General features: G+C 38.5%; 4 protein-coding genes across 13 annotated transcripts in view; 2 read left to right on the forward strand and 2 right to left on the reverse strand.

The window, feature by feature from the left end:
- Positions 1-60777, reverse strand: part of TEK (TEK receptor tyrosine kinase) — a 102040-nt gene extending 41263 nt beyond the window's left edge. For both annotated transcript variants that reach the window (XM_040238006.1, XM_040237997.1), the window contains exons 1-7: positions 59956-60777; positions 16093-16404; positions 9522-9632; positions 8263-8415; positions 3245-3376; positions 2436-2576; positions 642-770 (exon numbers count right to left, since the gene is read on the reverse strand). In XM_040238006.1, coding sequence (XP_040093940.1) covers positions 642-770; positions 2436-2576; positions 3245-3376; positions 8263-8415; positions 9522-9632; positions 16093-16404; positions 59956-60007 — 1030 coding nt within the window. In that variant the 5' untranslated portion in view covers positions 60008-60777. The remainder of the gene's footprint in view (positions 1-641; positions 771-2435; positions 2577-3244; positions 3377-8262; positions 8416-9521; positions 9633-16092; positions 16405-59955) is intronic.
- Positions 60778-90470: 29693 nt separating this feature from the next.
- Positions 90471-194850, reverse strand: IFT74 (intraflagellar transport 74). 6 transcript variants are annotated; one of them, XM_040238035.1, is made up of 21 exons: positions 194645-194850; positions 189661-189799; positions 188239-188374; positions 182421-182469; positions 180138-180236; positions 179915-179975; positions 177044-177103; positions 175308-175369; positions 155948-156086; positions 154485-154547; positions 149172-149315; positions 147551-147591; positions 140059-140138; positions 122340-122393; positions 120386-120483; positions 119784-119910; positions 98712-98875; positions 97595-97720; positions 94043-94103; positions 91295-91355; positions 90471-90757 (listed from the first exon to the last, which is right to left on the reverse strand). In XM_040238035.1, the coding sequence occupies exons 2-20, from the start codon at positions 189778-189780 to the stop codon at positions 91330-91332; spliced, it is 1710 nt and encodes a 569-aa protein (XP_040093969.1). In that variant the 5' UTR covers positions 189781-189799; positions 194645-194850; the 3' UTR covers positions 90471-90757; positions 91295-91329. The 6 variants fall into 6 exon arrangements, with proteins under 6 accessions (XP_040093969.1, XP_040093984.1, XP_040093959.1 ...); XM_040238050.1 differs by lacking the exon at positions 97595-97720; XM_040238025.1 differs by having other exon boundaries at positions 90471-91355.
- Positions 158375-172215, forward strand: LRRC19 (leucine rich repeat containing 19). The gene is made up of 5 exons (XM_040238072.1): positions 158375-158420; positions 166350-166439; positions 167419-167932; positions 169317-169505; positions 170010-172215. The coding sequence occupies exons 2-5, from the start codon at positions 166359-166361 to the stop codon at positions 170336-170338; spliced, it is 1113 nt and encodes a 370-aa protein (XP_040094006.1). The 5' UTR covers positions 158375-158420; positions 166350-166358; the 3' UTR covers positions 170339-172215.
- A 2347-nt stretch (positions 194851-197197) lies between the features above and the next one.
- On the forward strand, positions 197198-235282 carry PLAA (phospholipase A2 activating protein). Of its 4 annotated transcripts, none has more exons than XM_040238098.1 (14): positions 197198-197686; positions 204726-204919; positions 212241-212341; positions 212429-212549; positions 214498-214665; positions 215142-215277; positions 217396-217565; positions 221340-221497; positions 222185-222404; positions 224212-224283; positions 227438-227506; positions 230253-230354; positions 232750-232914; positions 234535-235282. In XM_040238098.1, exons 1-14 carry the CDS (start codon positions 197538-197540, stop codon positions 235098-235100), a joined length of 2391 nt encoding a protein of 796 aa, XP_040094032.1. In that variant the 5' UTR covers positions 197198-197537; the 3' UTR covers positions 235101-235282. The 4 variants fall into 4 exon arrangements, with proteins under 4 accessions (XP_040094032.1, XP_040094022.1, XP_040094042.1 ...); XM_040238088.1 differs by having other exon boundaries at positions 197200-197686; positions 230250-230354; XM_040238108.1 differs by lacking the exon at positions 224212-224283 and having other exon boundaries at positions 197365-197686; positions 230250-230354.
- The last annotated feature ends 5713 nt before the right edge of the window (positions 235283-240995 follow it).

Consider the following 240995-nt stretch of genomic DNA (forward strand, 5'->3'; position numbering starts at 1 on the left):
ATATGCTTCTTTTGATTTTAAAGAGTATATTCTAGGACAGGGGTTAGCAGACTTTCCTTAAAGGACTAGATAATAAACATTTTCAACTTGGCAGGCCATATGTTCTGGGTGGTAACTACTCAACCCTGTTGTAAGAGCAGCCTCACATGATCTATGGTAAACAAAGGGGCATGGCTGTGTTCAAACAAGATTTTTAAATGAGAACAGATGGTAGGGCAATAAAAAGGAATGAGAAACATACTGATATGTGCTACAATATATATAAACCTCAAAAACAGTATGGTAAATGAAGAAAGCCAGCCAAAAAAAAGTGTAATTCTTTCACTGCTGTGCATATCCAGGGAAAAGTCTGATCCTAGAAAAGACTGTCAAAGAGGTAAACAGAGCTCTTCAGTGGCTGGTTATCACTCACTGTGCTACAAAGTGCACGAGGTTCATTCTTTATGGGAAAGGCCAGTGTGAGAGTCCATAAAGAAGGTTCAGAACGCTGTCCTTTAGAACAGAGGATCTGTTCTTCCCTACTTCTGCTTGGAAACAGAAGGAGTTTAAGACTCTTGGGCTAGTGGGGCAAGAATTATGCCAGCAAAGCTGGGTTCAGACATGCTGAACTCGGCCCTGATTACAGTGTTACCTTGCTTTACCTTCTTTCTCACACTGGAGCCCTTGGCGTCCTGGAGAGCAGAGGCATCCTTGGAACCGATCGCATTTCTCCCCATTGGTGCAACTGCACCTAAGCTTACAGTCTGGCCCATAATAACCAGGCTGGCATGCTGTCAACAAAGACATCAACAACTAGTGTTAATATGGGGGAAGGGTGAAAACTCAGTCTGTAAGTGGCTAGTTCTATTTTTCTCTCCAAGCTATCAACCTTACTGGTTATAAAAGGTAGTAAGTGATATATCTGTATTACCAAGCAATTAAAGGTTAGAGAAATTCTGATTCCAGACAAGTTGAATAAGCACTTACCAGGCCACCTGAAAGGACTGAAGAGTGATGGGGTGGGAGGGAGGATGGGAAGGACCAGGAAGGTTCTGAGGGGAATTAAAACTTGGAATATGGGAATGGTGTGCTCCTCAGCTTTTAGTCTCATGGTTGGCACAGCTGACACTATGTGGGGATGTTGGAACTCCAGAGAAAACCTGAAGTCTTACTGGTAGAGGAGTCTTAGAGGACAGAGTCAAGGGTAACTGCAGCCACTTAAAATTGAGAGGGAAAATCTAGAAAGGAAGAACGAGAGGGAGGAAGTCCCAAATTTTTGGCTGTTCCCTGAACCACACATCTTAAGTGCAGGCTCAACACAGCCCATCTAAAGGTAGAAGGAATGAACTGAGTCTGAGCTGATGCCTGGGAGTCAGAGTTTGCAGTTTGAGTCGTCCCAAATTGATTGCCTTATAGGACATAACAAAACAAAATAAACACTCTTCAGAGGAATATACTGCACTCCAGAGTCTCCTCACTGTAACTTTCACAATGTTTAGAATACAATCAACACAAGAAGAAATGGAATAGTGCCATGTAGTCCATCTCCCAGCAGTACCAGATATGGAAAAAACCTGACTTTGGGGAGCAAATACTGAAACATCTTTGAGCTCTGGCTAACTCACCACATTAGCATTTGTTAGGGAGGGTCTAGCATATTTGGCTACAGATTCATGTTAAGTCGGGCTCCCTATTTGGCTCAGTAAAGAATCTGCCTGCAGTGCAGAAGATGCAGGAGACGTGGGTTCTATCCTTGGGTCAGGAAGATCCCCTGGAGGAGGAAATGGCAACCCACTCTAGTATTCTTGCCTGGAGAATCCCATGGACAGAGGAGCCTGGTGGGTTACAGTCCACAGGGTCTCGAAGAGTTGGACATGACTGAGCACACATGCATTCACGTTAAGTTACTGTGTGATAGTCTATATGAAAAGCTTATTGGAAAGTAGATGAGAAACGTATACCTCTGAGCTTCTTTGAGTAGGTGAAGCTAGTATCACTTGAGCAAGGGCCACAGAAGATAAGATCTTAACTTCCTCGATTTTCAAATCCCAAATCTTGTCTGTATCTGACATAAAGTACTGATATTTATGATGTAGTGAAAAAAAAAATCTATGCCTTTCCAGCCCAAAATGTGGTCTGAAATGCAACAGCATCATCTGGGAGCTTGTTAGAAATGCAGACCCTCAGTCTTCCGTCCAGACCTATAGATCAGAATCTGTGTTCTAAAAAGACCCCCAGGTGATGTGTATCAGCAGCACTTTCTAAGTGGTACAGAGTCTTAATACAAAAGCATAATTAACTTCGGATGAAAGTATCTTTGATTCAAAACCCTATAGCTCAGCATAGACAGTTGACTGAGTAGTCCAGGTATGTCCTACACACCGATGTCTGGGAAGCTGGGTCTCCTTGGTATACCTGCTAGAACCTTGTCTCTTCAGGGTGTGACTGGCCCATACCTTCATTGCACTGCAGACCCTTCCAGCCTGTGGCACAGGAACACCCATAGGGGTCTGGGAGACAGAACACAAAGGACTTGCATCCCTCTGGTTCACTACACCTTTCTTTACAAGTTCTGCCAAATGTGTGTGGTTCACATGCTACGGGAGAGAAAAAGATAATTCAGAGGCAAATACCCAACCCTTTGAAAGGCATGATTCTTCTTTTCAAGGGTCTCTCCTAGACCACTGAACATGGAAAATAGTCCAGTCTGAGCCATGGAATAGTCAGGGTAAAGAACCCTTATGTAAGGTGGACACCTTACAGATAATGAAACTGCCTTTTGGACAGGACATAGGAGCCACTACTCCCAGTTATGCAGGCCATGCATTGCACAAACTGACGGAATGGTGTTCACATCAATGACGTCACAGATTTGTACACCTGTCACAACTTTCCCCTGGTGGCTCAGCTGGTAAAGAATTCACCTGTAATGCGGGAGACCTGGGTTCGATCCCTGGGTTGAGAAGATCCCCTGGAGAAGGGAACAGCTACCCACTCCAGTATTCTGGCCTGGAAAATCCCATGGACTGTATAGTCCATGGGGTCGCGAAGAGTCAGACACGACTGAGTGACTTTCACAACTTTCCGGTGGTTGACAATAAAGAGCCTTCAGGAAAGGGCACCTTTTTTGAATTCACACAAAGTTACCATATCACGTCACAGAGGCCATTTAGCTTCCATCCCCAACTGTATCCAGATCTAAAATTTGGATTCAGCAATGATTGATTTTAAATCCAAAGGTACTCATCAAGCACGCTTGACTTACCCTTCTCACACGTTCTCCCCATAAACCCAGGAGGGCAAATGCATTCCCCAGTATCTTCATGGCAAATCCCATTGTTCATACAAGCAGTGCAGATGCGGTTACATTCAGGTCCCCACTTCTGAGCTTCACATCCTTCGGTTAAGGAAAACAAAACTCTGGTGAGTGGAGCACATTCATTCCTCAAAGCTCTGGATGAGCACCTGCGACATGTTAGTCACACGAGTGAACACTGGTGAATGAAGATAAATAAAACACAACCTCTGCTCTCAAAAAGCTAAGAGTCCAATGCGGGAAACAGACATGTAATGGAACATGATAAAGACAAAGACAGAAGTACCCAATTATTTTTTTAACTTTTCATTTTATATTGGAGTATAGCTGATCAACAATGTTGTGCTAATTCCAGGTGGTCAGCAAAGGGACTCAGCCATACATATACATGTACCCATTCTCTCTTAAACTCCTCTCCCACACAGGCTGCCACATAATGTTGAGCAGTATTCCTTGTGCTATATATATCGTAGATCCTTGTTGGTTATTCATTTTAAATATAGCAGTGTGAGAACTAGCTAATCTGTATTAGGGTTGGAATATGGCATAAAGGAAGGCTTCCCAGAGGAGGTGGTATGTGAGTTGAATCTGTAAGACCTCCTAAGTGACAAAGAAGATAATGCTGGAGAGTGTGTTCTGGGCAAAGGCTAGATTGGGAGGAAAACATGGTATGTTTGAGGAGCTGCAGGTACAGTTAGAGACAAGAGGAGTGGTTTTCAAAGTGTGACCCGTGATGAATAGCATCTCCAATCTCTGGGAATCTGTTAGAAATGCAAACCCCAGACTCCTATCCATGACTTACTGGATGAGAAACTCTGGAGGTAGCTTAGTACCCTATGCTTCACAGGTGTTTTAGATAATTCTGAGGCATGCCAAAGTTTGGGAACATCCAGTTTAAAGAATGTAGAGAAAAACCTAAATGGGCAAAGAATCGGAAAAAGAATAGATATATGTATATGTATAACTGAATCACTTTACATATGAAATAACACAACACTGTAAATCAGCCATACTTCAATATTAAATAAAAATTTTTTAAAGATGAAGAATGTGGAGAAGGGAGACAAGCTAAAAGGGGAAGCAGGAGCTAGTAGCACTCAAATATTCTTCAGGTAGAAAACACAGAAGAAATGAAACAAGATCCAAAACCGAAAGCACAAGCATGGTAAAAGGCTTCCTAGATTCTCATTTCCTGGCTCCTCCACTTCAGTGCCTGGTGATTTGAGATTGTTAATTAGACCCAAAGACACCTTCTAATATAAGGAAAACTCAGGGGGAGTGGGGTGGGGTGATCTTTTGTGGTCAGGAATTTAGTTTAATCTTTCTTCTGAAAGGAACTAATGTCTTTGTCCCTGAATATGAGTCTCACAGTGGTAAACTTGGACCTGTGCCAATGGCTTATAATATTTTTGGCAAGAACTCCTGGTTATCAGTATTTTCTCTAAAATAATCAGTAAGACTGTCAACACAGACCCAGTCTGACAGGCAACCACCTAACAGATAAAGCTACAAAATGTCTCAAAGCTGATGTTTACATGCCTTCAGGTACAAAGGGGAAAATCCTACACAATCGGTGATTTCTTGAAAGCCAGACCCCAGATTATCTTCAGACGCTGAGAACTAATGATGACAGAACCCCGGGATAAAAGTGGGTCTCCTGTTACATTAACCTATGTACCAATCTGTTGACCTGACACCGTTTCATTCTTAATCCTGAGAAAGAGAAAAGGATTAAGCTTGAGGAAGTAAATGGGGTGATCTCTCAGGGATGAAGGCAGGAAAAGAGTTCCTTGATAAGCAACAAGTATGCAGTTCGTTGTCATTTAGTCATTAGTCGTGTCCGACTCTTGTGAGCACATGGACTGTAGCCTGTCAGGCTCCTCTGTTCATGGGATTTCCCAGGCAAGCATACTGGAGTGGGTTGCCATTTCCTTCTCCAAGTATGCAGTTAGGCCTCTGTGATTTTCTTCAAAATATAAAAAGGTATTGTGTTTTAGGAAACTATAGATCCATGGCATCCAAAGAGAAATCTTACAATCTTAATGTTTTCAAAAAATCTTGAAAAAAAAAAAACTATATTGGAGTATAGTTGTTTTACGGTGTTGTATTAGTTTCCACTGTATAGCAAAGTGAATCTGCTATACTGTCATGGAGAGAATTTACGCTGAAAAGAAACCCTGTAAATATAACCAGTTTGATTTTTAATATTCAGTCTTTATGACAGAATATCACCCTTATGGCAGAAAGTGAAGAACTAAAGAGCCTCTTGATGAAAGTGAAAGAGGAGAGTGAAAAAGTTGGTTTTAAGCTCAACATTCAGAAAACAAAGATCCAGTCCTGTCAATTCATGGCAAATAGATAGAGAAACAGTGGAAACAGTGACAGACTTTATTTTGGGGGGCTCCAAAATCACTGCAGATGGTGACTGCAGCCATGAAATTAAAAGACGCTTGCTCCTTGGAAGAAAAGTTATGACCAACCTAGACAGCACATTAAAAAGCAGAGACATTACTTTGCTAACAAAGGTCCATCTAGTCAAGGCTATGGTTTTTCCGGTAGTCATGTATGGATGTGAGAGTTGGACTATAAAGAAAGCTAAGTGCCAGAGAATTGATGCTTTTGAACTGTGGTGTTGGAGAAGACTCTTGAGAGTCCCTTGGACTGCAAGGAGATCCAACCAGTCCATCCTAAAGGAGATCAGTCCTGAATGTTCATTGGAAGGACTGATGCTGAAGCTGAAACTCCAATACTTTGGCCACCTGATGCGAAGAGCTGACTCATTTGAAAAGACCCTGATGCTGGGAAAGATTGAAGTCAAGAGGAGAAGGGGATGACAGAGGATGAGATGGTTGAATGGCATCACTGACTCAATGAACATGAGTCTGAGCAAACTCCAGGAGTTGGTAATGGACAGGGAGGCCTGGCGTGCCGCAGTCTATGGGGTCACAAAGAGTTGGACATGACTGAGCAACTGAACTGAACTGATTCCTAGGGTTCAAATTTACCTGAAAAGATATCCTAGTTATGAGAAATGGACAAATGCCTTCAATTGTACCTCATTTCTTAGTAAACATAAAAGAGGTCAAGCAAGGAAAGTGTTCATCATCCAGTCGTGTCAGACTCTTTGAGATTCCAGGGACTGAAGTTCGCCAGGTTCCTCTGTCCATGGAATTCTCCAGGCAAGAATTCTGGAGTGAGTTGCCATCTCCTTCTCCAGGAGATCTTCCCAACCCAGGGACTGAACCTGGGTCTCCTACATCGCAGGCAGATTCTTTATTGTCTGAGCCACCAGGGAAGCCCCAAGTAGGGAAAAGTAATTTTAAATGGGATGGTTGTGACCCAGCTCAAACTTTGTTAGAATGATTTTAGATATTAGCAGTGCTCTTCCAACAGTTTTACTGAAATGAGAGCAAAAGAAAAGAAACGTGCTTCTGACAGTCTAAAAAGGAGACAAACTGGAGATCAAAATGTGTTCGAAGTCTTTTATCTTAAAAGTTCAAGAGAATTTTAAATTCTAAACTATGCTAAGTCTTATTTGCTCTGATGTTAAAGAAAAAAAAGCTTTAAACCTTTTACCATGTATCAACATCTGATGTTTCTGATATTGTTAGGAAATTTGCCAATTTCTATCCCTGACTCTGAGCATGGAACATGGTGCTATATCACATTGGAGAGACCATCTTTTTATTTAAAAAAATTTTTTTAAGTTATGAAAGTATGGTAACACATTTACATGAGACTTGGAAAATACAGAACAAAGATATATACAGTTCCACTATATATTACAATCATTTAAGTAGATAAATTAAGATTTTTAGTTGGAGTTTCAATATCAAGCTGGAGAGACCATCTTAATGAAGTGAATGCAAATTGTGTCCTTGCCATTCAGATTCTCAAAGAAAGGGGATGACTGAAAGGGGATTTTACTTGCCCAAGCTAGATGAACCACACTTTTCATAGGTCTATTGTCATAGACCAATATCTGTTTATCTATTTATGTATGTACCTGCTCTGCTTGAGAATTACCTGAGGGACAGTCATTCATCTTATTATCTTTGTATTTTCAACACCAACATAATGCCTGGCAGAGACTTATAATCCACACAGATTTGTTGAATGAATGAATGCATGAATATAATGCAAAGCAAAACAAGTACTCTTCATGAATTAGGGGTGCTAATCATTAGAGAAATAACAGAGAATACTTAGACCCGAAGGCCTGAATATTTCATATCATGAATACCTAACACAACTGGGGAAAATTCAGGGCAAATTTTTTGCTTTCTATAAACCAATTTTTGGTAAAAATGACTGGTGATAGTTACTCTCTACCTTGATAGCTATAATAGGGGGAAAACATTTTCACTAGTTCTAATACTTGCATTTTTCAAACCTGAAAACAGAAAACACATTTGGGAGTTAAATGATATCAAAAGTATGTGGTTTAGGGGGGACTTAGTGTTTAACTAGATATTAGACTAACCCAGAAGGCCTAACTCTTCTCCCAGTAGCAGACACCTTTTTGGGGGACTGTCCATCTCAGAGGGACTCCCCTTTTGTCTGAGGAAACTGCTGCTATTCACGGGTGAGGTCCTAGAGCCTTCGTTGTGATATGTGGCCCCACCCCCACCTATAACGCCTTGGTCTAGGCAGGCAGACACCTGACAAATGTCAGACCAATCTGACTCTTTACCCTGAGAGTTCAACGTTTAGAAGTAAGGGAAACATCACTGAAGCTAAGTTAGGGTAATGGTAGCATCCCAGAGAGAAAGTCCACCCTCCCACACTGCAGTGCTGAGCTGCAGATATTCCCTGGAAGATATTTTCTAGAACTTGCTTGTCAGCCTTTAAATCAGTTTTTAAGAGTCTTTAGTATACTTCCAAGTAATCCCAGTTTTTGCTTAAGTATCCAGAGTCAGTTTTGGTTACTCACAACTCAAAATTGTAACAGCTACACCGTCACTTACTCCGGACTATGAGCCTGGTGAAGGCTGAGGTGAAGAGGTTTCCTCCTATGTACCTGGCCGAGTACACGCCAGCATCCTGGGGCTGAGCGTGAGGCAGATGCACTTCCAAAATGTCAGGGACTTCGTGCCGGGGCACCGAGTGGATGAAGGAACCTGTACGGGAGGAGAGTGAAGAGCCATGGGTCACCCTCAAACACTCCTGTTCCCTTGTCTGCCCCCTCCACTTGATCAGCTTTCCCTGACCTGATACAGAAAACGTGCTCAAGCATATTAGATGTGGGAAAAGAATGAAAAGGTTGCTATTGAATGCGCTCCCAAAACTTGAGAAAAGGATGGTGTTGGAGCAGATAGGTTAGTCTATGAGGTCCACCACTGAACACATGAGGATGAGGGTAGCCTAATGTTATCTTCTGCAGGGAGAGGCAACTAGGCAAACCTGGGGAAAATGTCAGGTAACCTTGCCAACTAATCAATTAAGAGACACCTAGAATTACTACTCCCACCTGTAAGTCTCAGCCATCCACAGAACCCAGACTAGGCCCCATCAATATCTCAGCTGCATGAGACAACTGCCACCAGACGGTCCCAAACTGTAGTTGGACACAGACTTGCATTGCACAGTTAGACCCCCATAATCACCACCAACTGGCATTCCAGTTTCACTGTGCCCTTTCCCTTAGCCTTGCAATCAAACAGGATCACATATCACATGGCAGAATTTGAGACCCCACGTATTACATCATGATGGAATTTTGTTGAACATTCATAGTTCATGTTGTATATTCCCATAACATCTTATGGAAAAGATGAACTTTTTGGCTAACCCAATACACTGTAGGTACATTCACATATGTATATAAATCTCCATTCTAATTTACTTAAGTAACCAAACATGTTACCTAAGACAGCTTCTATCATAGAATTTGGTTGGGCTTCCCTGGTAGCTCAGACAGTAAAGAATCTGCCTTCAGTGCAGGAGAACAGGGTTCAATCCCTGGGTCAGGAAGATCCCTGGAGAAGGGAATAGCTACTCTCTCGAGTATTCTTGCCTACAGAATTCCACAGACAGAGGAGCCTCATGGGCTATAGTCCATGGGATAGCAAAGAGTCGGACAGGACTGAGCAACTAACATTTTCACTTAGCAGCCTGACTTCAAACATCTGCCCCCCAGACTGGAATGAGATAATGACCCAATATTGCTTGGCTGTCTGATGTCTTACACAACAGTGCAGGAATGCAACAAAACACATGGACTCACCATTTTTGTAAATCACTGCATCTTCTTCTTTAATCAATACCTTTTTGAAAGATATGTTCACATTATCTCCCCTGTCCACAGTCATAGTTAAAGTAGCTGGTAGAAAGGAAGCTGTTAAAAGAGAGAGAAAAAAACCAAATGAGAAAATGAGGTTACATAGCTTCTCCAGAACAACTGAAACTTGAATCAGAGGATGAGATCCGGGACTTGGCAGGAGTCAGGGATTTTCATGTTAGCTTAGAGAGCTACCCTGTGAAGACACATGATGCCTCTGAACCATGCTCAAAAGCACCTGGGCTTTAGGTACATCTGCTTGCTTTCCTTAGTACCTGCCAACCCAGGCATGGCACTCTGCAAGATTCCCACAGAGATGCTGTGGGGCAGATGGTGATGAATGTGGACCCAGAGAGAGAGTGGTGTAGACCAAAGAGCACCGTGAGCACTGGAATTAGACAGTCCTGGGCTTAAGGTCACCCCCTGCCAATTTCTGAACCTCTTTGACCCAGTTACTTCACCTCTGAACACCTCAGCTTCTTCATCTGTAATTTGGAAGTAAAAGTATTTACCTTAAACAGTTGTTAGGAACTTTAAAGGGCTTCCAAGGTGGCATAGTGGTAAAGTCTGCCTGCCAATGCAGCAGATGTGGGTTCAATCCCTGGGTTGGGAAGATCCCCTGGAGGAGGAAATGGCTACCCACTCCAGTATTCTAGTCTGGAAAATTCCATGAACAGAGGAGCCCGGAGGGCTACAGTTCATGGGGTTGCAAAAGAGTCAGACATGACGAAGAGACTAAACAATGACTAAACAACAACAAACATGAGCATTAAATGATGTATGTGAAAGCCCTGGGTGCCTAGAAGAGGTCAGGATCCTTCCCAAGTATAAACGAAGGCCACGCTGCTGTGCTGACGCGTGCAGTGTGGCCACGAGTGGTGGGGAAGGCAGACAGGGGACCCCAGGGGCCACTTTCCAGGGCTCCCTGTCACCTGACTAGAAGCTTCATTTTGCAATCTAACCCAAGTGGCTCTTACTCTCTGCGACATGCCCTTCGGCTCCTGTGAGAATTTTTTGTGACCATTTCATGCTGTTGTTCTTTTCTCTGTGGTTTGTTTATATTTTCTGCTCCTTTGTGTGAAGATTGTTTAGCTAACCGTGGGACTTCTCACTAAGCATTGTATTCTGAAAGGGAACCGAGATTCCCCCTTCGGCTCAACTCCAGCGTGGTTGTTCTTTCTGCCCATTCTGTGGTTCTTTATTATTTCAGACTTTGTGCCTTTTAAGCTCCCTGTTTTGTGAGGATCTGAACACAGTCACACGGCAGTGTTCTCCTGCCGCCCAGCCTGCCACCTCCTGCCTTCATGGCTCTAGGCTGACTGCTCTTTGCTGAGGACTAATGAGGGGCATCCACAAGCCAACCTTGCAACTTGGGCTTCCCGATGACACCAGAATCTGGCTCAAACTTTACACATAGTCAGATAATCGTGTGACTTGACCGGATCATGAAAACAATAAGCTCCTATGAACCAGGCATTGTTCTAAGAAACTTGCCCATATTTAATTTTCATAATATCTCCAGGAGATAGGTACTGCAATTATCTTAATTTTACAAATGAGGAAATCAAGGTACAGAGACGTTAAGAATTCTCTTCAAGATTACATAGCAAGTTCACGGGACAACCAGGATTTGAAGCAGGTAGTTCGGTTCCAGAGGCTACTCCTAGGACCTTTTTTAAAAAAAAGAGAAGTATTTATTTATTCTTTATCTTTTGATCACATTGCATGGCATGTGGGATCCTAGTTCCTTAACCAGGGATCGAACCTGCACCCCCTGTGTTAGCAATGTGGAGTCTTAACCACTGAATCCCAAGGAAGTGCCCAATATTTTATTTTTAAAATGAGATTACTGAGGCCTACGTTAGAAGATGACTTGCTCGAGACCATCTGGATTGGTTAATTAACTCACAGATCTTACCCAAGAATATAATTCACTTATTCGTTAAGGAGTGGAGGAAAAAACTACAAGGAAGTAAAATGACATTATAACTCTTAGTGTTTATTTATCATTAAGTTGAAGGAGACAACTGAAACTTAGCTCAATTATTTTTCATCTATGGGAAACATCTTTCATTTTGTGTCCATTATTATTTTGAGTAATTACCTGACAGCCCTATGAAGACAAGATATCCATGTCTATCATGTGGGTGGTAGAGTTAAGCGTGACTAACCCACTTCTTGAAGGCCTCCTGACCATGAGTAAGTGTGAAAGTTGAGACACACACTTAAGACCTCCAGCCTTGTTCCAGACATCAGCCCTCCAGAATCATCTTCCCCTAGGCCCATGTCCTTACTTCTCACTTCCAGCCATTCTGAACTGTGCTCAGTGCTACAAACAGACCACATGATCACTCACATCCACTTTCTCCCTTCTCTTCCCTTTCCCTGTATCTCACCAAGTCCTACTTATTCAGCAGTCTCCATTGAGACATCACTTTTTCCAGGGGCCTTCCAGAATCCCGGAATTCAGGTTCAGTTCAGTTCAGTCACTCAGTCGTGTCTGACTCTTTGCAACCCCACGAACCGCAGAATGCCAGGCCTCCCTGTCCATCACCAACTCCCAGAATCTACCCAAACCCATGTCCATTGAGTCGGTGATGCCATCCAACCATCTCATCCTCTGTTGTCCCCTTCTCCTCCTGCCCTCAATCTTTCCCAGCATCAGGGTCTTTTCAAATGAGTCAGCTCTTCACATCAGGTGTCCAAAGTATTGGAGTTTCAGCTTCAACATCAGTCTTTCCAATGAACACCCAGGACTGATCTCCTTTAGGATGGACTGGTTGGATCTCCTTGCAGTCCAAGGGACTCTCAAAAGTCTTCTCCAGCACCACAGTTCAAAAGCATCAATTCTTCAGTGCTCAGCTTTTTTTATAGTCCAACTCTCACATCCAGGAATCCAGGTTAACTGCCCTAGGACTGTCTTCCCACATGCTCTGCCCTTCCCAATTACAGCCCCATGCAAAGTGTATCTCTCCTACTGGACTGGGCGTTCCAGGAGGGCAGGCTCATGGCGGTTTTGGAAGGCAGCACAGGGTGGTGGTTAGGGCCTTGGTTCTGAGATCTGGCCCAAGTACACCTTCCCAGGTCCAATACAGGGAACCAGGTATGTAAATGCTTCTAAGTTACAATAGTTATAATGCTTATCTATTAATAGGAAATCATAATGGTCCTCATGAGATATGCATTTGCTAATGGCTCAATTACACAGCAATGTGTATAAAAAGTTGCTAGGGAGATGTCAGGCACATAGTAAGTATTTAAGAAATGTTAACATCAATGCACCTCCCATGCGTGGCACAAATAGAGGCTTAAGGATACTTGTGGAAAGAATACATGAAAGAATCTGATTTCTAATTTTTCTATTTTCTTTATTATTTTTAATATGCTCATTTGAGTTACTCAGATACAAATGGCAAATCTGTCAACTTCATAAATCATGTTTGGGAAATTACATGTTCTTAAAGCTATTTCTCAAATGAAAATAGGAAGAAAAATAACATAGCTGTCCTCTGATAGAACACTCTGAAACAGATCTTTGGATGTGAAAGTGTCTCAAACTTCATTTATACTTCCCCACCCCCAAATGCAATTTTCAGGGAGGTTTGAACAAACTGCTTTTGACTTTTTCAGATGATGCCATTGATAGAACAAACAAAAAAAAATCCTTCCGCTATTTGGCCATTTGGACTATGCGAGCCAATTTAAGCCGTGTTTTGCCACATCTCAAATGGATTTTCCACTTCCTCCCCAGATACACGAGTCAGCAGCAAGCAGGAATATAGTGGTGTTTATCCTATCCTGCAGTGTCCCTAGGCAGGCGCTCCTGAGTTCCCAAGAAGTTTTAGTAGTGAACTAATAGTGTCATGAAGACATAGTGTTGGAGGTTTTCTTGACTCACCATAAAAGATATCACTTTCTTTGCACCATATTTCAGCCATTGGATGGTCAAAGAAAATCAGTTCAACAGCCTGATATGATGTTATTCAAATACAGCAGGGAACGTACTGCCTATTTTTCTATTTTGTCTAAACCTCCACAATTATGTCGACAGCTGATATTAAAATTTTCCATAATTGAATGGGAAAAGTAACAGTTCCACTAAATTATTGCTCATTCCAAGGCACTAAATAATGATAATTATTGAACATCTAGTGTAAGCCAGATAATGCTGGCAGTTTCACTTGATCCTTAAACGTATGTGGTAAAGTCTCTATCTCCATTTATTTTTTAAATGAGCAAACTATGATTTCAGTTAAGTAACTTGCAACTTAAGTAGGTTGCAGAGCTCAGCTCAAACCCCTGTCTGGCTGACCTTCACCCCCATGTCTTTGTGCTCTAGGTTGCTTTTTGGGGTTTCCATCAGAGTTGTTGTACTTTACAAACAAGTGCTCAGAATGGGGGAGGGTTGTTAACCTTAAGTGAGAGTGATATGGAAAGGGTAGCACAATACAGGCTCTGAAGCCAGACTGCTTGGCATCGAATCCCTTTCCCACCATTTACAAATGGCTATTGTTATTTTTATGTAAATTGTTCTGCAATATCTCACTTTACACGGGCTTTCAGGAACATAGCTAGTGTGTAAATCAAATCTTACACTCATGGGAGCTGGCTTCTTGCATGTACCACTTTATTCTTATTTAAAACCTAAGACACTTTTGAAGATATACCCATTTCACAGATGATTAAAAATGAGACCAATAGAAGTTGAATAACTCGCTAAGGTCATACAACTGGTAAGTAGTAGAAAAATAATTAAACTCAGGTGAATGTGAGTCTAAAAAACCACCTTCTCTCCACTGTTCGTCACCATCTATGCCTGCCTTAGCCTCACTTAACTGAATTTAAACTATCCTTACCAGTGCTGACCTGGACTCTCACTTTGGAGGGATTATAATTGTTTTTAGACTCCCAATGTTTTGGTTTAATATGCTGTATGGTTTCCTATTTATACATTTCCAAGACAGCCCAGAAAAGGCATTTTTCATTTCATTCCTGTGAGGCCACTGGGGCACAAATCTCAGATCATCTTTGTTCAGAATGTGGACATATCCGCAGAAGGACATAACTCTTAATACAAGTCAAATCCCAGATGCCACATTTGAAAAATAACAGAGTCGACTTCAGCCATGATAGCTTTGGCACACCTCACATCCCTTTGTTCAGCCTCTCTTCCCTCACTGGAGAGCCGCATTCCTGGGAATTTCTGTTGTGCACTTTTCCCACTCGCCTGGTGTCACTTAAAGGGGAATGTTAGGGTTTTGCTAAGAAAGCCTTTTCCCTCATTTTTGATGAATAATGGTTTTATCACTTTGATCTTAAAATCTTGCTGCCTTAGGGCAGAACAGAGTCATTAAACGATGTTTACAATGACATCTCCTCCAACTGCCATGAGTTTGATGGACTGGCCCAAAGTTGCAACTTGTACCCACTTCTATTTTTCTTTGGTTGCCCCACTTCCATCACATCACTGCCTTGTGAGGCATAGCAAGGAATAATATTCCCTTTTTATATAATTAAATTTATTTATTTTCAATTGAAGGATAATTGCTCTACAGCATTGTGGATGGTTTCTGTCAAACATCACCGTGGATCAGCCATAAAAAGGCTCTCGACATCCTCTGTCTCAACTGCTAAACTTAAACCACAATCTAACAAGAATGGCAGCCTATAAAAAGGGTCCCAAGTCTTCATCCCTCCTTGTATCCAAACTCTTGGCTGTTTAACTGTGCAGGGCCCCCACATCTGGACTTTAGCTCGACTCTTTGACTTGCTTTGGGCAATAAAATGAGACAGAAGTGAGGGTGTACAGTACTGAGGCTAGGTTTCAAGAAACCCTGTATGTTTCCACTTGCTGTCTTGTACCCCTGCCGTCTCCATGAGAATATACCTAGGTTAGCTTGCTAACTGGTTAACTGTCAACTGGAACAGAGCCAAGGAGGCCCAAGCAATGCCAGCCTAATAAACCTACAGCCAGCCAACATCCATACACTTGAGAAAGCCACCCAATCAAGACCAGCAGAGCCATCGCATCAAGCCAGCTGACTTAGACACACAACCTTGGACTGTTGATTATAGTATGCCACTGTGATTTCAGCTGTGTGTTACACATAATTACTGTGTCAATAGATAACTAATACACCAAGTAACTAACTAAATTGAGTTGGCAGTGGACAGCTATCTTCATTGCTGTGAATCATATTATATACACGTAACATGTCCAGATCTCCACCAGGACCATGGAGTCCTCAGTAGAACATGTGATATATATGTTCATCTCATTTCATGAACTAGGCACAATGTCTAGTGAAAGGGGTATATATGAGGGAGCTGGACTGGATTATCTCTTATCACTAATGCTCTGTACACTAGAGATAGTAACTCTTGGAAAGAGGCAGACAAGGTCTTCAAACTCCACACTCAGGTGGCTCATGCCCAGCCTGAGTGAGCAGCTGCCAAGACAAGAGGTAGGTGTGTGTCTCAATAGACCTCATCTGCTCACAACTAAGAGGCATGTTACCTTGTTGGCGCATCTTCATGGTCCGTATCCTTATTGCCTGTCCTCGAACTCTCCCTTCACAGAAATAAGCACCATTGATTTTACTAGCCTTTTCTCTCTTCCAAACAACTTTTTTAGCCCATTCTCTGGTCGCATCTTGAGTCACTTCCAGTGGATCCTGGTGCTGGTTCATTAAGGCTTCAAAGTCCCTTCCGATGGTGATGGGCTCATGGGGGCGCCATCCAGAGGCAATGCAAGTGAGGGATGTCTCAGCATCAGACACAAGAGGTAGGGAATTGATCAGGATCAGGTCCATGGCACTGTCCACTGTTGCTAAAAGGAAGGAGGGAACATAATGTATAAGGAAAGTTATTAACATGGCCCCACAGGATAAGGTGGTTTCACAAAGCTTTGTCTAAGAATAACTGTGAACAGTCTTTCTAAAATGCTACTCTGACCATGTGCTTATCTTCCATTGGACAAAATCTGAAACCCTTTACCATGGCATCAAGACTCTTTGTCACCTAGACCCTGCTAACCACTCTTACCCCACTGCACCGTAATGGACTGTTACTCATTCTCCATTCCCAAAACAAGCTGTGCACAAGGTATCTTTACTGCTACAGTGCCTAAGCCATAGTTAAGTATTCAGTAAGTGTTGAGACAAATTCATGATAATGGCTTTATTATTTTTATTATGAACTATCATTAATAATTACTATTTATGATAATTAAGTATTCATCAATTAGTGATAATGTGGTTCTATCCCAATAATTGGGGTTTTCCAGGTGGTTCTAGTGGTGAAGAACTTGCTTGCCAAAGCAGGAGATGCAAAAGACAAGGTTAAATCCTTGAGAAAACCAGTGGGAAGATCCCCTGGAGGAGGGCATGGCAACCCACTCCAGTTTTCTTGCCTGGAGAATCCCGTGGACAGAGGAGCCTGGAGGGCTACAGTCCAAGGGGTTGCAAAGAGTCAGACATGACTGAAGAGACTTAGCACACAGCCCAATATAAAGTATTCTAAAGAAATATGTCAACCACATACACCATATGCTAACTTTATAGACTCTCATCATTAGCAAGGTATTGTCCAATTCCATAATAAATTCTACAAGGTGAGGGAGGAATGGAGTGAATTTTGCATTTCCCCCTGAGCCTCATCTTTGACAAATGTAGACAGTGTATTAAGAAGCAGAGATGCCGCTTTGCCAACAAAGGTCTGTATAGTCAAAGCTATGGTTTTTCCAGCAGTCATGTATGGATGTGGCTTGGACCATAAAGAAGACTGAGTGCCAAAGAATTGATGCTTTTAAACTGTGGTTTTGGAGAAGACTCTTGAGAGTCCCTTGGACTGCAAGGAGATCCAACCAGTGCATCCTAAAGGACATCAGTCCTGTATATTCATTGGAAGTTAAAGCTGAAACTCCAATATTTTGGCCACTTGATGTAAAGAGCCAACTCATTAGAAAAGACCCTGATGCTGGGAAAGATTGAAAGCAGGAGGAGAAGGAGATGGCAGAGGACAAGATGGTTGGATGGCATCACTGACTCGATGGACATGAGTTTGAGCAAGCTCCAAGAGATGGAAGGACAGGGAAGCCAGGCGTGCTGCAGTCCATGGGGTCACAAAAAGTCAGACATGACTGACTGAACGATTACAAAGACCTGTCTTGCAGGATTCTTGTAAAAATTAAATGAAATAAAGTACATAACCTTCCAAGAACCCAGTCTGTAATATATGGGGTACTCAATGATGATTATTTCATTTCTCTTTATTCTGTTTTCTGAACACCTAGTCCCAAACCTCAAATCTCCCCAAATGTAAAAACAAAAATTTACCTGACTTTCAAAATAGTGATAAAACACATTCACAAAAAGAAAACCCTCTCATTTTACTTTCTCGCTCTCCCTCTTCCTCTTTCCCTCTCCCTTTCTATTCTCATTTCCAAAGTTTCTAAGATTAGCCAATGGAATCTTCCCTAGTCTTTCCTCTTGGTGAATGTGAAAACACCAGGGATGGAGGATGTTTTCTGGCTCCAGTGATGATTGATTCTCAAGTCTACATAAAATGATCAGGAGACTAGACAGGTCAAACACATCAGCTTACAAGGGTCTAGTGGAGTCCCAGAGATCTTTGTGTAGTTGGAAAGTGATTCAAGCAGGTTATGTGTTATCTCATTTAATAGTCATCAAATTCTCCCAACAACCACAGGAGGTACGTGCCTACTATCTCATTTTCAAGTATAAAGAAATGAGGGTGCAAAAGATTGAGTAGCTTATTCCAAGTCAGAGCTGGAATTCAAATTCTCACTGGTCTTTCAACTCCTTAGCTGTACTGTGGCCTTTCATACCCCAAAGCCTTTGGACATGGTGACCCCTGTGCCTGGAATGCTCTTTTTCACTCTCTACAAGTCTAACTCTTCTCATCCTTTGGGGTCTTAACTTAAATGCCTATTTCTTGGAGGTCTTCTTTACCTATCTCATCTATCATATATACCCACTCTCATACCACTACCTACAGTACAGCCTTCTATTTGTTTCCTTCATAAAGATTACCAAAATCTGGGATTATTTTACTTGGTCTCTCTTCTCCTAGACGATGAGACTTAATGAGCATCTGTTGGATAAATGGATGAATGGACAGATGGACAAATTTTATACCAGATCTGACTTATTCAATCTCACCAATTCACTTGGCTCCCACTTTCAGAAAAATGAGGTTAAAAAGGAAAGTTTTCTTCTGTTTATAATAGGCAAGACATGGAAATAATCTAAATGTCCATTGACAGATGAATAGTTAAAGAAGATATATATATATATACATACACACACCCACACACACACACCATGGACTATTAATCAACCATAATAATGAAATAATGCCATTTACAGCAACAACAATGGAGCTAGAGATTATCATCCTAAGTGAAGTAAGTCAGAAAGACAAATACCACATAATACCACTTATAGGTGGAATCTATAACACAAATGAAGCTATCTCTGAAATAGAAACAGACTCAGATACAGAGAACAGATCTGTGGTTGCCAGCGGGGAGAGGGGTAGGGGAGGGATGAAGTGGGACGCTGCGGTTAGCAGATGCAAACTAACATATATAGGATGGATAAGCAACAAGGCCTTATGGTATAGCACAGGGAACTATATTCAATATTTCACGATAAACCATAACGGAAAAGAAATGAAAAACAACATATAGATGTATAACTGAATCATTTTGCTATACAGCAAAAATTAACAGAATGCTGTAAATTAACCATGTTTCAATAATTTTTTTTTTTTAATGAAAGTGCTCTTCTGAGTCTAAACTGACTCTTTGCCCATATTTAAAACACTGTTTTTGAAAAAAAGAAAAAAGACCCTTTTGATAACTACTGAGCTCATGGGGGTGGGGAAGCAGATGTTATGTTTTTACAAAATACCATAGAAAGGTGGTCAATCATTGCTGAGGATTTGGAGTGGCTATTCATCTACCTACTCATGCCAAGCTCTGTTGCCTGCCATGAAGTCCTCATAATTTTCAACGGCATTTGCCAATGTTTGATATACGCAGTGATGTTTTAAGGATGATCCTACTAGGAGATACATTTTAATCTAACTCACTAGGAAGAATTTCAAAGTCAAGTCTTAACGTAAGTAGGAGTTGGTGCTGTAATTTTTTTCTTGTCAGGTTAACTTAACACACTGAGGGTAGAAAACTTGACCTGAATGGATTGTCCAAGCCTGACCCTCAAGCATCTATCTTGCTTCTAGCCTCGTTGGTTTAAGATTTCAAGTGAGAACAGAGGTTAGGATAAGAAAAGTGTCACAAGAGAGGATGAGCTGGGAAAACTAGCTGGGGAATTGCAGCTTCCAAAGTAACCCCAGAGGACGGCTGCCCTTCCACACGCACACACAGCCCTGCCTCCCAGCAAGTGCCACCTCTTCTCCCACACTCACTCATTCCAGATATGCTCCCAGAGAGAGTCCTCAGGAGGAAAGAAACACAGTAATTCTTTCAGCTCCAATGAGATCCTGGCTCATTTCTAGGGCCAGTTGAATGCTTTGCCAAAACCATGGGCTCTGCTCTGAACTCACCAAACTGGGTCAGCACTGGCCATGGTTTAGTTAATGACTTTAGGAAATAATAGAAAAGGCAGCTGATTTGAAAAGACCACCACACTGCACCTGCCAATAGTTTCTAGGTATGGGTTTAGTTTCTTTTTCCTTTTGCTCCTCCCGGCTCTCTCCCATTACTTTCAGAAAGGGAAAGAAAGGGAAATTGTATACACTGAGAGTCTGGATTTGACTACACGTTGCTACCCTTCTTCAGCATGTCAGTTACTGGAAGCTCTCTTCCACCTGTGAGTTCTCTGTCCTTTGTACTGCCATTTACCATAAAATAGCAGAAGAATTTTGTATATGAGCTTTAGATATGGGAAGAAGTACTTAGCAGGTTGCTGGAATGAATTTTAAAAATCATTTTGTCTTTCTTAAAATATGAACCTATATTTTTTCTTGTTTGTATAGATCTAGAGAATTTCAGGAAGATGATTCATGAAGCTAAAAACAAGGGTGACCAATTGGGGAGAATGAGGTCACTGGGGGACAATGATGCAAAGAAAATTTTTCACTGTCCACTTAACGTAGACTGATTTTGAACCATTTGAACATTACCTACATGCCAAAAAATAAACGTAAAAATGTAAATGTTTTTTCTTGTCCCTAAAAGTGGTGCATCTGGAAGGGAATCAAGAACCAGAGAAATATATATGTCTCTCATCATTTATGCCTACACACAGCCAAATCTTTTTGGATTACATCCAAATAATGCATTTTCTTTCTCTCTCAACTTTGGACTGGTAAGAGGAAATGTGATGTCATTCTATAGTGCTGGAAAAAAAATTGATTAAAATAAAATTTAAGTAAAGGGAGGAGGAGAGTGGCCAAACTTCCTTTCAAAGAGAAAAGAGAAGCAGAGGCCCCACTGCCACAAGTACAGTTGTAGCCTGCGGCCTCTTGAAAGGGTTCTGCCACTGGCCCCATGAAAGGTATAACTGCCACTGCATGACTGGTGCCATCAAGGATCTACTACCACTGGTACTTTCCTGAGAATAACTGCCAAGAGACAGAGCCCCCCTGGGCTCACACAGATGTTCGTCCCCATGCCAACACCTTTTCTTCTACTACAAAACTATCCTCTCCAAGTCCGGCTGGAGACTGGCTTTGGGTGGTTTCACCACAATCACAGCCTGAAGTCGTCTGATCAAATTAATTAATTAGTTCAACTTACTCTACTAATAGCAAGGCTAAGAGACTTCCCTGGTGGTCCAGTGGCTAAGACTCTGTGCTCCCAATGCAGGGTGCCCAAGTTTGATCCCTGGTCAGGGAACTAGATCCCACATGCTGCCAAAAAAAAAAGATTCCTCATTCTCATTCTGAAACAACAAAGATTGAAGATCCCTCATGCTACAACTAAGACCTGGCACAGCCAAAATAGAAACAAATAATTTAAAGACAAACAAAAAAACTCAAGGCTAAGAGTCTGCTATAAGCAAGGTGTGTATGGAATTTCATACTTCTTACATGTTTTAGGGATTGATACTATTTTCCCTCGGCAAAGATTTCACAAATACTTTTCAATATTTGCATAGAAGCGTGTCATGTTTGTAAGGAAATCCTTGCTGCTATAACTGGGTGCCTGCTGAGTTAACAAATATTGTTCATCACGGTTGAAGCCCAGCAGTATCCTAGAATGTTGTTCCGCTCATTATATGTTCTGTGTGCTGTACTGAATGCCTCTAACCTTCTGCAGTAAAATTTTCTCACTAAATTTCATTGTGGTAAACACAAAATGCTGCTTAAATTTTGTTTTTGCATATAGATTTTCTTATATTCAGTATTGCTTTTGCAAAAATAAAATAGAATCACTTAAGGACAAGTAAAAATAAGAGAAATCCCTTAAGAAAGGACTTAGAAAATGGACCAGGTGTGGCTGACAGAGAACAAAAATAAAATGGATCTAGGCAGTCAATGGCATCCCACTCCAGTACTCTTGCCTGGAAAATCCCATGGACGGAGGAGCCTGGTGGGCTGCAGTCCATGGAGTTGCTAAGAGTCAGACACGACTGAGCAACTTCACTGTCACTTTTCACGTTTGTGCAGTGGAGAAGGAAATGGCAACCCACTCCAGTGTTCTTGCCTGGAGAATCCCAGGAACGGGGAAGCCTGGTGGGCTGCTGTGTATGGGGTCACAAAGAGTCAGACACGACTGAAGCGACTTAGCAGCAGCAGCAGGCAGTCAAAACATAACTGGTTTTCATAAGTCTTTCTTAGGAAACCCACAAAATAAAACCTATAAGGACTTCTGATTCTGCTAAGGTCCTCCCTAGAAAAGCCCCTAATGAGAAGCTTGGATGACAGCAAATCATCTAAAACTTGTGGCTGGACTGCAAGGACTGTCCAGCTCACTTACTAGTCACCCAACTGTAGCTTTTGAAGTGTTTCTGGTTTGCAAAGCTTGCGAACAACAAAGCTGCCCTTTTGCTTCAGGATAACCTTGATTCTTTTCTGAGACTGATTTCTAATTTAGGATGATACTTTGAATAATGACCCACTATCTAAGACACGGAAAATATCTTTCTTTAAAAACATTCATAGAAAGGATTGTGGACTTAAATCTACACCCATATCAAAGAACTATACTGAATTAGAAATGAGCGACAGTCATGCTTTTCAAATTATATTTCAAGGAGTTGTTATTTCTCATTTTCTAAGGAAGGTGTTCCGGAACTTTCTGAGAGGGGTGGAGGAGAAATCAAGAGAGTGCATTCCAGGCACCCCCACGTATGTATACACTCACTGATCAGCTCAACTTTTGTCTGTTTTACATTTGAGCTCCACGTAAGTTTTCATTTGGGAAAAAAAGAACTTTCTTAAAATGTATAAAACCTCAAAGGTCATCACATTACAGATGAAGAAAATGAAAGGTTAAACATGAATATCAGTGAAAATACATTTCCCCGCCTCACAAGGTGTTGACTCCAATTAGTCTGCTGTCTCACATACAAGTTAGTTCATCACAGCAGAGTCAACTGTTGATTAATGCAGTTCCCGTGACTTTGAAGCACTTGCCAGCTAAGAGCAAAAGAACATTAAATTACTGCATAGGGAGGCTATTCCCTTGTGCTTCTTTTTACCTCAGAATTGTGGTTCTGGGTGGAGTCTCACTAACATGTGTTTGGAATAGGACACCATGTCTTCAGAACAACTGTCTATATGATTTCTTGGAATTCTGGTATTGACTGTGCTTCAATTTTTTCCGGAGTCTCCTTAGTTGCCTCACCTTTGTAACTCCTTCCAAGCAGCAGATATATTAAAATTCTAAATATTTAAAATGGCAAGGAGGACTAACTTAGCCAAAGTATTTTTGAAATCGGGCAATTGGCAGTGAATGAAAATATCTTGGCCCAAAGTTCAAGGCCCTGGCAATGAACCAAACAAGTAAAGAGAACCTCAAAACTATCCAGGATTAGTTGGTGGAATTGTTTGGATTTTAATTTAGGTATTTTTTAGGGTGTTCAGAAAAGGATACTTTTCTTCAGCTTTAAAAAAACACTCTAAGTTAGTTATACATTTATTCATCCATTTACTAATTTACTGAGTGCTTCCCAAGTGCTAAGGTACTGCACTTGGCCCTAGAGACACAATAATTACTAAAACAGATCTGATCTTAACTCATATGTAAATAGACAAATGTGGAAGACAGACATGGCAAACCATCACATAAATAAATGTAACACTGGAACCATGACAGGTACCATGAGAGAGAATTATATTATTATACTATGGGATAGTATAATAGTGAACTTAGTCAAACTTGGCTGATGTGGAGGAATGGTTTATAAATCAGCTAAGGCTCCCTGGGGAAGTGAAATTTGGCCTGATGGAGAGTTGGAATTACCAGGACAAAGCAAAAAGAATACAAGAAACCAGTCAGGAAAGTTTTCCCCCAAAGGGAAAACACTGAGCAGGATTCTGAAGAATGGATACATGTTCAATAGGACTCACCACTAGAATGTTCTTTCTTAAATCTATCCTAAGTGAAAGTGTTAGTGGCTCAGTCGTGTTCAACTCTTTGCGACCCCGTGGACTGTAGGCTGCCAAACTTCTCTGTCCATGGGATTCTTCAGGCAAGAATACTGGAGTGGGTTGCCATTCCCTTCTCCAGGGCATCTTCCTGACCCAAACATCGAACCCAAGTCTCCTGCATTGCAGGCAGATTCTTCACCATCTGAGCCACCAAGGAAGCCCTAAAGAAGACATTAATTTCTTTATCCGGAATTCCAGGAACTTCTGGCACCATTTCTATGTGGCAACTCTATGTTACCGTATTTTTAGCATCTTCTCTGCCTTTTTGTGTCTTCTGAAGAAATCCAGTTCCCAGGCATGTTTCCAATACATTAATCTTTTTTCTTTGTTTCCAGTATCCTTTCATGTATGTAGTAAATCTGAGCAATAACTTCATCCTCATGGCTCCTTCCAAGAAGATACTGGGCAATTAATGAGAAGATACCAAAATGCACAAGGCTGGACATAACCAAAGGAAGTTGCTAGCTTTTTAATTGCATAGTTGGGAGTTAGACAAGGACATCCTTGATATGACTAGGCTGTGTCTAACAACAAACTGTTTTCACCCAGGAGTTTTGCCAAAGGGCATGCCGGTTTCCCACCCTTGCCTCCCAGACAGAGGATCCTCGTCTGCCTGCTGGAGGAAATGGCACCTCTCCCCACCTGTGAACACCAGGAATTTTCCATTCAGGATAACTATCACAAGTTCTAGTTAGAACATTAGAATTTGCACCAGTCAGTTTGCAAGCAAGTCTTTATTTTATACAGGGAATAGACAGAGCGTCCACACAGTGAAACTTCACAAAACACACACTTACATGCAAATTCCATTCTGAAAGGTGGGGCTGGAGGAGGCCTGGCACCATCAAACTTAGGATTGTTTAAACTGGAAAAGACTTTAGAGATTGCCTGGTGCAAGCCTCGCCTGTTATAAAGGGTAAACAGACCCTTGGAAAAGAGACAGATTGGTAGTCATTCAAAGGCTAATAGCAAAGCCAGCCCTCAAGTGTGAATTTCTCTCCAGGGCCCTTTCTGCACCCTAGGGTAGTGGGGTAAAAGGACAAATCTTTAATGTGAGGGAATTTGGAATATTTACAAATTTGACAGGATGGTACCTGAAGAATTGTGAAACTTAGTAGAAACTGGGCCAGGGGAGGAAAGACAACCAAAATGCTGGGAAGGGCACAGGACAGAGAGTGGGAATTACCAGAATAAGGTTTGCCCCCTGCACAGCTTCCCCCAAAACTTACAGTGCTGCTTTATACTCTTTTCTATTATTTCACCCTGAGGGAGGGATGCTCTGTAATTGAATCATATTTATCCACTGCCAGAAAATTTATCTGGCGTGAGAGGAATCCATCTTTGTAGCCAGGACACCTTTTCTTTCTGGGCTCTTCCTCTGCTTCAATCACCTGCCAAGTTCCCTTCTTCCATTCTGCTGCCAAAAGATGTCCATAAACATGCAAACCCACTCCCACAACCAACTATTTCTATCGTCCAAGACAGAAGTCAACAAACTCTTTAACTCCTAAGTGTCCTGTTCTCCAGGTTCCAATAAAGAAAGCAATTTGGGTTGATTTGATTGCACAGTAAAGAGAATAATCAAGAATAGCTTAAAGTGATGACTCACTGAGAACTATCAGAAGAGCAAAGCAAAGAAATGAGTCTATAATGGAAGAAGTTCAGAATCATGACCATTTCTAAGAAGAGACTGACAAGGAAAGAGGGCTAGCATTCTCAGCAGGCTTCAGATGATAACATGTTGGGAAGAAATCAAACTTTGTTTATTACAGACCATGTAACAGATACTGTGCAGGTGCCTTACAAACTTTGTGCACTTGAATTCATGAAGGAGGGCATTTACATTCCATTCTATAGGTTAAAAAAAAAAAAAAAAAACTCAGATGTTCTGTAACGTGCCCCGTGACACAGAAGTAGAAAGATAGAATCTGAACCCATATCTAAGTTTCATTACCAGTCATGATGCTTCACTCTAAGCACCATGAGAAAAGTCTATTTTGCCTATTGTCCACCACTGTATCTCTAACAATTAGCACAGTACCCTGATATAAACAAGCTATTCAATAAACACTGATTAAGGACTAAATGGGTAAATAAATGAATATGTGGGGCTGGCTTTTGGTGAGTGAATTTATTCAATAAGAATTTACTTAATAAGTACTATGAGCTGGGCTTTCAGTGGGTGAAGAAAAGAACAAAATATGGTTTCTGCCTTTAAGAAGCTTACAGTCTGGTCATCCAAAGTCACTACTATATGCAAATCCATAAAGGAAAACACTAAGAGATTTCAATATAGAAAATGTCAAAAACTTTTATAAAATTATCAGCCAACTACAGTAGATTGAAAAATAATGGTCATAATAATTTCTATTTCTTTCCATTGAGAAGTGAAGTCTAACTTCTCTGCCCTTTGACTCTAGGCTTGGCCATGAGACTGGGCTTGGTCAGTGAAACATTAGCAAATGTGACAGACACAAACAGAGGCTTTCAATCTGCTTTTCCCCTAGGCTTGCTGCTTCCTACTTCTCTATGGGATCCTGAGACCACCATGAGGTAAAGTTCAGACTAATCTACTGGAGGGTGAAAGACCAAGTGAAAAAGTCAATAAGTAAATCAGTAGCAATTCACAGAGGAAGAAACACAAATTGCCAACTCTAGGGAACAAATGGTCACAATAGTTTACATTTCCTTAGACATGCATTTATGGGAGGGATGTGATTGCAATATCTATAAAGTTACATGAAAGCTGACCCTAATTCATCACTTATTATATGTCACTATTCCATGTGTGTAACGTGTAATACTGGAAAAGGAAATAGCAACTCCAGTATTCTTGCCTGGCAAGACAGAAGACCCTGGTGGGCTAAAGTCCATGGGGTCGCAAAGAGTAGCATATGACTCAGTGACCAAACAACACCAACAATATGTAATAACTTAATCCTCATAGAATCTTATAGAATATATACTATGATTGTCTTTATTTTACAGAAAAGGAGACTAAGACAAAAAGAAGTTAAATATATATCATTGTCACACAGGTAATCAATGGTAGAGCGGAGATTCAAATTTAGGCAGACTGATTTTAAAACTCACTCTTTTAACATTTAAATTATAGTCATATTACATCACTTGATATCAAAAATCTATCTCCTAACAATTCAGTGAAGAAGGTTTAGTTTTTTCAATGATAGTGTTGGAACAATTGGACATCCATATGCAGCAAAGCCCTAAACTAAAACCTCCTACATTATATAAAAATTAAATGAAAGTGGAAAGATATAAAACTTTTGGGATATGAAAGAAAAATCTTCATGATGTTGGGGCTAGGAGGTGAGCTATTAGCTAGGACACCAAAAGTGTGATCTATGAAGAAAAAATTGATAAATCTGACTTACTCAACATTTCCAACTTTGATTTGTGAAAGACACTATAAATATCAAAATACAAACTACAGACTGGGAGAAAATATCTGCAAATCACATATATGACAAACAACTTACACCCAAAATATATTTTTAAATGCTCAAAACTTAAGAGCAAAACAACTGCTATCAAATTCAATATTTTTAATGGGCAAAAGATCTGAGACACTTCACCATAGAAGATATGCGGATGGCAAATAAGTACCCAGAAAGATGGTCAATATCATTATCTACTAGGGAAATGCTAAACAAAACAATGTGAGATACCACTACACACCTATTAGAAAGGCTAAAAAAAGAAAAGAAAAGAAAAAAACCCCAAACAAACAAACAAATCCTGATAGTACCAAGTGCTAGCTAGAATGTGTAGCAACTGTAACAATCACTGCTTGTGGTATGTAAAATGGATGGTTCAGTCACTGTGGAAAATGGCTTGATCATTTTTCATAAAGTTAAGTATACATTTACTACATCACCCAGCAATCCCACTACTACATATTTACCCTACAGAAAACTGATGTTCATACAGTGAATGTTTATGAAGTAAAGTGAAGTGAAAGCCACTCAGTTGTGTCCGACACTTTGCGACCCCATGGAATTCTCCAGGCCAGACTACTGGAGTGGGTAGCCTTTCCCTTCTGCAGGGGATCTTCCCAACCCAGGGATCAAACCCAGGTCTCCCACATTGCAGGTAGATTCTTTACCAGCTTAGCCACAAGGGAAGCCCAAGAATACTGGTGTGGGTAGCCTTTGCCTTCTCCAGGGGATCTTCCCAACCCAGGGATTGAACCCAGGTCTCCCACATTGCAGGTGGATTCTTTACCAGCTGAGCCACAAGGGAAGTCCTAGCAGCTCCATTTATTCATAATCACCCCAAACTGAGAAACCCAAATGTCCTCCAATAGACAAAAGCATGAACAGCTGCGGTACATCCAAACAATGAAAATAAAACTCAGTAATAAAAAGGGATAAACTATTAATATTTGCAACAACATGGCATTATGCTGAGCAATAGAGACCAATATAAGAAGGTCACACACTGTATGGATGCATTTACATAACCTTCTGGGACAGGTGAGCTTATAAAGATACAGAGAAGATGAGTGATTGCCAGGGATTAGGAGTGGGATAGTTATGAGCACAAAGAAGTGGCACAGAAACTCTTTCAGGGGGTGATGGAATTGCTCTCTCTGTATTCTAATGTACCAGCAGTTGGAGGAACCTATATATGCATTAAAATTCATAAAGCTGGAGTTTCCCTGGTAGTCCAGTGGCTAAGATGTTGCACTCCCCAGTGCAGGGGGGCCTGGTTCAATTCCTGGTCAGAGAACTGGATTTCACATGCCACACCTAAGAGTTTGCATGTGCTTAGACGCTCAGTCGTGTCTGACTTTTTGCAACCCCATGGACTCGATGTAGCCCACCAGGCTCCTCTGTCCAGGGGGATTCTCCAGGCAAGAATGCTGGAGTGGGTTGCCATGCCTTCCTCCAGGGGATCTTCTCAACCTAGGGCTCAAACCCAGGTTTCCTGAATTGCAGGCAGATTCTTTACCTTCTGAGCTACAAGGGAAGAGTTTACCTACCACAACTAAAAAGATCGTGAGTGCCACAACTAAGACCTGGGGCAACCAAACAAATATTAAAAAAAACTCATAAAGCTATACACACACCAAAAACTGTATATTAATTTTAAAATTATGATACACCTTCTTAATTACCAGAACAAATATGTAGATAGGCCATATTTCCTGCAGTCCCAACTGGAAACACAGATTATACACAAGGACATGGGTAAATGATGATTCATTCGTTTGATTGAAGACTATAAGTTTGCATGGAATTATATCCTTGATTTATTAAGTGAAGAAAACAAGATGCAGAACATTTTTGCACAAATATTGAGAAAATCCTAGAAGTCATACACCAAGCTGATAACAGTAGTACTTCTGACTGATGAAATTGCCAGGCTTAGGGATCAGGGGTGGGGTGAGGAGGAGAGCAGATGTCCACTTATTGTTTTACATATTTAGCGTTGCATTTCTTTTGTCATTTTAAAGATTTTTATTTAGAACAAAAACACATATAACTAACCAATCCAATGGCAGTATTCTACTTAATTCCTGACACACTTGTCTCCTTTCTTAGACAGTGAGCTCACAGAAGAAAAGAACTCTGTTTTGTCTCTCTCCAGTTCCTAGCACCAAGCACTGTGTTTGACAGAATGTGTGTATTTTTAATATATTTCAGTTGAATTTGAAGAATTCAATAGTAATTAAAAGTAGTACATCTTTTTTTTTCTTTTTGGAATTTTAAGTCCAAGAATGCTCCTTTAAGTTTTGCTATAAATTTTCTTGAAAAGATCTTTTTTTACTGAGTTTTTAAAAATTACTTTTTATTAGAGTATAGTTTATTTACAGTGTTGTGTTGGCTTCAAATGTATAGAAAAGTGAAGCATATATATATATATATGATTATATATACATATACATGTATAAACACATACATTTATACATATATAATGATATATACATGTATGGTGGTGGTTTAGTCAACTAAGTCGTGTCCAGCTCCTGTGACCCCATGGCTGTAGCTTGCCAGGCTCCTCTGTCCATGGGATCCCCCAGGCAAGAATACTTTAGTGGGTTGCCATTTCCTTCTCCAGGGGATCTTTCTGACCCAGGAATTGAACCCGGGTCTCCTGCATTGCAGGCAAATTCTTTACCAACTGAGTTACCTAGACTCCTCTGTATACATACGTGTTATACATATATGTATATCAACTTTGGATTCTTTTCCCATGTAAGTCATCAAAGAATATTGAGTCAAGTTCTCTGTGTTATACAGTAGGTTCTTATTAGCTATTTATTTTATATATAGTCAAAGTGGTACATCTTAAACACAGGTGACAATTTTGTGAATTGCTAATTGCAGGGCGCCATCAGCAAGATAGTGGAGTTGTTAAGACTTTTGGTCTTGAAGTTCTGTCTCATTTCCATCATCTGTAAAATGGGAAAATAACATCTAAATCATTGACTTTTGTGTAAAGGATTATTAGTATTAGCACAGCACGAAGCCAGTGTGTTCAAGCGAATCTGTATGAAACTATAATAGTCTGTGTTAGCCTCAGAGGAAGGGATTTTTTTTTTTTTAAGTCATCTTGGAGCTAAGGTACCCACAGAAGGAAGAACCGCTAATGGCTTTGTGTCCTGCTGTGTGACCACCCTCCTGCACACTTCAAACCCACATGAGCAGGAAACAGGCCGATCATGAGCTAAGGAAGATTCCCTGTGTTTCCTTCCAAAATCCTTTGATTCTTGTCCCCTTTCGTATAGGAATGACCTTAAGAGGAAACCAAATCTCTGTCCATGCAAATGACTCTGGAAAAGCAGTTCCACAACCAGCTTGCTGGTGTGGAGGGAGCCCTGGAGAGATCAGGGTGCTACTCAGGGATGGACACAAACTGTTGCTCCATGGGCGTCTGCCAGCTGACCCTCAGGAAGACCACTGACCTACCCAAAAGCCTCCCTATTGTGTCCCTGGACCAGAGAACCCTCCCTGACATTTTCCCCTTCATCTTTAAAAGTGAGCATGTGAAAGTGAATGTACAGTCCATTAAAAGTACAGTTCCTATATTTTGTCTCACTTTAGAGCAGGACAGTAGCTCTGCATTCTGAAGTATCAGCCCCCATGGGCTCACTGATGGGGTCACAACCTTAACTCAGTAGTTAAAGAGGGCTCAGGGACCCTTTGGCCTCATTTCATTTAGTTTAGAAATTCCTTTATTACAGTTCTCGAATTTACTGTCCTTTGGACATTACCTGAGTTATTCCTGTGATTGGAAGTCTCCTATTTGGGAATCAGCTTGTGTGGTCATATTCCCTCTTCTCCATAAAAAAAAAAAAAATCCTGCATACTTCCAAACTATAGATGCATTTGTCAGGCAGAATTCCAAATATAAAATTTATGTCAGTTTTTCCCCTCTTAGACTGCAAGCCTGAACATCTCAAGAGGTACTAATCTATGTGTCTTTGTTAAGAGGGGCTTCCTGACAACCCTGAGTATGATAGTCAGTGTCATCTCCTTGGGCCTCTGCCAGGCCCTACATTTATGCCAGCGACACTGACATCTTTCCAAACTTGTCAGGAGCTCTTCTCGAGGAATCACCCTTGGAATCTTTGCATGAGCCTTCCTTCGATGATTCTTTTTTTTTCATGTCACCTGGCAAACACTTGCTTAGGCTCCAAGGCTTGACCCAGGCTCTCACACACCCTGGGGAACCTTCCAGATGGCCCAGGGCAGGGACTGTGTCCCAGGGACTGCATAGGTAAGGTACCGAGTAGGCGTGGTGATGTGACGGGCCCTGATCCTACATACAGCAGCTGCCTGGGAGTTTATCACTCAGGAAAACAGCTCCTCCTTTTTCTTCCCAAGAAGACAATCTAAGATCTACTTAGACTCTTCTGGCAGCAAGGAGACAGAGCCTGCTACTTGAGGGAAAGCAGTTCAAAAACATGAAAGCCAAGAGGCAAATTTATCACGTGTTTGAGTTGGATACCCTGGGTATGGGCTGGATCCATTTTCATGTCAAATTTAACACAGAATGTAAAGTATCACAGGGTCTCACTTTCTAAGGCCAGGCCAGGCTTTGGTTTTTGCTCCCTTCGCCAGCTGCTCTCCAACCCCTTCCACTTAGCTCTGGGGTCATGGGGGCTACCCGTGTCCCACTGGGTTCAGCCACTAGGAGCCCCAGAAGAAGACAGGAGAGTAGAAGGGGAGGATGGTCCCTCCCCACTGAGCCACCTACAGACTACAGCTCGGTGGGGAGTCTTCTTTGGCCACTGGTCAATCTAGGTCCAAGAGCCAGTCCTTCCCCTCTGCCTTCAGGCCTACACTGGTTTCAAGCACCACTCACGTTTCAGTCATTCCCTTTATGTAAATAAAATTTTGCGCTGATGCCTGAGAACTAAATCGGGTGAACAACACTTCGTGTGTCTTGGTGGGAGACAGGATTCCAGCTTGGTACCTACATCTTGACTCTTGAAGCAGACACTTGGTCACCTCCCTAGCGCTGCTATTTCTTGAAGGGGCACAGTTTCCAGTTCACTGCTATCAAGTATTTGCTAGCTGTTTCTCAACTGCAGTGTGTCAATTATGTACAGACAATTCCTAAAATGATTAGTTGTAACATAAGAACTATAGTTTATTAACTACTTATCACCTTTCAGATACTTTAAATCCATTGTGTTACTTCATTTTCACAATGACTATGAATTAGTCATTTATATCTCATATCACAGATGAGGAAACTCACTTAGACAAAACAACAGTGATGACTAAATGAGATCTTAAATGTAAAACATCCGGGACAGTGTTAGAACTCACGACTTCCTTTTCCCTAGGTTAGAACAGTAGGTCCCTCATGTGTACTCTCTGACTGCATATCCACTTGCCTTAGTACCTTAGTAGAAAACTCTAAGTCTACACATCTTAAATAGCAGTGTTCTGTTAAATCTAATTTCCCATTCATCCTCTTTGCCAAAACTCAGCAAGTGGCCATGGCCTCAGCCCAGAGATTATAGCCTGACCCGTGCTACGGAAGACTCCATTTCCGTTTTCACAGGGATCTCACCAACTCCTAGGGCTTCGGTTATCATCTGTTCCAAACCTAGATCTCTAGTTCCAACCTCTTCCCCGCTATTAAACCTCTTCCCCGTATTATAATGAGGCCTCCTGCTCATCTATGTAGGCGTCTCAACTGTGATACATCTAGAATGAACTCAGCATCTTCTCCTCTCTTCACCTTCTCTCTCTCCTTATCTCTTAAACCTCTACCTTTCTAATCACAGATGCCTGAAAACTCTGAGTTATTGTCAACAACTATCTCCCCCTCACTGTTTGTATCCAATCACCATATTCTGCCCATCCTAGTTCTGTCTTATCTCTCACGTTCAACTCCTTTTCACGCCTTCATCGTCACTCACTCGAACTCCTGCACAATCTTAGTGCCTTTGTCTCTTTAGCCCCAAACGCTCCACAGGCTTTCCTTTCCTGGCCATTGATGACATCATTTTTTTTCCACTGAGGATGCCCTTCCCCACAAACGTTTATCTGTTCAGGTCCAGTCTCTTCCAAGATTTAGCTCAAATCTCAGCGGTACTAGGAATTTGTCTTTTATTATGCTGCACAATTCAAAAAGTAAAGCTCAAATTTACAGACTGTGGCAGCTGAAGATTCAAACCTACTATGCTTGTTTCTTGAATTGAAGAAAGCAAAGGAATTTAACATACAGCAAACATGAGGTGATATTTAATTAACAACATCCTGAAATGGAAATGTATATCTTAATAATGAAGTCAGATATCAGCTTTAAAATGACATCTGACCAGCAGCTTTGAGGTAGCCTCTCTCAGCTTCCTCCTAAAGTCACGGGGAAAAAAGTGAAGAACTGCAAATACAGAGCTAACCAAGATAGTCAGTCTACCTATTGGCAGCATCCAGTAATCACAAAGGTCAATGAATTGGACTGAAAAAATGGATTTTCAATACTAAAATATTTTTAATGTCAAAAATTCCTCTTAAAATTAAAAATATATGCTGTAAAAAGTAACTTGAATCTTCAATTCCATATTAAAGTAGTCAAGACTTAGAAGGGAACAGGAAGGAGGGGGGAAAGTTAATATGTGTTAAGTTCTTTGCTGATACACTGAAGTTCAAAATATGGTTTCACTATTATTATAAACAGAGAGGCATAGGTTAAAGAGTGTTTTTTGAAAACCATAAGGGTAACCACTAACAGAATAAGAAACAGGATATATACAACAAAAATGACTAGAGAAGATAAATGTAAACAAAATGTAGGCCAAGTAAGCAAGACAGGAAAAAATAAGACTAAAAGGAAACAGCAGGAAAAGTTTTTACATTAGAAAAAAAATCAAAGTGTAAAATAGTATGTCAGAAGTTAAGATTAAATATATTATTTGTGATTGAAAGATAAATGCCTAAAATTACCTGCAGAGGGGCTTCTCTGGTGGTCCAATGGTTAAGAATTGGCCTTGCAATGCAGCGGACACAGGTTCAATGCCTGGTCTGGGAAGATCCCACATGCCTCAGGGAAACAAGCCCAAGTGCCACAGCTACTAAGCCCATGCTCTAAAGTCTTCGGGCTGCAAGTAGAGCCCACGCATGGCAACGACAAAGCCCGTGTGCCTAGAGCCCGTGCTGTGGAGCAAGAGAACCTACTGCAATGAGAAGCCCGTGTACCACAATTAGAGAGGAGTCCTGCTCACTGCATCTAGAGAACAACAGACCCAGCACAAACAAAAATAAAATTAAGAAAAATTTTAATAAAAAACAGTGGTTTTTACATAAAAAAACTTAAAAAAAAATTAAAAAGTCACCTACAGAATGACAGATATTCACAGAAAAAAGTGAAATCTTCAAAGATAATGCTTAAAATCTTGAAAACAAAGATATAGGCAATAACTTGTCAAGAAATGAAAAAAAGAATGATGAAAGAGAAGAAAACAAAGATTACAAATACTAGTTTTGGACAAGTGGAATTCAAGACAGAAGGCATGGGATGGAACAAAATCTATCATGTTTTCTTTATAGAAAGTAAATTCCATAATGAAAGAATAGTGGCTATGTATCGTAGTGCTCTAAATCATATAGAATCAAGTAAAGAAAATACAGCTGGTAAAAGCGAGAAGAGCGTGAAGAAATCACAATAGTTCTGGGGAGATAACAGCATCCCACCTCTCTCAAATTTTGACTGATGAAGTTGACTAAAAATCAAAATGCCATTTAGTAATAATTAGACATATATGTAATTACAGATGTGTCCTTCAGGTGCTGTGCTGTGCCGAGTTGCTCAGTCGTGTCTGGCTCTGCGACTCCATGGAACGCAGCCCGCCAGGCGCCTCTGTCCATGGGACTCTCTGGGCAAGAACGCTAGAGTGGATTTCTGTGCCCTCCACCAGGAGGGTCTTCCCAACCCAGGAATTGAACCCATATCTCCAACATTGCAGGCAGGTTCTTTACCCACTGGGCCACCTGGGAAGCCTGAAATCACCTGTACTGTTTTATATTTTTGCAGATCTTTTAGACCAAGCAGTTTGAGTTGAACCTGCTTAATTTAACCTTGGCATGGCTCAGAGTGATATTCAAAATATTTGCAACCTGGGCCAGCGGACACTGATTCAAGCACCAGAAAAGGTTCTGAGAGACACTGATGGGCTAGACATGAACCCTTTAGTTGCTGCATTGTTGGGAGGTCTAGAGGTTCTGAAGGAGGGATCTAGACAACCAGGCAGCAGGTCAAGGGGAAATTAGGAAGCTCAAGCAGCAGCTATTAAACAAATAGCACAGAGTTAGTCCACTGTCCTAACAGTAAGACAAAGCAGTGCAACACAGTAAGCTATCAGCCCTGCTGTATCACATGCTATCCTAGACACGCCCAGACACACTCAGCTCAGTTAAGTTCAACAGAGGGAAACTGCCTTTGCAAGAATCCCCAATCACAACAAAACAGTCCCACACCACACACAATAAATCAAGTGTAACAGCATATCATTGAACAAAAAAGAGAGAAACCAATTTCCTAAAAAATCTTCCTTGCTTAGTCACTAAGTCGTGTCCACCTCCTCGAGGCCCCATGGACTGCAGCCCACCAGGCTCCGCTGTCCATAGAATTTTCCAGGGAAGAATACTAGAGTGGGTTGCCATTTCCTCCTCCAGAGGGGTCTTTTTGGACCAAGAATCGAACTCGCATACCCTGTGTCTCCCACATTGCATGCAGATTCTTTGCCTGATGAGCCATCTTAGAGTCTTCTAAATAATTATTAATTCTCAAAAAAATCATAACTAAAGAGAGATGATTTGTAGAAAATAAGAAATAAGAATCCAACTTTCAAAACTGCTACAGTAAGTCCACAGATTAATTTGGAGACAAATTTATAGTTTTAAAAGCTTTTCTTGTTAAATGAGTATTTTAAAAAATCAAGAACTGTACTCAGGAAACATTTGTAAAAAGGACTAATAAGACTTAAGAAATTCAGGGAGAAAGAAAAAATAAAACTAAATAAGAATATTAATCAACTTAAAAACAGAAAAATGAAAATTCCAGCAGCTGGTCTGTGGTGTGGGTAAAATTTACAAGAGCAGGCAGCTAAAGGACTTAAACAGATTGGCTTGTCTAATACTTGGGGCAGGGTGGTTTGCATTGCCATAGTACAAACCCCATCATTGTCTCAACCCAGGAGTCAAGTGCAGTTTACTCATAAGTGCATTATCTGTCTGCATGTCTCTGTGATTGTGTCTGTCTCTATGCAGGAAAATTGTTGCCATTTTTATTTTTAATTGAAGTAAAATGCTGAGCTACATGCCAGGGTTGACACCAAGTTCGACAGAGATCACAAGTGCAGAAGTGAGCCAGGGTGTGCTATGCTTTAAATCAAAATCAAAACCAGAGCTCAGTGTAGGAGGTAACCATGGGAATGTAAGTGCACTGGGAATTCCAGGGGAAACCTGGGGGAATGCATTTGGATTCCTCAGGGAGAGATATGAAATCCAATCTTATCTAGAAAATGTTAATGTTGGCTACCTCTGGATGGTGGTTACATTGTACACACTAAATTAAAAGATAAACGTTTTAAAAATTGAATTTTTTGAAAGGAAAGCCAGTGACTTGGGCTCTACACATTAAGCCTTGGATTTACAGTGGTGTCTTTCATCATAGTTAGGTGTCAGAACTGTCTTCCATGCTTCCAGGTGCCCTGTGCGGGGCTCTATCTATCTCAGGAACAGCTCACAGTGCAGTGGGAGGATGGGAAGCTTAGCATGGCTGAGCAACAGAGTGATGCAATGTGTGGTCAGAGGCTAGAGGATCAAGCCATCTTGGGTGTGAATCCCAGATCTGCCAAGTACTACTTATGTAATACAGGACAATAATCAAAGCACGTGGCCTTCTGTGTCTCAGGTTGGTCATCTGTAAAATGGAGGTGATGATACCTCCTGAGCCTTTCACTGAGGATGGAAAAAAGTACACACTATAAAAAAATCTCCTGTGAATTTTATGAATAATGTGTGTGGGAAATAGAGCAGCCAATAAACGGTGATGATTTATGATTCTCTGAAGTTGTGAGACTAATGGAAAGAAAAATGGGGTTTTCTCTGCTACAAAGTAGTCACAGCTATACTTTCCTGTGGTGACAACCCTGCCTGCAGAGCTGACCCCAGGAAAAAGCTAACGTTTTTAGTATTATTTTCATCTTATGTCCAGAGGAAATAAGGTCCAGAGAGTGAGCTAATGAAGACTAGCCAGCACAATAATGGTGGAGTAGGACAAGGGTCCTTTTTGAAATTTATTTCATGTCCCTTTTGTCCCTTTATCCATGTCATAATACCTCAGAGAAGCAACACAAACATGGTCAAGAGATGAACTTGTGTGTGTATGTTTGTGCTAAGTCACTTCAGTTGTGTCTGACTCTTTGCAACCATACCTGCCAGGCTCCTCTGTCCATGGAATTCTCCAGGCGAGAATAGTGGAGTGGCCGTGACCTCCTCCAGGGGATCTTCCCGACCCAGGGATAGAACCCATGTCTTACATCTGCTGCACTGGCAGGCAGGTTCTTTACCACTAGCGCCACCTGGGAAGCCCAGAGATGAGCTCAGTTAGCCTAATTTGTTTCTGGAAAGTTGGGACCTGGTTCCATCCAAGTGCTGGCATTCTGGGCTGCATTGCTAAAGCTTCCATCCTCTGTAATTTGTGAGCTCTTCAAATGGACTTGACTTCTAGTAGGGGCCATAAAATTTCAATCTATGGTTTCTTTAATGATGAAATCTGACTCCATCAAAGAATGACACACACTTATTATCTAAAGTCATCCCTGGAAAACAAGATAGATATACCATGTGTTCTACAAACTGAAGTCAAAAATCCCTGGATTCAGAATTTTAAAATGGGACTAATCTACCAAAGCCCTGGGTTTCAAATAGAATTTTTGATTCTCTTCATTTTGGCTCCTAAAGGAATTGAAAATTATGTTAAATTGATTTAGTTCTTAGATTGTGGAATGTAGACATGTATTTAACGGAAGCCAGAATGTTTGCTCTATTGTACATACTTGAAATTAAAATTTCATTGCTGAGGCCAGTGTAGTAAATTTCAAACTTTTAACACTTGAAAGGGAGCAACATTCCAATGGTCAACTAAGAAGGAAATTAGCCACACATTCAAGTTTCCCCAAGCACCTGTCCAACGTCAGGTTTATAGGCAGTAAATCTCAGAATAAATGACATGATGCTAACTCTCTAATTCAAGTATACATAATATTAATATCCATACAGTAACACTTCATCCACCTAAAACTCTGCACTCTGGCAAACAAACTTCACCACAACACTGACAAAAATCAGTGGTATAAAGATCACGACTTAAGACACAGCCCCTTTACTCCTAGAAGAGTCTCTCAAACCTCCAGTCAACACCTTACCAACCTCTACATACAGGCCTGACTTTCTGGTTTCCAGTCTACAGCAAATAGAAAAAACAAACCAGCTTTCCACAGCTCATACTTCATTCAGTTTCAAAAACTACTTTGAACCACTACCTGCTTCGCCAATAATTCCTCAGACAGGATACCCATCCATCACTCCCAGCTCGGGGTCTTTGCCAGAGCAAATCCTACAACTATGTCAATGGTTCTCTAACGTGGTTTTGTTCAAGCTAAGACAGAATTTTAACAAATGTAATATCATATAGAAGATAATACATGAAATAAAGAATTACTCTGGGTGAAGTTGGGGGTCTGCTGTCTATGGGGTCACACAGAATTGGACACAACTGAAGTGACTTAGCAGCAGCAGCAGCAGGGTAGGGCCCAGGGACTGACAGGCAGAGTCCACATCCTCACCATCTCTGGCAGCCACACAGCACCTCCTTGGAACACCCAGAGTCCTATAACACAGGTGTGAAAGCCACTGGCCTACAGCCTGGTAGGAGATTTGTAGAAAATTAGGCATACTCACGTAACGAGTTTGCATACAAATATTAAAGAGCATCCATAAACTGAGGACATGGGTTCTCGAGTTTGGACATGTCACATGGCCACTAGCATAACAGAAGAAGCCACGGTGCAAGATTGTAGAGGGCAGTGGTGGGCTGCAGCCCTCACCTCATTCAGTCTCAGTTGACTGTGGCTCCCAAGGTTGATAAGGACGATGGTGGTGAAGCAGCTAAAGACACAGAGCTGGAAGTCACACCCTGTTGAAAGATGTCCCTGACATCAGGCATTCTTGGACATTTCCAATTATTTTGCAACCCTCAAGACAAGTCAGATGCAACTTAGTGACTAAACAACAATGACAAAAGCGAGCAATGACTCTTCTTTATTAGCAAATAATAGCTAACAAAGAGTGTGTATATGACACTCTAAACCCTTTTCTGATACTTAAACCCTCATCCCTCACACTTCCTTGAATCCTCACTCCATCCCTCAGGGTTAAGTCCAAGTGAGGAGAGGAGGTCCAGGGATAAGAGGAACCTATTAGTTTCACACATTACTTGATTGTAATGTGGCAGCCTCAGAAGGCTTGGATGAGCTGGATGGCTTCACTTTCCACAGGGTCTCTTCTGCTGTATGTTCAATGACCCTGTGGTTGAGACCTTTATTTTTCTCTTCCAGTTCCCATGACAGAAGGGAGCTTGCACAACTGGGTTTATGTTTAAAGATGATAATTAACAGATGTTAAAACCAAACAATCAAACCTGTCTCTCTCTGTGCATATATACAAATGCACATATACACATACATGTATATACACAGAGAGATCAAGAGATGATATATGTCTTATATCATTAAGAAGTATGTCTATTTAACTCTGGTGGCTGGATTTTTTAAATGTTTTCCTGTGTATCCAAATTTTTCCATAGGAACATGAATTATTTTTCTGATCAGAAAAATATACATTTTGAAGGAAGCTAAACCAAATGCCATAATTTGGAATAACTACACAGAACTCTATTCTGTATAGTAGTGTTTCATTCTCAGACTTTAAAAATCAACTGAATATTGTGAAAGAAACATTTCTCATTGTCTTTCTTGGCCTTATTTCAATAAGCCATCTGCATGTTCCAATAAAAATGTTTCTGGAATCCCTCTTCTGTAATAACTTGGCATTAATTAATATCTTTATGGTTATGAACATTTTATGCACTCAAAATAGATAGTAGTCTTGATAAATATGGGTCTTTTTACATTTATCTTTATCCTGTTAGGTGGTAACAATTTAATATTATAATAAGAATCAAAGAGTATCTCTAAAACCACAAAAATAATATATTTAGTGATCCTTTTAGTCCATTCAGATTATAAATTACTTTAAAATATATCTCCTCATTATGAAATTCTTTTTCAAACACCAGATCAAGCCTCTCTAAACATAATGAGAAGGGAGAAATGGTTAAAAAAGAACATTGTTAGTCTTGTTAACATTTTGATTTACATCATTTCTTTTTTCCCAGAACATATATAAGGAGAAACTGCAGAAACCAATATGCATAATTTTTGCCTTTGGTAAAAACCAAATACAATTTCATATCCTTAATTTTTACTTAGTCTTATCATAACATTTTTCTTTACAGTGTCACATTTCTATCTAAAAAGCTATAGTGAGTGAGAGTGAATATTTAATCAACTCCAGCCATGGAATTGTATTCTTTTTCTTTCAGTCTTTGCTAATTTGATATAGAAAACTAGTATCTTTATTTTGATTCATTGTAATTTAGAGAGTGGACTTTCTCACATGTTTATTAGCTATTTGTATTTCCTCCTTTTGTGAATTATTTGTTCCTCTCTTTTTTCTACAGATGTTTCGATTTTTTCTATCAGTTTCAATGAGCTTATTTTATGGAAATACTTTAATCTCTTATATGCCATACTTGTTGCAAGCATTTTTCTTTTGTTCTTTCCCTTTTAATTATGCTTATTGTTGGACTAACAGATTACATATTCATGTGCCTAAAGGTATTGATTTTGTGGTTTCTCCCATTGTTTTTAAACTTAAAAAGGCCCTTTCCACATAATAAGTCAATAAATATTCACTTCCATCTTCTTTTGATGGCTTGACTTTTTTTTAACCCATTTGCTCTTTAATCCATTTGGAATTTACTTTGGTATATAATAACAGATGGGATTTTTTTAAACAAGGCTTTTTTTCCAAACTAATTTTCCCAGAACTATTATTCCTTTTCCTACTGATCTGTGTCCTTTATAAGATATTAAAATTTTATATAAATTCAGATTTTGTTCTGGCCAATCCAGTCTGTTGATTTATGTGTTCATATTCTTGGACTGTACCCCACTGTTATTACACTATGATGCTCTGCCTTAAGATCTAATAGAGCTATTTCAAAGACATTACTCTCCTTTTTCACCCCTAGAACTTTTTCAACTATAGCTCCTGCTCATTCTTCATGATAAAATTCATAATTATTGGGACTTCCCTGGCAGTCCAGTGGTGAAGACTCCATGTTCCCAATACAGGGGCATGGGTTCAATCCCTGGCCATAGGGCATGGCCAAAAAAAAAAAAAATCGTAATTATTTTGTTAATTTTTTAAACAGTATTTTTCCCCCTAGTGCTACTTTATATTTATTGTAGGTATCATTTACAGGCATTTTCACAAATAGTTCTATATAGTCCTCAAACTCGGGGTGGGCCAGTATATGCTGACTACATTTTTTTTCCAATTTTTATTTAACTATAGTTAATTTAAGATGTTGTTCTAGTTTCTGCTGTACAGCAAAGTGAATCAGTTATAGCTGCTCTTGTAAAGATTCTAGAAAGCAACATCTTTTGATGAGAATTGTTAGGAAGAAATGTTTAGAACTGAATGTGATGAAAATTACAAAATCTTGCTGAGAAATATATAAGAAAATTATAGTAGTTAAAATTATATATCTGTTTTGTAGAAGAAAATATGACAAAAATGTAACTTTCCCCCAAATCAGATTAGCAAAAACCTATTCATTTATTGAATATCTACTGTGGTTAGGGCCTGGACTAGGCTCTTTAAAAACTGCAGAAACCTCTATAGAATGTTGAATGTCAATACTGCAGTAAAACTGGGGAAAAAAAAGATTTATATCAACCTGAAAAAAACATATGTCTACCATGACTTTTCTGTCAGGAATGAACAGTAGAGGCAGTCATGGGAAGTGGTAACTCACCTGGGACCTTGTACTTTATCCCTTATGCCAAAATATGGAGGAAATATTTTACTGGACAAATACTTGAATAATCCTCATGGAGTGAGGAATGGAGGGAAGAGAAAATTCCTGAAAGCCAAACTTAAGGAATAATACAGGATCTCTGCTAAGATTCCAGAGAAGGGTCTGGATCCCCAGGCTGGCCTGTTGTATTGCAGAGTGATGTATGCAAAGTGGAATTGCCTGGAAGAGTAGAGGATGTGGGAGGCAGGGAGGAGAAACAAGGAGGCTTGGAGCTGGAGAGGAATTTAGCCAGAGGAAAGGGGAGTTGTCGACTCATCAATTTATTATTTTACACACTAGACAACACAGATTGTCTTCTCCTTTGACCCAGTGAAAACGCTTTGTTACTTGCTGATGCTACAGAGTTAGATCATTTTACCTTGTTTGGCATCTCAGAGTGCTGAGTCTTGCTTCTAGTTGGATGTGGGTGAGAAGAGGCCTGCTGCAAGCCATCCAGTCACATCTGGGCTACACAGTACACAGAAATACTGCTACCCACAAGCCCTAATCTGACTGATTTGGCTGCACCCAGCCACGTGCTTCCATCTCTACTGCCTGCTGTCAGAAATGCCCTCTCGGTGCTCTGTGATGACCTAGTGGGACAGGGGGTGGACAGTGGTGGGAGGGAGACTCAAAAGGGAGGGGATAAATGTACACATGTAGCTGACTCACTTTGTTGTACAGCAGAAACTAACACATTATAAAGCAATTATACTCCAATAAAACAATTCAAAAACTAAAATTTTCTCATCTCAAAAAAAAAAAAAAGAAGAAGAAAGAAATGCGCTCTTGCGTTTGAAAGTCTGATTCCAGCCAAAGGACCCTGATTGCCCCAGGTGGAATCCATTACTCTCTCTCCTGTGCTTCCCCTGTACGTCTATGGAAACTTTACTGCAATTTGAGTCATTTATGCATTCATGTATGAACAGTCTATCCTCATTATTAGCTGGGCTTCCCAGGTGGCTCAGTGTAAAGAATCTGCCTGCCAATTCAGGAGATCCAAGAGACATGGGTTCAATCCCTGGGCGGGAAAGATACCCTGGAAGAGGAAATGGCAAACCATTCCAGTATTCTGAAGAATCTTGTGGACAGAGAAGCCTGGTGGGCTACAGTCCATGGGTTGTAAAGAGTTGGATACGACCAAGTACACAATATGCATCATTAGTTGATTCTGTATTTATGAACTTGCCTATAATTTATTTACAACCTCAAAATTGATACTCATGTTGCCTTCCCAGTCACCTGAACATACATGCAGAGCAGGGAAAACCCTGAGTCATCAGACACATCTGTTCCCGACCGAGGTAAAACAAGGCATTGTTCCACTGGGCTCTCAAACAGAAAACCAGGGTCCTCTGGATGGTTTATTCGGTGCCACTTTTTCACATTTTTGCGCTTTTTGTTGGCAAAAACAAAACACAGAAATGCAAAACTGGGTCATGCATTGATCAGGTCACAAAAATGTTTGGACTTGCAGAAATCTAACTCAGTTTTGGTGGTTTACAGAATACAGCTACCATGAGTAAGGAGAACCTACTGTACGTCCATCTGCAACTTACATCCCAACGGCAACCTCCATAGCAACACAGACTTTGTTTCATTCATCTTTATACTTGCTGGCCCAGTGTTAAGCACAGAGTAAGAGCTCAAATAATACTAAAGACTAGAATGGATTAGGAAGGAAAGAGATAGGACAAAGTGGGATGGAATAGAACAGAGTAACATTTACACAATATCTTGGAGACAGAGAGCTCCTAGGAGTAATAGCTAGTGGCATAGGGAGACAGAAGAAATAATGATAGCTAACATTTATTGAGCGTTTTTTATGAACATGTACTTGGCTAAGCATGTGACCTACCTGTATCATATAATCCTCACAACTCTTTGGTGTGGTAATATTACTATCCCCATTCTACAGGAAGGTGAAATTACTTGCCTACGGTCACATAGCTATCCCACTACTGCACAGTCTAGATTCATGTGGCATATAATACCACCTGGCAAGGTGAAAGGTGGGCTTGGTGGGGGGTCCTAATCCATGAGTTTCATCAGGAAGTGGCCTTGAGGAGAGGAAGAGAGCCTCTAGCAGAAATTGGCTTGAGTCACTGACTCTCCCCAGACTTAATGGGAAGACAGTGATGCAATGCACGATTTTCCCCCAAATGGCAAAAAAAAAAAAAAAAAAAAAAAAAAGTTTTTTGTTTGATTCCAGAAGGAGCTGGCAGAATTCATGTATTACTCACATTGGAATCACACTCTGCTGACGCCTTGTGTACTCTAGAGCCAGTCAGGGGTCAGGGCTGTGTCCAGGACTGCTGTGAGATTACTATAGGCCTCAGAATACAGCTGAGCTTCTGCAGCTGTTATGTGTTTCTGGCTCCAGTTCCACACCTCCTGGCAGATGGTTTGTGTGAACATCTCTGCCGACTCTGGGTGTGAGAGAGACACTACGGGGGAGAGGGGTGTGGTGCGGAGGCTGGGAGAACCAGGCAGCACCAAGCCAGCCCAAGCTGCCAGAGGCCATATAATCGCTTAGAAGACAAAGAGAGGACTTTATAAATGGGTGGTTTGGAGGATTTTCAGAAGGTCACTCCCTTGAGCCCTTCTGCTGGTGGGAAATGGCCGATGCTGAGCCAGTTTATCAAGTCAACCTGAAACCTTCCATAGCCACTCTGGTGGCAAAGACCCCAAATGTTCTCCATCATGCATGGATGGTGATGGGTAGGTGGATAAAATCAGTGGCAATCTTAGTATTTACTTAGTGTTTTCTAAGTTTAAGTGCTGTTCTTAATGGTTTACATGAACAAATTCATTTAATTCCCCCTCCCCAAGCTCCAAAAGGTACTATTATGATGCTTGTTTTTCAGATGAAAACAACTAACTTGTACCACAGTGCAAGGCTAATAGTAGCTGTAGTAGATCGAATTGTTGACCCCCAAACTTCAGCTCCCTTTTGCATCATTCCCTTGCTTTGGCCACACCATGGGCAGAACGTAGTTCCCAGACCTTCACTTAGAGAATGACAGTGTGCTAGTTCACAGCCTAAGCCTTGAGAAGACTCACTTGTTGATTTGTTTCTACCTAGCGCTCTTGTGTTTCTAACATCACCATTAGAACAACACCTCCCTGGGCTGATCCAAGAAGGATGAGATATGTGTGAGCAGGTCACCTAGACAACCAGCACACCTGCAGCAAGCCGCAGAGCTACAGCAGCTGCTGCGATCTGAAGCAGAACCTCAGAGCTGTACTCAGCACACATCAAATGAACCGCAAATCACACAAAGACATGTGAGGAATGATAAATGGTTTAGTCACTGGGTTTTAGGAATAGTTTGTTACACAGCGATAGCTAACCAATTCAATGGTAAAACTGGAATGCAAGCCCAGGCAGTCTGACCAAACAATAGATCAAATTTATATTGCTTTCCACACTCTCTGCTAAAGTGAAGAAACGGCCTCTAATGAGCTGAGTAAGCTTGTGCAAAGTGCTAAACTCCCAGGGCCTCAGTATCTGTAAAATGAGCAGGTTCAGTCAAACCAGTATTACTTAAGGTATCAAACATTAGCTCCACATTACACTCAAAAAAAAAAAAAAAATGGGGGGGAATTCAACAATTCTCCTGGAATTAGTATTGTGTGAAAAAACAATTCAATAACCCTGGATTAGATAATCTTTTGAGTCTTTGTCGGTTCTACTATTCCTCATTCCAGGTAGCGGTGTGTGGCTCCCCTGTGTACCTCCATTACTAAACATTTTTGAAATTAAAATAATTATCTAATTCAGGCAATTTGGGACAACATCCATGGGAAGGAGAGAATACCTGTGATGGAAGAGGTTTTCTCTATTTCCTTCAAACCTTGGCATATCCTCCTAGCACCCTGAGCCAACAACGGCAGAGGGGACCTCACCCCTTCTCCTACTAGATCACCCTAGAATCAAGTTTACAGAAAAGCACACAGAAACAGGAAGCTGCCATGACATGGGACATCTCCCAGAGAGGAATCTATGCTTGCTTACTTCATTTCCTCACCTCCCTCTTACTCTTCAAACCAGGCCCTGCCCATCCACTAGAAATGCTTAGCAGCAATACCCAACTGCCAAATTCTCCAGTCTCTCTCGTAATCCTAGCTCCTGCCTTTGTACATTTTGATGTAGATGAGAAACTCCCTCCTCCTTTGGCTTGTTGCCTTCAGCTTCCTCTTCCTCCACCCATATCACCCCTTGACATAGGTGTTCCCGAAACAAACTCTTTCTCCTCTTTTTGGCAATGTCATCCCCTCACAGGGCTTCATCCCATATCCTGACAACTCCCATAACTGACTCTGACCCTGCCCACTCAGCGAACCTCAAGCCAAGTTACCTTCTCCCCAGTCCACCTCCCCAGCTTTGGTCTTTGTACCCTACAGGGTAGCCGCATAGAACCACTGCACAAACATTTGTTAAACTTTTTTATCCCTCATTTTCCACACTTCTTCCTTGGCCTAGAACACCTTTCTTCCTCACTTCCACTCCTGATTTTCCACAAGGCACAATCCTGCTCATTCTTCTCAAACATCACCCTCTTGGTGAGACCCATGTTTTCTTCCAGAATGACTCCCTCCAGCCTCAATACTCCCAGTGCGCACTGTCTGCCTCTAACAGAGCAGAGCTTCTCACCTGCCAGACTAAAAGCCACCTGAGGTCAGATCCCTATCTTAACCATGTTTGTAACTTGAATGCCCAGCAGATTGCCCCCACACAGAAAGGGTTCACTAAATGTCAGCTTGAATGAACGCATATAACTGACCTACTTGTTCCTCCACTTTGGCCACTGCCCACTACTTTGCATGCTGACTGTTGGGCCTTTTTAGAGGAATGCTCAGGGTACCCAAGGGGTAAACTAGGTCTTAACTGTAATTTATTAATAAATGTCCCCTTTCCAGGTTTCCTGAGAGGAGCAAGATTAGAGTCCAAGTCAGTCCTCTGAGACAGGTTGATCACCAAAAGACTCCCTTCTGCTTAATCCATTAGTATTATTTATGTGCCCAAATTACTTTTCCACTTTTAATTTGAACACATACATAGAGTTCTAAAAAAGTATTGGTTCCCTCATTCTTTTAGAGCAGTGTCTCTCAAACTGCATTAATTTAGACAGTATTTTCGTGATTTTTGCTGAGTCTACATGCTAAGTCGCTTCAGTCAGGTCCGACTCTGTGCGACCCCAGAGACAGCAGCCCACCAGGCTCTCCCGTTCCTGGGATTCTTCAGGCAAGAACACTGGAGTGGGTTGCCATTTCCTTCTCCAATGCATGAAAGTGAAAAGGGAAAGTGAAATCGCTCAGTCATGTCTGACCCTCAGCGACCTCATGGACTGCAGCCTTCCAGTCTCCTCCGTCCATGGGATTTTCCAGGCAGGAGTACTGGATTGGGTGCCATTGCCTTCTCCATGAGACTTGTATAATAATTATTCTATTAACCATTCTCTTTAAGTTAACTCATCTTTTTTTTCTTAGCCTCATATAATGCCAAAATACTCATGAAATTACATGATTGTTATGATATATACACACATATGGACTTTCCCAGGTGGCTCAGTGGTAAAGAATCCACCTGCCAAGCAGGAGACTTGGGTTCAACCTGGATCAGGAAGATCTCCTGGAGAAGGAAATGGCAACCCACTCCAGTATTCTTGCCTAAGAAATTCCACAGATAGAAGAAGCTACAGTCCATAGCGTCACAGAGTCACACACAACTTAGCAACTACACAACAACTATACACACATATGTCTATATACACATATTAATTTCATAATTAAAAATGCCCTTTTTAAATTGCATCACATAAAATCATCTTTCAGGCCAGCAATAGTGTATATAGGACACTTGGGGAAGCACTAGGTCAGAACACTGAATCCAATGCAAAACAATTATTAAAGCATTTCTCTTCCAGCCAGGATACTATATTTGGTGCTGAGAATGCTAATGTGTCATTCAGCCCATAGCCTAGTGGGAAAACCATCAAGTAAACTGTAAATTGTGATTTAATATTCTAAGTTCTATGTCAGGGACAAACGTAAGGGTGCCTGTATCCAAAACCTCTTGGACACCAATGCAAATCTTCCCCATTCCCACTTTAGCTCCAAATGCTTCTGCAATCACTTCTGAGCAGGCCTCCATCAGCTTTGAGCAGATGGAACCTCAAAGTACCTCACTCAGGGCCTGTGGGAGGATATCGCACTTCCTCCCCTGGGACTTTCTATGGCACAACAGCGCAGGACCCCAGTAACTTACCAGCTTCTGGCATCTACATGAGCCTTAAACAAAGGGAAGGAAAGCAAAGTATGAAGGCCCAGAGCTACATTTCATGAGGCTCCTTAGAAGGTGTGGAGCACCAGGCATTTGGGGCTTCTCTGGGGCTCAGATGGTAAGAATCCACCTGCAATGCAGGAGACCCAGGTTCAATCCCTTGGTCAGGAAGATGCCCTGGAGGCGGGCATGGCTACCCACTCCAGGATTCTTGCCTGAAGAATTCCATGGACAGAGAAGCCTGGTGGCCGACATACAGCCCACAGGGTCGCAAAGTGTCAGACTTGACTGAGCAACTAACATTTCACTTCACCAGGCTTTTGAGGCAGTGGCCAACATGATAGTACATGCTTGTATACTTCCATTCCCGTAGCCCCTCATTCTTGCTCCCTAGGATCACTTCCCAAATAATCTACCAGTAATGAGCTTAGTCTGAAGTGAGGCACACACACTGCACTGGGAACTGACAATGCCACTTAAGATTTTCAAGAACTAGGAATTCATAGGTTTGGGATAAATGAGGTGGGAACAATCTAGAGCAAAGCATCCTAGAGCCACTTTTCAGTTAGCACCTGAGAAAAGAGGCTGGCAGGAGAAAAAATGGGGAGCACCATCTTCCCAGCTGGTAGGGCCATGGGAAGGAACTCCCCACCTGACACTCCAGATTTTTAGCCAGAGCCCAAGAACACACAGCTCTAAGGATTTCTCCCCTTGTTCTGAGACAAGGCCAAGCTTAGGACAAAAGGAGGCAGTGGGGTAGTAACTCAACAATAGGGAGTTACCTCAAGGAAAGGTGGGGAGCTCCATCTGGCATAGAATGAATTACCTGCCCTCTTGGATAGAGATGTGCTTTGAAAAGACGGACATTAAGTGACATAAGCGCCTCTAGCTTTGTTTATAAGTAAAAAAGAACATCAGATTTTTAGAGTGCTCATTATATACCCACACCATACAGTGTCCATTTAAAGTAGTATATTTTAAAATCTTCCCCCTGAACTATGTGAAGTTATCACAATAAACTCTGGAAAATTCTGAAAGAGATGGGAATATCAGACCACCTGACCTGCCTCTTGAGAAATCTGTATGCAGGTCAGGAAGCAACAGCTAGAACTGGACATGGGACAACAGACTGGTTCCAAATAGGAACCTAAAGGTGTACGTCAAGGCTGTATATTGTCACCCTGTTTATTTAACTTACATGCAGAGAACATCATGAGAAAACGCTGGACTGGATGAAGCACAAGCTGGAATCAAGATTGCAGATTGCAGGGAGAGATATCAATAACCTCAGATATGCAGATGACACCACCCTTATGGCAGAAAGTGAAGAAGAACTAAAGAGCCTCTTGATGAAAGTGAAAGAGGAGAGTGAAAAAGTTGGCTTAAAGCTCAACATTCAGAAAACTAAGATCATGGCATCCAGTTCCATCACTTCATGGCAAATAGAAGGAGAAACAGTGGCTGACTTTATTCTTCTGGGCTCCAAAATCACTGCAGATGGTAACTGCAGAAATTAAAAGATGCTTACTCCTTGGAAGAAAAGTTATGACCAACCTAGACAGCATATTAAAAAGCAGAGACATTACTTTGCCAACAAAGGTCCATCTAGTTAAGGCTATGGTTTCTCCAGTAGTCATTTATAGATGTGAGAGTTGGACTGTGAAGAAAGCTGAGTGCCAAAGAATTGATGCTTTTGAACTGTGGTGGTTGGAGAAGACTCTTGAGAGTTCCCTTGGACTGCAAGGAGATCCAACCAGTTCATCCTAAAGGGAATCAGTCCTGAATATTCATTGGAAGGACTGATACTAAAGCTGAAACTCCAAAACTTTGGCCACCTGATACGAAGAGCTGACTCATTTGAAAAGACCCTGATGCTGAGAAAGATTGAAGGTGGGAGGAGAAGGGGATGACAGAGGATGAGATGGCTGGATGGCATCACCAACTCAATGGACATGAGTTTGGGTAACTCCAGGAGTTGGTGATAGACAGGGAGGCGTGGTGTGCTGCAATCCATGGGGTCACAAAGAGTCGGACATGACTGAGTGACTGAACTGATACTGATACTGAATAAGTGGCGCTAGTGGTAAAGAACCCACCCATCAATGCAGGAGACGCAAGAGACATGGGTTTTATCCCTGGGTTGGGAAGATCCCCTGGAGGAGGAAATGGCAACCCATTCCAGTATTCTTGCCTAGAAAGCTCCATGGACAGAGGAGCCTGGCAGACTACAGTCCATGGGGTCACAAAGAGTTGGACAAGACTGACCAAAAAGCACGTGAATAAGTACTGTTATCAGTACTGTTATGAGTCTCATTTTCTGTGAACCAGCTTGAGGTGACCATGAAACACTAGTTGGAAGACAGCACAGTGAAGTGTTTTAAAAAGTCCAGAATTTGGTTCAGGTTATTCTGAGTTTAACTCTTGCCTCCATCAATCCTACTGAGATCACGTAGTCGCTCAGGACTACTCATTTTCAAGAGACAGAGAACAACCCAAAATAGCACAAGAAAAGAAATGCAGCTGGCTTACATAACTGGAAGGGGCTGGGATAGGCCTCTGATCTAGAGCTCAGATAATTCTGGAGTGCCTATCTGGGCTATGTTCTGTTACTGCCCTCATTCTGTTCTACCAAAGACTAGTTTCCTTAAAGCACCCACGGAAGATGATGGCTCCAAGTGAACAGTATCCTCACTGAAGAAAGAGAACATCTTGCTCAAAAATTCCCAGAGGACAGTCCATGTGGCCCTATTGGGTCATACATCCTCCATCTGAACCAACCACTGATCAGATAGTACATGGATCAGTGATTGGCAGTCCCATCTCTGGAGGGAACGCTTGGTGGCTTTTGAAAAACAGGACTGTTGGGCAGTCCCAGATAATGAATGTCCACAATATTTTAACCTTAGTGAAGTCACTAACAGTTTGTGAGCCTCAGTTTCACCATCTATATTAAATAAACAAATAATAATACCAATTGTATGAGATTATTGTAAGATATTAAAAGTCATATTAAACACTTGGCTCATGATGACATTCAGCCTATGGTAGTCATTTTTGTTATTCCTGGTACTGTTGTTTTACTGTTGCTTTTTTGACAAGGGGATGGGAATTCGAGGCCCATCTCAGATTCCCAGATGTCTAAAGGACTTCTGTCCCTGGGGTGGAGTCCCCTTTGGCTCTGGAGCCAGACGTCTTGCACAACCCAGGCTCCATGTGCCAAGGTTAAGCTGGTTCACCATCTGACGGCCACGGAGCAGCGAGTGCCTCCCCGGCCCCAGCAATGTCAATACTGCCTTCCTGACTCCGCCTATTGTATCTGGAGGAAAGTGGCCGGGCATTGTCTTCTAGTGCTCCCCCCAGGAAGCATGATATCACCCTCTAACAAAAGCGGGAAAGCTGACAGATCTGCTGAGATGGGTGTGCCCGCTGCACACACCTCACTGGTCAAGCCCTGGGCAGGGGGCTGTGACCAGCAGGGAACAAACAGCAGCCACCCACGTGCCCCTCTGCTGGCTGCCTGAAGGGCTCTCGTGGCTCATCTTTAGGTTTTTTCTCCCTCTGTCTGTTAAGTGTGTGCCTACCATGTTAGACATGGCACCTCGAGGCAGTGGGAACGCACTCCCTCTAATCAACAGCTGTGTTAAAAAGGGTCAGGACTCTGCCCGTCTGGCAGGTTCATGTCACCACACCTGTCCCTGTGGCCTTTCGGAAAGAACAAGGGAGAAGGGTGATCAGAGTCCTGGAGTGACAAAAGGAAGCAACGGGGGAGGGATGTAGAGGAAAGCAGGCAAGTCTTGATCTAAAAAAGCATTCTGCACATGTGATGAGAACTAAGGAACGGTCTGACTAGACCGGTGGGAATTGGGTTATCAGTTTCAAATTCCAGAACTGAGGGAGGCGACTTTAGACGTCCCCCTTCCTGAAGGCTGGGAGTGATGCCAGCTGATCCTCTGACATCCCTTCCAGCTCGGGCTCAGCTGTGCTGTCAGTGCAGCTGGCTCTCTGTGAAGAGAGCCACCTGCAGTCTGGTGCCCCCAGGCCAAGCCCGGACGCTGTCATCCTGCTGCCCCCATCTCATCATTCCCTTCTTGAAACTCTCTCCTTCTTAGCCACAGCAACACCAATTCTTTGAGATCCCAGGAAAGGAATCTGTCTGGGTTTGCCTCTCCTGCCAGCTCCTTGACTGCTTCTTCATGGAACCCTAGGCTATCTCCTCCTCCTCTTCTCTTCACTTAAATCTCAGTATGTGTCCATGTCCAGGACCTTACTTACTATACACAAAGATTCCTATGTCTCAGTCCCTTGCCCAGTTCTCTTCTGAGTTTCAGACCCAGAGAACCCAGTTTTGCTAAATATCCACCATTAACATGGAAACTCAAAATCAACACGTGCAAAATAATTGTTTGTTTCTTGCCAGCTTGTCATCAACCAGGTTCCTTCTGTCATGTTTCCCAACACAGTGAGTGGCAGCACCATCACCCAAACCAGAAGCCTGGAGCAATGTTTATTCACCACCTTCTCTTCCCACAACCTCCAATAAATAACCAATCACCAGTCCCTACAGTTTCACTGCCTAGACACTTTCAATTCCCCTTTTCATCCGGGCCTTCCTGCCTGGAGAATTGGAAAGCCAAACTGGTCCAGGCCTAAGTCTCTGCCATGTCAATACATGCTCCACACTCTTACCAGAGTGAATTTTCCAAGACATAAATCAGATACAATAGAACAAACACCATACTAAATTTCCACACGTACAGAAAAGAGGTACAGATGACTTAATATGGCCAATGAGGCCCTTCCTGATCTGAACCCAACTTTAATTCACCACCTCCTCCCTACATTCTAGCCTTACTCAACTTCCCTGAGCTTGCCCTGCTGTTTCACACCCTGTGCTCCTTCTGATGGGAAATTCTTTCTTCCCTTTTCCTTTTTATCTACTTTGTTTTAAAATCATTTGGCCATGAATAACTCATAACTACATCAGCCATAATTTTGGGCAATATTCATTATTATTTAGGAGTTCTGGGAAAGTGAGGAAAATCTAACCTACAGATTATTTTCAATATTATATTATATTCATATAAATTTAGCAATTAATGAAGTTAGCATTATATGTTTTTAGTCACTTATGTTTAATTTGGATTTTAGAATTGGATTTTTAAACTACTGAATCCAATAAGTATTTTTACAGCTCTTAAAAAGCTAGATTTTTATATACCCCTGATGCTGGGGAAGATTGAGGGCAAGAGAAGGGGGTGACAGTGGATGAGATGGTTGGATGGCATCACCGACTCAATGGACATGAGTATGGGCAAACTTCAGGAGATAGTGAAGGACAGGGAAGCCTGGCATGCTGCAGTTCATGGGGTTGCAAAGAGTCAGATACTACTTAACAACTGAACAACAACAATAATTATATTATTTATCATAGCATCTTATAATTTATTCTCCTTTATTTATCTTTCCTACCAAAAAGTGAGTTTAGCAAGGGGAAAAAAAATGATTCATCCTTTTTTTGCATTCCTGGTATCCAATACAATACTTGGTACAAAGTAAGTCCTCAGTGTGTCTTCACTGACTGAAATGATAGTTGAGTGAATGAATGAATATGGGCAGGCAATAACCCAATAAATATCTATTAAATAAAAACTATGCATATCTTTAAAGTAATATTCAGCAATCATACAATACATAGTATTAGGTAAAGCTCTTGCTAAACCCACTTTCATGAGTATACCTTTCATGTTTCACACCTGAGAGAAGAAAGGGATTTTCTTTTGGCCTTATTTACATGAAATATTTAACATAAGCCAACGTTTTAAGATATGAGTGATTACTACTTTCTATACATATATGAAATTGATTATTACTGTTATTATTATTTCAATGTTTAAAAACCCTTCATATAACAACAAATGCTTTCTTTTTTTCAGGTCTGCTGTGGCATACCAAAAGTTTCTTACTGTGGCATATTAAACTCCAAGCACTACAGAGAATAGTAAAGAAATAATACCCTTTTTCAAGATGTTAAAGGTTAACTGGGCTAAATCCATGTGCCCAGAGTTCAAAGACACAGCCTGTGTGGTAAGGGAACTCAGAATTAGGAGAACATCATCAGGAAGAATTGGCCTAGGCAAACTGAGTTGAATTTTGTTTGCAGAGCAAGCATGGAGGATGTCTCTTCCAAATGGATAGAACAGCATGAACAAGAGCCAAGAGGAAAATATACATCAATCGTGGAGAAGGACGTGGCTGAAGTGGAACAGCCATGAATGGGATAGGTGAGAGAAAGCACTGGAAAGTAGGCCCAGTGTTCTGGCTTCGTACTGGGAGAGACCAGTATGAAATTTGAGGAACCAGCTCATGTTGAAGGCTTTTAGAAGGAGACTGCTTCTATGAGTAGTAAGTGACCCCCCTCCACCTGGAAAAGATTAGACTGGTCTTAAACAAGCACAGTGGTCCTCAGAGCAACAGTTCTCTTTCAATTATCCTAGCTTCACTTGCTAAGAGAGTTCTTACTGGCTGACTAATGTATATGCATTATCACACTTGATGTTTATAATGACTCTAGGGATCAAAAGTATTCTCAGCTGTAAAAGATGAGAAAACTGTGTATTAGAGCAGTCAAATAACTGGTCCATGGTCACCCAATTTGAACTTAACTCCAGGTGTGTAAGAGAGTCCCTGTTGGCTCAGTAGTAAATTAACTGCCTGCTAATGCAGGAGACCTGGGCTCCCTCTCTGGGTTGGGAAGATCCCCTGGAGAAGGAAATGGCAACCCACCGCAGTGTTCTTGCCTGGGAAATCTCATGGACAGAGGAGCCTGGTGGGCTACAGTCCAGGGGTCACAGAAGAGTTGGACACGACTTAGTGACTAAACAACAACAACCAGGTGTGTAACCTCACAATCCATACTCCAGATTCCTTCTCCTGCCTTCCTGATGAGCTCCACCTCAGTCTCAGAGCAGTGGCTTCAAGAAGTCATCACAGCCCAAGGGCATGTGCTTTTTCTTCCCCTAAGCCAAGCTGATTTAGTTACAATTCAGGGTAAAGTGAGAGTAGCTGGGCCCACATTCAGAAAACACACCCAGTTTGATTTCAGTGAGCAAAGATCTTGGTGGCTCTTCGGAACCCTTATCTACCTCCTAAGTGATCAATAAGAAGCCACAGATGGGATCCTTTTCATTTCACTCTTTTCACATTTCTAAAATCTATCCATCACCCAACCTGATCCCTCCTCAGAGTGGGAACTCACTCCTCAGGGGGACGGTGATCTGGCTTTTAGAAAGTTTCTATCAATAAAGTCAAACTCTATCTTTTGTGCAGCTCCCTCAACCCCTGCATCCCAGACCTGGAGAAATACAGCATTGATCTATGGTGTCATCTAAATGGAAACCCATAAAAATACTGCTCCTTCGTCTCTTCTCTCCTGACTAAATGTGCTCATATGACAAAGTGTTTAAAGCACTTATCCTTCTGCTTGTCTACTGTTTGCTGTCAAATTTCTTAGTGTCACCAGTGTTTAATGGTTATGCTTTGAGCAGTAGATTGAAGCAATTGCCATCTCTAAGTCAGACCTTATATTTTTACTAAGCAAATAGTTATAGCTATGTATTACCATTTTAGCAAGTAAAGCACATGTTGGCTCCTGTAAATTTTGTGTATCACCAAAACTTAGACGTCACCCATAGAACTCTCAACACACCCGATCTGACACTGAACATAATCTATTTATTGAACCCCAATGCATAACTTGACGTTTATCTATTTTGAAGTGGTATCTTCTGGCTTTGTTTCAGCCTAGACAAATCTATTTGAATCCTGATTCTGTGCTCTAACCAACAAACCATCTATAGGGAATAAATTGGTGACACAATCACACACATTTTTTTAGGAATAAAGTCCCAGGAGATGAATTAATAATGTCAGAAAAACCTGGAGCTCACCCATCTGAATCCCTGGAGGATATATAGCATAGTCTTCTGAGATGAACTGGACAAGTCCTTTTCTCCAGGAGAGATGTTTTAAAAGAACAAAACTCTCGAAGGAAGTTCTCCCAGGGTAGGACTGAAAGGGAGAGGCTGAGACCTCCCAAAGACAGTGTTTAGGAGAGAATCTGGGGAGAGGGCAAAGAGCCTCCCTCTGAGAATAATTCCCAGTTGCTTCTGATCCTAGCTTCCACACCTCCACCCTTGATTACTCAGGCTTGCTACTAGCCTTCTAAGACCAACCCTAATCAAGAGGTTCCATCTGTGACCACCTCCCTGACCTTAGAACGGGAGTGACTCCGCCACTCCAGACAAGACACTCACTATCTCTGAACCCAGGTTGTTACTCAAAATGTCAAATGAGGCAGGAAAGAGGCAAGAAGAACTGCTATAGAGACTTTCCATTGGATCATGTTGATCACAGAGGACATATTATGATAAAGCACAGAGAGTGATTTGTTTTATTGGTTTTCTTCCTATACAATGCTTTACAGAGAGCAGCCTGGTTTGGTGAGAATGGGAGAGAAGGGGAAATCTGGTATATTTCTGAGAACTTGTTTGTAAGCTGGTATTGGCCATGATCCTCCATTGGGAGGGGAATCTACCAGAATCTAGGTGGATTTGATAGAAGTCTTCTAAAAGTTACATACATCCTCTTATGCATTAGCATCTACCACCCAGAGTCCCCTTCATTGAGGCAAATGTGACATTCTTTTAGTTCTATCTGTTCAGAAGTAGGGAATGAGGAACAACTCACTGAACTAGAGAGATAAGTCTGTAAGTCATGAGCCTCTCACTCCATTACTGTAGTCCACCAGTGGAGTTTGGTTTGAAGAACGGGATCCTATGCCTGTAGACATAATTATACTGGATTCTTGCTGTTGCAACTCTCAAGCCTTCAGTGTTCATATTCATGGAGACTTAGATGGAAAATGTAAGTTAGGATTTAGCACAGCAGATCTACTCCAGAAACCCACGTTACTGGTGTTAACCTTCATTTTCAACAAGAGCATGAAACCCCTCTCCTTGAGTCTCAGCCTGCTGAAGTTAGCACTGTACTTTTAAGAAAACTAAGGTTTAGACACAGAGTAACTGTTTTGCCACATAACATTTTTGCATGTGTGTGTTTGTTTAAAAGTACTTTAAAACAAAACTGAGGTATAGTTGCTTTACAATGTTGTGTTAATTTCTGCTTTGTTTGATTTTATGACAGCTTTTCTAAGCCTATATTGCGAAGTGCCATAACATAGTCACTATGGGGGGAAAAGAATTAAAACAGAGAGTGTGTGTGTCTTTGTGTGTGTGTGTGTGTGTGTGTGTGTGTGTGTAGTAGTTAACCTAAAGAAGTATTTCAGAGCCACTATATACCCCTGGTCTTTGCATTACTATAATCCCTGATAAAGAAGCAGTTCCAGATTTCAAGGTCACTGATAGAAGTCACACAGAAAAAAAAGCAAGTTGAGAATGAAATTATGACAATTATTTGGCTTAAACATGCATATTGTTGGAGAAATCAACATTTCCACATGAATATAAACAATTTCTACATAAATACTGAAACTATCTCAGATAATCTTTCATTTCCCAGCAGTTTGTGTTACTCAGTCTTAAAATATTACTATATCCTCAATATATTGATTACTGACAACAAACTCAAGAGCTACAAACAAACTACTTTCCACGCACTTCTGTTATATTATTGGATTAATTTCTGACCAGTTAATAATATTGGAAACATATGAAAAATATAAAATAGTATAGCAGATATTTAGTAGAATTTGATGCAAGTATACCTAATATAACGTAGTCCACATCGTTTTCAGTAAGTTTTCCCAAATTCATTTCCTATACCAATTCTATTTTCATTATAATGATTCTAATGCTTTCAAACTGAAGGGGAGAGATTGATGGCCATTACATTGTGATCTTTATCCCATGATTTGATACCACGTTCATAGGTATCCCATAGGGTAAGTGAAGTGCGAGCCACGCCGCCATCTAGAGAATCTGAGCAACAAACACCTTAAATCTATACTCAGGCCAACCATTCCTTAAACCCACAATAGGTTTCAATACACTCCCGAGGCCGGTGATTTGGGTAATTGCCTAAACTTTCATTTCACTGGGCCAGCGAAGACTTTACAAATCACTATATGCCAAATAGTTTTTGAAATAAAACACAAATTATATAACCCTTATCTCCCTGATCCCTATAGTAAAACACAAAAACAAAACCCCCAAAAGCCTAGCATTTGACCACTTTGAATAAAATAGGATGCAAATACGAAACCTTTATAGAAAAGCAATTTTGTTCTCATTTTTAAAATGACACCCTGTACAGTGCCTTAAATGGGTCCCCATGATTCTCAGCATAAATTTGACTTTTTTTCAATGACTGAAGATTTTCTCTGAAGCAGGTAAAGCCAGGTTTCTTCTTTTTTTGTATAGAATAAGGAAACAAGCTAGAATGAGGAGCAATAAAATAATGTCCCACAGTAAATATGTCTCTTCAAATAAAGTGACCTGGTCAGTCCTCACAGCATCTGTGGTGACACAGGGGGCAATAATCCAGAAGAGAAACTAGAAAAATCAGTTCACACCACAAGGACTTTCCAGGTGAATCCTTCCATATATTGAATGGAGACTCACAGAGAAACAGTCCGTGTCACAGCTGCCCCTTGTTAACCAGCAATAGGCGTTGGTGAGAGAGCCCAGAGCCACTAACTGTTAAAAAAAACTTTAAAAAAAAAATAATAAAGCCAAACCTTACCAGAAAGGAGCAAGCTGACTCCGCAGAGAACTAAGCCGGCTAAAGAATCCATGCTTCCCCAAATCTCTCCATCCAGTTTCCGCAGACATGCATGAGGTCCCAAGGATCCTTTCAAACACCCAGAGGTTTGTGACTTTCCATTCGCTCGTCCTACTGGGTCTTGTTTACAAGTCAGAGGCAAGAAGGAACAGCACAGAAGCGGGCAGTCACAGTCTCATTTCTGTCTGAGCACAGGGAGTTTTAAGTTCCTTTTTCCTGTTTCCTTTGTAGATTAGGATGGGAAAGGCTGTATCTTAAAGGCGTTTGGTATCAGCAGGGCTGGGGGCATGGTAAGCCCTGTCCATCTTGCAATTCATCAAAACACTTATCTATGGCTGCTGCTGCTGCTGCTGCTGCTGCAGGGGTAGAGGAATTTTAGTTGGAAGTGTGGGTCCTGGTCAGCACTTTCAAAAACAATAGGGGTATCCTCTCTGAGGCGGGAAACTGAGAATAACAAGCCCTCCACCTATGTATGGTATGTGCTGATGACTGGCCCTTCTCAGCCCTCTAACAGCTCTCACGGGTCTACTTGGGAGCCCTGACAGAAGGGGCTTTTGGGTGTGGGGAACAGTTTTGGCTTTTGTTTTCTTGTTTTAACCCCACGTGGTTTGAATGGGGAAAAGACGTTTTCGTGATGAGAGAACACAACCCCCCGCTCAAAACAATTAATGTGGGTTAATTAACAGTGAGGTCAACGCTCAATGTGGCCACAGAGACCAGAGTCCAAAATTGTTAGCCTGTTTTCTTTTACACAGATGGCTTCTTTTTTGGCCAAGAGCCCGAAGATATCTATGCTACTGGCATTTATTTTTTTATTAACAACTCATCTAGAGATGATCTAATTTCTTAAAGAACTGGCAGAGAAGCATTTCAGTAATAACTAGGAGGGATTTCATGGTTACTGGCCAACTTACTTTCAGAAGCAAATTATATTCAAGATTTTTAAAATAGCCTGTGTAAAAACCAAATAGTGTAAGTTTTAGGTAGGGATAAAAATATTATTTATAAGAGCAGAGAGAGTACACAAACCAAAAAGAAAATAACCACTGGGGTAACCATGTCTACAACAAGATCAGAGACCCTAAATTTATGCAGATGACAATATCACGAAAATACGAATTCTGAATTTAGCACGGAGAGCCCATACCTTAGTCGTCACCTTGCCTTTATGCCCTAGGAAAGAGGTCTCTGCTCTTTTTCCTACTCACCACAGGAAACGGCAAATGCTGCTAGTCTTGCCCGATTTCTGTCTTGGGTTTTATCACCTCAGTGATGATCTTGAGAATCGATTGATGTTTCCAGGCAGCTAAGGTAGAGAAGCTCAGCCTGTGTTTTCAATAGACCTGGGTTCAAACACTGGCTCAGCCACATGTAACCCGAGACAAGTTACTGAAACTTTGAGTCTCAGCTTCAGTAGCTGTAAAATAGCAATAATATCTCCATCAAGGGGAATTTTTGAGAGGATTAAATGAGGTTTGAAAATACATAGAAACATCCGGCACTGTGTCTAATTCATAGGAGACTTTTGTTCATTGTGTTAACATATTTCATTTCCTTTCGTCTTTCCATTCCGTCTCTAAAAGCTTCCTCCAGAAGTCTAGTCTCTACTTCTCTGAGATGGCTTCAAGTCTGGCATCCTAACGAAGCAGTCTAGGAGTCAGGGATTCTGTGTACTAGTCCCAGGTCTGCCATGATATGCCTGTGAGGCCTTGGACCATTCACTTCCCCATCTCTAGGCCTCGGTTTCCTCAACTATGTAAGTGAAGCATTTAGACTGGATATGACTAATTCCCCTTCTGATGGTAACACCTCATAGTCTCAGTGACTAAATTATCCCACTCAGCATCTCCATGCTGATTCCTAGGTCCTTTCATCTGAGCAGTTAAAAGAAGATGCTAACTGTGTATCTTTGTCACTGTGAAAACCTAAGGGGTGGTAGGGTCACAAAAGTGATTTAAGCACATGGTATCTGAGACTTTGTGAGGCCCTCTGGCCCCAAGCCATATGGAGCAGCAGTGGAAGGCAGGCCTTGGAAACAAACAAATCCCCGCGCACCTTCCTCCCCAGGCACAGCTTCCCCTGTTTGTGCTTGATGGGCACACAAGGAGGCTGTCATCGCTCTTGCTCCTTCCTGTTTGCTGGTTCTTGAGGGCTGAAGGTGTTGCTACCTTGTGTCCTTACCTGGGCTGCCTGTCTCTGATTAGCTTCATCCTTCCCCATCATCTAGAATGATCTCCTCTTACCTAGGGCTGTCAGTCATGTTCTTTCCTCCATTATCTAGAATGGGCGACTCATTTTCACTCTTCTCTCTGTAATCCAGAAATGTTGCTCAGTTAATTTTTTCATTATCCAAAAGAACTATGTAGCTTAATTTCATCTTCCAGGATCCAGAAATATTGCATGTAATCCTTTTCCCTGTTGTCCAGAATATTGATTCCATATAATACGCAAGCTGGGTTTCTTGAGTCCATGATTATACAGCTAGTTAAAATGTGAAGCAACTTTTCTCTGGGATGTCTGAACCTTTGGTGTGTAAATTCCAGGTGTAAAGTGAAGATAACTTGTGAACAAAAGTTCGCAGACATGCTGTGACCCAGTTTTCTGCCTTACTGGTCTTAGAATACAGCGAACCAGTTGAGGAACAACAGTATGAGCTTCACCACCAAGTGTGGGGCCAATAGGTCAGCAAAGCTGATTGGCAACAGGTTGGGAAGTTGCAAAACTGGATGGCATGCCAGAATTTCCAAGGGAAGGGAGAGGCCATTTCCATGTCTGGACAGGACTTTCCCCAATACATAACGTATTAAGGAAATACCACATACTTGGACATGGCCACAACCCTTCTCTTGAAACTGGCTGTGGCCATCATCAGGGTATCTCCATACCCTGAGGAGCCTTGCTGGGGACCAGCTGGGTCAGCTTTCTATCCTTCAGCAGTTCCACCCACCCAGAAACATTGAAATGCTCTTCCCATTCTGGCCTAATTAATACCTAGTTATCTTCTGGGTCTCAGTTTCAGAAAGGTCTTCCCTGACCTGTTCAATCTGAATCAGGTCTCCCCTGTTATTCCTTCCCACCATCCTCTCCTTTTTTTTCACAGTACTAATCACAACTGATAATCATATACTTGTGTCTTCTTCTTTTTAATGTCTCTTTTCCCCCTCAGCTGACAGATACCTTCATGAGGCAGGGAACATATCTAATTGATTCACCACTGAATTCCTAGATCTGAGCACAGTGCCTGGTAAGTCATAGCAGGTCTTGAATAAATACTTAATGAACTAACACATGAATCAAAAGACTCCCATCATTGTTTATATACTCATACCTTGAAAGGTCTTTGGAGTCAGGCAAACCTAGATTGCAAATTTAACTCATATCTCTGAACCTCAGATTCCTCATCTTTAAAATGGAAGTAAATAATGTTTAATTCATGAGATAACATAGTATCTGGCACAAGTACATATTTAATAAGGGCTTTCTATAGGTTTCCTCTCCATCCACAACCACCACACCACCCCTGGACTGCAATATAGAGTTCCTGGCAATGAGGAAGTAAGATCCAACAAAGGCTAAGTAACCTGCGCACCTGCGGGTGGCAGAGGGAGTATTAGAAGTACTTGCAAAGGGAGCGTTAGAATCCCGGTCTCTTGGATTCCAATTTTTCTCAAAGTTTCATATATGGCTCTCTTTTTCACAGTTCATCTGTAGACCACAAGTGCAAAAAAGTAGATAAAATGTAGCCAACATCACAAACACCAACCCAGGTATTTAGGAAAGAAATCAGGCCTTAGGAAAGAATTTGAAACTTGACAGGTAATGGAAAAGTTTGATGACACTGATAAATGCAGACATTTAAATTTTTTCTTTATTTTTGGCTGTTGTGGGTCTTCCTTGTCATGCAGGCTTTTCTCTAGTTGTGGAGAGCAAAGGCTCCTTTCTAGTTGCAGTGCCCTGCCTCCTCATCCGGGAAAGGCAATGGCACCCCACTCCAGTACTCTTGCCTGGAAAATCCCATGGACAGAGGAGCCTGGTGGGCTGCAGTCCATGGAGTCGTTAAGAGTCAGACACGACTGAGCGACTTCACTTTCACTTTTCACTTTCATGCACTGGAGAAGGAAATGGCAACCCACTCCGGTGTTCTTGCCTGGAGAGTCCCAGGGACGGGGGAGCCTGGTGGGCTGCCGTCTATGGGGTTGCTAAGAGTCAGACACAACTGAAGTGACTTAGCAGCAGCAGCAGCAGCAGCAGCCTCCTCATTGGGGTGGCTTTTCTTATTGCAGAGCACAGGCTCTAGGGAAGCTGGGCTTCAGCAGTTGTGGCTCCTGCACTCTGGAACACAGGTTCAGTAGCTGTGGTGCCTGGGCTTAGCTGCTCCACAGCATGTGGGATCTTCCCAGATCAGGGATCAAACCAATGTCTCCTGCATTGGCAGGCAGATTCTTTACCACTGAGCCACCAGGGAATCCCAAATGTAGACATTTATCACTGTGCTTCCAAAATAGCAGGAAGTAATATCAGAATCTGTGGGCACCCCACTGCCATGCTCTAGGGAAGGGAAAGGGACTTTCTCACTAGTCAAGCTGGCTATGTGTGAGTTTTCCAGACACCATTATAGCAGAACAAGAGAGGAAACCAAACCAATACACAAGCAAGCAAACTAAGCAAAGAAATGAGGCACTTAGCTGATGTTTCATTTTTTCGTCTCTCCTTTTTGTACTTAGTATGTGAAAAAACATCTACAGAAAACAGTAAAAGTCTTTGAGATGGATTAACAAAAGTAGCAACGGATAAATTAAAAATGTGATGAGGTATGGGAAATAACTTACACAATGTTCCTACTGTGTTAGTACTGCATGTCTAGAGGCCACTATCACAAATATGTAGCGACAGTCTTAGATGCATTTTCTCTGGCCCAAAAGGTCCACTTTTACAATATAATGCAAGCCCAAAGCAAATTTGTACCCCAACATTTATGTCTGAAGTGTTGTTGATAATAAGAAAAATCTGAGGCTTCCTTGGTGGTCTAGTGGTTAAGAAACTGCATGCCAATGCAGGGGACATGGGTTCGATCTCTGATCCAGGAAGATTCCACATTCTGCGAAACAACTGTGTACTACAACTACTGAGCCTGCGCTCTAGAGCCCATGCTCTGCAACAAGAGAAGTCACCGCAATGAGAAGCCTGCACACAACTAGAGAATATCCTACACTCAATAGAGAAAGTCCATATACAGTAATGAAGACCCAGTGCAGCCACAAATAAATAAACTGTTAAAAATATCAAAACATGGAAATATTCTAAGCAGCCAAAAAATGGATTTTTTAATATAAATTATGGTAAGCAGTGAAATACCAGGCAAATGTCAAAATGTTGTAATGGAAGCATACTGACATGGAAAGAGTAAAGGATGCTTATGGGATATTATGGGCTTCCCTTATGGCTCAGCTGGTGAAGAATCTGCCTGCAATGCGGGAGACCTGGGTTTGATTCCTGGTTTTGATCCCTGGGTTGAGAAGATCCCTTAGAGAAGGGAAAGGCTACCCACTCTAGTACCCTGGCCTGGAGAATTCCATGGACTGTATAGTCCATGGGGTTGCAGAGAGTGGGACACAACTGAGCAACTTTCACTTTCACTTTCACTTTCATGGTGTATTTGGGAGAAAAAACAGATCAGACAGCATGACATTTACACACATGCATACACTCTCTATACATGTATATTTATCTATCATACATATATATATATATTACACAGAAAATGTTAAAAGTTACTATTTCTGGATTATTGAAAAACCGATCTTTCTTTTCTTTATAATTTTCTATACTTTCAGCTTTAAAGAACTAATGAATTTATATGCACAAATGAATACAATTGGGGGAAAATCCTTGAGATAGTTGACCCAGGGCAGTAGGATGTACCTTAAAACATCCACTGGCAAATATGCAACAGAAAGCAGGTGAACTTCAGCCTGTGGGAGGTGAGCAAACAGAGTGGACTGTCAGCTTCCCGCAGTGCAGCCCTGGCATTCTGCCTTTTGCAGGGCTGGAGGCACTGAAGCACCACAGCCATCACATCTGGCTTCTCAAGGACTTTTGTGAACTCTCTTTGTGTACCCACTGTACCTAGCAGTGGCTAGCAGAAAAGGAACGGTCATCCACAATTAAGTCTTGGTCTTCAGCCCAGACACCACAGTTAAAGCGGCAACACCCACTTTGGTCTGGAGCAGAGTTGATGGCCATGGAAAATACCTGACCCTCTCTGAACCCCATTTACTCTAAATCTTTTTTTTTTTTAGCATCTAAATGGCAAGCGCTGTGCTAATTGTTGTAGGAAGAGACACAGTTATAGACGATGTGGTCTCTGCTTTTGAAGCTCACAATTACATAATCCCAGCATAGTGACAATGCCTCGAAACAGGAAAAGTTAAATAAAAATTAGACATTGTGTGGTTAAATACTGAAGGGTGGTACTGGCAGTAAAAGTTGTCATAGTCTGTTTGGGATCCTTTAGCCCTCAAGGCACTAATTCTCATGCCTTTTTTTTCTTCTCCTGATACTTCCTTGGCACACATGGCATCTTTCTAGATAGACTACAAGCCCCATAGGCAGGGCCTCAGCTCTTTTAATGTGCACTTGAAAAGAATATGTATTCTACTGGTGGCTGGAGTGTTCCAAAAACTACACTTAGGTACAGTTGGTTCATAATGTTGTTTAGGTCCTCTCCATCCCCACTCTTTGATTTTCTACCTGTTTACACTAGTTTCTAAAAGCAGAGGGTTAAAGGTTCCAACTATAATTATGGATTTGTATTCATGCTTTCAATTCCATCAATTTTTCTTCATATATTTTAAAGGTTGTTAGTTTCATTCATATTTAAGATTGTTATGTGTCTTTGTAAATTGACCCACTTATCTTTCATTAATATCTAGCTTTATCTCTGATAATATTTCTTGCTGTGAAGTCTTCTTTAATATTGTGGTAACTTTTGAAATTATCACAGCAGACTTATTCTCTAGTCTTCACAGTTACTTATTTACCCATAGCTCTACCCCAAAACTGCCATCTATGGGGTCACACAGAGTCAGACACGACTGAAGCAACTTAGCAGGAGCTACCCCAGAAGGGCCATATAGAAGAAGGAAATCTTGAATTATGTACTGAAACCTGAAGCGTTTACCAGGTGAACCATGACAATGGCAGGGAGGAGGGCAAAACAGGCATTTCTGACAAATGGACCAGTAGCCTGAGCCCAAACATGACGATATGAAACAGTATTACCATGTTGTTGTTGTTCAGTTGCCAAGTCGTGTCCAACTCTGTGCGACCCCATGGACTATAGCACACCAGGTTTCCCTTTCACTATCTTCTGGAGGTTGCTCAGACTCATGTCATTGAATCGATGATGCCATCCAATTATCTCATCCTCTGTTGCCCCCTTCTCCTCTTGCCCTCAATCTTTCCCAGCATCAGAGTCTTTTCCAGTAAGTCAACTCTTCACATCAGGTGGCTCAAGTATTAGAGCGTCAGCTTCAGCATCAGTCCTTCCAATGAATATTCAGGCTTGTTTTCCTTTAGGATTAACTGCTTTGATCTCCTTGTTGTCCAAGGGACTCTCAGGAGTCTTTTCCAGCACCACATTTCAAAAGGATCAATTCTTCAATGCTCACCCTTCTTTATGGTCCAACACTCACATCCATATATGACTAATGGAAAAACCATTGCTTTCATCATACACATCTTTGTTGGCAAAGTTGTGTCTCTGCTTCTTAATATGCTGTCTAAGTTTGTCTTAGCTTTTCTTAAAAGGAGCAAGTGTCTTTTAATTTCATGGCTGCAGTCACCATCTGCAGTGATTTTGGAGCCGAAGAAAATAAAGTCTGTCACTGTTTCCATTTTTTCCCCATCTATTTGCCATGAAGTGATGGGACCAGATGCCATGATCTTAATTTTTTGAATGCTGAGTTTTAAGTCAGCTTTTTTTACTCTCCTCTTTCACTTTCATTAAAAGGCTCTTTATTCATACTCTGCTTTCTGCCATAAGGGTGGTGTCATCTGCATATTTGAGGTTGCTGATATTTCTCCCTGAAATCATGATTCCAGCTTGAGCTTCATCCACCTGGGCATTTCACATGATATACTCTGCATATAAGTTAAATAAGCAGGGCGACAATATATAGCCTTGACATACTCCTTTCCCAATTTGGAACTAATCCATTGTTCTAAGTCCGGTCCTAACCGTTGCTTCTTGACCTGCATACAGGTTTCTCATGAGGCAGGTAATGTGACATGGTATTCGCATCTCTTTAAGAAGATTTTACACAGTTTGTTGTGATCCACACAGTCAAAGGCTTTAGCGTAGTCAATGAAGCAGAAGTAGACGTTTTTCTGGAATTCTCTTGTTTTCTTCTATGATCCAACTTATGTTGGCAATTTGATCTCTGGTTCTTCTGCCTTTTCTAAATCTAGCTTGTACATCTGGAAGTTCTTGGTTCACATACTGTTGAAGCCTAGCTTGAAGGATTTTGAGCATTACCTTGCTAGCATGTGAAATGAGCACAACTGTATGGTAGTTTGAACATTCTTTGGCATTGCCTTTCTCACTGCGTTATGGTAAATGTAAAGAGCAAGGCTGAAATAAGTGTGAGAAGGAGCTTAGCCTGAGACAATGTGCATTAAGCAAACTGGGTCCAGGTTTAAAATATCCTAGTAAGGTCTATAACAATGGGAAAGAAAAGGTTTTAAATCAAAGAATATCATGATTAAGTGACATTTTCATTTTAGGAGGATCACTCTGAGACCAATAGGCATGTTACATTTGTAGAGATTAGAGTCAGGAAAACTCATGATAGGTGACTACTGTAATATGTTATTTAAAGATCATAAGTCTTAATTAAGGCTATAATCACTTCAGAGGTAGAAAGAATGACAAGTGTTACAGTGATATAAATATTAATTTTAATGACTGGGGTTCACACAGAGGGAGGATAAATCCAAGGTTACTGCTTTGTATGATGAATGGATATGGTAGAACTCACTATGAAACACCACAGGGCATGAAGCTCTTCTGTGGGGAAATACAAAAAATTCAATATGAAATTCTATTATAGATACATTGGCTTGGATTGGGCATGGGATCAGTTCAGTTCAGTCACTCAGTCGTGTCTGACTCTTTGCGACCCCATGAATCGCAGCACGCCAGGCCTCCCTGTCCATCACCAACTCCCGGAGTTCACCCAAACTCGTGTGCATCGAGTCGGTGATGCCATCCAGCCATCTCATCCTCTGTCGTCCCCTTCTCCTCCTGCCCCCAATCCCTCGATAGCCAAGTCCAAATAGATGCTTAGTTTGCTGTGAGTGGATACAATGGTATGAAACTTATGAGAGGAATCTGAGTATTGCCATGGGGACTGAAGAGCTAACCTGGCATGCAGAGCAGCCTGGGCCATAAGAAGTCGATGGAGGAAGAAGAGTGAGTAGAGGAGTGTGAAAGACATGACTACAAGAGGCAGGAAGAGGGCTCTTTGCAAAGACTCTAACAGTATTGTCGCTCTGGTTTACAATTCTTGTTTCCCTTCTAGGCTATGAATTCTTCAGCAGCAAGGACCAGGTCTTAGTCATCCTTGTATATCCAATATTTAGCACAGGGCTTCACTCACAGATAACTAAATGAAATTTTGGTAAATGAATACATACAGAAGGGCCCACATTTTAGAGAACAACTTGATCATTCAAAACAAAACCATTGCAAATGTCCTTAGATGGTTGATAGTAAATTGGTTGATAGTTACCAAATTGTCTCTGATTTAGTCCAGATATACACTATAGAAACCAGCTTTTAAGGAGCTGGTAGAAAAGCAAGAAGTACAGGGCTTCAGAATTGCCAACTTAAGAATTACACACACACACACACACAAAAGAATTACACAGATCCCACACAACTGGCTATTTTACCCTGGCTAACTCAGTTCTTTGAAATTTAGTTTCCTCATATGTTAAATGAGTGAAAGTGGAAGGGCCTCTCTTTTGTAATAACATTTAATTTGTGTAAAGCATCCAGCAAAATGGCTGAAAATGATGACAGCTCTTATCATAATCAGTACCATCAGATATAATTCACACTTTACAGGTTTCAAAACAACCACCACCATCTGTGACAACTATAGAGAAAACTGAATTGACTTTGCTGCCGCTGCTGCTGCTAAATCACTTCACTCGTGTCCAACTCTGTGCAACCCCATAGACGGCAGCCCACGAGGCTCTGCCGTCCCTGGGATTCTCCAGGCAAGAACACTGGAGTGAGTTGCCATTTCCTTCTCCAGTGCATGAAATAAATCTACCATGCTTCCTTGTAGAAAATTGTCTGCCCATCTTTCTCTTATACTATGAATAATGCATATGTATCTCCAGCAGCTATTTTTACAAAGATTTATAGAGTTGAAACATGAAATTTACAAAGCCTTTCAACTCTATTTAGGAGACATTCCAGTTTGGAGAACTTTATATTTTGATATCTTAGAAAATCAAATAAAGGTAGTTTAACTAGTTTCTACATAAGCAGAAGTTTATTCAGTTCTGTGCTGCTAGCGCTGATGGGTGAAGTGTCCAAGAGAAGGTTTCTGAAGAGGCTGTTTTTTGCACATAATATTTATAATGACAACATGTATGTGTCCATACATGAAACTGAATTTATCCCCCACCAGGTCAGTCAGGAATATAGGCATCTCACTGTAAAATAACTAAACAGTAATTCTTTGACTTCTAAAACTGCCTGCAAATCTGCTAGAGGTTCAGGCCCAAATCTCTGCTTTTGCCCCCTTGAGGGTTATAGTAAGGGTTATGAGATGGTGGGGTTATAAGATACTCTCTTCTGCCTGGCATTGGCCCCATGAAGGGCTCTGCACGTTGTGACTCATGGCTACTCATCAGCTCTGTATTGTGAACTCTTGGCGTGGCCTGCACTGCCCTGCAGGAGCCATCCTGCCAACCTCTCCAGCTTTATCGGAGCCTCCCCTTGGCCTCTGCACTTGGTACAATGGCCTCCTCACTGTTCCCGGAACATTCTAAACTCATAGCCTGGTAAGCCATTCCCCCCAGGGGCCTTTACAATAAAATTTCCCTTTGTCTTTAAAGCGTTCTCTTAACCACTTCAGTGAGGTGGCAAAGAGATGGAGAAAGAGAACAAATTAACCTTAGATTGTGTATCTTCTCTTCAGCCACACCCATCCACTGAGATAGCAATCATAGTCCTTCTTGTTAGATACAGAAACAAACAAAAAAAATTGTAAAGTGGAATTTAACAAAACAACTCAAAATAGAAACCATTTTTTTCAGTAACAGTTTTTTTCTCTTACATTTGGCAAAATATTCTATAAAAGGCAGACACAGAGTCTGTCTGTGCTATAAATTTCTTGACACTGGAAAGTCCATATTTGAAATGACTTCTGAAATTGGCATTCTAGCATCATATTAAGTTAATAATATTAATTGATGTTATTTGTCAAGACTTTAACCTGGCTTAAAGGACAGAAAGTCTATAAGCAGGAAGTTCATTTAATAAAAAGAAATTCACTTAATCATGTATATACATTTAATTGAAAATGCAGATACATATTAATAATACCTACAGACCCATACACAATTCATGCTATGGCAGATATAACCAAACTAGACTGTCTCTAAGTTGAACGGGTAAGGTTCTCCCTAGTATAGCATAGCATTTCAAAATCAGGAAAAGAAGCATAAAGGCCTAAGCCCACCATTTACTAGCATATTACACTGGATATTTAAGCTCTGCTTCTTTATCTGTAATAGCAGTTTGAAGTACTCACCTTTATAAAGACTATATGATAATGTATATACAATACTTAGCAAGGTGCCTGAGATGGGATATGTACAAAATAAATATTACTATTAATATTGTTAAAGCTTCAGAAAGGAAATTAATAGCCATTTGTATGAGGCTTGAAATAATGTATCTTAGTGATTAATTTAAAAGATGAAATAATTAATGTAAGAACTGTGCACATAATTTTAAGTGATCACAAGAAAAAGGAACTATCATAAATAATTCAAGTATACTTCTGTTTTAATTTATTCCCAAATGCAATGGTTTACTCAAGTGTGGCTTATGCCTTGATTGCCTCTTTTAGAAACAAGAAATGTTGGATAACCTCATTCTCCTCAAAATATTAAACAAAAAAACGTCAATAGGCAAATAGAATTGAAACTGAGCTTCCAGTTTAGAGACAGTGAGATAGTCACATGCAGTAACTACTACTCCCTCTCAAAATCATTAAAATAGAGTCAATGAATTCTTTAAGGATGTAAAGCCAACCTGCCAAAGAAAATGGGAGAGAAGGCAGAAACCACAAAATTTCAGAAGCTGGAAAACTTGTTGGGCTAGAGTTACCTAATACAACAAGCACAGAAATGCTACCACTAAGCGACTGAATCTTGATAAATTTATCAAAGTGCTCCTATTAATAGGAAGAACACTAATAGATGTTAGATAGCATTTTGAAAATTTCCTTTAGTAATTGCCATGAGGAAACATGAGTTCTCTGCATAGTAGATATATAATAAGTAAAAAAAAATTATATACTAAATTTGCACACTTACTTTAAAAATATGATAGAAAGATGAAATTTAGCTAAATAGGAAAATGGTCAAAAAGGTAAAAACTTAAACTATAAGACCTCTTTCCTAAAGACCAGACAGGAAAAGGGCCTGATTAAGTCATGGCCAAGTGAACTAATGACAAAAGATAACATGAAGATGAAATCTGAAACAAAATAACCGAAGTATTCTTATTAGCTTGCTTTCTCAACACCCTGAAAAACTTAGGTAATGAGACTACTATCTTAATTTTTTACCACTTTAGTTTTCTTGTTTCTTGCATTATTGTTGTGTGTAAGATGAGAACATTCTGGAAAATACTTACATATATTTTACTGAGAAACTTGTCAACTTTTTAAAGGACTATACAGACCTGAATTTATAGTTTTTAAGAAATATAACATTAAGTCAAATTAAGTGGGTGACATGTTCCTGTAAAGGGTGAAAGATTCTTACTCTATCCCTGCAAAAAGTTAGGGGTAGGATATATAATATTCTTTCACAGTAACATTGTCTTTCTTTATCAGCTCTAGGTTTGGATAAGCTCTAGGTCTGGTCTTCATCAGGTTTCCACTGAACTGAAGAGAAGGGAGTGAAGGTACAAGCAGGCATATCTCACAGGGTGGGAGTGACTAAGAAGAACTGTATCTCTTCTTTTAAGTCTAAATCTTCAAAGAGAGTAATGGTTAGAGGGTAGTTTAAACTATTAAGCCAAGGAAATGCACACATCTAATACCTAACTGTCAAACGAGATTCACGACTTGGTTGCATAACTGGAGGGTAAAGAGAATCTTTGGGATTAGAATAAACAAACATATATACAAACAGTTGTACAAGATCTGTAAAAACCCCAAGTGGTTCTTCTATAATTTGGAGAACTTTTTAAAGAAGGGTGCCCTGGACATTCAATGCTTATCTAGCAACAACTCAAATTCAATGTGAATCAAACAGAATTATCTTCCTAATCTGCTCCTCTGCTTTTGACTCCTTTTCTGTATGACAGAGCTTCTTAGTTGTGTTCTCTTCATATTTTATATTCCATTATTCTACCTGTACTTTTAGAGAAATCAGAACAGAAAACTCCAATAAATTAACACTGATACATTTTATGTAATGTAACCTCTCCAGACTTCAGTTCCCCACTTGTAAATGAAGAATCAAATCACATAGGTAGAACGCAGAAACCAGAAACATCTGTTCATACCCCAGGTCTGCCACTCACTATGTGTGCCGTCCTAGAAAATTTTAGCAACTTATTTGTATCAAAGTCTCCTTGCTTTTACAGTTTTGACTTAATGATTTATCTGATGATGTTCCCATGTTTGTTGTTATATTGTAGAAAGCTAAATAATAGCTTTGAGCCATAAAATTAGTCTGACATATACTGCAGTTTGTATGTATTGTCTTTTTTGTTTTGTTTTGTTTTAGATAGAGTTGAAAGGCTTCTAGTAAAATGCTTCAATCCACTGACAACCATGTTCCTGCCTGCTTAAGTGACTGCCTCTAGTTGCCTCCACCTGAAATATCTTCCTCCCCATGTCCATTTATCTATTCTCTACTCACACTTCGAAGCCCAACTCAATTCTCATCCTATCACTGAAAACTTACCTAAATATTTCAGTGAAAATTAAGCAATAATTGAACTTTCTGTATGAACAAGAAATTCATTGTGCGTTTCCATCCTTTGTTATTGCTCCTTAATCACCAAGTCTTGTCCAACTCTTTTGTGACCTCACAGACTGTAACCTTCCAGGTTCCTCTGTCCATGGGATTTCCCAATAATACCTGGGAGTGGGCTGTCATTTTCTTCTCCAGGGGATCTCCCCAACCCAGGGACTGAACCTGTGTTTCCTGCAAGTCTCCTGCATTGCAAGTGGACTCTTTACCACTGAGCCACTGGGGAAGCGATTTCTACAATAGCAATGTATAGTAAACTACTTGTTTTCCATGCATGACTTGTGCTTAAATTATTCATTCTCTTATTTACTTCCTGTAAGCTCATTGAAAATCTATGACATGCTCTGAGATCTTGGACTTTATGTAATATTTCTTTGTAAAATGGGAATGGAAAGTCCTGTCTTTTAAGGTTGTGGAAAATTGAATAAGATAACATATACATAAGTATGTATTAAAAAGCAGAGACATTACTTTGCCAACAAAGGTCCGTCTAGTCAAAGCTATGGTTTTTCCAGTAGTCATGTATGGATGTGAGAGTTGGACTATAAAGAAACCTGAGCACCGAAGAATTGATGCTTTTAAACTGTAGTACTGGAGAAGGCTCTTGAGAGTCCCCTAGACTGCAAGGAGATCCAGCCAGTCCATCCTAAAGGAAATCAGTCCTGAATATTTATTGACACTGAAGCTGAAACTCCAATATTTTGAAGCCACCTGATGTGAAGAACTGACTCATTAGAAAAGACCCTGATGCTGGGAAAGATTGAAGGAGGGAGGAGAAGGGGACGACAGAAGATGAGATGGCTGGATGGCATCAGTGACTTGATGGACATGAGTTTGAGTAAGCTCCGGGATTTGGTGATGAACAGGGAAGCCTGGCATGCTGCAGTCCATGGGTGGACAAAGAATCGGACATGACTGAGCGAGTGAACTGAACTGAACTGATGCGCTATCTAAAAGGTTACATATATTTACACAAATGTAACTACAAAGTAATGAAAATACTTTTTAGAATAAAAAGTTTAGTCAATAATACTTGAAATTTGCACAAATCTATAATAATTCATCATTGAAAACTAGAAGTCAAGATAGGAAGTAAATCATCTAAGGCAATTTGTTCTTACAGTGAAAAAGTATTCCCTAGTACATTATAACAAGACTGCAGTCTTATAATGTCATTAAAAGTTAAAAATCTCTTTATTTCCATTATATAACATGTGAGAATATATAATAACTTCCATTTAACAATATTAGCTCTTACTATTAATTGAGTACTTTCATGGCAGGCACTGTGCAGATGCTTGACTATATTAGTTCATTTCATCTATTAATATATTCTATAAGGAAGACATTGTTTCCCTTATTTTGCAGTTGCTAAAACTGAGAATTAGAGAAAGTTGGTGGTCCTGGGTTACCCTAACAAGTGGCAGACCCAGGATTAAAACCCAGATTTGTCTACCTCCAGAACTCATGCTCTTAACCACTATTCTATATGTGTTCCCCATTGTTCTGAAACAAATTTCCTTTATACTGGATTGACCAAAAAGTTCATCTGAATTTTTCCATAAGATGGTATGGAAAAATTCCAATGTACTTTTTAGCCAACCCAATGGTGTAATCCTTTCTTCTTCTGGAAAGGCTGTTATAGTAATAACCCAATCTTTTAGCTGATCTAAGTCTGGTTGTAGGGCTTCTATGATATGTAGTATATCTCAAAAGAAGGAAACCCTAACAAGAAAAGTCCTATCAGTGTGGCTTACCTAGTTTTCTTCACTATACAACACTTTTTTTTTAATACTAACACTGAGCATAAGTTTTTTTTTTACCCCTTTAAACATTTTTTAATTGGAGGATGATTGCTTTACAATGTTGTATGGTTTCTGCCATACAACATCACAAATCAGTCATAACTATACATACATACATATACATACATACATATATATATATATATATATATATCCCTCCCTCTTGAGCCTCCTCCCAGCCCCCATCATCCTGCCCCTTAAGGTTGTTACAGAGTGCCAGGCTGGTCTCCCTGGGCTATACAGTAGCTTTCCCCTGGCTATCTATTTTATACATGGTAGTGTATATATGTCAATGCTACTTTCTCAATTTGCCCCTCCCTTTCCTTCACTACTGTGTCCACAAGTCCACTCTCTATGTCTGTGTCTCCATTCATTCCCAGCAAACAGGTTCACTGGTACGATTTTTTGAGCATACATTTTTCAATTCAGAATTTTATAATGACAAAAACAATCCATTTATTAAAAAAATCTGTTCAGAACCTACCATATACAAAGCATTATTCTAGGCATTATTGAGAATGAATGGGTCCACATTCTTTTATATATCAATATATACTGCAAATTATACAGAATTATATTAAGGTCATTGTTTCATTTTCTTAATAAAAACCCAAGTGCCTACTAGCATTGTTAAAAGCACAGGTGTGTACCACAATTAAAAACACAAAGTCCTGTCTGTTATGGAGCTCAAATTCTAGATGGGTTGGAGTAGGGGTGGCAGAGAATTAAATACTTAAGAATATATCATAAAGAGATAAAATTGTAAGTGCTGTTAAGAGAATAAAACAGGCTAATGTAAGTAGAGTGTTGGAGGTGGAATTCAATTGAATGATCAGAAAAGGCTTCCCCAAGATCCTGAAAAACAGATTTGTGTGTCCAGGCAAAATGTTTAACAGAGGGAGGTCACTAGAGGTTTTAAGCAGAGGGGAAGATTGTGATCTAATTTGTATTTTAAACTTATTACCTCAAATAAAATTTCTGAATGATGAATAACATCTTATACAAAGTGAAAAGATAAGGCATATCCTGAGAGAAGTTTTTAGGGAAATATATATATATATGTGTGTGTGTGTGTGTGTGTAAATAAACTATATATGTGATGTAAATAATTAGGATTCAAAACAGTAGTAGACAATGAATATGAACAGATAATTCACAGAAGAAAAATTAATGTCTAATAGTTGTGTGAAAAGATACTTGATCTCACTAGTCATCATGGAAATCCCACTAAAACAACAATCTGAAAATATTTAAAGTCTGAAAATACCAAGTCCAGGAGATGACTGGTGGGGCTATAAATGAGCACAACCACTTAAGAAAGAACTAACTGAAAATGTGATACCCTATAATCTAGCAATTCTATACCTAGCTAATTAAAGTCATAAGCATGAGCATAAAGTGTCACATAGCAGAATGTTAACTGGGGCATTATAATAGAGAAAAATACAGAGCAACCTAAACACCAGTTAGTAGCAAAAGTGTAAAGAGTAGGTTGTGGTTTTTTCATACACTGGAATAAAATAAATAGCAATTAAAATGAATACATAAGATTTGTAAGAATCAACATGGATAGCTTTTTTAAAAGTAATGTTTGATTGAAAAAAGAACGGTGTGGAATGACAGCTTTTATGTAGATTTGTTAAGCACACAAAACAATTCTATATTTTGTTAAGACACACTTATATGGAGTAAAAGTATAAAAACAGCCTTGAAGGATAAGCACTAAATTTAAGATGATGATTTAGGGCTACAGGGCTGAAGAAACAAAGAAAACATCACCATACACATAATATCTATTTCTATCATATTTGTAATGTCATTCATATCTGTAAAGACAAAATATTAATAACTTACTAATTCCTGGTGGTGAGTACACTGGTATTTGTTGTTAAAATTCTTTGATTTAATATTTACTGATTTTTAATTTTTTTCAATGAAATCAAAAGTATTATTACCATAGCTGTGCTTAAAGAATGGATTGTAGAGAGGCAAGAGATCACTTAAGGTCCAAGAGAAACATGATGGTGGCTTGAACTAGGATTATAATTTAAAAATGAAAATAAATAGACTAAACAGGTGATATTTTGGAGATAAAATTTTAGAAGTTGCTGTTGAATATAAGGGGTAAGGGAAAGAAATAAATGAAGGATGTCTCTGTTTTAAATCTGTTTTTGCGTATAAACTTACTTCATACTTGGAGTTTGATTTTGTTGGGCAAAAACATAGATAATATGAAAATACCTGTGCAGTTTCATTAAATATCATTTAGAGTCACTTCCCTACTGGCTCAGATGGTAAAAAATCTGTCTGCAATGCCAGAGACCTGGGTTCAATCCCTGGGTTGGGAAGATCCCCTGGAGAAGGGAATGGCTACCTACTCCAATATTCTTGCCTGGAGAAGTCCATGGAGAGGAGCCTGGCAGGCTACAGTCCACGGGGTCACAAAGAGTTTGACAACACTTGCATTTTCATAGTCACTTGAGACAGTTATTGGTTAATTTCTTTAGTTACAGAGATATGAAAATTATACTTCTGTATTTTGTTGGGAGTTGCTTTACTCCCAAGGAATACAATGGCAGGACATAGGACCAGACCTTCTCCCAAGTTGCCCATGGCAGTGACTAGATCTTCAGCTCTCTTAGTTATCTGTCTGTGTGGCAGTGCCAATGAGTATCTTAGAGGAAACTTTTGAATTCTACCTTGAATCTATATTACTATTCCCCAAATGAACAGTGTGCTTGCCAGTGAAACACAGCTTTAAGAAAAGTCTCAGCCACAATTTCAATGACATTATAGACCCTCTCATACAGACATTTTGGAGCCCATGTGAGTCTTAAAAGTCCTGGGTTATTCTGGGATGTTGGTCAGAATATGGTATTTAGGCTCAAGGTGGATCATAGGGACAGAAGCTGTAACATTCACTTGAGCTTAGTCACTCAGTCATGTCCGACTCTGTGAACCCATGGGCTGTAGCCCAGCAGGCTTCTCTGCCCATGGGATTCTCCAGGCCAGAATACTGAAGTGGGCTGTCATGCTCTCTTCCTGGGAATCTTCACAACCCAGCGATCAAACCCAAGTCTCCCGTATTGCAGGCAGATTCTTTACTGTCTGAGACACCAGGGAAGTCCCAAAATATTGGAGTACCCTATCCCTTCTCCAGGGGATCTTCCTGAGTCAGGAATCGAACCAGGATCTCCTGCATTGCAAGCAGATTCTTTACCAGCTGAGCTACCAGGGAAGCCCATAATATTCACTTGAGTACCTTTAATCACTTTAGAAAGTGATTATTATCCCATAAAATTTGAGAAAGCTGGTATGAAATAAATGAGATGTCAGGTCCTGAAGAACCCCTGGAAGTTTTACATGAATGCCTCAGGAAAAACATATTTTATGGTAATAAAGGTTTCATGAATTTGGCAGTGGGTTTACAAAAAGACACTTGGTTTAATTTTTTGGTATCAGTCAGTATCGACATTTACCAAGAAAAGTTATCATCATATGAACTTCCACTGCTTACTCTTCCATTAGGATTTAAGTTCAATCTGGGGAGGAATTTTATTGGTTTTGGTCACTTCTTTATTCAATTATTAGTTGAGTGAATGTGATAAACAGAAACAGACAGCCTTACTTTCTGGTATGGTTGTCTTTATGTGTACAGATATATTTTGCTTTCCTCATATGATGGAGTTTATATCATTAGCAGTTCCTGTTATTGGCAATGAAATTATGACAAATAAATATGAGGATGGAAACTATAATTGGAGGGAAAGTAATTGCAGGGGGTTGTAGCACACGCTGCATAAATCATGGCTGTAATAAATCACCACAAAATTAGTGGCCTAAGGCAACACAAATTTATTATCTTACAGTTCTGGAAGACAGAAGTCTGAGGGGTCTAGGCTAAAATCCTTCTGGAGGCCCTGGGGAGATTCTGTTTCCTTTCCTTTCCCAGATTCTAGAGGCTGCCTGCATTTCTTGGCTCACAGCTCCTTCCTCCATCTTCAAAATACATCAATTGCTTCTAAATCTCATGTTTTATCTCTCTGGCTTGGACCTTCTTGCCTCCTTTTTCAAGAGAAGTTTGTGATTTCACTGAGTCCACCCAGATAATCCAGAATAATCTTCGCATCTCAATCCTTACTCACAATTGCATTGTTTCTTTTGCCAAGTAAGGTAACATACTCACAGCTTCTAGGAATTAGGATGTGAACATTTAAATTCTGTGCACCATAGCTATTTTAGAAATCTTACTTACATTGATGTTTTCACTCTTTGCTCCTTCACTATGTTGTTTCACTGTAAAAAACTGAAAAATTTTGAAACGTCTAGAGGCACATAGCAGAGTTTACCTGGAATAAACAAAATTGGAAATTTATTTCCATCTCAACCAAGAAGATCTGATTATATAACAGATGGGAGCAGGGGGACCACTACTTCTTTTATCATTTCAAAAGATTGTAATATGAGTTATAAACAATGATTTTCAAACAGGAAGACTAATCCTTACCTCATCCCCATTCCTCACCTTCCGAATGTACTGAAACCTGCTTTTCAGTTAAATTCAGATGTGAGCTGAGCTTCAAAATAGCAAACTTGGTAGGGCAAGCTCTTAGCTGAAGGATGTTGCTTTTATTCTAAACATTTTTTTATAGTTTCTTTTTTGGAATTGTCTTTAAAGACAGTTCACCAGACACACAGGAAAACTGGCTCGTTATTTTAAGGTCACAAGGTACTTTGCCTACTCTGTCTTCTTCCCTTCCCCATTGTTTTAATCTACTTGCCTTCATCCTTGCTCCTTCCTCTGCTGATACTAGTGCCAGAGATCTGTGAGGTTGAGAGGAAGGCCTGGGGAGCCAGAGTGCGGCTGGGAAAGGGCCAAGGAGAGCTTCGTGTGGAGCTCAACAGGTAGCTGACTGCAATGTTACCTCATTTGTGTGACCCAGCCTATTTTAAACACTGTTAAATAACAATATTTGATAATTTGCTAAGTGTCAAAAAATCATGTTATTAAAGTAAATCCCTATTGAGTATAAATATTATTTTACATAAAAGGTACACTAGTCAAATAGACTTTTAGATATACCATTCTTTGATGGGAGAAATTGGGGCATTGGATGAGAGGCTAGAAAAGCTTCCCTTACATTGATATTTTTTTCCAAAGAAGGTCTCAGTTTAGAGGTTTTCTTAGAATAGCCCTGTAATTCAAAGCTTTTCAACTCTGGCAATTAAAGTTTACTATCTAGATGATACAGGATAAATGAGGAAAATATTACTGACACTGGCATCATATAAAATATTTATACCATAGAATATAGGCTGCAAACTGTTTTTCAATACTAGAGTTATTAAAAGTAAGTATAATTCACAAACCTTCTGCTATTTTCAATTACTGAAGTTACAGAAGATCTGGCCTGACAGATTCTTTCAGCGGCTCCATTCAGAAGAAAATATATAAATATTTTTAACTACTATGTGTGCTTTTTCTACATTTGACCAACTGAGGTTAATTTTCAATGAAATATATCTGTAAGAGTAATTTATTTATTTTTCAGGGTTTATTTTACATTGGGGTATAGCCAATTAATAATGCTGTGATAGTTTCAGGTGAATAGCAAAGGGACTCAGTCATACATACACATGTACCCAATCTTCCCCAAACTCCCCTTCTATCCAGGCTGCCACATAACACTGAGCAGGGGTTCATGCACTATACAGTAGGTCCTGTTGATTACCCATCTTAAATACAGCAGCGTATACCTGTCCATCCCAAACTCCCTAACAAGAATAATTTAAGAATAATCAAAGGAAATGCAAAAAATCCTACTTTAGATTACACTCCCACATAGGAATTTTTTTTTCCTTATGGGACAGTCTTCCTCTATTTTATAAAACTGCCATTTGGCTTCCTCCTGTGACTCATCCCCTTCCTAAAATCAAAATAAAAAGTTCTAAATTCTAAATCTATGCTGTGCAGTTTGTAGCCACTATTCACATGCACTATTAAGCATTTGAAATGTGGCCAGTCTGAATTGAGATTTTCTTTAGGTGTAAAATATATATCCAATCTTAGTTTTCAAAAAACTAAGATCATGGCATCTGATCCTATCACTTCATGGCAAACAGATGGGAAACCAGTGGAAACAGTGACAAACTTTATTTTCTTGGGCTCTAAAATCACAGATGGTGATTGCAGCCATGAAATTAAAAGACCCTTGCTCCATGGAAGAAAAGTTATTGACAAACCTAGACAAAGTATTAAAAAGCAGAAACATTACTTTGCTGACAAAGGTCCATCTAGTCAAAGCTATGGTTTTTCCAGTAGCCATGTATGGATGTGAGAGTTGGACCATAAAGAAGGCAGAGCGCCAAAGAATTGATGCTTTTGAGCTGTGGTGTTGGAGAAGACTCTTGAGAGTCTCTTTGATTTCAAGGAGATCAAACCAGTTAATCCTAAAGGAAATCAATCCTGAATATTCACTGGCAAGACTGCTGAAACTGAAGCTCCACTACTTTGGCCACCTGATGCAAAGAGCCAATTCGTTAGAAAAGACCCTGGTGCTGGGAAAGACTGAAGGCAGAAGGAGAAGGGAATGACAGGATGAGATGGTTGGATGGCATCACTGACCCAACGGATATGAGTTTGAGCAAGCTCCAGGATATAGTGAAGGATAGGGAAGCCTGGTGTGCTGCAGTCCATGGGGTCACAAAGAGTTGGACATGACTGAACAACTAAACAACATTTGCAAGTAGAAAATACACATTGAATCAAAAGACTTAGAATGAGAAAAAGAACATAAAGTATCTCAATAATTTTAAATTTAATAAATGTTGAAATAATATTTTGGATATATTGAGTTAAATAAAATACAGTAAAACAATTTTCACCTAATTTTTAATATAGGTATTAGAAAATTAAAATTGCCATATTTGCTCACATTTGTAAGCTCATATTATAATTCTATCAGAGAGCACTGTTCTAAATTATCAAGCCAGTATTTCCTCCTACAGCATCAAGATCAAAGAGCTTCATTTCTAAACAGACATGTTTGAATGAGTTTTACTTATGCATTAAAAAAACCTTTAATTCAAAATATTTTGGAGCACTATTTTAAAATATTTTATAATATTTTAAGTTATTTAATCACTAGCTCACTCTGGAAGAGTAGATAGGTATTTCGCCCATTTTCCAGGTGCATCTCCACAGACCTTAAAATGACTGACAACTGCTGAGTAATACTCCATTGTGTATATGTACCACAGCTTTCTTATCCATTCATCTGCTGATGGACATCTATTACTCAGCCATTAAAAAGAGTACATTTGAATCAGTTCTAATGAGGTGGATGAAACTGGAGCCTATTATACAGAGTGAAGTAAGCCAGAAAGAAAAACACCAATACAGTATACTAACACATATATATGGAATTTAGAAAGATGGTAACAATAACCCTGTATGTGAGACAGCAAAAGAGACACAGATGTATAGAACAGTCTTTTGGACTCTGTGGGAGAGGGAGAGGGTGGGATGATTTGGGAGAATGGCATTGAAACATGTATAATATCATATAAGAAATGAATCGCCAGTCTAGGTTCGATGCAGGATACAGGATGCTTGGGGCTGGTGCACTGGGATGACCCAGAGAGACAGTATGGGGAGGGAGGTAGGAGGGGGGTTCAGGATTGGGAACACATATACACCCGTGGTGGATTCATGTTGATGTATGGCAAAACCAATACAGTATTGTAAAGTAAAATAAAGTAAAATAAAAAAAAAAAAAGACTGACAATTGTACCAGCCATACAGGTGCTCTAAGTCTGTACTAGACTCAGTTACAATGCCTTCACTTTTATTTTTATTTTTGGTATACATTCTAAGACAAGCAATGGTTATTTCCATTTTAAAAATTCTGCCTAAACAAATCATTGACCCTAGATAAAAGGCTAGCAAATGGGAGCCTAAATGATGTCTCAACAGATGTTCCCTCAACAGTTTGTATAACCATCTATCTATCCATCTATTCATCCATCCACCTATCTATCCATCCATCCACTCATTCATCCATCCATTATCAAAACCTGGCCTGTCTTCGAATGAGCTTCAAAAACTGCTCTTGGATTGTAATAGTGGTGCTAGAGAAGAAGAATGGAATGTTTGACACTTCTGCTTCTCAATAGAAATCCAAGAGAATGTTCAAAGGGCTCTTGAGTAACTGTGTCCCACAACTCCTAAGCCACTGCTGCTGCTGCTGCTGCTGCTAAGTCGCTTCAGTCGTGTCCGATTCTGTGCAACCCCATAGACAGCAGCCACCAGGCTCCCCCATCCCTGGGATTCTCCAGGCAAGAACACTGGAGTGGGTTGCCATTTCCTTCTCCAATGCATGAAAGTGAAAAGTGAAAGTGAACTTGCTCAGTCGTATCGGACTTTTAGCAACCCCATGGACTGCAGCCCACCAGGCTCCTCCATCCATGGGATTTTCCAGGCAAGAGTAGTGGAGTGGGGTGCCATTGCCTTCTCCTATGCCACTATGCCACTTCATCTAAATAAATACTGTACCTTTAGTTATCATTCCCTCATCTATGTCTCATCCCATCCCTGAAAGTGAAAACTGTTAGTCAGTCAGTGGTGTCCAACTCTTTGTGACCCCATGGCTGGGGCCCACCAGGCTCCTCTGTCCATGGAATTCTCCAGGCAAGAATACTGAAGTGGGTTGCCATGCCCTTCTCTGAGGGATCTTCCTGACCCAGGGATCGAACCTGGGTCTCCCACATTGCAGGCAGATTCTTTACCATCTGAGCCACCAGGGAAACCACTAATCTATAGTTCTTTTTAATGGCTGAATGATGTTTCATTGTGTATCTTTATGTACTACATTTTATTTATCCATTCATCAGTTAATGGATATTTGGGTTGTATCCACTTTCAAACTATTATGACTAATGCTGCTATGAACATTTGTGTACAAGTTTTTGTGTCAAAATGTTTTCAACCCTCCCAGGTACATATACCTATGAATGGATCTGTTAGGTGACATGGTAACTCTGTTTACATTTTCAAGAAATTTTCAAACTGTTTTCAAAGGGACTCCTATGCCTTTCAATTTGGCTTAGCTTATCTCACTCAAACTGATTCAATAAGCATTTACTGTGGGCTTACTTACCAATAGGGCCACTTGGCAGACAGGATGCAGATGACTAAGACATCATCCCTGTTTTCAGGGAGCCCACTGCCTGGTGAAAGACCTCATAGCTTAGTAGAAATGAGTGAGAAGTCCTTCCTACCACCTGGTACCTGCCTTAAAGAGGGAAAGAGAAAGTATTTGTGGCTCAGTAGTATCAGATGAGGACGAGATGCTCAGATGACCCCAATACTTTACAATAACACCACTAGCATTCAGGGAACATTTAATAATGCGGTTTTCGTTGTTTTCATTGCTGCTACTGTGGCTTTTTATATCTTTAGATGAGGCCTAAAATGAACTCATTAGTTGTTACTAAAATTTATCTATGTCTGCTGCTAAGTCACTTCAGTCATGTCTGACTCTGTGTGACCCCATAGATGGCAGCCCACCAGGCTCCTCTGTCCCTGGGATTCTCCAGGCAAGAATGCTGGAGTGGGTTGCCATTTCCTTCTCCAATGCATGCATGCATGCTAAGTCACTTCAGTCATGTCCAACTTGTGCGACCCTATAGACAGCAGCCCACCAGGCTCGTCCATCCATAGGATTCTCTAGGCAAGAATACTGGAGAGGGTTGCCATCTATGTCTAGTGACACCTTAGAAGTACATAGGAAATAAATAGTCATGATTCAATTTTCATTATATACTTAATCACAAAATCATTATCAACGTATGAAATCACGCTGATACATAGGAATCTTTGAAATGATTCCAATAGCTGAGAGGACGTGAGTCTGAGTGAACTCCGGGAGTTGGTTATGGACAGGGAGGCCTGGCGTGCTGCGATTCATGGGGTCGCAGAGTTGGACACGACTGAGTGACTGAACTGAAGAATTCAATTTGGCAAGCTAAAATTCTCTAAGCCTCTTGTAGAAGCAGAGGAGATACCAAGGGAAAAGAATGAAGAGTGGACAAAAAAGTAGAAGAATTAAGAGAAAATGATGCCACAAAATGCAAAAGAAGAAAAAGTTTCAAGAAGGTGTGGCTAGTAATTTTAAATCCCACATAGAAATTTTACTGGAATAAAACCTAGTAGTCTACTAATTTTAGTAATTAAAATATCAATGGACCTAGAGATTGTCATACTGAATGAAGTCAGACAGAGAGGGGAAATATCATATGACATTCCTTATATGTGGATTCTAAAAATGAAATGATACAGGCGAACTTACTTACAAAATAGAGACTCACAGACTTAGAGAACAAACATGGCTGCTGGTGGGAGGGATGGGGGTAGAGATAATTAGGGAGCTTGGGATGGACATGTACACTCTGCTCTACTTAAAATGGATAACCAACAAGGACCTACTGTATAGCACATGGAACTCTACTCGAAGTTAAAATGGATAACCAACAAGGACCTACTGTATAGCACATAGAACTTTGCTCAAAGTTATGTGGCAGCCTGGATGGGGGGGAGTTTGGGGGTGAATGGACATATGTATATATGTGTTTATGTGTATGTGTGGGTGTGTGTGTATATATATATATACACACACACAGCTGAGTCCCTTTGCTGTTCACCTTAAACTATAACATTGTTGATGATACACCAATACAACATAAAAAGTTTCAATAAAAGATATCATTGGTTATGTTAACAAAAGCAATTTCAGTGGAGTAGGGGGAGCAGTGTTTGGAAAAAAGATTGGGCTATGAAGACTAGTCTTTTAAGAGTTTTGAATGTGAAAAGAATGGGAGGAAGATGAATGTGTTTCTGTATTGACAGGATGTAATCAATGGAGGAAAGGCTAAAGCCATAGGAAGAAGGGGATGAAAGACAGAAAATTAAGGAAGATTCATAAGGAATCTGGAACGGATATAAGCACCAGTATAGGAACTAGTCTTAGGAAGAGAGAGGCCTTCTAGAAAAGACTTAGAAATTATGCTTCTAAGCCATATTCTCATGAGAGAGATGCATAGGTGCTTCTTCAAACTCAAAGTCCCATGCCCTTTCAGTTATGCTGCATTCCTTAATAACTACGTACAAGCCGAGGAGAAAGGTGAAGAAGGAAAGATCCACAGGAAGTGTGTAACTTGGGTTGTATGAAGGGGCGTTATCTCTTCTAGTGAGGACAGTATTTGCAGAGAGCTGCTTCAGTGAGGAAGGTTGAAGAAATGACTAGTTATATTTGTATGGTGGATGCTTTTATCACAATGGATAAAACAAGGATAAAGTCAGATTATTACAAGATAGGATGAGGGGTCTGACGCTCATGGTAGTTGAAATTCCAGCGAGTTTTCCTTACTGAGGTACAATGTGTTAGTGCTAAATCTCCTTTCCAGTCTTCATTTTGGAAATATCCCTTCTGTTTACATTTCTGAGGCTGTGACCACACAATGTCAAAACATTAGCTTGGTATGGAATTTCAGACAATCAATCCAACATACTCTTTAAAAAATTCTTTTCATCAGGTCATACCTTAATACTTACTGAAGATAAGTAAGAGATATGGCTTGTCAAGGTTATTGTTTAGGGAGGGGGATGGCAGTGCACACTGAGGTCATTAGTTTCTTAGAAATAAACAGTCTGACAAATCAGAGTATGTGGTAAAGAAAACTTGTCCTGGAAATCTAATCTGTGGTCAATAAAAAGATACTGGATCACAGAAAATTTGAATGTTTATTTTATGGAAGAGTTTTACCTTTTTTTTTTCTTTTGGCTGAAGTAGGGGCATCTTGGAGATAATACAGTGGTGAGAGGTTTTGTAAGAAGTTTGCTTGCCTCCTATTGTCTGTATTTCTTCAATTAGCTGTCTCTTAGGGTCTCTTATGGATGCTTCTCATGGTCTAACTGACTATCTCAATTGTGCCACAGCTGGACTTCTACAGCTTCAACAGAGCCCCTTCTCTGACTGAAATATTTCTAGCAGGAAAAGGAACTGAGCCAAGGAACACGTTCAAGGGCAGATGTCCCTAGGAAGGTAGGGCCAATTGGCAGTAAATGTCCATTTGGCCTTCTGATAACCACCATGAGCAAGGCACAGGGCTTTTGTGACATTTTAAAGCCAAGAGCTCTAGTACACTGCAGAGATTTAGGCTTCATCCATCCATCTACTGTTTGGCACTTTTGTTATTTCCTCCCAAGGGATGCCTGCTTTTCTCTGTAGGCTACATGGGAAGTTAGAGAGGCTGGAAAAGCAATTTTCTCTTCCTCTCCTTCTTAACCATTTCCCCTACTCCTGAGACACAAAGCCCCTGTTTTGTCCTTGGCTGGGTGGGGGTGGGGTGGTGCTGGTTGGCCTCTAAGGTGGCCCTCCCCCACTCCAGTAAACTGAGGGAAAGTTCATTTTAACAAGAAGCTATTTAAACACCGAGAGAGGCTTCTGAAAATGAACTACGTTTTACTTTAATAAACAAATTCAGGTTGAGCTTATGGACTATATCAAATATTTTCACCCTCAGCACTGGTAGTATAGTGGTGAGCATAGTCGCCTTTCAAACAGTTTCACCTTCATGTTAATCAAGACTTCCTTTAGTAGGGTGAATTTATCTGTTGGAAGTGACAACACAGAAATGAGGTAGTATTTCGGTTTGGTTAGTTGTAGTTCTTTCTTGATCTATACCAAATACAATTCTAATCAATTAAGTTTGCTTTCTTTCATGGTATCACTATGTTGTTATCGTGGTAAAAATACTGTTTTACAAAAAGATTTTGAAATAAAACAGTAATTTTGAAAATCTCATTTTAGTTTTTATATTTTTCTTGTGAAATGCTTACCTAGTGTATTTAAGCCTCTTTTAGGTAGAAGACCACTCAATTCTCTGACTCATGCTTCCTCCAAACTCTCTTCTACACTGGACTCTCCAGTGGGTGTTATTTTCCCTCCTATGACACAACTTCTCTTTATGTGTAATCACTCTTGACTTAAAGGAGAATAAAGATGACCAAGCAGAACAGCCTATTTACCAACTAGGCTATTTATACACAGGTTATTCCCATGTCCCTTGAGATTATACAGTTAGTTTCAGAGCAGCAATTCATTACAATATGTTATGAGGAAAGATACTGAGGCAGCAAAATATAATCTATTATCTACTAAAAATAAGCAGTAAGAATTAACCTTTTGTTATTACAAAGTTATAAGTATTTTAATAGAATTTTTAAAATTATATTTTTTAGTAGAAAACACATTCTGCATGGTGTTCCTAGTTAAAACACAAGAAAATTTTTGTTATAATGATGAAGGCAGTTTGGTTTACTTAAAACAACTAAAACAAATATATGTAGTGCACTGTCAATGTGGATAATGCCAATGATGGTGAGTGCAGGCACATGCTTGCACACTGCTATTTGCGTCATGTTCCTGAGGGCAATTTGTGTCCAAAGGCCTTGGACTCTTGCTTTTGACTCTTTGAGCCAATCCTGTGAGTTAAGCACTATTAGTCCATTTTATAGATGAAGATACTGAAATTCAGAGACTAAGTAACTTCCCTAGGTCATATGAAAAGTTAGCAGTGGAGCTGTGGTTCAAACTCAAGTTACATAATTCAAAGCTTACGCCTAACCACACCCCACTAACCTCATTCAATACATGGTGTTTGTTTTCAGAAAGTATTCCTATAATAAAATAATATACAGCAATTTAACATGTTGCTGTACAGGAGTATATAATGACATGAATAAATGTTTGCAAAACTATAAATAGCAAAAGTTTAAGAACAGTATGATTTTAATTAAAATATATATATATAAGTATATAATGAAAAATAGGTATGTATGACAGATGTATATAGATGCACATCTTAAGAGACTAATGTGATCAGAAGTAATTTTCATTTGAACTGTCTTTCCTAAATTTTCTACCTTTGTATTAAAAGCTATCTTTTAAAAGATGCTCAGTCTCAGTTCTCACATTGTGAATCTGCGATTTAAAGACACAATCTGCTTTTATTTAAAAAGGTAGATAAAAATGAAAGATACATTAATTTTAAATTAGATCACCACAGTTCTCTAGTAGTCTGTCAGTTTCTTCCTACTTCAAGTATGAATGTTCTTATTTATTAAGGTTGTTTATGCTGGAATCATATAGCTAAAGGAAACAACTACAGAGAAATTGGGCAGCAAGAACCCCTGGAGCTTCTCTTAACTGATCTTTTATCTCCAGTGTGAACAGCATGACTCCATGCTCTAATTCTCTTACCCCGCCTGAATTTTACACTGTAACATGAAACCAGAATACGGTCCAAATCAGGGACTCCCATTAGTGAAAGAGTATAAAGAACTCATGTTTATTTACTGATAAAGATAATGGTGGGAAAAGCAGATTCTGCTAGCTTTCCGATGTTGGTCTTCATTAGAAAGGCGATTCAGCATGTTTGTTCAGTCTGCAGCTTCTTCCCATGCGACTCACAAGGTGTTATTTTAACAGGAATGAAACTCACTGAGCAATGTGACTGACTGAGGAAGAGCCGGCTTACGCAGATAGTAGCCTCCAGGTCTATCCTAGCGGAGAGAATACTCTTGTTGGATTTGTTGAAAAGCTCTGAGAGGAAGGAAGAGACATTAGTAAGAATTTCCCTCAGATAACACATTTTAGTTTAAAGAAATCCTGCTCAGTTATGTTCCTCAAATATCATATATGAGTAATTTAGAATGGAAGTTGGGAATTTTGCTTTTTTCAAGAAATTTACAATCTTTTTCTGCCAAACTTCACAGTGTTATAATACAAACACACATATATAATGATGAGGCAATTTTCCTCCTACTTTCTTTCTGAGTAAAGACTGGTTAAGTTCTAGCTCAATGGTTATAGCAGAGCTGTCTAAACTATCATATGTCCTTTCTACAAGTATTAACTGTATATATGTTTTTAATTTGAAATTTTATTGCATGTCTAATTATTATATGTACATCACAGATAATTTTGAGAAAGTACCAGAAAGTTCAATGAAGATGAAAAGACCCACAATCCCACTACTCAGAAAAAACTGTAATATTAATAGTATATATTCTTCTTGAACTTATTGCATATTAGCATATTAAGGGTTCTGAGCAGACAAGAAGAAAGAGAATAATTTACCTTTGTTTCAAATAATGCTTCCCAAATTCCTTTGACTATGAATCCTTTAACGGTATAACACCTATTAGAAACCTGAAGAACTCAGGATCTAAGGAACATACTTTATGAATGCCACCTTAATCAATGTGTGTGCAGAATCTTTGGCCATACTAGTTATGCAGAGTTAATCAAATTCAACAATGTTCACCCTTCTACCTAAACTCATACAGAACTAAAATTGAATAATGATAAATATTTACTTCAGGTAAGGAACATGCATGGGAACTTTCATCATATGTAAACTGTATCTCAATAAAGCCTTTTTAAAAAGAAACTAATATGCTTCTGTTTCATGAAAACTGAGAAGTAGAATAACTTGAGGAATGCAAGATCAGAGCAAAGGAAGGACAGTTTTAAGGAATACTTTATTCTGGCCAAAGTGACTCATTCTTCCCAAAAGAGAGGATATATCTTTAGTTCTGTAATGTCTCCTCAGGTTGACATGATACATTTCTACCTCTTCCATCTTTTCCTTTCAAATGTGCCGCAATGCTTATAAATTAATCTACTTAAGTCCTCCTGTAGTACTAAGAGTGAATGCATACTCTGGAATAAAAATGAACAGCATAGTCCAAAAGAGTCCACTGTAAATACAACATTTATTTTAAATTTCATGCTTTTCCTAGAAAATACATGTAAGAAATAATTTTTTAAGTGCAAAGAGTAAAACTATTAATTCCCAATAAAGAATGTCTTAATTTCACAAAGGAATAACTGACATATAAAAAATGTTACATATTTACCTGTAATTTCATATGCCTTAAAACACATCAAATACATCCTGCTTGAGAAGTAAAGCTCAAAACTAAATACCTCCCTTCTATTCTTATTATCTATTTCTAGAAGCAAACATTGGCAAGGTTGATAAATGCTAAATCAGAATCATACTCCAAGCATGCCTCCTAGGCTTGACATATGAAAAGATGATAGCATTTGCTGCCACAGATGGATTATACTAACTAAATGAATAACAATAGCCACTTTTAGTTTGTTTTATCTCCGGGTTCTTTGAGAAATTTTTATCACCTACACAAAACAAATCTAAATATAAAAGGAGATGATACTTATTTAATACATAAGCTATTTATTAAACTATTATACTATTTAAAGCATCATTCTTCAAAGAGGCCATGAAATTATAACTTTCAAAAATTTTTAGGTAAAACTTGTCAAGGGTAAGCAATTTTTTTAATGGTGTGTACAAAGTTTAGCAGCAAGAGAACATTTCTATAGAGATTTGCAGTTGGTTCAGACTCAGTTTCTGCTCATGCTATGCAGAGCATCCATGATGCTTTTATTATATTCTGCAATCTGCTTGGAAACATTCTTCATAATCGGCTGGTAATCACTCTCTTGACTCTTTGTTGCTATGACTAATGACATGAGTTAAGAGGGAACAATAACAATACAAATATTAATCTAATTCTGTGATGCAGAAAAGACCCAAATTACACTAGTATTTTTCTTATTGAAAACTGAAGATGGCACAAAAAAGCACAATTAGAATAGTTTTTAAAAAACAAACAGTATTTTAACAGATTAAGCATCAAACCTAAACCTAAAAGGTCTAACCCTAAATGGCCAGGCCAAACTTGTTTCAAAAAAGTTCACCTCTGGTATACAAACATTTTCAGAGTTAATATGTTATTCATCTCAATCTGGTCGTAGAACAATTCAATGTTCGGAAGAACCACATCCTTAGAGTACCACACAGAATTTCAGGCAAGCTTCTAGACATCACTCTGCTTCAAAGTCACCTACTTTATGTCAGACAAAACCAGAGGTCTGGATTGTAACATATTGTGAATATAAATCTGCTTTTAAAATAAACTGCCCAACCACTGGGAACTAGAGCCTTTAGCATCTCATCTGGAGGAAAGCTGGGTCCATGATGCCCTGAGAAGATGTTCAGTAGCATCCTAGAGAACCTATGCAACCAATGAGTTAGAATCTAGTTCTCTAATCAGAGTAGCTCTTGAATAGTCAAAGATGGGACTAGGAGACAACATCTGGGGAAATGTTTCTTATACTCCACAATACCTGTTGTCAGTTGCTGCTTCCATCTATGATTACACAAAAAGATGAGCAAAAAGACTAAACGTAAGTACTATCTTGATAGAAATAAGATGGGACATAAATACTATCTTGGTAGATGAGATTGAAGGTCAAATTTCTCATGTGTACACTTCTTGGTTATCCCTCCCTTTGCTTCCCAGATATCTAAGGTAGAGCATTATAAATAACAAAAAATGACCATACATATACACATATACATATATATAGTTATATATAATTCTCCCAACAAGTCTATGAGAAGGAAATATTAGCTGTATTTGAGATGATAAAATTGCAGTTTAAACAGTTAAGTAAACTGTCCAAAGTCCACAATCTATACATAGTAGAGTCAATATTTAAAATTAGATTTCCTGACTCTAAAATCTGAGTACTTAGTCACTATGCCACGCTATGGCTTTGTATGGTCTGCTTTCTATTAGTTACTTTAGTATACACACACATGCGCACACACAGACACACACACACAATTGTAGAATGGAAACTAAGTCTTATTCATTTCCCACATAGTTTAGCCAGTATTTTGTACATATTAGGTATTTGATGTTGAACTGAATATTATTTCAGTCTTTAAAGAAATTCCTAGAGAAAAAAAAATCCCTCAATCAAGTTCATTTGCAATTTTTTAAAGGATACATTCTTTCATCACAAAATTATTTTGCTCATGGTGTTGCCACTTCCTCTCCAAATTTGTAAGCTAAAACACAAAAGAAAAATGTTCACCAGTGCCCATATTCAAAACAATTATACACTCATTTGAGATATAAGAAAAAAAACCCTCAATTTAAAATCTTTTCAACTCCCGCATTTTACTGAGATAAAGCCACGACAGACAAAAAAATTTAGAAAAAGTTAAACAACAGTAAATATAATACTAAATAGAACACTGAATTCAACAAGTTTACTCTGTTTACTTTAATTGGAACATATTTATTATACCAATGCACATACCAACTGAAAGACAATTTATGATATTTCCCTTTCCTAAAAGAACTTTAAAAAGAAGAATGGGACATGATAAGAATCTCTCCTTGAAATCTGAAGGTCTAATGCCATGAAAGTACTACATATTCTAACACTGTCAAAGGTTAAGCTATATAGGAGAAACTTCCTTATTTCCAGGGCTAAATTTCCTGTCTAATTTCACAAGCTGTGATAAGAGCAGAGCTGCAGTGTAAAGATTATAAGAGGGCTGGTAAAAAGCTGGCATTCTTACAATAATTTCTGCATCAACAGGAAGCTAATGTGGATATTATATTGATGGTTGCTTCCTCCAAAGACAATTTTACTGTTATAGAATTAAATTGTTTTTCTGATTTAATTAACCTTGTAACTCTGGGTTATGGTCTTTTTAAGATGCACATAGTTTTTTTCCTAAGCAAAGTCTAAAAAATGAAACATTAAAATAATGTTCTGCCTGAATTTTTCCAAGAAGTAATAATCATTTAAAAATATCTGATAATTGAAACAGCATTCATATTTCTTCCTAAACTCAAGTTAAAATTATTTTCAGGGCATAAGTTCAGTATCAGTGTAGCATCTATCCCATTGTTTCCTCCAAAGATAAATCTAGATATTAGGATGAGTCATAACTAATTATATGAACTGTATGTGCTGTGAGTTAATGCTACGAAATCAGATCCAGCTTCCCCTGATAGAACCTTGAAGCTCAGATGGACTTAAGGAAGTAGTCAGCACTTTTTGACAATAAATCTCAAATAACCTTTTGCAAAGTCAAGTACCAAAATTTCCCTCTTTGTTTCATACAAAGGGGTGGCCTTCTTATTATGCAGCAAACCTCTTAAGTGCTACATGAATATTGCTATAAAAGCAACTCTATGTCATATGGTCAAATTCCTTCTTTACTATACATTTATTTATTTCAGTGATATATTTAAACCTTGCCTTTAAAGCCCCAAGGATTTCAAGAAGCACAAATCTTTTTTTTCCCTACAACTTATTTTAAAAGTCTATCATGAGTTCTTTATATTTTCTCCCAAACTGTAAACTGCTTTTCCCTTTTGTTGATTGTTTCATTTGCTGTGCAGAATCTTTTTAGTCTGATGTGGACCATTTATTTATTTTTTGCCTTGGTTGCTTGTGCTTTTTGGTGTTATAATAAAAACTTGTTGCCAAGACTAACGTCAAGGAGCTTTTCCCCTATGTTTTCTTCTAGGAGCTTTGCAGTTTGTTCCAATATAAATATGTTTAAATGATATCAAATAAATAACCACTCAAAAAATGTCTGTTATGCCATGTTATTTATAGATGTCAAAGCCAGTTTTCAAGAAAATAACTTCAAAAAATAGGGAGGCCAGGATTTGATTCAAACAACTGGGATTCATTAAAGGCAAACCATAATACAGAGAAGCATTGTAAACTGTGATTTACGTTACAAATTCCTGTAAATGGGGTTAGGAATAAGATTATCACTTAATGTGGGAATAAACAAGGTAGCCACGGACTGGCTCTAAGAAACTGTGTTTGTTAAATGTTTTTCTCTTTAAATCATCTATTCAGTGAAAGAAGAGGGCCGAAAATCCATATGAAGTATCAATGCTCTTTCCTATGAACCATAAGACAATGGCCTCATTAAATTTTTCTTAGGTTTTCTTCTCCAGTATCCATTCCAACTCTAAACAGACTAGGATAAATTTGCTATTTACAAGTCTATAAATAGGCTTGTATATTACAAAGCAGAGACAGAGTAATTGACTAATAAATTAGAAACATGTAAATTAGTGATTTCTAAGTTGGACACCACTGAGCGACTGAACTGAACTGAACTGTACTCAAGTTTGTGGCAAACTCTGATGAGAGTCCATCCCTTTTATGACAAATATAAGGTTTATCTTTTTTTTTAAAGGTACATACATACAATGAAATAGCTAACATCCTAAAAATATCAAAAAAAGAGCTTGAAAACATTTAAGTAAGAAAATAAATGCTTGAAGACTGTATGCATAGAATGATTTCATTATCTATAAGAACAATTTAATTAAATTGTTGGTGATGGACAGGGAAGCCTGGCATGCTATGATTCATGGGGTTGCAAAGAGTCGGACAGTGAGCGACTGAACTTAACTGAACTGCAGAGGAAAAAAGTTTACAAGGATATTATACCAAAATGTTAATGATGACTGTCTATCATGATCATGATACCACGTGAAGAAAAAACAATGCATTTAGCATTAATAAATCATAGCTGCAAATTGTTAAAACATAGACTAATTTGATGTGAGAATGACCAACCTTTATCAAACCATAATAACTGATTTTGTATATGACACGCATGCTTCATTTAATCCACCAAAAAATACTTATTGAACACGTATCATGTGCCAACCACTAACAGTGCTGGGGAGAACGTGAGTGACAGAGACAAGGCTTCTGCCCTTCAATCTAGAAGACCTCAGACCTTGTTTAGGTAATTATCAGCAGGATGAGTGATATGAAAAAGGTCTGCCTTTGCATCCTGAGTAAATCATCATAAATGTAAATAAATTCAAGAATAGGACTGCTCTTCATAGCATTATTTGAACAGTTTTAAAATGAGAAATAACCAAAATGTCTAACAATTTGCTACATCCATACAGTCAAATATTATATAAGAATCATATTTTTAAAAAATCTACGGACAAGGGAAAGTATAGTTAATAATGAAAAACAAGTTTCCAAATAATAGGTACAATATAGTACCATTTCTGTAAATATACAGAAATAATGTATACTTACGTGTATGTATAAAGTGAATATATTCATACCACATACATACAGACTAGAAATATCTATCCACATATGCATAAAATCCTCTCTTCTGGGTGGTGGGATACTAGTCATTATGGCTCATTTTCATTATCTGTGGCATTGATATATTAGCAATGTTTCTGCATTAAAAACACTTTACTTTTGATATTTTTAAAAGCTATTATCATAATGACTGTTCCCAGAATAGTGCCAACCCTAGAGCTGGCCTTCGATATAGGTTTAGAGAAGGCAGGAGTAAACTCATTCTGAGTGGAGACTGTATACAATCTAGCTATCTTCAAAGCCAGAAAATCTGGTAGGTAAACAAAGCAGATTAAAAAAAAGGAATGGGTTTCTTTGAGGGTGAAAATACAGATTAAAAGAACATGCCAGATAATCTAAAAATAGAAATGAATTTCAGTCTTTTTTTTTCTTTTTTACCTGAGAATGTGTCTCGTTTTCTTGCAGTTGTGTTTTTAGTGTCTCACATTCTGTGTTTAGTTTCTCCATTATTTTTTTAAAGGCATTTCTGCGAGTTGATAATACTGTTTTCTCCTGATGTAATTTCTAGATGGATCCAAATGGAAGTAAATAAAAGGCTTTAGCAGGTATCTAGTAAATCAATTAAAATAGCATTTGACTTAAATAATTTCAATAATATTCTACTAAAATCCTACCAAGGCTAGAAAACCTGTTCGTAAAAATATTCTTCTAACTATAAAAAAGCTAAATTGTGTTGTTGTTGTTGTTTAGTCCCTAAGTTGTATTCACTCTTGCAACCCCATAAACTGTAGTCCACAAGGCTTCTCTGTCCATGGGATTTCCAGGCAAGAATACTGGAGTGGGTTGCCATTTCCTTCTCCAGAGGATCTTTCCAACCCAGGGATCAAACTGAGTCTGGTGGATCCTGGCTGGTGGATTCTTTACTGCTGAGTCACTGGGGAAGTTCATAATAAGCCAAATTAATATTAACAATATAAATAATAACTTATTAGGGCTGCCTTATGTGTTTGTACTCCACCAGATTTACTTTAATGTAAATGGCAATGAAAAGCCACTGAGAAGTCTTAAGTAGAGAAATATCATAATCAAACTTGCATTTAACAAAGTTTATATTTGTTGAAGGGCTTCTCAGGTAATGAAGTGGTAAAGAACCTGCTTGCCAATGCAGGAGATGAAAGAGATGCAACTTTGATCTCTGGGTTGGGAAGATCCCCTGGAGTAGGAAATGGCAACCTGCTCCAGTATTCTTACCTACAAAATTCCATAGACAGAGGAGCCTGGTGGTCTATAATCCATGGGGTCTCAAAGAGTCAGTAATGACTGAGGACACACTTATTATATTTGTTGAAGTACTCTACCCCTTGCTTTTCAATTTTTGTCTTTTGTTTTGAAATTCACTCTAAATTCCTACTTTGTATATAAACATCTTTATTTTTTCCTTATACATCAAGTAATCAAGTGAAAATAAACATGAAGTTTTAAAAACTCATATATTATTAAATTTAATCAAGAAAAACAATTTGAATTACAATTTCTTAGCATTGTTACCATTTACCTTTTTCTTTTCTTCACCTGATGATTTTAAAGCTGCCAAATCATTATATGTCTCCAGATCAGTTATCATTTGCTTAATTTTATTTTTTAGAGACTGTTGTTCCTCAGTCATTTTACTTTCCAAAAGCTCCATTTTTTGTAGATCCAACTGTAGCCGCTGACTGTCTGAAATGTAGGAAAATTCAAAGGCCATACTTGGTTGAAACTTTAGTTCTTTCACAAAAGGAAATGAAATCACTAAACATCATGGTTTACAAGAGTGTCTGCACCAGAAACATGTTCACTGTAACCATTAAGGCAATATAAATTAAAAAAAAATTACTCACCCTCTAGGTAACCAACATAACCTGATTATGTATTAATCACATTTGTCTCCATACTCATATAAACATATAAGAACACATATAGTTCTTTTTCTTACTTCATAATTAACATATAAGATAAATATTATTTTTAGTATGTGCCTGACATACATACACAGTTATGTGGGGAAAAAAGCAAGTTATGAAACATTATGAGCAAAATTTTATAATTACATATACAGTCATTATTTGTGGTAGTTATATTCTGTAAAATCACTGTACACACTGAATTAGCAAGCATTTAACTCCTATGGGAAATATAGAGTTAGTTTCTGTGAGCCTCTGACAATATTTTTATCAAGAAACTAATATATAAATTTGCTTTATGTATATTTCTCTTCAAATATACATTATTTAATATATATTATTAATTTGTTAAGACTGAACTAAAGGCCAACCACGAACTATGCCTCTACAAAGCTTATTCTAACAGACATATTTTCACTGTAAGGCATATCACAGCCTTCTTCTTAGAAACACTTGTCAACACTTCAGCACTATACTTGGAGGCCATTTAAATGGCAAAAGCATGAACAAAAATACATAAAAATGTGGCTTTAAAAAGTGACATTAAATAATGTACCATGAAAAGAATGCTTGTAAGTATGTGAACTAAAGCAAGAGGCATAGTGCTGCCTTATTCAACCTCCACTGAGAACTTGAGCATTCAAAATTTTCACCTCTGCATGTGTTCACAGAATTATGAATTCTGAAATACAAATATGAATTTGAAATACAAATACAAATTAATTTGAAATACAAATTAATTTTAGTGAGAAAGCAAATTTACAAATACAGAATCCATGAATAACGACGACTGCACATTGTGTGTGTGTACGGTGTGTGGTGTGCGTGTTTCTTTCTTTCAAAAGTATTGAGCATCTACTATGTGCCAGGTGCTGATGGAAATTAACAGAGACACTTTTCACTCAAGCTATATTCCAGACGTTAAATCAGAAAATTAAAGAAGCATTTACAGTAAACTGGATAACTATAAGATTACAGGATACAAGATATCTTCTACTATGAAAAGATAACGGATATTGGTCAAAAGAATTCTCTAAAGCTATGCCTTTTAACTGTTGCCTTAAGTATTAGGAATCAGCCACACAAAGGAAAAACTGAGTTTCCAGAGAAAATAATCATCATGTGCAAAAATGTCTAGAGGTAAGAAAGCACAGTATTTCTGAGCAAATAACAGAAGTTTGGTATGCCTAGAACCCACAGTTTGAAACGGGTGGTGGTAGGAGATAAAATGGAAAAGTTGAAGGACAAGTTCATGAAGGGCTTAAGTCAAGATAGGGAAGCAGGACTTTATGCTAAGGGCCTTGGCAAGTCATCAATGAGTTTCAAATCAGAGAGCAACATGCTTAAATTTTAGAAAGTTCACTCTGGTTGCCACATGGACAGTGAATTGAAACAGCTTAACTATGTTCAAGAAGACCAGTTGATTCAGTGATCTAGGCAAGAAATCTTACACTGCTGAGAATTTTTTTTTCATTAAACAATATTTATTAAATGCTTTCTATGTGCCAGGCAAATAGAAAGGCATGGAGGATATAGCAATGAACAAAGAACTTACAGTTCAGTGGAAGAAGGCTATACATATATTTGATAAAATATACGATTAGTGAAAATGAAAGTGAAAGTCACTCAGTAGTGTCCAATTCTTTCCAACCCCATAGACTATACAGTCCATGGAATTCTCCAGGCCAGAATCCTGGAGTGGGTAGCGTTTCCCTTCTCTAGAGGATCTTCCAACCCAGGGATCGAACCCAGGTCTCCTGCATTGCAGGTGGATTCTTTACCAGCTGAGCCATAAGGGAAACCCAAGAATATTGGAGTGGATAGTCTATCCTTTCTCCAGGGGATCTTCCCGACCCAGGAATTGAACTGGGGTCTCCTGCCAGATAAAAATAATTGTAGGAACAAATCAGGAGAGATCTGGAGGGACTAAGAAACATGAGGGATTTGGGATTAACAAACAGGCAATCGACCAAATACAGTGGTTGAGTGAAAGAAGTCAGTGCAGAATCCCACTTCCAAATTGAATAAATGAGTGTATGGGAAGGTAGGCAGAAAGAGATAAAATTTTTGTCTGTAGGAGGGAAAGATGATACATTGAAAGTGATTTAGGATTTGTTCAGTTTGAGAAACCTCAAAAACATACAAATAAAGATAAGTAAATATGCCCATATAGAGAAATATGGGTTGAAAGCCCAGAGAAAAATGTGAGATCAGAAGATACAGTTTCTAAAACTATCAGCACAGACATGGCACCTGAAGCTATGGGAATGGTTGAAATCGGGAGAAAAGGATTCATGACTGCACTTACAAAAATACCAAATTTTTAAAGACTAAATTAACATGAAGAATCCATACAGAATAAGAAGTGACCAAAGAAATAAAAGAAAAATGAGAAGTCATGGGGAAAAAACATTTCAAGAATAAAGGAGTGGATTGCAGTGCAGAATATTAGAGACTTTTTTTTAAAGATAGCAAAATATGTGTTGTATTTACTGACCAGGAGAACTTGGGTATATATCTCCTGAGAATAGATTTTTATAGAAAGAAATGGAACCAAGAGTGAGATTCTTTTAAGAAATTTGGCTGTGAAACCTTTGAAAGAGAGGAATAGCTGGGCAGAAAATACTTGGGAAACGTTTTTTCCCCCAAGATGTGATAAAATACAGAAAAAAGACTAAAAGGATACCAAAATTTTAATAGTAATAAACTTTTGATAGTAGGATTATATTTTTACTTTTTATTTATGCTTGCTTATATCTCTCCTAAATCCTCTATAATGACTATGAATTACATTTATAACCAGAAAATAGTATTTTTAAAAATTCCATTCTGGTAGAATTAAATATTAATAATACCTACTTTCTCTATTTCAGAGACTTAACTTTGTGATCCTGGCTTTAAAAGTCTCTTTTTTAAAGGGAAAAGAAGGAAACCAATATTACTGAGAACCTGGAAAGTACCTGGCTTTATATATTATCTGATTTACTTTTCATAACAGCCTTGAGATAGGGTGGAAGGGGTAAATGTTACTATATAAGGAAACTACTGAAGGTAAAAGGAGAAAGGGGCAGTAGAGGATGAGATGATTAGACATCAATGGGCATGAATTTAAGCAAATTCCTGGAGATACTGGAGGACAGGGGAGCCTGGCATGCTACAGTCCATTGGGATGCAGAGTCAGACATGAGTTAGCTACTGAATAACAACAAAAAGCTTAGAAAGGTAACTGCCCAAGGTCAACAACCAGTGAAGCTTTGGTGCTGAATGATATTATCATCTTTATGAAATATTCATTTTTAAGATAACAAATATCACTTTATGACCCAAAACGCCTCTATGAGCTACAGTGAGCTATGGAAAGAGGAACAGTAATACCTGACCAATTTGTCCTGTAGGGGTCCCCCATTCCTACAACTGGCGACCATGAAGGGACACCTCCAATTTTACTGGGGCTGATATTCAGACCACTCGGGGTACTCCAGGACCAGTTTGCCTGCCGATGGATCTGACCCAGCGGCTGCAACTGGGACTCGTTTGTCCCTGGTCTCCTCCTGATGCAGACAACTGGCCAGGGTGCCCCGACCAAATAAGGAACAAGAGATTTTGTTGACCCCCTTTTATCTCACCCCCTCCTTTCAACCTATCCCATCCTATTTTTCTAGTCCCCCAGTCCTGGATGCAGGAGTCTGGTCGAAGGGCCTCAACCTGAGCTGAGGATTGGAGACTGATCACCTCTTGGCAGAGAACTCGAATTCTGGTTCTGATTTCTGGTAGGGCCGAGTTCCAGTCCTCCCTTCTCTGGAGACCCAGGGAAAAGCCCCGTTAACGCCTGGGTATCTGTAGGTGGCAGGAGACGTCTGTAAGGCCACCCCCTTTTTTTTCTTTTTCCTCTTTCTCTCCCCCCACTGTTATACCTTTTGTCTTTCCCCACTCCTTCTCTCTCAACCTGGCCTCTTTTCCTCTTTGTGAAGACCCAAGTTATTTCCATTCACTCTGTCTGTCGATACTTGGACCTGAAGTTCTGGGTCTTTGCAAGAGATTTTCTGAGAGGCTACGCGCTCTGCTCCCCATCAACTGTGCTTTCTGTTCTTGGGGAGACAATCGGGCGTTAGAAGCCCTCCATTGGGTGCCCTGTTTCTATAAATTCAGCCATTTAATTGAGCATTTGGCTGAGTGCTTCCACATGGAAGTGATTGATGGGGTTCAGTATAGTCGCACCTGGTCTTGGGTGAAAATTAACACCCTAGACACATCCTTAGGGGTCAATTCACCTTTTGGGACCAGTCCTACAGCACCATTGATTGTGCTTACTACTGAACATTTCCTTTGGCGCATATACAATCAGGCAATTTGGGACCAGGAGAGAGCTTACAATCTCCTCTAGAGTCAGATATAGGGGCATCCACCCCAATACTTGTCCCCTGGGAACGAGATATAAACTATACTGTCACTAAAATGGGAAATAAGCCTAGCTTTCCTTTAGACACCCCGCTGGGTTGTCTTTTGGCCCACTAGGAGGGATACCAACTGGAAGGGCTAAAAAAGAAAAAACTTATCAAATACTGTACTCAATACTGGCCTACTTACTCCCTGGAAGGAGGGGAAAAATGGCCCCAGTCGGGATCACTTGGATACACCACCATTTTACAGCTCAGTCTATACTGCAAACGTGAGGGTAAATACAAGGAGGTTCCCTATGTCCAGGCCTTTATGGCCCTCTACCAGGACTCCAGGAAAACGGGAAAATATAAGCTTGAGGACTTTGATAAATGCTCTTCCAAATCCTTTTAGCAAGGTCTGAAACAGAAGAGCCCCTTGACCTTCTCTTGATCTCCACCTCTTCAGCAGAGAGGTCACGGGGAAAGGAGGGTAAGACACACCTGGGAGTCACGAGCTCGGACCCGGAAGCCAGGAGGCTAGGCCTGGGAGTCACGAGTTCGGACCCAGAAGACAGGAGGCTAGGCCCAGGAGTCACGAGCTCGGACCTGGAAGTCAGGAGGCTAGGCCCAGGAGTCACAAGCTCAGACCCGGAAGTCATGAGGCTGGGCCTGGAAGTCATGGGATCTGAAGGGAAGTCATTCACCATCGCCTCGGCTCCTCCTCCATATGTCCCCTCCCCCATGGGGTTACAATCAGCAAGTAAGCTCTGTCCTCCAGAGAAGGAAAGGTCATCCTCAGACAAAATCTGCCCTCTAAGAGAGGTACCAGACGGGGAGGGGGGAACTATGCACGTTCATGTTCTGTTATCTATGCAAGACATTACCCAATGCAAGGAACAATTGGGCTCATATTCCGAGAACCCCCAAAAATTTAAGGATGAATTTGAGTGTCTTAGCCTTAACTTCTCCCTCACCTGGAGGGATATAATGGTCATCCTCACCCAGTGTTGTAATGATGAGGAAAAAGCTTGAATCCTAGATCAGGCTAGAAAAGTGGCTGATGAGAGACAGCGGGTAGATGTCAGTCTGGCCCCTGCCGAAGAGGCAATCCCCTCTACAGAGCCAGACTGGGATCCTAAGGGCAGGAAAGGAATCCTTAAGACACCTCATTACTTGCCTACTACAGGGAATGACCCAGGGTGTCCGAAAGGTTGTTAATTATAGTAAGATAAAAGGGGTTACACAGGAAGAAAATGAAAATCCAGCTCTTTTTTTGGGCAGACTCACAGAAGCCTTTAAAAACTTTACCAAGACAGATTTAAAAAGTATGGAAGGAAGAGTCCTGTTGGCCCATTCCTTCATAACCCAGGCAGCCCCAGACATAAGGAGAAAATTACAAAAACTAGGAAAAGGAGCAGAGACCCCAATTTCCGATTTGGTGGAGGAGGCAAATAGGGTGTTTTTGAACAGGGACCAGGAGGAGGGAGCAAAAGGAAGCCCGAAAAGATAGGAGAATAGGCAGACCCAGGCCTTGGCCCAACAACAGGCTAAAATCTTGGCTTTGATTCATCCTGCCATTACGCGAGAGTCCAGGGGAGAGCAAGGAAGGAAAAAGGATCTTAATAATCCACCGTGGCTGAGACACATCCAGCGTGCCTACTGCAAAGAGGATGAGCACTGGAAAAGGGAGTGCCCGTATCGCCCTAAGGGAAGGCGTATGGAGACCCTTAAACCTGCTCCCTCTGTATTAGTCCTGGGCTACCGGGACTGACGGTGCCCAGCGGTTCGAGAAACCCCCACGAATGGTGAGGTCCAGATCACTCCTCTCGACCCTTGGTTGACTCTAAAAATAGAAGGTAAGGATGTGCACTTTCTTTTAGACACGGGGGCTGCCTTCTCTGTTCTTCCTGATTAGGACCTTTAAACTCCCAGACCAAAATGGTGATGGGGTAGATGGAAAACCCCAAAGCCGAAATTTTACTAAGCCCCTCCATTGTAAGGTGGGCAACTGGCAAGGAACCCACCCCTTCTTATACATCCCTGGTTGCCCTGCTCCCCTACTGGCGAGAGACCTTCTTTGCCGCCTCCAGACCAGAGTGACTTGGGGAAAGCTAGAAGTTGATAATTTCCTTTGCCTAGTGTCTGAATATTTACAGTCAGATGTAGAAAAGGAGGAGTCTGGCCCTTTCTTAGATGAGGTCAATCCCCAGGTGTGGGATGTCTCCAGCCCTGGTCTAGCCATAAATGTTCCACCAGTCAAGATTCTTCTGAAGCCAAGTGCTCCCTACCCCTGGAAAAGACAATATCCCTTAAAACCAGAAGTTCTTGAAGGTCTTAGACTATTAGTTAACAAATACCGAGATACTGGAATTCTAATCACCTGTGAGTCTCCCTGCAATACTCCAATGTTGCCTGTTAAAAAACCAGATGGATCTTATCGATTCATCCAGGATCTAAGAGCTGTTAATGAAGCTGTGGTTCCCATCCACCCCATAGTCCCAAATCTGTATACCCTCCTATCCCAAGTCCCAGGAAATGCTAAGTACTTCTCAGTCTTTGATTTTAAAGATGCCTTCTTTTGCATTCCTCTCCATCCTGAATTCCAAAAACTCTTTGCTTTTGAGTGGCGGGACTTGGAAACAAGGGAGGCCATACAACTCTGCTCGACTTGACTACCACAAGGGTTTAGGGACAGCCCTCATATTTTCGGGACTTCCTTGGGGAGAGAATTAAGGGAATTAACTTTAATAAACAGCAATCTAATACAATATGTGGATGACTTACTCATAGCTAGTCCAGATTTTACCAGCTCTCAAAGGGACACTATTAAAACTCTAAATTTCCTGTATGAAAAGGGCTATCAAGTATCCCCCAAGAAAGCTCAGATTAGCTTAACCCAAGTAAAATACCTTGGACTTATAATTATGGAAGGAAAAAGAATGCTTGACCTCCAGAAGAAATCCCTTATCTTAAATACCCCATAACCCCAAACAAAAAAAACAGCTTAGGGGATTTTTAGCAATGACTGTGTTTTGCAGGATCTGGATTCCTAATTATGGCAATCTGGCCTGACCCCTATATGAAAAGTTAAGAGGAAAAGAGGAAGAGCCACTTGATCAGGATGAGACCTGCAAGGTGGCCTTTAATGCCCTAAAAGAGTCTGTCACTAGAGCCCCAGCTTTAGGCCTCCCAAACCTGGAAAAGCCTTTCAAGCTTTATGTTTCTGAAAGGATAGGAACCGCTCTTGGGATGTTAGGACAAATGATGGGGCCTGTATTACAACCCGTGGCTTATCTCTCAAAACAACTAGATCAGATGGCCAGAGGATGGCCCACTTGCCTCCAGGCAGTAGTGGCCACCGCTCTTACGGTTAAGGAGGCATCTAAGCTGACCCTGGGTCAGCCCACCACAGTGTATATGCTTCACCAGGTACAAGCAGTCTTGGAAACTAAAGGGGATAGGTGGATGACAGGAGGAAGGATCACCCAGTACCAAGCTCTCCTCCTTGACACTCCAGAAATAAAGTTGAGGGTCTGTCAGACTTTAAACCCAGCCACCTTACTGCCAGGTCCCCCTACTTACCCTTTGGATCACCAATGCATGCAAATCATAGACAAGTTATACTCTTCTCGCCCGGACCTATCAGAGACACCTTTATCTGACCCAGAGGAAAAATGGTACACAGATGGCAGTAGTTTTGTAGAAAAGGTAGAGAGGAAAGCAGGAAATGCTGTAGTGAGCCTAGAAGAAACTAAGAAAGTGGGTCTCTTCCTTCAGATACCTCAGCCCAGAAAGCTGAACTTTTTGCCCTGACAAGAGCTTTGGAATTAGGGGAAGGAAAGAGGATTAATGTGTATACGGACTCTAAGTATGCTTTCCTCATCCTGCACGCCCATGCAGCAATTTGGAAGAAAAGAGGGATGCTCAGTGCTCGAAGCTCTCCTATTAAACACAAAGAGCTCATTCTCAGGCTCCTGGAGGCAGTCAAACTTCCTGCAAAATTAGCTGTCATCCACGGTAAAGGTCACCAGAAGGGGCAAGAAGAGGAGGCCCAGGGAAATAGAAAAGCTGATCAGGAGGCAAAACGAGCTGCTAGGGAAGCTACCCCTGTCACTGCTATCTGCCCCCTTTTCCCCAAGGAAACCCTGACTCCAGATTATACCCCAGAGGAACATTCCTGATATGCTAGGCGGGGCTGGGAGATTGGGTCACATGGGTGGTTTCAGACTGATCAGGACCAAATAATACTCCCTGACTCTCAGGTTTGGAAAATTATTAACTCCTTACAAAAAAGTACCCATTTTGGAAGAGATAATCTGAAAATCTTGCTCAAGCCTATTCTCTACCATCCCCAGTTGGCTAAGGTTGTTAGACAGGTCTTAAACTTGTCCAACATCGGGGATCATACCCAGGAGAGGACTGGCAGATGGATTTTACAGCTATGCCAAAGACCCAAGGGTTTTCTTATTTGCTAGTCTTTATTGACATGTTCACAGGATGGATTGAAGCGTTTCCTACTGAGAGAGAGCCACAGAAGTCTGTAAAGCTCTGCTGAAGGAGATAGTACCTAGGTCTGGGTTGCCTTGATCACTTCAGAGTGACAATGGGCCCTCATATACAGCCACGATATCCCAGAATCTGGCCGCATGCTTAGGCATAAAATACCGCCTCCACTCATCTTGGAGGTCTCAAGCTTCCGGAAAGGTAGAGAAAGCCAACCAGACTCTTAAAAGGGCTCTGGCCAAGCTATGTAAAGAAACACATAATAAGTGGATCCATATGCTACCTATAGTCCTCATGAGGGTACGGATAGCCCCCAAAAGGCCACTATTATTAAGCCCTTATGAAACGATGTATGGACGTCCATTTCTAACTTCTGATTTGTTTTTTGATGAGGACACCAATACTCTCTTAAAACATATAATTGATTTGGGAAGTTTTCAACCAGAACTCCAATGATATGGAGAACAGATCCTCCCTAGACCACAGGAAAACTTGAAAAATCCCCAGGTAGAGCCGGGGGATCAAATATCAGTAAAGACCTGGCAAGAAAAAGGGAGTCCAAGCCAGTTGTCCAAAAAATGGACAGGACCATACCAGGTTGTCCTAGTAACCTCAACTGCTGTAAAAGTGAAGGGTCTATCTGCCTGGGTCCACAATTCTAGAACAAAACCCTATGGCCTACAGGAGGGGGAGACGAGGACTGAGACCCCAAAGCCAGAGGACAACTATTCCTGTGAACCTGCTGAAGATCTCAGACTCTTGTTCAGGCGGAACATCAACTCTCCTTCAGAGAAGTAAAAATGCATCATATGATGTTCTTCCTCTTTCTAATCATATCTCCCTGTATGGCTATTCATCTCTCCCTAAACGAGGCATATACACTTGCAAACCACACTGCTTCTCGACTCAACCTAACCAGCCCCTGCTGGATCTGCATTAATGGCAGAAGTTGGGGGTATGTCCAACCTATCCCAGGGTATCAATGGCCCACCCTTCCAGCTGAGCTACATGCTGTTACCCAGCGCACCCCATCTGGTCGCGGTATGGCCTTTTGGGAAAAAGGGGAAAAAAACTTCATGCCTTGGTATCAGCAACAACTGTCTATATTTACCCCCTCAATAACATCTGCAATCCCACCTGAGCCCTTATTTTCTCTCTTGACTAACATTCCCCAAGTGACCTTCCCTATCTGTCTAAAAAGCGACTCCCTGACAGGGGTGTCAGTGGGAAATTTAGGCAACTCGCAATGTGCGGTGACTTTCACTGTTGAAACTGATGGGAAACCCCGGGACCTAGAAATTTCACTAGGGTATTACGATTTAGCCCAAAGTCTGGGAACTAGAGGTTCTGGCAGAACTGACATACTATACCTATCCCCAAACATGAGGCTCTCCTCGAATGCTATTAACCAGTCTCAAAAATCCATGTTCTGTTCTGGACGACCAAAGAACCACACCTGGTCATCCCGGTTTCTAAATCGGGCAGGCAACCCTGACCCGTTATTCCCTTGTAGGGGTACCCACTCCTGAAAACCTAACCCTATGGTGGGAGCCTAAACGAAATATTCTCTACCTTGAGGACAGAACCCAGGATGCCTCACAACAATTGAATCCCTTCCTAAATGCCCTCACTGCTGCCGGTTTTGCAGCAAGTGGAGTGACAGTCTCCTCCCAGCTACTAAGAGACTGCCCCTGTTCCATTATAACATGTTCCAGTTGTAAGGCAGATGGAAATCCTGTTCCTCTTTGGCAAACCCATTTTGCTGCCCAGCTTAAACCCAGTCATGGTGTCTATTTCATATGTGGGGATAAAGCTTATTTATCCCTACCACCTTTTTGGTCAGGAACTTGCTCCTTAGGGTATGTTACACCCCACATAGATCTGGCCTGGAGTAACACCTCCTTGCCTTTACCAGTATATACCAGTCAGAGGATATGTCGTGCGGTAATACTTAACCCTCTTTTCCTGGCATTAGGCCTGACCGCTGGTTTGACAGGAGCTGCCATGGGGGGCGGGGAACTTCTTTACATAAATTTCAGCAGCTTTCTACCAACACTGCTGTAACCATAGAAAAAACGGCAAGGACCCTCCAACACCTACAATCCCAGTTAGACTCCCTAGCTGCAATGGTCTTACTTGGGCCCTAGATTTACTGACTGCAGGACGGGGGGGCACTTGTCTCTATCTAAAGGAAGAATGCTGTTTTTATTACAACCAGTCTAGCAGGTCCAAGAAGTTATCAAGGGGCTTTTGAACAGGCCACAAAGATCTGGGAATTGAGTTCATCAAGTGTATGGAGTTCTCTTTCTTTCCCTTCTTGGCTTCTACCGTTCATGGGTCCAGTGATAACTATCTTATTAGGCCTCCTATTTGGCCTCTGTATACTCCAACTCCTTACAAAGTTTATTTCCAGCAGACTCCAGCAGTTTCAAACTAAATTGCTGTTACTACAAGGGTGGAAGCTGGTTTCAGATGTGGAACACCCCAACTTAGATCAGGTAGAGAGAGACTTCTGCTCTGCTAGGCAGGCCTACTCCCATGCACAGCAGGAAGAAAAGTTATAGAAGAAAGAGACCTCCGCCCCAATTCCCAAGAAGTATCTTGACTATGAAATCTCTCAGGAGGGAGTTGTTAGGGGAAGCACACTGATTGAAACCACCCACCCTGGCCAGGCACCATAGTAACCATTTGCATGAGTTGTTTTATGACAGGAGATCCTGATAAGGAATATGGAACTAATAAGCCACCACCAACTGGAAGGGTTCGGGAAAGGTCTAAAAGAGACACTTCGTGTCCATCCACTTCCCAGAATCCCTCTCGCTAGCATCCATCTTGGTTAAGCGATGCGTGCGCCACCAGGAAAGACTCTGAATTAGAATGATTGGCCAAAGACCACCCAGAAACTAATCCCATCACCATAAAACCTGACATTGAGAGCCACGTGGCAGAGCAGTTCTCCTGGGTTCCCTTACCCTACTGCTCTCCACCTGGGTGCACTTTCCCAATAAAATCTCTTGCTTTGTCAGCACATGTGTCTCCTCGGACAATTCATTTCTGAGTGTTAGACAAAAGCCAGGTTTGGGGCCCTGGAAGGGGTCCTCCTTCCTGCAACACTACTTCAGGCTTCTTTTCCCAGGCATCATCCGTTGTTCTGGAAATTTTATTCCAGGTAACTCAAAAACAAATACTAAAATGGAATTGAAATATATGTCCTGTATATCAAGGTGAAGAAATCTGAATTCAAACCTGGTTTGAATTTGCCAGTTTCCTCTCTCCTGTATTGCCAGAGACTGGCATGGGAATAATCTGATACATACTGTAGTTACTAATTTGTAGAGGCATACAGTGATACAGTTTCATAGAATATTTTATGTTCATCTTTCCTCTATTTTAAAGTAGGAATATGAATACCCCCCACCCAAAAATATAGTGGTATTTCAGAGCTGTTGTTGTTCAGTCGCTCAGTCATGTCCAACTCTTTGCAGCCCCATGGACTGTAGTATGCTAGACTGCCCTGTCCATCACCAACTCCCAGAGTCCATTGAGTCGGCTCATGTCCATTGAGTCGGTGATGCTATCCAACCATCTCGTCCTCTGTTGGCCCCTTCTCCTGCCTTCAATCTTTCCCAGCATCAGGGTCTTTTCCATTGAGTCAGCTCTTCACATCAAGTAGCCAAAGAACTGGAGCTTCAGTTTCAGTATCAGTCCTTCCAATGAATATTCAGGACTGATTTCCTTTAGGACTGACTGCTTTCATCTCCTTGCTGTTCAAGTGACTCTCAAGAGTCTTCTCCAACACCACAGCTCAAAAGCATCAATCCTTTGGCACTCAGCCTTCTTTATGATCCAACTCTTACTTCCATACATGACTACTGGAAAAACCATAGCTTTGACTAGTGGACCTTTGTCAGTAATGTCTCTGCTTTTTAATACACTATAGTGTAGGTTTGTCATAGCTTTTCTTCTAAGGAGCAAGTTTAATTTACTGGCTGGAGTCACCATCTGCAGTGATTTTGGAGCCCAGGAAAATACTCTGTCACTGTTTCCATTGTTTCCCCATCTATCTGACATGAAGTGATGAGACTGAATGCCATGATCTTTGTTTTTTGAATGTTGAGTTTTAAGCCAGCTTTTCCCCTCCCCTCTTTCACCTTCATCAAGAAGCTCTTTAGTTCCTCTTCACTTTCTGCCATAAGGGTGGTGTCATCTGCATATTCGATGTTACTGATATTTTTCCTGGCAATCTTGATTCCAGTTTGTCTTTCATCCAGCTCGGCATTTCACATGATGTATGCTGCATTTAAGTTAAATAAGCAGGATGACAATATACAGTCTTGACACACTCCTTTCCCAATTTGGAATCAGTCAGTTATTCCATGGCTGGTTCTAAATATTGCCTCTTGACCTGCATACAGTTTCTCACGAAGTAGGCAAGGTGGTCTGGTATTCCCATCTCTTGAAGAATTTTCCAGGTTGTTGTCATCCACACAGTCAAAGGCTTTAGCATACAGAATGTAGCAGAAGTAGATGTTTTTCTAGAATTCTCTTGCTTTTTCTATGATGCAACAGATATTAGCAATTTAATCTCTGGCTCCTCTGCCTTTTCTAAATCCAGCTTGTATATCTGGTAATTCTCGGTTCATGCACTGTTGAAGCCTAGCTTGTAGGATTTTGAGCATTACTTTGCTAGCATGTGAAATGAATGCAATTGTGCAGTAGTTTGAACATTCTTTGGCACTGCCCTTCCTTGGGATTGGTATTTCAGAATATCAAAAGCCAGACACAACATCCTGCTAAAAATAATTATATTTAGGGACAGAAGATTTTTATATTAAAAGTAACATATTTCAGAGTAAAATACAAAATTCAGAATGACTGGGATGTATCATTCCCTGTATATACATATTATTTTTCTCTGGCTCCTTTTATTGTTTACTCTTTATTGTTCCATTTCAGCAGTCACGACGATGTGCTTAGGTGAGCAGTTTTTATATTAACGTTTTTTGGGGTTTGACGGGCTTCTTCAGTTCAGTTCAGTTGGTCAGTCATGTCCAACTCTTTGTGACCCCATGAACTGCAGCACGCCAGGCCTCCCTGTCCATCACCAACTCCCAGAGTTTACCCAAACTCATGTCCATTGAGTCAGTGATGCCATCCAGCCATCTCATCCTCTGTCGTCCCCTTCTCCTCCTGCCGTCAATCTTTCCCTGCATCAGGGTCTTTTCAAATGAGTCAGCTCTTTGCATCAGGTGGCCAAAGTATTGGACTTTCAGCTTCAACATCAGTCCTTCCAATGAACACCCAGGACTGTTCTTTAGGATGGACTGGCTGGATCTCCTTGTAGTCCAAGGGACTCTCAAGAGTCTTCTCCAATACCATAGTTCAAAAGCATCAATTCTTTGGCGCTCAGCCTTCTTTACAGTCCAGCTCTCACATCCATACATGACTACTGGAAAAACCATACTTTGACTAGATGGACCTTTGTTGACAAAGTATTGTCTCTGCTTTTTAATATGCTGTCTAGGTTGGTCATTAACTTTCCTTCCAAGGAGTAAGCATCTTTTAATTTCATGGCTGCAGTCACCATCTGCAGTGATTTTGGAGCCCCCCAAAATAAAGTCTAACACTGTTTCCACTGTTTCCCCATCTATTTGCCCTGAAGTGATGGGACCAGATGCCATGATCTTCATTTTCTGAATGCTGAGTTTTAAGCTAACTTTTCACTCTCCTCTTTCACTTTCATTAAGAGGCTCTTTAGTTCTTCTTCACTTTCTGCCATAAGGGTGGTGTCTTCTGCATATCTGAGGTTATTCATATTTCTCCCAGCAATCTTGATTCCAGCTTGTGCTTCATCCAGTCCAGCATTTCACATGATGTACTCTGCATATAAGTTAAATAAGCAGGGTGACAATATACAGCCTTGACGTACTCCTTTTCCTATTTGGAACCAGTCTGTTGTTCCATGTCCAGTTCTAACTGTTGCTTCTTGACCTAGGTCTGTACAATTTTTTTCATCAAATTCAGAAAAATTTCAGCCATTTTCCAACTATCTTTTCTCTCCCATTCTGTCTCTCTTTTCTTTTTGGGACTCCAATTACATGTAAGTTAGACTGCTTGAAAAAAGACTGCTTGAAATTGTCCCACAGATCATGTAGGCTCTACTCTTTTTTTCTTCTTCTTCAGGTTAGTTAATTTCTATTTATTTATCTTTTAAGTTCACTGATTCTTTTTTCCAATTGTCTTCTATCTTCTGTTACGATCAGTGATTTTTTTCATTTTAGTTGTATTTTCAATTCTAGAATTTTCAGTTGGTTCTTTTTTTTGTTATTTTCATTTCTTTGTGGGATTCTCCACCTGTTCATTTAGTATGATTTCATTTTCCTCAAGCCCTTAAATATGCTTATAACTTTTAAAGTCCTTTTCATTTCAATATCTGGATTATCTCAGGTTTAGTATATAGTGACTGCTTTTTCTCTTGACTTACATTTTCTTCTTTCTTTACATTATTAAATTTTTATGGTATAATGGACATTTTAAATGATGTTAGAGACTCCAATTCTATTCCTTTGAAGAGTGTTGATTTATATTATAAATGAACAATTAACTTTGCTGAAATTAATGAAACTCTAAACTTTTCTCCTTTGGAGTACATAGCATCTGAAATCTCTGCATTCAGTTCTTTCAAATTCTGCTTTTTCCTTAGGTCCCATAAAGTCTACTCTATGCACATACATTTCAGTAGCCAGATAAGTATCTGGTTGGCATTTATATACAGATTTCTGGCACTTCTTACCAGGATGTCTCTCTTATACAGGGCAGGCAATGGGTAAGTAAGTTGGTTTTTTCAAGTAAGATTTATCAAAATTTACTTGGAATTAATTTTTATTATCTATACAGATTCCCTAATAGAAAAATTAAATACAAAGCTGCTATTAAACCTTTTTATACTACCTAAAAAATCAGAAAGATTAAAATATACCTGGAAGGTGACATCATAATAAAAATATGTTCAAGAATTGAGTGACTTATAGCTTATTATTATGACAAAATCACACAGGATATTAAATATCAAACAGTAAAAAAAAAAAAAAAGCTTCAGAAGACATTGATTTAACAAAGAAAGTTGCTACCAACCAAATTTGTCCTAAGTTGGTATAATTAAATGTGAACATTTCCTCTGTCCCTTTAAAGAATCTAAAGGCTCAACAATATTGACATTTTTTATTTTATAAGATACGCATGGACTTAAATGTTGAGAGGGCTTTCGTTTTGGTGGATTAATATTTCTACTAGGGTTGGAAATAGTTAAGATGAGAATCAAAGCACTGAATCAAAGTCACTGAGGCTTATGGTGTTTCAATGTTCCAAATAGGAAATGTACTTAGTTTGTATATTTTCACTGTTCAGTAAAAAGCTATATAAATCTAACTACAAGTTTAATTTAAAGATATATTAGGGAGATACACTTAAAAACTACATATACTGCTTTTCCTAGAGAAAGGGAGAAAATGGTTGGTTGGTATAAAGTTTATCTTCCTTTAACAGCAGGTCCCCATGAAAAGCTAAAACCTTCTCCAAGAGAAGAGACAGGAAGAGGATGCAGACTAGTTCCTTCTGATATGCTATGAAGTTGAAAAGTTTACCAAGCAGTGTGTACATAGTAGCAAAATCTCAGAAGGAGCCACTTTGACCTGGGGAAATGTTCCTGAAATATTCTGCCATCAGAGCATTTGTTTATTCTCTGGCGTTTCCTTTCCAAAAATATAAATAAAAACTATTGCTGACAGGTTCCTTGCCTCTTCACTCATGCAGTTTATCAGTGCTTCTTAATCTTTTTTTTTTCATTGTTGTCCCCCAAAGGAGCCGTTTGTAGACTACTGTTTCCCTAGTCACCTCCCATGAAGTTTTTGTATTAACAGATGTATATCTGTTTATGTACAATGACCCTTTGGAGGGCGACAAACCATTATAATTAGTGTCTAAAATTTTTTTTTACCTTCTTCCCAAGAAGTAATTTTTCCCCTTGGGAGTGATTTGCCCCATTAAGAAACATAAAGTACACCAAGAAAATTAGGTGAGTTCCAATTATAACTTCAAGGGCCAAAGGAAGGCAGTTCACAAAAAGGGGATGTAAAATTCATTATCTCTGAAAGCTGAATCATAATATTCTAAACCTCTTATGGTGATCTCCAGATAGAAGTTTCTTATTGGGGATAATGTTAAGGAACAATTAAAAAAACAATGTATATGCATGGCTTAAATTAACACTTGAAAACATCTGAGTACAATACTGCTATATTAATATTTAGAATGGATAACCAACAAGGACCTATTGTATAGCACATGGAACTCTGCTCAGTGTTATGTGGTAGCCTGGATGGGAGGGGAGTTTGGGGGAGAATGGATACACGTATCTGTATGGCTGAGTTCCTTCTCTGTTCACCTGAAACTATCACAACATTGTTAACTGGCTATACCCCAATACAAAATAAAAAGTTTTTTTAAAAAAGTAACTGAGCACAGAAAATGAAATTAATTGTAGGGGGTCAGATAATTCAAGCTTTAAAAGGGAAATTTTCAGTAAAACCCTTATCAGAGTAATAAACTGGATTTTTATCTCCACTGAAACTAGTTCTCATTTTTTTTATTAACTAGGTTTTTAAAAGAAATGTAAATACAAAATATAAAAATATGAAAGGAATACTAAGTTATGATTATTGAATTCATTTGTTAGTTCTGATATTTACTCTTTAAAAATGTATATTTCTTATATAAAGATAGCTTAAAGGAGGCAAAAACTTGTTGAATTAATACCGACCTTAGATAATGAAAAATTTTAAACTATGGCTTAAAACACAAAACAGAAGTTTCTTAGATGAAATAATTAAACATAAAATACTTCAGCTTATGAAAAACAGAAAATAAAGGTGTAAAAATATTCATAGTTGTATACATCCAAAACAGCTGAAAGACGATTGTGAAGAGATATTTGTACACTCATGTTCATTGAAGTATGTATGATTCACAATAGCTTTGGGGTAGAAACAACCTAAATGTCAACAAATGAATGAATAATGAAAATGTGGTAGTTACCATAGTACAGAATATTTTCCAGTCTTCAAAAAAAGGAAATCCTGTCACATGTCACAACACAGATGAACTTTGAGAAATATTATGATAAATGAACTAAACCAGTAACACAAAGTCAAATATGCATGATACCACTTGTAAGAGGTGTTTAACATAGTCAAACAGAAAGTAGACTATGGTTAGCTGGGGCTTAGGAGGAGGAGAAAATGGGGAGCTGCTGTTCAGTGGGTATAAATATCACTTTTGCAAGATGAATATGTTCTAGATATCTGTCACATAACAATGTACAGATAATTTACTATACTGTACACTTACAGACAAGATGGTAAATTTTATGTGCTTTTTACACCGGGTTAAACAAAATATATATTAACAATCACCTCTTTTTTACTTTTTTAATGTGGCTACTAGGAAATTTATATATGTGGCTAGCATTACATTTCTTTCGGACAGTGCTGCTCTAATCTCATGTTAGTCATAATGACTGAAACTAATTGTAATTAAAATATGGCCACCTGCAGGACCTCTCCTAATTACCCAAGACCAGGGGGATATGAGCTCTGTGTACCTCCATTGCTCTTTATGCTTATATCATAGTAGTTTCATTATATTTCAATTATTTGTCATTCTACCAGACTGAAAAGTTTCTTGAAGAAATAGACTGGATTAAAAAAAAAATCTGTTGTTGCTGTTCAGTTGCTCAGTTGGGTCTGACTCTTTGTAACCCCATGGACTGCAGCATTCCAGACTTCCCTGTCCTTCACTACTTCCCAGAATTTGCTCAAACTCATGTCCATTGAGTTGGTGATACTATCCAACCATCTCATCCTCTGTCATCCCCTCCTCCTCCTGCTTGTGACCCCAGCATCAGGATATTTGCCAATAAGTTGGCCCTTCACATCAGGTGGCCAAAGAATTGGAGCTTCAGCTTCATCATCAGTCCTTCTAGTGAATACTGAGGGTTGATTTCCTTCAGGATTTGATCTCCTTGTTGCCCAAGGGACTCATAAGAGTCTTCTCCAGCACTATAGTTCAAAGGCATTGATTCTTTGGCACTCTGCCTTTTTTACTGTCCAGCTCTCACATCCATACATGACTACTGCAAAAGCCATAGCTTTGGCTAGACGGACCTTAGTTGCCAAAGTAGTCTCTGCTTTTTAACACTCTGTCTGGGTTAATCAACAGCTTTTCTTCCAAGAAGCAAGTGTCTTTTAATTTCATGATTGCAGTTGCCATCCACAGTGATTTTAGAACCTAAGAAAATAAAGTCTATCACTGTTTCCATTGTTTCCCCATTTATTTGACATGAAGTGATGGGACCAGATGCCATGATCTTCATTTTTTGAATGTTGAATGTTAAGCCAGCTTTTTCCCTCTCCTCTTTTACCTTCAACAAGAGGTTCTTTAGTTCCCCTTCATTTTCTGTCATTAGAGTGGTGTCATCTGCATATCTGAGATTATTGGTATTTCTCCCAGAATCTTGATTCCAGCGTGTGCTTCATCCAGCCTGGCATTTCACATGATATACTCTGCATAATTGTTAAATAAGCAGTGTGACAATATACAGCCTTGACGTACTTCTTTCCCAATTTAGAACCAGTCTGCTGCTCCACGTCCAGTTCTAACTATTGCTTCTTGACCTCCATACAGGTTTCTCAGGAGGCAGGTAAGGTAGTCTGCTATTCCCACTTCTTTAAGAATATTTCATAGTTTGCTGTGATCCACACAGTCCAAGGCTTTAGCATAGTCAATAAAGCTGAAGTAGATGCTTTTCTGGAATTCTCCTGGTTTTTCTGTGTGTGCTGTGCTTAGTCATTCAGCTGTGTCTGACTGTGACTCCATGGACCATAGCTCACCAGGCTCCTCTGTCCATGGGGCTTCTCCAGGCAAGAATACTGGAATGGATTGCCATGCCCTCCTCTAGGGGATCTTCCCAACCCAGGTATTGAACTCAGGTCTCCTACATTGCAGGTGGATGCTTTACCATCTGAGCGACCAGAAAAGTCCATGCATATGGAGTGGGTAGCCTATCCCTTCTTCAGGGATCTTCCCGAATCAGGAGTCGAATTGGGGTCTCCTGCATTTGAGCCAAAGGATGTTGGCAATTTGATCTCTGGTTCCTCTGCCTTTTCTAAATCCAGCTTGAACATTTGGAAGTTCTCAGTTCACATACTATTGAAACCTAGCTTGAAGGATTTTAAGCATTACCTTGCTGGCATGGGAATTAATGAAATTGTGCAGTAGTTTGAACATTTTTGGGCATTGCCTTTCTTTGGGATTGGAATGAAAAGTGACCTTTTCCAGTACTGAGGCCACTGCTGAGTTTTCCAAATTTGCTCACCTAGATAAGCATGATGGTCTTATTACTCACCTAGAGCCAGATATCCTGGAGTGTGAAGTCAAACAAAGCTAGTAGAGGTGAAGGAATTCCAGCTGAGCCATTTCAAGTTCTAAAAATCTCTGTATACCCAAATTATAGCAAAGGTACAAAGCAAATATTCAATAAATGTTTAATGAATGAGAATATGCAAATGAATTACTATGAAGTGGATATGAAAGCCACACAAAATTCTGAGCCTATGAATGACTACAGCAATAGGCAATCATAAATTACATCCTTAGTCTTTAAAAAAAATCAAAGAGAATAACAGATTTTTAAAGTTCCAATTCGTTACAGAAAAAAGGACATTAAAATCTACAGTGTTTTCTCACCTGAAGTCAGATTCCTAGCCGTACTCTGTGATTTCTGCATTTCAGTAGATTTAAAATTGAGATCATCCTGCATCATTTTCAGCTCTTGATTGGTGATAGAGGATATCTGTTTCATACGATTTATATTCTGTATTTGCAGAGACATAAAAGTGGAAAAAATTCCATTGATTTAACTTTCCAATAAAACTCTTAAAAATGCTGCTAAAGGACTGGATGTTTTGAAATATAGCATTCATTACATATATATATTTTATAAAAGAAAACATGATATTCAAAGTCAGATTTCTCAGTAAGGAGAGGTTAAATTAAAATTCAGAATTGTTTCTTTTATATTTGCTTTATTTCACTGTAGAAAGATTCAACTATGCTATTATAGGAACTGGATTTTTAAAACACTTAGAATATTGAAAAGAGATCATATATTTTTCCTCCTATGGTACCACAAAATAGTAGCTGCTCAATAAACATTTTTTGAGGAATCAAGATATATTAGGTATCCTGCGCTCTTACATAATAGTGAACATTTGCGGTTTTTGAGTTGTATTTATAAGGTAACCACAGTAAAAATAATGAGGACAGTAAGACCGGCACATGGTACTTACTCGACTACTGTGCTCCAAAAGCGAAACAATGCTGGCTTCTATCTGTGCTTTCCTTTCCAGTTCCTGGTTCTTAGTTTCCTCAAAAGTCTCAATAAAAGCTGTCGATTGAAAACATATGATGAAAGGCTACTGTTGATATAGCTAAACACTATATAAGCTCTGATTTGTAGGTCTGAGAAGTACTATTTAGAAGTTCAAAGCAAATTTTTAAATATCACTTTAATTTTTTAACCCAAGGGTTATTAAATTACTCAATAAGAACATTTCTACATACTTTCAAACTTTTAAAGTTTAACTACTATGATCTTAATACAAGTACACTAAATATTTATAAATGCAGGCTGAGAAGCAACAGCTGATAAGATGGAGATGAGAAAAATTCCTATGGTTTTACACTAGGATCTCACTGATACAGCTACAATTATTAACATCTGTAATTGGCCATTAATTTTACTTCTGAAAATACTACTATACCTTTTTTACCTGAAAATTGAGCATTTTCCTTATAATGCCAAAATAGTCTCAATTAAATAAGTTTAGTTTATTCTGGAGAAGGCAATGACACCCCACTCCAGTACTCTTGCCTGGAAAATCCCATGGATGGAGGAGCCTGGTAGGCTGCAGTCCATGGAGTTGCGAAGAGTCGGACACGACTGAGTGACTTCACTTTGAATTTTCACTTCATGCATTGGAGAAGGAAATGGCAACCCACTCCAGTATTCTTGCCTAGAGAATCCCAGGGATGGGGGAGCCTGGTGGGCTGCTGTCTATGGGGTCGCACAGAGTCGGACACGACTGAAGCAACTTAGCAGCAGCAGCAGCAGTGATTTATTCAAGATTATAAATAAATATTCTAAGAAATCATTCTTTTTCTCCTCTAATATAAAATTAGTATACAATTTGCTCTTATTTACATTCTTAAAATATTTCTATGGATCTTCCAAAAATTAACTTAAAATGATTTTACTATTTGCATGAAACAACAAATTAATTTTGAGGTAGTTTTTGGTACTTGTTGAGATTTTTAAAGTAGTCTTGCGATATTGTTAAAGCAGAGTTGGCCATTACTGATTTATAACATGCTTCTATGAAGGTAACAACTGACATCAGACTTACAAAAATGGCAAATTCTAGAAAAATGATAATTTAAAAGAGACTAGAAAATCCCATGGATGGAGGAGCCTGGTAGGCTGCAGTCCATGGGGTCGCTAAGAGTCGGCAACGACTGATGGACTTCACTTTCACTTTTCACTCTCATGCATTGGAGAAGGAAATGGCAACCCACTCCAGTGTTCTTGCTTGGAGAATCCCAGGGATGGGGGAGCCTGGTGGGCTGCCGTCCATGGGATCGCACAGAGTCAGACACGACTTAAGCGACTTAGCAGCAGCAGTAATCATTAATACAGTCAATTTTTATAAACATTTGAAGGTACAACATAAGTTAAAGTGAAGATCTATTTACAAAGTTAAAATTCAGATTTTTTTTTTACAAAAGTGAATGAGAAGCCACAACAGAAGTTTCAGTTAGTGACAGAACCAAGAAACAAAATCAGAGATGAGGGCTAATACATAATGAGATAGGTATTATGAAAAGCGTAAAAAAGGTGAAAGATATTAAAGGTAAAGCATGTAAAAGAGAACATCCAATATTCAAACAACAAGTAGTCCATAGACTCTTTATACAGACTATAAATGTAAATATTAGCTTTAGAATCTATCCCTAACATATAATCATACACATGCATACACAAGTACAAAATCTTTCTATAATTCTCTACCCATCTCTAAACTATGCTAGATATTTAGTAATACTTCAAGTCAAATGCTTTGAATATCCACACTTCTGCACTTATTATTAGTCACTGTATCGTCCCAAAGTGAGATCTCTGATTTACTATAAATGAACAACTATCTGAGAATATAATATTTTCACATCTCTAAGATTATCACTTACTGTCCATATTTTCCTCCCTCTTTTTTAGCTCCTTGTACTTCTGATTCATTTCACCTACAAGCAATAAAAGAAAATAACAATTTTAAAAACTCCAGTTACAGTACTCAAAATTAGAAACATCTCTTAGGTTCTCTATATGCTATTAGTCATTACATATTCAGTATTTAATATTAATGTTCAATTAGGTGAGATTCATTTAAATTGATTTTATTTTAAAAGTTATACATTTATATGCTTGACAACTTGGTAAAAAAAATCTCCTTACTGAAAGAACTGAAAAGAACTGAAAAGGTCTCCAAAGGTTCTCTATTTTAGTTCCAATTTCAACCTACACATGAACACACTGGTGATGGGAAATATACGCTCCCGTGAAAGTTCATTTCATCTCTGAATAGCTCACAACAGCAAACAAAATAGCAGGGTTAGTTTCCTCACAGAACTTAAAGTCTAAAGATTTAACAATTAAAATGTACTAAGTATCAATAACCTCAGATATGCAGATGACACCACCCTTATGACAGAAAGAGAAGAGAAACTAAAAAGCCTCTTGATGAAAGTGAAAGAGGAGAGTGAAAAAGTTGGCTTAAAGCTCAACATTCAGAAAACGAAGATCATGGCATCTAGTCCCATCACTTCATGGCAAATAGATGGGGAAACAGTGGAAGCAGTGACAGACTTTATTTTTTGGGGCTCCAAAATCACTGCAGATGGTAATTGCAGCCATGAAATTAAAAGACGCTTACTCCTTGGAAGAAGAGTTATTACCAACCTAGACAGCATATTAAAAAGCATAGACGTTATTTTGGCAACAAAGGTAGTCATGTATGGATGTGACAGTTGGACTATAATGAAAGCTGAGCATCGAAGAATTGATGCTTTTGAACTGTGGTGTTGGAGAAGACTCTTGAGAGTCCCTTGGACTGTAAGGAGATCCAACCAGTCCATTCTAAAGGAGAACAGTCCTGGGTGTTCATTGGAAGGACTGATGCTAAAGCTGAAACTCCAGTACTTTGGCCACCTCATGCGAAGAGTTGACTCACTGGAAAAGACCCTGATGCTGGGAAGGATTGGGGGCAGGAGGGGAAGGGGACGACAGAGGATGAGATGGCTGGATGGCATCACCTACTCAATGGACATGAGTTTGGGTAAACTCCGGGAGTTGGTGATGGACAGGGAGGCCTGGTGTGCTGCAGTTCATGGGGTCACAAAGAGTCGGACACAACTAAGCAAGTGAACTGAACTGAAGTGCTATTAGATGAAAGTAAAGGATGTTACAGCAGTACACAGCAAAGACAATCTAGTTTGGGGATCCAGGAAATTTTTCACTAAAGAAGTCATATTTAACATGTGTGCATTATAAAAAAAGGATGAAAAGGAGTTACTGGGTCAAATTATAGAAGAAGTTCAAAATCAAAGCATTATAAGTACTGAAATTTGAAAGTGAGGATGAATGTGGTAGCCCAAAGAACTGAAAGAGAATATGAAGAGAAAAAGTGGTACAAAAATGAGGTAGGAGAGGGTGGGATGAATTGAGAGAGTAGCACTGACATATATACACCACCATGTGTAAAGTAGTATCCAGTGGGAAACTGCTGCATAGTATGGGGAGAGCTCAGCTCGGTGCTCTATGATGACCAAGAGGGGTGACCTGGGGGAGGTGAGAGGGAGGCTCAAGAGGGAGGGGATATTTGTATACTTACAGCTGATTCACACTGTTTTACAGGAGAAACTCATAAAGCAATTATACTCCCATTAAAACAAAAAAAAGATGAGGTAGGTTATGAGAGACCTTATATGGCATATATTGTAAACGTTTGGATTTTCTCCTAAGGACAATGGTAAGATTATTGAAAATTTTTAAGAAGAGGAATAAAATTATCAATTTGCATTTCTGAAAAATATTTCTGATCAGGAGAATAAAAGAGAAGATTGAAGACAGTAAGACCAGTTAGGAGGTTGTCAACAATGATCCAGTTGACAGATGAAGACTGACCGGTGGCAATTAGGATGTAAGGTAGAGATTTTTTTTTTTGAGACATTTAAGAGCTAGAGTGAATTGATTGTGGTGAGGGCTGGAGATGGAGAACTCAAGTATGACTCCCAGGTTTCTGTTTTGGGCAACTGAGGACACTGTCGTATTAGTTACTGAAAGAAAAAAGTAAGTTGAGGAAGAAGTTGCTTGAAGTAATTCTAGACAAGTTGCATTTAATATATGTGAAAGACATGATTAAAAGAGCAAAAATCCAAGGCCCAAACACAAGGACAAAATTTGACATTTTATAGCTGCATAAAGGGATCATTGGTAAAACTAGATCATGATTATTTTAGAAAAACAGGATTTTTATTATTATAAAAATTTAGATTTGGAGGCCCAGGGCTATTTTCCTCAACTAGTAAGATGGCTGCAGTCCTGTGCTCCCAGGATCCCAGGCAGAGAAAACAGAATAAATTTGTGCTTGCTCCAATCTTCAGTTTCTTCATTAATGTCATTTGGTTCTCAGCATTCTGGAGAAGCTAAGGAATTTTACTAAGATGATGCCCAGCAAAGATGGAGAGAATAAGAGATTTCTAAGGGGGCTCCTGGTAAGAAGCTGACATTTAGAAGGACTTTCAGAAGAAAGATTCAAAGAGAATGGGGGAGTCAACAGGTAAAGACTAGAGGCTAAAAGCCCACTGGTCAGCCTGTGTTTTATATAGCCTCCGATTAAGTATACTGTTTTGCCAGGTGCCAACTAAAAGAGCAGTAACGCTAGGGAGTGAAATAGATAGAGCAGAGCCCCTAATTACGTGACACTGATAAATTTCCACTTGTATACTTGCTTGGGTAGGAAGTGAGTTACCAGTATATAAAGGTGATGGCAAAGTCAGAGACCCAAGTCAGCAGACAGCTTTTCTGCTTTCAGGTCTGAAAACAGTTTTCCCAAATTCATTTAAGAATAGCCCTTAAACAGGAAAAAAAAAAAAAAAAACAACTAGTCAAGGCCCCCACAACAGTGTGTGTGTGTGTTTTAGTCTGAGTCTTTGTGACCCTATGGACTGTAGCCTGCCAGGCTCCTCTGCCCACGGATTCTCCAGGCAAGAATACTAGAGTAGATAGGTAGTTTCCCGTTCTCCAGGGGATCTTCCTGACCCAGTGATTGAACCAGGTCTCCTGCATTGCAGGCAGATTCTTTGGCATCTTAGCTAGCAGGGAAGCCCACAACAGTACTTGTAGTAAAAAGCTGAAAGCAACTGATTAAGGATAGTAAATACCCAGCGGTCATGAATTCCCAGGCAGGGAATACTCAGAACCAATGAGAAACATTTGGTTCAATATGACTAAGGCTTTGAATGCATTAACGTTAGTGAACTACTACTCGGTTCAGATGAACAACAATGGTCTCAGCATACTGATGCAGCATGATTAGTTTGATAAGGGGAATAGAAGGGATCTTTTTTTTTAACTTGTAATAATAAAGTTTGTGTATGATTAAATTAAAAAATACATTGTAGATATATTAAGAGTAGTCTTATGATGATGTTATCATTCAGTTATTTGTAGCATTAGTTTTTTGGATGAGAAACAAACAGAGAATATGAACTTATTACAGCATACATGATCTGGAATATCCTCAAAGGAAGCTGATATGCACGCAAATGTTAAATAACATGTGTGAAGTAGCAGAAAAGTTAGTATTTGCTAAATGGGTCATGGCCTAGGTTTCTAAGAAAGACTTAGTCCTTGTGTGGCTGTGTGAGAAGTTGTCCTCTTGGGAGACTGGTCAGGCATTAAGGGATTAAAACAGAAGGCCTGTATCGTAGGCTTTCAGTTCAGTTCAGCTCAGTTGCTCAGTTGTGTCCGACTCTTTGGGACCCCATGAATCGCAGCACATCAGGCCTCCTTGTCCATCACCAACTCCCGGAGTTCACTCAGACTCGCGTCCATCAAGTCAGTGATGCCATCCAGCCATCTCATCCCCAGTCGTCCCCTTCTCTTCCTGCCCCCAATCCCTCCCAGCATCAGAGTCTTTTCCAATGAGTCAACTCTTCACATGAGGTGGCCAAAGTACTGGAGTTTCAGCTTTAGCATCATTCCTTCCAAAGAAATCCCAGGGTTGATCTCCTTCAGAATGGACTGGTTGGATCTCCTTGCAGTCCAAGGGACTCTCAAGAGTCTTCTCCAACACCACAGTTCAAAAGCATCAATTCTTCAGCTCTCAGCCTTCTTCACAGTCCAACTCTCACATCCATACATGACCACAGGAAAAACCACAGCCTTGACTAGACAGATCTTAGTCGGCAAAGTAATGTCTCTGCTTTTGAATATGCTGCCTAGGTTGGTCATAACTCTTCTTCCAAGGAGTAAGCGTCTTTTAACTTTGTGGCTGCAGTCACCATCTGCAGTGATTTTGGAGCCCAAAAAAATAACCCATATAATCATGATGGTGTGATCACTCATCTAGAGCCGGACATCCTGGAATGCCAAGTCAAGTGGGCATCAGGAAGCATCACTAAGAACAAAGCTAGTGGAGGTGATGGAATTCCAGTTGAGCTGTTTCAAAACCTAAAAAGTGATGCTGTGGACATGCTACACTCAGTATGCCAGCATACTTTTTATTTGTAAAACTCAGCAGTGGCCACAGGACTGGAAAAGGTCAGTTTTCTTTCCAATCCCAAAGAAAGGCAATGCCAAAGAACACTCAAAGTACCGCACAGTTGCCCTCATTTCACATGCCAGCAAATATGCAAAATTCTCTAAGCCAAGCTTCAATGGTACATGATCTGTGAACTTCTAGATGTTCAAGCTTGTTTTCGAAAAGGCAGAGGAACCAGAGATCAAATGGCCAACATCCAATGGATCGTTGAAAAAACAAGAGTTCCAGAAAAACATCTATTTCTGCTTTATTGGCAATGTCAAAGCCTTTGACTGTGTGGTTCACAACAAGCTATGGAAAATTCTGAAAGAGACGGGAATACCAGAACACCTGACCTGCCTCCTGAGAAATCTGTATGTAGGTCAAAAAGCAACAGTTAGAACTAGATGTGGAAAAACAGACTGGTTCCAAATCGGGAAACGAGTACATCAAAGCTATATATTGTCACTCTGCTTATTTAACTTATATGCAGAATACATCATGAGAAACGATTTTTTTTTTTACCTTTTTTTTTTTTAATTTATTTATTTATTTTTAATTTTTACTTTACAATTCTGTATTGGTTTTGGCATAGATTGACATGAATCCACCACAGGTGTACATGCGTTCCCAAACATGAACCCCCCTCCCACCCCCCTCCCCACAACATCTCTCTGGGTCATCCCCGCGCGTCAGCCCCAAGCGTGTCATATCCTGCATCAGACATAGACTGGCATTTTGATTCTTACATGTTATTATACATGTTTCAATGCCATTCTCTCAAATCATCACACCCTCTCCCTCTCCCTCTGAGTCCAAAAGTCCGCTATACACATCTGTGTCTTTTTTGCTGTCCTGCATACAGGGTCATCATTGCCATCTTCCTAAATTCCATATATATGTGTTAGTATACTGTATTGGTGTTTTTCTTTCTGGCTCACTTCACTCTGTATAATTGGCTCCAGTTTCATCCATCTCATCAGAACTGATTCAAATGTATTCTTTTTAATGGCTGAGTAATACTCCATTGTGTATATGTACCACAGCTTTCTTATCCATTCATCTACTGATGGACATCTAGGTTGTTTCCATGTCCTGGCTATTATAAACAGTGCTGCAATGAACATTGGGGTACATGTGTTTCTTTCAATTCTGGTTTCCTCTGTGTGTATGCCCAACAGTGGGATTGCTGGGTCATAAGGCATTTCTATTTGCATTTTTTTAAGGAATCTCCACACTGTTCTCCAGAGTGGCTGTACTAGTTTGCATTCCCACCAACAGTGTAGGAGGGTTCCCTTCTCTCCACACCCTCTCCAGCATTTATTGCTTGCTGATTTTTGGATCGCAGACATTCTGACTGGTGTGAAGTGGTACCTCATTGTGGTTTTGATTTGCATTTCTCTAATAATGAGTGATGTTGAGCATCTTTTCATGTGTTTGTTAGCCATCCGTATGTCTTCTTTGGAGAAATGTCTATTTAGTTCTTTGGCCCATTTTTTTATTGGGTCGTTTATTTTTCTGGAATTGAGCTGCAGGAGTTGCTTGTATATTTTTGAGATTAGTTGTTTGTCAGTTGCTTCATTTGCTATTATTTTCTCCCATTCGGAAGGCTGTCTTTTCAGTTTGCTTATGTTTTCCTTTGTTGTGCAGAAGCTTTTAATTTTAATTAGATCCCATTTGTTTATTTTTGCTTTTATTTCCAGAATTCTGGGAGGTGGATCGTAGAGGATCCTGCTGTGGTTTATGTCAGAGAGTGTTTTGCCTATGTTCTCCTCTAACAGTTTTATAGTTTCTGGTCTTACATTTAGATCTTTAATCCATTTTGAGTTTATCTTTGTGTGCGGTGTTAGAAAGTGATCTAGCTTCATTCTTTTACAAGTGGTTGACCAGTTTTCCCAGCACCACTTGTTAAAGAGATTGTCTTTACTCCATTGTATATTCTTGCCTCCTTTGTCAAAGATAAGGTGTCCATATGTATGTGGATTTATCTCTGGGCTTTCTATTTTGTTCCATTGATCTATATGTCTGTCTTTGTGCCAATAACGAGTACATCAAAGCTATATATTGTCACTCTGCTTATTTAACTTATATGCAGAATACATCATGAGAAACGATTGACTGGATGAAGCACAAGCTGGAATCAAGACTGCCGGGAGAAGTATCAATAACCTCAGATAGGCAGATGATACCACCCTTATGGCAGAAAGTGAAGAAGAACTAAAGAGCCTCTTGAGGGAAGTGAAAGAGGAGAGTGAAAAAGCTGGCTTAAAGCTCAACATTCAGAAAACGAAGATCATGGCATCTGGTCCCATCACTTCATGGCAAATAGATGGAGAAACAGTGGAAACAGTGACAGACTTTATTTTTGGGGGCTCCAAAATCACTGCAGATGGTGACTGCAGCCATGAAATTAAAAGACACTTGCTCCTTGGAAGAAAAGTTACGACCAACCTAGACAGCATATTAAAAATCAGAGACATTACTTTGCCAACAAAGGTCCATTTAGTCAAAGCTATGGTTTTTCCAGTAGTCATGTATGGATTTGAGAGTTGGACTATAATGAAAGCTGAGCACCAAAGAACTGATGCTTTTGGATTTTGATGTTGAAGAAGACTCTAGAGAATCCCTTGGACTGCAAGGAGATCCAACCAGTCCATCCTAAAGGAGATTAGTCCTGAATATTCATTGGAGACAGACACTAAAGCTGAAACTCCAATATTTGGCCACCTGATGTGAAGAGCTGATTCATCTGAAAAGACCCTGATGCTGGGAAAGATTGAGTGCAGGTGGAGAAGGGGACAACAGAGGATGAGATGGCTGGATGGCATCACTGACTCAATGGACATGAGTTTGGGTAAACTCCGGGAGTTGGTATTGGACAGGGAGGCCTGGCATGCAGCAGTCCATGGGGTTGCAAAGAGTTGGACACAACTGAGCAACTGAAGTGAACTGAATGCTACATTATATCCACGGAAATCCCACTCATTCTTGTGGTTGAAGAACTCTTTGTCTTTTTCCTAATTTTCAGATTGTTTTATCCGATTATTTATTAGATATATTCTTGTGGATACATTTTAGGACATCCTAACACACAGCATGTATGCATGCATGCTAAGTCACTTCAGTCATGTCCAACTCTTTGCGACCCTATGGACTGTAGCCTACCAGGCTCCTCTGTCCATGGGATTCTCCAGGCAAGAGTACTGGAGTGGGTTGCGATGCCCTTCTCCAGGGGATCTTTCCAACTCAGGGATTGAATCCCCATCTCCTGCGGCTCCTGCACTGTCAGGGAGATTCTTTACTCCTGAGCCATTCCATAGTTAAATGCATCAGTCTTCCCCCTCAAAGTCTGTACCCCTCTGTATTCCCTACTATGTTGGAAAGCCCTTCACCATCATCATCATGCAAGTCAGAAACCTGGGAGATTCCTACCTGCTACTTCACTGAATCCCATGCTCCAAGTTACCAAAAGATGTAGCTGAAAGATATATCTGGTCAATGTTTCCAGCTATACAGCTGGTCAGCTGCATTAGATAAGACAGAACCCCTATATCTTAGCAGATTCCCAAGTTTCAAACCTCCTCCCCCATATCACTGCAGCTAAAAAGAAAAGAGATCATATCCCTAGTGAACTCTATTTTGTAATTTTTCAGTTGGTGGATTAATATCTGAGCTTCCCATGAGAGGCAATGTATAGACATGGGTAGTCCTAAAGTAGGGTAAAACACAGGGCTTGTTTTACCTCAGAGAAAAGGTATCTGCTCTTAGATTTCCTATTATAGAAGAGAACAAGATCACAGACAAGGGAAGCTAATTGGCTATCACAGTGGAGGTGTAAAAAAAGCAGGCCAGCAAAGGAGAGGGAAAGGACACGCTCATAAAATGAGGGTTATTTCACAGCTACTTTCAAACTCTGAGTATTTGATGTGACCTTGGAGAAGGGTCTGATCACCATTTTCCAGAATACATAGCTACCCCAATCTTCTCTCCAGTGTACAAGGCACGTGCTAGTAACTCCCCGGCCACAGGCCCCCAAGTCAGCAGACTTACTGATTTTAGAGGAGAAAAAGCAGCAGAAAGCAAGTAAAATTAATGCCAAGGGGCAAAAATTAACCCTGAAGGACTTTTCCTGGAAGGACTTTTTCCTTTCTAGCACTTGGGATCCTTCTGAGGAAAGGTAAACCTCCCAGTACTGTTGATATTCAGTACCATCAAGTGTTCCTTATTTGGCACGGTTTTAGACCCCTTATCATGTGTTCATTCTGCTCTTAGTGAATTCCAATCCTTTATTCCTTTTAAAGTATGATGCCCAAAACAGGATTACAAGCAGACTATCACTTCTCATAGTCTATATATTCATCTTTTGTTAATGCAAAAGGATTAGGATTCCAGCTGTTCTGGAGGCTATATCACATGAATTCACATTGAGCTGTTATCTAAATCCCCTTTAACATTTTCACATATTTTAGTAAGCTATAGGACTTCCTTCTCCCCAACTCCTACTTCAATTTTAATTAGTTTTGTAGTCCTATTAAACTTCAACTTTTTATATCATCTCTTACCTTTTTGTGTATTACTACAGTAGTAAGGAACTGATATATCAAATATTACTAAACTGGTAGGTTAAAATGAGTACACATAAGTTTAAATGTTCTAAACTAACTTTTGGCTTCAGTTCAGTTCAGTTCAGTCACTCGGTAGTGTTTGACTCTTTGCAACCCCATGGACTGCAGCACACCAGGCCTCCCTCTCCATCACCAACTCCTGGAGTTTACTCAAACTCATGTCCATTGAGTCAGTGATGCCATCCAGTCATCTCATCCTCTGTCGTCCCTTCTACTCCCACCTTCAATCTTTCCGAGCATTAGGGTCTTTTCAAATGAGTCAGCTTTTCACATTAGGTGGCCGGAGTATTGGAGTTTCAGGTTCAGCATCAGTCCTTCCAATGAACATTCAGGACTGATTTCCTTTAGTATGGACTGGCTGGATCTCCTTGCAGTCCAAGGGGCAAGTCCAAGACTCTCAAGAGTCTTCTCCAACACCACAGTTCAAAAGCATCAATTCTTTAGTGCTCAGCTTTTTTTCATAGTCCAACTCTCACATCCATACATGACTACTGGAAAAAACCATAGCCTTGTCTAGACAGACCTTTGTTGACAAAGTAATGTCTCTGCTTTTTAACATGCTCTCTAGGTTGGTCATAACTTTTCTTCCAAGGAGTAAGCATTTTTTAATTTCTGCAGTCACCATCTGCAGTGATTTTAGAGCACCAAAATATAAAGGCTGACACTGTTTCCACTGTTTTTCTATCTATTTGCCATGAAGTGATGGGACCAGATGCCATGATCTTAGTTTTCTGAATGTTGAACTTTAAGCCAACTTTTTCACTCTCCCCTTTCATTTTCAAGCTTCACCCAATTTATCAATCATACATTCTCTACAAAATGTTTTAAATTTTGCCAAGAAAGTTTCTTTACAGCTATGCAGACAAAGTCTGGTAATTCTATCTACTAGAGGCATTTAAAATATATACATTAAAAATCCTCTGAATATGTAAAAGTTAAATTATTGCCTAAAGTCCACCATTTCTAAAGAGAAGAGCAAATACCATTTTAAAAAGTTTGTTTCAACAGAGTAATGTCAACAAAATCATATGGTTTAATGAGTAATCCTTGGCATGTATACTAAATACAATGTTAAGTTCTTAATTATTTCCTAAAGCAGTGGTTATCAAACTTTAGCATGCATCTGAATCATCAGGAGGGTTTGTTGAAACAAACTGCTAAACTGTATTCTCAAGGTTTCATGTTCAGTAGGTTTGGGGTAGAATCCAAGAAGTTTCATTTCTGACAAGTTTCAGATGATGCTAATGTGCCTGGTCTGAAGATAACACCACTATACTAATGAATAGTTTAACCAGTCTCCAAATTGAACACCAAGAAATGACTCATTCTTCACTGAATGTGTATTGAGAAACTAAAGAATAGCAGCATAAAGATGTCATTTGAAATCTCAGATACCAGATGGTAAGCGGAAGATGTTATACTGTATGTTTCGGAGAAAATACTAATGGGAAAATTCTTTCCAAATATGTTTTGAGAAAATCTTCTTGACAGTTATTCAAGCTTCAGTTTATAAATTAATAACATTAATACTAACAACCAATAACTAACATTTATGCACAATTTTAAAACTGCATGCTATTCTGAGTCATACACATACACACACACACTTACACAGTGTTCATTTAATCCGCACAGTAACCCTAAGAGGAAGGTAGGTACTGTTATTATCTCCCTTTAAAGATGAAGAAACAAACGTATAGAAAGGTAAAGTAGCATGGCTAAGATCAGCCAGTAAAACAGAACAGCCCAGATTTGAATCCTGGCATTCTGGTTGTAGAACCTGTGCTCTAAAACAAAACTATTCTGTCTTCATAAATTCTATTTTATCTGACAAAATCAGAGAATAACAGCTTCTAACCTGGGCCTTGGAACTATGAGTAGAAAGAAGTAACCTACAGACAAACCAAAGGGTTGTATTTTATGTTTTTACTGTTCTTTTAATTGGCACTCACTAAACATTTAATGGTTGTCTTTTTTCACTGTTCTTGAAAGTGCTATATAAATCATGGAATAAACTGAAATGAATTCATTTGAAATTTAAGACAGCAATCATATGACCCTATAGCATTTTATTATGACACATATTTATCACATTAGAGTTGCTGGATGTTTAGATGCCTGTGATATATTGTATTAATAACCACATGATAGTTCGTTTCATCAATCTCTGGGAAAATACCATACTCTCAAATTGAAGGAATAACTTATAGTTAGTGACAATGTCCAAAAATCCGTCTTGGGGAGATATGTGACTGTACTTTGTAAACTGCATTCCTTAAGCCCAGTCTGAGTATGTAGATGTCCAGAAAATTAGCCCCACCTTGTGGATCATCATAGAAACACAGATTCAGGCTTTGGAGAACAGTGAATTGTCAGAGAACTATGTATTGACTGACAAAAACTAATAACTAGCACTGGTGAGGAAACACTTTTACACACTGCTTGTGGTTGTATAAAATGGTACAACCTTTTATGGAAAGAAATTTTAAAAAATAATAAAAATTGTATACATAAATAACATTCTATTCAAAATTTCACTTCTAGAAATTTAGCCTATAGAAATAAATTAACAAACATCTATGTATCACGGGGGAATTTTCAAGGTTATTTACTGCAGCATTATTCTTGGTAGTGAAAAATTAGAAACAACCTAATGTCAATCAATGTAAGAGCTTCCTTGGAGGTTCAGTGGTAAAGAATCCTCCAGCCAGTGCAGGAGACCTGGGTTAAATCTCTGAGTTGGGAAGATCGCCTGAAGAAGGAAATGGAAACCCATTCTAGTACTCTTGCTTGGAAAATCCCAGGGACAGAGGAGCCTGGTGGGCCATAGACCATGGGGATGCAAAAAGCTGAACACGACTTAGCGACTAAATAACAACAAATGTCAGTGCGGATATAGCTAATGCTATTTAACAACCACATCAACATGACCACAGCTAATAGTTTTTGTAAGTACAAAGTTAAAAGACTCAAGCTCAGAAGAACCTTATAGAATCACTTAATTAAATATATACATATATAAAAAATATATATACAATTATATATACGTGTGCTGTGTATAGAAAAAAAGTCCAAAAGGCTATGCTGTAAACAATGATTACCTCTGAAGTACAAGTATGAGGAGAAAAGCAATGAAGGATGAGTATGAGGAGAAAGGAGATGCCTTTTTACTTTATACACTTTGGTACTGCTTGAATTTTCCCCATGATAGTATATACCAGATTTGTATTTAAAAAGTATACAATTAAAAAGTAAGTTATGTGGAGCCTTTAAAATAACTTGAACTAGTTTAAGGAAAATTTTTAAAAAGCAGGAAGGGGTATCCTTGTAGATGCTGGTTGATAATTGCACAGTTAGTGAAAACACATGAGAATGGTCATTTGAGGCAAAACATACACACCCACAAACCAGTAAAATGAAGAACATTCAAGATGATTAAACTCTTTAGAAATTCTAGATAAATTTAAAACTTGTAACTTTTTTATAAAGGTTGAATGTGCACATCTAACGCCTCACCCCACCCCACCCCCAAAGTCCTCTAAAATGACAGTAAAAAGAATTTTTAAAGGTCAAACTCCTAGCAATGAGGAATATAGGAAAGGAAACAATAATAATAAAGATCCCCTGGAGGAGGGCATGGCAACCCACTCTAGTATTCTTGCCTGGAAAATCCCATGGACAGAGGAGCCTGGCAGGCTACAGTCCATAGGGTCGCAGTCTGGCAATGTAACTTTTAGCAAATTAGAACTTTAAGGACTTAAAAAATGCCTAAATATGATGAATTTAATGAAGCTGTTGGATTACAGGACCACCATTAATACCTAGTAGAGAACATAACTATACCTAAACCAATATCAAAAGATGCCTTTAAATTTAGAATTATGCAAACCTTTTAAAAGTTTATTTGAAATGCAAACCTTTTAAAAGTTTATTTGAAAATCAAAAGGTTGGAGGAGTACTAACAAAGTCAGACATGAACAAACACATTTATGGTTTAAATGCTATCTTAACCAGAACCCCTACAAGGCAAAAGGTAGCCAAGCTGAATTATATACAGATGCCATACATGGAAGAAACCAGGTAACACCTAAGAAATTAATAAAATGGGTCAGAAGGAGTAAAGCTAGGGGCAGAGATAAGTATGGACCAGAGAGTCAACCTGGTAATTCTCCACATCTTAAGGAGCAGATTATCCACAATCTTGAGTCAAGGGACTCCTGAAAATGCACACGTAGAATCCACCTCTTTATTGGAAAAATAAAGAATCCACCTCTTTATTGGAAATCATAAACTGTGAAGATAGGAATTCTCTAGAAGGTACTAAAACTGTTGCTAATTAATCAAGCTCTCTCTGCATATAGAGTTTATTTGCATATCTTAAGACTAGAGGGCCAGACTTCCCTGGTGGTCCAGTGGTTAAGAATCTACCTGCCAAAGCAGGGGACATAGATTCGACCTCTGATCTGGGAAGATGCCATATGCTGCAGAGCAACTGAACCTGTGCATCACAACTACATAAACTCTCATACCCAGAGCCCATACCCCACAAAAAGAAAAGCCACCACAATGAGAAGGCCCCATGCCACAACTAGAGAGTGGCCCCCACTCAATGCAATTACAGAGAGCCCACACACAGTAATGAAGACCCAGTGTAGAAGGAAAAAAAGATTAAATTCTTAAAAGAGAAGCGAAACGAAGTTGCTCAGTCGTGTCCGACTCTTTGCGACCCCATGGACTGTAGCCTACCAGGCTTCTCCATCCATGGGATTCTCCAGACAAGAATACTGGAGTGGGGTGCCATTGCCTTCTCCAGGGGATCTTCCCGACCCAGGGATCAAACCCAGGTCCCCACATTGGAGGCAGACGCTTTAACCTCTGAGCCACCAGGGAAGCTTCTCTTAAAAGAGAACTGCAGGGCCCAAAGAAGTGACTAGAGGCCAATTATTACCTTTAATTGACTCTACAAATCTTTCCCTTCTAAAATACAGGACTGGAAATTCCCTCATGGTCCAGTAGTTAGGACTCTGTGCTCTCACTGTGGTGGGCTGGAGTTCAATCCTTGGTTGGGCTAACCCTACAAGCTGCAAGGTGTGGCCAAAAATTAATAATAATTTTAAAATATTTAAATAAAATAAGGACTGTTTGATTCATTCCACAAAGATTTATTGAATGCTTATTTTCCCAGGCACTGTGTTGATGAAAGAGGAAACAAGACACAGTCCCTGTCCTGGAGGACATACAGCCTAAGAGAAAGACAAACATCTAAGTAGAAAGTGGTAGTCATGTGGTCAGTGCGTTTATGCCAGCCATGTGCTCTGATAACAGGGGGTCATTCACTTAGCCCAGCCCAGAAATAGGTCAGGGAGGGAAGTCAGGGTTAATTATGTTGGACATAAAAGGATACATGAGCTAGATCTTAAAAGATGAGAAGTTAGGGAGATAAATAACAGGGAAAAGAACATTCAAGATAAGCGAATAAATAATAGGAACAAAGGACTTAATGTGAAACAATCCTTCGATATATGGTAAAGGGGGTGAGGTGTTACGTACCCCTGGTATAATAGATTATTATTATTATTAGAATGTAAGCATAGAGATGACAAGGGATAGAAAAGGAGATTGACAATGTACAGGCCAGATTACAGAAGAACTAGAACGCCATACAAAGATTCTTAAATGTTTTCTTGTAGGTCATTGAGAACCACTGTTAAGTAGGAGAATGACAGAAAATCACATTTCACATAAGTCAGTCTGGATGAATCTGAGAGGGAGCAAGAATGGAGGTGGGGAGACCAGTTAGTAGACTAGTGCAGTAGTTCAGGCAAGAAATAATGAGATCTGTAACTAATAGAAATCCCTGTGCTGTTCACAATATTCACAGGGTAGTAGAAGAACAGGAAACTCATCCACTGAGAGAGATATATATGAACACATCATACTTATATATCACATATGTTCTTATATTTACATATATAAATATGGGCTTCCCAGGTGGCACAGTGGTAAAGAGTCTACCTGCCAATTCAGGAGACACCAGAAACACAGGTTTCATCCCTGGGTCGGGAAGATCTCCTGTAGTAGGAAACGGCAACCAACTCCAGGATTCTTGCCTGGAAAATTCCATGGAAAAAGAAGCCTGGCCGACTATAGTCCATGAGGTCGCAAAGAGCTGGATATGACTGAGCAACTGAGCACACACACACAGACACGTGTGTGTGTGTGTGTGTATAAAATAAAAAAGCATATGTATATATACTTTTCTGCTACTTTTTTTTTTTTGCTACTATTACATTATAGATTGCATCTTTCTACATTAATCAAAAAAGGACAGGGAATTCCCTGGTGGTCCAGTGGTTAGGGCTCTGTGCTTGCACTGCAAGGGGGACAGGTTCGATCCCTGGTTGGGGAACTGGATACTACAAGCCACAGTACGGCAAGAAAGGACAAAGAATTTTTGAAAAAGAATGTTAGAAAATGAAAAGGACAAAGCAAGCTACAATTCAAAGCATTCTATTTATTTTAGAACTGGGATTCCCTGGTGGCTCAGATGGTATAAGAGTCTGCTTGCAATGCGGGAGACCTGGTTCAATCCCTGGGTTGGGAAGATCCCCTGCAGAACAGAGGAACTTTTAGAACTAGCAATTAATAAATTTAAATTTAGAAGGTGGAATATTATTTAAAATGCATCCTATAAAGTATCTGACAGATTTCTCAGAAATCTGCAATACTAGATCTATATACACTAAAAGCAATAAAATAATTTAATAAAGATAATAACATGACCTTAGTGAACCTACCTTGCCATGTGTACCATTTAATATTCATAAAGCTTAGTGAGGTAGGACCATTATATTTATTTTGCAAATGAGAAAAATGAAAGCTCAGTTTACTTTCCTAATAATCAGGGCTTAAAGTTTGTCTGTTTTTAGAGATCTCATTGACATATGAAAGTGAAAGTGAAGTCGCTCAGTCGTGTCTGACTCTTTGCGACCCTGTGGACTGTAACCTACCAGGCTCCTCCGTCCATGGGATTCTCCAGGCAAGAATGCTGGAGTGGTTGCCATTGCCTTCTCCAGGGGATCGTCCCGATCCAAGGATCGAACCAGGGTCTCCCACATTGCAGGCAGATGCTTTAACCTCTGAGCCACCAGGGAAGCCATGTCGTCACATGTAAATAAGACTGTAAGCATTTCACAAGAATATTTTCATTTCACAAATATGGCACTTCATATCAGAAAGCCAAGATTAGGTTTGGGCAATAAAACTAAGACTTTGGGGTCAAAGAGAACTTGGCTTATATCTAGACTACCCGTGATTAGTTGTGAGAATATGAGTAACTTCTCTGAGCTTCAACAAGTATAAAAACGGTTAACGAGGCTTCAAAGGGTTCGATCCCTGGGTTGGGAAGATCCCCTGGAGAAGGGAAAGGCTACCCACTCCAGTATTTTGGCCTGGAGAATTCCATGGACTGTGTAGTCCATGGGGTTGCAAAGAGTCAGACATTACTGAGCAACTTTCACTTTAACAGTAACATCTTTTAGGATTTTAAATAGCTCAACTGGAATTCCATCACTTCCAGTAACTTTAACAGTAATGCTTTTGAAGGCCTACTTGACTTCATACTCCAGGATGTCCGGTTCTAGGTGAGTGACCACATCATGTTTATCCAGGTCATTAAGACCTTTTTTATATAGTTGTTCTGTGTATTTTTGCCACTTCTTCTTAATCTGTTCTGCTATACTAGGTATATTATTTACAATACCATACCTAACTCTTAAGAATATATAGTCAAGTGTTGATAATCCAATTAACATATTAACTGGTTTGCAGTTAATATGGGATTAAAGTGCCATAGTAATCCACTTTCCCCCTTTATTAGAGAGAAGCTGGTTAGAAATCTGTAATGCCCAAAGTCTTCCCCCAAACACACACACACTGTAGCTCCCAAATTTGTACCACAGCATTTCCACCCCAAGAGCTCAGGTTCTTGCCTTGGCTCTTCAAATGCCACTGCTAAGGAAAGGTGACAGAGAACTGGAGTAATCAGTATTTGCTACCTCATTACTGGGACCTCTGGGGAATAACTTCCTGTACATTTTGTGATATTTATGACTTGATCCTCACTCCTCCACAACTCTACCATATGGCCTATGTTAAAGAAGTATAATTTAGAAATCTGTGAGCAACTTTAACCCATTTTACTTGATTAAAAAAAAAAACTTCTTGGCAAAACAAAACAAATTCTTGTTATTATACAACCATTTTAAGTTACATACAGCTTTTAGTTGGCTTTAATTCAATACTAACTATATTTAGTATTGTAGTAGTTTAGTATTTTAGCAGTTAAACTTAGTGATATCACAAAGAATTAAATAATAAACCCCAGGTAAAGAGTACCTGAGACTCTAGTACTATACAAATACTGCTATGTATCTATTTTTTAGTCTATTATTATACATCATAAAAATATAAAAAAATTACCTTGGTGTTCTTCTAAATCCATGTCAAGTTGTCTAATTTCTTCATTAAATTGATTTATTTTTTCTTTTATATCTGTTAACCTGTTGAAAATATTATTTAATTAATCTATGGCAGATAATTTTGCTATTCAATAAAAACATTTAGTGATGATGTTACAAAATCTTTAATCTTTTCTAATCTGCAGAAATAATATTGATAAAAATATGCTTTATTCTGAGAATAGTACTATAAATTTTGAGAGAAAAATATTTTTTCATGATTCATCTTTAGAGTACAAGTGTATTCCGAGAATGTCAGGTTGCCTGACTTCAACAGCAGACACTTCCCCAAAGTTCTTTTGAATTTTACTTGTGATACTAAGAAAATAAAAAATCTTTAGCAACCTTCTTTATGTAGGTTTGTATAAACTAAACTAAGTTAGCAAGTTTGTCTTAAAAGTTGGAAAATAACAGAAAATTTACCATTGAGAGCAGATTATATGGGTTAAAATTTTCACAAAAGCAGTTGTACTTATTATAAAACTATAGTAATCATTAGAAAAAAACTAAGATCATAGCATCTGCTCCATCACTTTATGACAAATAGAAGGGGAAAGAATGGAAGCAATGTCAGATTTTCTTTCCCTGGGCTCCAAAATCACTGCAGACGGTGACTGCAGCCGTAGAATTTAAAGATGCTTACTCCTTGGAAGGAAAGTTATGACCAACCTAGATAGCATATTCAAAAGCAGAGACATTACTTTGCCAACAAACGTCCGTCTAGTCAAGGCTATGGTTTTTCCAGTAGTCATGTATGGATGTGAGAGTTGGACTGTGAAGAAGGCTGAGTGCCGAAGAATTGATGCTTTTGAACTGTGGTGTTGGAGAAGACTCTTGAGAGTCCCTTGGACTGCAAGGAGATCCAACCAGTCCATTCTGAAGGAGATCAACCCTGGGATTTCTTTGGAAGGAATGATGCTAAAGCTGAAACTCCAGTACTTTGGCCACCTCATGTGAAGAGCTGACTCATTGGAAAAGACTCTGATGCTGGGAGGGATTGGGGGCAGGAGGAGAAGGGGACGACTGGGGATGAGATGGCTGGATGGCATCACCGACTCAATGGATGTGAGTCTGAGTGAACTTCGGGAGTTGGTGATGGACAGGGAGGCCTGGTGTGCTGCGATTCATGGGGTCGCAACGAGTCGGACACAACTGAGCCATTGAACTGAACTCCTTGGAAGGAAAGCTGTGACAAACCTAGACAGAGCATTAAAAAGCAGACATGTCACTTTGCTGACAAAGGTTCCTATAGTCAAAGCTATGATTTTTCCAGTAGTCATGTACAAATGTGAGTTGGACCATGGACCATAAAAAAGGTTGAACACCAAAGAACTGATGTGTTTGAATTGTGGTGCCAGAGAAGACTCTTGGAAGTCTCTTGGACTGCAAGGAGATTCAACCAGTCAACCCTAAGGCAAATCAATCCTGAATATTCTTTGGAAGAACTTATGCTGAACCTGAAACTCCAATATTCCGGCCACCTGATGTGAAGAGCAGACTCATTGGAAAAGGCCCTGATGCTGAGAAAGATTGAAGACATAAGGAGAAAAGAGGAAGCAGAGGATGAGATGGTTACATAGTATCACCAACTCAATGGACATGAATTTGAGCAAACTCCAGGAGATAATGAAGGACAGGGAGCCTGGCATGCTACAGCCCATTGGGGTGCAAAGAGTTGGACATGATTAGTGACTGAATAATAACAACAAATAATGTTACAACAACATCAAGACAGTATGGTACTGGAATAAGAAAAGACATATATAGCCATGGAATAGAATTGTTTTGAGTCTAGAAAAAGGACTACATCTATATACATTGATTTTTGACAAAGGTACCAAAACAGTTTAACAGAGGAAGAAGATTAAACAACATTTGTTTAAAGAATATTTCAACAAATGGTACTGGGACAGCTGGAAATGCACAAGGAAAAGGATACAACTGGACTCCTACCTCATACCATTCACAAAAGTTAATGGATCACAGATCTAAACATAAGAACTGCACTATAAAACAGTTAAAGAAAAGTAAAACATAAGCATAAGTCTTTGTGAACTTGAATTAGGCCCTGGTTTCTTGACACCAAAAACACAAGCAACAAAAGAAAACAAACCAGACATCATCAAAATTTAAAATTTCTGTGTTTCAATGAAAACCATAAAGTAAGTAAAAAGAAAATCCACATAATGGAAGAAAAATTTTGCAAGTTATTTACCTGATGAGAGAGTCTGTTTAGAATATATAAAGAACTCTTACAATTCAATAATAAGACAATAAATAGACTCCTTTGACAGTCCAGTGGTTAAGACACTGCACTTCCAATGGAAGGGACTCCAGTTCAATCCTTGGTCAGGGAACTAAGATTCTGTGTGGCATGGTCAAAAACAAATTAATAATTCAATTTAAAATTAGGAGGACTTCCCTGGTGGCCCATTGGTTAAGAATTTACCTGTCAATGCTGGGGACATGGGTTCAATCCCATCTGGGAACTAAGATCCCACACGCCATGGGGCAACTAAGTCTATGAGCCACACATACCAAGCTCCCACACCCTAGAGACTATGCTCCAAAGCAAGAGAAGTCACTGTAAGGAGAAGCCCATTGCACTGCACCTAGAGAGTGGCTCCCGCTCTCCACAACTAGAGAAAGCCAGAATACAGCAACAAAGAGCCCATGCACTGTAAGGAAGACCCAACGCAGCCAAAACACAAATAAAATTTATAAAACTGAATGAAAAAAACAGGAAAAGAATATGAACAGATTTTTTCCAAAGAATATATACATATGACGAATAAATGCATAAAAAAAGGTTCAACATCATTCATTAGTCATCAGGAAAATCCAAATCAATGAGATACCACTTCACACACACAATAATGGCTATAATAAAAAAAAAAAAAGGTAATAACAAGTGTTGATAAAGTCATGGAGAAACTGGAATACTTAGTTACTGCTGGTGAAAATGTAAAATGGTTTAGCAGCATTGGAAAATAGTCTGGCACCTCCTCAAAAAGTTAAATATAAAGTTATTGTATGAATCAGCACTCCCAGGTAAATTCCACTCTTGGTAAGTACACAAGAGAAGCAAAACTATATGTCCACACAAAAAATTGTACATGAATCTTCATACCAGCATGATCCATCATAGCCAAAAAACAGAAACAATCCAAATATCTATCAATTAATGAATGGACAAATAAATATGGTCTACCCATGCACTGGGATATTTGGCAATAAAAAGAAATGAAATACTGATACATGCTACAACATAGATGAACCTTCAAAACATTCAGTTCAGTCCAGTCACTCAGTTGTGTCCAACCCTTTGTGACCCATGGACTGCAACACACCAGGCCTCCCTGTCCATCACAACTCCCAGAGTTTACCCAAACTCATATCCATTGAGTTGGTGATGCCATCCAACTATCTCATCCTCTGTTGTCCCCTTCTTCTCCTGCCTTCAATCTTTCCCAGCATCAGGCTCCTTTCAAATGAGTCAGTTCTTCACATAAGGTGGCCAAAGTATCGGGAGTTTCAGCTTCAGCATCAGTCCTTCCAATGAATATTCCAAACTGATTTCCTTTAAGATGGACTGGTTGGATTTCCTTGCTGTCCAAGGGACTCTCAAGACTCTTTTCCAACACCACTGTTCAAAAGCAACAATTCTTTGGTGCTCAGCTTTCTTTATAATCCAACTCTCACATCCATACATGACTACTGGAAACACCATACCTTTTACTAGACTGACCTTTGTTAGCAAAGTAATGTCTCTGCTTTTTAATATGCTGTCTAGGTTGGTCATAGGGCTTCCCTGGTGGCTCAGAGGGTAAAGCATCTGCCTGCAATGTGGGAGACGCGAGCTTGATCCCTGGGTTGGGAAGATCCCCTGGAGAAGGAAATGGCAACCCACTCCAGTATTCTTGCCTGGAGAATCCATGGACAGAGGAGCCTGGCAGGCTACAGTCCACGGGGTCGCAAGAGTTGGACACTACCGAGTGACGTCGCTTTCTTTCTTTTTCTTCCTTTCTAGGCTGGTCATAACTTTCCTTCCAAGGAGCTAGTGTCTTTTAATTTCATGGCTGCAGTCACTATCTGCAGTGATTTTGGAGCCCCCAAAAATAAAGTCTGACACTGTTTCCACTGCTTCTCTATCTATTTCCCATGAAGTGATGGGACCAGATGCCATGATCTTACTTTCTGAATGATGAGCTTTAAGCCAACTTTTTCACTTTCCTCAAGAGGCCCTTTAGTTCTTCTTCACTTTCTGCCATAAGGGTGGTGTCATCTGCATATCTGAGGTTATTGATATTTCTTCCGGCAATCTTGATTCCAGCTTGCACTTCATCAAGCCCAGCATTTCTCATGATGTATTCTGGATATGTTAAATAAGCAGGGTGACAATATACAGCCTTGATGTACTCCTTTCCTGATTTGGAACCAGTCTGTTGTTCCATGTCCAGTTCTAACTGTTGCCTCTTGTCCTGAATACAGATTTCTCAGGAGACAGGTCAGATGGGCTGGTATTCTCATCTCTTTCAGAATTTTCCACAGTTTATTGTGATCTACACAGTCAAAGGCTTTGGCATTGTCAATAAAGCAGAAGTAGATGTTTTCCTGCAACTCTCTTGCTTTTTCCGTGATCCAACAGACGTTGGCCATTTGGTTTCTGGTTCCTCTGTCTTTTCGAAAACAAGCTTGAACATCTGGAAATTCATGGTTCACGTACTGTTGAAGCCTGGCTTGGAGAATTTTGAGCATTACTTTGCTAGCGTGTGAGATGAGGGCAACTGTGTGGTACTGTGAGCATTCTTTGGCATTGCCTTTCTTTGGGACTGAAAGGAAAACTGAGCTTTTCTAGTCCGGTGGCCACTGCTGAGTTTTCCAAATTTGTTGGCATACTGAGTGCAGCACTTTCACAGCATCATCTTTCAGGATTCCAGCTCAACTGGAATTCCATCACCTCCACTAGCTTTGTTCTTAGTGATGCTTTCTAAGGCCCACTTGCCTTGGCTTCCAGGATGTCCAGCTCTAGATGAGTGATCACACCCTCATGATTATGTGGTCCTGAAGATCTTTTTTGTATAGTTCTTCTGTGTATTCTTGCCATCTCTTCTTAATATCTTCTGCTTCTGTTAGGTCCATACCATTTCTGTCCTTTATTGTGCCCATCTTTGCATGAAATTTTCCCTTGGTATCTCTAATTTTCTTGAAAAGATCTCTAGTCTTTCCCATTCTATTGTTTTCCTCTATTTCTTTGCATTGATTATTGAGGAAGGCTTTCTTATCTCTCCTTGCAATTCTTTGGAAGTCTGCATTCAAATGGGTATATCTTTCCTTTTCTCCTTTGCCTTTCGCTTCTCTTCTTTTCATAGCTATTTGTAAAGCCTTCTCAGACAACCATTTTGCTTTTTTCCATTTCTTTTTCTTGGGGATGGTCTTGATCACTGCCTGCTGTACAACATCATGAACCTCATTCCATAGTTCATCAGGCACTCTATCTATCAGATCTAGTCCCTTAAATCTATTTCTCACTTCCACTGTATAATCATAAGGGATTTGATTTAGGTCATACCTGAATGGTCTAATGGTTTTCCCTACTTTCTTCAATTTAAGTCTGAATTTGGCTTAAACAGTTCATGATATGAGCCACAGTCAACTCCTCTTGTTTTTGCTGACTGCATAGAGCTTCTCTATCTTTGGCTGCAAAGAATATAATCAATCTGATTTCGGTACTGACCATCTGGTGATGTCCATGGGTAGAGTCTTCCCTTCTGTTGAAAGAGGGCATTTGCTATGACCAGTGCATTCTCTTGGCAAAATTCTATTAGCCTTTGCCCTGCTTCACTGTGTACTTCAAGCCCAAATCTGCCTGTTACTCAAGGTATTTCCTGACTTCCTACTTTTGCATTCCAGTCCCCTATAATGAAAAGGACATCTTTTTTGGGTGTGAGTTCTAGAAGGTCTTGTAGGTCTTCATAGAACCATTCAACTTCAGCTTCTTCAGCAATATTGATTGGGGCATAGACTTGGATTACTGTGATACTGAATGGTTTGCCTTGGAAACAAACAGAGATTATTCTGTTGTTTTTGAGATTGCATCCAAGTACTACATTTTGGACTCTTGTTGACTATGATAGCTACTCCATTTCTTCTAAGAAATTCTTGTCCACAGTAGTACATATAATGGTCATCTGAGTCAAATTCACTCATTCCAGTCCATTTAGTTCGCCAGTTCCTAAAATGTCAATGTTCACTCTTGCCATCTCCTGTTTGACCACTTCCAATTTGCCTTGATTCGTGGACTTAACATTCCAGGTTCCTATGCAATATTGCTCTTTACAGCATCAGACTTTACTTCTATCACCAGTCACATCCACAACTGGGTGTTGTTTTTGTTTTGGCTCCATCCCTTCATTCTTTCTGGAGTTATTTCTCCACTATCTCTAGTAGCATACTGGGTACCTACCAACCTGGGGGGGTTCATCTTTCAGTGTCCTATCTTTTTGCCTTTTCAGACTATTCATGAGGTTCTCAAGGCAAGAATACTGAAGGGTTTGCCATTCCCTTCTCCAGTGGACCACATTTTGTCAGAACTCTCCACCATGACCCATCCATTCTAGGTGGCCCTACGTGGCATGGCTCATTCATTGAGTTAGACAAGGCTGTGGTGTTCAGATTTGATAGTTTTCTGTGATTGTGGTTTTCTGCCCTCTGATGGAGAAGGATAAGAGGTTTATAGAAGCTTATGGGAGAGACTGAAGGGGAAACTGGGTCTTGTTCTGATGGGTGGGGCCATGCTCAGTAAATCTTTAATTTTCTGTTGAAGGGTGCGGCTGTGTTCCCTCCACATTATTTGACCTGAGGCCAAACTATGGTGGAGGTGATGAAGATAATGGTGACCTCCTTCAAAAGGTCCCATGCACTTGCACTGGTACACTCAGTGTCCCCAACCATAATGGAAACATTATGCTAAGTCTAAGAATCCAGCCACATAGGACTATACATTGTATGCTTTCATTTATATGAAATGTCCAGAACAGGCTAACCTATAGAGACATAAAGCAGAGTGGTTGCCTAGGACTGGGAACTGGGAATGAGAGGTGTGATGGGATATGGGTTGTTAGTGGGGTGAGTGAAGTGTTTGAAAATTGACTGAGGTGGTGGTTACACAATTCTGTGAATATACTAAAAACCTCTGAATTGTACACTTTAAATATGTGAATTGTATAGTATGTATTACATCACAATAAAGCTGTTTTTAAAAAGTAATTATACTATGTAATGGCTCCTAACTAAACATTCAAAGAATTATTTAAAGCTATAAATAAAACTGAAAGCTGCATTGTCACTATGAACCACTGAAAAAAAAGACTAACAATATGCATCTCTTATACACTTACACAATTTAAAAGATGAGAAATGAATGTAAAATGTCCTAATGTAAATGTACTTACTGCCGTTCCATGCTGGCTATTTCCTGATTATCTTCTTTAACCTATAAATGTATAAAGAGAAAACAGAATTTAAAGAACTGTTCATTGTTAGGCCATCTTAAACAGATTCTCCTTCTAAGGCATGTACTGAAATGTCAAATCTAGTCTCTCTTTTAACTTATTTCTTAAAATTCAACCTTTTAAGTTAAAAGGAACATCACTGGGGAACTAGTCACAGATTTTTCTTTCCTCCTGGAAGGAAGAGTGGTGACTGATATATCCATACCTATCCAACAAAGCATAATGAGATTAATACATTTTCAGGACCGAATCAGTTTAAATAAATATCTAGGATGTTTGAGCCTGTCTCCCTACCCCTGCTCCCCCTCTTACCTACTCCCAACCCACACACAAAGTAGGGTTGCCAGATTTAGCAATCCTCATTACATTTCAATTTCAGAAAAACAATGAGTACCTTTGTGGTATGTATATACTATGCAATATTTGGAATACACTTATCATCTTTATGTATATATTTATTCTGAAAGATTATTCATTGCTTATCTGAAATTCAAATTTAACTTAATCATTCTATATTTTATTTAGCAATTCCATCCCGGGATCACTTTTTAGTCCCCTGCCTTCAATCATCTCTTTCCAAGGAGTTTCAGAGATGCTAGTTTATAGTACCTTTATAGAATGATTCTAATATTTAAATAGCTCCTGTGTGTGCTAAGTCACTTCATTTGTGTCTGACTCTTTGTGACCCTATGGACTTAGCTCACCAAGCTCCCCTGTCCATGGGATTCTCCAAACAAGAATATGGAGAGGGTTGCCATGCCTTCTTCCAAGGGATTTTCCCAACCCAGGGATCGAACCTGCGCCTCTTGTGTCTCCTACACTGGCAGGCAGGTTCTTTACCACTAATTCCACCTGGGAAGCTTGCGGTGATCCTTACCGTTCTTATAAACCCATTCAATGGATTCAATCTAAGACCACAAAGGAGTCCCATTTACAGGTTATTCACTAGAGCTGTTTCCCAAATATATGGGGTCCTAAGGGCTGTATGTTTAGGGTGTTTTAGGGTGTCTCAGGATAAATAATAGGCTAAATTAAAGCCAGCCTTGGGGCAGTAAGAAAACTACTGAACACATGTGATACAACATGTTGACATACTGTGATTTCACAGGACATTTTAAATCCATTCACTTTCATCCAGGCACTGATAGAAATAACCACACAAAGTCATCAGCCTTGGGACACTTAATTTTCTAAATATGAGGCCTAAAGCAAATAATGGAATACATTTTCTATAAGACTGTCTAATTATTTACTGACCAATAAGAAGAGTTTTTCTTGTAAGGAACCAAAACATGAAAAAATGATCAAATATGGATGAAGACCATACAAAATTAGGATTTAAGTAAAAAAAAAATAAAAAGTTTTTATGTGAGAAATGACTTTTATCTAGATTTTCTTGGTCAAGCAGTTCATATTAATTTAGGTGGAGTTTGCTTTTTACCGTTTTGTTTTTTTAAATAAGCTTATTGGCTTTCTGTTCAATGTATATGCCTTAAATAAAACAACTGTATACATTTACCAAATCCTGACATTTTAAAATAAGTATGTTTGTTTTTCCTACCTGCTTGAGTAATCTCTCTCTTTCTTCCATTGGAGATCCCATATTTTTGTCTTCTGCAATCATCTGATCTCGATGGGACTCCAACTCATAAAGTTTTTCATGTAACAATACAGCCTCCTGTTTTACCTGGGAGTGTGCTATTTCCTAAAGAGAATAAAAAAATAATTTTAGTATTTTATCAAAAACTATTTAGTTTCCAGTTTATAACTAAGGACAAATTTAAACTACCAGCTTCTTTAAATAGAGATATCAAGTATCTATAATACTCAAGAATGCTACAAATTCTAAACACTGAAGAATAAAAATAAATCCCTATATACGTTTGTAAGCTATTCAGTCTAAGATTCACAAGAAGGTGGTAACTTTAGTTTATTTTAGTTTCTAAATATAAAACCTAAACAAAGATATAGACATCTCTACCAGTGGGAAGATAATAAAATGAAACGATATATGTATAACTTGAACCACAAAACCCAATCCAAAGTCCAAAGAACTGATCTCTAGAAGGAAGATATTTTCCCCTAAATAGATCATATATATGCTTTCCTACAATGTTATGGGTTGAATTATATCCTCCCAAAATATACGTTGAAGTTCTAATCTCCAGCACCTGTGAACGTGACCTAATTTGAAATGCAGTCTGCGCAGATTTAATTAAGTTCTGATATCTTGAGGTCATTAAGGTGAACCTTAATCCAGTATAACTGCTGTCTTTATTGAAAAAGATAAAAACAGAGATACACGAGGATAAAAACAGAGATACATACACACACACACACACACACACACACAGATACATGAGGAGAATGCCATTTGATGATACTGGCAAAGAATAGAGTGATACAGATACAAGTTAAAAAGCAAATATCAAGGACTGACAGCCAGCACCAGAACCTAGGAATAGGCACGGAAGGATTCTACCTAGTGTTCCAGAGGAAGCAAGTCTCTGCTGATACTTTGATTTTAAGACCTTTAGCCTCCAGAAGTATTAGAATATTTCTTCTGTTGTTTCATGTCACTCAGTTTGTAATACTTTATTACAGCAGCACTAGGAAACTAGTAGAAATGAGTAGTAAAATTATCATCTATTCACCACTGTTCGTTCTACTGTTCACAAAGAGAAAATAAGGGACAGGATAATTTCAAAAGAAAATAAAAAGACCTAGCAGTGTTAGTGGTGATTATGATGATGAAAATGACATTTGAAACTACTATTTATTGAGCATGTATTCTGTGGCAGGCACTATACTTCAAATTCTTTATATACCTTATATATATACTTTATACTGAAGTATATGTTCTTATATATAAAGTATAGACTTTATACTTCATAGTCTCTTAACACTCAAAGCAACTCCGTAAGACAGTACCATTAATTCTGTTTTACAGATGGGAAAATTGATTATCTGAGATCTAAAGAATTTTTCTAAGTTAACAAAAATAAAAGTTAATGCTGATATCTGAAACCAGGCCCACAGCATTAACAAGATTTTTAAGAGGGAAGAGCTCCTCCTTTTTGAAAGCAAAAGAGAAAGAATAATAAAAAAGGGAAAAAGTAAACAAGAGGAAATGTCTGAAAGTCCATAGGCAAAGGGTTATATACACAGCTTAAGTGCAGTTTTGGACCATGAATTTTAAATCATTATAACTAATCTCAAACACATCTTTATTAATGAAAATAGGTACAACACATTTTTGCTAACAATAAGTTTGTTTATCCCTGTAGCATAAAAATCTGTGCTTCAGGATTCAACTAGCTCTTGGAAAGCATTTTCTGCCTCCTGCTGGTTGTGGAAGCATTTTCCCTGCAAAAAGTTGTTGAAATGCTTGAAGAAGCGTAGTCGGTTGGTGGAAGGTCAGGTGAATATGGTGCACGAGGCAAAACTACATAGCCCAAATTGTTCAACTACTGAAGCACTGGTTGTGCAACATGGGGTCGGGCATTGTCGTGGCAAAGAATTGGGCCCTTTCTGTTGAATCCTTTCTGGATTCAGAAAGCTGTAGAGGATCAGATGGGCTGCAGACCACCAAACAGTGACTAAGACCCTTTTATGGTATAAGTTTGGTTTGGGGAAGTGTTTTGAAGCTTCTTCTCAGTCCCCCACTGAACTGGTTGTCACCAGTTGTCACATAAAATTCACTTTTCATTGCACGTCACAATCCAATCGAGAAATAGTTGTTCTGTAGAATAAGAGAAGACAACACTTCAGGATGATGGTTTTTTTGATTTTTGGTCAGTTCACAAGGCACCCACTTATCGAGCTTTTTCACCTTTCCAATTTGCTTCAAATGCTGAATGACTGTAGAACGGTTGATGTTGAGTTCCTAGGCACTATCTTGTGTAGATTTAAGAGGATCAGCTATGATGATAGATCTCAGTTGGTTGTTGTCAATTTCCGATGGCTGGCCACTGCACTCCTCATCTTCAAGGCTCTCATCTTCCTTGCAAAACTTCTTGAATCACCACTGCACTGTATGTCTGTTAGCAATTCCTGGGCCAAATGCAATGCCATTGTTGTGAGTTGTGTCTGCTGCTTTATGACCCATTTTGAACTCGAATAAAAAAAATCCTCACATTAAAAAAACTGCTCCAATTTGCTTTTTGTCTAACATCATTTCTATATTCTAAAATAAATATAAAATAAATAGCAAGTAATAAGTCATTAGCAAGAAAACATGAAGTGAGAAATATGCATTAAAATGATGTATAACATAACCACATTTATTTAAGAATGTATTTCAATATCAAACGGCAAATTTCAACAACCCAAAGCCACAATTACTTTTGTACCAACTTAACAATATATTAGCTTTAGGTGAAAAGTCATGATAATAAAACATCAATAGAAAAACATGCAGACATTTTGAGGTATCCCTCTTCACAGTATCTTCCCCTTCCATTTTACTTAACTACTTATAGACATGTTCAAATTTCATCTTGATAAAACCATTCCTGAAGACTCAAGCTCATGTTGATCCTTCACCTGTTTTTTTTTCACACCCCTGTGAACTGAATCAACAATACTTAGCACAGTAGTGAGCATACAGCAGATACTAAATACTTGTTGACTGTTATTTGACATAATGTTGTTTTAAAGAACAAGTCTACCCTCCCACCAAAAAACCCACAAAGGAATCCAGCTAAGGTTAAACAGAATTAGGATTTACATTTTCTTCATTTGAGAATATTGTAACATTTCTTTAAATTCACATAGTTTTAGGCAGATATGTACTAATGCCAAAAAGAGTGAAATAAAAAAAATTTATTTCAAAAAAGAAATAAAAGGAATCCAGATCAGAAAAGAAGTAAAGCTCTCACTGTTTGCAGATGACATTATACTATACATAGAAAACCCTAAAGATACTATCAGAAAATTACTAGAGCTAACCAGTGAATTTAGCAAAGTCACAGGATACAAAATCAATACACAGAAATCACTTGCATTCCTATACACTAACAATGAAAAATCAGAAATAAAAATTAAGGAATTCATTACTGCAACAAAAACATATAAAATATCTAGGAATAAACCTATCTAAGGAGGCGAAAATTACTGTATATAGACAATTATAAGACACTGGTGAAAGAAATCAAAGACAACATAAACAGATGGAGAGATATTCCATGTTCCTGGATAGGAAGAATCATATTGATTCCTTCACAATATTTGTGAAAATGACTATACTACCAAATGCAGTCTACAGCTTCAATGCAACCCCTATCAAATTACCAATGACATCTTTATAGAACTAGAACAAAAAATTTCACATTTCATACGGAAACACAACCCCAAATGGCCAAAGCAGTCTTGAGAAAGAAGAATGGAGCTGGAGGAATCAACCTTCCTGACTTCAGATTATACTACAAACCTACAGTCATCAAGACAGTACGGTACTGGCACAAAAAACAGAAACATAGACCAATGGAACAAGATAGAAAGCCCAGAAATAAACCCATGCACCTATGGATACCTTATTTTTGACAAAGGAGGCAAATGATGGATTGATAATGCATGCTGTTAATGAATATATGGGGAAATATACACTTTCATACATTGGGATTAGGAGTATAAAATGAAACAAGCTTTTTGGAAGGCAATTTGGCAATGTCACAACATTTTAGAAGTTTGTAACTTTTTACCCAATGTGGGAAATTTGTCTTAAGATATACTCACAGTAACTCAGCCAAAAATGTATATTTTTACTGCAACATTGTTTTATAATCTTAAAAAACTATGAAAAACCTAGTCTTCTACAAGGCTGTGCTATATATAATCATACAATGTACAATACAGTGTAGTAATTTCAAATAATGAGGGAGATATTTTAAGAGACATGAACAGACATTTGAGAGAGAATGTTATATTAAAAAAAAAAGAAAAGCTGCAGACAGCATATCCAGTGTACTTGAGGTTTTTCTCAACAGTAAAACAAAGACAGGATTAGAGGACTGTTGTGGAGGTAAAATGACAATGCTGGTGACACATATAAAGAGCTCAAAGAAGCACATAATAAGCACTCAGCAAATGTAAGAGAGACTCTGTCTAGAAAGAGAGAAAAGAAACAGGCATTTTTACATTCATCTTATTTAATATTTTATAACAAATACGTTTTGTGAACTTTAAAATGCTTTTCGCTCAGTCGTGTCCGACTCTGCGACCCCATGGACTGTAGCCTACCAGGCTCCTCCCTCCATGGGATTCTCCAGGCAAGAGTACTGGAGTGGGTTGCCATTTCCTTCTCCAGGGAATCTTCCTGACCCAGGGATCGAACCCTGGTCTCCCACATTCTAGGCAGACACTTTAACCTCTGAGCCACCAGGGAAGCCCTTAAAATGCTTTAGATCAATAATAAAGCAAATGCGAGCTTTTACATCTTTAGCGAACTGACCTCCCCTTCTTCATTTGTTTTTAGTCTCTCATTCACGTTTTTAAATTACCATTAGATTTTGTGTGCCTCAGCAGGCACCCTGATTTTTGTACAGGTAGGTACTCAATAACTGAATCTGCCATGATGTGCTAAGTCGCTTCAGTCATGTCCTGACTTTTTGAGACCCTTTGGACTGCAGCCTGCCAGCCTCCTCTGTCCATGCATTCCCCAGGCAAAAACACTGGAGTGGGTTTCCACGCCCACTGAATCTACTTTTTTACTAAACTAGGACAGCTGAAGTCCTGAATGGGAAAAAAATATATTATACTCCTGTTAGTAAACTACTAAATAAATATATACCTGAATGAGTTCCATTAATACACTCAACTGAATTACCTTTTGTAGCTGAGTAATATGAAAACTTTTACTTCATTTTATACTTACAGATTCCAAGCTCTCTTTTTTCATATTCAGTGAATCTAGCTGTTGCTGAAATGTATCTAATTCCTAAGAAGGGAAAAAAGCAAATATATATTCAAATTACATTAAGAATAGTTCATTCATCAACATGTCAAATATATGTGTTGAAGTAACTTTTGTAAATATTTTCAACCCATATCTTATAATTTGACTAGAATTTATTAACACTCATTATTTCTATTTTGCCAATTTATTTCATCATTATTAAAAACCTTACCATGATCTACCTTTTAAATACTTCATGAATTATTAAAAGGAAGCCAGAACTTTTCAGTGAATCATCACTGTGTTCTGAGAATATCAAATATCAGAAGACTTTAAATTAATGATGTTACTGTTTAAAGTTATAATTTTTATTTGACTTTTTAACCGTGTTTCCATATTTTTTGACCATTTTCTCTTAAGGCCAAGACCTATAGCAATTTACATGGCTCACTCTTAGGGATAAGACCCTTCAACTGTTTACCACTGACTCTTGAACATAACAGGTTTGAACTGCATGGGTCCACTGACATACAGATTTTTTTTCAAGAAATATGTAGTACTCAGTCCAAAGATGGTTGAATCTGTGGATGTGAAACCTCAGACACTGAGGGCAAACTATAAGTTATATGCAGGTTTTAAACTACACAGGGGTTGCCGTTTCTAACATCCAAGTTGTTCAAGGGCCAACTAGACCCATTCAAAAACCCCTGTGCAATATTAGCTATACTTTGATAGTATTGCAGTATTTTTATCACACTCTTTCATCAATATTTTATCATATTTCATAAATTGTGTCTGAAATAAAAAGTCATATTAACTTGTCAATAAAGGATTATCTGAGAAACTAAAACTACTTTCATTGGTATTTGTGGGGACTAATTCTCTTTTAATTGCTTGCTTAAGGAAAATCTGGGCATGAAAGGGCAATAATACCTTCCAAATCTGAGTCACCATTATGACTGAATGCTGAGAGCAGTCTCAATAACCCCTCAGCGGGCATCCAAATTGCTTACCATAATTAGGGGACAACAGCTGTTCAAATTGAGGACATAGCAAGTAAAAAGTGTTTATTAGGAAGGAAGAAAAGGAAAGAAAGTAAATATCCATATGGCTCTGTTGTATATGGCCTTTTAATGTTTTCATTAAAAGCTCATTAAAAAACAAGTGCTTCATGTATTGATATCTTTATGACCTGCAAAAATGAATGATGCATAGAACTGAGTAACAGTAGAAGTTACGTCACTATACAACATAAGAAAACAAAGTTTTCTAGATGAGTGTTTCCCAAATTTAAAGGTTTGTATGAATCATCTTGTTAAAATGAAGACTCTGATCAGTAGGTCTAGTCAAGCTCTCAGGGGATGCCAATCCTGCCCACTTTCAGAACATATTTTCAGTAGTAAGATTGCTGTAGCCCGGCACAGAGTAGTAACTAGTATTACCTGTAATAATTTCTCATTTGTGGTTTTCATTTCTATATACTTGACTTGTTTTTCAGGAGACATATTTTTGATAATACCCTCTGCTGCTTGTTTTTCCTGTTCAATTTCTTCTTCTACACTTCTAATTTGTTTTTCCTTCCTGAAATCAAAGTATGCAATACTCCTCTTACTATATTGAAGAGAAAATCAATTAACTTTACTCAGTCTCAATTGCATAGGATACTTAAAAGTTATTCAACCGCAGTTTGTGATAACTCCTTATGCTGGTGGTGTTTAGTTGCATAGTTGTGTCTGACTCTTCTGCAATGCCATGGATTGCAGCCTGCCAGACTCCTCTGTCCACGGGATTTCCCAGACAAGAATACCAGGGTTGCCATTTTCTTCCTCAGGGGATCTTCTCAACGAAAGGATTGAACCCACGTCTCCTGCACTGCAGGCAGACTATCACTGAGCTACCAGAGAAGCGCACACAGATGAACACAGAAATTTGGCCCCATCAACACAGACTTTTTTAGCATCCTTCTCTTCTCAATCCCCAAATCCTTCTATTTTCTTATTCTCCACTTTACTTTCTTGTAAGAAAATACAAAGTTTTATCATAGAAAATCCTTAAAGTCTTATATAGATCAGAATGCATTTGCACTTCTTGTTATCATATCCTCAAGATTAACAAGAAAGTTAAATTTTAAAATAGTGGTTTTCAAGTATCTTTTAGCTACAGAATTCTTTGATATCTTCGAAATCTTGTATGGAAGTTTACCAAATCATTTAAAGTAACACAGCTCTGATTACACTGCAGAATAAGAAAATCAACAGTGCAATCTGATTTTAAAGTTCACAGCTTTAGATTAATATATTTTCTTTAAATTCTTCTTTATCTACTGCTTTAATTAAAATTGATATTTCAAAATTATCAACTGTTCGTTAGCACTGTAAAATAATCAGCTAATTTCCTTGAGAATATAATAGGAACAAGTCTAATTATATAAGTAGTAGTATGATATTAATTACAAACAATAACCATCTTATCAAATAATCACAAAAAGTACCAGTGATGTGCACTTACTACCTATGCAAGATCAATTTAATAGGGTAGAGAAAAATTCTGAAAAAAACAGAGGTAGGATACTAGTTATCATCTAAATACTTTAAGATTACATATAAAAAGAAATTTTGAATTTGAATCTTGAATCTTGCCTGAAAATAATTGTTTCAATAATAAATTTCTACTTTAAATTTAAAATATAATTATTCTATTCAATCTCTTTCAAATACAGGTATCAACTTTAACAGTTTTCACAACCACTAGCTAAGCCTCATAGATCCAAATATCTATCCTCCACACACTTCACACTCTCATACCCTACTACCATAATCAGTTCAGTTCAGTTCAGTTCAGTCGCTCAGTCATGTCCGACTCTTTGCGACCCCATGAATCGCAGCACGCCAGGCCTCCCTGTCCATCACCAACTCCCAAATTTTCCTAGACAGAATCTCATAATAACCAAATAAAAGATAAATATAACAAAACAGACAAACTGGAATTTCTATTTATTTTTGTCTCATTGTTAAACAGAAGTAATGTCTTCACTTTGAACCTCAATTACTATAGCATAATAAATATGTCTGCTGCTGCTACAATTTACATGGGTATATGCACTCATAGATATTTCAAACATAAAAGAATATCTATTTCAATCTCTTTCTTTCACAGATTAGGGATACTGAGTTAAATCTGTTAGAACTAACTCATTCTGAACCCTGTGATTATTTATTACCAACAATGAATTTTAACTATCTTTTTACCTGATATATCTACTACAATTAGATGGGAGTGAATGTTGTAAAGTATTCCATTTTACACAGGAGAAGTTATACAAGGAAGCCCAAGGAAGGTAACTGATTCTTTGAGGGCCACATAATGGCCAAGGGGTGGGTCTTTTGATTCTTTGAGTAGTCTGCTCCTGTTATAACTTGGCAGTAAAACCACCAATGATGGTGTTATAAAATGAGTAAACAACAAAGGTGAAACTCACTGGAATACAAAACTTGGTGGGATCTTTTCAACTTGAGTCTTGCAAAATATAAAATACCTTTAGGACTAACATTTAAATCACTTTAGCAATGCACCTTTCAAATTATGCATTTTCAATATTACATACTTTAACGCACAAGGTAAATTTGTTAATATTTAAATTTCTCAAGAGAAATTAAGAAACACAAAGATTAAACTAAAGCCACCTTACTTGTTATACTAAAAAAGTCATAGATGACTTTAAGAAATTATGCTTTGAGTCAATCTTTTGCTAAGGAAGTCTAGTTTTTTGTTTTTTTTTTTCCACCTGTTCAGTGAGTACAAAGGTTAAGACAAAGTGAAATAAATCACATGACATACTTTTTTTTTTTAATGGTGTAGAAGAAAGAGAGCAGATTCCTTATACACCAGTCTCAGAGACAAAAGAAAAAAGGAAAGGTAAGATCCTATATATTTATAGGTTTGGTGATTGTTGTTGAATTTTTAAAAATCATATTTAAGCTTAAGTCTATATAAAAATCTTTGTCTTTAATAAGTGATGAAAGAGCAGAAAATATAATTGTATTTTCACGACAGCTATCTTAGAAATACAAACTTGGACATGGCCAAAAAGTCTTTTCCAAATAGAGTAATAACGTAAAGCAATGTAATTTGGGGGGAGGAAGATTTCATTTAGCCAATCAAATTTATAAGATCTTTTAATTTTGAAATACATTAATCACAGAGCAATCGGAAGTGACATTAACCTAAAAACAAATTTGTAAGATGAAAAAAGACTGAATAATAGGTGATAATTGTTAAAACTGAGTGATGATTCTTTTCCTGAGAGGTTTTTTTCCTTGAAATTTTCCATTATAAAACTTTTTAAATTTGGGGGAAAAAAAGAAAGTTAGTTCTATGAAATTACAAGAGAAAAGTTAACTGTGAGTTATTAATACCTTACTATAAATACATTGAATTCTGGTATAAATATCTGAAATATTTAATGGAAAAACTGTATTACAGGATACACACTATTTAATCAAGCCAAAATAACAGCAGTATCTTTTTATTTCACAGTATATAATAGCCAAAGTACATGACCAAAAACTCAGAAATTCACACTTGAAACTGTGCTAAGAAGAACATTGTTTCTTTCTCAATATCTACCATTTCCTTTTGTGTAAGTCTCTTTTTCTATAACATAGGGTATATGCTATATAAAAGAACATTTAATCTTGTAAAACAATTCTTTAAAAACCTGATATTCCATTTGTTCTCTATTTTTTAATCACTGAACTCAAACCAAAATATCATTTCAAAATAAATTTCAAATTGAGAAAAAAATCTAAAGGGAGAAAAAGGCAATAATAACTGTTTCCTTTTAAATCAACTTTTTAAACAGGGTAAACTGACTCAGGAATAATTTCTGCTATCAGCTGTTTATTTCACCAATTTGATTTCTTCAAGATAGCAACTATGTCTGTTTAAGGATTTGTCTGTGTAGTGTTGTGACAGTCAACATCAACTTCCTCTGTCAATCTTTTCCCTCTCAAAAGATGTACAAATACAAGAAAAGCCCCATGGCCCATGTGGCTCAATCAATGCATTTCATAGCTTTAGACCTACTAATGCTTTAGATTTGTTGACTGTTTTCTTGAACAAAATCTACCTTAAGCTCTGAGTATGTGTCTTTTCTAACTCTAAAATTTATCAAATATAAAATTTAAAAGATTCCTTTTCTAACCCTTATGATTTTATCCACTTTAGCATGATAGTATAAAGTAGCTGATAAGTATAATAAATACATGACAATCCTCGGTCTCCATTTCCACAGTCTCATAATCCTACTTGACCTCCATTACCTTTTCTAGCTGCTTCTATTTCATGTCAACCCTTTTCTTTATAGATTATCTGCTTCCTTTATTCATCCTTATCCTATTTATCTCTAAAAAAAAAAAAAGGAACTTCTCCCTTACCTCTATATTACTTACATGGGCATCCTACAAAAACATCAGTAAGAATTTCACTACACCATTGAGAAATACCAAAACAAACCATTGAGGAGGTTGCGCACTTACTCCGAGAGATCACTAAACATGGGTACTTACCTTTTATACATGATTCAGGGATCCCCTTTTGTGGGCAGTGGTCTGGCATAAGTGATAGCTTGAAATCATTTCTGGCTCTAAAAGGGATGCTATTATGATCTACATTCAAATTGCAAAATCTAGGCGAACAGTGGCTTTCTCTTACAATTTTGATTTAGCCATGGAAAGAAAGAAATTAGAAAGGGAATAAACATAAACAGATCATCAAATTGAAGGCAGTGAGGAAGTTAATAGACCAGTATTGACATAACAATAAATTTCTCATTGCTAATGCAGCAACACACTCTAGTAACTTGAAATGAATCTTGTTAACTGAGTAGTTTCTTACTCCCTGTTCTGAAGGAATAAACTGCCCTAAAAAATCATAAGCAACTAATTATAGTAAGTGCTATAAGCCTCAAAAGACTAAATTTTTAAAAATCACTAAGGATGATAATAACATAACATATTCATATCATTTCAAACAGCTCATTTGCAGCAGTTTCTTTTTAAAATTAATTAATAGATAATTTTAAAATTAATTTTTATTGGAGTATAGTTGCTTTATATAGCAGCTTGTAACACTGATTTTAAGAAAAACAGATAAAAATAAGAAACATTAAGGTAATGAATAAAATGACTAAATGGAAAGTATTTAGTGAGAAGAATTACTGAAATAAATGACAATTTCTAGTTAGGGCATGTTGAATGTACCCACTAACACTGACTCCTGTTCAAAAACCTATTAAAATGAAAATAAAAGATAATATGAAGTACAAAACTTACAATGACAAAATGAATAGAAGAGGAAAGAACAATGAAATCTAGAAACTAGAAAGCTAAAAGTTAAGTGGAAACTGACTAGAAACCAAAATTTTCTGAAGCCAGCAGTCGGGAAAGCTGAGAAGCTACCTGTTTTATACTGCAGAACCCCTAGATGGCTCAGAGATTGGCAGCACCAGGTATTTTGGAAGTAGAAAAGGAGAGGCTGAAACAGCTGAAAGTCTTTCTCCCGGACACTGCCCAGTCAGGTAAAGTTCCCCTCCTACCTAAGCAGAAAAATGAGGTGTTTTTTTTTTACTCTGAGGAGAATAAAACTAATGGAATCTGGGCACAAGTGACTGCAGGGATGTTATGTCAAAAGCAGGGAAAATAACATTAAATACTAATTACTGAGCTAAACCCAACTTTTTCACCACTCAGCTCTCAGAACGCCGGCCAACTGGTGTCACCTTTTCAGGCAGTAGATCAGAAAAGTCATTTTGAGGAATCTAAGCAGCCCAAAAGGAACACTCTAAAGATAATGACATTAGGGATTTCCCAAGAATAAAAGCCTATTAAGGTCACTCTATAGTAAGGTCTACAGTTGGGTAAGAGCTGGGAATTCTCTGGAGGTCAAGCAGTTAGGACTCTACCCTTCCACCCCAGGAGGCAAGGTGTTCAATTCCTGGTCAGGAGGCCAAAGAACCAAAATATAAAACAGGAGCAATACTGTAACAAATCCAATAAGACTTTAAAAATGGTCCACATCAAGAAAATATTAAAAAAAAAAGAACCACACAAATCCAGTTTCCAACCAGTTTTTTCATTTCCCATTCATATATGTAAGTCTTAAACCAAATATTAGGCAGAGGAACAAGAGATCAAATTGCCAACATCCACTAGATCATCGAAAAAGTAAGAGAGTTCCAGAAAAACCTCTATTTCTGCTTTACTGAATATGCCAAAGCCTTTAAATGTGTGGATCACAATAAACTGTGGAAAATTCTGAAAGAGATGGGAATACCAGACCACCTGACCTGCCTCTTGAGAAACCTATATGCAGGTCAGGAACCAATAGTTAGAACTGGACATGGAACAACAGACTGGTTCCAAATAGGAAAAAGAGTACGTCAAGGCTGTATATTGTCACCCTGCTTATTTAACTTCTGTGCAGAGTACATCATGAGAAATGCTGGGCTGGAAGAAGCACAAGCTGGAATCAAGATTGCCAGGAGAAATATCAATAACCTCAGATATGCAGATGACACCACTGTTATGGCAGAAAGTGAAGAGGAACTAAAAAGCCTCTTGATGCAAGTGAAAGAGGAGAGTGAAAAAGTTGGCTTAAAGCTCAACATTCAGAAAATGAAGATCATGGCATCTGGTCCCATCACTTCATGGCAAATAGATGGGGAAACAGTGGAAACAGTGCCAGACTATTTTTGGGGGCTCTAAAATCACTGCAGATGGTGACTGCAACCACGAAATTAAAAGACACTTAGTCCTTGGAAGAAAAGTTATGACCAACCTAGATAGCATATTGAAAAACAGAGACATTACTTTGCCAACAAAGGTCCATCTAGTCAAGGCTATGGTTTTTCCAGTGGTCATGTACAGATGTGAAAGTTGGACTGTGAAGAAAGCTGAGTGCAGAAGTATTGATGCTTTTGAACTGTGGTGCTGGAGAAGACTCTTGAGAGTCCCCTGGACTGCAAGGAGATCCAACCAGTCCATTCTAAAGGAGATCAGTCCTGGGTGTTCTTTGGAAGTTCATTTCAGTTCAGTCGCTCAGCTATGTCCGACTCTTTGCGACCCCATGAATCACAGTACACCAGGCCTCTGGGTCCATCCCCATCTTCCGGAGTTCATGCAAACTCACGTCCATCAAGTTGGTGATGCCATCCAACTGTCGTCCCCTTCTCCTCCTGCCCCCAATCCCTCCCAGCATCAGTCTTTTGCAATGAGTCAACTCTTCGCATGAGGTGGCCAAAGTACTGGAGCTTCAGCTTTAGCTTCATTCCTTCCAAAGAAATCCCAGGGCTGATCTCCTTCAGAATGGACTAGCTGGATCTCCTTGTAGTCCAAGGGACTCTCAAGAGTCTTCTCCAGCACCACAGGTCAAAAGCATCAATTCTTCGGCGCTCAGCTTAAAACAGTCCAACTTGCACATCCATACATGACCACTGGAAGAACCATAGCCTTGACTAGATGGACCTTTGTTGGCAAAGTAATGTCTCTGTTTTTCAATATACTATCTAGGTTGGTCATAACTTTTCTTCCAAGGACTAAGCGTCTTTTAATTTCGTGGTTGCAGTCACCATCTGCAGTGATTTTAGAGCCCCCCAAAATAGTCTGGCACTGTTTCCACTGTTTCCCCATCTATTTGCCATGAAGTGATGGGACCAGATGCCATGATCTTCATTTTCTGAATGTTGAGCTTTAAGCCAACTTTTTCACTCTCCTCTTTCACTTGCATCAAGAGGCTTTTTAGTTCCTCTTCACTTTCTGCCATAACAGTGGTGTCATCTGCATATCTGAGGTTATTGATATTTCTCCTGGCAATCTTGATTCCAGCTTGTGCTTCTTCCAGCCCAGCATTTCTCATGATGTACTCTGCACAGAAGTTAAATAAGCAGGGTGACAATATACAGCCTTGACGTACTCTTTTTCCTATTTGGAACCAGTCTGTTGTTCCATGTCCAGTTCTAACTATTGGTTCCTGACCTGCATATAGGTTTCTCAAGAGGCAGGTCAGGTGGTCTGGTATTCCCATCTCTTTCAGAATTTTCCACAGTTTATTGTGATCCACACATTTAAAGGCTTTGGCATAGTCAAGGACTGATGCTAAAGCTGAAACTCCAATACTTCGGCTACCTCATGTGAAAAGTTGACTCATTGGAAAAGACTCTGATGCTGGGAGGGATTGGGGGCAGGAGGAGAAGGGGACGACAGAGGATGAGATGGCTGGATGGGATCACCTACTCAATGGACAAGAGTTTGAGTGAATTCCAGGACTTGGTGATGGACAGGGAGGCCTGGTGTGTTGCAATCCATGGGGTCGCAAAGAGTCGGACATGTCTCAGTGAATGAACTGAACTGAAACCAAATATTAACAGATATGGGAAGTTTAAAAGAAATCCTCTAATATAAAGGATACTTATTAAAAGAAACTGGAAAAACATGACCTGAAGACACAAAGGCTTTTCAAGGAAAAAAAAAAAACAAGAGATACAACAAGAAGATACAAGAAAATATATTCATAGGACAGTATAGTACAAAAGAAATTTTCAGAGAATTAAAAATAGCTCTGAGAATTAAGATAACGAGAAAAAGAAAACTTTAATAGAAGAGTTTGAAGATAAAGTTCCAGAAAGCAGAGCAAAAACACACAGAGGTGAAATGCAGATGAATAAATATAAAAGATTAGAAAATCATACAAGGAGAGCCAATTCCTTTTAGAATTAAAGGAGTTCTAGAAAGGGAGGTAAGATTTTTTTTAATGAGAAGAAAATTATCAATATCATCAATGAAAGAATTCAGAAAGATTCCCACTGTTTTCAGATTGAAACCACCCATCAAGTACCTATTTCATAGACTTTCACAAAATAGACTCTCACAAAGGATCATGAAATTTCAGAATAGCCACATTAAGACTATATTGTACAGCACAGAGAATACAGCCAATATTTTAATAATATCTATTAGTGCAGTATAGTTTTTAAAAATTCTGATTCACTATACAGTATACTTCTAACTTTTATAATATTGTTCAGCAACATACTTCAGAAGAAAAGCTTTGGGGTTAAGAAGTGGCAAGTTACGTAAAAGGATAAAGAATTAGAATGGCATAGCATCTCATTTCTTAACAGTAAGACAGTCATGGTTGGTTGAATCCACAGAAGTAAAACCTGTGAATACAAAATCAGGCCCTTTGTAATGTATATTCATTACATTACACCATTTTATATAAGGAACTCGAACATCTACAGATTTGGTACCTGCAGGGGCTTCTAGAAACCAATCCCTTGCAGATACCAAGGGATGACTGTACTAGAAATCCAAAGACAACGGGGCAATGCCATCAACCATTTGAGGGAAAATCATTTCCTACTTAGAATTCTAAGAATTCTAAAAAATCCTACTTAAAATTTCTAGCCAAAACGTCTTTCAAGGTCTACAAAGTATTTCCTCCTAAGGACCTTTTCAGGAAGCTACTGCAGGAAACTCCACGGAAAAAAAGGCAGTAATCCAAGACAAGGCATTCTAGAAAACAGGAATCCAGTAACGAGGGCCAAAGAGAATCTCTACAATGAGGATAGAAGGAGAGTGGAGGTCAACAACTCCATAGAGGGCCTGCTGCTGCTGCTGCTGCTGCTAAGTAGTTCACTCGTTTCGGACTCTGTGCGACCCCATAGACGGCAGCCCACCAGGCTCCTCTGTCTCTGGGATTCTCCAGGCAAGAACACTGGAGTGGGATGCCATTTCCTTCTCCAATGCATGAAAGTGAAAAGTGAAAGTGAAGTCACTGAGTTGTGTCCAACTCTCAACGACCCCATGGACTGCAGCCTACCAGGCTCCTCCATCTGTGGGATTTTCCAGGCAAGAGTACTGGAGTGGGGTGCCATTGCCTTCTCCACCATAGAGGGCCTAGTGATCAGCTTATCCATATCAGAGCATGGCAGCAGGCTCTAGGAGAGACTTTTTCAAGCAAATGAAATAGATTAAAATACCTAATATACATAAACTATTGAGAAATTTGCTAAGCGTGTTTGTGTATAAATTAATGGGTGAAAAAACCCTAAGCACAGGAAAAGAAAACAAACACAATTAACCAGAGCAAAAAGTATGCAGGAACAGAATAATAATCCTGTTAACAGTCTTTGACAGTTTTATACATTCTTGAAGTATAAACTAAGTTACATAAACTGCTGCTGCTGCTGCCAAGTAGCTTCAGTCATCTAACAAAAATTACAATTGACTATGTTTGGAAAGTGAAGAGACACTAGATATATATTTGATGCATTGAAGATGAGGAAAGTGAAAAGACAGTAGATATATATTTGATGCACTGAAGATGAAGGTAGTGAGCTATTGGAAAGCAAGCTGAGAACTCTCATCTCCCAAAATGTTAAGTCAAAGGATAATATCAATAGATAATGCCTAAAGTCGAAAAGTCAAGAAGTAGCAATGAGTATATACTTAAAGATGTATTAATATATACATACATAAGTATATATATCCTTCTAGACTTTCTTTTGTTCATATATATATATTTAAAAATGCCCAACCACTTCAATTATTTTAAAGTTCCTTTCACTAGATCCAGGAGCTAAAAAGATATCCTGAAAATTACTGTCTTTCATTCTCCCCAGGAGCATTTCAGAATGCAGGGAGGGTGAAGGGATCTTTACTTGTTTCCTTTTTTACATATTTTAAGAAATAATAGACTTAAAAGGAGTAAAAAGGAAATCAAAATGTCCTCAAAAGACTAATGTTCTCGTCTCCTAACAAGATGTAAATACTCTCTTTTTAGCAGGTTAGCAGTATGAAAACCATGAGCATCACAATCTTATTTTGGCTGCTCTCCATGTTATTATTATCAGACGAAAGCCAGACTTCTCAAACAGTAAGTTTTTACAATCAAAGCAGTGAAAATATTTTCAATGGTACACTTTTGGTAAATTTAAATAGTAAAGTATTAAAGGCAATATAAGCAAAAAAAATCAAACTATCAAAATGAACTCTTTAGTTAGTAGGGTATATTCAAAACATGTGATCTCTCAGCCAGATTGTAAGTGGACAAAAGCAGTCTTCATTTTATAAAAAACCAAGTTCTTTAAAAGCAAGAAATACATAAAATTTCACTATAAGATGAGAGATTAGTTAAGACATAAAAACACTTTAAAATGTAGAAAACTTTTTTAAAAAACACGTAATTATGAGGGAAATCGTTGTTGTTACATTATTATTATTACTATCAGGGGACATTTCAACTACAAAAACAAGTTGAAACAAGAACTATTTCTTTGGATCTATATCCACATAGGCGACGCACTTCTTGTTGGCCGACTTTAACACATGGCACAATTTCTATTACAAAATATTTTCCTTTAAAACACCAAAGTTTGAGCTGTTAACCCTATAGAGTTATATAACGGAATGTTGTTTTTTAATTATTTAATAATCTTAGATGTAATGTTGGTAGCTCTACTGATTTTTTAAAATTACATATTTTTACATTATTTTCTCATCATAAACATCAATCTTGCATACTAAAATACTAAGGAAATTAATGGAATTATTTATCATTTATTTCCACATATATAAATGGTAATATATCAATATTCTTTCAATAATAATTATTTACTAACTGTTGGAAGATACTTGTATGACATCAGAATTTCCTTAATCTTCAACACTCCATCCCAATTTTAAAAAGGAGTATTTGCTTAAACTTTTTACATATTTTAACATCAAAAGATTAGACAGTAAACTTTTTTCCTAAAAGAATTTCCTTCCAATGTCTAATTGCCTAGATATGAAAATTTGGGAAATTTTGTCAATATTTCTCCTTATTAATGCATTTCTAATTTTCTCTTTTTTAGGAAGTCAAATGTAATTCGACTGCAAAGAATTATTCTTTGATTCCAGCAAATATCAGTAAAAATGTTACTATACTTGACCTCAGTTATAATCAAATTACTCTAAATATTACAGACACAAGAGTTCTACAGACATATTTTTTACTCAGTGAGCTCTATTTGATTGAAAACAAAATCACTATCCTACTTAATAATAGTTTCAGTAGCCTGTCCAATCTAGAAATTTTAAATATCTGTAGAAATTCCATCCACACAATTCAACAGGGTGCCTTTACAGGATTACATAAACTGAAAAAGTTATATCTCTGCCAAAACAAAATAGTTCAACTGAATCCTGATACATTTTTGCCTCTTCAAAACCTGATACTATTGAATTTGCATGGCAATTTGATAAGCTATTTTGATGTACCACAACTGTTTCATTTGGAATTCATAATTTTGTATGGAAATCCATGGAACTGCTCCTGTAGTCTACTGAATTTGCAAAACTGGTTGAAGACATCGAATGTGACACTAGGTAAGCACTTATAATTTAAATTAGTCAAAACCAAAATGATTGATTTTGTGTTGTTCTACCCTAGAAGTGTCTCTCATTTCATGTCTTAAAGCAAAGGAAACTATTCCTGTTTAAAGGAAACTAGTCCTGTTTAATGGAAACAGGAGAAACACTAAAAAGCAACTGCTGAATACAAGCTCTCCCTCTGCCTCTCCAGAAAAAAAGAAATAAGAGAAGAAGCTTGAATGTTCTACATATGTAAGATGAAACTGTCACTCTGTATCCTGTTTGCAGTTTCAACACATAAGACTAATTTTCTTTTACTGTTTTTTTTTAATTTATTTTTTATTTTACTTTACAATTCTGTATTGGTTTTGCCATACATTGACATGAATCCACCATGGGTGTACATGCGTTCCCAAACATGAACCCCCCTCCCACCCCACTCCCCACAACATCTCTTGTTTTTTTAACATTTATTTTTAATTGGAGGATAATTGCTTTACAATATTGTGTTGGCTTCTGCCATACAACAAGGTGAATCATCCACAAATACACATATGTCCCCTCCCTCCTGAACCTCCCCCTACCCCCCATTCCATCCCACCCCTCTAGGTTGTCACAGAGCACCAGGCTGAGCTCCCCGTGCCAATACAGCAGCTTCCCCCTGGCTCTCTATTTTACACATGGTGGTGTATATATGTCAATGCCACTCTCTCAATTTGTCCCATACTCTCCTTCCCCTGCTATTTATCTAAAGTCTGTTCTCCGTGTCTACATCTCTATTTCTACCCTGAAAATACCATTTTTCTACACTCTGTATATATGCGTTAATGTGTGAAATTTGTTTTCCTCTTTCTAACTTACTTCACTCTGTATAATAAGCTCTAGGTTCATCCACCTCACTAGAACTGACTCAAATGCATTCCTTTTTATGGCTGAGTAATATTCCATTATATATATGTACCACAATTTCTTTATCCATTCATCTGCCAATGGACATCTAGGTTGTTTCCATGTCCTAACTATTGTAATTGCTAAAAGTACTTCCTTTCTAAGGATATCCTGTCAGAGAGTAGGTGGAAGTAGGTACCCTATTTTCTAAACTATATACCATGTTCCAGATGCTCACCACAATCTAAATCATAACATCTTTACTTTACTAACCCAGACAAACTGAACAATACACAAGAACTGCATTTAAACTGTATTTATAAAGTAACTTAATAAATAGAAATAGGCATCTTTCTTCATTTTGTTGCTAGACAAATACAATTAGCTTCTTTCTTATACCTTTAATGACAGATAGACGTGTCAAAAAAGTTCCAGATAAAAAATTATAAGATGTTGTTAACCATAATAATCTTATTTTCCATAATAAATCTTATTTTTTCTATTTTACTAGAAAATGAGAGCATCACCATGTGTAGCTATCCAGATATCCTGAAGTGCTACAATATCAAAACAGTACCTTACAAGGCTGAATGCTACTCAAAATTTCCTTCATTTATAACTGAAGACCTTCACATTCCTTTTCAGTCCATTAGCAATTCAACATTTAATAACTCTTTGAACAACTTGACAAGAAATTCAGGTAATTTGTTTTGAATATTAATATTGCTGAGGATAGCATACTAAATAAACTGAGATAGTTGTCATTTTTCTGCATTTTAAATTTCTTGAAACAGTGTAAAAGAACAATTCCTCCACTTAAGAAATGATTAACAAAATACTGGGTTTCTTGAGTAGGCTCAGTTATCAGTCAAATGCCATTATACAAATTATTTAACTTCTCTGAGCCTTGGTATTAACTAGTTAAGTCACAATGCTTAACAGGTATAAATCAATAATGTTTCTGAGTGAATGGATAAACAATGCAAAGATAGGTAGTTATTTTGAAAAAAGGTATTCTTGTACCACAGTATGAACTATCTTTATTTACTGCAGTTTTAGTAACTTTTGCTTAGAGAAGATTACGGATATTTATTTCTAATACCAATATTGGGGAGTTATTAGGACATGTAATTATGATTATTTTGTTTTTGTCAATTTAACAAAATTCCTCTCCCACCCTTTCTTTCTCGTTATTCCATTTAAGAACATGAATCTCATGGAAAAAGCTGGGCTTTTCTTGTCGGTGTTGTCGTCACTGTAGTGATGACTTCACTACTCATTTCAATTGCTATCAAATGTCCAGTATGGTATAATTTTCTGCTTAGTTACAATCATCATCGTCTGGAAGAGCATGAAGCAGAAACCTATGAAGATGGTTTTACTGGAAATCCAAGTTCTCCTTCACAGATACCAGACACAAACTCTGAAGAAACTACAGTAATATTTGAACAACTACATTCATTTGTGGTATATGATGATGGGTTTATTGAAGACAAATATATAGATACTCATGAATTACGGGAAGAAAATTAATTTCTTTCAATATTTGATTTTTTAAAAAATGTTACCAGCTCACTCACATTTTAGGCATGGAAATTTTGATCAATAATATACTGAACTATGGGCCAGTAGACCATCATATTAATTGCAACACATAAATATCATAAAATTACACTCTTCTCATTAGCTTTGTGCAAGCAGGTCCAAATACAATAACTGCCACTCCTTGATACCTAACAGTTAAAATACTAGCATTACTTATTCTCAGCAGTATATATGAGACCCAAAATAATAGTAAGAAAAAAATCTACATTATTCTTTAATTAAAGGGAACAGATTCTCATATTAGCCAGATATTTGATGTAACACCTATTAAAGTTTTACTGATTGGAATCAGTAAAGAAATAAAAATTTTGGAATTTTATCATGAGTTGAAGTGAAGAACAGAGATAGTTTAAACTGACAAAACACTAAGATTAATTTTATGCCCATAGAATGAATTGATGAAATTGGAAAATGCTTTTTAAATCTTTTTAAATGCTTCCTGAATTGGCACATCAAATTTCTGAAAATTTAGCAGCAATTTAAAGCACAGGCTCAACATCAGCCACAATCTCTCAATTTCAGTTATGAAGAAAGACTGTCATCAAAATAAATGATTGTCGCAACTTAATAATATAGCAACTTCCAAAGTGGAAATTATCTATGCATCTTGTTCTAAAAAATACCTATTCTGCTCCTTTGGGGGACATTTTTATTCAAATGATTCTGTTCTGGAGCTGAGGAATCTTCAGTTAGCCTATGGTTAGTTCTTTGGGATGCTGTAGGCAGAGCAATGTTTCCAAACTTGTTTTCTAGAACATTAACTTCCAGAGAGACATTCAGAAGTATTTACTGGATGGAGGATTAAAAGGTACATGTCGCTCAGTTGTGTCAAACCTTTGCAACCCATGGACTATGCTGTCCAAGGAATTCTCCAGGCCAGAATACTGGACTAGGTAGCCTTTCCTTCTCCAGAGGATCTTCCCAACCCAGGGATCGATCCCAGGTCTCCTGCATTGCAGGTGGAAACTACTATAGAATTATGAGAAAATACTGGGTTTAAACAAAGTCAAACAAGCTTCTTTACTATAGGACTTATAGTAAAGAAGCACTTTGCTACCCAAGACTTTACTAAGCTAACCTGCTTTCTGCTCTTCAAGAACATAATACTAAGAATTTGCCAAATTTCTTGACAACAAAACCTTTTCTTTGATGCATGGCTACTAACAGATCATAGCACAATAATGGTCCAAAGAACACTGGCTTTGAAACTATTACAAGAAAAGTCTATCAATTGGCTATAATCATAATTTTAACAAGTTAATGTAAATAGTGCCACTAAAAACTGAAAAAAATCCATCATTTTTACTTTTCATATGTGGAATAATTTAGTATACAGTATTTATCTATGTATATTAGAAAAAATTTTCTAAAACACAAATATATTTACAGATTAAATAATATGGTGTTTTAGATTTTCTTCAGTATACAAGGAAGAGAACAGAATCCAGTGGTGCAGATGGAGCAGGGTTGGATAAAAGTCGATGGAGATGGGTGCTTAGGAGTATAACATGTTATTTTATTTTTGTGTATGTTCAAATTTCTCTATAATGAAAAGTTTCTAAAATGTGTATAACTGATAGTTCCTTAGAAAAAAGAGACTAAAAATAATGTAGATGTACATTATTTTCTAACAATAGTAATTTTTAAGGTTATATAAATAGTAAATTCAGTTCAAATGTGTACTAAGGAAAATAAAAATGGTTTAGGATGATATACTCTGTGAAATAAAATAACTGAATCATTTGTAATGCATATTTGCTTGTATTTATAGGAACATGTTTTCAATAAAGGATATAAATGCTTAATGTGTAGTATTTCCTAATAGATAACATAAATTATATGTTACAATTTTAAATCTCAATTATAAGAGTGAGATAACTATATAAACATAAGGCATCTTTTTCTACATAACCTATCATTTTACCAAATATCATTTCCTAATTTAAGAGGCAAATGTTCATATTTTATAAATATAGTAAAAATGAAATAGAACTATGAAAAATATCAAAGACTACGTCGAATCTCTTATATTCAAAAGACTCATAATTAAATATTGGGTATTCAATAGATAACTGATTAAACAAAGAAAAATAAATGGGTTTAAAATTATAATTATGTATATTTTTAAGGGATAACTGATTTTGGCTAATACCAAACTAAAAAAGTATAGACATTAAAAATGGAAGAAAATCATTAGTTCAAGTAGGTGTGTGAAAATGAATTAAAGCCAGATACCATAGTAACATGTTGAGTCTATATACTATAACCACTTTATTATAGGTAGGTGTCCCATAATAAAACATATGGTCTCATGCCACAGTAAATGGTGGTACTAAAAGAGAAGAGAAAGCAAACATAGGTTTTTTATACCTGTTTTCTCAAAGTATGGCATTTCCTGCTCCCTTCAAATGTATAGGATAACATAAGGTAAATTCTTGTGTTATTAAGATGTTGGCCATCTGATTGAACATATGAAATAAATCTATCCTCCTGGTACATATAAAAATAAACTTTATAAAAATAATTTGTCTTTAATTTAAAATTCCTCTTAAAGGGTCAGGGGACCCTATCTCACTCAGCCTTAGTTACAATAGATATTAAGTTTTGAAACTGCTAACATTTTCAGGACAAAGTACCATATTTTAATAACATTTTTCTTAATCAATGAACCAAACAGACACAGAAACCTAAATCATCATTAAATTTATAATCTGTGAGTTATCTTTTTGGATAAAATATCTATAAAACACATACATATAACATTTACAAATCTGACCGGTGCATTATATAGGTTTGTAGATAAATGCAAAAATAAATGAGGATTAAATGTTCTAATGCTCTCTTGGAGTTGAAGCTTCAATACTTTGGCCACCTGATGTGAAGAACTGACTCACTGAAAAAGACCCTGATGCTGGGAAAGATTGAAGGCAGGAGGGGAAGGAGACGACAGAGGATAAGACGGTTGGATGGCATCACCGACTCGATGGACATGAGTTTGAGCAAGCTCTGGGAGTTGGTGATAGACAGGGAGGCCTGGTGTGCGGCAGTCCATGGGGTTGCAAAGAGTCAGACATGACTGAGTGACTGAACTGAACTGAAATGTTCTAAACTATATAAGGTCCTCAATGGGTTATAGTTTATTATATCTTATTTTTTAGACACCTAAGAAAGTATTTTATATGAATATTTGTTAACTGGTCTAAAACCAGAGCAACAAAAAGGAAGTTTTCAAGTATGTGTCTGGTTACCACAAATATGGGATTTTCTTTGCAAAAGGGAAGAGATTTCCAGTATATTTGTAATTTAAGATAGCACTTTATAGGAGCATCAAATGATAGACAGGGGAAGAGATTTCTTTGTTTTTAATGAAAAGAAAATTACCTTCCTTTACCTTTCAAATAATTCATCCTTATATTTTAACATCTTATTTTTCATCAAGTTTTTACTGTACATGTGGAGGTAATATGACAGTATTTTTGATGTTATAGAATTTTGGTTATTTGGGTCAATTATTATCCTTGCTCTCAAGGAAATTAATATTGTTAAGTTTATGGAACAAAATGTGTACAGTGTTTGTACAAAATAGCTCATCTTCTGTTTGCACTGCTTTAGACAATAATTAAAGTCAAAAAGTCAATAAAGAATAATTACGTTAACTACTGATAATGTCTGAATATTTGTGTCCCTCCAAGATTCATATGTTGAACCAAAGGTAATGGTGTAAAGGTTGGGAGGTGATTAGTCATGAGGGTAGAGTCCTCATGAATGGGATTAGTAAGTGCCCCTTATAAGAGATCCCAAAGAGGTTCCTAGCTCTGTCTACCATGTGATGGTATCACAAGAAGGTATGAACCAGAAAGAGGGCCTTCACCGTAACAGGACTATACTGCTGCCTTGATCTTGGACATCCCAGCCTTCAGAACCCTGAGCAATACATTCCTGTTGTTTATAAGTTACCAAGTCTATGATACTTTGTTACAGTGGCCCAAATGGACTAAGGTCTCTATATTACGTCCACTTACCTTTGTAAAGGCATTACTGTCACTGCCACATTTACCTTATCATCAAAGTCAAAGTTACTTGGCAGCTTCCCAGGTGGCTCAGTAGTAAAGAATCTGCCTGCCAATGCAGGAGACCTGGGTTCAACCCCTGATTTGCGAAGATCCCACATGCCACAGAGCAAATAAGCCCATGCACCACAACTACTGAGCCTGTGCTCTAGAACCCAAAGCAACAATTACTGAGCCCCAGTGCAGCAGCTATTGAAGCCTGCATGCCACAGAGCCTGTGCTCCCCAGTAAGAGCAGCCACCACATGAGAGGCAGCCAGAGAGCAGCCCCCGTTTGCTGCAACTGGACAAAAGTTCACACAGCAACAAAGACTCAGTACAGCCAAAAATAGATAAAATTATTGAAAAAAAAAAAACAGATTTAAAACCAACAGTTACCCGGTATTTGTTCTTTAACCAGGTTATATATATAAAGATGCACATACAACCTACATCTAGAAAGTAGATTACTAATATAACAATTAATTATTTTTAGTAAGTGAATAATAATATAAATAGCCCATGGAATAATAAAGTGCATTTCATTAGATTGGGGCTTAAATCTCATAATTTGAATTAACTAAGAAGTTCAAGTTAAAATTGCAAATGGCAGAGATGTTCTTATCCACCTTAGATTTAAAACTCAGAGAGGCAGAAAATTTATCTAAATGAAGACAACAGATACATTAACAATGCAGTCTGTATTGCAAATATTCAACTTTTTAAAATTAGAAAATGCAACAGGGAAAAACAATGAACAAAACTATAAAGAAATAAATGATTCGGAAGTTAAACTACCTATACAGGTCACTTATAAATCTGTTTGATTGCTAAATGGATTGTACTCACGCTTGTCTTTCGGTGAATATAATATCCATACTTTGTGTTTCTCGATCATTTTGAGCTTTAAGCTGAAAAAAGAGTTAACTGAAAAGTTACTGATAAAAAAGTACCATTAAGCCAAACTATCTCTTTAAAGCTCATTCTGATTATGAATCAATTAGAGATTATAAAAATAATCCTAATGCCACAGGCAAAGTTTAAAAAAATGCATATACTTTACTTAACAAACCACTACCAACATCAAATACAAAGAAACACTCTTTTTCACAGGCATTATAATCTCACACCAAAAATATTCATTGTTTACTGACCTGTTAAGTAATCTAATGTAAATTTTACTTATGTAAACAGAATTTCAAGATATTAAGTGTTCAATAGTTGATTAGTAATATGTCAAATCTAGACCCAATGCAAGTTTTCTTAAATCATTCAGGATTTTACCTGAGTACTCCTATTTGACTCAACCTGCACATAGTCAGTCTAGACTTTGGACCTAAAGCGTCTGTCTACGACGCAGGAGACCTGGGTTCAAGCCCTGGGTTGGGAAGATCCCCTGGAGAAGGAAATGGCAATCCCATTGCCTGGAAAATCCCATGGACAGAGGAGCCTGGTAGGCTACAGTCTATGGGGTGGCAAAGAGTCAGACATGACTGAGCGACTTCACTTTCACTTTCTTTCTCATAACTAAAAGAACACAATGTTTTCACTTTTTATATTTGGCATTAAAAACACACTTTTAAAACTGAGAATTCTCCTGTGTTTTAAAGTTAAGAAGTTAAGAACTTCACTACATTATTATTGCTTTTGTGCTTATTCGCTCAGTTGTGTCCAACTCTGCGATCCCATGGACTGTAGCTCACCAGGCTACTCTGTCCATGGGGACTCACCAGGGAAGAATACTGGAGTGGCTTGCCATGCCCTCCTCCAGGGGATCTTCCCAACCCAGGGATCAAACCCAGGTCTCCCACATCGCCGGCGGGTTCTTTACCAGCTGAGCTACCAAGGAAGCCCCCAAATTTAGAAGAGTCATTTTATAAATCCTATGCTTTATAGTCTTTGTATAAATAAATAATAAGCTATATAAATTTTATTTATTTTCTTCCAAATATTTATAATCAATTAAGCTGCTGCTGCTGCTAAGTCACTTCAGTCATGTCCGACTCTGTGTGACCCCATGGACTGCAGCCTACCAGGCTCCTCCGCCCATGGGATTTTCCAGGCAAGAGTACTGGAGTTGGTTGCTATTGCCTTCTCCGATCAATTAAGCTAGCTATTATCATTTTATTACTTTCTACCAAATACTTGTTAAGAACACTGAATACAATTTCTCACTAATCAAAAGTACTGTTATGTCTGGCATCATATGGCAATTATTCATCTTCTCCTTTTCTAATACAACTCTTCACTGAGTACTCAGCTCCATGTGCACAAACATTAAACCAGAAGTATTGCAAACTAATTTATACACAAGGATATATGGATGGGACTCCCTAACTAATACTGAATGAGAGACCAGTTCTAACACAGCCTTGTAGAAAGACACTAAAGCATCCACTTGAAAGAATCAACCAACAGGAAGAAATTTTAAAAGAGCAACTAAGGGAACTCAAATATAACAGTAGTCTTTAGGATCAGAGTAATACCTATCTTCATGATACATAAGGGTTTATCAAGTTACTTCCAGATATAAATGCTTTATTTTAGAGAGGCTATGTAGATCAACTGCTTATAAATTTTCTTACCATGTTGTAATCATTCATTACTTCTTCCATTTCAGTATTGGTATTAAGTTTATCTGCCAACTAAAAACAAAAGTACAAAAAAATATTCTATTAGTCTTCATAAATCCTCTCTATAATCCATAATATAGGTATTTAATCTTACAAATAAGTAGTTATTTAAGTATTACTACTTCCAAGACAAAACAAATATTGAGCTACTTAAATAAGCATATTCTCTGCATTAGGGCAATCAACAAACTACATTTTCAGGAAGGAAAAGTAAGCAGTAAAGAACTATTCTTCCTGCAGATAGTACCTCAAACAGCTTTGCCTTCTCTGAAAAGACGTCTAACCTTATAAAGAAGGATGTTGAGAAGACAAAATTTGGGGGAAGATCTTTCTCCTTTTTTTCCCCAGGGGGAAGAAATGTTAATGGATTTACAAATTTACACCACTGAAAATGTAAAATGATTTAATCTTTTAAAAATTATTAAAAAATTAAATTGAAAAAAAAACCTACAGGGCAAGGCACAAACAGAATACTTCAAACAGAAGCCTACTTCAAAAAGTCAGGCAAAAAAAAAGTTAGGCAGTGACAGCAACAGCAAACGTATTTACCTTGTGCCAAACCTTGTTCTGAGCCTATTATATGTATTGTTTCACTTAATTATTACAAGTACACTATGAAGTAGATATTATTTTCCATATTTTGCAGATACAAAAATTCAGCAAGTTGTTAAAGCAGAATTTGAACAGGAAGGCTACTAAAAGCAAACTATCTGGATGTAATTGACTCTAAGAGACTAAACTTTCCTAATGTAATATATATTTCTATATATAACATTTTCAACTGTGATATGGATAACAAGTGCTCGTTATTGTTATGTTCAGTTGTGTCTGACTCTTTGTTAACGCCATGGACTGCAGAATACCAGGATTCCCTGGCATTTACCATCTCCCACAGTTTGCTCCAACTCAGGTAATATTGAGTCGGTGATGCCATGCAACCATCTCATCCTGTCATCCCTTTCTCCTCCTGCCTTCAATCTATCCAAGCATCAGGGTCTTTTCCACTGAGTCAGTCTTCACATCAGGTGGCCCAAGTGTTGGAGCTTCAGCTTTAGCATCAGTCCTTCCAATGAATATTCAGAGTTCATTTCCTTTAGAATTGACTGGTTTCATCTCCTTGCAGTCCAAGGGACTCTCAAGAGTCTTCTCCAACACCGCAGTTCAAATGCATCAGTTCTTCAGTGCTCCACCTTCTTTATGGTCGAACTCTCACATCCATACAAGACTACTGGAAAAACTACCACTTTGACTACAAGGACCTTTGCTGGCAAGGTTATGTCTCTGCTTTTTAATACACTGTCTAGGTTGGTCATAGCTTTTCTTCCAAGGAGCAGGTGTCTTTTAATTTCATGGCTGTAGTCACCATCTCCAGTGATTTGGGAGTCCCAAAAAATAAAGTCTGTCACTATTTCCATTGTTCCTCCATCTATTTGCCATGAAGTGATGGGACCAGATGCCATGACCTTAGCTTCTTGGATAATAATGCTGCTGCTGCTGCTGCTAAGTCGCTTCAGTTGTGTCCGACTCTGTGCGACCCCAGAGATGGCAGCCCACCAGGCTCCCCAGTCCCTGGGATTCTCCAGGCAAGAACACTGGAGTGGGTTGCCATTTCCTTCTCCAATGCGTGAAAGTGAAAAGTGAAAGTGAAGTCGCTCAGTCGTGTCCAACTCTTAGCGACCCCAGGGACTGCAGCCTACCAGGCTCCTCTACCCATGGGATTTTCCAGGCAAGAGTACTGGAGTGGGGTGCCATTGCCTTCTCCAAGATAACTGGCTAACTAAGTGCTTTCTCTGTATTAGAGAAAAACCTACAAACAGCAGATTTTACACATTATTAATATTTTTATATCAAGTAACTTGCATAATTTATTCTCATATAACTAAAAATCCCTTTCTCTGTCTTTTATATTTTATAAAAAATTATTTTTCTCATATTTAGAAGATCATTTACTAAAAAAGTTGCACAGAATATGGATTATAGTGTGAAAATATACTATTAATATAATCAGAAATTCTGTTTATGAGTACAATATAATAATATCAAGTAGGTATATTATAATGTACCTAATCATTATGGTGGAATATTTCTTACTTTGTATATCACTATTTTTAAATTGGAAAAGTGAGATACAAGTTTACAGTAAGTACAGAGACCACTGCTGCCTAAAGTACCCACAGAGTAGGAAGAAAGAAAATTCTGAAACATTAGAAATTTTCATGGGGCCAAGATTACTCCAAAGATTGAGCCAGTAATCAACACTGCAAACAAGATCATTTCTTTTGGAAATCCACACTAGGAAGCTTCTTCTGGAAGTCCACATTAGGAAGCAAAACTGTGATTATATTAGATGCCCTATTGTGACAGAAGACAAAGCACTGTATTTTGAATGAAATGGAAGGATAAAGGCAAGTTTGGTACTAAGTAACTAAATTTTTAAAACGTCATGATGACAACACTCTGTAGAAAGATAAAAGTATTTTTAAAGCAGTGACATTGCTAGTACTCAATACATTTTATCTACTCTAAAAAATATTTTTAAATTGTTAGGGGAAAAAAGTATCCATGTTCTGTATTTTTAAGTGTTTTTCTTTTAAAGGCTGGAAGAATACCTATTAATCTATAAAGCCAAAATATTTCTTGGGAGGGAAAGTAGAAAGAAAGCAAATATATACTTTAATCTCTACACTTGGTATGGTTTCAATCTTTCTATGTATGTATTCATGCATTATTTGGTATTTAACATTAAAATGTTATAGCATTTTCTAAAGTGGTAAAAAGCAATGAAAATATTCAAAAGAAATTCTCTCAGAAAAGACCAAATACCATGTTGTAGTCTGCTAGTTGTCCTTGAAACTCTTTTATTTCAACAGCTAAAGTCTCAGCTCTGTAAATATAAAATACATTCATAAATACATAAATAGGCAGATGAACATTATGAATATTATGTTTAACTACAAATTTAGTACTAAAATTCTGAAACATATTACATCAAATGTTACTCATAATAAAAGTATACCTTGCATATTTTAACTGCAAAATTACTCACCTCTTTTCATATGACAAATACACTGAATTCTCTTGATTGTACATTTCTATTTCTTTCTGAAGTTTATTGATTTCTGTTGTGAGTTCACTTATTTTACTTCTAATGGAAAGAAATAAAGACATCAGTAATGCTTCCAATCCAGAAAACAGTCTCTCTAGTTAAACAAAATAAACTTTTCATAAATGTGTAACAACAATATAAGTGGTTTTGTGAAATTTCACTGAAAAAAGAAAAACAATTTAAGCAGCTTATTTTATTAAGGTGGTATACTCCAACTGAGAAATTGATAAAAGTTCTCTATTCATTAAAAAAGATGAAACAGTATTAGAATGAAAACCTGGAAAAATTGGTACAATCGGTACAATCTATAGACAGAAGTAAGTATCTAACTGTCACTCTCATAGTTCTTGCTACCCTCTAGAATACAGTTTTTCAAGAGCAGCACTATGGACATTTTAGGTCTTTGAATAATACTTAAAACAATCTTTCTGTGCACTGTAACATGCTTAACCGTCTCTATGGTATGGATGCCAATGACACATCACCCAAATCCAGTTATGACAACAAAAAAATGAGTCTAAAAATTGCCAAATATTCCTGGAGGGGGCAAAATCACTGCCAGTTGAGAACCATTGTTCTTCACTCAATTAACGTAAGTAGGTAATTGTAATTATTAGTACAGAAACACAAATCTTGGAGAAGAGAGGCAATGTGATGGTGAGAAATAGCTTTATCACCTTTCCTTCTTTTGATTAAAAAGTGACTAGATATCAAAACTGATGGCCTCACTCTCATTCTTACTGATGTCAGCTTTTTTTTTTTTTTTAGAATTTAACTGTCTCTAGATTTTATTTTTCTTACTTTATAATGACATTTAATCCACTGGCATTTTATTTATTTATTTTAACCATTTATCATTTATTTATTATCATTTTCTTTTTACTTTACAATATTGTATTGGTTTTGCCATATATCAACATGAATCCGCTATGGGTGTACACGTGTTCCCCATCCTGAACCCCCCTCCCACCACCCTCCCTGTACCATCCCTTTGGGTCATCCCAGTGCACCAGCCCCAAGCATCCTGTATCCTGCATCGAACCTGGACTGGCGATTCATTTCTTATATGATATTAACATGTTTCAATGCCATTCTCCCAAATCATCCCACCCTCTTCCTCTCCCAGAGTCCAAAAGATTGTTCTATACATCTGTGTCTCTTTTGCTCTCTCGCATACAGGTTATCGTTACCATCTTTCTAAATTCCATATATATGCCTTAGTATACTATATTGGTGTTTTTCTTTCTGGCTTACTTCACTCTGTATAATAGGGTCCAGTTTTATCCACCTCATTAGAACTGATTCAAATGTATTCTTTTTAATGGTTGATGTCAGCTTTGAGGATAGATGGGAGAAAACCTTTCCTTCTCTTACTAACTTCTAGGAGTTTGAGGATCAAAAAGATTCAAGTAACTGAACAGCAAAAGAATTAAGAAGGACTAAAAGAAAGAAAACAGAGATTTCAGGATACAACAGAAGGATGCATTAAATAGAATGCAAGTAAGAGGGAAAGAAGACACAGAGGATGAACCAACCAGAAAATAAAGTAAAATGGAAAAATGGAGATAGGCTAGTAGGGCATCTGAGCAGAGAAAAAGGTAGGTGGAGAAAGAGAAAAGAGTTGTTAATTTAGAGCTGCACACTTAAGAGATACATAACAAACTTATGAATTAAATAAAATTAGGTCACAGTTATAGCAACTGACTAAATATATACTTATGTAAAACTCTGCAGTTAATTATTATAAATAAGTATATATATTTTATGGAGAAGGAAATGGCAACCCACTCCAGTATTCTCTCCAGGAGAATCCCATGGACAGAGGAGCCTGGTGGGCTACATACAGTCCAAGGGGTCGCAGAGTCGGACACAACTAAAGCAATTTAGCAGGCATGCATATACATTTTATCATTCATACACATATCTATGAATAATATATTTCAGAATACTTAGTGAAAGAAGCATAAAGTATTCTTCTCCTTAGTTGAAAAACAGTGAACTGGAAATATATAGCTCACATACATTCTAATACATAAAATTTAAAATCTCAGCCTAACTATACCACCACCATTTGTGATGACATATATTTAGAGCCAAATTAACCATAAATTATGTCAGAATACAAAATAATCTTAAGAATTAACAGATATCTAATTATCTCAGTAAGTACTCTAGTTAAAACTTCATGATCATTCATAGGAAAAAAAAAAGTATATAACATACCGAAGAAGTCCAAGATAGTAAGATTTGTCTAAAATTTGCCTCTGGGGACCTAAAAAAAATTTTTAGATATTAGTGTTCAGTTTGAAAATCCCACCACATTACCAAATCCAAAGCGCAATCAGAATTACACTCAACAATTCTCTAACAGCTCTTACAAACGTCCCAGTAAATCTACAAATCTGAAAGAAGCAATGAAACAGAAAAGAGAACAAATATCGTAGCATCATGACATAATAGAAGCCTGAATTAAGATCACAAAGATGGGACTAGATGTTGGGCTGTTAAGAGAGTGGATTCAAAACAACCAAGAAAAACACTGGACTCTACTGGTTTTAGGGTGACTGAATGGAAATGAGGACTAATGGGGTCTAGAATAGGACTAACCAAGAGAACGTTTTGCAACAATGGGAATATTCTATAGCAGCATTGTCCAATAAGTAGCTGCATGGGAATACTGACCAATTGAAACATGGCTGGTGCTATGTGAAAAGAAGAGAAGCGAACAGCAAAGGAGAAATGGAAAGTTATACCCATTTGAATGCAGAGTTCCAAAGAATAGTAAGGGGAGATAAGAAAGCCTTCCTCAGGGATCAATGCAAAGAAATAGAGGAAAAATAATAGAATGGGAAAGACTAGAGATCTCTTCAAGAAAATGAGAGATACCAAGGGAACATTTCACGCAAAGATGGGCTCAATAAGGGACAGAAACGGTATCAACCTAACAGAACCAGAAGATATTAAGAAGAGGAGGCAAGAATACACAGAACTGTACAAGAAAGATCTTCAGGACCCACATAATCACAAAGGTGTGATCACTCACACTCAACTAGAGCAGGACATCCTGGAATGTGAAGTCAGGTGGGCCTTAAGAAGCATCACTATGAATAAAGCTAGTGGAGAAGATGGAATTCCAGTTGAGTTATTTCAAATTCTAAAAGATGATGCTGTGAAAGTGCTGTACTCAATATGTCAGCAAATTTGGAAAACTCAGCAGTGGCCACAGGATTGGAAAAGGACAGTTTTCATTCCAATTCCAAAGAAAGGTAATGCCAAAGAATGCTCAAACTATCGCACAATTGTACTCATCTCACATGCTAGTAAAGTAATGCTCAAAATTCTCCATGCCAGGCTTCAGCAATATATGAACCATGAACTTCCAGATGTTCAAGATGGTTTTAGAACGCAGGGGAACCAGAGATCAAATTGCCAACATCCTCTAGATCATGGAAAAAGCAAAAGAGTTCCAGAAAAACATCTATTTCTGCTTTATTGACTATGCCAAAGCCTTTGACTGTATGGATCACAATAAACTGTGGAAAATTCTGAAAGAGATGGGAATACCAGACCACCTGACCTGCCTCTTAAGAAATCTGTATACAGGTCAGGAACCAACAGTTAGAACTGGACATGGAACAACAGACTGGTTCCAAATCAGGAAAAGGAGTATGTCAAGGCTGTATATTGTCACCCTGATTATTTAACTTATATGCAGAGTACATCATGAGAAATGCTGGGCTGGAGGAAGCACAAGCTGGAATCAAGATTGCCGGGAGAAATATCAATAACCTCCGATATGCAGATGACAGCACCCTTATGGCAGAAAGTGAAGAAGAACTAAAAAGCCTCTTGATGAAAGTGAAAGAAGAGAGTGAAAAAGTTGGCTTAAAACTCAATATTCAGAAAACCAAGATCATGGCATCTGGTCCCATCACTTCAGGGCAAATAGATGGGGAAACAGTGGAAACAGTGGCTGACTTTATTTTTCTGGGCTCCAAAATCACTATGGATGGTGATTTCAGCCATGAAATTAAAAGATGCTTATTCCTCGGAAGGAAAGTTATGACCAACCTAGACAGCATATTAAAAAGCAGAGACATTACTTTGTCAGCAAAGGTCCATCTAGTGAAAGCTATGATTTTTCCAGTAGTCTTGTATGGATGTGAGAGTTGGACTATAAAGAAAGCTGAGTGCCGAAGAATTAATGCTTTTGTGCTGTGGTGTTGGAGAAGACTCTTGAGAGTCCCTTGGACTGCAGGGAGATCCAACCAGTCCATCCTAAAGGAGATCAGTCCTGGGTGTTCATTGGAGGGACTGATATTGAAGCTGAAACTCCAATACTTTGGCCACCTGATGCAGAGAGCTGACTCATTTAAAAAAGACCCTGATGCTGGGAAAGATTGAGGGCAGGAGGAGAAAGGGACGATAGAGGATGAAATGGTTGGATGGCATCACTGACACAATGGACATGGGTTTGGGTGAACTCCGGGAGCTGGTGATGGACAGGGAGGCCTGGTGTGCTGCGGTTCATGGGTCGCAAAGAGTCGGAGACAACTAAGCAACTGAACTGGTAAAATACTTTTAACTAATTTTAATTAATTTAAATAATCACAAATATTTGTAAAAACACAAATAATTTATATCACTAATACAAACAGCTGTTGGCTATCACAAGGGACAATGTAGGTTTAGACTATAAACTTCTCAATGTAGGCAAGAGATTATGATTTTATATAATTTTTCAGAGACTTTTTAGGAACACAATCTTACATTTCAGTAGGACTAAAAAAGCATCCATAGGTTAAATGTCCCAAATCTTGAGAGAGGTGAAGTGCCCTGCATGGCATGAGAGAAAAGCCTAGGAAGTATTGACTGAAATCCATGCTGAGAAGAGGGAGAGAATGTCTCATTAGAATGGGAAATGAGGCACTGGAACAGGTAACAGCAAAAGTCACAGCAGATAGGGGTACATGCTGGTAACAGAACTTTCCACATAAAGTTTTGAACTATATTTGTAGAAAATGACTATTTTCTTAAATAATACTTAAATTATTAAAGAATACTTAATATTCAAGCATTAAATATTAAATAATATTGGTTATTTAAATAATACTGGTTCTTATTAAATAAGAATCTTATTTAATCTTAAATAATTAATATTTAATTATTAAATAATTAATAATACTGGTTCTGTTTTAAAGGACAAATTAATACAGTAATAAAATTTGATGAGTTCTCTTAGAATTGCACCCTTAAGGTTTCTGCATTAAGGTTTTTAAATAAGAAATAGTAAACACATAAACGATTCTGTGAATACAGTTTTAAAGACTAAACAACTACAAAATTTTGAGTCATTTTCCTCCACAGCATTGATAATTATTAAGCAAGCATTTCTAAACAACTGATTCTTTTTCATCCTTTGGTAACCCTGCATGGCACATGGGATCTTATTCAACCAGGGATCAAATCTGTGGCCCCTGCATCAGAAGTACAGAGTCTTAACTACTGAACCACCAGGGAAGTCCCATAACCAACTGGTTTTCAATATTTAGTGAAATAAGTTGTATCATAAGGAAGAAAATTAAGTTTGCTGAAAGGTAGGATATATTATATTATAGAAGTCAGTATATCATCTTATAATTAATTTTGTACTAGTATGTTCATCCCTGATAAGTCATTTGCACATATACAGAAAATTTAAAAACTCAATATGAAACAGCTCCCTATGTTTTGATTTATATACATATAGGGATTTCTTTGGAAGGAATGATGCTAAAGCTGAAACTCCAGTACTTTGGCCACCTCATGCGAAGAGTTGACTCATTGGAAAAGACTCTGATGCTGGGAGGGATTGGGGGCAGGAGGAGAAGGGGACGACCGAGGATGAGATGGCTGGATGGCATCATGGACTCGATGGATGCAAGTCTGAGTGAACTCCGGGAGTTGGTGATGGACAGGGAGGCCTGGCGTGCTGCGATTCATGGGGTCGCAAAGAGTCGGACATGACTGAGCGACTGAACTGAACTGAACTGATATTATAGACCAACTTTTTGAATCAAAACATATAGTGTTATTATTATTATGCATTAAACACATAGAGACATAAGGAGAGATGTAGTATAAATCTATATGTTAGCCTCACTTCCTTAAGCATTATAATGGAATAATAATTATTACCAAAAGTAAACTGGAAAATTCTGAAAGAGATGGGAATACCAGACCACCTAACCTGCCTCTTGAGAAATCTGTATGAAGGCCAGGAAGCAACAGTTAGAACTGGACATGGAACAACAGACTGGTTCCAAATAGGAAAAGGAGTACATCAAGGCTGTATATTGTCACCCTGCTTATTTAACTTACATGCAGAGTACATCATGAGAAACGCTGGACTGGAAGAAGCACAAGCTGGAATCAAGATTGCTGGGAGAAATATCAATAACCTCAGATATGCAGATGACACCACCCTTATGGCAGAAAGTGAAGAGGAAGTCAAAAGCCTCTTGATGCAAGTGAAAGAGGAGAGCAAAAAAGTTGGCTTAAAGCTCAACATTCAGAAAACGAAGATCATGGCATCCGGTCCCATCACTTCATGGGAAATAGATGGGGAAACAGTGGAAACAGTGTCAGACTTTATTTTTTTGGGCTGCAAAATCACTGCAGATGGTGACTGCAGTCATGAAATTAAAAGATGCTTACTCCTTGGAAGAAAAGTAATGACCAACCTAGATAGTATATTCAAAAGCAGAGACATTACTTTGCCGACTAAGGTCTGTCTAGTCAAGGCTATGGTTTTTCCTGTGGTCATGTATGGATGTGAGAGTTGGACTGTGAAGAAGGCTGAGCGCCGCATAATTGATGCTTTTGAACTGTGGTGTTGGAGAAGACTCTTGAGAATCTCCTGGACTGCAAGGAGATCCAACCAGTCAATTCTGAAGGAGATCAATCCTGGGATTTCTTTGGAAGGAATGATGCTAAAGCTGAAACTCCAGTACTTTGGCCACCTCATGTGAAGAGTTGACTCGTTGGAAAAGACTCTGATGCTGGGAGGGATTGGGGGCAGGAGGAGAAGGGGACGACCGAGGATGAGATGGCTGGATGGCATCACGGACTCGATGGACGTGAGTCTGAGTGAACTCCGGGCGATGGTGATGGACAGGGAGGCCTGGCATGCTGCGATTCATGAGGTCGCAAAGAGTCGGACACGACTGAGCGACTGAACTGAACTGAACACTTTATGGACTCACTTCTCATAAATACACAAATACCTACCATTGTCATTTGATATGGAAACCAAAAAAAAACTATTTAAGAATATTTCTATATAGTACTAGAAATCTAATTTTCATTTCTGAGTTTTCCTTCAAATTATTTCAAATTTCTTCAAAGAAATTATAGCAAAGTTCACCAACAAGGACCTACTTACTCTATAGCACAGAAAACTATACTCAGTATTTTATAATAATCAAAAGGGAAAATAATTTGAAAAGAAATATATACATTATATGTATATATAACTGAATCACTGTTCTGTACACCTGAAACTAACATAATACTGAAAATAAACTATACTTCAATTTTAAAAAGTTATTGCAAAGTTCACCAGAAAAATGATTAAAATAGCTCATACATGTATATAACTCCCTAGTTCACAATGAATTCTCACATTCATTCTCTTATTTGACCCTTAAAATTTTTGAATCAAGGAGTAAGAACTGAATAAAATAGCCTCTTTCACTGTATAATTCTGATATAGCAATACACTGTAATAGCTGCCAGGTGGTGCTAGTGGTAAAGAACCCGTCTGCCAACATGTGATGTAAGAAATGATGGTCCCATCTCTAACATCTAGGGTCAGGAAGATCCCCTGGAGAACGAAAGGGCAAGCCACTCCAGTATTCTTGCCTGGAAAATCCCATGGACAGAAGAACCTGGCAGGCTACAGTCCATGTGGTTGCAGAGTCAGACATGACTGAAGTGACACAGCACTAATACACTGTAATACTTCTTATACAAAATATGCTCATCTTCTTAAAATAGATACCTTTCATACCAGTTTTCATTCCACTCAAACCTTGCTGTGTTACAGGACGATCAGCAACTTTGATTTGAGAAGACAGAACTCCTCCTGTCCCTATGGGACCACCACGAGAGCCTGGTCTTGCTGTTCCAGGTGGCATCTAAATGACAAGATTCAGTTTCAATAAAACAGAGAAAGACTGTGCCTCTAATATTAACACTATAAAAAGAATATTAAAAATGAAACTAAGATTCTATGTAATATGTAAAGTTTTCCTTACATTTTAAAATGTTTGAAAGTGAATAAAATTAACATCTAAAATTAATGACAAGTAATATTTTTCTTTAAAATGTAAAATTCTATGTGTTAGACATATTTATACCACTTCCAATCTGTAAAGAAACAAAATGTCCACATATTTGTCCTTATTTACAACAGGACTAATGGTGAAGCTAAAGCTCCAATATTTTGGTCATCTGATGTGAAAGACCAACTAATTGAAAAGTGTCTGATGCTGGCTAAGAGTGAGGGCAGAGGGAGAAGAGAACATCAGAAGATGAGGTGGCTGAATGGCATCACCAATCAATGGACATGAACCTGAGCAAACTTTGGGAGATGGTGAGTTTATACAATATACTTGTCTACCATTTTTTGCTAATACATTTAAATTCCATTTTTTAATATAAAATTTTGAAAATATCTAGGATTCTGTGTCAGGGAAGAATTTGGTTTATTAAAACAAATGGTTTACCAATTATTCAGCAGTACTGAATACTCCATGCTTTCCTACTAATTTGAAATGCAACCTTCATCACTAATTAAATTCTTACTTGCCTAATTTCATTTCTGGTCTATTCCATTTCACTTGGTTTTGGCACCAATACGCTATGCCCCTAAATTGTTGTAGCTTTAAAATAAATTTCAATATTAGTATGAGTACGCATCATCTCTTAACATTAGTCTTTTAAACATTCTCCCACAATGATACAGTCATGTCCAACTCTTTACAATTCCATGGACTATACAGTCTATGGAATTCTCCAGGCCAGAATACTGGAGTGGGTAGTCTTTCCCTTCTCCAGGGGATCTTCCCAACCCAGGGGTTGAACTGAGGTCTCCCAAATAGCAGGTGGGTTCTTTACCAGCTGATCCACCAGAGAATCCCAAGAATACCGGAGCAGGTAGCCTATCCCTTCTCCAGCAGATCTTCCCAACCCAGGAATCGAACCAGGGTCTTCTGCATTGCATGCAGATTCTTTACCAACTGAGCTACTAGGGAAGCTCTTTATACTTCTAGATGTTTAAAAAAAAACACACACACACACATATAATAGTAATCTTATAGCATAAAGAAAAACAAAGAAGAATCTCTATTTATTATAGACAGACTTTTCAAATTCTACGAGGATATACACATAATAATTCAACAATTTGTCTTAAACTTACACCAGTTGCCACTCGAATATTTCCTGATGGGGGTCGTATTCCAGAAGGAGGCCTTCCTGTCAATCCAATCCCACCTCGAGAAACAGGGCGAACTGCTGAAGGTTTGTGATTACTGGCCATTATTTGCTCAGTTTAACCACTGCTTGGAAACAAGAATAATTTAATTCTCCTTTGATACCTTCTATAGCAAGACAGGAGTGAACCACATACCCTTTCAAACATTTAATCCACAGCGACTTTTCTTGCAAATTGCTAGTGTAGGTACCACTATGTACAAGGTTAAGCCTGCTTTAATTTTGTTCAGGTTTGACATAACTGTTCCACTCAGAACCATGGAATCATTTATTATAACATGCCCTCCTCATTTCCCTACTGTCTTATCAAAACGCAAGTCCCTCTACTTACCTTTCTCTCCTGGGCTCTCATTCATACTTTAGTTTTCTCTCTCCTTGCAAAACCAGTATCTTTCTTCTCTGACTATTTTTATCTGTGCTTTCTGGTCTATAGTAAATTCCCTTATATTCTCAACCCTGTTATAAATACCTCCTTGTACTCATCAACTTAACAGGATCCTATCTTCCGAAAAAACTTTTGGTAGTGAAGGCTGTCTTAGCTTCTTGTCCAAAGCAAAGAATGTATATATATGGCACTCTCCTTGCTCCACAATGTAATTGACAAACATCATTCTTCAAAGTTTAAAAAAAGTAATAACAACAGGATTGTCTTCCATTGAGGACCAAATAATGCAACTACATTGCCTTGGATCTTTCCTGGTTGCTTTTATATAGGAGCCACCTAATCTCCCCCCCATATTTACAAAAGTCTTGTGTATCTTGTTCAGTCTCTCCATTCTAGTACCACCAACAACCTGGATGATTTCCATATGGATACTGGATTCAATATGTAACATTCTAGCTTCACAGTTCCATGACCCAAATCTCAGCAACCATTTTAATTCTAATTCCTGGCCATGGCCAGAGCTGGAGCTTATCATCATCTGGAATTGCTTCATCTCAAATATCTTAATGAAATACTTTATTCTCTGGCCTTAATTTCCTCTCCTTCTACCTTTTTCTCACCTTTATTCTCACAAAAGACCCTGATGCTGGGAAAGATTGAGGGCAGGAAGAGAAGGGGATGACAGAGGATGAGATGGTTGGATGGCATCACCGACTCAATGGACATGGGTTTGGGTAGACTCCGGCAGTTGGTAATGGACAGGGAGGCCTGGCGTGCTGTGGTTCATGGGGTCACAAAGAGTCGGACATGACTGAGTGACTGAACTAAACACCTCCCCTTAAACTATTGCCTTTACTCATTCTCTCCTAATTTATCAGCCCCCTCCTGTACTCAGCAGAATAAAATATCATCTAAAATTGACTATTTAAAATAGCATTTTAAAATTATGGTCATAATCTATTAGTATCTTATAAAAACAACTTGGAGGGTTATGACCAATATGGGTTAAATATGAAATAGAACAGGTGATATAAGAGGTTTCACTGCACATAGGAAGGGTACTGTTTCATTAAATTTTTGTTTCAGTTTTATTTGTGTAATTTGACACATATGTGTATACGGGTCTATAATGTAAGATAAATGTCCTATTATGGGTAATGTTCAAAAGAGTTTTAAAGATTCTGAACTAGAGAGAGAATATGGAGGAAAAGAGTACCCAAGACTCTGGCCTGAGGAATATACATATATACAGGTTGCACAGAAGAGGGAAAGCTTGTATAAGAGACAGAAAACAAAGACTCAGAAAGCTAACAGAAAAGCCAGGAGTGTGTGTCAGAGATGCCAAGAGAAGGCAAGAATGGTCAGCCGTGGATTTTTTCTTCTGGGAATTCAGTAAGATGAACACTGAAATGTCCACTGAAATCCCCACTGAAGAAGCCATTAGTGACCATGATGGTCATTTAAGAATTCCTTTCCTTCTCAACATTAAATTACGGTTTCATGAGCACCATCAACTAATTTGCATCCTTGAACACTCCTTCAACCCATTTCACAAATCAGAAACTATTCTCTACATTCAATCTGGACTGCTGAACACTGCTGATGGAAAACTCATAGCTGTATAGACTGGAGAACTGCAAAGTCATAGTCACCAAGTTTAGATGGATCTTCATATCTCTGAAATTATTTTATTTATCCTTGATAAGCTATTCTGTCCTTGATGATTCCAATTCTTAACAACTTTTCTACTCCTGTCTCTCTCAGCAGATGACTTTTTCATAATTAAGAAAATTAAGATGTGAAATCCATCATATTTGGAGCAAATCAACTTACCTATATCAATGCTGCCTTCCACTCTCAAAAGCTATGACTTCTCTCATTCAAGATCATTCTCTATTCTGATTTATCCTCTTTATCCCACACCTCTGGGACATTAGCTTCCCTCTCCTTGCCAAACTCCTTCTCCCTAACCCCTGCCCCAAGCTCCTTCGGAGCATTATCCAGCTCCTGAGAAGGGGACAACAGAGGAAGAGATGGTTGGATGGCATCACCGACTCGATGGACTTAAGTTTGGGCAAGCTCCAAGAGGTGGTGATGGACAGGGAAACCTGGCATGCTGCAGTCCATGGGATCGCAAAAGTCGGACAGGACTGAGCAACTGAACTGATTGACTGACTGTGTCTTTAAACTTTCTCCTTTCTTTGAGTCTGGTGTCATGTTCCATTCTTTCCTAACCCTAAAAACTAATTTCTTGATTCTGAAACCAGCGTTATTTCTGTCCTATATATTCTTTTTCTACAGAGGCAAATTCTAAAATATTGCAACCATCTCCGTGATACTCCCCTCTTCTGTTTCTCCTCTTTCAGTCTCCTACATCTTATTCTACTTGCCCCTAATGTAGCATTTCTCAAGATATGAACCAGTCTATTTTTCCTCTCTACCCTCTCATTGATCCACCTCATCTATACTCAGGGTTTGAACAATTAATAAGCTGATGACTCACAATACTGAGTTTCCAGTCCTGACTCCTCACACTCCCTCTGAGGTGTTTATATTCAAACAATTACTTGCCATTTTCACTTCAATATAGTATCAACATTTCAAAATAAATGAAAATGTAAACTCACTGTCATCTCTCCCAAATTTACTCTTCCTCCTGGTGTACCTCCTATTCACACAAGCCAGAAATTTAGTCCTGATTTCTCCCTCCCCCTAATTTCCCACAGCTAATCACATAATCCTACTTTTATTTCTAAATGGTTAAAATATAACTTCCTCTCCATTGCTATTGTACTGTTCAGAGCCTCATGAACTCAAGTGGATTATTATATTGGCCTCCAGACTTGTCCCTTGCGTAACATACATCTTGCCTGTTATTCTCCCTAGGAATCCATCAACCACCAGTTCATACCCACCCTAACCTTCTTCTATCTGAATTTACAGGGCTGTCTGAACTGCTACTATGCATCTGTACACATATCTATCCCAGGACCTATCACATCAATCTGCTTAAATACTTTTCCACCTTGAAGGCAAGAGCTGGATCTTATTCATCTTTATATCCCCAGCATTAATTTCAGTGCCCGGCAAAACCTTTGTTTTCTTTTGTACCTTCTGAATTTCCTCCCACATGAAGGCATTGCCAGCTACAAAAACCAGCTACAAACATTTACTAAATTATGAAAAAGAAAACAAATCACTTCTTGAACCAAAATGGCTTCTCAGTTTCTATAGCCCCTGCCCAGTACTTCTCTGGGTTTCCTCAGCATTATTCGTGATCAGTCCTGGAAATGTTTCTCTCCTCTCCGTAATATTTTGTTTTCATATAACTCTAGGCTGATGACTCATAAATCAGTATCTCCAGTTCTGTCCTTAAAACTGGACACCACTTCTGAGTTTTCAACTATTTGGGGGAAGGTGGATTTCTGTTCAGATTTACCATTATTACTTTATATTTAATATATTCACAGCAGACTTAGAATCTTCCCATTCCAACCAGCTCCGTGATTCTATTTTCTAGCCATTCTGAACTCTTCGGACAAAGTAACAGAATGATTACTATTATTTCAAATGGAAAAGTAAGTTTTATAAAACGACTCTTTCAAAGGCAGACAAGGTCTATAGTCCAAACAGTTCCTCCCAGGGACTCCCCTGGCAGTCCAGTGGTTAACTCTCTGTGCTTCCACTACAGGGGGCACCAGTTCCATCCCTGCTGTTGGAACTAACGCAATGCCAAGGGGAAAAAAATCGGTTTCCTCTCAGAGAAAGTTAAGACAATACACCTTCCTTTATTCAGCAAAAATAGTTGGGGTTATTCTAGCTTTCCTGAAAACTTTAAGAAAATGCACAATACATAGAATTCCACCTGATTTTCTTTGCCACTGCTTTATTACAGAAGGGAAAAAAAGTCTGGTCAACATTTGATCAGTTCCACGGGGTAAAATACAAGGGAGGAGCACTAGTAACAAGCATGTCACTAACTTCGGGGTTAGTCTTTCAAATATTTGCATAATTTAAGGGGTTATTCACACAACCAGAGATGTAGCTGTACACCCTCAGGGCGTGTTTTCTTACTGTAGTATGGCGAGAGCTCCAGCCTGCAGTCTTTGTGACGATTTCAGATACTGAAATACCTGGCTCCTAATTATTATTACAATCATTATCCTCCCCAAACAAACCATTTTAATATATTTGAAGAAGCGGAAAGTTGCTAAGTCCCTTCTGCTATGACCAACAGACAGACAGCTATTAATATTACTTCGAGTAAAACTCAGCCCACAGTTAATTTTCTGAGGCGCTCGGGTCGTTTTCCCTCTGGTCCCCTGGCAGGTTTGCTTAGGAGACTGTGTGAGAAAATCTCTTCTCATGTTCTGCAGGACTAAAAATGGGCCTTCCTTAGCCCGGCGTCGGGCTGGAGGAGAACTCCTAAGAGCCGGGTTTATTTTCTTTGAAGTGCATCAGCATCGCCCAAGCTAAGATACCAGTAAGGGAGGCACGGACAAAGTTGGGACCGGGGATTTCTCACCTCAGCCGGCGCCGAGGGGTGCGAAAGGAGCGCGGTCGCACCACCCAGGGGCACTCGAACTTCTTGCGAGCCCTCCACCACCGCGTAGTCCACCGGTCGGGCCCGTGAACCCGCTCCCTAACTGGAAAAGCCGCGCTCACCTGCGTGCAGCTTTCCTAGGCCCTCAAAGCCTAATCACTGGTAGCCGCGAGCCTTTTCGTCGCTCGGCAACAGGGGGCGGGGTGCCTCCATCTGATTGGTCAGTCCTCGGCCTCAGCTCAGTGAAGCGAGAGTGAAATGTTCTCGCGATATTTGACGACTAACTTTGGTTTTCTCGGTACCTCGGAGCTTTTTCTGGAAGAGACAGGAAACGGTGTTTTGGCTAGGAATGAATATTTTATTTGGAAACTGGTTTTCTTTATAATCAGAATAGTCTCTCTGATCGTGTACCTGAGGTGAACTCACTCCAGCGAGTTTTATTATATCGCTGTGTACGTCACTTGTACTACGTCAAACTTTTTAGAGAATTATTTCAAGTTATTCCGTGGTAGGCAGCATTCGTGGTACAGTCTTTTTACTTCTAATTAGCGGTAGTTTCCTTTTCATTAGAAGGAAGGAACACAACGCATACGATACAGGATTAAGTCTCGATGCGATTCTGGAAGCATGTGTTCTCACTTCATTGAAGGCTTTATACCTTTAGGCTTCCTTTCAGAGTGAGTCTGTGAAGAGGACTGAATTTACAGCGAATTGGCTTAAGATAATTATTTTAATATCAATTTTTTTTTTTAATTAAAAAGACTCAGTTCAGTTCGGTTCAGTCGCTCAGTCGTGTCCGACTCTTTGCGACCCCATGAATCACAGCACGCCAGGCCTCCCTGTCCATCACCAACTCCCGGAGTTCACTCAGACTCATGTCCATCGAGTCAGTGATGCCATCCAGCCATCTCATCCTTTTCCTTTTTCCAGTTTTCCTACAGTCAGCTTAAGTGTGATGGGAGCTCTAATTTTATATATATGTGTGTGTGTGTACAGATATATATATATAAACTTAATTTTCACATTGTTTCCATCTTGCATACATTCTTTATGTCCAGGTTTACTGCCTTCAAGTAGGTTAAAATCAGTGCAATACAAAATGAAATAATGTTCTGTGACTGAGTTCTCAAAGTTTGTAAAATATTTTCGTGTAATTACTCCACTTGAGATCAATATATTTGTAGTGGTCATTTGTTGTCTTTAGGGTCACTGTAGTGAAGGGAAGTCGGAGAAGGCAATGGCACCCCACTCCAGAACTCTTGCCTGGAAAATCCCATGGACGGAGGAGCCTGGTAGGCTGCAGTCCATGGGGTCGTGAAGAGTCGGACACGACTGGGCGACTTCACCTTCACTTTTCACTTTCATGCATCGGAGAAGGAAATGGCAACCCACTCCAGTGTTCTTGCCTGGAGAATCCCAGGGACGGGGGAGCCTGGTGGGCTGCCGTCGGACAGAGTCGGACACGGCTGAAGCGACTTAGCAGCAGTAAACGGAAGTAGAATTTGCCATCCCAAAGTATGCCACATTGGTAAAAGGCTTGTTTTGAGTGGAAGGCAATTGAAAAGATGTAGATACAAGAAAAGCTCTCCATTCCTCTATTAGCGTAAAAGCAGAACATAAATTTTCAAGGTCTCCCCTCCTTGCCTCTTAAACAGGAAGGACAAAAGTTAATCATTGGAGACCTTTAACAGCCTAGAGACTGCACCAGAGGAATCTACTCAAAAAAATTACGTAATTAGCCTTTACTGTTAGTTTCCCATCTAATTGTCTTCCCATAATGCTGCCTCTAAAGACTTAGTCCTTTTATCACTTGTGTAGAAACTTATTGTTCCTTTAAGATGCTGTATAAGCCCAAACTAGTCACCAAGCTATTCATCTCTAAATTTCTCTTTGTATATATAATACATGTAATAACAGCAACAGCAACAACAACAACAAAAAAAAACCGTTTTTCTCTTCTTAATCTTTTACTACAGAGCCCCAGCAGAAACGCTAGAAAGAAAAACCTTCAACTTCGAACGACCAACCATTTCATATGGTCTCATAGAGAAGCTACTGACATGCTTTTTCCGTCAGTGTTTTCAGACATAAGGGAGACCCAACGTCTGCCATTTGTGTAGAGCTGTGACAGTTCGAGAGAAAATCTTAAAAACAAAACTTTCTCTAAAGTACCAAGAACCCGGTTTAGTATTCACAGAATTTAAGGCAAGTGATTGTTTACAATTTAGTACCAAGCTCTCTCGTCTTAGATTAAAAAAAAAAAAAAACCTCAGGAGACTAAGCAGAGTTTGGGGAAATTGGTGTAAGATTGCTCCCAAAACAACACGTGAAGCGAACTCAATTAGCCAGGCGGACCAAGATTTAAAACTCAAATCAGCCCGGCGGACCAAGATTTAAAATACCCGGATTTGGCGCTCCTGCGACTCACGCCCCGCTGACGCCTGGCATTGTGGGATTTGTAGTTCGGGACACATCCGGTATCAAAATAAAAAGCTCTGCCAGGGCTCGGAGAGGACTCGGGCTCGGCAAGGAACCAGATTTGGGCCCCCAGACGGAGAGGCCGGCGGTGGTATCTCTTCCTTAGCTGCCGGTCCAAGTGACCGTCGTCTCCGCATCGGCCTCAGCAGTCAGGACGCACACACTCTGCGTCATGGCGGGCTGAGGCCGATGATGAATTCCGGTGTGCATGTTAGGGTTGCTGTGTCACTCGGCCCGCTCGGCGCGCCCCTTCCCTGCCGCCCTTCCGCACCGGCCCTTGGGTTCTTCCGGGCCCGGCGTCCCTCACCTGCAGGCACTCTCCAGCCGCCCGCCCGGCATCGCCGACTGACCGATCTCGCGCGGTGCCCCGGCCCCGGGCGCCGGACCCACCAGGGCCATGGCGAGCGGCTCCTGCAAGTACCGGCTAAGCTGCTCGCTCTCGGGCCATGAGCTGGACGTGAGGGGCCTGGTATGCTGCCTCTATCCACCGGGGGCTTTTGTGTCCGTGTCCCGAGATCGCACCACCCGCCTCTGGGTCCCAGACAGGTGAGCGCCCCGAGTCCCGTTAGCCCCCAGTTGCTGCAAGCTTCCTGCGGAGTCCTGGAAGAGAGTGCCCCTTCCCTGCCCTCTTCCCTCTCTTCCTGGCCTTCCTTGCGATCCGCGCTCCCTCCCAGTTCTGAGATAACTGGCATTCTGGGTATGCCGTGTAAGAAACCTGTGAGATTTATGTGGAGAGAGTGCTGGTTAGGGGAACAGAGACCTACTTTGTTGTCTAACTTGACCACTAAAAAACTGAGTGACCTTGGACGAACCTTTTATTTTTTGTGGCTTCAGTTTGTGAATGAGGATTTTCCCGTGTTTTCGATTTGAAAAAGTTTTGATGCCAGGTGCAACCTCATTAATGTAGTGTGAAAGCATCTGGTATGTGATTGCAGTAAATCCTCTTTACTAAGAATTTGCTCTGTAGTCTTCCCTCTATTTGAGAAGTAAGGTTCTCAAAAATTGCATTGCAGGAAGTTGCCTTGGCTCCTTTCCACGTTATTCAACTCAGAGTTTCTTAGTCCGAGTTAGGTGATGGACTTGAGTGGAGGGGAGGAAACTCAACTGTTTTATGGATGTGGGGAGAGGGTGCTTTCTTGAGAGAGAGCCCATTGCCTTCAAAAGATTTTCAAGAGATTAATCAAATTCAAGGATTTAGCCCTGACTTAGCTGTTTATAACAGGAAATGCTTCAACAGTAAGTGGACCGTGAACTTCCAGATGTTCAAGCCGGATTTAGAAAAGGCAGAGAAACCAGAGATCAAATGGCCAACATCCACTGGATCATTGAAAAAGCAAGAGAGTTCCAGGAAAAAATCGACTTCTGTTTTATTGACTATGCCAAAGCCTTTGACTGTGTGGATCACAACAAACTGTGGAAAATTATTCCAGAGATGGAAATACCAGCCCACCTGACCTGCCTCCTGAAAAATCTGTGTGCAGGTCAGGAAGCAATAGTTAGAACTGGACATGGAACAACAGACTGGTTCCAAATTGGGAAAGGAGTATGTCAAGGCTGTATATTGTCACCCTGTTTATTTAACTTATATGCAGAGTACATCATGAGAAACGCTGGGCTGGAAGAAGCACAAGCTGGAATCAAGATTGCCAGGAGAAGTATCAATAACCTCCGATATTCAGATGACACCACCCTTATGGCAGAAAGTGAAGAAGAACTGAAGAGCCTCTTGATGAAAGTGAAAGAGGAGAGTGAAAAAGTTGGCTTAAAGCTCAACATTCAGAAAACTAAGATCATGGCATCTGGTCCCATCACTTCAGGGCAAATAGATGGAGAAACAATGGAATCAGTGAGAGACTTTATTTTGGGGGGCTCCAAGACCACTGCAGATGGTGGCTGCAGCCATGAAATTAAAAGACGCTTACTCCTTGGAAGGAAAGTTATGACCAACCTAGATAGCATATTTAAAAGCAGAGACATTACTTTGCCAACAAAGGTCTGTCTAGTCAAAGCTGTGGTTTTTCCAGTAGTCATGTATATATGTGAGAGTATTGGACTATAAAGAAAGCTGAATGCTGAAGAATTGCTGCTTTTGAGATGTGGTGTTGGAGAAGGATCTTGAAAGTCCCTTGAACTGCAAGGAGATCCTACCAGTCCATCCTAAAAGAAATCAGTCCTGAATATTCATTGGAAGGACAGATGTTGATGCTGAAACTCCAATACTTTGGCCACCTTATGCGAAGAACTGACTCATTTGGAAAGACCCTGATACTGGGAAAGATGGAAGATGGGAGGGGAAGTGTATGACAGAGGATGAGATGGTTGGATGGCGTCACCGACTGAATGGACATGAGTTTGAGTAGGCTTCAGGAGTTGGTGATGGACAAGGAAGCCTGGTGTGCTGTGGTCCATGGGGTCTCAAAGAGTCGAACACGACTGAGTGAACTGAATTGAACAGGAAATTTAAGACCTAGAAGGCAGATTTCTTTTTAGAAAGGGAAAAATTGAGGTGAGTTAGTTTATGTAGTAATTCTCTCATCAGAAATTTCACTCAGTGGAACCATACATTTTCTTCCATAAATTCAGATGATCAATATTTATTGAGAGCCTCCTTTTTGTGATCCTGAAGAAGAATAAAAAGACAAGTTTCCTATGTTTATGGATCTTAGCTACAGTCTGGGAGGGAAGATGGATGAAGAAGACACCAAATAAATAATTACATTTTGGCATGTGTACTGTGAAGAAAACAAATATAGAGTTTAGTGGAGAGAGATGCCAAAGAAGGAGGCCTCTCTGAGAAAGATGTTTTGGGTGTTTATTTCTTCTTAAAAGGCACTGGAAGTAGTCAAGGGAATGAGGAACGGAAGTGAGTCAATTGGAAGAGTACTGTAGGCAGTAGGAAGAGCAGACACAGCTCTGGACTGAATAGGAGAAAAGTCCCTGTGTGCAGGAAGGAATGAGCTATGAAGTGCAGGCAGATCTTAGAGGCTGGCAGAAGCCAGGACATGCCCGGAAGAGGGCTGAGGAAAGGAGTTGGTAGGTAGAAGCCCCCAAAGAGTTTCAGCGGGGAGCAGCGTGATTTGATTTACCTATGGAGAAGTTTCTGCTAGCTTCATGTGGAGAATGAATTGCAAAGGGATAAATGTGGAAAGAGATCTGTTTTGGGTCTTTTGCAGTTGTGCAGCCAAGAAAAATTAGGGATTTATAGAGCAACTCCTATATTGAACTGGATCAGGTCTTCTCTAACTCTTCGAGATTTATGATAATTCATACCGCTTGGTAACAGTGATACGTAACTTCTTGTGTATTTGAGTACAAATTACTGACTAAACTGCATTTAACGTTGATTCAGTAGAAGCACATGCCCAGTAGGTTATGAATGCGCAATAAGGAGTCGTTAAAGAATGCTTGTTGTAATAGTTGAAATCTGTTGGATAGCTGAATCCTTAAACTTTCACATGTTTTATAGGACTGTGCTAGATTGCCAAGAGCTTAAATGACTGGATCACAAAAACATGAGGAACTTTGAGCTGAAATGATCTTCTCTTTAGTAACTAGTTTTTCTCATTCAATTCATGTTGTCTTTTGGTTTTGTTTTTTAGAATTAATGTGGTTTTCGACTAACAAACACTGATTATTTCCAGGCACAGGGCTCAAAGGTGGGAGTGGTGTAATAAGGTGGTTTTCCTCTCAGTTCCAACTGCTGTAGCAGAGCATCTCATAGTCACTCTTTAGGCAGCCAAACTAGTGTCTCAGCCATACCTTAGGTGTTGTGAAAAGTGTCCTCAAGGCTGACATCCTGACAGTTTTTATTTATTTCATGGTATATTAATGAAATTAGTGAAGTGCAGTAAAATGCTCAGAGCCAACGAGTACACATTTTCGTTTTCTTGTGTCCATTGTTGATAGGGTTCTGGATTAAGGTGGATAATGTAGGTAATTAAGGGGTAATGAAGGGGAAATTTAGTTTCAAGGAGGCAAAATAGTTCTAGTGTGGGCTAAATCAGATACCTCATCATTCATAAGGACCCTCTGAAAACCCAGAAAGCCTCCAGGCCTTCTGAAGCTGCTTCAGATTGGAGACTTTATTTTTTGGTTGCACATTGACCTGAACCAGTCAGCATGCCATTATTGCAGATGGCTCCAAGCCTCTAGAAGCCCACCTCACAGTAAACTCGATTTCCCAAGTCTGTCACCAGTGATTTCTTTGCCTTTTGAAAACTATCCATGTTTGAAAGACTCCAACTTCAGATTCAGCCTCATTCATTAAATCTTCCCTGACCATGCCAAGGCTGGAGTAACTTCTCCCTCATGTTTACTCAGCACTTGGGTCCTTAGTCAAGTGGAGTTTATTAAGAAATTAGAGCCATTACTTTCTGCCCTCCAACCCACTATTCCCTTTTCTTGGAGGCAAGAATTTCATCTCTTCTTATGGCTTATTTTTTAATTTTTCTTCCATATTTGTATATAAAGTGCTATACTGCTATTTCTTTAAACATTTTTTTAGTTCTCTGTTTTAGTGTTTTCTGTTAGTTCTTATCAGGGAATATGAAAATATAGCTCTCTTTTCTGCTTTCTGCCAGTCCGCATCAAATAGGCATCCTTTCTATGCCCCAACCCTTACAGTTTAATTTAGACTAAATCAGTATTTTATGACTGTACAGAGTCTGTCTACACCTGAGGTGTGTAATAAACTATGGTAGCTTTTCCTCAACAATTTTATGATTTCCTTGTAGTTTATAATTGTTTTTTGTTTTTGTTTAATTTTCTATGAATGTATCACTAATTGAACTTTATATTGTTTACTAATCGTCTGAATCTCCTTTCAAGACCTCTAGACACATTGGCTATTTTACAGTTTCACTTTCTCACCTGATCGTCTGCCTCTGGTACACAACTAGTCCTGGGATCTTCCTTCACTGTCCTCTTAAGCCATTTTTGGACTCTTGTGTTGGATTTCTTCTATCAATTATCCTTAAACTTCCTTGATTTTCTTCCTTGACACATGATTAGAATACATCCTCCAGGAGCTTCCTGAAATACAGTGCAGTGATAGTGCATTAGGACCTACATTTGGAAAATGATTTTAGCCTGCCTAGCTATTGAGTAATAATTTAAAAGTTTGTAGCATTGTAATTTCCAAATAATTTTTCTTCAGAATTTTGAAGCCATTATTCCACTGTATTCATTGTGTTACAGTAAGTCTGAAGTCATTGTGATTCTTGACCTATTATTTTTTTCTCTATGGAAGGCAGTCTACATTCATTCATTTTTCAGGTTCATTAAATGTGGCCTCTTTGAATGTGAAAACTCATATCCATATGTTCTGGAACGTTTTCTTAAATTCTTTGGTTTCATTGTCTCCGTTTTCTCTGTCTTCTTTTGTGGAACTTTTTATTCATATATTGAACTTGTTTCGAAATTGCTTTTTTATTTCTCTCTGTGTATGTCTTTTTCTCTCTCTCTTCTATACTTTCTCAGAAATTGCCTTGACTTTTTGTGAAATTATGTTTTTATTTCATGGTTGCAATATCTTATATCGCTAATGATGCTAATGCTGATTTTTTTTTAAGTTATTTTCTCCCTAAGTGGTCTGTTTCCTCTAAATTGGTTATTTTCTCTCCCTGTTTGTTTTGGTCACTATATTACCCCAAATGCCTAGTAATCCTTATTCTGTGCTTAGTATTAGGGTGTGTGTGTGTTCAGTTGTGTGGACTCTGTGACCCGATGGATCATAGCCCTCCAGGCTCTTGTCCATGGGATTCTCCAGGGAAGAAGACTGGAATGCATTGTCATTTCCTCTTCCAGGGGATCTTCCTGACCCAGGTCTTCTGCATCACAGGTGGATTTTTTACCCATGCACTACCCATACTCCAAGGCTCAACTGTGCCTGTGTCACCGCCCTCTCCTTCCAGCCAAAGACTTTTCTGAAGAAGAAACTTCAGACTTTTGCTGGGTACAAGGGGCAGTTTTGGTTTTTGGTTTTTTTTCTTGATGCTGTATGCAATTTTTTTTTTCCCCACTGATTCAAGAACTACTTAATGATTACCATGTAGAACACTGTGCTGCAAACTTAGGAAGATGAAAAGAAAAACCAAGTCTGGATTCTGCCATTAAGAGCTTCACAGAACACTACACACAAACATTGATACTAGAGAGTGCTAAGGGGCACGTTTAGGTAGACTTTTCACTTTCATGCATTGGAGAAGGAAATGGCACCCCACTCCAGTATCCTTGCCTGGAGAATCCCAGGGACAGAGGAGCCTAGTGGGCTGCCGCCTGTGGGATCGCACAGAGTCGGACACGACTGAAGTGACTTAGCAGCAGCAGCAGTACTTTATATAATATAGGCTTTTAAGGATGTCTTATTTTTTACATTTCTTTGGACTTACTGATAAAATGGTTTCTGAAACCACATTTTTAAAAAACCGCACCAAAATAGACAAGTTAAAAATAGCTCACAATATCATCATAAGGTAATTATCCTCTAATTTAAAATAAAATTTTTAAAAAAGAAAAGATTTGGAGAAAAAAAATAGCTACTACCAAATACCTTCCTTTGAAGATTTTTTGAAATGATTCCACTTCTGACTCAATTAGCTTTCCTAATTCTAGTTCCTACCTTTTTTTGTCCCCATTTCCTAGAGATACATAGTGGTGCTCATTCTTGAGCCTTTTCGGGGTTCATTGGTAAATTGGACCTCTTACTTTCCCTGTTCCTGCTTAGAACTCATTTTATTCACGTATCCTAAGGCTGTTTACTACATTTCTGTCAGTTTTCAGCATTCAGTGTTATAATTGTTCCTTTTTTTTTCTTATTCTCTCTGACCTTGTGGGTTTAATGCCTTTCTTAAAATAAACATAAGTAGAAACAAAATATGCATTATACAAAACAATATGTATTGTTACAATGGTGTTTGGAAAAGGAGTGAATATAGACGAGTGTGTGTGCAATATTTATCTAGGACTCTTCCCTCTTTATGTATGCTCGTGTTATCTCCTTTAGCTGGACCACAAACTCCTTTATTTAGCTTGAGTCAGAAATATAATTCTTTAATTCCCCTCAGCAGCTAATTTATTGCCTTCCACGTGGTATATATATATATCTATATATCTGTTGTTTGTCTTATGTAAGGCAGTGATGCCAAGTGAATGATATGTATAACAATTTGGTAATTATTCTAATCCCCAAGCAGTTATTAATATCCTGTGTTGTCCCTGTACTAGTCCCTTTAGTTCACATATTGAGTGTGATTGATAGCCTAGCTACTTACTTACATGCACACACTATACTAATGGATACTAAGTTAATGTAAGTACGAAAAGGTCCTCAATGGTTTTAGGCTTATAGATAGTAAATTCCATTATCCCAGTTGCATGAATGTTTCACTTCACTAGAGATTTCTTAGGGTAACAACGGCTGACGAAAAGGTCCTCAATGGTTTTAGGGTTATAGATAGTAAATTCCATTATCCCAGTTGCATGAATGTTTCACTTCACTAGAGATTTCTTAGGGTAACAACGGCTGATAAGTAGAAATAAAGTAAGGGGACCAGTGTATATCTTATTAATTGTCATGTCTTTCCAGTCCTAACAGGGGCTTTACAGAAATGCACTGTATGAGTGGCCACTCCAATTTTGTCTCTTGTGTATGCATCATACCTTCAAGTGACGTGTACCCTCATGGACTAATCGCCACTGGAGGAAATGACCACAATATTTGCATTTTTTCACTTGAGAGTCCGGCACCGCTTTATGTACTAAAAGGTCACAAAAACACTGGTGAGTGTAACACTTTGGCATTTTTCTGTTTGAATAAGTGTCATCTTTTTGAAGATAAAATTCTTATATCTGGTTTCCCTGGTTTTATTATTAACATTATTATTTTTACCTATCACTGGCTTGATACAGAAAACCTTTTGAATCATCATTGTTCTATAAATTCTCTGTTACAGACTTACTGTCATCAGTAAGGGCTGACATACCTATATATGTAAAAAGCAAAAATTTCATTTATAAAAGGAAGAGATTATAGTTTTATAAGCTTTGTAATTTTGGTTTTTCAACCAAAATTTTGCAAGGAATTCATTTACTCAGGGAAACTGAGAGCACTTCCTTTATCTTTGGACTGTTATTTCTGTATTTCTGCAGCAAATCAAGTCCCAGAAGGAATGTATGTAGGGGGTCTGGTATCATTATTTGAGAGTATTTAATACTTTTGAATGATGTTTTCTGTGATTTGTGTATATTTCTAATTCTGTTATATTCCTGGACTTGTGTTTGCTTAACAGCTCTTTCTTATAAAATGATACAGTTAATCAGTGCAGTATGTGTACTTTTTGTTGTTGCTCTTGTTGTTTCTGGAATAGTTAGGGATATCTGTAAGCAAATAGTATGGCCCATAAGCCTTCTACACTTAATACTTTTAAGGAGTTTGCAAAATGCTTTGTGTGCAGGTATGGGAAATCTTCAATACAGAGTAATATAGATTTTTTTTTTAACTTTTTAAAGGACATCTTCAAATGTATATAAAAGTAGAGACAACGTATTTTAAGAGACATACTATAATGCTCTCTTCCACCCATGTATTTGCATAGCTTTAAGGATTATCAGCACATGGCCTATTTGGTTTCATCTTCTGCCCCTCCCACAACATTATTTTAAAGGAAATTTACAGTATACTATTTCATTTGTAAATAGTTCAGTGTGTAGCACTATAATAGGGTTTGGCAAACTTTGTCTGTACAGGGCAAGATAGTAAATATTTCAGGATTTACAGGCCACGCAGTCACTTTCATAACTGCTCACCTGTGCTGTTGCGTGGAGAAGCAGCCATTGACAGTGAACACGTCTGTGTTTCAGTAAGTTTTTATTTATGGACACTGAAATATGAATGTCATATAATTTTCATATGTCAAGAAGTACCTTTTTTCCCTCTCACCAACTTAAAAATATAAAAACTATTCTTAGTTTGTGCACCGTACAAAAACAGGTAGCCCACAGGCTGTAGCTTGTTGACCCCTCAGAAAAAATAATTTACTCTAATCTTGCTGTTATTTCTGGATTTAATACCTAGCATGTTTTGTTAAGAACCTACCACATCAACTGTTTGGTTACCCTGTGGCACACTTACCCAGAAAAGACAAGGTAAATGCTTGCCTTCTGCCCTCCCCCACCTCTCTTGATGGTTTAGAATGAGTTGATTCCCTAACATCTTGTTTTCTTTTTTGATTCTCAAACTGTCCCAATTGAAAGCTTCTTTAAACAATTGGTTCCTATGGCTTCTTCTTTTTTTTTTTAATTTATTTTTTAATTGAAGGATAATTGTTTAAAAGAATTTCTTGTTTTCTGTCAAACCTCAACATGAATCAGCTATAGGTACACATACATCCCCTTGCTTTTGAACCTCCCTCCCATCTCTCTCCCCATCCCACTCCTCTAGGTTGATACAGAGCCCCTGTTTGAGTTACCTGAGCCATACAGCAAATTCCCATTGGCTATCTATTTTACATATGGTACTGTAAGTTTCCATGTTACTCTTTCTATACGTCTCACCCTCTCCTCCCCCTTCCCCATGTCGATAAGTCTGTTCTCTATGTCTGTTTCTCCATTGTTGCCCTGTAAGCAAATTCTTCAGTACCATTTTTCTAGATTCCATATATGTGTGTCAGAATACAATATTTATCTTTCTGGCTCACTTCACTCTGTATAATAGGTTCTAGGTTCATCCACTGCATCAGAACTGACTCAAATGCATTCCTTTTTATGGCTGAGTAATATTCCATTGTGTATATGTACCACAACTTCTTTCTCCATTCATCTGTCGATGGACATCTAGGTTCCTTCCATGTTCTAGCTATTGTAAATAGTGCTGCAATGAACAATGGGATACATGTGTCTTTTTCAGGGTATCTGCCTAGAAGTGGGATTGCTGGGTCATATGGTGGTTTTATTCCTAGTTTTTTAAGGAATCTCCATACCGTCTTCCGTAGTGGCTGCATCAATTTACATTCCCACCAACAGTGCAAGAACGTTCCCTTTTCTCCACACCCCTGTGGCTTCTTGATAAGCCCTTACTTTTGGTACTATAGAATGTTCTAGACCTGAAGTCAACAATTTTGCCAAGAACCTTATGTTTTTCTTTTAGTGGGAAATAGTATTTAGAAACCTCAATTTGAATTGTGGTCCAGGATTTTTTTTTTAATTAATTTTGTTTTGTAATTATATAAAACATATAGTTTACAAAGAAAAATCTGTTTAACACAATGAGTACAGAGAAGTCTGTGTTGCTTTCTCACACCATCCTTTTCTTATAAGTAATTTTTTGTATTATTCTATTTTCATGTGATATTTTAATTTATTTTTTAATTGGAGGAAAATTGCTTTACAGTGTTGTGTCAGTTTCTACCATACAGCAATGTGAATCAGTCATAATTTTACGTATATATATATCCCCCCCGTAAGTGACTAGTTTTTTTTAATAACTCTGTTCTTTCTGGAAAAAAAAATAGCATATCTATGTTACCCCTTTCTTAGATAGAAGGTAACATACTGTATTTAGTTTTCTACCCTGGCTATTTTTACTTGATAATACTGTCCTGGAATACTTCATTGCTGTATATAGAAATCTTTGTTCATTTTTACAGTGGCATTATATTTCATTGTGTAGCTATACTAAAGCTATTTTAGCTTATTCAACTGGTCTCCTATGGATGGATATCTAAGTTTCCAGTCTTTTGCTCGTACAGTTGTCTTTTGGTTGGGGGGGTGTGTGTGTGTGAGTGTAATGTGGGTATGATACCCAGTTCTGGATCAAGGGGTAAATGCATGTGTAATTGTATTAGTTATTGCCAAACCCCCTCATTTGGTGTCATAACCTTTATTGCATTTCCAGCAGCAATATTTGAGTCCCTTCTTCCCTTACCAGTCAAATATGTTGTCAGATTTTTAGATTGTTGCCAAAATGATAAGTGAAAAATGACATTTTAGTATGGGGTAATTTGCATCTCTCATTATGGAGGGGGGCCATTTTTTTAAATATGGAATGCTCATTGGCATTTTGTCCCCCTGAGAGCTATATTCTTGCCCATATAATATAGGGTTATTGACTATTTAAAAGTCCTTTATAAATTAGTTATTAACCCTTTGATACAAATTGCAAATATTTTTTCATATCATTATCTTTCTTTGCTTTATATATATTCTTGTTTTCCTGTTTTTGTAATGCAAATGTTTATTTTATGTAATCATATGTGTCTTGATTTTGTAAAGGTGTTTCTCATAGAAACCTGTGCAGTAAAAATATTGCTTCATATTTTAAGGGTATTTTTTCTGCTTGGTTTATTTCTACTTTATCATGGGTTATCTTTTATTATTTTGTTAAGTTGTTTGATGATTTGGGGCCAGTGTCATTTCTTTCTTTTTAACTTTCTCTTTTTTAATTTGAAAAATACTACATCAGTGAGTTGAAGATGAAGAAATTAATGATTGACATCCTTATGTCATGTTTTTTTTTTTTGTCAGCTTTCTAGCCCAAATTTTATGTTCTAAATGGTAGAGTGGTACTGTTTTTTAGTCAACATATGTGTAACACTTTCCAGTTTCATTCAGTTCAGTTCAGTTCAGTTCAATAGCCTAGTCATGTCCGACTCTTTGCGACCCCATGAATCGCAGCACGCCGGGCCTCCCTGTCCATCACCAACTCCCGGAGTTCACTCAGACTCGTGTCCATCGAGTCAGTGATGCCATCCAGCCATCTCATCCTCTGTTGTCCCCTTCTCCTCCTGCCCCCAATCCTTCCCAGCATCAGGGTCTTTTCCAATGAGTCAACTCTTTGCATAAGGTGGCCAAAGTATTGGAGTTTCAGCTTTAGCATCATTCCTTCCAAAGAACACCCAGGACTGATCTCCTTTAGAATGGACTGATTAGATCTCCTTGCAGTCCAAGGGACTCTCAAGAGTCTTCTCCAACACCACAGTTCAAGAGCATCAGTTCTTCAGCACTCAGCCTTATTCACAGTCCGACTCTCACATCCATACATGACCCCTGGAAAAACCATAGCCTGGACTAGATGGACCTTTGTTAGCAAAGTAATATCTCTGCTTTTTAATATGCTATGTAGGTTGGTCATCACTTTCCTTCCAAGGACATGAGTTAACTGGAAAAGCTGAGCCTTTAGGTTCTTTTCCCTGAGCTATTTTCCCAGTTGAAAGCGTTTATTTTCATGGCAACAACCTTAATTTTCTTTGTTTTGAACATACTTTAAATCCATTTGGAGGTTTTGGCACTGTGCAGGACGGATGGCCATGTTTCTGAGTTGTACCTGTTATGTAGCTGGATGTCACTTGTCCTTTGGTACAGAATGGACTTCTAGGGTTATTTTTCACCTGGGCTTGAGAAGCAATTGGCTCTTCCAGCTCTGCAAATCCCTCGGTTTGGACTCTTCATTCCTGCTTGGGAGCCAACCAGTTCTTGATCTCATTCCTTTCTTTTACTACCTAGCCAGATGTGTCCAACAGTAAATGACACCTAACGCAGGAGTCCCATTTTCCAGCCTCTTTCTTTAGATAACAAGTTTATCGTGTCCTGAGTTAATGCCAGTGGCAGCTTTACCAAATGTTCCTTACTACATAATAAGGATCATTGGTCTTCTGTGTTAGCAATCTCCTCATCACCTGTCTGTTGCGGTGCCTCACTTTTGCTGCTAATTCTGACTCAGTGAAATAGGCTAGGTGACGTGGTAACAGACAGCTCGAGTGTAACAGTGGCTTAATGCAGTCAGCTTGCTTTGCTTCTTGTAGCTTCAGTGCAGCAGGAATCCAGATGACAGGCTCCAGTGCGGCATGTGCTTTCACAGATGCTGGAGCAGTGGGGAGGAGCATGGCCTAATTGAGCTCCTGTTCTTAAAGCTTCCACCTGGAAGTAACATGATTTCTGCTCAATTTCTCAATGCCAGAACAAGTCATGTAACATGCCTAAAGCCAAAGGAACTGAAGAAGTTCAGTCTTATAATTTGCTTAGAAGGTAAAGAGCAGAAAATATTTTATGAATATCACTAATGGCTACCATGCACATTAAAATCTTTACATGCTCCATGTGCTTCCTGGAAACCTCCCTCTTGGTACCTTTTAGCCACCTGTTACATTCATACTCCCTGGGTTAATGTCATCTCCAGATTTCCCTATTTCCTAGATCCCTTGTTTTCATCATTCTTAGCTTACTCTTTAGTATAATACATCTGTTGCAGCTTCCTAAGAAAGCTGTAACATGGGGGTTAAATATATTTTGTATTTGCATATTGGAAAATGACTTTATTCTAGTCTTATATTTGACTGTTAATTTGGCTAGATGTAGAATCCTGTGTTAAATCCATTTAACTTCAGAATTTTGAAGGCATTGCTCTATTGCCTTTTAGTGTATGGTGTTATTTAGAAGTTTGATGCCATTTCTCCTGTCTTTTCTATGGGACACTTCTGGTCCCTTCCCAAACTTTTGGGATCGTCTCTATTTCTAATGTTATGAAATATCACAGTGCATCTCTATCTCTGTTTCTTAAAGTGCCTTTCACTGGACACTTTTGTAGGTTCATTCAGTCTGGATATCTTGACCTTCACTTTGAGGGAATCTTTCTTATACTGTTTCTTTGTTTTCTGCCCCAATTTCTCCTCTTTCCCCAGTTACTTCTTTTCAGAATCTCTGTTACTTAGATGTTTTACATTCTAAAATTATTTTCTGACTTTCTTAACTATCCTTTCCTGTTTTCTATATCTTTGCCTTTTGGGTCCAATTCTCAGACTTTTTCCTCCCTGGTTTTTTAGTTTGGTTCTTCTATTTTTAGCATTTATTTTTCTTGGTCTCTCATTAGTTCTTTTTTTATATAATACCTGTTTGCAAATAATATCAGATTGAAGATTTTTCTTCCACTTTCAGAAACTGGATTTGTTTCTTATGGGTCGCTCAAGCCCTTTCCCCCTTATTTTTCTGTTTCTTTGTTTTGGTTTTTCTTTTTCATGTGGATGGAGCTTGGTGATTGGTGGTCTTTGTTAAAGGTTGAGCTGATGGCTTGACATTTTAGATGGAAATCTTCTCAAATGTCTGCATCTGGAGTTCTTTAACATTATTCAGGCCTCTAAGGATGCTCCTGCCTCTTGCCTAGGTGAATGGAGATCGATATATGCCTGACTGCTGGTTTTGTGGGAGCAGGTATAGATACCACATTTTAGGATGGAGACTTTCTGCTCATTCCCCTGTGTTTCTTGGGGCTCCTTATTCCAGCCGTTTATTACGCCTGGTGACCTGAGTCTAGAAACTCAGCTGCATTTCCTCCAGAGGATAAACCTCCAATCTCCTTCCTGCAGTGGGTGAGGATGTACTTTCTGACACTGTAGGCTGAGAGGAGAGTTCTAGTGTTTCCCTGCATTGTGTGCAGGCTTTGAATCACTGTTCTCATTTCTTAGATTCTCTGCTTAGTCCCATCCTCTGTGGAACCTAGTGGATACTAAGTCTCATAGTTTTGTGGGGCCAGTTACCCTGCTTCTAATCTCTTTCTATGTAACCTCTTCCTTTTTGCTAAGTCAGTTATATTATTTTGTCTTCTTTGTCCTTGTAAATTAAGACCATTTATAGCATTACTGCGGACAATCTGCCATTTAAAATCAGAACTCTTGACTTTTTTGTTTCCTATTTATAATTTTTAGCTTATACAGTTTTACATCAAGATAAAGCATTTAATTAGCCATCTCCTTACTGGTGAACACTTAGCTTGACTCTTTTTTTGTCATGTTGACTAGCGTGACCCTAAATAACTATATAGTGTTCCAAAATCTTTTGCATTATTTTTTTGTATAGTTTCTTAGAACTGGAAGGGATTGTGCAACCCACTTAATCCTGCTTCCTCCTTTTACAGATGAGGAATCTGATGTTAAATAATGTCCCTGTGGTCAGACAGCTCCTAAATGGCATGGTTAGGACTTGGATCCGGGGAGCTAATTAGCTAAATACCCTCACTTCATAAAGTGTATTTAAAATTGTAGCATTTTAGTAACTGGCAAGATTGAACATTTTTCTCTGTGAAAATATGTTAATTAACCTTTTTCTTCTTTAGTTTGTAGTCTTTCATCAGGCAAGTTTGGGACATTACTTAGTGGCTCGTGGGACACAACTGCTAAAGTCTGGCTGAATGACAAATGCATGATGACCTTACAGGTACAGTAGTTCTGTGCAAGTATTTGATAAAATAATTAAATACGATGATTCTGTGGCAACTTAACTTAATACCCACTTTCCTCACAGGGTCATACAGCTGCAGTTTGGGCAGTAAAGATATTACCTGAACAGGGCTTAATGTTAACTGGATCAGCAGACAAGACTATTAAACTGTGGAAAGCTGGAAGATGCGAGAGGACTTTTTCTGGTAAGATCACAGTAGACAGCTTTTGTAATCTCATTGCTCCATATTTGCACAGATGATTTTTTTTTTAATTTAGAAGTTTTAAAGTGATACTTGAAAAACATCAGTGTATTTCAGCCATTTAATTTGGGTGAGTATAAATTTTCTGACAGTTAATATGTCATATCTTTTTAAAAGCTGTGCTGAGATCTGTCGTAAGACGATCAGATATGGGCTAATAAATAGCTACTTCATAAGCTATAATATGGCTGTGTGCTTCTATGTATATTATTTATGTAATTTTTGGTACTCAGTTATATTTTGGTTGTCATTTGAACGATTTAGCCTGAAACTTCCAAGCATACACAAGTCTTACTAAGTGTGGGTCAATTGAGTTACCTTCATATGTGAGGACAACTTCACTCATGCTTTTATTAATATTGAAATACAGTGTTTAATAATAAGAATTTTCAGGCTTTATTTATGTTGTACTTTCAGATGGGTAGTCTTGTAAAACCTCAGCTATTAAATAACTCCTAAAATGAGGAATTGGCTGTCTAATATTAGTACTGATGATTTATTTGTGTGGCACTTAAATTTTTGATGTGATTTTTGTTTGTTTGTTTTTCCTTGCTTCTATTTATTCCTTAAAGTTGATCAACATCCTGGCTAATACTGCAAGATGTCCCTTGTGTAGATAATACTCTCTGTAGGTGGAAAATGGACAATGAGTTATAACAGAACATCCCTCTGTTTCTGCTTCCATACATACACTATGTATGTCAAGTTTTATTAATCTGTTATAGGTAATCTAAATCAGCAAATACTGAGCATGGGAAAGGTTTAGATGTCTGATCTCCTTTATTAGATTACAAACTTCTGAAAATGTTTTGTCCTTTTAAAAAATATTGTAATGAGACATCTACAGTGCCTCAATTAATATTGAAAAAATTGAATCTTATTACGTTTTTAAAACCATTTAATGTCCTTTGAAAGAAAGAAGTACATACATGTATATATAATCTAGTTATACAATAACACAAGTTTTAATTCAATAAATTCTTGCCCTTTTAAAAAAATCAAGTCCTTAATTTTTATTTTATCATTTTAATGCCTTCATTTATATAAATTAAGAAATATTTCCCTTGGTAAAGCAGCAGTGTTTGGCTTTATATGTTTTGGTTGAATCAAAAGAGTAAGAGAAATTGTTATTTGAATCAAAAGTGGTGAGAAATGAGAGGCAGGAAACTTAAATTCTTGCTTTAGCTCTGCCACTTTGTGTGGTTTTAGATAAATTAATCTCTCTCAGCCTATTTCACATTTGAATAAAGTTTATCCTATGATAGATTTTATTTCAAACTCTTAAATAATTGAAATCTTTTGTGTAATCCTGGTTTTTTTCTTGGTGCTTTATAAATACTAATCTTAGTATTATGTAGTGAGAAATTGAGGGGCTATTTACTTTGTTATTCATCTGTTATATTTGAGTATGTGTATGTTATGAATAATAACTCTTGTTACTGGGAAAGAAAAGTTGAATTCTTAAGTAAAAATCATGGGGGAACTTCCCTGTCAGTCCAGTGGTTAAGACTTCACGCTTACACCGCAGGTGATCAAGTCTGATCCCTGGTTGGGAATTAAGGCCCTGCATGCCGCACAGCCAACAAATAAAGGACTTTCTTTAAAAAAAAAAAAATTCTGTGGATCAAAATCCCATTTCTGGAGGGTTTTAAGAAATAATGTAGAGAAGATATGATAAGACTATTGATTAAAAAATACTGCCAAAACTACACTACCAGTTTTGGCTACCAGGCTTTTCTAAGGGGAAAAAAATGTATTTCTCTAACTTGAAAGTCAGTTTTTAATATTCACTGGTATGTTTAATAGTGTTAGTAAATTAAAATACATAGAGCCATCAACCAAATGATCCATTTTTATTGATTTATATTTATATATATATATTTTAATACAGGGCATGAAGACTGTGTAAGAGGCTTGGCAATTTTGAGTGAAACAGAATTTCTCTCCTGTGCAAATGATGCTAGTATTAGAAAGTGGCAAATCACTGGCGAGTGTCTTGAAGTATTTTATGGTCATACAAATTATATTTATAGCATATCTGTCTTTCCAAATTGTAAAGGTAAGATTGTGTTATACTACATATTTAAAATTCTGTGTTGAGTGTGGTTCTGTCCCATCTTCAGATTGGGGAGGTGGTGCAGAGTGCTAATGGTTTAAATCAGTTTTCAGTTTACTAACTGTAACTTGAATAATTTAGTAACTTTATTTCGTAAATATATTTTTCCTAAGGAGAAAACTGTATGATCATCTTTATATTCATTCAGACTTGATGGTTGTGTTGTAAAAAATTCTTGGGCATCTGAAGAAAGATTTCATATAATTTACTGGTGTAAAATATAGTAAGATGTGAATATACAAAAATGTAATTTTTTGAAGTTGTATATGGTACAAGTGACATATACATAAAACTTAGAACTATAATTTATAAGTACTTCGGGGTTTAAAAATCAGTATGCCTATTTAGAAAGATAGTATATATAAATGTACTGAATTTTATTTATTCAGGCTAATTTTTCCCATATTCATTAATTTTAGATTTTGTGACAACAGCAGAAGACAGATCTCTGAGAATCTGGAAACATGGGGAATGTGCTCAAACAATCCGACTTCCAGCTCAGTCTATATGGTGCTGCTGTGTGCTGGACAATGGTGACATTGTGGTTGGTGCGAGGTATTCACTTTCTAGTCAATCAATCAATAATATGTGTCTAGGCCTTAGGTAGGGTGCACAGAGATAAGCCATAGAATTTCAGGTGAACCGGGGAGATCACAGGCACATTTGTGTTACTAAACAAAACAGTAGTAGGTATAACAGCTTTTGCATTAGTGATACATGATATATTACATTAATATTGTATTACAGGTTGTACAGTTGAAACTTGAAATGAGAGAAATGACAAATTGGTGTGGGCAAACCATTTGGAGAAGAAATTTGAATTGGGTTTTGAAAGATAATGAATAAAAACAGCAAAGAAAGTTTCTATCAGAAATAGAAGTACAAGTAAAGTGTGGCATGGGACCCAGAGTGATGTGTGTGGGAGATGAAGGAAAATGGTGGAGGACCAGTTGTAGGGAGCAGTGGATGATAGTGGAAAGATGGTAGGATGGGGCTTAATCATGAAGAACCTGGAATGCCCAGCATTTGTTAGATTCAGTGCTTGGGGTTAAAGGGTTATAGCTCTTCAGTAAGAAGTGGTGAACAAAACTTAGGAATTATTAAATATGTAGGTTAGATTTAACTAGTAGTGACAATGGACAGGAAACCAAATTAAAAAGCAACTGTAGGAGTGGGATGTAAAGTTATGAAATATTATTACCCCCACAGTATTAATAGATAAAAGACAAAAAAATGAGATAATGCAGAGGGAAAATGATCAGAAAGGGGATGAAAGAAAAGGATAAAGTTTCAAAGTTTGAATGAGTAGAAGTCCACGTTAATAAAAATGGAGAAGTGCCAGAACGTCTAGTGAGAAAGGTGATAACCTCCTGGGATCTGTGCTGTTTAGTCACACTCAGGCATTTGGACTGGATCCCAGTGTAACAGCTGGGACCGCAGATCAAGATTGGCATCAGACTTCCAGAGACCAGGGATAGGGCATCTGAGAGAAGAAACAGAAGGGAAAGAGCAGTACTAAAGGCTGAATTTGTGATACACTGTGGATAGAGAAAGAAAAGCCAGTAGCCGAAAACAGAAAAAACAATCCAGATGTTGAAATTCAGACTTGGAAAAAAGAGATTTTGGAGGCCAGTTGTGATCAGTGTCAGTGAGTACATGAGGGGTTAGGGAATGAAAAGTTAGAAAAGCTTTTGGATTTGCTTTGAACGATGTTAGTAGTGACTTTTTTGACATCACATTTTGATAGAAAAAGGTAGTAAGAGGAGACAAAGACTTTTTTGAAGAAATGGATAAAGGAAAGGATCACAGGCTACCCTGGCATTGAAGGCAAGAGGAAAAAGAGAGCGGCAGCCGTAAGAGAACGGGGTCTACTAAAGCACGTGTGTTTCACTCCTTGGCTGGGTCAGGGTCGATATGTTGGTTTAGTTATTTTCACCCTAAACTTATTTAAAGTTGAAGAAAAATAAATAAAGTGATAACATTTGCTGTGGGTAGAAGGTTAAGTAAGAAAGTTCACTATAGAGCTGAGTGAGATTAATACAGTTGAAAGTGGGTAACTTGCCTCCCTCACCACAAAATTTTGAAAAGAGAAATTATGGAAACCAAGTCATTTTCCCAAGAATAGAAATTGGGCCTGCCATCTAGTCCAGAGGTAAAGCTGTTTTGTTTTTTTTTTTTTTCTTTTTTGGGGGTAACATTGCTAATTAATGGAATAGCAAGGACAGGCTCCATGTGTTTCTAATGAATGGATATCGAGCATCTAGTATTTTCTAAGCCTTATGTTGGGCATTTGAGCCCTTTGTAAGTGAAACAGTTCACCACTCTTCTGTATACCGTAATACCTGTGTAATACTGACTTTGAAAGTGTATGCTATATCTGTAGATTTTTGTGATGGTAAATATTTAATTTGGAATTGAAAATTGTCTTAAATATATATCTCTTTGTTCTTTGTCAGTAACTTTTTTCTTAAAAAGTCTTTTTTCATCCTTTCTGTTGCTTTAGAAAGTAGAGAGTAGTGTGCTGAAATCAGCATAGTTCTATATTCAGCAATAAATATGCAGTAACATTTTTCATATTCACATATACAGATTATTTTTGCTTTGGCTCTTTTAAGTGTGATAATGTTAATACATTGTGGTAATGACTTAAAATCAGTTTCTGTTTCATTACAGTGATGGTATTATTAGAGTGTTTACAGAATCAGAGGATCGGACAGCAAGTGCTGAGGAAATCAAGGCTTTTGAAAGAGAACTCTCTCAAGCAACCATTGATTCCAAAACTGGTGACTTAGGGGACATTAATGCTGAGCAACTTCCTGGGAGGGAACATCTGAATGAACCTGGTAAATATTTCAGTGTATCTAAAGGAGAAGGTGATGGCAACCCACTCCAGTACTCTTGCCTGGAAAATCCCATGGACGGAGGAGCCTGATGGGCTGCAGTCCGTGGGGTCGCGAAACGTAGGACACGACTGAGCGACTTCACTTTGACTTTTCACTTTCATGCATTGGAGAAGGAGATGGCAACCCACTCCAGTGTTCTTGCCTGGAGAATCCCAGGGACAGCGGAGCTTGGTGGGCTGCTGTCTATGGGGTCGCACAGAGTCAGACATGACTGAAGCGACTTAGCAGCAGCAGTAGTAAAAAACGTTACCATGTTTGACTTTTGGAATAATGAGTGACAGGAAAAAAAGATTGTTTCAAGTCATTCAGTATTATTTTCATTGCCAGGCGCCAATTTCTGAGAATTTTTATTATGCATAATCACAATGAGAAACCATATTCTTTTTGCCTCTGCCTCATCGTTTTAAAGACTTTGAGCTAAGTTCCCCATAAACAGGAATCTTTTTTTCAATACTTAGTTCATATATATGGTAGGTGTTCAGAAGTCACTCATTTAATAACTTTTGGTTGACTTGATTCTCTGAGAGGCTGTATAGACTAAAAATGAGTTTAAATAATGCAATATCTGCTTAATGAGTTAGGCATCATTTGAGCTTAAAATTAGGACAGTGGTTGTCTCAAATGAAACTTTGTGTTGGATGGATCCATGATCCCTTGATCCATGGATCCCTGGGGGTTCTGAGATCCTTTCAGGATATCCATATGGTCATAACTAGTTTTGTAATACAAAAATGTTATTCGACTTTTAACACTGTGTTAACATCTGCATTTATGGTATAAAAGCAGTGGTGGGTAGAACTGCTGGCTCCTTAGTACACAGATCAAGGCAGTGGCACCAAACTGTTCAGGTAGTCATGGTGTTGTTCACTGGCATGCAGTTGTTGTTTTTAAGAAAAAATGCATCTGCTCTTAAGAATGTTCCTGAAAAAGCATTAAAAATTGCATTTTGGCCCCTTAGTACACGTCTTTAACGTTCTGGATGACAAGATGTAAAGTACATCTACAGTATACCAGAGCATCACATGCCTCTGGGATAGGTACTTCTGCAGTCATTGGAGTTGCAGGCTGAACTTTCCCTTTTTTCATGGAATGCCACATTCATTTCAAAGAACAGCTGTAGTTATTCAGATTTAGGTATTTGGCAGGCCTTTTTTGGAAAATGAATGGAATGAGCATGTCACTTTAAGGAAAACAATTGATAGTATTTGTTGCCAAAGATAAAATTCAAACTTCCAACTGAAAATTGAAATTTTGAAAGACTTGTAACATCAGTGGTAAACAAATGCGACTTTTTAATATTGAATAATAAAATGTGTAGTCGTATGGAAGATCTGCATAGATCAGTGATTTAATCAGTGTTTTCCAGATGACCAGTTTGTGGTCTAACAGAATCATAAATGAGTAAAAGAACTGTTCATGAGTTTGATGGACCAATGGATTTTAGTATAATAAAGCATGACAAGTTCATTTATATGATTTTAGATTCTAAAGTTGTAACCTTTTAGGATTTGCCCGTGTAGAATATCCACATTTTTCTGAAATGGCTATTAGATGAGTCCTCTCTTTTCAACTGCATTATCCTTGTGAGGTGGGATTTTCTTGATATACTTCAACCACACAACAAATTACAAAGGTTAAATGCAGTGGCAGGTATGATAATCCAGCTCTCTTCCATTAAGAGAGACGGTAAAGAGATTTATGAAAACGTACAACAATTCCAGTCTTCTTACTAAATTTCTAAACTAATTTTTCATTAAACTATTACTTATTCAACATCTAATGGATCTACTGGGCTTCCCTCGTGGCTCAGTGGTGTAGAATCTGCCTACCAATGCAGGAGACGCAAGTTCAATCTCTGGGTCCAGAAGATCCCCTGGAGAAGGAAATGGCAATCTACTCCAGTACGTTTGCCTGGGAAATCCCATGGACAGAGGAGCCTGGTGGGCTATTGTCCATGGGGTCACAAAAGACTCAGAGACGGCTTAATGACTAAACAACAACAACAAAGAGATCACTTATGTTTTCCATGAAGTAAATATATTTTTTATTCTTCTCGTTTTTAATTTCAAATTCAGTAAATCAACTGATACAACCCATATAAAAAAATTTCTTTGAGTTTCTGAAACCAGAGTTTGAATACGTTCATATCATTTCATGTTTTTAATATTCTTATAGTTCTTTGCAAAAATGTAATCTTTTTGTCCATACATAATACACATTCAGTAAATATTTACTAGGTACTTACTGTGTGCCTGGCATTGTTCTAAACTCTGCAGAATACAGATTATTTTCTCACAAATTTATACTCTATAGGAGGAGGCAGATAATTAAAAAGTAAGTAGATATACAAGTATGTCAGATAATGATAAATTCTATGGGAAAAGTAAAGCAGGAGTTGAGTTTTAATAAAAAACAAAACAGGAGTTATAAATTCAGTGGTCAGGAAATGTATACTACTTAGGATAGCACTAGTTGCTATAACAGATAAATCCTAAAATCTCAGTGGCTTAACACAAGAGAAGGTTTATTTGTTGTACATTTAGAGTTCAGTTGATGACAGGGTGTCCTGGAGTATGTACTCCTCTGAGTTATTCAGGTACCCAAGCTGAAATCACCATCTTCAGCAGGTGCTTGCAGGGTCTCCTTGGTTATAGACATTCAGTCACTAGATAGTATAAGAGGGGAGGGTAGAAAATGATGGACTAGGTTTGGAACCAGCATATATCATACCCTGAAGCTGAAACTCCAATACTTTGGCCACCTGATGCGAAGAACTGACCCATTGGGAAAGACCCTGATGCTGGGAAAGATTGAAGGTGGGAAGAGAAGGGGAGGACAGAGGATGAGATGGCTGGATGGCATCACCAACTCAATGGACATGAGTTTGAGTAGGCTTGAAGAGTTGGTGATGGAAAGGGAAGCCTGGCGTGCTGCAGTCCATGGGGTTGCAAAGAGTCCAACACAACTAAGCGACTGAACTGAACTGATACCACACCCACCCAGATTCCCCTGACCATTACTCAGTATGTAATCTTGGGACTCCATTGGAATAGGAGCAGGAATTTCTAGAGGACAGCTAGGTGCCTCTGCCACTGAAGGCCTTGTGAGAATGTGACTTTCAGGTAAAGTTCCTAAGGAGGCTCAGAAGCAAATCTTGCCAACATCTGTGTGGAGAATATAATAAGCACAGTAAACAGCCAGTGTAATAAGACTCTAGGGGGCTCCAGGGCCTATAGTAGGAGGCCATTGAATCAGTCCAACTAAGAAATACCGGTGGCTTGTACCAATAGGTAGCATTGGAGATGGTGAGAAGAGTTAATTGTTCTAGCTATATTTTAATGATAGAGCTGATGGAATTTGCTGTAGGATTAGAGTTGAGATAAAGGAATCACTCTTCTACTCTTTTTGGCCTGATCAGCTAGAAGAATGGAGAATCATCTACTGAAATGAAGTATTGTCAGAAGATATTTATTAATAAAACTCATTTTATTTTTGATTAGCCAGCCACTTTTTTAGTAGCTATTAAATAAACCATCCTTTATTTAATAGAGTTTCCTTTGAAGCATTTTCTTTTTGACCATTTTCTAGTAGAATTATGCTTTAAAATATTTTGTTTAATATTTTAGATATAAACTGTAACATTACAAATTTTCAGTCTGAATGTTTGTAAGTTTTACTCTGCCATTCTCTGACTCACACAGTTTTTATTTTAAGGTACTAGAGAAGGACAGACTCGTCTGATCAGAGATGGAGAGAAAGTCGAAGCCTACCAGTGGAGTGTTAATGAAAGGAGGTGGATAAAAATTGGTGATGTTGTTGGCTCCTCTGGTGCTAGTCAGCAAACGTCTGGAAAAGTTTTATATGAAGGGAAAGTATGTCAAGTTCTGCTTTCTAATTACCATTATCTTAAAGCATTTGACAAATTAATGGTTTTGTTTCCCTTTCCCCATGCTAATAAAATTGTCTTTGGTTTTTGACATTTAAAAACACATTTCAATGGGGAGATTCTCTCTCAGTCTTTGAGTAGTTTTTTTTTTTTTTTTTAAGTATCTTTACATGCAGAGAGAACTCCTTTTGTGATGGATGCCTTGGCCATGATTTGCCTTTTGGTAGTTAGATGCATAAGCTATTCCTGACCATTTTGGGTTTGGCACTTCTGTGCCGCATTTCATCTCATGCTCCATGCCTAGCTATATTTAACTTGACAGGCCAAGAGTGACCCTGCTGGGCTGTGCTTATAATGCCGGCATGTGTTTTATGAACATGTTTTCAACAGCTAACACTTTTGGCCTTGGGATCAGCTAATTGCCAACCAATCTTTGGTTTTACAGTTCATGTGTTGTCATTATCCATCCCCTAAGTCTACTCCAGAGAACTACCATTCTTACAGCACATGCAGATGGTTGCTATTAATCATTATCTGTCTAGTAGAAGTTTTAACATTGTACTTTGGAGAAAGTTTAACACTATCATTATTAAAATAACTCTGTGTTCTATATGTCTTTAATATATATGAACAGACAGTAATCATTTATCTCCTTATTATATTCCCATTTAAGGAGTTTGATTATGTTTTCTCAATTGATGTCAATGAAGGTGGACCATCATATAAATTGCCATATAATATCACTGATGATCCCTGGTTAGCTGCATACAACTTCTTACAGAAGAATGATTTGAATCCTATGTTTTTGGATCAGGTGGCTAAGTTTATTATTGATAACACAAAAGGTCAAATGTTGGGACTCGGGAACACCAGTTTTTCAGATCCTTTTACAGGTAAGTTAGGGTTTGTATTAAGTCTTATATATTAATACTCCCATCAGTGTTGATTATCTTTTGCGTGTGTGTGTGTATTTATATTTAAACACCTATTATGATTAACTATTTTAAAAAAAGATCTACAGCATATTTATATTTTTGAGCTTCAAATTATATAGTAATTTTGTATTTATAGAAATCATTATAAATTGTTCTTTTTCAACAATACAGCCACACTGTAAACTAGATAAAATTAAGAAACTAATTCAGCCATTTGAAATGAAAAGAAACTTGTAAGTTCCTTCATGTTACTGCTTCATGTTATTTTGGTGAAATTTATTGAATAGAAATTCTGTTTTTACATGGGGCTAAACTGGTTAGTTATGCATCAAGTCTAGAACTGAACTGTGGGTAATTTTAGTGTATGTGTTATTTGTATTCGTCATGTTCATTTTAAGTCACTTGTTTATTACATAGTATACAGTGTGTTTCAAGGGTTATAAATGGGATTAGGTTTTCATGCCAGGAGTATTATAACCCCAGTAGTATTAGTCTTGAGTCCTCGAGTGGGGTTTAATTCTAGAAGTGTTAGCCTGAGTTCTAGGCCCCAGAAACCAAGGCTATGGTACGGCAGGAAATACAATTCTCCCTCCTGTCTTAAATATAGGGCCAGCCCTAAATAAAATTTTGAAATTGACGCTTTATTATTAAATGGGTTCCTGTCATTTCGGACCCCATCTTTCATGTGCTGGTGTTCTTCCTTTTTACAAGGGTTGCACATTCTGTTCTTGTCTCAGATCTTTTTTTTTTCTTCTTCCCTCACAGACGCTTCATGCTCCTAAATCATCTCTCCTTCTAGTTCAAAATTCTATTGTTCATTCACATCATAGAGCTAATCTCAGCTGCATGTTGATTTAAACAGAGGTATCAGACTGAATCACTACAGAACTATAAATAATGGAACCCTCCCAGATGGGCTTGACAGAAAAAGGGAAAACAAAGCTTATATCTGTATATTTCTGATTGGAATATCAGCCTACAGTACAAAAGAGTACTGTATTGTATAAGCTGTCTTGTGGGATAGATAGAGGACAGATGTTAAAGCAGTTGTCTGTATCTGGAAATCTAACAGTCTCCCCTTTTTTGCTCTTCTGAAACTCTTACCAGCATCCTCAGATATATCTTTGGTAGATGCCTCCAATTATTTCCTTAGAGATACTAACAAAACCTACTCACACACACCACACATTTGTAAAGAAATAAATGGGAAATCTGTTTCCTTTGTAGCACTCATCCCCTTTGTAATTTTCTTCTCCAGTAGGTTGTAAGCTTCAGTGGATACAAGCAATCTTGTTCCCTGCTGGATCTCCACACTGAATGTACTATTTGACACATGAATTAATGAACCTGGAGGTTCTCTAAAAGATGAACATTTGCTGCCTGTGGTTTTGATAGCAACAACAGCAGGAATTCTAGTGAATTTGTATAGGAATAGAAACTGATTGTATGGTATATTATTTCGGTCAGAGACCAACTGCAATTTATCTTTTTATATTTGAATTCCTAGTCATTTTACTATTTAAGTGCAGAAACTAAGATATAATAAAAAGTATTAAAGTTAACAAAAACAAAACTTAGAGAATCGCTGAAATTTCAGTTTTTTACTAACCAATTGTAAGACTTCTGATGATAACTCCTCTTATTCTGTCTTTTGTTGCCTTGCTCTTTTTTTTCCACACTTAGAGTCTTCTGATGTAAGCAGTGTGCTATTTATGAAAGTCAGAATTTTGACATGCTTCAGATTTTCCTTTGTTTACATGCATAGGTGGTGGTCGGTACGTTCCAGGCTCTTCATCAGGATCTTCTAACACCCTTCCTGCAGCGGATCCTTTTACAGGTGGGAAGCAGTTTTGAACAATATGTCTTTCTTCCTAAAATGTGTAATATTTTGCATTCTGTAGCTTAACATTTTGAAGATATTATCCAATAACTGGTAATTCCCTTATCGATATTCCCAATTTTTATGAATCTCCTTTTTAACTTCCTTTTTTTCTTTTTCCTTGAGTACTTTTCTAGCTTTCCCTCCTGACTTTTAAAAACATATTATTAAAACTCATCATTTACTCCAGTGGTCCTTCCTAAAAGGAGAGCAGTGTCATTAAAAGCCTAGATTTTAGAGTCAGACAGACCTTGGTTCAAAATCTGGCTCTACCACTTATGAGAAGTTGGCAAGTTACTTAACCTATCTGAGCCTATCTTTTTTATCTGTGAAATTAGATAATAGGGGAATCCACCACCCAAGACACAGCATGAGTGCTGTCACTGGCGAGATGCTACTGATCATGAGCAGAGAAGGAGCCATGTGAGTCCTGGATGTTGGATGGAGCAGTGCAGTCAAGAAGTTTGGCCAGGCACATTTTGCCTTTAGCATGGAAGGAGACAGTCCACCCTGCTACCCAGGATTAGTCTTCCTAATCTAAATTATTAATGGCCTTCATGAAGCCCTGGAAGTGTTGGTGTAGCTCTTCAAAGTGACTTTATTTACCAAAGGTATGCATGCCTCAGCATCAACACTACTGGAAAAAAATTGGACTTTAATGCAACTGAAGAAATCTCTGTTTTCAGAATAGCATTTGATGTATTTTATGATGCTATTGTTGGATCTTCAGCCAGAGTTCCTGGACAATGTACCAAATTTGGGAAGAGATTCGTAGCATTTATGGTATCTATTGGTCCTGCAGACTTAGTACTGGGAGCTCTAAAAGTGATACCGTATGGTCCTATCTAAACCATAGAAGGGACCAACATGCAACCTTGGGTCATATCCTGAAGCTGTGAACTGCTCTCAGTAGGCTTCCCTTCTCCAGAGAATGCATTGGTGGCCCAGATGCAAATAGCTCTACCCTGTACAGTGTACCAGTGTACTGCAGAAACCAACTATCAAGCTAAATGTTGTGATAGCATGATGGCTATTAAGGAAGTCTTTGGTGACCCTGAAAAGATAGTAAAGATCTGAAGAGTAGATCAGATGATCACTTTCTCTGTCGGCATACTCGGGCACAGTGATGCCCTGAAACTTAGAACAACAGAGTTCCTGAATCTCATTAGCACCTCTTTTTGGAACAGAAAGACTATTATACCAAGCTTCAAACAGTACCAACAAAGTCAAGAGACCAACTGGGGCCATCGTAACTGGAGCATGTCTCACTGTTGCACAATATCAATAACTCAGAAGATTCACTGATTATGGAGATATGCAAGATAGCATACTAAAAGTCCAGGAAAATTCTGAAGTAATAGGTTAACTGAACCACAGTTATCAAAAGATAGATAACAACATTTCCATATTGAGATGTTATAAAAAATCCTGTAGTTCATACAAAGTGTTTAGCAAAATGCCTGGAATATATTAATAATATTTAAGCCCTCGATGTATGTTAGCTCTTATTATTGTTGATGTTGTCCCTCCAGTTTTACCAATAGCCCTGGGGCCAGGAGAATTCTGCATCTTACTTACAACTTAAGGTCAATCTTAATTCTTTTTTTTCCTCTTATTTATAGGATGCTTATTTAAGTTAGTTATTGCAAGGTCCCACCCACAAAAATTCTGATACACTACATTAGTGAGGAGGTTAAAAATACTTATAATCTGATCCCTTAGCCAGGAATTCTGATTAAGGGGTCTTTTGTTTGTTTGTTTTTGACTGTGCTGGGTCTTCATTACTGTCCATCGGCTTTTTCTAATTGCGGGGCTCTGGGGGCTCCTCTCTAGCTGCTGTGCACAGGCTTCTCCTTGCAGTGGCTTCCGTGGCAGATCACGCTGGGCTCTAGGGTGTGCGGGGCTCCAGTGATTGTGGCACATGGGCTCGTGGTTGCAGCAGCTCCCAGGCTCTAGAAGACAGACCCAGTAGTTGTGGCACATGGGCTTAGTTGCTCCATGGCATCTTCCATGGCATATTAGTTGCTCCATGGACATCAAATCGATATCCCCTCCATTGCAGGACCACCAGGGAAGACCCTGATTAAGTGGTCTTGGATGTGGTTTGCTGTTTAGGTAGTTTTAAAAGCTCCCTCCCTATTGGTTTCTAAAATGAAGCTAATTTGGAGTACCACTAAGCATTTTTGGGCAGGCCCTGGGAGTCTGCATATTGATCCAGTGACTCTCATTCAAATTGGTCTGAAAACCACATTTGGCACATTCTGCCTCATAATGGCTTGGGCAAAGTATTCAGCCTTCCTTTTCTAAATTTGTATGAATAACAATGATACCTAATTAATATTTAAATGAATTCCTGCATATAAGATACTTAGCTTGCTAGCCAGCATATCGTGAAAACTCAGCAAATCCACTTACTCTGTGTTCTACATTATTTTAATGAATCCCGTTCACCTTTGTAGTTTTGTTTGCTTTTTCTGTATCTGTTGCACTGGTTATACCAACTCCTGAATGTTAAAATCAGAGGGGCTAGAATAATAAGTAGCTCATCTTTCTTCTTCCCACAAAAGCTAATCCAGGACTCTGAACATCTCCAAATTCTGCTGATCTCTATTCTCGTTTTTCCTGTTTCTTTCTTTCCATTGTCAGTAAAAGCAGCTACAAGTATTCTCATCTGTGAGACTGGGCTATTATCATAGTATCTCTGACTCTTACCTAGTTTTTTTTCCATTTGTCTTATATGCCAGCTAATCCTGTATCTATATTTCAACAGAATAGTGCCCACATTTCATAATGGAAACTAGTGACTTTCTCTCCAGTCTAATAGCCTTTCTAATTCATTAAACTTCTATAATTATAGTATATAAGGCATGTAATTACTTGAGGATAACTTCCCTGGCTAATTTTATTGGAATCTAGCTACATGCCTGACACTATTCTAAGCATTTTGCTGTATTAAATTTACTACCTATTTATTAAGCCCGTTTATTAAGATGTCATTCTGAAAGTGTAACTAATAATGAGAATAAGTCATTCTGTGTAAAGAAGGAGCAGTTTGAACTTTAGTGTAATTTGCCATTACCCTGTGCTTACTATGAGTATTATTGCATTTTAGGTGGTGGTCGGTATGTACCAGGCTCTGCAAGTATGGGAACTACCATGGTTGGAGTTGATCCATTTACAGGTACACACTTTTCACTTCCTTTTCTTGTTTTTAGATTTTTAAAATTCATTAGAACTTTTATGTAATAAAAGTTTAAGAAAATTGGCATCTTTTTCTTGTGGAAAACATTTTATACAGTAAATCAAGACCAAACTTTTGACCTGACTTTTTGAGTGTTCTTAGAATTATGTCATTACTGCATGCTGGAATCATCTGGGTAGCTTAGAAAAAGTCCTTCAGCCTCATCCTCAGTGATGCTCACTTGATTTAACATTGCTCTGAGTTGAGGTCTTAGCAAGGGTAGTTTTATAATTTTCTCATATGCAACCAGGATGGAAAAGTGCTGTTCTGTGTTAAGGCTAGTTTCCTCACTATCGTTATCAAAGTCTTAGTTTGTTCCCATCTCTTCCCCTTCATTCTTACATAATGTGTTTAGAATGTTATTTACTGTATTACACGTTGAGAGGACTCAGAAAAGAATTTGCTTTTACCATTTAGGCCTGGAATATTTGGCTTTCCCTGGAGAAAGTTTTTTTTTATTCTTAGTATCTAGCATAGACCCCAACACATCTTACTTGTTCATCATTGTTGAATATATGCAGGCATGCTTTTTCCCTCTGTATTGGCTGCCAGTAAAATCCAGAACTGAAGTTTGTGGTTCACCTCTTGAAAGTTTGAAAGATTTCTTGGCATATTTATTTCCCTATTTATTATTTTTTAAAATTTATTTGATTGAAGTATAGTTGATATACAGTGTTGTATAACTTCTGCTCTATAGCAAAGTGATCCAGTTATATATCAATTTATGTTCTTTTTCATATTCTTTTCCATTATGGTTTATCACCCTAGTGGAATTATTGAATATAATTCTTTTGTATTGAATAGGACCTTGTTTATCCATTCTGTATCATTCTCTACCTGTTTATTATTTTATATGAGAAATATAGAGAATATATGTGATGTTATTAAGCATAATAACAAATTCATAAACCCACCACTCTACTTGAGAACTAACTTGGAATATGATTTTGTAAGCTATATTTTCATTGCAAAAGTAACGTTGGCTGGCAGTATTGAAGTTTAACTTAGTGATTAATTAAGATTAAGGACTCGAGTGAGAATGCTTTGACTGAAGTCTCAGTTCCACTACTTTTTATGCGTTTTACCTTGAGCACGTCATTTTGTTTCTGTGCCCATCTTTTTCTCATTTGCAAAATTATATCTGCTTTCTAGAGTTAAGAGTTTAAAATTATAAAATATATATATAAATAATTTTCTATGGAATAAATGCTTAGTAATGTTAGTTGTACCTGTTACACTATAAAAGAGTCTTAAAGTTTACAATATTTCCTCCCATTTTTCAGAAATTAAAGTCTTTTAACAGTTTTTATATGCTGAACCTTTATCTAAGCCATTGTCATCTCTCACCTACACTACTGAAACCCTGGCCTCTGAATTGGTCTCACAGTGGTCCTCTGTTTATGCCCCTCCCATGATTCAAGCACTGTAATAGCTCCCCACTGACTGTTTTCTCTTGCCTTGAGTCATATTCCTTTCCCTCTTTTCTGCCATACTGACCTGCTTCGGTGTCTTGAGCGTGGCATGCTGTTTTCTGCCTCAAGAGTTCAGTACATATTGTTCTCCTTTGGAATATTTGCACCTTTTGCATTGCTATTTAGACCACTAATTGTTGTTTGGCATTTCCCCTCCTTTTTCTTTTTTATTTAATTTTGCTATATAGTATTTCCTAAGTAGTATTTCCTAAATGACCTTAGTGAAACTTCCTGGACACGCATATATGCCTCTTGCTAGATTCTCTACTCTGTCATAAGTTCTCAATGCATCCTGTACTTTTCCTCCAGAGACTTCATTGTACTTAATTGTTTGGATGATATTTGATTTGCAATTTCCTTACCACATGTAGACTCTTAACAATCAGGAGTACAGGCAGTGTCTTTGATCATGTCAGTAAATATTTTATCTTTGGAAGCAATTAGAATTAATTTTGTGCACTTAACTCATTCTTCATTTATCTACCTTCCCCCTTTCTACTTAATTCTAACATACTCAGAAGATGAAAATGTTTTATTCACATTTTTGCACAATACCTTAATTTTACATCAGAACAAAAACATTGTATAAATTATGATTTGAAATGAAAGTAAGACATAAATTAGATTTAAATTATATTTTAGTTGAATTAGCTTCATTTAACTTTACTTACTGAGTTTTCATCTGGTGGCTATGTTTTGTTCATCATCAGTTACAGAGTTAGTGTTACTATAATGGAGATTTAAGAAGTAAATACATATTCCCTTCAGGAACTTACAACTTGGGAGGGATTTATGAAAATGATTAGAGAAAATGACAGTGCATACTACATCATTTGGAATGAGAAGAGAGAGATCAGTATGCCTAGAGAAGGAGGAACTGGACAGTTTCATAATTATTCTGTATTCTTTGATCTTTTAAAAACTTTTAATTTAGATTGAATCTTAAAAATATGAGAGAAATAGAAAATATGCAATGGAAAGGCTTTGTTTTGCATTTAAGCTCCCTTTCCCAAAACAAATTATTATATGAACAAATATATGTAATATATAAAATCTTATAGATGTGTTTTCTTTCTGTTTTTTTTTTTTTCTGAAGTTGGTTATTATTTTATTGCATGCACTGAATAGTTATATATCTCTAATTTTGATGACAAAAGTCAGAAAAATCTTGCTTTTGGCCACTGAATGATTTTCACCTTCTATTCTGTAAACAGGAAACAGTGCCTACCAATCAGCTGCATCTAAGACAGTGAATATTTATTTTCCTAAAAAAGAAGCTGTCACTTTTGACCAAGCAAACCCTACACAAATATTAGGTAAGTTTATTTTTTACATTTATTTATTTTTTAGGTGGAAGATAACTGCTTTACAATGTTGTGTTGGTTTCTGCCATACATCCACATGAATCAGCCATAGGCATACATATGACCTCTCCCTCTTGAACCTCCTTCCCACCTCCCTCCCCACCTCACCCCTCTAGGTTGTCACAGAGCACCAGGTTTGAGCTCACTGCATCATACAGCAAATTCCCACCAGCTATCTATTTTCCGTATCATAATGTGTATGTTTCAATGCTACTCTCTCTCTTCATCCCACCCTCTTCTTCTCCCACTGTGTCTCCATTGCTGCCCCGCAAGTAGGTTCATTAGTATCATCTTTCTAGATTCCATATATATGCATTAATATACCCTAATAGCTCAGTTGGCAAAGAATCTGCCTGCAATGCAGGAGACCCCGGTTCAATTCCTGGGTTGGAAAGATCCTTTGGGGAAGGGATAGGCTACCCACTCCAGTAATCTTGGGCTTCCCTGGTGGCTCAGCTGGTAAAGAATTCGCCCACAATGCGGGAGACCTGGATTCGATCCTTGGGTTGGGAAAATCCCCTGGAGAAGGGAAAGGCTACCCATTCCAGTATTCTGACCTGGAGAATTCCATGGACTGTATAGTCCATGGAGTTGGAAAGAGTCAGACACGACAGAGTGACTTTCACTTTCATACAACATTTAGGAAAGTGTATTTTAATTAAATACTTTTCTCACATATCCACAGATTCTGAGATGCTCTCTCAAGGCTGTTTCTCTCCTAAGCATATGCTGGGAACCAGGTGCTTACATGATAGAGATTTGTATTTTGGTATTACACAACTGAGTCAACTAAAAATATACAACCTGATAATGGACATTAATACTTTATAAGAAACCTTACACAAATCTAAGTAAATACTTTTTGATGACTTTACTGAGAAAAAAATATTAAAGGGGGAAAATATCAGTCCTATCCCCTAAATTCTGTTTTCAGAAAAGAAATAATGAAAACGAATCAGCAAAGCATTTAAAAAGCAAAGATCTTGTCTGTAAATCTGAAACTGCTCAGTTGGCTTTGATTAGTTTTTCTGTTAATTTATTTTCCTCCAAACAAAATTACTAGGTTTTTCTTTTTCTTTGCTTCTGACTAGGTATCACTAACTCTGTTTGCCGCAAAGATTATGGTGAACGTCTATTGAGATAACATACATATCTGAATATATGACAGTGGTGTTACTGTTTTGGGGGGGTGTTGTTTTGCTTTGTTTTATTTTTTGTCATTATTTTTCATAACATCTTTATAAAAATCATAGGTCTTTTCTTAATTGCTTTTTTTTTTAACAATAAGGAAGTATATACACACTTTTAGGCAACTTGTCATTTTTAAACTCTTGCAGAGATCTAAAAGATCTCTTACTTTTTGCATTCCCTAAATAAGATTTGTTTTAATACTCTGTTAAACAGCTTTTAATGCCAAAGAATAATGAAACAGATCAAGTTTCCAGTTACAAATGGTAAAAATTTTGAAATTTTAACTTCTTTATTCTTTGAGATAAAGATTTTTAACGAAATAGATGACTCAAAGTAACATTAATGATGACGAGGATGCTGATATTGAAGTTGCATGTGAAGAGTTTGAAAGACATTGTTTCATGAAATGTGAATATGGTGGGAAGGGCAATATTTCCATTAAACATGCTTAAATAATTTGATGTCAAATGTACAGATGGAACTAAGTCAGTGAATTAAGTATAAATACACATTTAGCTTTCTGACAGGGCTTCCCAGGTGGTGCCAGTGGTAAAGAACTCGCCTGCCAGTGCAGGGGATGCAGGAGACATGGGTTCAGCTCCTGGGTTGGGAACATCTGGAGGAGGGCATGGCAACCCACTCCAGCATTCTTGCCTGGAGAGTCCCATGGACAGAGGAGCCTGGCAGGCTACTATCTATAGTGTCGCAAAGAGTCAGACACAACTGAAGCAACTGACATGGATGCACACAGCTTTTTGACTATATCATTGGCAGTCATAGAAATTGATGTAAATTGGCTAAAAGTTATAAATTTTCTCAGTGAGAAAGTAGGGGATTGACTTATATGTGCTATCTAATACTGCTTTGAAAAGCATTTAAAATGATAACAAATATAGTATACTTAAAAATTTACTCAAAACAAAAACTTAGAAGATCTTAGAGGATAAGAAATCATCACAGTAACCTTTCTTTTTCTATACTGTACTTAGCTTAAAAATACTCACAGGCCTTATTTTATGGTCTTTGATAATTGCTGTGAAAAATCTCATCTTCCCATGGTGTATAATAGCATATTCTTATTGAAAATGTTGGCATTTATGTATTATGTGTGGCTAATTACAGTTAGAGAATACTGACGGTTTGGATTTGGTTCTAGGTAAACTAAAGGAACTTAATGGAACTGCATCTGAAGAGAAGAAGTTAACTGAGGATGACTTGGTACTTCTTGAAAAGATACTGTCTCTAATATGTAATAATTCTTCAGAAAAACCCACAGCCCAGCAACTTCAGATTTTATGGAAAGCTGTTAACTGGCCTGAAGGTACAAAAATTACTTTTAAAAATGTAACCAGGAAGCAGAGAGTGTATCTTTTTATTTCTATCCATACTACTGGTGTTTTTAGATTAAATAAAAGTTAAGGTGGTAGTTGAAATTTGCATTGAGAAAAACTTTACAGGATTCACTGTACCACTCTAGTCCATAATCTTCTCTGGTCATATACCATATGAGAATCTGAAGGTAGTGTGATAATCCCCACACACGGACCATTTTGTACACTCTTCCAGAGCATTTGTGAATCCCCTGCAAGTCATCCATGAAACTCTTTGTGAGCTATTTAACCATAGGCTACAAACATTTGCTCCAAGTATTTTTTCTCTTATTTAATTTACTTAATTCTTTTTTATTCCAAAAGCACCCTCTTTCCTGTTGTTTTTTCATATGATTGGTTTATTGGAGGAAAAAAGTCATTTTTCTTGCAGAATGGCCCATGTTTTGAATTGGACTGATTACTCAATGTGTCCGTCTGCCTCTTGTTTTTCATGTTAGACATAGTTAGATTCTGGTTCAGTAGTTTTTTTCAGGTGAGCGTCCTTCGTAAATGATGTTGCATACTACCTTTATATCACAGGGCCCATAATTTCTGCTGTCCTCACTTTCAGTGATAATAAGATTATTTGGAGCATTCGTTCTTATTCAGTTGCTCAGTTATGTCCAACTCTGCAACCCCATTGATTGCCGCATGCTAGGTTTCCCTGTCCTTCACCATCTCCCAGAGTTTGCTCAAACTCATGTCCTTTGAGTCAGTGGTGCCGTTCGGCCATGTCACCCTCTGTCATCCCTTTCTCCTCCTGCCCTCGATATTTCCCAGCATCAAGGTCTTCTCCAATGAGTCAGCTCTTCACATCAGGTGGCCAAAGTTTTGGAGCTTCAACTTCAGCATCAACACCTTCCAATGGTGGCTCAGCTGATAAAAGAATCTGCCTGCAATGTGGGAGACCTGGGTTCGATCCATGAGTTGGGAAGATCCCCTGGAGAAGGGAATGAAGAGAATACTCCAGTATTCTGGCCTGGAGAATTCCATGGACTGTATAGTCCATGAGGTCGCAAAGAGTCAGACACAACTGAGTGACTTTCACTTTCCTTTAGGATTGACTGATTTGATCTCCTTACGGTCCAAAGGACTCTCAAAAGTCTTCTCCAACACCGTAGTTTTAAAGCATCAATTCTTTAATGCTCAGTATGCTTTCAACAGTATGAAAAGAGCATTCATTCACTTGGTGTCTGTCCAGTCCCATAACTGTATATCTCTCCACCAACATATATAAGCATCCTATTAGCATTTGTCAACTAGAATTCTTTTATAAAGAACTTTCCCTCCTCAATTCTTTGGTCTTGTTTTAGGATTTTTTTTTAAAGTGAGTTCCCAATCCTATTTTTTTCACAAGGATTTATTGAATACTCACTGTATGCCAAGCTATCTTAATAATCCAGGAGAGTTACCATATTTTAAAACAGACGTCATCTTACAGCAATAATTACAGCCTCTATAAATATGAAAAATCAGTTAACACAAAATTTAGAAATATATGCAATTTGTAAAGCAGGCATATGATTTTTAACCTGTTTAATTTTTTAACAATAAGTTTCTCTTTTTCACAGATATTGTCTTTCCTGCCCTTGACATTCTTCGGTTGTCAATTAAACATCCCAGTGTGAATGAGAACTTCTGCAACGAAAAAGAAGGGACTCAGTTCAGCAGCCATCTCGTCAGTCTTCTGAACCCCAGAGGAAAGCCAGCAAACCAGCTGCTTGCTCTGAGGACTTTTTGCAATTGTTTTGTTGGCCAGGCAGGACAAAAGCTCATGATGTCCCAGAGGGAATCACTGTTGTCCCATGCAATAGAACTGAAATCAGGGAGCAATAAGAACATTCACATTGCTCTGGCTACACTGACCCTGAACTATTCTGTGTGTTTTCATAAAGACCATAACATTGAAGGGAAAGCTCAGTGCTTGTCAGTAATTAGCACAGTCTTAGAAGTTGTACAAGACCTTGAAGCCACTTTTAGACTTCTTGTGGCTCTTGGGACACTTATCAGTGATGATTCCAACGCTGTACAATTAGCCAAGTCTTTAGGTGTTGATTCTCAAATAAAAAAGTATGCCTCAGTATCAGAGCCAGCTAAAGTAAGTGAATGCTGTAGACTTATCCTAAATTTACTGTAACAGTGGGTTAGGGGACTGAGATTTTAAATTGAGTGTTTTTTTCTTTCACATTTCACATGGCTGATTACAGATGATGAAACAAATGCTGTGGATTAAGTAAGATTTCAGATCCTGTAAAGTGGGGTAGTGGGGAGAGGGGAAACAAAGGAGAAATAAAATTTTTGCACTGATGAACTGTGAAATTTTCCTGTGTAATGTGGGCAGGTTTTTAAGAGCTTTAGAGATAAATTAAGAATGGGCTATGACCACCAACAACACAACTACAGTGGCAGAATTCCCTTACGTTAGCCACCTAGAAGAAAAGGGCTTTTATTTATGTAATCTGCTTTTGCTATTATACTTGTATACCCCAGATTGTTATTTGTTGGTGGTTGTCTTTTATTTAATTTCCACTCTACTCATTTTCATTGCTTGATTCAACAGCACTAAATGATTTCAAAGTCTTGTTTTAGGACAAATGCTTTAGAATTAAAATTAAGTTTGTTACAAATTATTCCATATATTGAGAAGATGTAAAATAATTTCTTCATTTAATTAAGTCGTAAATAGAAAGTTTGTTGAATGGCTTATTTTTAGATGAAGTGAGAGCAAGTTACTAATTTGTTAGGTATTTGAAAGCAAATTTGTTAGGTATCAGTTCAGTCAGATGAAGCCCCAAATTGACTACAAGTTCATGATCCAGTTTCTTTTCCCCTTCACTATTTGGGATAACTTCAGTATTCCAGTTTCAAAAATAATCTGATTGTTTATTTTTGGTTATTTCTATATATCAGAGGGAGTTTGGAATGTGTTAAATATTATCAGGCAGTTGTGCAAGCAAGAGTACATCAAACTGTTATTTGCAAGTCCAGAGACTGTCATAGGAAATTAATATTTTTGAGCCTTTAAACATGGTCCCAGTACTGTGTTGAACACTTCAATATTCAATCCCCAAATCTCCTTAAGTGTAGGATGATGTTATCTCTGTTTTCAGAAGTAAAGATGGTGGGATGAGTCATAATGGAAAAAAGGAAAAGGACATGCCATCCTATACTTCCTGGAGAATGAGTGGGGGAGGAGAGCATATCACAAGGTTGTCTATGAACATCCTTGCAAGTAACACCTAGCAGGAACCAATCTGTTAATTATTAATTTATTGTTTAAGAGGACCTCAGTTTCTTGAGACAAGTTTGACTATTCCTAATCTAAAATAATGAGCATTATTGTCAACAATTATGGTAAATAGAACCATGAATTTCCTGGCTTAATGCCAAATTGTAGTCTAAGAAGAACAATTTTTCCTCAAATAAGGAAGGAAACCATTTTGATTATCTAGATTAATTCAAGGAAAAACTTCTGGAATATCAAAACAGAATGGGTAAAATGTAAATTGAGGGGACATATATTTTGCTAAGTATTAAATTGCCATTTTCTGGTGTGTACCCAGAGTTTAAATATTGTTTGCTGGTTCCGTTAGTAACCCATGCTTTGCTTTTCGCTTAATTGGGATTTAAAGGGTTAAGTCCTGGTTAAATGACTACATTAAGAGTATAACCTGGGTCAGCCTGGTTCATTTACAATACAGTGCTTTAACATATCTTGTTTAGCATGCAATTTTAAGTACTGCTGCTGCTAAGTCGTGTCCGACTCTGTGCAACCCCATAGACGGCAGCCCACCAGGCTCCCCTGTCCCTGGGATTCTCCAGGCAAGAACACTGGAGTGGGTTGCCATTTCCTTCTCCGGTGCATGAAAGTGAAAAGTGAAAGTGAAGTCGCTCAGTCGTGTCTGACTCTAGCGACCCCATGGACTGCAGCCCACCAGGCTCCTCCATCCATGGGACTTTCCAGGCAAAAGTACTGGAGTGGGGTGCCATTGCCAGTTTATCTGCAATATTTTGAAATACTAGGCACCTTTGTATAATTGTAGGATGTAGAGTCTTGGTTAAGAATAGATTACTGAATTACTTTTTCCCATGATTCCCTTATTTTTTCCTAAACAGAAAAATACACATTCATTGAATAGACCAACACATGTTAAATAAAAATTGCCTATAATTCCACTACCCAGAGAAAACCAGTCTTACTTAACATCTTGTGCCATATCAGTTGGTATGTAAACATGTTTTATTTTTTTAAAAAGGATTGTATGATACACATTGTTCAATAACCTGATTTTTTAACTTGACATTTAGTGCACATATTTCCATCTTAATAAATATTATTTTATATCCATGTGCCCATTTCCTATTATCTGACATTCTTTCCAATTTCCAACTATTAACCAATGCTATGACAATACAAAGTTCATACAAATTCCTTAGGATACATTGCATACTTGGATACAGTGGTGGGTGGGTCAAGTCAGTGCACATTTTTTAAACTCGATAAATGTCAAATCACTTCCAGTGATAAAAGTCTTGTGGTTAATGTCCTTCATATTGCATTAAAAATAGTTGCCTGCAAAAGATCTAAGTTATCTTTGCCTCTAGTTCATAACTATTACAGTCCCTCTAGCATTAGATTTTTTTTTTTTAATTTCATTTATTTAGCTGCACTAGATCTTAGTTGTAGCATGCAGGATATTCTCACATTACCTTTTTTAAAAGAACATGTTAGGAAATTCCCTAACATTTGGTCCAGTGGTTAGGACTCCATGTTTCCACTGCAGGGGGACTGGGTTTGATCTAGGGGAACTAAGATTCCTCATGCTGCATGGTGCAGCCAAAAAAATAAAAATAAATAGGTATGTTATGACTCCGTGACTAGCTGAATTTATAAACAATACAAAAAAATTTTATGTATCTTGTAATCTTAAATGATTAAAGAGGCATAGCTAAAAACATTCTTCACAAAGATAATTCTGAAGAAAAGACGGTTGTAGCTTCCTTAACAGTTATCACTGTATTATGGTTATCTTGTGAAAAAATGATAAACTGTATCGAGGATTGTGACACAATCATTCTTCTTAGAGGTTTTAAGATAGAAATTATCCACCTGCGCCTGAGAGTAGGAAATACTGTTCAGTCATTTTCTAGTGCATTCTTCGATAGAAAATGATACACAGTATCTGTCTGGACTGCTACAACAAAAATACCATAGATTTGGTGACTTCTCACAGTTCTGGAGACTGGATGGTCCAAGATAAAGGTGCTGGCATACTTGGAGTTTGGCGAGCCATCTTCCTGGCTCTTAGATGCTGTCCTCTTCCTGTGTCCTTGCATGGCTGGAGGAGGAGGGAGCTCTCTGAGACCCCTCATTCATGCAGCCTCCACTTTCCAGATCAAATGGCCTCCCAAAAGTGCCACCTCCAAATACCATCACATAGGGGATTGTTTCACATATCTTGAGGGGGCACATTCAGTCTATAACACATAGTGTAGTTGTCATTATAAGTACAGTTTTGAACACTTTCACATTTTTTCCATATGTTTCAATTTTTTAATGAAAAGTTGAAGTAGAGTAAACACTCATGGACTTGCTGGCTGATTTCTGCAGTTAATGTTTTCCATATTTGCTTTTTCTCTTGATAATACTTTCTTCTGAAATTATTTTAAAAAATAAGTTACATGGAACACATCAACTGAATACTTCATTATGCATCTTCTAAGAAAAACATTGCAAAGAATATTCTTATTAATACTACATATTTAAAATTAATAATCTCACAATATCTAATATCTAGTCCATATTCAAATTTCCTCATTGTCCTAAGGATGTTTTTAAAATTTTTGTTCTAAAGGCTCTAATCTATTAATAAATAATCAAGGTTTATGTATTGTATTTAGTTATTTGGTTATATAGCTTTTTGGTCTCAGTCTACAACAGCATATCTCATTTTTTTTATTGTCTGTGGTAGGTTGTTGCTGACACAGGCAAGCCGGGGCTCCTTTCCAGTTGCAGTGTGAGGCCTTCTCGTTGCAGAGCAAGGGCTCCTAGATGTGTGGACTTGAGTAGTTGCAGCGCATGGGCTCATTAATTGCGGCTGATGGGCTTAGTTACCTCACGGCATGTGGGATCTTCCAGGACCAGGGATCTAGCCAGTGTCCCTTGTTTTGCAAGGCAAATTCTTAGCTGCTGGACCACCCGGGAAGCCCTCCTTTTTTTTCTCTTCTCTTCTTTTTTATATAATTGACTTTAAAGTGTGTTGGCCAATCTAGAATGTGACGTACTCCTGTTTTATATTTGTAAAAAAAATGTTATTTAAAAAGAATATATTTATTTGACTGCACTGAGTCTTAGTTGTGGCTTGTGAGATCCTACCCGGAGCCCCTGCACTGGGAACTCAGAAGCTTAGCCACTGGACCACCAGGGAGGTCCCAGTTTTTTTTTTTTTTTTTTTTAATCTTATAACCCTCTATTGCTTATTAATTAATTACTCCAGTACTGAGTGGCTTAAAATAGCACATTTGTTATCTCAAATTTTCTGTGAGTGAAGAATCCTGCCACAATTTAGCTAGTTCCTCTGCTGCTTTATTTCACATGAGGCTTCGGTCAAGGAGCCCACCATGGCTGGGGTCTCATCTGAAGGCTGGACTGAGGAAAGATGTGTGTTTTAAGCTTGCTTGCACAGTGTTCAGTTCTTTTTAATTAAAGACCTCAATTCCTAGCTGGCTATTGGCCAGAGGCTGCCATCAATTTTTTGCCTTGTGGACCTCCCTGACATGCCCAATCGTTCATATTTGTTCTTTGCAATGCTGCTCAACTGGTTGTTGAGACAGAGAGTGCTAGCAGGACCAACGAGAATCTTTATAATTTAAGCACAGACATGACATCCCCTCAACATCAAGATACTCTATTAGTTGGAAGTAAGTTACTCAAAGAGGAGTGGATTACACAAAGCTGTGAATACCAGGGAAAGCGATCTCTGGTGGCCCTCTTCGAATTTGCTTGCTACACCTGTTTCCTGTAGATGGAAAGCTAAATCCAAAGGCTTGGTTAGATTGAAATTACACTTTTGTGGCAAGAATATTGAGAGGTGATGAGTACTTGCTTTTTGTCTGTGTGAGTTTTCTTTTTTTAACTTGATAGCATCATAACTGAGTTTCCTTAATGATGTTTGCTTCCCTTAACTAAGGCAGGTTAGGAGAATAAAAATGGTACAATTACCATTCTAGTTACCATCTCAACAAAAATGGGGGAATATTCTTCTTTTTTTAAGTTTTCCTGTTCTTAAATATTTTATTTTTCCCCTTGGAAAAACAAAATGGTTTTCAGATTTTATTTGTTTAATGTTTAAGTTTAGGATGCTTGCTTTCCAGGGATACTAAGAAAGATATGATCTTGACTTTGAGGGCAATAAGTAAACCACTCTGGTGCCTATCACTGAGGAAACTAGCCTTCAGAATAAAGCAGGTAATGGAAGTTTTAGAGGAGAAAGTTTACAGCATCCTTCTGTAAAGTTGGCAGGCTGATATTGATCCTAGACCTAAGATGAAGTCCTGGGACTTATAACTTGCCCTTGGGTTTCCTGGACACATTATAATCAGTAATAATTGGATGGCAATGATATTTTCATTAGATATGCTCTGATAGAGATAATATTCTACATTTAAGGCACGTGATATAGCAGTGTTTACTCATTGGTTGGCAGCTGAATTTAAAACCAACCAGTTGAGCAGCGTTGGAAAGAACAGACAAATTTAAGTAAACTGAACAGCATTCATCAAGCAATTACCTTATGCTAGTTCCTAAGATTATCATTATTCCCGTGGGGAAAGTACTGCTAGTAATCTTACTTTTACAGGTGAAGATACTGAAAAAGATCAAGTAAACCGTTATTTGACAAGTCAGTAGTAACAAAACAACAAAACATATTTTAAAAATTGACAAAACTGGATATCAATATGGAGAAAAATCTCAATTTGTAGTAGCTACTTCGCTTGATCATAATAGCTACTGTGATGTTTGGTAGTGGTA

This window comes from Oryx dammah, unplaced genomic scaffold (assembly GCF_014754425.2).
Source record: "Oryx dammah isolate SB20612 unplaced genomic scaffold, SCBI_Odam_1.1 HiC_scaffold_1, whole genome shotgun sequence".
NCBI lineage: Eukaryota > Metazoa > Chordata > Mammalia > Artiodactyla > Bovidae > Oryx > Oryx dammah.

Bases quoted from the DNA above. Each gene is read 5' to 3' on its own strand.
- LRRC19 (XM_040238072.1), top strand. From the start codon at position 166,359: ATGAAAACCATGAGCATCACAATCTTATTTTGGCTGCTCTCCATGTTA. The intron at 166,440-167,418 runs GTAAGTTTTTAC...TCTCTTTTTTAG, and splicing joins AAAGCCAGACTTCTCAAACA to GAAGTCAAATGTAATTCGAC. The intron at 169,506-170,009 runs GTAATTTGTTTT...ATTCCATTTAAG, and splicing joins CAACTTGACAAGAAATTCAG to AACATGAATCTCATGGAAAA.
- IFT74 (XM_040238016.1), bottom strand. From the start codon at position 189,780: ATGGCCAGTAATCACAAACCTTCAGCAGTTCGCCCTGTTTCTCGAGGT. The intron at 122,394-140,058 runs GTAATTTTTTTA...TATTGCTTGTAG, and splicing joins GGATTTAGAAGAACACCAAG to GTGAAATGAATCAGAAGTAC. The intron at 98,876-119,783 runs GTGAGAAAACAC...CCTACATTTCAG, and splicing joins GGCTAGGAATCTGACTTCAG to ACAGTCAGCGGCTACAGTTG.
- PLAA (XM_040238088.1), top strand. From the start codon at position 197,538: ATGGCGAGCGGCTCCTGCAAGTACCGGCTAAGCTGCTCGCTCTCGGGC. The intron at 227,507-230,249 runs GTACACACTTTT...CTATTCTGTAAA, and splicing joins TGGAGTTGATCCATTTACAG to CAGGAAACAGTGCCTACCAA. The intron at 230,355-232,749 runs GTAAGTTTATTT...ATTTGGTTCTAG, and splicing joins AAACCCTACACAAATATTAG to GTAAACTAAAGGAACTTAAT.